At 48.2% G+C, this 276,753-nt stretch overlaps 6 protein-coding genes and 2 long non-coding RNA genes across 15 annotated transcripts in view; 3 read left to right on the top strand and 5 right to left on the bottom strand.

Moving 5' to 3' along the window:
• Positions 1–14,376, bottom strand: part of FAM102A (family with sequence similarity 102 member A) — a 33,126-nt gene extending 18,750 nt beyond the window's left edge. The window contains exons 1-2 of the mRNA XM_027729900.2: positions 14,228–14,376; positions 12,244–12,880 (exon numbers count right to left, since the gene is read on the bottom strand). Coding sequence (XP_027585701.1) covers positions 12,244–12,389 — 146 coding nt within the window. The 5' untranslated portion in view covers positions 12,390–12,880; positions 14,228–14,376. The remainder of the gene's footprint in view (positions 1–12,243; positions 12,881–14,227) is intronic.
• Positions 14,377–15,073: 697 nt separating this feature from the next.
• On the top strand, positions 15,074–17,767 carry LOC113992540. The gene is made up of 2 exons (XR_003542277.2): positions 15,074–16,428; positions 17,009–17,767. It is a non-coding gene; the product is annotated as an uncharacterized LOC113992540 (long non-coding RNA).
• A 2,773-nt stretch (positions 17,768–20,540) lies between these two features.
• Positions 20,541–24,915, bottom strand: NAIF1 (nuclear apoptosis inducing factor 1). Of its 2 annotated transcripts, XM_027729931.2 has the most exons (3): positions 23,956–24,913; positions 22,653–23,102; positions 20,541–22,102 (listed from the first exon to the last, which is right to left on the bottom strand). In XM_027729931.2, exons 1-3 carry the CDS (start codon positions 24,812–24,814, stop codon positions 22,095–22,097), a joined length of 1,317 nt encoding a protein of 438 aa, XP_027585732.2. In that variant the 5' UTR covers positions 24,815–24,913; the 3' UTR covers positions 20,541–22,094. The 2 variants fall into 2 exon arrangements, with proteins under 2 accessions (XP_027585732.2, XP_027585731.2); XM_027729930.2 differs by lacking the exon at positions 20,541–22,102 and having other exon boundaries at positions 22,639–23,102; positions 23,956–24,915.
• Positions 24,916–25,384: 469 nt separating this feature from the next.
• SLC25A25 (solute carrier family 25 member 25) lies at positions 25,385–52,064 on the top strand. Of its 6 annotated transcripts, none has more exons than XM_039387547.1 (11): positions 25,385–25,698; positions 44,952–45,078; positions 45,159–45,246; positions 45,684–45,719; positions 46,006–46,117; positions 46,799–46,957; positions 47,694–47,846; positions 47,977–48,084; positions 48,332–48,499; positions 48,965–49,115; positions 49,530–52,064. In XM_039387547.1, the coding sequence occupies exons 1-11, from the start codon at positions 25,423–25,425 to the stop codon at positions 49,712–49,714; spliced, it is 1,563 nt and encodes a 520-aa protein (XP_039243481.1). In that variant the 5' UTR covers positions 25,385–25,422; the 3' UTR covers positions 49,715–52,064. The 6 variants fall into 6 exon arrangements, with proteins under 6 accessions (XP_039243481.1, XP_027585636.1, XP_027585635.1 ...); XM_027729834.2 differs by lacking the exon at positions 25,385–25,698 and adding an exon at positions 36,100–36,811; XM_027729838.2 differs by lacking the exon at positions 25,385–25,698 and adding an exon at positions 38,402–42,477.
• Positions 52,065–54,207: 2,143 nt separating this feature from the next.
• Positions 54,208–59,052, bottom strand: LOC113992531 (alpha-1-acid glycoprotein 8-like). Its single transcript, XM_027729915.2, has 6 exons — positions 58,954–59,052; positions 58,295–58,437; positions 57,609–57,682; positions 56,700–56,810; positions 55,845–55,948; positions 54,208–54,361 (listed from the first exon to the last, which is right to left on the bottom strand). Exons 1-6 carry the CDS (start codon positions 59,050–59,052, stop codon positions 54,245–54,247), a joined length of 648 nt encoding a protein of 215 aa, XP_027585716.2. The 3' UTR covers positions 54,208–54,244.
• A 1,062-nt stretch (positions 59,053–60,114) lies between these two features.
• On the bottom strand, positions 60,115–62,428 carry LOC113992533 (alpha-1-acid glycoprotein 1-like). Its single transcript, XM_027729916.2, has 6 exons — positions 62,318–62,428; positions 61,521–61,663; positions 61,241–61,308; positions 60,857–60,961; positions 60,520–60,620; positions 60,115–60,316 (listed from the first exon to the last, which is right to left on the bottom strand). The coding sequence occupies exons 1-6, from the start codon at positions 62,426–62,428 to the stop codon at positions 60,254–60,256; spliced, it is 591 nt and encodes a 196-aa protein (XP_027585717.1). The 3' UTR covers positions 60,115–60,253.
• A 1,770-nt stretch (positions 62,429–64,198) lies between these two features.
• Positions 64,199–210,389, bottom strand: COL27A1 (collagen type XXVII alpha 1 chain). Of its 2 annotated transcripts, XM_027729914.2 has the most exons (61): positions 209,820–210,389; positions 201,778–201,848; positions 195,177–196,603; positions 185,667–185,720; positions 177,454–177,507; positions 172,297–172,350; positions 170,291–170,344; positions 165,446–165,490; positions 164,502–164,555; positions 162,141–162,185; positions 159,808–159,861; positions 158,565–158,609; positions 146,404–146,457; positions 142,333–142,377; positions 139,748–139,801; positions 139,286–139,330; positions 135,054–135,107; positions 134,290–134,343; positions 134,081–134,134; positions 133,018–133,071; positions 132,654–132,707; positions 130,730–130,774; positions 130,018–130,071; positions 128,565–128,609; positions 121,835–121,888; positions 118,983–119,036; positions 118,128–118,181; positions 114,922–114,975; positions 107,506–107,559; positions 107,106–107,150; positions 106,889–106,933; positions 106,612–106,665; positions 105,776–105,829; positions 103,467–103,520; positions 102,025–102,078; positions 101,206–101,259; positions 99,262–99,369; positions 86,437–86,490; positions 86,200–86,307; positions 84,674–84,727; positions 84,314–84,367; positions 79,139–79,195; positions 78,938–78,991; positions 78,320–78,373; positions 77,112–77,165; positions 75,539–75,592; positions 75,356–75,463; positions 74,893–75,000; positions 73,287–73,394; positions 71,559–71,612; positions 70,913–70,975; positions 70,464–70,517; positions 69,721–69,756; positions 69,285–69,302; positions 68,852–68,887; positions 68,503–68,529; positions 68,214–68,279; positions 67,660–67,828; positions 67,386–67,495; positions 66,478–66,696; positions 64,199–65,930 (listed from the first exon to the last, which is right to left on the bottom strand). In XM_027729914.2, exons 1-61 carry the CDS (start codon positions 209,873–209,875, stop codon positions 65,784–65,786), a joined length of 5,229 nt encoding a protein of 1,742 aa, XP_027585715.2. In that variant the 5' UTR covers positions 209,876–210,389; the 3' UTR covers positions 64,199–65,783. The 2 variants fall into 2 exon arrangements, with proteins under 2 accessions (XP_027585715.2, XP_039243471.1); XM_039387537.1 differs by lacking the exons at positions 64,199–65,930; positions 66,478–66,696; positions 67,386–67,495; ... (6 more) ...; positions 70,464–70,517; positions 70,913–70,975 and having other exon boundaries at positions 71,558–71,612; positions 73,231–73,394.
• On the top strand, positions 208,930–210,436 carry LOC120324529. Its single transcript, XR_005565908.1, has 2 exons — positions 208,930–209,322; positions 210,343–210,436. It is a non-coding gene; the product is annotated as an uncharacterized LOC120324529 (long non-coding RNA).
• Positions 210,437–276,753: the final 66,317 nt, after the last annotated feature.

Genomic DNA, 276,753 nt, shown 5'->3' with positions numbered 1-276,753 from the left:
CCAGACACGTGTCTTTTATAAGTGACAGACATGAAATGCTGCACCTCATGCACAATGTCCCATAGGCAAGAGTTTTCCAGTGCAGTTCATCCCACGTACTCCAGATCACTGTATTGGGTAGCCAAACTCTCCAGTACATCCAGGGCTTTTAAAACCTTTGGGGGTTATTCTAGAAAAAAATATTTCCAATCATTCCTTGTATCTAAATCTTAAAACCTTTAATCTACTCCTAACATGAACTATGTTAAAAATACTAAAAGAAACAATGGAGGTTATTAAAAAATTGCGCTCAGCTGGTGACTGAGTGCTACAGCAGAAGCTGCATAAAGAAATAAAAATTGTGCCAAATGGAGGAAAAAAAAAAAGTCAGAAAAATGACCCTTTAAAATTTAAGCTATAGAACAAGTCAGATGAGTTGAACAAGGGTGGAGCAGGGAGAAGGCATGGGGAAATAATTCTAACAGACTCAGCTGCAAAGCAGCAAGGGACAATACAAGGCGCTGTGCAGATGGGACATGCCCAGCAGAGCCACTGTGCTTTGAGGTATTTGTAATTTACAGTCTGTCATCTCAAAGCAAAGAAGAAAAGCTGGACATCAGGAAAACAAGGCCAAGAAGGGAGTGTAACAGCAAATGCTGTGCAATACATCTACTGTTACACACTGTGCTGAAGGCAGACCAACACGGAGCAGCACATATCCAAGGACTTCTTGCCACATCTACAGAGCACAAGCTCCTTTTGGTCTGAGGCCAGGGATGTGTGCCAGGAGCAAAAACATCACAAGCAAAGAACCACCAAACTCTTTAGTGCAGAGAATGGAATAACTGGATAGATGACTCAGTTACTAGGGCACAAGTCTGTAATAACGTACGTATTGAACGTTGAAAGACGCATTTGCTTTTTTTGAACTCCGATCATGCACTGAGTCACCACACCGACTCCTACTTCTATTGTTCCGATAGACTACGTTGGGGCTGGATTAGCCAAGAACAAGCCATGTGCCAGGCTGCCCAGCCCACCACCAGTGCTTTCCTCTCTTAAGCAAATTCACAAGGATTTCAGTTGCAGAAGAAACAAGAGCAGGTCTGCACTGGATTCCACTTCAGTCTGCCCAGGTCACCACCAGCTACCTCGCTGAGGTTGTTGTGTGCTGGTGCTGCCTTCTCCAGCCTGTCCCAGATGTGCTGTCCCAGCCCCAGCCTGGGCTACCCTGCAGTTCACGCCCAGCACACTTTGAAGAACTTGTCTAACTCTGGGCATAAACACCTTTCAGATCTAACGTTCCACAGCTACAACCACTGAACAATCAAAAGCGCTCAGTGCATAAAACAGGTATGGGGACAACTTAACTAAGGTACTGCTTATGAACTCTTACCTGCACCTCCAGCCAAGCCAGCTGGAGTTACAGGGGCATGAGCAAACCCCAAGCTGAGAGACTTCCATGCTACTGGGGGGTTGAGGGGTGTTCAGGCTCATTACCAACTCACTTGCACAGTAAAACCCACAAAAGTTAAAAGGGGGGGGGGGGAAATCCCAACTCTTCCAAGGGTTTGTTGGCCCTTTGGACAAAGCACGATTCAAATTTCCCCTCTGGTTCTAACAGATGGTGGAATCAAAGTTTCATAAGGTCCCAAATGCTTCAGAAAACCTCTAAGGTTTGTTCTGTACAGATGCTTACAAGATTAAGGTGGAATAATCCACCACATTTCAGAGTCAATACATGTTTCTGTATCACACTGTAGCTTTTCTAGAAAGCCTTTTCACTTCTGGCAGACCACAGATGTAAAATGAAGACACACTGATTATCCATTGCTGGTGTATTTATAAACTTTCTTCATCCCCTAAGTGCTAGCTGTCATTCTGAGAGATTCCAGATTTGCCTTTTGCTGACCAAATTTAAATTCCCAGTGAAGAAAGACAGCAACATAAACTCCATCAAGGAGAACTCTGATAATGTCCCCACTACACAGGGCACAAGACATGGCTACAACTCCCTGACACAAGAAAGCTGTGTTTCAAAACAAGATGCTCTTATGAAGAAAACAAGCTATTTATGAAAAAAAAAAAACACTCTACCTTTCAAAATCAAAAGAAATCCACACATGCCCCCTAAGATGAGAAAAATCAAGATGTGGGTCAGCTCAATACTTCAAGGCTTTGCTGAGATAGTAAATCTGGCAAATAAAACCCTGAAGGGAATCAACACAAGACTAGGAACAACATTCCTAATGCAAGTGATGTAGAGAGACAAATCCTTTTGCCTCCAAGGCAGATTTATGGCACGTGAAAACATACTGATGCCAGAATAATTAAGCGACTTTTTTTTGCCAATATCAACCCTGTTTCAACCAGGAGAGTTTGCCAGAGAAGTCTTTCTAGTGCAAATTAACCTGCACATGAGGCCAAGCTCATTTCTGGAATAATTTCATTAACACCGTGTGATGTAACATCACTGCAATTTGGCTCGAACATGCTGAAGAGCCCTCCAGTAAATAAGCTGCCTGAAGTCAACCCTGGTGCTAAAAGTAGGTTTAGTTACCCAAGAGGTAACACCCTACCATGCTCAGACATGTTTCCCTGTGAGTCACTTCTATACAGTGCATGTTTACTCAAAACAAACCCAACAGTCCAGGAGAAAGCCCTTTATGTGTTAACAGCAGCTTTTCCATTCCACAATGAGCACAGGTGCTTTACCACGGCTCCTTTATAAAGGCACCATTCAGCAGCACAAACCAGGCCACTGGTTTGTGAGACAAGTTCCAAACACATTCTCCCTGGATGTCCCCTCCATCGATATCTATCGCTGTCGGGGTTTATCAGCAAAAAGGCCACTCAGCAGGAGAGGTTTGCAAATGAGAAGAGGCTGCTGAGAAAAGCTTGTGCCCCCTGACTCATCTCCGTACTGCTGGTGACGGGCTTGGACTTCTAAACTCTGCCTCTCCCAACAATCCCTTCCCTTCTGCCCCAGCTGGGGAGTGTCAGAACTGGTGTTATGCCAGACTGACAGAGCCAGCAAGAGGGGAGAGAAAAGGGTCTGAGACAGAGCAGTTAGAGCTGCTTTTGCTCCTCTGGAGCCACAGCTGCAGAAAAACAATTTCCTAAGAGCAACCAATATCTCATGATGCAACTTGTCCTAATCAGAGAAATGTAATTTCATAAATTACATCTTGGTTAAAAGCAGAATAGGGAAGAGCTCTGCATTTTGCAGCAGCAGACGGTGCTGGTTAAGCCCCTGGGAGATGTCAGCACAGGCTCCCACTGCCAGGAGCAGGTTTCTGTGGATCAGAGAGCCTTTACCTCCTCTGTGGCTGTCACCACAAGCTGTATTCCAACACACTCCCTTGATTCTCCCCTACTGAGAGCAAACGACATTGGAGATGTGCTTGCATTACTTTTGGAGGGAAAACAACATGCAGGTTTGTTTTGACAGAACAGACACACTTGTACTTATAGCAGGAAAAGGCATTGCTACAAAAATACATCAGAAATGGACCTTAAAGAGAACAGCAGCCAGAGTATGATCAGCTACTCCCTGTACAGCACAAAAAGAGTGTTCAACAGAGCAGAACAGCAGCAAATGACAGAAACAGTTGTAGGAAATACATTCCCCCTCCACAGCACAGAGTTTCCCTTGCAGCAGGAGCACTGCAGGCTGCTGAAGGTACAAAATGAGCAGTGCTGCACTTGAAAGGAATTCAACATTTATGCAGATGCCTTGTGTTACCAGAACAGGCCACTGACAGAAGCCAGGAAAAGAGCTTTCCAACAGACGGGTTACTGCATAATTAATCTGTAACAGAGGCAAGCAGACTACCTCTGCAGAGCCCTTATTGCTTAGCCTGGAAACAGGACGCTGCACTAGCTGGGGCTGACGGGTACAGCAAGTCTTTGTCAAGTGGGAATGGTATTGCTCCGTTCCAGGGCAATGGAGCATTAACAGTTCTGGAAAAATTGCTGAATTATAAATATCCTAGATGCCTCCCTCATATTCTTTGATATGGAGGCACAGGGAGGATGGGAAGAACAGGAAGTAGCAGGAGAAAAAAGCATGATGAAAACACAATCAAGCTGAAAACCCTCTCCCCAGCCTGGACAGATGCAAACAAAAATCCACTGAACACCACTATACCACACCCAACCTCACCTTTGCTGTTGCAAAGCACAGATAATGCCTCAAAGAATCTGATAGAAGGCTGGGGAAAAAAAAAAAAAAAAAAGAACTAATTTTCTATGCCTGAGTTTTTCCAGGCAACCCTTTCCCTCCTCCTCTCTTGGCCATTTGTGTTTTTAATTTGATGAGCAATATTACCCCTTAAAGAGTGGAAACAGAAGTGACTGGACAGAGAACAAGATGGTTGGAAAACTTTTTCAGGGCTCACTCTGTCCTGCCTGTTTTGTACTCCTCACACTCACAGCTTGCATTTCAGGAGGAATGGAAGCTCCACTGACAGGTAGGAGCACAGGAAGGCGTGTGCTGACCAGTCCTTCATGTGGCAGCTGGCTGAGGGAGCCTCTGTTGATCATTAACCCAATACCTATTAGTGAAACATCTTGCCACAGTCATTTCATACAAAGTTTTATTCTGGAAGCAAAATGGAGGTATGTGACTACCTCAAATTGAAACCCTGAAGCCACGTCCCTTTAAGAGGGTTTTCTATTACAGGTTCCTTGAGCTCCTTTTCCATTGCAAAGCCAGACTGGAGAATAGTGCTTGGCAATTTCTGAAAGGCACAGAAAAGATCTGGTACACTGAAAGGCAAGAGATGGAACCTGCATCATTGAGGCAAACATGTAGCTCTAGGAAGCTCCAAAAGAAAGTTTTCTAGCTTTAGTTGCTAATTTCAGAGAGCACATTTCAGGCTAGTTACCAACCACATGCAGGGGTGATGGTTTTGTAGGTCTCTAAAGCTGCATTACTAATTAGTGCTGCAGCTTTCTAGCCCTTCCAGGACCGTAAATCCACACACTCTCTTCCTTCCTCCCTCTCAGTGCTTTCAGGGTTCATTTCTTATTTAAAATACAGCATACAGCTGTAAAAGTATTTTTAGCTTCAGTTCCATCTCCTACTACAACATGAGACTTCTTTCAAGGCCTTCTCTCACCAATGAAGTAGGATAAATCCAGCTAAAGGAAAGGCTTAATCCTGCTCTCTTGCCAGCTCAGCTACTTTCCATCCGCAGGGAGTACAGCCACTATACAGACTGTATATGCTGCTGGTAATCTGGAGCATCCTGTCTCTTCCACACTTGCCTCCTCCCAATCCTTTAGTCTCCATGTGCTTCCTCTGCATTTTCTTCCTCATCCCCATAACTCCATCCCATCTCCTCATCTTGGCCTTACCAACTGAGCTCACACGGGAGACCCACGGGGAGCACGTGAAAACAACATCCACGACCGTCAGCGATTCTGAATCCCACACAACAATTGCCTTTCTTGCTCATCAGATTAAGAATACACCAAACAAGAAGGCTGTTCATCCAGTGAACACAGGCACAACTGTTTGTCCAGTGGGAAGTGCTTTTCAAACCCAGGCACTAAAATGAGATGCCGAGTCCCACTGTATGGTACCAGAGGGATCGTGATGCCAAGTCTGGAGTTACGACAGCGAAGTGCATCGTGTCTCCCAGCAAGTGCACTTGGCATAATATGAATAAACTCCAAGGAGGAAAAAAAAAAAAGTCTCTAACCCTGCAGGGTAAGCAGCTGGTACTGGGGTGGGCTAACAAATCCTGAAATAACACCTGAAATCATCACCTTTGCAGCACAGATTACTGATACAAAGTCACAGAATGCTATAGAAGAAATGGGCAGATCCAGATGTTGGTCCAGGCTACTCCTAAAGGCTTCTAGTTTAATCTACAACAGCCCACAGCTATGAAATAATTCCAGACCCATTTCAGAGCAGGCTGCAAGTGCAGAACTGGCAGCCCACAGAGGATGCAGAACACATCCTGTTTGAAAAAGGGAGGTCACACACAGAGCCACATCCGCCCGTCCTCTCACGGATGAGACCCCACAGAGCCACGCTCAGGTGGATGCTGTGAGGCCTCACCATCCCATCCTGACAGCTTACACACTTGCCCTGAAGTGAGGGAGGTTTCTGATCTGAGGGACAGGCTGGGCTCTTTCCTGAAACACTACCAGATGTAGTTTCCTGCAATAAAATAATAATAAGAAATAAATCTTTACCTGCCTCATTCATCTAGAAACTGGTACCAGAGCAACTTGCCACGGGCAACTTATGGCCTATTAAAATACCAACTGCTGTGCAGCGAGACCACAGGCTCCCGAAGGCACGCATGAATTCCTCAGAAATTCAGCTACAAAGCTAGAGTCAACACTGATGGCAGCTCAAGAGCACAAAGAATAAACAGACTGGAAGCCATTTAGGTTTTTCCCTCTACTTCAGAAATAAATACATGTCTTAAAGGAGGGGGAGGCCACCCTCTTCTACCTCCCCTTGTCCTCAGTCAGAGCTGATGGTACCGTCACCCTGCTAATCAAGGTGGCCAAATCTCCAAGTAGAACATTAATTTTCAATGAGTAATTTTTTGAGCAAAGGGCTGCCTAAGCCACACAGATAAGGCTGTTGCTAAGAGTCAGCTGTCAAAGCAATGCCAGCTCAGAATCGGCGAGGAGGGGGAAGTTTGAAAGCCGGCTGTATCCAAACGTATTTACTGATGCTGTACACACAGCAGATCGGTTACAGGGCTTTAGATTACAGCTTCTGCTCAACAGAGCAGCCCCTGCCTGAGCCACAGCAGGCAGGGCAGAGCCAGACCATGAACAGAGACTGTTCTTTACTCAACAGGATACAGCGCCCATGGAAGGAAAGTTCTGACATAATTTCTGCCAGTCTTGTGACAGGCCCCGATGTGGTGACAGGAAGAGGCAAGTCTGGCACAAAGCAAATCAACCCACCCTGGCTGGGGCAGGTGTAGCTGCCAGAGCCCAGGAAAGGTGACAGAAGTGTTCTGCAAACTCAAAGTGCAGCTTAAGACAGTTTGTGCCTGGTTTGTGTGGTGCTCTATCATTTCTGCAATTCTTCCAACACCCCCAACTTGCCACTGCTTCTGCTCTCACAACTTGCACCTATGTTTAGCTACACTTCTGGAATGAACCTCCTTTTTCTCATCTTTGCTGTCTCTTTTCTCTGTATTTGTTTCAGAATGCAAGGCACTGCAGGTGCTATAATATTATCTTGAAATAGGGTATGTTTGATTGCAAATCACTTCTAGAGGCTGTGTTCAAATCCCTTCTCCATTAACACCCTGAGCCTATTGCTGAGGCTCTGCCAGGAAGGAAGGATGTTAGTGTGTGAAACAGCTCTGGAACATTAAAACTCACTCTCTTGATCTGTGTATTAGGAATATATGTATGCATAGGGAAGGTCTACATTTTCAGACATGTCTGCAATAAAAGTATTTTTAAAATGTGTTGTCACACCCCATGCCCTAGCAGAGGATAGAGCCTATTGTCCTAAAATACGGGACTGGGAGAACGGTTTAAAGCCACAACCAAGTTCTTTGCTCTACTAAACCAGGGCAATTGCACTGGAATCAAGAGGCAGAACTCAGCCAGTGATCTCCTCCTTTCACTACAGTTTTCTTCCCTCTTGAGGACTCTAGAAGAAACTATTTTAGTTACCTAATCTTTGTTTTAAGGCAGACAGTGGTGAAGATTCACATTTCAACCGGGCTGAATCAGTCCTTCGGTCCCTGATTAAACAAACAGTTAACGATTTTCCAGTCTGAAAAAGCCAAACACTATGAACCTAATTACCTGAAGGATCCAGTAACATCAGGCACAATGACTATTTATGTGAAGACAGTGAAGTAGCTGATTTAACTCTCACCACCAAGAGCCGAATTCTGGAGGTGGCACAACTTGCACCTCCCTTCACAAAGGTTTCTGAATCACCAAGCCCTGTGTTAGCAGGGCAATGCTTCTCCCTTGTATTTATGTCCTACAGAAATGAAAAAGTTGTGTGTATCACTACAGTATAACAGTGCTTTGCATCCCACCAGCTGCCAAAAGCAAGTAGCTTCAGGTCATTTGTGCCCACACAAGGATGACAGAGCCACACTCACACAAAAGCTGACCTCAGTCCACAGGGAGCTGTCAGTGTGGTGCCTTCCCAAATACCAGCATTTTTCCTTTGGCTTTCTGGATGCAGCTTTACACCCCCAAAAAATAAAGTTTGCAGTGCAGGAAGTGGCCTTTCATACTGACTCAAAAATTGCAAGGCTAAGAACATTCTGGGTTCAGGCTGCAGCACTGACATACTTGGGAGGTCAGACCACCCCAACAGGGTCAGCTCTTCCCAGATCAAGCCTGCAAGGAAACAGGGCTGGGTCACAGGAGACAAGCCACATTCCTTAGTTAGAACTGCTGCAGGAGTGGTAGGATCACAAATTCAAGCTGAAATGCTGCATATGCTTAGAAAAGCATGGTCTCAAAGGAAATACACTCTGAGGTGCCTTCAGAAGACAATAAGGAAGGTGGGAAATGCCCTCAAAGTTGCTCAACTCATGCAAAACAGTCTTTCCTCTGGAGTCAGACAGGGGATTTCAGAGCACGATCCCTTCCTTCAAATCCAGAAATACCAGAGTGAAAACTGCTGGCAGGCTAACAGAACAATGTAGGATGAAGTGTCAGGAGTCTGTGGATAACACCTGGCTTTCCACTTCCTTCACATCGTGCACCGGCCACGCTCGCTGCCAACACGCAGCCAGAGATCACTCAGCACCGAGGCACAGAGCATCTGGCTGTCACTCAACAGGCACCAGCACTGCAGGCACAGAGCGGGGAATTTAACCGAGTCTTCCTCTTCCAGGATACCCAAAGATGTACATGTGTGTCCTACATCAGCCTGCAGCTTTAGGGCTCTCATCTGGGCACCCAGGCTCCTGCCTGTGCCGGTCGGAAACCCCCCACTGAGCTCGTGGTATCATCTCTCTAGGAACAAAGCTGCACAACCCCCCAAAAAGCTTCAAACTGGTACAAAATGCAGCTGCCCATCTGCTTCACAAAAACGGTTGCCATGAACACATCCCTGCTGCTCTGTGCCTGCTATTTTTAAAGGTGCTTGGGAGGCAACTGAATTCACTGGCGGTTGTGCTATTTAAGTATCTGGACTAATAATATTCAAGGAATATATTGGCACTTCTCTGTGGGGAAATACAGCATCTGCCTGGTCTACACCTGGCTCAGATGCATTTTCAAAGCCCAGCTTCTGTAATCCAACAGCAAGGTGATAAACCCACAGACAATAGATGCTTTTCGTGCAGAGCACTGTAAAGTGAAACCTGGGGGTTTTATCCTCAAAAGTGCCACCACAGTGTAAGAAGAGTTTACAAAGGGAGGGGAAAGGACAAGCAAAAGGATATATACAGCTGTAACTTCAGTCACTTAATCACATGGTTTAATGCAAGGCCTGAGCACAGGAAGCATGGAAAAAGGGTACCTGCTTGCAAGAAAATAACTAAAAAACAAAACCAGAAAACCCAAGAGAGGCAGATCCCCAAAGCTGAATGTGCTGACAGGACCTGGATCTTTTCCAGAGAGCCTTGAATTCCTAAGAGTGTTTAGTCTTAATGCATTTCAGACAGGTTCCCCTTCAGCCAGGCTGGGCAGAGGGGGTGTGAGCAGCCTGGGAAGGGAGTCCCAGCCCGGGGTGTGCCCCATCAGACCCACAGCACCAGGCTGTGGCAGGTACGTGGAACCCAGGCTGAACTGGACTTGGGACCAGGACGGGCTGACAGGAGCCAGCAGTACAACCTGCTGCTTCTGCTCTGTGAGCAGGTCAAATGAACCCTGTGTCACCTGGCAACTCCCTGGGTATATCACAGTCCCACCTCCCGCCACATGCACGAGGTGCCAGGTAAGTTTGCTGCAAATAATGTGAAAAATCCATCTCTGGAGGTTCTTATATTCTCAGACAGCACTTCTCATTGCACACCATAGCTAGAAAAAAAAACGATTCAGTGTGTCCTATGAAGAGTTCGTATACCTACTTCTGCCCTCTGTTTACAGACTCCAGGTGATGTGGGACACCTTGTTCAGATCAGTTCTCTGAAAACTCATGGTCAGGAAGAGCTCCATCACAGCCACAAACCTCTGATTGCCACAGACCACAGAAGCAGCCCAAATCAATTGCAGAGCAAACACCAGATTTTGTACATAAGCAGCTCATAAGAGATGACCTCCCAGACATCACAACCTCAAACAAAATCGGTTTTGGAAGTGGTTGATTTCAGGGACGAGAAACAATCACAGACCCTAAATAATGTACAGATTTCAAACACGATATGGACATAGCATCTCCTTCACTTTAATCTTTCCCTAGATCCAAAGAGTATCAAAAAATGTGATGGAAATGAATAGATGAGCACAGAGCAGAGCCCAAGGCATGATCCAGGAGCCTCTCCACATGGTAACTCTTCTCCTCACCATTCCTGGAAATTCATCCCTCCTGAAGTTTCTCTAACTGCAACAGGGAAAATATTTGGAAAAGGTCAAATGACTCAGTGCCACTGAGAGCCGTAACTTTTCAAGCAGGAGCAGGTTTCCATGTGCTTTCAGTTAGAGCCCAGACAGGTTGGGGGAAAGGCAGCAAACCCCCCAGCCCACTTCCTCTTTGCTCATTTTGAAGCAATCAAGCCCAGGGAGAGCAGTTTATGTGTTTGGTTTGAATTACAGATGATTTTGCTGCTGGAACACATCTGCAACGCGCTCTGCTGAGTGAACTGCTGAACCCCAGCCAGCTCAGAAAACAACCCACACGGCTGGCAGCACCAGCAAACCCCAGCGAAGGCTCCCAGAAGCCACTTTCAGAGACAACAGGGAGAGGGAGATGGGCATTTCTCAGCACGGGCTTTTCCCGAGACACCCTCCAGCGCAACTCAATTTATTGTGACTCCAGGAAGAAGAAGGGTTAATTTCTTTCCAAGTTCACATACTGTTTGAATTCCTTAGATAAGCTGCTTCCACCAAACCCAAGGACCTAGCCCCAGGGGAGAAACACTGTGAGGAAAAGCTTTTTTGATAGACTTTCTTCAAAAGAGAAATTAATTCAAAGTCCATTTTTGGAGGTGTTCCACGCCCACGGTTTCTACAAACTTCAGATGAGGTTGCATCGTGCCTCTGGAAAAAAAAACCCAAGCTTTGAGCAATGCCCTACCACTTCTGTTTGCAAGACAAATGTTTTATGCTTGCCCAATAAAATCTCTCCTGAAACGAGAAAGCTCAGCACGCAGCACCACAAAGAGGAAAACCAGCCCAAACCAGACTTTAGCCCTGGGATAAAGCAGTTAACAGCTAGCACAAACTAATCCTGTACCTTTAAAACTGAGCAGTCACTCAGGAAAGCAAAAAAACAAGTTTTGAAAGCCACTGAAGGCTTCCTTCACATCTTGAGGCAGAAAGCAAGTCTGGGCTGTTATGGAATTCGTGTTTGCATACTGCTGGTGATAATCTGTGTGCATAGTTAGAAACAAAGCAAGTTTTTATTAGCAATTAGTAGCAAGACTAGGGACAGACCTGCCTGAAGGAGTCAGAGAAACGCCAATACACGATGGCAGAGCCTTGTAAGATGTGGAGCAGAACAATCCCAACGTGACAGATCACACAGAAAACACTGCTGCTCTAAACTGGGAGATGCAATGGCATCAGTTCAAGGAGATAAACTGGGTCTTTAACACTGACAACTTTGACTCCAGGCAGCAGTTTTCCCTTGCACAGCAATTTGCAATGCAAAGCAAGCTACTTCCACCCTTACCAAGAACACAAATTCAGAATCAAAGTGGGAGAGCAAAGCTGGGAAGGGTTGATTTGTTTAGATATAGTTTTCTACAGAGTCGAGTTTCAAGTAAGACACAAAGGCAATACAGCACAGGGTCTGAAATAGTGTGGGAGAACTTGGGCAAGGAGAGGGGAAAAATATAAGAGAGGATTTAACCCACAAACCTCAGCCCCTTTCAGGGGAGTGACCTCCCGCTCCCTCCCCTCATCTCTGAAAAATTCAATCCAGCTCGGATCAGCCAACACCACCCAGGTTCAGAGCTCTCCAGCTATGTACTTCCCCCGCTCCAGAGAATGATGTGGCATGTGGGGCCCTACAACAGAACTATTAAAATCCCATCAAGGGGTAAGCAAGTGGTGGCCATATGCTAAACCGCTCAAGGGATGAATAACCAGGGAAAGAAGCAGAGCCAGGCAGCAAGTCTGCAGGGAGGGTCTTACCTGGTAGATAAACTAGCAAAGTCTCCTCCATCCAGCAGCCTAATTTTGCAAAACAGAACCCCATTCACAAAGGGGACGGCAGTCAGCTCTTCTAGAGTGAAACTTGTCTGAAACTTGAATTTCTTCTTCTTCATCAGGAAAGCCATGGGCAAATTCAGCGTGAAAAGCTCAGGAATTCCAAACAAGATCAGGGAGAAGCGGCTCAAAACACACACAGACAAGCAGAAGAAGGACACTCGTTGCAGGAGCACAAGCAGGGAGTAAATTCCAGTTCAGTTACAACGACGGCCCAGCTTCAAACGCACGATTCTCTTCTCTTTGGTGGTCGGATCTGGCTGTGGGATCATCACCACGGCAGGCTTCAGGTGAGCTGGAAGAGGTCAGATTAAATCTCTGCAACATCTCCAAGGGAAAAGGGAGGGAGGGAAGTTGGTCTCAGCTCCAGACCAGCAGGAGCTGTCCCAGTTAGAGGCTGCAGTGCTCTGTCTTCAGCACAACCCCTCCTGAAAGCATCTCTTGTGAGAAGTCATCTCGAGTCCCCAGAGAAGCCTCAAGTCTGCGGGCAGCACATTCAGAGAGCTTCCAGTTTCTATCTCCTCCCCTTGTGCAACTCCTTGATACAGGTCTTCGGGTCAGCCTTTGGGAGGGAAATGAGTAAATTAGTTCCAGCCAGTCTTGGGCTCCTCCTCTTGCTCTAAAACCTGTTTGGATGGGTAATATTCAGTCCAGACTCATTCCAGTCTGAAGAGGTATGGCCCCAATTAGCCTGGCCCCAACATCCTCTTTCCCCTTTTTGCCTAGGGCAAGTTTCAGTGTTGTCATCCCCCTCGTAATTTCTGTTTTGCAAAGCAGCTAATAAAAATCTGCTCTGTTTTCAGCCACCACCTTGAGAAGCAGTTTACAGAGCAAGATCAGTCTAATGTGTAGTCTAACAAGGATAAGGAAAAGCCATCTCAAGAATGGAAAAATCTGCTTCTTTCCTGCATATCCAACCAGCCCTAAGTGTTAGCACCTGTATCTTATAAATGGAGAAAGCAGCAGAGAGAGAAAACAAGCAGTCTGCTCCAGATTACAGAGCATAACAACCGAATCAGGTCATCTGGCTGCCCAATCACCAGGCCCACTGGGAACGCTGCCTTTCCCCAGCACCGGATCCACATCGAGCCCTGCACGGCTCAGCTTTGGGGCTGGAGATGGGCATTTCGTTACACACCGACACAACACCCAAACCAGGGAGGCAGGAGCTGATCAGCATCCAAAAGGGACAAGGTTATGAACGTCGGGCAGTAAACAATCCTCAGGGATTCTAGCAGCTGCCTGAATGTGTGGGTGGTTAAAGCCCCTCGCTGGCTGTGGGTAAACCCAGCCGGCTCTGCCGGAGCCTGGGCACCTCCGCTGTCCTGTGGCACTGCTGTACCCCACCGGTCCCTGCGCCGAGCTGCTGCCAGGGCTCATCCTGCCTTCCAGCTCCCTGGACTGTGCACCGGGATGGGGACAGGTCCCAGCCCACCCCCGGACCACGCACCAGGCTGCAGGGAGGTCACAGCCTGCCCCGGCATCCCGGGGCCATACACTGAGCTGTGCCCAGGTCTCGGCTCTCTTTCCGAGCCGTGCACTGAGCTGTGCCCAGGTCTCGGCTCTCTTTCCGAGCCGTGCACTGAGCTGTGCCCAGGTCTCGGCTCTCTCTCCGAGCCTCGCACTAAGCCGTGCCCAGTCTCAGCTCACCTCCCGCACCTCCGAACCACCGAGTGCCCCGCAGCCCGGTCTCACCGCTCTTCCAGCCCCAGGGGCCAAGCACCGGGGCCGTGCCCGGGCCGTGCCCAGCTCCGACCCCACCACCCGTGCCCGGAGCCGCAGCCCGGGCTCAGCCCGCTCCCAGCCCGTGCACCGACCTGCAGCCCGGTCCTACCCCCATTCCCGGCCCCCCCCATCACCAGCTGCCCTACAGGCGGTCTCATCCCGCTTCCCGGCGCGCTCCACACACCTGCGGCGCGGTCCCGGCGCGGTGCCTGCCCGGCCCTGCCCGCTCCTCCCGCCCGCTGCTCGCCCGGCGGCCGCCGCTCCCCCGCCACGGCCGCCTCTGCCCGCGCTGCGCCAACTGCGCCCGCTACGCCAACAGCGCAGGCGGCGCGCAGGGCGGGTGGCGCGGCCGCGCTTCGAGAATACCGACCCTGCGTAACCCCCCGCCCTCCGTCCCGAGACGGGGGAGCGACAGCGGCGGCGTCCGATTGGACAGCAGCGAGGAGGCGGGTTGAGCGCGGCGGTATTTGATTGGCTAATCGCGCGCGGGGCGGAGAGGAGAGCGCACCGATTGGAGAGCAGGGCTGTCAATTTGGGGAAGCCCTGCCCTCTGGGCGAGGGGGCGGGCGCGGAGGATCCGGAGTTCTCTCAGTGGGGCCGTTGTGTGGGGCCGGGTGAGGCTTTTCGAGCTTCCCGCCTCACAGGGTGTCCCGGGGCCCTTCTGCAGCCCGAGCAGCGCCCAGCTGTCGCTGGAGCTGAGGGGATGGCGGGGGCAGCTCTGACATGACAGACATGGAGCTCCTGGAGCGGGTCCAGCGTGGGGCAACGAGGATGGTTGGGGGACTGGAACATCTCTCATATGAGGAAAGGCAGAGGGAGCTGGGGCTGTTCAGCCTCGAGAAGAGACGACTGAGAGGGGACCTCATCAGTGTGTATAAATATCTAAAGGTGCCAAGAAGATGGAACCAGGCTCTGCTCCATGGTGCCAAGAAATAGGACATGAGGCAACAGGCAGAAACTGATGTGCAAGAAGTTCCATTTGGATACGAGGAAGAACTTTACTGTGCAGTGACTACACACTGGCACAGATTGCCCAGAGAGGGTGTAGAGTCTTCCCTCACTGGAGATACTCCAGAGCCATCTGGACACAATCCTGTGCCAGGTGCTCCGGGGTGACATTGCTTGGGCAGGGAGGTTGGACCAGGTGACCCACTGTGATCCCTTCCAACCTAACCCATTGTGTGATTCTGTGACAGACATGATCTCTGCATCTGTTTGACAGCCAGAAACCCTTACTCTGGCTTGTCCCAGTGCCTTCCTGGCCCGAGCAGCCCCTGGTGACATCCTTCCCAGCAGGATGTCCCACAGGCACACGGCTCCTCAGGCTGTGCCACCTCATGCTCAGCAGTGTGGGCTCGGGTCAGGCTGTGGGTCAGGCTGTGGGTCAGGCTGGCTGGCAGTGCCTGTGCCGGCCGGGAATGGGAAGGAGGCCCTGGCACCACACAGCCTGCAGGCAGCACGAGGCAGGGCCGGGAGCTGGGATCTCACCCGCCGTGTGCGAGCTGTGGCAACCAGTCGGACACATCTCCCCATCAAAATGGCTCCCTGTTATTAGGTGCTGCTGCCGTGCCCTGTGCTGTGGCTGGGATCCCTGGCTAGGCAGGATTCCATCGTTTAAGGGCAAGCAGAACAAAATGTCTCTCCTTGTCCTGAAGGAGTCTGCAATCATCAACGTGATTTGCCTAATTTTTAAAGACAGGGATGTGCCCAAGAGTCTCTGTGGCAGAGAAGTTGAGGCTTATATGGGAGGGACTGTTCCCAAGGTCGATGTGCATGTCTGGCAAAGCTTGGATGAAAGCCTGGGAGCTCTCTCTGCCAGGCTTTGATGCCCAGAGTCCTTGCCTCTAATCTTTGCCATCTATGCAGACAATATCAGAGCTATCAAATAATTCCACCACAATGTGAGCCTTTAAAAAAAAAAAAAAGTCTGCTAGGAGAAGTACACAGCAATGCCCTCAGATAAAAGTTAAAAATTGGATGAAGCCAAATGTGTTATTATGATTTTTGGCTTACCAGGTTAAGCTTACGCAGACTGGGCTGGGAAAACATTTTGTATTGGTACCATGAAACCATTGCAGGAAATACCAGGAGATATCAGGAAACAGCAGGGTTTGTGGAGGCTGCTGTTACAGGCAGGGCTTGAATCCTTCCATCAGTTTCTATCTGGTGTCTCCAAGGCTTTGAGACATTGCTGGAGATGGGCTGGGATTTTTGCTTTCTGTTTCTCAGTTTGTTAGGAAAGAGCTCGGCCTGTTAAATATTTGACATTTGCCAAGCTGGGAGGCTCAAATACTGAAGGCATCTGAAGAATCCAGCCCAGTTCTCACACCTCTCATGCCCCAGCTACTGCTGACAGACACGTGGATGCTCCGCTTCCATCCCTAGGTGAAGGACAAACGATCGCTGTGTGTGGTGTGGGAGGAGGCTGTGTGTTATCTGCTATGATTCACCCTGATAAACAATCTCCTTGAGGACTTCTCTTGTTTATAGCAACAGACCCAGATGCTAAAGTTTACAGAGACTTTAATCCTCGCTGTTCTCACGCATATTTACTTTGCAGTTTTATCAGAAGCATCTCTTGAAAACCTCAGTGTTTTTATAATTAATTGAATAATGTGACTGATGTTAAAAATAAACGGGCTTGGAAAAATGCCCAGCGAGCTGCTGAGCAGTGTGTAGTGTAGCAACCATAGCTGCATTCTCAGGGGTATGTGTATTTTCCTAACAAATGCAGCCTCATGACTTAGAGATTAAATCTTTATTAGTTTGAAATTCACCCTGTTGATTTTTTTCTGTGTTTATGCTGCATAATTGTTTCTGGAGAAATTAATATTTTTTAAAGGGACAGTGGCTCTTGATTGCAGAGGGGGTGGATTAGTCTGAGCCCGCCCACAGAGGGGATGTGGGTGTAGGGTATCTCCATCCATCCACCATCCCACTGACTTTATATTATATTCCATTCCAGGTCCAATCCAGTCACCATCTGTGTGTGATCAAGGTGCTCTGATACACATGGATTCTGCTCACCCCAGACTCCCACAGTGTGGATTTCTCCTCCAGGCTCATGCACACCTCAGCTCTGCTCCATGACCCTCAGCCACATCCCTGCCCTGTGCTCTCCCTGACCTGAGCCTTTCCAGGTGCAGCTCCCCTGTGCCGCCACCACTTCCTCAACTTTTGCTGGCTCAGGGCATCGTCTTATCAGTCTGGGATATTTTTATCAGTCTGGGCTCTGCAGTTCAGTCTGGGCCTCACCTCTGCTCTCCTGGAGAGGTTTTCCTGGCTGGCCGGGGCTGGGATCTCGATGCTCTGTGAGTGAGCACGAGCAAAAGTGGCTTGTCTTACCTCCTCCCTCCCCGCTTTGAGGACAGAGATAAAACAGCAGGGGAGAAACAAGGCGAGATAAATTCAGAAAACTCGGTGAGGTGAAGTGAGGTAGATTCTGTAATGCACTTCGTGAGCCATCACATCCTATCATCCCAGGGGAATCCCAGATACACGAGCCCTGCAATCTACATCATCAGCATCTTCCTTTGGAAAGCATCATCACGCTAATTCGTTTCTCCTGGCAGCCAAATGATTAAAGTTTTAAAACTAAATTACACACGTTGCTGTAACAGCAAAAACACAGTAATGGCTCTCCTCTGTTCCACCTGTCGCCTCTGCTGTAATGGCCTTAATGAGCTTTCAGCTTCATCATCGAAAATAAGAGATTATCACATGATGCTTTGTACTGTAAATGTGTTCTTGGAGCTGTGGGTGGGGTGTACCTGCAATCCCTGCTCTGAGGAGCTGCAGGGGAGCTGTGGGTGGGAGTGAGTTGCAGTGGGTGGGTGCCTTCCCCAGAGCTGGGGGCAGACCCAGAGCTCCCAAAATGGGGCAGGGGGTGCAGCCACCACAGTGGTGTGAGTCCCATCTCCGTGCAGGCAGCTGGAAATCCCGTGAAGGGAATGGGTACCTATCCCCGTGGCACAGGATTATCCCATGGAGTGAAGTTATTCCAAGCTCGCGTCTTCCCAGCTTAATAACAGGCTGTGAGTTCCACTTTGATCTGCTTGTGTTTTTCACTTGTTCCATATTTAACTGAACTCATCATCATAAGGGCCAGGAACTGCTTCACTTTCTGTGGCAGGCTGGGTTTCCCGTAGGACACACCTGCACAGTGGGTTTCTGGCCTGCCAGAACTGGGAATTCTGTTATCGACAGAGGGAGCACTGGAATCTGGAAGTCGGTGGATTCCTTTCCCCAAACATGCAGCTAGACCTGAAAATCCAGCTGCCTGGCTTTTTTTGTTTACTGGTTTCCATGTCTGCTTCAGTGTGTCCTGGGAATGTATGGCAGGACTCTTCCTTCCATTCCAGGAGGCCCATGGGTGCAACTGGAGCTGGTTTGCCCCTTCCAAAATCTGCGGACTGGAACCCACTTTACCTCGAGGCTTGTTATGTTTATCAGTGTTATCCTGTGTCTGTATCCCAAGTGTCCATCCCTTCAGTGCTCTGCTGGACAAGAGACTTGCTGGCTGTGGCCATGGTCTGTCCCACTGGTTCCGTTCTTCTGGCTGCAACCCCACAAATGCTGCTGTTACCCCAAATGCAGCAGAAACAACTGTAATCTGTGGTTCCCACTTGACACAACAACCTCTAATTTGGGATCCTGGGCAGCAGAGGTGACAGAAACTGTCCCTGCTGGCGCTGGGATTCTGCCTTGGGTTAATCACTCGCATGGCTGGGACCCAGGGGCTCATGAGTCCTGTTTGAAGGTGGTATCAACTTCAGTCTTGCACACAGAGCACCTGGAAGCTGTGCTGACCATTCCAGTCAAGCTTCTTATCAGATGCTTTCAAGAAAGACAAAGAATCTTAAATACTTCAATTTTCACACTGACCTGACCACACTTGTGCTGACAGTACCCGCTGGCCATAACCTCTCACATGGCAGGAAAAAACCCACAAGAATCCCCCGAAGGATGCTTTCCCAAAACAGGCTTGAGAAACTTTAAAAACATGCTGGAGGAGGTGCAGGTAATTTGGGTGAGTGTGCAGGTGATATCATTCAGTCCCTTGGCCGGGATCTGCTCCCAGAACTGCAGTGTAGCAATGGCAGTGCATTGTTCTCATGGGACACTGACATAATTATGTGTGGCCTTCTAAAAAATCTTAAAAGCTGTCCCTTTGCTTATAATTAAAGACTTCATATGTTTTTTTTAACCTTGTCCTTGCCCATTTGGTTCTGCAGAGAACTCATCCCAAAGAGAGACATCTCTTTTTTCTCCCTCAAGCAGAGGGACCCAGTTTATGATTCCAGGCACCCTGACTTTTCCAGGGGTACCCGTGTTCCTCATTGCTGAGCTCTGCCTGTTGAATTTCTTCCTCTCCAGGCTCTCAGCTTTGAAAAGATTGATCAGTGAGAGAAGCAAGCAGGATCCCAAAAGGTCTGGAGGACAAGCGTGGTTTTTGGGACGGTGCCACAGCTCGGGATCCCGTCGTGCAGTGCCATCTCCTGGAAAGCCGGGCTGGAGACACATCGCAAGCAGAGTTTTGCTCCTGGGGGAGCTGCTGGCGGCTTGGCTGCTGCCTCTGATGGCCACAAAGACGATCCTCTGAACACCCAGAGTCCCACACCAAACTTCTTTGTCCCCAGCATGCAGGAGGATGCTGCTTGCCCTCACCTCCGAGGTACCCTGTGGCAGAACATCCCTGCGTGGCTCCTTCCCAGTCTGGATACTGAATACAAATCTCCAGGTACAAAAAGAACAGCAGAGGAGCACAGACAAACATCCAGAGATGTCCCTCCTTAGCTTTAGTTCTGCTTGGTTCCTGTTCAGTTGAATGCCCTGTGTACTTGCTCACCCTGTCAGTATCCTGTTCACCTGTTCCTCCTGGTTTTTAAAAGACACTTTTCTCTCTCCTTCCCCAAGTTTGATGACTTCGTCATGAGCCACAACCAAGCCCCTCATCACAGTGCTCACCCTGTGTTTAAAATGTTGTCACGTCCTTTTAATGGGATAAAAACGTGAATGTGGAACAAGCACCTGAATGCTGGTGGCTTGACTAAGCTCTATATTTATCCTGAAAAGACAAGAAAAATGGGTGGTTCCAATGGCAACAGGTTTAGTCCTATGAAACTAACACAGCTTAAATGCTTAGTCACTGAAAAAAAAGCACACTGCAATTTAAAGCCAAAGGCTGGTATTTCAACCATTATTTTAGGCTATTGTGGCATCATTGAGCAGCTGGGAGATTACTGTACTTCAGTAATCCGTCAGACACAGTGAAATAACTCGTGCTCCAAGGTAGGGCTGTAAAAGCTGTTATTTGAAAAAGACCATAATTATGTAAATACAAGGCCAGGAGGTTCAAAAACAAGAGTAAAAGCTGCTGTGACATGTGGCTGTTCACAGCTCTCCTTGGCCCCTTCACAGCGAGGATTCTGTGTTGCAAACTTTTTGTCATGAATCCATTTCTGCCCTGGCACACTCTGATGAACTGAAACAGCCTGTTTACCAAAAATGTATTTTTTTATTAAAATCTGTATTTGTAAAGGAGAGGTCATTACACAAATGAGGTAAACCAACACATATGACATAGTTCTCACTTTAAAAATAAATTTCAATTGAGCAATTGATTTGATTCCACAAAGTCCAAGAGGAAGAGTCAGGTAAGTGTTACTCATGAGGCGAGATGCCAGACAAGGCAGGACAAGGCAGCTGATCTGCCCAGACTCAGCTCAGGTGTCAGTCCCAAGGGGTTGGGACTCTTCCAGGGACAAAACCCTTCTCACTGTGCTGTCTTTTTCTCCCTCATCAGATTTGCAGATGAGAGGAGATGAGTAAAGGCCCAGGGACAGGCAGCGGTGGCCTCTTCACTTCTGCTCTAACCGGGGGTTCCCCATCAGCATTCCCCCCATTAAAGGCTGTGTAAAGGTTTCATTTGATTGTGCAAATCCACTCCCTCATCAGCCCTAAAGGAGACTTAACAGCAAGTAAATACTAGCTCTGGAAAAGTTCCATTTCAAAAGTAATACCTGGCAAGCAACAAGCCCGTTAAGTGTGACACACTTTGCAAGGTACAGGGAGAAGAAGAATTATGCTTCCTTCTTTTTCTTTTTTCTTCCATGCATGTACAAGTGGAGCTTTAATCTAAAAGTTTATGAAGTTGCTGCAAGTCTGTGAGAATCATGTTGACCATCCTGTGCAATTAAGCTTTCTCATTAAAGACTGAGCTCCAAGGCCTGAACACCTCAAAGAGAAGAGTGGCTGCGACGTTGTTTTACCCTGTATAAGGTATAGGACAGTGAGAACCTCAGCTCTGTTTCTCAGGATGCCACCACTCGAGGCCAGCCAGCAGATGAACACAGAACAGCTGGACTCACTTCCAGCTCCCAGGCACTACAGAACAAACACCTCCACCAGCAGAACCAAGTAATGCCCCAAAATTCACTCAATTAAATCAGTGGCTGACAAACTCCTAAACGTTGGGAATTCCTGCATGGCTGAAGCTCTGTAGTCCAGGTCCACTTTGATGGATTAAGGTATTCTGGAGGTGACAAACTATGCAGATGAGGCAGAAGTGGAGTTTCACCTGTTACACCCCCCTGAGTGAAACTCATCCAGTCCCTTGGGTATTTAATGCTGCAACAGGAAAGACGTTGCTCCAACATGTGTCCTGGGACAGTTTCTGGTAACCAAGACATGAAACTTTCATCTCATCTGCCAAGGTGACAGCAAAATTTCGTAACTGCACGTAGATAAAACATGAGGTGAACACACTGTTTTAGTCCCATTGATATCCTCAGGGGACGTGGGTGGGATTTGGACTGCACGGAGGCTTGGTGCTGGTCTGCAGGGGCTGGGTGGATGTTATGCTGCAGGAGCAGATTCTGTAGCTCTCAGTGCAGAGAGAAGGTTCTACCACATCCGGTGCCACGCTTCCAGTAAATGCTTTCAGCAAGAGCCAGAAATGCATTCACTACAGTTCATGATCACTGTACCTTGGGCAGCTGCAGCACTGTGATATCCTGACAAAACTCTCCACATCAGAAGTCATTTAAAGGCTATAGATCTTGAGAGAGAAAGAGAGAGAGGTGTCATACTTAGGGGAGCTTTTTTCCAAATAGGAATTAAAAAATAACTTTTTTAAACCAACCTATTGTTTGAGGAACTAAAGCAACCAATGTTAAGTTGCTGATTTATTACACATCCTGCTAAGGCTCTGTATGAGAGTCTGAAAAGGCAGATTAGCATAAGATTAGCAGAGAAAGCTGTTTAGGCTCAGCAAGGCTCCAAGGGAGCAATTCACACTGAAGAGAGCCAGCACCCCCGCTCCCGTGTCCTCTGACAGCACGGGCGTTTTTTTGCAAGGCAGATGTCCCATAAAATCATAGAATTGTTTAGGTTGGAAAAGACCTTTAAGACCGAGTCCAACTGTTCCCCCGGCACTGCCACATCCACCACTAACCCGTGTCCCCAAGTGCCACATCCACACAAATCCCTTTGGGGACAGTGACTCCACCACTGCCCCGGGCAGCTTGTGCCAGGGCTTGACAACCTTTTTTTCCCCAATATCAACCTAAAGGTCCCCTCCCAGCACTGTTCCTTTCACTGGCTCATACCATCCTGCTGCCCTGCCTGGCCGGGCTCGGCGGTGACTGGCGGGCTGGGCGTGTTGCTCTGCAAAAATCGACGGAAGTCCTTGATCATGGGGCGGAGGACCTGGATGAGGGCGCTCAGCGCCGCCTGCGTGCCCTCCATGGCCTGCGCCTGCCGCTCCTGGGCGCACGCCTGCACCTCCTGGGAGCGGCGGATCATCTGCAGCAGGTCGTTCTGCTGCTCCAGGTGCTGGGCGATCTCCTTCACGTGCAGGTTGGTCACCCGCTGCTCCTGCAGGAGCTTGGCAGAGTTCAGGGCGATGCGGCTCTTCAGCTCCTGGGGCTTGGCGGACACCTCGTGCTGGTGGGCCATCATCTCCAGGGGCGCCTCCGTGGTCACTGTGGCGGGGGCTTCCGTGGTGCAGTACTCCACCACCCCGTCCTCCAGGCTGTGGTAGGTTGTCTCTGCAGGAACTGAGAACAAAGAGCAGACAGGGGGGTCAGAGGTAGCTGTGATATGGGTTTTTTTTATCTACAGGACTATTCAGTGGATATCACAGGAATACGGCCTGTTCAGTGAGATAACACACAATGGCCAGAAACGCACAAAACGACTTATTTAAGTCTACTCCACCCTCAGTCGGGCTTCCTTCTAGGCTGTACAATCCAAAGGAATAGGGAATGCCTTATCTGTCTAGACAAAATCATTTCTTAACCTCCAGTTCAGAACAATCTCTCCAAGCAGCATTAACTGGCTGACGTAATGGCAAAGACAAGACCCAGAACGGCCCCTGCCAGCAGGGCAGGACAGCTGCTCTTTGGGATGCTGCACACTGGGAAATCAGCCCTGGAGATGCTTTTCCCCTTGCTGTTTCCCCCTTTTCGTCCCCAAAGAGGAACTGACAAATCTCTAAGGTGCAAAGGAACCTCGGTTCTGAGGAACAGCTCTCAAAGCTGACTTTCAGCACATATGTGCCTTGCAGCCACTCCCATACAGCACAAGGGCAGACTGGGGAATGGCATTTCATCAGAGATGGTGGGGATTCCTTTTTGCTGGGACTTCTCCCTGCCCAGAGAGATGCCCTACCCCTGGAGATGTTCATGGCCAGGCCAGATGGAGCATCTTGGTCTAGTGGAAGGTGTCCCTGAGGAGCTGTGGATGCCCTACCCCTGGAGGTGTTCAAGGATGGAGCATCCTGATGTAGCCCAAGGTGTCCCTGCCCATGGTGGAACGGGATGATCTTTCAGGACCCTTCTAAACCATTCTACAACTCTTCCCCTGCACAGGGCTCAGGATCTCTTTGTGCCCCTCCAGCCCAGCACTCACTCTGGGTCAGGGTGACGGTGGTGGCCGAGGCAGTGATGGGGATGTCTCCGCCGTCCCCCGCGCCGCAGTCCCCGCTCGGTAGGCTGATGATGGTGGCCTCTCCCAGCAGGTTGCAGATGCGCTGCTGCATCGGGGTCAGGATCACCGGGGCGGCCGCGGCGCCCGCGGGGTCTTCGCCCTCGGTGGTGCCGGCGCCGCCGTTCTGCCCCTCGCCTCCCCCTTCCATGGCCGCCCGCACCTGGGCCACTTTGCGCCGCACCTCGGTCTTGAGGTCGGACCACTTCTTCTTGACCTCGGGCAGCTCGCGGTGGCAGGTGGCCACGGCGTTGACCCGGCGCAGGATGTCGTGCCAGGCGGCGGCCTTGGCGGCCAGCGGCACGCCCGCGTTGAAGTGGTTCACCAGGAGGTGCTTGCCCCGCTCCAGCTCCTCCACGATGATCTCCACCTCCCGCTCCGAGAAATTCATCTTACGCTTCTTGGCCGGCGGGGCCGGCGGCGACGCCATGGCCATGTGGGGGCACCGGGGGTCACACCGCGGGAGGGGGGGGACACGGGGGGCGCCGGGCAGGGCCGAGGGGTGGCAGGGCTCCCCCCCCCCGGGGGGACGGGGACGGCAGGGGGGCCCCGAGGCCCCTAAGGGCCCGCAGGGGTCGGTGCCCCCCGCTCCCCCCCGGGCACCGCCGGCGATACGCAAATTGCGTACGGCGCCCGCCCGGCGGCCCCGCAGAACGGCCGCGGCCCTGCGGCACTGGCGTAATGGCTTCCAGAATCGGCCCCCCTTCCCGCCGCGCCCCATTGGACAGCGAGCCTGCCCGTCACGCGCTGTGCCCGCCTTCCTCCGCCAGTGCTGTGTTGTCATTGGTTAGCGGTCCTGCCCGTCACGCGGAAGGCCCGCCTCCCACCTCCCGCGCCGCGCTATCATTGGTTAGTGACCCCGCCCGTTACGCGGCCCCGCCCCGCTGCTGGCCTCGGCGCACTGGGCCTGCGTGAGGCCGGGCCCGCCCGCGGGTTTCCCTGATCAGATTCCATTGGGCGGGTTTCCCATCCATCAACGCAGAGCGCGCCCTGCTCTGGAATCTACCGGCCGCGCCCCACGCCCGTCACACTCAAACTGCCCCCCCGCCTTTCCGTCTGATTGGAGGCGCTGTCGCCTTATCCCCGCCTTCCCCCGGCGGCTCAGCCAATCGCAGCCTGGTCCGCGCTCTGGCACCGCCCCCCCGGTGCGACACACAAGACACGCCGCGGCACCTCCTCCCGATTGGCGGAGGCGAAGGCGTCTCCCGTGACGTCACGCCCCGCCTAGCGCGAGGAGGGCGTGTCCCGAGGGGCTCGGCGGGCGCTGTGATTGGGCGGCGCGAGGCGTCACGTGGCGGCCGCGGCGCGTGGCGCGAAGGCGGAAGCGGCGCCATTTGCCGGTTCCCCGGCGTGACGGGTGGGCGGCGTTCGGGACTAGGTGCCGGTGGGGCCATGCCGGGGGCGCGGCGATCCCTCGCCTCCCCCGTGGTCAGCGGCGTCCTCTGCCCCTGTGGGTCCCCGCACGCACCGCCGGCAGAGGGCGGAGGGAGCAGTGGCGGCAGCGGCGGCTCCTGCGGGCGGTCGCTGTGCGAGGCCTCCGAGCAGGAGCGGCGGCTCCGCGCGCTGTTCCAGAAACTCGACGTGAACCGCGATGGCGCGCTCTGCATCCACGACCTGGCCGTGGGGCTGGGTCGCCTCGGGCTGCAGCGCTCCGAGCTGGACCTGCTGGTGAGCGGCGGGCGGCGGGGGCTGGACGGGCTCTGGTGCCGCGGTCCGGGGGAGAGGGAGGGTCGGGCTGCCCCCTTGGCTCCGTGCGAGTCTCGGGAGCGGGAGGTGGCTCTGGAGACCCTCCAGCTGTGCCTGGCCGAGGCAGCGGGGGCTCCTGCGCGGGGCACGGCTGCACCCGCTTTCCGTTACCGGCGTGTGCCCTGAGCGAGATGGAACATTCCCTGTGTGATGTGACGACGCTGCTCCGCTCCCCACGGAGCGGGGAGGCACCTCTGGGTACTCGCCTCAAAGGGACCCTGCCGACCTGCACACTGAGCCCGGAGGAGTCGGTTTACTCGCTCCCTGCAGGCACGTACAGTATTAACTGCCCGCAGTTAATAAGGTTGAAAACTTGTTGCTTGGACAGGAAGAAAACCATAAAGGAAATGGCCTTTCGCCAGGTCCGAGGACAGGGCAGCTTGCATGCTGACTTAAACTAGTAAAAGATCCTTTAGAAGGGGTTCCTGCAGTCAGGAATTTTATTGCATCACCGCGTTTCCTCACATGAGTCCGTCTGGCACAGTGTTGCTACTCAGGTTTGCTCGAGGTGGCTTATGCACGCCAGACTCGTTTGTTTGCAGGGGCTGGAAGTATCTTGAAGTGTAGGGAGGCTGCTGTGCTGTACAGTTTGCACACGGAGTGTATAAAAAACCAAAACGTGCAGCACTGGCTTTCTCTTTCAGTATCAGAAGCCCTTTGTGGTCGCACCGCTCTGTGTACACTGAGGGTTCTGGACTCCAAGGTTCAACATGATTGTACTCTATTTAACCATAATTAGTGCTATTTACATGTCTGTTAATCAGAGCAATAGCCTTGTCCTCAGTGCTGCAGTTTGTCCCCTGCCGAGTCTTTTGTAGTCTATGTGGCAGAGCCATAAAAAAGCTCAGTATTATGTGAGGATGGGAGATAAACACATGAGTGCATCCAGGGATGTGCCACGACACAGTGCCTAAGTCCTGCAGGAAGGAAGAAGAGTTTAACTTCTGAGTCACTGAAAAGATATTTAATTCAAGTGACATTTCATATTCTCTCCCTGTTCTGGGAGTGGCGCCTCAGTTTGAGTGCTTTATCTGCATATGCCCATCCTTTCTAGAGTTTCTAGTTCCTCTCTAACTTTGAATCTCCAACACCTTAGCTTCTAACATTTCTCTTTGGTTGCTGCTGTAAAATATGAGAATTCCTTGGCACTGTGGTCTCATGAGTGGCTTAGTTTCTAAAATTAACACGACTGCCATGATGATATTCTGCTGGGTAAATTTTAGCACTGAAATCTGACTGTACCACGTCAATCACCTGTGCATGCCCTGGGACACTGATCTGCTGCCATCCCTGGGGTACAGTCCCTTACCCCTGGCAAAACTCCCTCACCTCCCAGAATGTTCTGTGTCACGCCTGCATGCCCGCCTGGGTTTGCATTCCCTGCTCTTCCCATGCATGTTACTTGATCCAGCCTGACATTCTCCAGCCCAGGGAGGAAGCACCTTAAAAACAAACTGCGTTTTTGCTTCCCAGCAGAGAAGTTTCTTTGCTTTCCACGCCATGGGAGCGGCAGAGAGGAACCTTCGTTCTGCGGGGACTGGAACTCGCTGTCGAAGGGAAGCGCTGGCTGGATGCTGCTTAACAATCCTGTCTTTCTGCTGAAGCCCTTGTCTGTCAGTATTGTTCCTCTGCCTCCTCTTCCTCTGTGTGGGAAGTGGCTGGTTAGATGAATCGTGTGAGGACTGCCCCATCCCTGGAAGTGTCCAAGACCAGGTTGGCTGGAGCTCTGAGCATCCTGGTCTCGTGAAAGGTGTCCCTACCCATGGCAGGGGGTTGGAACTGAATGCTCTCTTTCCAACCCAAACCACTTAGAGTTTGCAAAGCACTATTTGTATGGCAGAGCATCCCCTTAGCAGGGTAAAACTCATCCTTTAAGAAAGAACGAGGATGCAGAGTCCAAAACTCTCTAGTTCCAGTTAAAAATGTGGGAACAGCCCTCAGAGAGCTGGCTGGAAAGCTTCCTCCTAGTGCGGTTCTTAGGAAAATCAAATAAACTTCCTGTTTCCCAGGCAGTTCTATTAATAAGTCAGTCTTTTTTCTGCTCCATCCTTAGCTAATTATGGCACCTCGATGCTTAACTAATGTGAGGTCACGCTCAAGAAAAATGCTTAATCAAGATAAAAAACCTTTTTGATGTATCGGGCCATGGTGTTTGGAGCCCAGTTTAGGCATAAATCACATGGATTGCCTGTGATTAGTAAATTACCTGGTGCATTTTATTTTTCCTTCCATTCAGCAGTACAGTTGATACGGGAGTTGCCTTCCAACGTTTTGGGAGCAGATGGAGAAAACACTGGGCTGGTAATGTGAGGTTATCACCAATCTCAGCTGCGAGCTGCTAATCTCCCTGCATCAGTAGGCTGAAAAGTCCTTTGTGGTAACAATAAGTTTTGGGCTGAACTCGAAAAGAAAATGAGCAATATTTTGGCTCCTTCACTGCTTCAGAGTGCTTGCTGAGATAAAACCCTTTGTGGCATTCTTGGAAAATTGCTGCCTTCTGTTTTAGAGGCGGCCTTCTGTGGTGGGGGAGAGAAGGGGTTGTACTCAGATGTCCTCTGAGGTGGAATTTGCTTATATAAACGGTGCTTTCTTTCTATTTTTTTTTTTTTACCCATGCTGTTATCTTTAAACCATTTGACAAATACAGTGTGCCAGACCAGTGAGCCTTGTAACGAAATGTTTGTTTGCACTGGTCAGCATGAAGCAATCCACATACTTCACTTTGCTTGGGCAGTAAAGTGGTAATAACCATGTGAAGAATTTTTTTACAGCTGTTCTTGTTCTACTGTGTAAAGGGATAGTCTTTTACTGCTAAATTCTATCTACTTCTGGAATGGGCAGTGTCCTGTTACTGCTGCTTTCTGACTTTTATATAGATTTATGGAACTGGAAATATGGACTTAATGGAAATACAGATAGTTGAGCCAGAACTGTGTTTTCTGCTCTGTATCTGGAGATGTCCTATTGTTGAAAGAATGTGTAATGGTAATATTTGTGTGTTTGCTAATATAACTGTTTTCCTACTGATCCTGATTAACTGCAGGGCTGGAGTGCCATTCTAAAAACTCATCTCTGCCGCTGAAGTTCCAGACAGTCTGAACTGGTGGAATTAATCACAGCTGCCTAGAGACACACTGAAGTGGTGAACTTTGTCTGCAGCTGCCTCTTCTGTGGTGGTGCTGAGCATCTTCTGTGGGACTAGTTCTCTCCACTGCAAGAAACAGAGCACACATGACCCTTGTCCTGTTGCTCTGCCCTAATGATGATATCCTCCTTGGCCTTGTGATATTTTCCTCTCCCCAGTTAATATATGTGACTGCCTATTGCTCCCTTGGTATCAGCTTCCCCATGGGAAACTACGTCAGCTCCCATTCTGCTGAAATCTTTCATCGCTTCTTTCTTAGCCTGGTATCTTCTCTTTCATCTCAAGGTTCTGGCTGTCCAAACTCCCCCGCAAGTTCTGGTGTTCCCTTTTCCCACGTACCAAAGAAGCAAAGCCACACTGCACTGTTCTGTTTGCTTTAGGCCTTTCCTCTGAACAACTTTGCTTTTTAAGCGTGTCCGTGGACTCTTCCAGCTGTACACGTGCCATTCTGGGATAACAGATCAGTTAGTTCTTTCGCAAGTGCTTCCATGGATGGATTGAGAAATTCCTTCTACTGCAGCAGTTGCAAGCATAAAAATATTTAATCTTGTTTCTGATCAATACTTTATCTCCTGTCATGACGTCATTTAATTCTTCCTTTCAGGCTCTTTATTTCTGTAACTGTTTGACTCTCCAGAACTTTTGAGGACTCTGTGTTGCACCATGCACAATGTACTGGAATTCTCAGCAGCTGTAAGGGGCAAAAGCAGCAGGGACTCTTTCCTGTGTCATGCTTTCACCTGTTTTCCATTCACAGCCATCTGGAATTGGAGGACTTGAGTTTTTATCGTGTAACAGAAGTCTGTTTATGATAAAAAGAGCAGAATTCTAATACAGTTCCATAATCTGGACTGGAATATCTCTCCAAACCTAAATACATTTAGATCTCACAACACAACTCCAAACCTATATGCATTTTTACATCTTCCTGGTTTGTATGTCTTGAATCCTGCTGGGGCAGTTGTAGAGCTTTTAGCCAGGCTTCTGTAATTCATCCTGAAGGATTGAGCAACACAAGGGTGTATCAGACAAGCGAAGCACTGTTACAGATTGAAATTCCAGTTGATACCCTTCCTCCTGCTGCTTTCAGCAGTTATTTGCCAACAAGTTCTCATCCACCCATCTCCTTACTAATCCCAAAGGACGAATGTGGATACCGTGAACCGGTTTAAAACAGGATGAAATTGCTTTCAAAAACACGTTAATTAACTCCACACACATTTATGAATAATGTTTATTAAAATAATAAGCATAATAGATCATATTTTGTGGGTCTGTAGGGACCAGAGGTCTGTTGCTGCTCTTTGTAAATTATGAAATGTGTGGTTTGATGGAGGCCCTGTTCTCTTGTGCAAGAGCAGAACTGTAGGTCAGTGATTTAGTTGTAGATAAAGCCTTCAGATCTGTGGTGAGTGGATGAGTTGGTGTGAATTTTGGGTCCTGTTACCTTCTCTGATTTAGGCTAATGACGCAAATGAACTCCTTGTAATCAGTCATATGAGTTCTTGACAGCTGCTGAAGAGGCTTTGAGAAGAAATACAGGGGTTGGTTTTAGCACAAGAGAAACTTGTGGGCTCAGTGTTGGTCATAAATAGCCTTGGCCTACAGTGAGAGCCTTGGGCCGAGGGTGCACTGGGACAGGGAATGTCAGGGGACAAGGGCTGGCACCCTGCTGCCAGAGGTCCTGCAGGGACAGCAGGAGGAGGGAGGGGCTGGAGAGCAGGGAATCTCACACCTTCACGGTGAAAGTCTTTTCTCAGTTTGGATCTCTGGCCATCAGCCCTGCCTTGGTGTGATTAATATGTGAAATGGGCAGTGTGTGTTCACCCTGTGTTCAAGGGGAGGTCAGAAGCCAATTTTTAGGTGCAAATACATACAAGAGAAACTTGCTCCTGCATGTTTCCCTTGCATATAAACAAACAAACAAAATTATGGAGTAGGCAAGTGTTGCTTTATGTTCATGTACGTACAGGACCAGGTATATAACTCGAGGGATGTTTGTTCTTCCAGGATTGTTTTTGTCCAGCCTTGCAGCAAACTGGAGAAGCCTGGTGGTTCTCAGGTTTATTTAGCAGAGACCTTTGTCCTGTTTTAGCGGTGCAAACGACTGAAGGAAGCTGGCTGACCTTTGGGAGATGTAGGTGCCACTTTGACTGGAGCACATAAGTTTTAAATGTCAGTGTTATGTAAGAGCGTCTCTTCTAGAAAGGCATCCTGCATGTCACCGGTGTGGCCTTGCAGTGTTGCTTCCTGCAGGATGGTGTTGGTTCTGAACCCTGGAGGGACCTGTAGGAACCCCAGTGAGTGAAATGAGACAACAAAACTGATCCAAGGCAGCTGAATGTGCCTGTGTAGAATATGCAGCAGTGCTTTGATCTTTTAACGTGTGTTCTGTGGGGCATTCTTTAGTGACCAGAGCTTGATACCTTGGTAGGTAGTGGAAATGTCTCCTTATTCTCATACAACTGGATTATTAGAATCATTAATGTTGGAAAAGGCCTGCAAGATTAAGTTTAACCTTTGACAAACACCACCACTTTAACTAAACTGTAGCACTGAGTGCCAGGTAGAGTTGTGTCTTGAACACCTCCAGGGACGGGGACTCCACCTCTCTGGGCAGCCCCTTCCAATGCCTGACCTCCCTTTCAGTGAAGAAATTCTTCCTGATGTCCAGCCTGAGCCTCCCCTGGCACAGCGTGTGGCCATTTCCACTTGTCCTGTCCCTGGTTGCTTGGGAGAAGAAGTCAACCCCCACCTCTCAGGGAGTTGTCAGATTACTGAGATAACAGCAGGTAAAAAAACTCCAGACTTCAGGATACTTATTGTTTCTTTTAATTTTTATTTTTGAATGAATCTGGCTTAATATTGAGCAGAACCCTTAAATGGTTGATAACTGTTAATAAAATGACATCAAAATCATAATAAGGACTTGGTCTCCTGTTTGAGAGCCCTAAAAAATGATGGTGCTGCAGCCCTGTGCTCTCAGCTGCACACAGTACAACACGATATGTTGTATCACGGAGGGAGGAGGAGAAGGGGGAGGGAGTTCTTTCCTACAGACCTACTTGTAGCAAATGGTAAATGAGTCTTTGTTCTTGTTCGTGTCCTATGGCTATATTTGTCCCCCGAATGTGGGACATGAGCACGGTTTAATGACGGCCCAGTCTTTGTCTCGGGTGGAGAAGCGTAGCTGTGATAACTCATGTCCATGTGGGGAGACAGCCAAGATATCTTAGTTTTTCCAGCTCATGTCGGGAGCTGCAGGGGAGCTTCTGGCAGCTAGAGTGGCTTATAGTGGGGAATTCTGCTCTAAGAGAAATTGTTGAAATTTTTAGATCATGAGCTGCTTGGAAAGGCAAAGCTGTTTGGTACGTGAACCTACATGGTTTAGCCTGAGGAGAACTGTGTGAGGGCAAGCCTGGGCCTGGGCTGCTGCAGGGCCATCGTTTCTCACTGGGTCTTTTCCTTCTTAACTCTCTGGTGCAGCAAGAAGTTAATTTTCTAATTTTGAAGTACTAAGGATGCCCTTAGTCTGTTGGTCTATCCCTGTTCCTCATATAATACGACCTTGGTGGAACTTGCTGTTCTGGTCAATGGCTGTGTGTTCCCCCTCCTTGGCCAGCTCTGTCTGTATTTCTGTACTTGGCTCTGGCCCCTGGATGCCTGAATGTATCAGCCAGGATAGTTAATTGCTTGTGCCAGGGTTTCTGTAATGAGGTGACCTGGGTTTCTTTGTAGTGTTCCCTGAGCTATGCTGTGTCACCTTAATATATGAACCTACTTGAATGTCACCAGACAGTTTAATTATTTAAGCAGCAGTGGCCAAGACATTTAGATTTTGTGTCTTAAGAAGCACTGTGCAGGCTTAACTTTGTCTCTCTAAAAAGTCTGAAGTATTTAATGTTTTCCTCTTTCAGAAATTCCATTTGAGAAGATAAGAGGTAATGGTAGTCATGGTGGCCCATCCCAGCTGGGGGACTGGGTGCTGTCTGTGGGTGACACGCACACACACTTGAGGGCAGCAGTGCTCCTTGGGGTGCTTCCAGGGGAGCTCCCAAAGGAGGTGAGTCATGGATGGTTCCTGCAGGGTCACCTGAGGAACCGGAGACGGCGACTGCAGTGCCAGCTCTTCCTGTGCCGAGGAGGAGAAGGGTCACTGCTCCCAGCACAGCTCCCTTTTTGCCCTCCCTCTCACATTTTTCACATGTTAGCTCTTTGTCGGTGACAAGGCTCACATGCTTGTGGGAAAATGCTGTGCATTTACTCAAAAAAGTCTTCTAGAAGCCATCTTAAAGCAAAAGTCTGAATTTCTGCCTGGTACTACCGGCCTGGAAAAGGCAACTGCCTGTCTGAAAGCTGGAGTTTTAGACTTAACAGGTACTAAGATGTAGCCTGATGACGTGGCTGAAGAAGATACAACATAACTTGGATTAAACAAAAATCTGTGGCTTAAACAAAATCTCCCTCTGACAGCTTGTGGTACTAAGGAAAATAGTTTTAATTGAGCAAAACACATCACTCTCTTGCTCTTTCCCTTCTGTTTTGTCTCCATTTGGGTAGATTACAGAACTTTATTGTCGGCGTCTCCTCAGGCTATCTAATGACTATCCATTTTGGTGTGTAGGACTCCCAGGCCAGCTGCCACAGGCGCCTTCTGTCCCCAGTGACTGGTGTGCTGGCCAAGAGCCAGCGTTCAGATCAGCCCTCCTGCTTTTCTGCCTTAAATCCCAGGTTTGGATCATGCAAACAGCTGGAGTTGGAGGGCTGGCTGTCTCCTAATGAAGCTGAGGTTGGGAAGGCTGTTTTACTGTGGCCTAGGTGTTCATGATTTCTTGAAAAAGTGAATTCTTGCTCCTCATATGTTCATTTGTGTCACCCTTCAGGCGGGACTCACGGTATTTATTGCATCTTTTCTCTCGTGTGAATGATTGGCTTTGTGGTGGTGTTGGTAGGGTAATAATTCCCTACAAATTCCCTGTAGGAGAGCAGTTGTCTTGCCTCTAGCTATAATCATCCTGCTGTTACTAGGTTTATTATTCTGCCCTAATAAAATTTCCCACTTGGTAAAATAATTTTTTTTCCTAAATATGATTAGAAAAGTCTGTCTGTTCTCAAGGAGCTGTGTGAATTAGTGTGGTGGCAGAATTCCTCTGAGGTTTCCTTTAGTGAGGACAGAGGCCAAGGAAGCATTGCTGAGTTTCTGCTATAATTGCACCCCAGGCATGTAATTTCAGTAGTGTCAGGTAACATCAACTGTTTAATGGGACCTCATAAGTATTAAGTGACCACAGAGGACAAATCTCAAGTCCCACATGGGTGCTTTGCCTTCTGTATCATGGCTTGTAGCTCTGTGAATGGTGGGGCAGTTTGCCTGCAGCCACAGGCAGCTTGGATGCCCTTTCCACACTTTTTTGGACCCCGTCCATGAGTAGCCTCAACTGGTTACCCCAGCAGAAAGCTCTGTAATTTTTGGCTGGTTTAATGAGGTTGTGAGAGGAGCAGGGGAGCAAGGTAAGCGCAGGGTTTATGTGGATGTGTGAGATGACTTGTTTTAGTGGCAGTAAGCTTCAGATTAGCTCACAGCTGCTTGTGAAACCACAGCCTTAGGCTAATAGGAGCTGATTTTGAAGAACCGTGCCCAGTTCAGAAAATCTGCTTTGTTCTTCTGGCTTGAGAGCATTAAAAACTTTTCAAATGTCATCCTAAAGGATGTGATTCACTTCGTGTTAGAAAGTAGTTTAACTTTTGTGCTTGTAGTTGTGATGACTGGCAGCAGCTCAAGATAATTGAAGCATGACAAGAATTCCTCAGTCTTTTCTGCCTGTGCCTGAGCCTGGGCTTCTGACTGCATCCCAACTAGAGCTGGACTGTGCCATTCCTCAGAGAGGGGCAGGGCTTTTCCCACACCCCCCTCCCAGTGTTACTGCCTCTGAATTTTTAAAATTTTTTTCTATGTGGTTAGTTTTTGGCATGTGTCAAGTTTTAAGATAAAAAACTTTGTTGCGTACTCTTTGTAGACCTTGTGATTAAAGAGCATTTTTTTCTTCCTAAGTAATTCTGGTGTATTTGCAGAAGAATTCTTTTTTAATGTGATGTCTGCTATGTGCTTGTCTCTCACTTTTTCCATTACTCAGGTCGATTACAGGAATTCAACTTTAGCAAGTTGCCAAATGTGATGTTTAGTGTTTTTCCTTTATTTGCAGATTGGCTACTTAAAGCTTGCAGACCTTCCAGATTTTGGATCTTAATTTCACATCTAATATCTGTATAACAGAAGTGTCCTGCAGTCTATCACTCTCAAAAGTTAAAAGCTGAAAACTGACATCCTTTGCTCCCCGTGGATCTTGCTTTGCTACGGTGGGTAGGGAGCCCTGAGTGATGGAAGCTGTGATCTGTACTCATTTCCCTGCATGTTAAAACCCCCAAACTTATGGAAAAGTCATAATAGTTTGGAAGTGAGGCGTGCAGTGCCCTCTGTCTGTGGATGCAAAGAACCTGGGAATACGAAGTAAGATGGAAAATGCTGCTGGGTTCCTCCAGGGTGGGTTGACTCTTGTGGTGGGAGGCCGATGTCCTCACCAGTGGAGGAGCAATTGCTGCTAGGGCAGCAGAGAGGAAAACGTGGCATTTCTTGCAGAAATCCAGGGAATATATTGGTATCTGTGCCTGTATATTGATACCTACTCGTAGTCCTGCTCTGGCTGGTCCTAGCCTTGGTCCTAGCAGAGCTGGGCAGCTCCTGCACAGATGAATGGTCGTAAACGCTGTGTGGGCGCGTCGCTGTGCTGCGCTGGGCGCCAAGGGAAGCAGCACAATGCAGCACCAAAGAGCTATTGTAGGCTCGGATGAGACTATAATAGACCAGGGAGCGAGTGCAGTTGGAGGTTAATGCGGCCGTGGCTGGGCAAAGCCGGCTTCTCTCCGCACAGCCATCTGCCGCCCTAACAAAGAGCCGCAGCCGAGGCTGCAGACGCGGGTACACACATCCCTCGGGCCACCCCGTTCCCTCGGGGCCGTGTGTTCCACGCTCGGGTTGGGTACCCGGCTGCCCTCCGTGCCCGCGGGCGCGCTCCCGTGCGGGCGGCCCGGGGCGCGCTCCCGGCCGGCTGCGCGCGCTGCCGTGCTCCGGAGCTCCGCAGCGTTGGGAGCGAGGATTGGCTGGGCACTGCTGCAGTGGGGACGCAGCCCGGGTGCTCAGCATCGCTGCTCAGCCTCCCCGCTCCCCTGCCGTGCCGCCGGGATGAGCCGGGACGCGCCGCTCCATTGGCAGCTCTGAGAAGCTCATCTTTAGCTTTGCCTCCTGAGCGCAGCGTCTCGGCTTCTCAGTCCAAGCCGTCTCCAAAGCTCAGCGTCTCTCGGCGTCTCCTTGCCAAGGGGGCTTGTGCTTTGTCTGTTGCCATCAGATTTCTGAGGCTCTGGTACAATGAGCTGCTTGTCAGGCCAGGCACGACTGCAGTAGCAGCAATTTCAAAAGGCAGGAAGCGTCCGCAGGAGCGGTCTGTAAAGAATTCTGAGCCTGTGGAGTCGCTGGGTTGAACCTCCCCGCTGGCTGCTGTGCCGATTCCCGTCTTGGGGGTGCTTGGTAGTGCAGTCACATCATCCTTGGCAGCGGGCAGCTCCCGAGCGCGCAGGGTTTCCCTGCCCGGGATGCTCGCTGGAGCAGCAATGCTGCAGACCCTGTGGCATTTTCTGTCTAGCTTCCTTCCCAGGGCCATATGCCAAGGTCCTGCAGATGAAAAAGAGGATGAGGCCAGAAACACCACCCCACTTCCAGGCCCCGGGGAGAAAGGGCCAAAGATGTTGGGGAAGACACAGGACAGAGGGACTGATCCCACTGAAAGGAGACCAACTATCCTACTGGTGGTTGGACCCGCAGAGCATTTTCCAAAGGTAATGGGACATCCAGGGGCCTGAGGAGGGGTTGGTGCACATGACAGCCGAGTGTGTGGTCTGTGGGAGAAGGGCTGTTGCAATTGGAGTGTGTGTGTGTGAATTTGGGGAGGGGGGAGAGGGACAGGAAAAAGGGTGTGCCTGTTAGAAAGGAAGGGGGGGCAGGGGAATGACCGAAGAGAGGAGGTGATCTAACCTTCCAAACATGATGTTCTAAGTGGGCAAAAAATGCTGTTTAGGGGCGAGAAGGAGTGTGTGGGGTCTCCAGGGTTCCTTAGCAACATGACTGAGAGGGCAGGGAATGATAATGCAGGTTAGTGGTGAGTCCCACCCCTGCACTGGAGACCAGCAACGGATCGGATAGATCCTAAAATGTTCCTGAGTCAGTCTCTGGTAATTTGGCAAGCCTCTGGTAAAACTTGCATGTTCTGGGCAAATGAGTAACTGGCTGTATTATTTGAATGGCACAGCCCGGAAGAGAGTAAAGCCTGTCTCTGGGGAGCGGGTGGCACAAGGGAGAGACTAAAATCTGCGTGAGGATGGGAAGTTCCCAGGGGATGGGAGAGCAGGGAGGAGGTGGGGGCGCACAGTTGGCAAAGAATAAATGGTGAGGCTTTGTCTGGGGGGAGGTGAACAAAAGCTGCTTAGTTTAGTGCTGGGGCTTCCAGCACAGTGCTGGCCGACTGCGGTTCTGGTGTGTTATGATGGGGAGGGAATGCTGTCCGTCTCCCCTGAGGATGGTGCAGTCAGCTCTGACTACATGTGGTTTAAGAACAAGGGTGTGACCTGGGATTAGGGGAGAACGACTTGGGCATAGCCCCTGCTAGAGGTGGGAGCTGGGGATGATGCTGAAGGGCTGCAAGGGTGTGTGACTTTCAGGATCCAGCTTATTTGACAGGGAATCAGGTGTGGTTGTTGCTGCAAGGTTTCTTTTTAAAATGGGGGACGTACAGGTTTAAGTAGAGGAGCTTAATATCTATTCTGCTGCTGTTTTGAATGGAAACAGGACGGCATTTCTCATTCCGGGGAGCAGAAGCCACTCCCTGCTTGAATCAGACTGAAAAATCTGCAGGGACTTTTGCCTTCATGTCTATCCTTAGCAGTTAGCAGTGTGCATCTCCTTCCAAAAAAGGAGCATGCGCGTCCTGAGAAGAGGAGGACTTTGGTGCACAGAGGTTGAAGAAGGACAGAGGCTCTGAACTGAAGTAGCTTGTGATGAAAGCCTTGCAAGTGTAGGGCTGAAAATTTCTGGTGTCTTCTAGGGAATAATAGTCCCTCAGTCAGGGAGAGTCCATCTGTTCACACCTAGAAATTAAGCTTTCTCTGAAAGCTGATACCAATCTCCTCTTTCCTGTGTGACCCTGGGAAGTTTTACTGCATAGGAACCCTACAATTGGCTAATGGAGAAATACCTAGTGGGTAAAGATGTGGTAAAATGGAGTTGTTGCATCTTAGGAAGTAACTGCCCATCTGCCAGGAGGTTGTAACTGTGTAATTTTAGCCTGCCCTGATTGTCAAGTAAAACACAGCGTAAAGCTCTTCTGTTGAGGATTATGCAGATATGTTTTACCTTGCAGTTCAGGCCAGCTAATGCTGCATCCAGCCACTGTGGCTCTGCTGATGGACAGCAACTTGTTAAGCTGCAATGACTTGTTTGTGCTTGATCAGATATCAGTGTTCTAATTACCTGTCTGAAGGAGAAGTGTTGGGAAAAGTCTCATACAGCCTTAGGGAGAGATAATAAAGCAACTGGCTGGCTGTGACCTTGGGAGCAGTCTCTTGACTGGTAGGCCACTTTGTTTTGTAAAAACACCTGTAACTACCTATTTGCTAAAACCACAAAAAATATGACACCTGATACTGATGTTAAGGAATTGCCATGTATCAATAAACTTGAGAGGAGGGGCTTCCTGGCCTTGGCTCTTCAATCTCCACTTGTCATTGGTGTGTTTCTCCTCAGAGAACCTTACCTGAAGGTAACGATTTCAACATGAGGCTGTTTCTGCAAACGTGGAAGAAAATACTGATTGCCGATGTGTTGTGTTTGCCCCGGATGTGTGTACACAGGAGAGACGTATAATCTGCCCCTGATGTCACTATCTGGACTTGTAACTTTGGATCTGCGTGTTGTCAGTGGAACAGGTCACCTGTCCTGGTTACCTTTGTGTCAAAGACTGCGTAGTGTTGTCTGCCGTCCCTGGTCTCTGTCCTTTCCCTTGCAAAGCTTTGGCTGGCTGCACCTCTTTACTCTCCTGGGGTCTCTTAAATTATTAACTCCCCTCCTTCATACTCTCTGTGTTTTTGAGGACTTTCTGTACCGTCCAATTAATTATAAGCTAGTTTCTAGAAATTAGAGGAAACCAAGTCAGCAGAACCCAGTGAAACCTTCGAGCAATAGGGCTGGGGCCCAGGAACTGTTTTGCCTCTGAAGGAGGATGTTATGTGACTGTGACGCTCGCTGGCACTTGATATTTTTAGAGACTTTTTTTTTAGCAAAGTAAATTCAAAATTAAACAGCATACTTTGCTGCTCCTTGTATGGCTGCATCTTTCCATCCTTTGGGAGGTACGTTCTGGAGCTGATGTAGTAAATCAGTGATGAAGCAGATGCCTAGAAGAGTAGAAATGACTTGGAAAGGTTAGTGTTGGAATGGCAGGGTATGGAAACTGGTAACTCGTGAGGTTTAAAGAAGAACCAAATCCTATAAATAAAATGAAAATGAGTTGGCAGCTTCCTTGATGACAAGAACAGTGAGCTGTGAAGGTAGACAAACCCAGATACTGCTCCCTTTAGCAGAGGATATCGGCCAGACTGGCTCTACATCACCCAAAAATGGCTTCATTGGCAGAATTGGTGTCTGGTAGAAGTATCAGGGAGGAGTGACCTTATTTGGTGCTCTGTGCCCTGTCCTTGGTTTGATCAGGAATAGACAGTGCTAATGAGGGATGTACTATCCGTAGCTCATGCCTGAAGCCCTGGGCTGGGTGTGCTGCCCACAGGGGCTGGGAGAGCAGGACTAGCTCTGTGTGTGCTGAGACTTGGGCAGTGACCCCATGCTAATGTCCCAGAAGTGCTGATCCCTGCAGCCTTGGAGAGCTGCCTGGCTTTTGAGTACTTCCAGCTTTACCAGGATTTTTTTAGGTGAAATCTAAAAACTTCTTAATGCTTGTTTAAGCTCCCTTTGTCATTATAACCTGAATTGCTGGTATAAACTTCATTCGTAATCTGTCTCTCCTTCTTAGCTTGCTGTCCTGTAATTAATACCCTGCTTAAAATCAGCTTTAACCTCATTAGCTTTCTCCTTTCCTATGACGTAGGTAGTAGGGCTTTTTTTCCTAAAATGTGCCGATTTTTGCCTTTTGTCTCTAGCTGCCAACTCCAAACAGAGTTCCTTAGGAAAATCTGCATCATGTTGGCATAGCAACTGAGCTGCCAAGCAGCTATAATAGTGATGCTTGGCAACTCGTGGGAAGGACTGCTGAGGATCTTGAGGCTTTGTGGAGCAAATCTGAGTTAGATTTGTTCACTTAGTACCTGTTGCTGGGGGGGAGCTGCTCTGCTCGCCTCGGTCAGGCTGCTGAAGGTGTTTGGTGCTGCTCAGTGGGGGGGATGTAGCACTGGGGCGCTGCTTGCAGTGAGAGTGGTGGGAAGGCTGGGGTGTGCTGTTGGCATGCATGCAGTGAGCTGCTGCAGCTGATCTTTAAGAGGATCTGGAATCCCTGAGAAGATCTTGTTTTCGTGTGGAGAGACGTCAGCAGGGAGTAGGTTAAGCCCGGTTAGGTAACGTGGCAGCGGTGCCATGGTTGGTGAGGTGCCCAAGGGAGGGCAGAGGAGACTGTAGGCCACAACTCTCAAGGGTACTGAGTCCCTGTGGGTCATGATCCATTAAGCTTTAAAAAAAAAAAAATCCTTGACATAAAGCCCCAGATTAAATATTCCCAGTTTGTGTGATTGACATGCAGCTCCACAAACAACTCATTACAGACCTTGGCTTTGCTTTAAAGAACAAAATACCACGGCAAAGACGTAAGAGCCCCCTGTGCATGAGGGCCTGAGGAGGGGAGTGCTGGTTGGACTTTGCTCTGCCAAGCAGGCTGTTTGAACACAGCAAACACCAGAAAATGTTGTTGTGTCCGCAGTGGTGGCGAAAGCTGTTATCTGGGCTGGCTTGAACCAGTTCAGCAAACACAGTGTTACTTCTGGTGCAGACAGGATTAGAGTTTGGGTTATGGGCTATGGCTTCCTGCATCTTCTTTGTGTGATAGCTTCTCTCTGATAAATATCAAGACTATAACTTTATTTTACAATTCACATTAGCAATCAATAATTCTGTCCCGAGTGGCGTTCTTGCACTCTGGTACTCTCTCTGGTGAGCTTGGTATTATCCCGTACATCAAACTCCACTAAATGCTCAGAAACCTGTAATTATATCTGCATTAAATGGTGCTTGTGCCACGCTCCCTCCAGCCTGGCTTGCTCCTAATGAGACCTCAGGAACTCGCTTGCAAAGCAGTTAAATTGTCAAGGGTAGAAGCTGGAAAATGTTGTTCTGCCCGTGCCACTTCTCTTAGCACAGATCTGACTGCAATGTTTAATTGTGGTCGGAAGAGGAGGGAAAATATTAAGCTGGTGTAACTGCTGTGTGGATGCTTAGCTAGGAGGCTTAGAAACAGCTGGGGCTGTTTTGAAGCCCGCCCTTGATTTGGGTGATTTTCTGTGTATTTGGCACAATGACAAACCTCCACAGGCTTTATTGCTGCTGTGTTAGTAACACTGGAGTGCTGCAGAGGGGAGAGATCTTGATGTGCAGGGGTTGCCTGTTCCTAGCTGACACAAGTCGTTTTAGGAGAACTTGCAACAAAGCCAATCAACTCTGGTACAGCAAAGTAACCTTGTAAAAGTGGAATTTCAAGACTGTTGCTTAAGCTGGATATCCTAAACGTGTATGAAGGCAGTAAGTGGCTGGCATCCTGGTGTTACTGTGTTTTAGAAGAACTTTCTGGAAGACAATGAGAGTTCTCCTGTGTTGCATGGTGGGAAAGGTTATGATCAAGACTGATCCTTACTGTGCTGCCTGTGTAAATCCCCACAGAGGCGAGAACAGGATCAGGAAAGACTGATGGGGATGTAAGGAACAGCAAGTGAATGTCCTGGCCCTTGGCCAAAGCCTCTTGAGCTAAGAGGGACACCCAGTAAGAGTTAACTGGTGGTGAGTGTGATGTAAGGGTTCTGTGTTAATGGGAGTCAGGTGTTGAGCAATGGGAGCACCTCACGTGGCTGCTCTGTGTCAGATGGGTGGGACTGTACAGCCCCGGCTTCCCTTTTAAGTAGAAGGGCAGGGCTTGTGCAGCCAATCCCGCCGGAGCCAGCCTCGCTCATAGGCATGTGTCATGAGACTTGCTGGTATTTCCTTTCCACTACGCACTGAAATTAGCTGAGGGGAATCATTCAGTTTTACTTCCCTTCCTTCCCGGTGGGTCTGAGCAGGGCAGCTGAGTCTGGGGCTCAGAAAGATGCTCTGCCTCTGTCTGTACGTGCCGGTGCTCGGGGAGACGGAGTTTGAATACTTTGAGTCGAAGGGGCTGCCGGCCGAACTCAAATCCATCTTCCGCCTCAGCCTCTTCATTCCTTCCCAGGAGTTCTCCACCTACCGCCAGTGGAAGCAGGTATGGCCCCGAGGGAGGAATGGGAGGGAGGGAGTGATGGAAGGGTGGTCTCTACACCCCGAGTGGCTGATTGGAAGGGGGAGAAGTCTGTGATGGCTCTGTTGTAATAACTGAGTACAGCATGGACACACTTCTCATGCTCCTTGGCAGGGATTGCTGAAGCAGTGGAGAGTGGACTTTTTTCTTTCTCATTCTTTTGTTCTGAATTGGGTGAGATCTCGGTGCCTCCAAGACTTTAAACCAGCTGATTTGATGTGAGTTAAATAGAGAAAGGGGTTTTCCAAATTACAGTCTGCTGCTTCAACTGGTCTGCTCAGATACGTTTCCACATCCTCTTCCTTTTCCTTCTTCTTGCATCCTGCCTCCCTTCTGACAGGAGGTGTGTAATGTAGTGTCAGCTCAAGCTGGTGCAGGAGAGCAGGTTTGTGCTGTGAGCAGGAGAGCGGGTCTGTGTGAGTGACTCAGCCAGAGGTGGGTGGGCTGAGCTGGGGGAGGTTGTGCAAGAACCTTTTGCTTCGGAAGGGAGATGCACTAAATCCATCTTGTCGCTACTTCTTTTTCATGACCAGGCTGTCAGCCCAGAGAGCTGATTATTGATCAGCAAAGCTGGGGAGGCTTTTTATACCTTTGTGCAGAGACATAAATGGGATGCTGCAAGCTGGGAAGTGTGTGAGGTCCCACAGCACTGCAGGGGCTGTGGCTGTGCAGGTGACCACAGGAACTTCTGTGGCCAAAATAGCTGTCAGTGACCAGATTTCATATTTGCTGTTAAGGGCGAAGAGCTGCAGGCAGATATTTGTTCACATCTCTGGAGAAGATGCTTGGCTTTCCCACCCCCCTCACACGTGTGTTGTGGGTTGCTGTCGGTCAGGCCTGCGGTGTTTTTGCTCTGTGATTGTGGGGGAGGAAGGTGAGCAGAGCAAAGCTTTTATTGCCTGTGGTCTCTGATCACTCGTGGCACCTCTCTGCGGTTGTTAGGGTGTGCTGAGAGAGCAGGAGCAGTTGCACAGTCACATCTCTCTTACAGAGCCTCCAAATTATTAATGCCTGTCAACTGGTTGGGGGTTGCCAGTGAGAGGGGAAGCCCTGATTCAGCTGTTCAAGCCCAGTGTGCTGACAGACGAGGGGTGTTGGTCTATATTTAGCCCAGAAGTTGAATGTGAGGTCGTATCTGAACTTTACAACAGTCATATGATAAATGGCATGTTGGGAATACTGGGCATACCTCGGGGGTCAGGGCAGCTGGGACAGCACTTTCTTATTTAAGGTTCAGAAAGTGATTAGGAATAATCCTCATAGCATTAAGGCTAAAGAGACAGGACTTAGTGGGTGAGAGAGTTTTAATAGCAAATTATTTAGTACTGAAGTAATTTAAAATGGCATTGAAACAAAGACTTAAGGCTTGTGAAGGGGACTGGTGGTCATAGAGTGAGGAGATATCACAGTAAGCTTAGGTTTGCCTATTACTGTTGAAGCCTGAATATTGAACAAAATATTGATGAATGGAGGGATAACTCAGTGTTTGATCTCAGCTCAGAGCTTCCTTGACAACCCATTTGCTGTTAACATAAATGTTACAAGCATTGAAACAAAACTTTGGGTGATGCAGTGGATTGAATCATACTTCATTTAGTGTTGCTCACTGATTGATGTTGAAAAAGACTTAAAAGCTGTCAAAGGCAAGTGACTGAACAAGAAGGGAAATAGGAACTCCCTGAGCCACATTCTTGCAGTCTGGAGATCACCTCTCCTGTCATGCAGCCATATACCCTTACATAGGGCAGTCCATGGGCTATTGCCTCATGCTGCAGTGAGTTAATTAGTCATTTACCTTGTCCTAGATGTCTGGCACAGTTTGATCTTGATTTTAGTTTTGTCCTACTAAGAACCTTTTCTTGCTCTATATGCATCTCATGGAAACTTGTGTAATTAAAGCAAATAGCTTCAGGGTGCCTAAACCAGTTCACAGGGGTTTTTATCTTTGACTGTGTTCACTAGACCTGGACAGGCTTTTGCTGGTTGGAATTAGTTATTGCCAGAGGGAGCTTACTTCTCTAAGGATCGTAGCAGGCAAGAAATTCCTTCTGTTCAGTTTTTTTTTATTACCTCGAGTTCTGTGATTCACTTTTAATGCAAATCTGTTGCCTCATACTTAGTTCAAGAACCTTCACAAGGGCTTTGTGAGGTGTTAAGATACAGTCCTGAGATCAGACACATTACACTAACAGAATGTCCCTGATAAAAGCATGAGGCATTCTGCCTGCATAGTGAACTTTGGAAGACAGTTGGAATCAGGTGACTTTTCTACGCTACTGCTTTGCTCAAATTTCTTTGAGGAATTATAATTCTGTCGTTGACTTTCTGGAGGAAAAGTCAAAGTCATGTAGGAAAAGATCTTTAAATATGGTAGAAGAAAGGGCTGACCTGTCTGAATGAACAAAGGGACTGACAGGTTTTTACTGTTTTCTGAACAGAAAATTGTGAAGGCTGGAGACAAGGACCTGGATGGACAGCTGGATTTTGAGGAATTTGTTCACTATCTCCAAGACCACGAAAAGAAGCTGAGACTGGTCTTCAAGAGTTTGGATAAAAAGAATGATGGTAAGTATGCTCATGAATGGACTAAGTGCCTGTGTTAGCTTGTCATACATGTACCTGAGCTCACTGGCTGACCTTTGCAGGCCGCATCGACGCCCAGGAGATTGTACAGTCCCTGCGGGACCTGGGAGTCAAGATCTCTGAACAGCAGGCTGAGAAAATACTCAAGAGGTGAAGATTCCATTGGTTTTTCTGTTTTACGTTGAGGGGGTTAGAAAGAAATGTAGGGACGTGGAACACCTATCTCTTTTTACCCTGTACACACTTTCCAATTACTTCAGCTCCTCCCTTTTTTCCTATTACTTTTAATTTTGATTTTCCCCCATGAATTGACATAATAAAGTCATAATGCTTTATGGAGAGTTACTGTCAGAGTCTCTCCCTGACCTGTTGAGGGGAAGTGCTTGTATCTGAGCTATTTGCATCCCTGTCTGATTGTCCTGCTGCCCTGAGCTTGCTGCTTTGGAGAGGGACCGTGCAGTTGCTCTTTGGAAATGCCGAGTGCTTTATGCATGTGGCACTAACATGTTAACAACCACTTATTTGTGCTGTTTTTTCCTCTTTTTTTCCTCTGCTACCTTCCCTCTGTCTGTTTGCCTGTGTGTCAGAATAAGGACGGGACACTTCTGGGGTCCTGTCACCTAGTAAGTATAATTTTCCCTTTAGTGTTAGTTATGTCTCTAACTTTGATAAGAGGGGGTCCAACTACTGCTGTGGGCTGGTTAGAAGGGAGAGAGAGGGGAGGAAAGAGAGCCCTCTGTGTCTGGTGAATAGAAGATTTTCTAGCCTTGTCTTGTGTCTCTTTAGAAGTCTTTTAGTAGTTGCTTTGCAAAGCTTTTTTTGGTGTAAGCCTGAATAACCAAAGGGAAGGGGAGGAGGAATTTGTCACCCAGTGGGAGCCTGTACTCATCTGATGATAAATCTTTTTAGCATGGATAAAAATGGGACAATGACAATTGATTGGAATGAGTGGCGAGACTATCACCTGCTGCACCCAGTGGAGAACATTCCTGAAATCATCCTGTACTGGAAGCACTCCACGGTAAGAAATAGTTCCTCTGCAGCAAGTCTTGGTCTTTGCCCAACTTCTTGTTCCCCAGGAGCTATCACAGTCCCTATCTTTCTCTTCATGGTTCATAGCTGCCCTGGAAGCTAAATTGCTTCCTGTCCTGTGATCTTGCCACCCATCACTGGCACAGCTGGAGGCACAAGTGATAACTGCATGTTCTTCAGGGAGGTGAGGGTGTTCTCTTGGCAGCTCTGAGAGCTCCTGCCACTGGCCAGCCCTGACTGGTTCAGGACCTGTTAAAACTAGAAACTGATTCCACAGGCAGCCATCCTTCCTGGAGATATTTCTGTGTGTGAATAGTAGGTAATGAGGTTTAACTGGCTGTGAGCTTGGAAGATTCCAGAAAGGTCCAGCCTTTTTGCCGTGCAGCTGCCTGCAGCTGGTCGGTTTGTTCCTAACCACGATCCATGGTATTTTGATGCAGACAAATGTTCAGCAGTTGCCAGGTTCTTGGACAGAAATCTTCCTCCTGTGACATGTTGTGTAGCAGTGGCAGCTCCTGTGGCCAGACACAGCAGTTAACGGCTGTAGATAAGCTGCTGGCTTGGAATAAGCATATTCAGAACTTCAACACTTTACACTGACAAAGAGCAGTAAAACTTTAGCAAAATCACTGGCCAATGAAGCATTTCTCAACACCTTCTACTTTTGCAGATCTTTGATGTAGGAGAGAACTTGACTGTCCCTGATGAGTTCACAGTGGAAGAGAGGCAGACAGGGATGTGGTGGAGACATCTGGTTGCAGGTGGAGGTGCAGGTGCCGTGTCCAGAACCTGTACAGCTCCCTTGGACCGCTTGAAAGTGCTCATGCAGGTATGATGGAGCAGTTCCACTTTGTTTGAACACCTCAGCAGATTCCTTTAATATTCATGGATGCCTAGGAGATGATAATGTTCATCAGCACAGTACAGCACTGTGGCCAAGGTTAAGCTCTTATACTGCCATTTTTGAAAGCGTTTTGGATTGTTTGAGGGATTGAAGCCATGTTAAAAAGTTATTCTTCATTGACTAAAAAAAATACAGAGAATCTTTTGAGAGGTAGACATGTGAAAACTGTCAGTAGTTAGACAGCTTTGTGGAAAAGCTGGGGTTTGGTGAAACAAGTTCAAGTCCTGTGTTCACTTGAGAGGCCCCTGAGGCCATGAGAGTTGAAGTGGATGTGGTGTTGAGTTGGCAGAGCTTGTACTCAGTATTAGAAAAGAGTTAGAAGATCTTGATTTTAGCCTGCTTTGTCACTGCACCTGCTCGTGAACCAGCTGAGAAGTTGATGGGTAGTTGATCTTAAGTTAGGTATGGGAAAAAAACAGCCTATTTAACCTTTCCTCCCATTCCAGAGGGGAGATATTGATTAGATTCATTAGTTAACGCTAGACTTGGCAAAAAAGAAAAGAATCTTGCTTTCCCATTGTAGTAGTTATCTGGGAGGGATTAAAGCCTTGGCAAATCTCTGGATAAATAAAAAAGCGCCCTTTTGTCCCTGGATTACGGAAAAACGTAGGGCTGTCGTAATCGGGACTGGAACTAATCCAGGCTTGCTTCTCCCTCCCAGGTCCATGCCTCCCGCAGTAACAACATGTGCATCATCGGCGGGTTCACTCAGATGATCCGGGAGGGTGGTCCCAGGTCACTGTGGCGAGGGAACGGCATCAACGTGCTCAAGATCGCACCCGAATCGGCCATCAAGTTCATGGCCTATGAGCAGGTGAGTGAAAGGGCACAAGGGCACAGACAAGTCTGGCTGCAGAAGGGTGTGCAGAAGGACAGTCTTAGAAGAAGGAGGTGATTGAGATGGGTCATGGAGCCTCAATGTCTGTCTGTTCTGGCTTCTGCAGATCAAGCGGTTCATTGGTACTGACCAGGAGATGCTGAGGATCCACGAGCGGCTCTTGGCTGGTTCTCTGGCTGGGGCCATTGCACAGAGCAGCATCTACCCCATGGAGGTGAGGAAGGATAGCCCAGCCCAGGGGGGCTCGTGGCAAGGGCAGGGATGGGAAAATGTGGGTAGAACACCAGCACTGTAATAATTGATGGGTTCTTGGAGGTGATATCAAGTACTGCTGTCAGGACACTGCTGTTGTCCTGGCTGTCTATGCTCTTAATGACATTGTCTGTACGTTTGTCTCCTGCTGATTGTCCTTTAGGCCTTTATTCTTGTATTTATTCTTAGTATTTATTCTTGTTTCCCAGGTTCTGAAAACACGGATGGCTCTAAGGAAGACAGGACAATATTCGGGCATGTTGGACTGTGCCAAAAACATCCTTACAAAGGAAGGAATGTCTGCCTTCTACAAAGGCTACATCCCCAACATGCTGGGAATCATTCCATATGCTGGTATTGACCTGGCAGTCTATGAGGTATGAACCCTTCAAACTAAAAATTATTATATTATGTTACATTATGTATTATTGTTATAGAGCTGTGCTGCTTGTGTGGCTTTATCACTGTCACACCTTCAGTCACTACAGGACTTTAATTAATTTATCAAAGCTTTCCTGATCAGCCTTACGGGGCACAAATGGATTTTTTTTTTACCCCAAATGGCCTAAAAGATAATCCAATACAATGATTCTACTTCATAAACCATAGTCAGCATCGTGCATGGTCACTTGTTTCTTTTCATGAGAAAATTGCAGCAGGAAACTAAAAAAGAGATTTTCCCAGGGGCGCTACAGTAGCAGAAGCCTAAAAAGATTTGAGAAGCCCTGTGCTTCTGGCTGAGCTTGCACGTAGCTTCCTGGGCCTTTAAGCTGGATCTTTTATGAGATGTGATATTCTTTTGATTGTTTCTTCACTGCTAACTTTGGGCTTGTTCCTTCCAGACACTAAAGAATACCTGGTTGCAACGCTATGCCGTCAACAGTGCCGACCCCGGGGTCTTCGTCCTGCTGGCCTGTGGCACCATCTCCAGTACCTGTGGACAGCTTGCCAGTTACCCACTGGCTCTCGTGAGGACACGCATGCAGGCCCAAGGTGAGAACTTACTGGGAGCAGTGGGAACTCCTGGCATGGTTTCTGAGCAGGGTAAAGGTTCTGTAGTGTAAATATTGTGACAACAGCCTCAGCTGGGCCCGTGCAGCTGAGCCGTGGGCTGTTTGTGATGCTGCAAGTGGACTTTGTGCTGCCCTTCAACAACTGGGGCCAAGGACTTCCAGGACAGAGGTTCTGTTTTGCTTAGATCAGGAGTTTTGGCTAAGGGTGTCTGTACAGCAGTTTGAGAAAATAGTGGTGATGTGCAAGCATGGCCATGGTGTGCTGAGAAGTTAATGTTGTCCCCCACAAAGCACCTTTGCTCTGCGAACATCTGGAAGCGTGTGACCCAGAACTGCTCTTAACATGTTTTCACCACCTAGGCTGCATTATTTATCGTGTTTTTCCCTGTTGCAGCTTCAGTGGAGGGTGCTCCCGAGGTGACAATGAGGGGACTGTTCAAACACATCCTGAAGACAGAGGGAGCGTTTGGGCTTTACCGGGGTCTGGCGCCGAACTTTATGAAGGTGATCCCAGCTGTGAGCATCAGCTATGTGGTGTATGAGAACTTGAAGATGACTCTGGGCGTGGATTCACGGTGACCAGGAGATGCTGAGGACTTTGAACTCTGAAATCTTGGGATGCAATCCCAAGACGTATAAGCCATCTCTCATTCTGTGAATGTGTCGACACTAAGCTGACTAAGCAAAGCTGTGAAATCCCAGATTGTTTGTGAGTCAGTAAGGGGGAGGGGAGGATCTGGTGTCCTTTGCCATCTTGCTACTCAGAGCTCCACATAAACCATCACGTGGTCCTTTTTGTTGGGCCTTTGGGAGACCAGGAGGTGAACTCCTGAGAGAATCTTAGGGCAGGAGTTGCTGAGGTCAGTTCCCAGCAGTATGACAGAGTAGCAAAGATCTGGGTTACAGGTCTGCCCTCAGCCTGTTGCCTGTACAGAGCTGTTTGCCTACAGATGAGCACCTTCTGACTTGCTGAAAGAGCTTCTTTTTCCATTCAGACAGCTGCTTTTTCCATTCAGTTGTTTAACTTCCTACCCATTGTTTAAATTTGTACAAACCTTGTGTAGGAGCTGCTGCCACACCGGGCTTGTTATAATGTTTACAAATATTCCTTTGGGTAGGAGACATTCATGTTCTGCTTCCAAGACTTGACATGAAATGTAATTTTGATCTATACTGGTTTGGAGGGCTGGTGGGCAGTGGTTTATCCAGTCAGGCTGAAGGTTGCTTAAGCCAGCCTGATGAAGAATTAGAATTATTTATTTTTTATAGGTTTAAGTGTGTCTCATAAACCCACTAACAAGATGCACTTACTAACAAGAAGCAGCAGACTAGAGCCTGCATGCCTGTATCCTTTGCATGCCGGGATTGGCTTGTCTTATACTCAGCAGGGGCTTGGGAAGGGGAAGACAGGAGAGCCCTGGGCTGACCGGCACCGTGATGCATGGCTTTAGTGAACAAACACAATATTTCACAGCTCCTGTGCAGTTGTGCTCCCAGCACGACGTGAGAGCCCCTGTGCAGCGTTGCATGGACCTCTCGATTCCATTCTGCCTGGTGCCAAGGAGAGCTGTTGGGCCTTTTCCAAACCCCGTGCCTACGCTGCTATTTCTCTCTTTAGACCTCTTGGTAGATGGATGTTCAGGTTTCCATGGGTGCCCCAAGTCAGGAATGTCCGCTGTGGGAAGGGGTGTTAGGGAGAGGGGCTGGTTGTCACTGGGAGAGGTGGGCTTTCAGTCCTGAAGACATGCTTGCTCGTCTTTCAAAGGGTGCTTTTCATAAGGCTAAGGGAAAGAGATGGCTTTAAAATTTCTCTGATTGCATTATGGGCTGCTTTAGTTAATAGGATCCGACTTCTGAGGCCTGGAAGATCCTCATTCAACTTTTCATTTTGGGCAAAATGGACCAGCGTTGCATTCCACTGTTTTACTGCTTAAAGCATATTTATTTTGTATTTATTTGAACAGAGTTATGTCAGACTATTTTTATAGACTTGTTTAAATATTGTTACTGTGCTTATATTTCTCCTGTTTTAAAAAGTTCTCTATTAGTTCTCTCACATCACACAGCTGAGTCGTGGGGAGGGACGCTAAAGTCACTCGTGTACCTTCCCTGTGGGGCTTGAGCTGCCTTTCCCACATCTGGGGTTGTTGCTGGAGGACCTCAGCCCAGAGAAATTCTGTAGCAAGAAGCCATAGGAGAGAAGGGAGCAGGTGAGGAAGCAGAAGCCTGGGGAGAGGGTGCACTGTGAGGCTTGCCTTAGTTTGGAATTGCCTCTGTGCGTGGCTGAAAGGCTTTGGGTGGATGGTTGAAGTTGGGAAGTAGAAGGTCTGTGTATGTTGGATGTCACAACAGCTAATTAAGAGCAATTTGGGGAATTTTTAGGTGAGGGGGGAGGAGAGAAATCTCAGGGACTAAAGACAGTACACATTTCCAGAGAGGTGGAAGGAAACTTGCACTTGGACATGAGCTGAATCAGTGCTTTGAGGCTGAATCAGAAGACCCTGCTGCTGAGTGAGTGCTCACCACATGCAGGAGGACACTGTGGAGATGTGTATGAGAAACTGGAGAAGGATTTGCTAGCACTCAGCAGCTGCTTTTTTTTGGACAGATTTTGGTGGTTCATGGAGAGTCTCCTAGGTGAGGCTCTGCCTTAACTCTCAGTGCTGTCAATAGCAGCCACTTGGAAATCTAACCAATCTGGATTAGTGATGATTTTTTTCCACCCCCCTCTTCCTGAGACCTGTCATAAATTCTGCAGTGGCTCCTTCCTACCAGTGTGGCCTAATGAGAATATGAATATCAGAATGCAAAAATCAATGCAAAATGACAACCATCTTTGTAGCTGTAACCACAAATTGTTATAATGCAAATCTAACTCGGATTCTTCATGTAGGGAACAGTCTGCTAATAAAGGTCTGTTAAAGAGAAACTGTGTGTCTGCATCTCTTTCCTGATATGGTTTAGTGATGTTGTTTGTGGCCAGACTTTTCCTGGGATAATTCTCACCAAGGTCACCAACACTGGGAAGGATTCTCCCTTTGAGGACCTGGGAGGACGGAATTCTTAAATGCAAAGACAGCAAGACCAAGGCTAATGCTGGTGGTGATGAGTCAGGGATGTTCAGACACTGTTTACCTGTCTCTGAGTGTTGCTGGACTTTGCTCATCTCTGCAGTATCCATAACACTCTGTTCAGAGAAATTTCCCAGAAAAATTGAAAGCTCTGCAGTCCAATTATCCCCTTGGAAGAACCTGGTTTACAGGGTTCTCAAAATAAAGGCCTTGTACAATTTTTTTCTTAAATAACAACCCAACCAGGAGCTAACCCTGAAGGTCATTCAGGAGCCATAGCTGGTAGTGCAGGTGGCCTCTGATTTGGTTAACAAAACTTGCTGCGGGGGCCAGACTGGATTTGTTGGTTCCTTACGTCTCTGACTGTAATTCAAGGCTTTTATTCAGCTATAAATCCGCTCATAAAGTCTGGGTCCTTGTAATCTGAGCTCTCCAGCAGTGTCAGCTTCACTCAGCTGAGACTGTTATCGATGCACTCTTGGACCGCAGCGCTCAAGGCTGCTCCCAGCATCCCCTCAGCACCCCTGCCTTCTCCTACCCCAGACTGGGATGGGGGGTTATGTTTCATGTCACAAGGTGATAAAAAGGTGTCTGAAGCAAGGGCTGGCTGGATACCTGTGCTCTGAGACCAGGAGGGAATCAGCTGGATTTATTTCTTAGCATGGAGAAGAAGAGTCTCAGGGGGCACCTTCTCGCTCTACAACTCCCTGACGAGGGTGAAGCCAGGTGGGGTTTGGCCTCTTCTCCCAGGTAACAAGTGACAGGACAAGAGGAAACTGCCTCAGACTGTGCCAGGGGAGGTTCACGTTGGACATCAGGAGGAATTTCTTCACAGAAAGGTTGGTCAGGCATTGGAAGGGGCTGCCCAGGAAGGTGGTGGAGTCCCCATCCCTGGAGGTGTCCAAGGAAGGACTGGATGTGACACTAAGTGCTCTGGGCTGGGTGACAAGGTGGGGATTGGGCACAGGTTGGACTCAATGATCTTGGAGGTCTTTCCCAACCTTAATGATTCTGTGATCTTGTAAAATTCATTTTTGCTACAGGAATCTGTCCAAAGGCTCGACACTGAAACACTGCCCAGTAAAGGCTGGACAGGGACAGGGCACCCTGGAGCTGCAGTGGGAGGAGTGGGGCCCACTGCTGCCTTCCCTCCAGCTTTGCTCATTTTCTTCCTTTTTAAGGAAGAGAGATATTTTCAGTGCTTAATTACTAGGTTAGAGCAGAGACTGAACTACTCTCCAGACACGCAGCAACAGCAGTCTCTTGTTAAACTCCTCCACTTACACAAATGCAGTGACAGTGCTGTCCTCCCTTTGGGGCTGGGGGTGGGATAAGGGATGAGTGAGGTGCCTGACAAGTGCAGGGGTGTACCAGAGGCACAGAGAGCAATTTCAACCTTGGCACTTGTACCTTCCCACCTCCACGGTGCTGAGCTTACTGGGAAATAAGAAAACATGGCCCTTTCTCTGGAAAAGTAAAAATCCAGCCTGGGTTGGGCCAGCACCTCCTCCCTCTGGCAGGAGGATTATTTGTCAGTGTCAACGTGTGCAAACCTTGCTGTGGATGGACATTATTGGGGAGCACTTGCCAGATCCAAAGGGTTTGGGCAGGAACTTCTGCCCCATCTGGGTTACCTGGTGGTCGAACTGCTGTCAAGGGAATTGGGTGGTTTCTTCTGTTTAAGTACCCTCTTCCCCAGGCTGTACGGGCAAAGAGGTTTCCAGCCTTCTGTATATCCCACTTGCTCCTCAAAGGCTTGGCATGTTATTTAACATAGTTAGTGATTGCCCTCTCCTGGTTGGCCTCTCTTACTGCTCCATTTCAGTGCTGCCTTTTTGGCAGAGCTCTCTTCCAAGCTTGGTGTAAAGCTCCAGGATGACTCTTCCCAGCTCCCACCTGAATGACACACAAGGTGAACTGGGTGCCCAATTTCTTTTTACAAGCCCCACTTCTGACCTCTTCAGAACCCTCTGCTCTCCAACAGCTCGGCAACAAAATGCATGGAATTTGAAGAAAACATTTATTGCTTGAAGTGGGGTCAGTTTCCCACACTCCCAGGCCGGGGGGTACCTGGAGGAGGTGATGCTGTGCCCTCAGCCACGGGCTCCCTGTGTGGGGTGTTGCCTTTTTCTATTTCTTTTGTTTGACACAGTTCCTGTCAAAACAACAATAACAGGATAAGTGAAAATGCCAAGGCACCAACAGGAAAGAATTTACTGAAGAAAGAAGTATTTTCCTTTCCCTTTTTAGCCAATCCTAAGTCTAAGAGGGGCTAAGGAAGCTCCGGGCTTCCCCAGGCACAGACACTGCCCAGGTGCTGCTGGTGACATTTTCCAGGTGTGTGCTGGAAAGAAGAAACCAAGTTTCTGGGGCAAAGCTGTGCTACACTGGGGGTTCAGTAAATGAGTGCTGAAGGAAAGGGGGACTCAAACTTCTGGTGAAATAAGTAAAAACCTCATGCTACCCAGGCATTTGCTATAAGTTAAGGTCTATTAGTGCCTGGGGCTGGAGGAGGGGTACGTGAGCCTGCTCTGATGCTCTGTTCACATCCATCTCCTTCACCCTGATGACCAAGGTCCCCAAAATATTTTCTGTGTTTGTTTAATCAGTTTTTTACTCCTTGGATGCAGTGTCCTACCTTGGCTGGGCACAAAACCCTTCTCTGACAACACCAATTGCACCACAGCTTGTAAGGACAGCCAGTTTTGTCTTACTACACTCACTTTGCCTTTCTCTGCCTTTCTCTAACCTTCCTTCACCTTGTCCAAAGTTAAATGTGACCCAAATGCCTCTGCAACCCCCAGTCCACAGCTGCCTGTGGTTAGTGTGGGGGAGCTGGGCTCTTCCTCCCAGGTGCTGCTTGTTGCCTAAATGGGAAAGGAGACCTGGCCCTGCCACAGCAAGAGGGTTTCACTCCCTGTCTTTGTCCCTGTCCCCAGTTCCCCTGAACTGTGGGGGACAGTTTTAAAAGAAGCATCTTGAGGCTGGATGGGTGTTGGGGACAATGTTGGATCCAGCCTGGCTGCCTGGTGTGGGGTTTTGGGCACCTCTGAAAGTCAGAGCCTCCTGAGGTGGAACAGCAGGATGGAACAGAAAAAGGTAGGATATTTTTCACCTTCACTTTTCAAGCTGACTTGGGCACTGGGTCATTTGCAGGATAAAATGTCCTAAGTAAGGTGGCAGAGGCAAGGGCTGGGTCTGGTTAATGTTTTGGGGAAAAACCTAAAGGAAAAATCCCCGATGCACTGGCCCCTCCTGACCCTTGCTGCAGCTCCTGGGGGCAGCTGGTCTCTGCTGGGGGTTGGTGGGGCAAAATCAGGAGTTTCGAGGCAAAATGAGGAATTTCAGGGCAAAGATCCCATGCTGTAGCTATTTCTCTCCTGGCAGTGGGAGGCAGTTACCAGGTTTCCCTGGAGATGCTCGGGTGCAGGTATTTGCTATCAGGAGTCACCTATCTGCAGGGGGATGTTATTTTAAACCTCCATTTAAGCAACCCTGTGGTTATTTAGTCCCCTAAATCCTTTCCACCACCTCAAAAACGTCTCTCCAAGACCCCAGTTGGGCAGCTGGGGGTACAGCCTGGGGTGGGGGCTGTGCTGGCTCTGCTGACCCGTGCCCACCCACGGACACCCACGTACTGTTTTCCAGGGTGCATAAATGATCTCCTCTGCCCTCAGCCCCAGGCACTTGGCATGGTGCTCGAATTCCTCACGGTCAGCTGTGCTCACGCTCAGGTTCCGGGCTGGAAGAGGAGAAGCATTTGCCAGGAGTTAAATATGGACGAGTGGCCTTAGGATGGCCCTTCAGGATATCCCTGCCCTTGCTGCCTCCTTTCCCCACCAGTGCTTGCTGTGGATGTGGTCTTTGCAGGGATCTCTTGTGCCCATGGTGAACACACATGAACAAAACCAGCCTTGGGTATCACTTTTTTTTCCTCTCCCAAACTACTCCAGTCCTGTCTGCTTTAAGGGATGGCAGGATAGTCTGACATTCCTGGGGTGTTGGGAGGGTCCAAGGCTGAGTATGGAGGCAGTTTTCTCTCTTAATCAATTGCTTTGCAGCCTGGATGGGCAATGGGGAGCCTTATCAGGGTCTAAAAGTGCTTTATGAGGTTGTGGGTAGATCTGATCAGCTTTGCCTGTGCTGGCACTGCAAAGCCACGTGCTCTGCCCTGGGAGGTAAGCACTGAAACATCATGGTTGGCTTGAAAATATTGAGATTTTACAACGATATTGATGCTGAGTTGTATTTGCTTCCTGTTCTTTGAATATTTATGGCCTAAGTGAGTTTGGTCTTTAACTTGTTCTTTCTGTTCTGCCAAGAGATGTGGGATTTAATGGGCTTTGTAAATGCCTCCATGACCCCTGGAGCGCTGGTCTCAGAAAAGTTTCACTGTTGGTGAAACCAAGCTGTTGTTGTGGTTTCAGTTGATAATTTTATGTGTGTATTTTGGTGTCCCATGACAAAGTTACTTTGGGAAGGAGTTTGCGTACCGTAGAGATACAGTCCCAAATATGTCCTTTCCCTCTGCAGTTGGTACTGGATGAGTAAAAGGTCTTCAGAGCTGAGGTTCATCAGTGTCCCCACAGTTTCCTGGGTCTTGGCTTGGAGAGAACAGCCACAATATTCAGATTTTTAGTGCTGCAGTAGCAACAAACCCCAGCCCAGGTGTGAGCAGTGCCAGTAGCCCCTGGAACCCAGCCCTCAGCAGTGTGTGAGGACAAATGTCCTGACATGAGGTGACTTGTTTGGTTCTTGGTTTATTTGAATTGTGTTCCTTAAATATGGGGCTGGGGTGTGAAGGAGCCAAAGTCACTCAACTCCTGTCCTGCTTTTGGAATGTGCTGCATGGTGTGGCATTCTGAGGCTCGGGGTATGAGGGTGTGCCTGACCCCAAGTGCCTGACCTTGCAGCTTGGGGGTCTGCAAAAACGTGGAGAAGCTGCCCCCTGCTCACAGCAGTGCTGCTGTGGCTGGGTCAGTGCAAACTGTAACCCAGGAGGTTGCAATTCCCACCCTGAATGGCTCCCCCTGTTTCCTCTGCAAGGAGGAAGCAATTCAGAATGAGAAGCTCCATTAACTCACTGAAAACTGCCATGAACGTTCCCTCCTTTCCCCCAGGGATTGTGAAATAACTTCACAAACAAGATGGTGTTCTCCAGCAGGGATGGGAGCAGGTTTGCTCCCGGAACAGCATTGCTCTGTGGGGTTTAGTGTGGCTGGAAGGGGGTGTGTGATCCCCTGGGTGTCCTGGTGTGGGGAGTTGTTTGGAGCCCACCGAGGCTTCAAACAGGCAAAGTGACTCAGGAAGAAAATGCATCAGATGATGTAAAACATGGACATGGGCCCTTTGTGTGCCTCAATCCATGGAAAAACACGGGCTGGGGGATAATGGGTGCTCACCATGCTTCACCAGTGTGGTGTTACCAGCGGCGATTTCCAAGTAGGTGAGGTTGTTGGTGAGACATTGGTCCCCCCTGGAGAGAGAGAGGGAGGGGCAGGGGGTGATGCCATGGGCTTGGAAAGGACCAGCAAAGACCCAACCCTGCTCCTGAGTCCACACCAGGCACCTGCCACCTCCTTCACTGGGTTAATTGCTCTCACTGTTAAAATTAGGGCATTTCTCCTGTGCATTTTTTGTGCCTTGCCCCCACTCCTTGGTGGTGAGATATTTTCCACCCTGAAATAACTGAAACAACAAATTGCTGCCTGTGTTGGCACAGAAAAAAATCATCCCCTGAAAGTCTGACCTGGCAAGGGAAACACCTTTTGGTGCCTGGCAGGATCAGTGGCTGTGGCACTGGGACCTCTGAAGAGGTCTCCTCCTCCACAGAGGTCTTCTCCTTGCCCACAGGGCTTGGTGTCTGTGAGACCTCTGTGCCCTGCAAAATTCACCCAAACCCGGGGACTGTTGAAATAAATAATTAATTGAAGGGAGTGAGGAAGAGAAGAGATGGGAGAGGATGCACAGAGCAGCCAGGAGAATGATTTCTCCAAAAAAACTATCTGAAACTGTGCTCGTATTTTGTACTGAAAGGCTGCGGGGCTGCAGCAGGTGGGAGGGGACGGGTTTGGGGGCAGCATCTTACGCGGCCACGTGCTGGGTGATGAGCAGCTCCCGCCCATCCGTGAGGGGCTCCACCTGCAGGTGCCCGTGGTCGATGAGCAGCATCTCCAGGAGGTGCTGGGGGAACTGGGCAGCCCCGGCCACGTACAGCCACGTCCCCAGCAGCTGTGGGGAGAGAGGGGCAGGGCGGTGAGGGCTGCTGGGTTTGCAGGGAGAGCCGTGGGGAGGAGATCCCCACCCTCCCCGTGGCAGAATTGGTATCTCTGTGAGTTCTCCCTCTGGCACTACATTGGCAGCCAGCGGATGAAACCTTTGCACCGGGGTAAAAAAAACCAAGCTGCGTGTGGGGACTGGGAGAGGTGCTGGCGCCGGCTGTGGGTGCTCTGGGTGGTGCAGCAGGGTCAGGGCAGCCCAAAAAATACCCAGCCACCCCTCTTTCTTTGGAGGTTGCTTTTGGGACTTGCTAGGGTGCCACGAGAAAACCGGGCGATTCGGGGTGTTTTGGAAAGCAAATGTTTCACGTTTGTTGCAAGGTGTTTCACCGAGGGCACACTGGCAGATGTGCCGGGAGGGGTCAAGGTGGGGTTCCCCCCTTTTCCCAGGGGACAGGGAGGCTTGGCAGAGCACCCACAAGTTATTTGTAGGAGCGGGGCAGCCCCCCGGGGCTCGTGTCTCTCCTACCTTGGTGGCCGTGGCGTTGTCAGGGCGCAGGGCTCCGCAGGGGAAGGCGGCCGTGGGCAGCAGCACCGCCAGCCCGAGGGTGACCGCGATCCCGGCCATGGCTCCCGAGCCCCGGACAGACGGACACACTCGCTCGGCTCTTGCAGCCCTGCTGGGAGGGGACGGGATGTGCCCGGGACTGCCGGCTCCGCACCGGTGATGCAACCAGCACCTTTTAGGCGCCGGTGCTCGCCCTGGCCCTCTGGCTGCAGCCGGGGATAGGTGTGGGCTGTTGGTGATGGGGGCGATGCAGTCCCTGCATTTAAAACTTAAATGTGCCCTAAGTTTGCCCATTTTCCCCCTCACAAGTGGCCGCTGTAGTTGCCCCTAGCTCTGGTAACGAGGTACGGTGCAGCTCCCCCCATCCCAGCCAAAGCCCAGGGCGGCTTTGAACAGAAGGGAACATGTTTTTGCTGTCCTTGCCAAAGCCAGCCATAAAAATAGGACTGGTGGGTCCCAGGAGCTCACCCCATCCTGCTAGATTGATCTGTAGCAGCTCCCTGATTTCCCCTCCCTGTCCCGCTGCTGTCCCTGTGCTGCTGGTCAGGGCAGGACCTGCTTCTCTGGCATTATTTCTGCTTACCTTTTCCCCTCTGGTAGCAAAGCCTCCCTGAATCCCTTGGTCTGGCCCTGGGTGATGGTTTTTCCCATTGTCTCCCCTTCTCCATGCTCGGAGACACTCAGGGAAGGTGCAATGTCACCTTTTGTCACCCCACCCCACTGTAACCCCTGTGGAAGGCCCTGGTGCAAATGAAGCCTTGTGGGATTTGGCTTGAAAATTGAGGGTGGGATGTTCAGGTGCGAAAAGTGTCGTGGTGGAGGAGATTTGAGGGGGTTGACTGGTTTGTGTGTCTTCCCATGGGGTTGGGGCTGATGGGTTGTTGCTCACATCCCAACATCCTGAGGCTGGGATCCCCTGCCACCACAGAGCTGGTGTGAGGGATGAGCATCTCTGTGCCTGCTGCCACATCTGGCCCTGTCTGGGTTTTGTCTGGGGCTTTTCACACCTCTTGGCAGGTTTGGAGATGCAGCACCATTGGCAGGGTGTGCAGGAGGGGGTCCTGCACATGGTGCCAGAGAGGATGGAGCAGGAGCAGCTGGTGATTGTAACACAGGGGTTTATTTTGGGTCCAGATGAGAACAGTGAAACTGGGTGTTTAATCCATGAGATAAAAACAAAGCCTGGATAGGAGCTCCTGAGGCTGCACTGAGCCTGGCTCTAGGAGGATGAGAATGGAGCAGCTGAACTGGTCCATGGGGGTTACTCCAGCTGTGGATCTGCGTCACCTTCACCTGTTTTCTCCCCAGAAGGGGGACAGGAATCCTACAGGAGAGGGGAGAGTGGCTGTCAGTGCCCCTCTGCCCCAAAACCACAAGGAATGACTGGGTTGGATGCTTAGGGAGGAGGGGAGATGCACAGAGGGGAAGTTGCAGTGGGGAACAACACTTACACCTCACCCAGAACCCCATCCCAACTGGAGGCAGAAGCTGGCCTGGGGCTCGCCCACCCTGGGGAGGGGTTGGTACCTTTATGGAAGTGTAGTACGTGTCCTCCTCAGTGAGGCCCAGACAGTGCAGGTGGGCTTTGAACTCTTCCATGTGCTCCTTGCTCACATTGTGTGTCCGTGCTGTCAGAGGAATGGAGAAGGGGGGGAACAAAAGGGAGTTTTAGGGGTGCTTTGCTCCTGGGTGATCCCCATAGTGCAGATGTGGAACCCGCTGCCTGCCTGCCCCCATCTTTCCCCTTTCTGTATCAGAGGAAAAGGGGCTTTTTGCCCTGCCTGTGAGGGTTGGGGGTGCCTGTGCCCCTTGATTTGTCCCTGGACAAGGCTTTGCCCCACATATCCAGGCAGCATCCACTCACCTGAGAGGCTCAGACTTGGGGAGTCAATGTTGATGTGGTTCAGGATTAGCAGGTCCTTGTTGCTTTGGATCAGTGTGGCCATGGAAACCACCTGGTTATCATCAACTGGAAGGCATGGAGAGAGTGGGATCACCCCGTGCTGGGGCTCACCCTGGGCAGAGCTGGCAGGGGCTGCTCATCCCCTTTTATCCTTGAGACTCATCCCAGTGGGGACCAGCCTGGTCCCACAGCGCTGCTGTACCCATGGTGTGGGGTGGAAGAAATTTTTCCCTCCACCTCCAGACACAATTTTAGGTGTAAAAGGGCTTGTGGTGCCCAGTTCTGGGGGGCAGAAGCAGGAGACTCCCAGGTGCATCCCCTCCCCATGCTCTGACCGGGCCTCACCGTGCACCAGGGTGGAGTTCTCCTGCAAGACCTGGACCTTGCTGTTCCTCCCCACACACGTCTCGTTCCTGTGGGGCAGAGAGGTCAGATGGAGCAAATGTCCCTGTCAAGCCCGAAGGACTTGGAACTTGAGTGGGACTGCAGAGCTTAAATAAAGGTGGCACAGCTGCTCTCCAGTCCCAAATTTGAAAGGGTGCCTCAGCCCAGAGGATGGCACCAGCAGGTAGAAGTGCCCCTGGGGTTGGGGGAGCTTGATGAGGGGGTGAATGCCTGTCCTTACAGTCTTATGAATTCGGTGACGTTGAGCTCGTCCTCACGGCTGCCAGGGGAGAAGGAAAAAGCTGAGAATTTCGCTGCTCTTAACTCTGGCAGGTAAGGGGGGTACCTGGTGGCACCGACGATGTAGAACCATTGTCCCAGGAGCTGCAGAGGGGAGGGAAGTGGGGAAGGTTGGGGCAGCCACACCAGCTTCACCCACGGGCACTACATCAGTGAAAGCAGATGCTATGTCCTGCCATCCCCCTGCCACGAGGACCCCTGGTAGGTGACCACCCTGGGGCAGGATCCAGGCTGAGTGAGGGGTTTTATCTCCTGAGTTCTGTCCCCTCTCTGCCAAAGTGCTGCTGCAGCTCCCAGGATGGCTGGTTCTTTCTGTGGTGGTGTCCCTCCTGCTCAATGCCCAGTTCTCATTGCTTTCCTCCCATTAAACACTCCCAAGGGACTAAATACTGTTTGTGCAGTGAAGGGTTTGTGGATGGAGACTTGTGACCTAGGTCACCACCACCTGAAGGACTTAAAACAGAGTGACAAGCCACTGGGATGGTGGTGCCCAGCCTGGCTGGCACGAGGAGATGGAAGCAGGAGCCTCCAAAAGTGCCTGCTCATGGGATTATGGGTGCAGAGCTGCAAGGCTTCACCCCTTCCCTGTGCCCTGGTACAGCTGTCTGGATTTTTTTTTTTTTAAGAAAAGCAGCATGGATAGCCAGCCAGATAAGCATAGAGCTGATGAGTCTATAACCTCTTCCTGGACCTGTAAGGGCTAGGAATGCTGACAGGAAAGGAGAGGGCAGGGCTTACCCTGGGGATGGTGGTGTTGTCGAAGGTGATCGGGATGAGTGGGGCGCAGCTGGGGGGCTCGGTGGCGAGGGCCAGGGGCAGCCCCAGGAGGAGGGTGATGGTGGCCAGCATGTCCTGGCCAGCTGAGAGGATGCTCCTGCTCTGCCAGGCTGTTGATCAGCTCTGTCCCTTATATACAGCTGCCAGCAACGCTGGACATTCCCAGCACCAACGTGCCTGTTCTGCTGCTGGGCTGTTTGCTCAGGCATGAAGCAATAGCAGGTGGAGGAAATTCAACTTACAAAATCTTGGATTTCTCCAACAGAAAAAGATGAGAAAACCCCACCAACATAACGTTTCACCAATGCAGGCTTTTTTTTCCTCAAAAACTGCAACTGGTTTTGTGGGTGTGGAGCTCCAGGTGTGCTTAGAGACCTTGAGGGCACTGAGGGGACCTGGGTGTGGCTTCCCTCCAGAGGGCAAATAAACCTCTGCAGAGCTTGATAGGGGGTGGTTGTTCACCCCCAGGCTTCAGTTCACACTGGCCTTGCTCCCTGCCGGGGCACGGGGCTGGCACAGGGGTTCACATGTGCTCTTGGGGGGCAGATACTGGGGGGGATTCCGTGGGGAACGGGGCCTTGGGTATGAGGCAGGAGACCCACCAGTGCAGTGGGCTCAGGCTTTTAACGAACTACATAAATTACAACTTCTTCAAATGCAGAATCTCCTCATTTAACAGCGCCTTAGAGCTCCTGTAATGTTGGCTTTGTATTTAAGTGTGGTGAATGATTTATTAGATGTGTTTGCTTTAGCCCTGACCGCAGTGCGGTTCAGGACCGGCAGCTCGTGTGAGGGACAGCCCCAGCCCAGATGGGTTTTAGTGCCAAAGCTGACCTGGTGCCATCACCCAGCACCTCATCGTGCCCTGGGGTGTCTCAGCACTGCTGGGAAAGGGCAGAGCAGCGGGTGAGCAAACACAGCTCAGCCCCTTCCCGCTGCTCCTGTCGCAACCGGGACCAGCCAAGGCAGCGTCTGTGGTGCAGCATAACTGGGTTTTTTCCCCGGCCTTACAATTTCCCTTACAGTTTGTTTCCCTTACAGTTTGTGTCCCTTACAGTTTGTTTCCCTTACAGTTTGTTTCCCTTACAGTTTGTTTCCCTTACAGTTTGTTGTCTCCCTTTTTCCCTCTCCTCCTTTTCCCCTCCGGTTTTTCCCCCCTTTTTTTGTCCCCTCTTTTTTTTTTTTTTCTTTCCCTCTTGCTCTGGGCACTGTGTCAGGGTGGGGACATGGATGAGGCATGGGGTGATGGGGTGATGCACAACAGTGGGGAACCATCAGGATCCCAACCTCGTTGTGCATTTAGCATCATGCTGAGGGTTGGGCAGGTTGTGGAAGGCTTTGGGATGTGGGTTTGGGGGAACCTAGACTGTCACACCAATGTTGTCACCCCTGGGAAATGGGGGGGGGGGGGATTTCTGCACCTCTTGCCCGCTTAGTTTCCTACAAAGAAAAAAAAAAAAACCAAACCAAAAAACATTTTCCAGTCCAGTTTTCATTGCCTCAGTTTTAAATATTTATTTAAAGTCCAAAAAAAAAAAAAAAAAAAGAAAAAGAAAAGGGAAAAAAGCTTTAATGAGAACAAATGGTAACTGCAGCCTCAGGAAAACACATAAAACCAATGGCAAGGGATGAGAGATGGAGAGACCTGCAGTGTGGTGGGTGTGCAGGGAGGCAGTGAGTGATGGGTGATGGTGATTTTGGCCTGGGGGTGAGGTATTTCTGGCAGGGGGTTGCGTGGAGGGCGAGGTATTTGGGACAGATCCTGTTAACCTTTTCTGATGGTTGCTGGAAATCAACCAGCAGGCAGTAGTTAAAAAAAAAAAAAAAAAAAGAATACACGAAGAGAGACTCACAGATAATTTTTTTTTTCCTCAAAAAAAATAAATTCCATAGTCCATATGAGACATGAAAACTCCAAACAGGCGCTGAAGAGTTTCTGATACAGTACAGCTCTGATTACATCAATATTATTCCTTATATAGAATTAAAGATTACCATAATTATCCTCTTTAAAAAAAAAAAAATCCTCCAAATTTACATATAGAGACTAAATTTCTACAAAACTTAACAAAACAAAACCCCTCCAAGCTCGGCTGGGTTCTGAAACAAGGTACCATCAAGTCAGTCTTGACAGGGGGGCCGAGGGAAGGGTTGCAGAGCTGGGTTTAAATATGAGCTTAGCCCAGGGAGTCGCAGCTGGCATGGACATGGGGCCAGTGCAGCTACAGCCCAACTAGTTACACGACAACTGACTCAAAAATAGCTCTCTGAGGCTCAACACTTCCAGATGAGCTGTGTCCCTCACTCCCCTCCCAAAGCCGTGAAGTGCTGATGAACGAAAAAAAAAATAAAAAAGCAAATTTGCTTGTAAAATATCCTGTAGGTGATTTTGGATGCAGTGGGAGTTGTCACATGTGAATGACATCCACGGCCACTAAAGGATCCCTTTTAAGGTGATTTGTTTCTCTGATTTAGCTGTGGACTGTAAGCTCCTCTCTTCCCAGAGAGAGGTGATCCTATGGGGCTTTTTGTTTTTGGGTCTGTGGCAAGACACTGTAGCACCTTCACAACCTTAAATAGTTTAAAGTCATATATATATAAAATAACACACTTTTTTAAGAGCACCAGAGATTTCACAGTGAGAGGTAGAAACAAATCAGACGAGCCCATTCCCTCTCTCTATTTTAGCACCAATCTCTTCCCCTCTCCTCCTTCCAGTCCCCACTCTTGGCTTCAAGGACTCCCCCTACCCCAACACCACACATGAGAGGGGATGCTGATCAAACTCATGGAAGGAGGAGGAACTTAGCTTTTTTTTTTTTTTCCTTTTTCTTTTTGCTTTAAATAATATAATATATATATTTTGTTTCTTCTAATATTGCACATCAAAATGCTTCCTGTACACAGAGCAGCCCAGATTCAACTTGCAGCTCCGCCTGGGAGACCTGATGCAGCACGTGGCCGTCCAGAAGGTGACAAGCTCTGAGAGGGAAGCTCTATTTTTTTTTTTTTAATTATTTTTCTCAATTGAAAGAACATTTGGTAACTCAGGAACCAGACAAAATGGGTGGTGGTGGTGGTGGTGGTGAGGGAGAAACAACAACAAAAAAACCCCCCACACGCTCCAACTCGCTTGAGGTTTCTCTCAATGTTTTCTTTGGTCATGGGAAAAGCTTTGTGTGTGGAACCGCAACATCCAGTCCCCTGATCCCTTTTCACTGGTCACGTCCTTGTTCTTCCTCCTTTCAACACCCGGCTGAGTTCAGCAGATCATGGGTTCTTTGAGACCTTGAGCCAAAGGCTTAGAGCAAGAGTTGACCCAAAAGATACAGCCCAGCTGCCCTTGCTGCAGAGAGGTGGGAGAGCCTGTATAAGGACAGGCCAACCGTGGGGTCGGAGCCTCGGAGCCCGGTTTCCATAGCTTGGTTCAAAGGAAGCAGACGGGGCCGACCTCGAGGTGATATTGCTTTCCTGGCTCGGAGGGGGGGAGGTTGTAGATGTTGACAATTGGCAGCTGCTGAGGGTCCTGTGTCCGAAACGAAAAGAGAGTCCGATGCCAGCGTCCATCCTTGATCTGTGCAGGGAGGGGGGACAGAGAAAAAGGTGATGAGCTGGGGGGTGAATCCTGCTGGACAGGAATGTGTTTCATGACACAAAGGACTGTCCTTCGGGCTGAACAGGTCTGGGGTGGGGTTTAGAGAGCATTTTGGGGAATCCTTTACCAGGTTGATGAAAATACAATTTGGATGGTACCACCAACACAAACTCCTAGTTCAGTGAGCCCAGATGCAGCCCTGTGGCTCTCAACTCTGCATGGCATCAGGCAAGAGCCACGTCCACCACCCACGGGCGGCCATTCTCCTTCTGCCATTTAACTGCTGCTACATCTCACATATAACTTTGGAATTTAGTTTTTTGCTTCCTGTCTGAAGGCCATCTACTTCACAGGAGCTGCTACTGCATCCCGGACTGGAAAATTAGTGGTGAACAGGTAAACTTGACCCTTCTCCCCTTTTTCTGTAGAATGAGCAGCACAGGTGTAACTCGAGCCTTGTTGCGAGCCCTGAGTGGGCTCAGCCTGGCATTTCTCTCCACCTCTTCCCTCTTCAGGAGCAACATACCTTGCAATCATCAGCTGCCACTTCTGGCCTGAGCTGCCCCCCTGCCTCAAACATCTGCCCGTTCCAGGCCTTGAAGCGCACGGCTTTGTCCGAGGGTTTCTCGGAGGAGCCTTCCCGCCAGACGGAGGTGTTCAGGCAGTGGATGGTGATGTGCTGCACCACCTCGGAGCTCAGCAGGCGCAGGAAGTTCATCTGGACTCTACCGATGTCAAAATCCAGCTGTGAAGGTGACAGAGAGGTCAGGGGTGCCCTGCAGAGGGGCTGGGGGGGAGCTGGATCTGGCACGAGTATGGGCGTAAGGGCCAGATGCCAAACCAGTTTGGAAAGTTTTCGTGGGGACACAGCTGGTCCTTTAGTTTGCAGAATAAAACTGGAAGGTCCTTAAGTAGAAGGAAAACAATGTAAAGTTTGACTTCAATACACAGTTCTGCAAAGCAGCAGGTGAAAATGAACCCAGATATTGATATTTCTATTTTTGGTGCAGGTGCTTCCTCAAGAAAACCCTGTAGCACTAACTTCACTGGAAACTTGTATGTTTAAGCTGACCTCACTTTTTCAGGTGGCAGAAAGCAAAATGCAAGAGTGACCTGAACATAAATTAATTCAACAAAGGATTTGGGAGCAGCGTGTTTGCAAAATTACTGGTCTTGTGAAGGTTATGGGTTCATTAAACATCACTGGAACTTATAGTTCTGTCTTGACAGAAGTCAATAAGAGTTTTGGGTGTATTTTTTTTAACACATCAGAGCAGTTCTCAATGTTACAGCTGCACTAACTCTGCCTTGAGGAGAAACCTGTGTGCTGTGTCATTGTGGTCACCATCTGGTGTCCCAGGACAACACACCCTTGCATAAATATTTGGCAATAGCAGGATGGGAAATACCACTCTGGGGTTGAGCTGTGCCTACCTTGGAGACGGTGATGGGGCTGAGACACGTCTGCCCACCGTTGGTGAAGTTGCAGGTGACCTGGATGGTGTCTGAGGAACAGCCAAGATTTGGGTCAATCCAGTAGGTACCTGAAGAAATGGTTTGGGGATTAACAAGGACACTTAACCTTTTCTGTGAATGAGAGAAGGGAAGTTTTGGGTTCTCTGTGACTGGTCCCAGGGAAGGAGACCGGTTTGGGCCATATGAAACAGCCTGTGGAGGACACAGCCTTTGCACACTCAGGGCTCCCTACCATCGTTCATCTTCTGTTCACAGTTCATGAGGTCCCGGCAGATTCGTGCAGGGTTTTCCTTGGTTCCCAGGGGTCTTTTGATGCTCTGAATGAGGTTGCTGAGGTAGTGTAGAGTCTTAAAGATCTCCCCTCCATGGTCCAGCATGAGAAGGTCTGGATGTTGGTAACCCTGGAGAGAAAAGGAAAAAAGGGGTGCCTTGGGGACACCAGGTGCTGTAACTACAAGGGTTTCTGCATCATCTGTGGGGAAATCAGTGGGTCAAAGACAGGCTGTGCTGGCTAGGATCCTGCTGTCCCAAGTAGGACATCATTAAAGCGCTGGCAAAGTCACGATGGCAAAGTCATGAGGTCTGAAACTTCACAAATGAGTGATGCAACAGAACCATATCCTTTAAACTGGAACCTCTGCATACATAAACTCCAAATATTCCACAGGAACATTAATAAATCAGAGCTTTGTGTGTATAAACTCTGAACACACAGACAACACCGTTGTGACCATTCCCAGCCTCCAGCTCCAGCAAAGACCAGGGAGTTTAAAAATTCACTCTTACCTCTGTCTTGAGCGCGGTGTTCGAGTCGATCAGTGTCTGGAAAGCTGTCCCAAAGCCATCTTGTTGCTAGTGGGGGGGTGTGAAAAAGATGGTAACTGAGATTGCCAGAAGCTGAACATGCCCTGATGCAAACAGTTGCTTCTCAATCTAAGACTGCAACTCAAGCATTGCCCTGCCAACACAGCAGTTTCTGCTGGACCTGAGTGTGTGCCTTCAGGGTCTCAGCAGCACCTGGGCTCTACAGGACTTATTGTCATCATTAACAAACACACAGAAAATGGCAACTTACAAACGAGGCTGGAATTCCTGGCGGTCCCTGGAAATCAAAAGGAAAAAGGGGCATCAGCCAGAAAGCTGGGCAGTCACTATTGCACAGATATTCAGTCATGGCCTTTTGAAATCCTCGTTTCCCTGGAGCCCCTCAATGCAGAGGAGTGAGAGAGGCAACAATGCTGTCTCTATAAAACACTTGGAGTAAAGCACAAGGAACACTAGTCCATTCACACACACAGTTTTGCATACGAGGAATGGGGCTAAGCTATAATTTCCAGTGAGTGAACAGTCCCTCTGGAGAATATCATGGCAATAATTTTAGCTTGTTTCAATAATGTCTTTGAACTCTTTCCACATATACATACCGGAGGGCCAGGATGTCCTCGTGGGCCTGGAGGACCCTAAAGACAGAGTGGCATCAGTTAGTGAAATATCTCCAGTTTGTATTTCCATTCCTGTTGTCATCAGCAGGAATCTGTTCCCAGCTGAAATCCTCTGGATTTTTGACACCTCACAGCAGCTTCTCCCTCAAACCCTTCAAGAGAAAGGAGTTGGCTCCATTTTGTCCATATTCCAGCTGTGGGTGCATTTGCCTTCTTCTGGCCCATTCCTATGGCATCCCTTGCTCCCAGCCCTTCCAGCTCTTCAACTGTCATTAATTCCTTATCCCCAGGTACTTGTCATGTTCCCTGTGTGCACAATAACCCACCCTGCAGCTTTACATTTGATAAACTGTAAAAGCAACTGTTTTATTTAAATGCAAGATATCAGTCATAAAAAGTGATGTCGAATACTTACCCTTGGACCTTGCAGACCCTGCAGAAAAATAAAAAAGAAGAAAAAGAGGCAGAAGCTGTCAGAAGATGCTCATTACTAACCCCAAATCTCCCTGTACACCCGTGTGTTGTTCCCAAGGTGCCTGTGCAAGGGCTGGGTGCTGCACTGGAGGGACAGGGGGTCTGCCAACAGCAGAGAGGTTATTGCAGAGGATGGTGATGGCCCTGGCACCAGTGAACGCTCACTCTGGGTGGAGGTCCCTGCCATCACAGTGTCCTCTGCTGTGCCCATGTAGGTAGGAAATGTGAGCAGGGAGAACCAGAGGCTCCCTCATGGGAGCCTGATGCCACCACCCTGAGCCCAAGCCCGGGTGGGTGCAGCAGAGCCTGGTGTGACTCTTGGTTGCTCAAAGGGAGGGACCCTCTTAGGGACATCCAGGGGTGGGACCAGCACTTACCATTTCCCCACGGCTGCCTTTGTCTCCCTTGGGCCCCTGTAAAGCACATGAGGTGTCTGTCAGTGACTGTTCACAAGCTGCACTGCTGAGTGTTGCTCCCCAGAAGCTCCTTGCAAGGACCCAAGTGCATCTCTGACACATCAGCTCAGGTTGTTATATTGGCTCCTCCATCCCGAGGCACAAAAGCACCATTACTGGATGTTTGGGCAATGCCCAAATTCATCTTGCTGGTTTTCCCCTCTGCCAGTAGCAGGCTCTGGACTGAACTCTGAGTAGTGTCATGTTCGTGTTTTTATGAAAGCACTGACCTGACCCTTAGTCTGTGTTCAGTGCTTTTGGCATTTTGGGGCAGGCAGGGATGTTCAACACTTCCTAGAATCAAATGTTTGCCAGTTTATTACACTTATCAGTTTGGTTTGTGTTTTTTTGACCCCTCAGGCCAAGCTCTTTGGGAAGTCTGGCAGCTTGCTTTTGAAAATCTGCAATAACACTTTTGCCTCTGAGGCAATCTACAGAAAACCTTGCACTTAGGCTGAGTTGCTCCTCACTTTTAAGCTAATAATCTTCTTGCAACCATCTATGCAGCCAGAGACTAAGCCTGCACTTTTCTGAAGCTGCTGATCTTAAAACCCCTTTTGTTTTCCTCATTTAATGGGATTTACTTATGCTGGCCTCAAACATCTTGGATCTCACGCACTGTGCTCCTCTGAAAAAGACAGGCAGAAAAAAGCACAGACACTTACTGGGCTTCCCGTGGGACCCTGAATGCCAAGTGGACCAATAATTCCTTCTTTTCCCTAGAAAAGAAAAGATATGTGTGAATCATCACATGGGAACTGATGGTCACTTTTAGCAGGGCAGACTCAGTGAAGACACTGAGCCTCTTTGCTACACGATGGTGGTATTTGCTGTAGCTGGAATAAAAAGCTGTTTCAAAGTGCAAGTCCAAAGAGACAAGCCCTCGCAGTATGGTTGCCACAACCCATGTTAAACCTCGGAAATTCCAGAAATAGAAAGGTTTCAGTGTAGCTGGAGTGGTCTGTGCACCATGACTGCCCAAGCCCCGTGCAGATGTGGTCACCTACAGCTGTGAGCAGTGCACTGTGCTCCTCACAGCACCCTGGAGCCTCAGAAACAGGGGTGGGGGAAGGAAGAAAATCCTCCCAAACCAACAAACTGGAAAACCACTCACCATGAGACCCGGTGGCCCACGTGGTCCCTGAATGCCTTTGAACCCAAGGTCTCCTGGGGGGCCCTGCAAGCAAAAATGAGATCCACTAAATAACCAGACCTTGTGTTTATGCCCTTGTTTACAGCTCTGCTGCAAGGATAAGGTGCTGCCTCCTATATGGGAATAGGGAGGTCCACGTTTTTAAAAATTCTTTTCCCACTCCTGTTTTGCAAGACCTTTACTTTCTACTGTAAAAAGACAGTTCCCTCTTTGCCAGGAAAATTATATAATGATAAAATGGGTCTAAACTTCAAATCAAGGCCCTCAGTGTTAGGGATGCACGTCGGTGTTTCAGGTGCAGGCTGATGACAGATGCTGGAAATACAAAGGTCTGAAAGATGTTCAGGTGGGAAAAACAGCCATGGAGTCTCTAGGACAGCCCTTTCCCCCTCTAACAGCTGCCCATTTTAACAGGAATAAATTCCTGCATGTATTTACACACACTCATTTAACAAATAAAGATGCATAAACTAAAGAAAGTTGGGATCATGATTCAATTTCCACAGTTTCTGCAGAGCAGATAACAAAGTCTTTGCAACAAGTACTGTGTTGTCTGTCCCCAGTAAAGAAGGACCAGAAAACCAGCTGATCACAAACAGCCTCTTACCTTTGGCCCAAACAATCCTGCAATCCCTGGAAATCCTGCCTCTCCGAAGTCCCCCTGCAAGTAACAGCCAAGACAAATACAAGGACAAAGCACAACAGTAAGTTCACACTGATGGCTGGTCACTTAGAGAGCCACCAAGAGTTCAGCTGCTTCAAAGAGAAATCCAAGACCACCCTTCAGTCTAAGCAAGAGTGAGGAGGAGGAAGCATGAAAGAAATCTGTTGGAGGAACTACACAAACAGCAATCTAGAAGCAACTCCAGAAGATCTCACAGACCTGTAGATCACTTAGATCTCACAGACTAAACCTTTTTGCCCCCAGACAGGAGGCATACATGCACTATTTCTAGCAGATGCTTCTCTGGTTTGGCTCACAATCAGTAGAAGCAGGATGGAGAGCATCTGCTCTGAGATTGACCTTGAAAGTTCATGCTGAAAAAAAATAGCCTCAAAGCCCCTTAAAACAAGGTCTTCTTTTATTTCTAGTACCAACTGAACTGACCTTTTAAAGGATAATTTCAAACTATGCTCATTCAAGCTGTTAAAAAAGTGTGTGTTCCTACAATATAACCTCCCACTCAAACCCAGGAAAACCATGCATGTCCCCTAATTCTTTTCCTATTTAACTCTGCAGGGATTTTTGCTCAATTTTGTAAGAAAAATAATAATAAAATATTTGGAAGGCCATCAAGCTTGAATCAGCACATAGCTTGCACTCTGAGAATAAAAAACCCACCCTGGGTAGCATGTCCTTATGTAAACACCCTCCTTTCACCATGTTTGAGATGTTTGTCCTTTGATATTTCCGAGCTTCTCAGATGTCAAAATGCAAAATGATTCAATGTTAATAAAAAAAAAAAAAGGGGGGGTCAGAAACCTTCACCAGATGATTCATCTCCAGTCTCAGGAACATCAGAGATGGAAAAAGCTTGTTTGGCCTCTCGGCAGGACTGTGTGACCCGTGGTGGATTGTGCTTTACAGGGTGTTTTACAATGACTTGTTCAGCCCAGCTGTAAATGACCCAAGCAATGGGGTTTCCACCACCTCTGTTACAAAGCTGTTCCAGAGTCAGTTTAGAAATCTCACTGTTAGGAAGTTTTTCCTGCCACAACAGTGAGAAACTGCTTGGCAAGGAAGGGCTCGGTTGGACTCGGTGGAGCGTAAGAAACTTTCCAAGGATACAAATTGATTTAACTGCCCATTTATGGATCCTGGAAAGCAAAACTGCTACTAAGGGAGGACCAAGGTCTTCCCTGCATTAGGAGAATCAACCAAGCCCTCTTTTTAGAGGGATTTCAGGCAAAAGCAAAAGAAATCAGAAGGATTTAAAGACAATGGAGTCATCTCAGCCAAGGGGACCTGGTCATTGTCCCTGCAGCGAAGCAGCAGTGGCAATACAGGGCAAATAAACGTGTCACTTGTGGATATCTGAGACAAAATGGCCTCATTATGGTGGTGTTGGCTACTATCTTTCAGCTTGAATACTGCCATCACAGGGTGTTAGGTAAAATATAAAACCAAAGTATTTTAGTTGAGGTAGTTGGGGGTTCACCTTGTGCCTTGTTTTACATTAGTCCTAATCTCTCTCCTATAACCACGCACAAGCTGGATATGGGGTCCCCTAAAGACCCTCCCAGGGTTCACCCTGCTGTCCCAGCCTGTGGATCCGCACCCTCTCCTGCAGGAGACAGCCTGGAGTCAGGTGTGATCAGCTCCATCACCACTAACCGGCTGTCCTTTGGGTCCTGGGTCGCCGGGGCTCCCTGGAAGGCCCGTTCCTCCCGGTGATCCTCTCTTCCCTGTTTGGCCAGTCTGTCCAGGCAATCCTCTTTCACCCTAAAAATAACAGATTTTCCTGTTATTCCAAGGGGCAAGAGCTAAATATAACAACACTCAGCCAAAATAGCCATAGATGGAAAGCTGGAAGGGATGGCTCAGTGGGATAAGAAATGTGGTCGCGTCAGGGGATGCCCCAGGTCTGCTAAGGTGGGTTGTTCAGGATGCACAGGATGAGAGCAGGGTGGGCCTGGCCATGTCCCCTCCTGGGTTCCCCACAGAGCAGGAGCTTCAGCAGAGCTGTCCTGCCTGCGTGGGCTGAGGAGAGAATGGGAATGAGTTGTCTTCTCTTTGCACTTTGTACATTCTTTGTCCTGCCCTGCAGCTTGCCATAATCTCTTCCCCCCAGCAGGCTGGCAACTGATGATTAACCCATGGAAAATGCTGAAGACATGCCAAGACTTCAGCTGGAGAACTTCAATCCAGAGGCTGAAAAGCCAACATTTTCCCCCGCACTAATTCCACAACTTCAGTCCAGAGAGGGGCTTCTGTGACCCAGCACCACACTTTGCTCCCCTCCTCTTCCCCTTGCCAAGTGCCAGGAGCAACAAGAGGTGCAGCAGGTGAGAGGCTGGGGTGGCTGAACAGCTGGAAAAGGGGCAATTTTCCCTGGAGGCAGGATGTGAGTCTGTGACAAGGACACGAGGGTCTGTCAGTCACCTCTGGTCACAGCCTGTTGTTCTGCCCAAGGCAGCTGGAGGGCAGCAAGTGACAGTTTAAGGGTGATGTGCTGTGGAGCCCTAATTTAAATCAGATCCCAGAGCCTCTCCAAACCCAGCTGGAGTCTTCCTATTTACAGAGTCTCTCTACAAAAGGCTGAATTGCTGTGGGTCTAATTTAGGTCTTGTGGCCAGTCTGGATCAGGGCAAGGACCAGGAATAAACCCCGAGGTCACTGAAGCAGCTTGGCCCTGCTTCCACCCAGCGTGATGTCCAAGTCCATACTGGTTCCAGTCATTATATATTATATTTTATATATTATATTTTATATTTTATATATTATATATTAATTATATATTATATATTTACCCACTAAATATATGTTAAAACCCAAGCAGCACAAATTTCCCTTCAGCAGTTCAGGCCTTGTAGAGCAGCTAGAGGAAACTCGAATTTCCCATGGAGTTGTCCATCCTGGACATTCTACAGGTGGGCTGTAGCAGTTCCTCTGCAAACTCTCCATTTTTTTTTCAAGCCAGAATTCTAATGAAAAAAGATGGAAGTTTGTAGTGTGGGTATGTGTGTCTGGAGGTTCCTGAGCTCGGTGACCTTTGACAAGGGAGGAAAGGTTTCTGGGACATTCAGCTGCTGTGACCACCATGAAAATGGATGGATGGATGGATGGATGGATAAAGAGAGAAGCCTACAGAGCCTCTAGCTAAGTGAAAGATGGCAGCAGGAATTGAGACTATATTAGACCTTGGAGATTCCCACCTCTAGAGACATCAGGCTACAGACTGGATTACTCACAGCAATATCTTTGGGAGTCAGAAACTCACCTTGAATCCTGGTGGTCCCTGTGCCCCGGGGAGGCCTGGCACACCTGGGTTCCCTCTCTTGCCTGACATCCCAGTCACACCTTCTTCCCCATCATCCCCCTGCTCTCCCTAGAAAAGAAACCCAGAAGAGGTTATGAAACAACATGTTCTTTCCCCCTCTGCACAGCTTCTGCCCTCAGCAGGCACCATCCATCTGGGCAGGGGTGGATTAGCAGATGTGGACAGATTTCTGTGCATGCAAGTGTCTGTCAGGCTACAAACCCCACTTCATTTACAGACCTGGTCATGCAAAGGCAGCTGCTGCCTCTGTGTGCACGTGAGATGTGAGGAGGGTCCACTCCGGGTACGTGTAAACAGGAATATCCACAGCTGGGTAACGTAATTTCTCCTGTGCTCCCTTTTAGTTTTCCAGCTCCTAAGTTGCATTTGTTATTGATGCCAAAAGGCTGTAATTGAAACTCACCAGGATTCCGGGCACACCGTCCTTCCCGGGCACTCCGTCCACTCCAGGGGCTCCCTCTTGACCTTGCCTTCCCACCACTCCTCGAGGACCTGGTAGCCCAAGGATGCCCTGAAATCACAGAGGTGTTAGAGATGGAGCTCCCAGACAGCATTTCCTGGGGCAGAAAGTTGAATTTTCACCCACCGGTGAGCCTCTGCTCCCTGCACTGCCCCGTGCTCCTTGCTTTCCTTTTTGACCCTGCAAGCAAAAAAAGAAAGGCATCTAAGATTGCAGCAGTTCTAGCACAACTCCACTTTTGAGCCTGACTTCAGGGTGTGCTTTTGGATAATGACTGGAAAGAGTTTTATAAAAAAAAGGAGATTTATAAAGTCAGTTGCTCCAGCGCTGGGGAATGAACTGCTATTTAGTTTTATTACAAGTGATTCTTCGTATGTCCTGAGAGTTCTAGGGCAGGAATGAATAGCTAGGAGGCAAGGACCTACATTTTTCCTAATACAGAGCAGATGAGGACAAATAAAGCAGGATGAACTCGAGGGAGGACTCAGTACACTGGCAAACATTAGAACAAGATGCTTAAAAACCTGCGTCCTCCATCGGTTCATTGACAGTGTGGTGCTGAACCCAGGACCTGGAGAGTCTTCTGGGGGCATTAAGGGGGAGCTTCTCTCTGAGAGGTAGCCTCCTGTGCTTTGGAAAGTTAATGGAAATGAAAATGGGTTCTGAAATTTGCAATGCTGTTTTGTGGATAAAGGCACAAAAGAAATACTCCTGAGGTTTATTAGCCGTAAAAAGGATTAATTTCTGCAGTATGAATGGAAAACTCAGCCTCACCACCTTCACCAGGGCTCCCTCAGTGAGGTCATGTACTAAAGCACTTTTAAATCGAAGAACTCATTTTCTGTGCATTGTTTCTCCATCTGCAGAGGACCAGGCAGGCCTGGTCCTGAAAGAAATATTCCCGGGGGTGCTTTCCCTGCTATTCATTAGGCCCAAAGGCAGTTCCAGATTGTCCATCGATGGGCAGAATTTATTTATCTTATCACCTTGTATGCTTTTTGCCAAAAAGACCTGAAACTCTCTTCTGGCATTACCCCAACAGGGTCAGGCTAAAAATCCTGACATCTGCCAAGAGAGAGCAGGAATTTGCTGAGTATTGAGTTCACGTATTTACGTTTCAGCAAATAAAGTCCCTAATCTGCAAGAATAATTAGCAAGCTTCATTACAGCCAGATGTAGGAGCAGGTATGAGGTGCCCCAATGAACCCCGAAGGACCCATGTGTGTTGTGTTTTCTTGCTCAATAAGGACAAGAAGTTGGAGGGGCTCTTCCAAGAAACATAAGTGCATGGATAATGGACTCCAAACCCGGAAGGTTTCACGCCAGAAAAGTTTATGGTTCAAGTGAAAGAGAGAGGCTCTTGCCTGGCTCAGACCTCCTTTGGGACAGACGAGCCAGTTGTGGCTGGAAGCACCACAAGCTGGGGCATGGGAAAGAGACACAGCCCATGGCAGGGACCAAAGACCTGCCCAGGAGTCACCCATCATGCTGGGGCTGTAATTGTCTTGGTCTTCTCCAGCTCCACAAAGCCAACAAACCATTGGGCTTGGACACCCAAATACATGTTTACAGCCCTCCCACGAGGTTCTCCACAGCCTTTCAAGGCACAGACCATGGGAAAAATCACACATGAGAGTCCTCTTAATTAGACACTTTCTTTAAACTTGAGACACTATAAATCCACCCTGCTGAAACCTACCACATCACCTTTGGATCCCTTTGCTCCCGGCTTGCCTGGTGATCCAGGATCCCCCTACAAAACATAAGCAAGAAAAATCTGCTTAAAATTCTCTTCTGGCAGTATCTTGCACGAAGTACAAAGAACAGCATTTTTTGTGCCCTAACAACACTGACTGTATGGAAACAATTCAGGGGAACAGCCTGTGCTCAGACAGGCCCCTGGGGAAAAAGGAGAAAGGAATTGTCTCCAGAGAGCATTTAACAGGGTGTCAATTGGAGAAGAAGCAAGTCTACCCCTCACTTGGGTGGTACTTGTATTTGCGGAAATCATTCACCAAATTCCAGATGGTGGCTGGAGAACAGTGCTGAGAAGTGGGCAGGAAGCAGCCTGTGTGCAGAAACTGTGTGCAGAATTAGTTTACACAGTGACTACATTGTCAGTGTGGGTCTGCTGCAGCCCCTTCCTTGGTTTCACCTGGATATCAGGTGTTAGAGAGGAGCAAAGCATCTGAATCACTGACATCTGAGGGGATATCACTCCCCAAAATAAACTACATCCACTGGGGAATGCAGCAGCTCTACTCATTCCTAGGCCATATGACAAAGCATTAAGACTTCACCCCAAAATAGAATCTGTTCCTCCTAGTGGCCTTATAAAAAGTGGGAATTGATTCAACTTTATTTTCCAATACAAACTACATTCAATGTGCTGCTGCACTCACAATTGCAATAGTCACATATAAAAATCAGATGCTACCGTATATAGCAAGGGAATAAAGAGTCCTTCCCTTAAATTTGGATTTAATTTAGTCTTTCATGAAGTCTTTCAGTGGTCTGAGAGGAAACACCATGCAGGCAGAATAATATGGTCTCTCCTCACACTGGACCAACAGCATGTCAAATGGATCATTTCCAAGCAGACTCTTCCACTGCTGTTGTCATCTCCCACCACCCATCCCCTAAGATTCCTAGTGATCCTCATGGACCATTCAGAAAAGACAGTTTTGGAGACAGGCACTACTGGGAGTGCTCCCTGTTTCACCACTAGTCTCAAATGTGGCTCAGAATGCCCATTCCATAGGCTTGGCTTGTAGAAGTGCCCACATTTGCATTTCACAGCTCACCACACACTCCTCGCTGCAGCCCTTCCCACCTGCCTTCCTTTGTGCATCTGTTTCTCACAGACATGGGGCATTGGGGAGCTTACAATAAAGCAGCATCTCTTACAGGTAAGCCTTGCTGTCCAGGTTTTCCTCTTTCTCCATCAAGCCCTTCTTGACCCTTAAATAAAAAACAGAGAGGGAAGATGTCTTTGTTCTTGGGTAATTTTGTGGCAATGAGAAAGGAAAACGGAAATATCCCACAAAGAGTTATGAAATAATTCATAACCCTGGTCTTGCTTTTGAGAGAAATCCCAGTAAGATTTTGGAAGCTTCCAACCTCCAAGTTAACAGAGATCTTCCCATGGAAGAATCTACAGCCATGGGCATATCAGTCTTTAATTTTGTCCAGCACTGACATGACCTCTCTTGTGCACACCTTCCCTGGGGGATCTCCTCAGCAATCACAGAGACCTTTGCTGAGATGGTCCTGCTCATTCTTTCAGCCTCCTGTGCTCAGGCAGGTGCATGGCAGGGTGACCTGCAGGGCCTACATTTGCCTTCAGCAAAATTTTTACTGCTTTAGGTAAAGACAACTGATTTACTCCTTGTCCAAATCACAGATGACCTGGGACAATGGTGAGTTATGAATTGTGACTGCTGGGCAGTTCTGTGGGCTGGTGTGGGCTGGAAGCACTTCCCCAAGATAAATATGCCTCAATCATGCATTTGGAATAAGACTCACAGGATAACCAGGGTCTCCAGGCTCCCCTCGATCACCTCTGTCACCAACAGGGCCCTACAACAGCAGGACAAAGACTTAAGGTGGATGTAAACAACCCCTCATCTGCAGTATCTCAATGGCTTGTGCATGTTCTACAAGCAAGGAAGCAACCCAAATAATCCACCCACAAAAATTGTTTAGAGAAGGGATTTAACATCTTACTCTGTCTCCAGGTGGTCCCTGTGGGCCTTCTACCTTCCCATCATCACCTTGTTCTCCCTGAGAATAAAAATGTTAATATTAATACAGACAGCAGATTTTACAGCAGATGTTTCTGTCCTGATCCAGTCCTCCTGTATCATGGGCTCGTAAGTCAAAGCCTCTGTTGAATTTACTCATTTTTCATCCAAAGAAAGACTAAACAATTTTTTTGGTTGTTTGTTTCGCAGCCTGGAATACACTGAGTCCTCTCATTGCTTTCCTGGTTTCTGGTGGTTGTTTCTGCCTGGTCTAACCCTCCCCCCTAAGGAACCAGGTGCAAAGGGTTATTTTTAACAATTCCTAAAACTAAGCAAGAAGGATGTAATTACGACAACATGGGAAATAGCTCCCTGCCTCTGAATTTTGTTGCTGACAGCCCAACCAAACTCTTTAATCAAGCATTTCCCCACCCTTGTTGAGTGCTGCGTGGGCTATCGTGGGAACATGGGTGGTCTGGATGGGTTGTCTGCCACTGCTGTGGGATTGTCTTACAATCAGCCAGGTGAGAGGGTTGGCCCCTTCCACACTCCTCTCCTTGATGGGATGCTCCACAGCACAAGCTCAGAGCTCATGGTTTGGCTGGGAGATAAAATCACCCGGATTATTTATAGCCGAGGTCTCTCTAAAACATCCACAGAGAGATCCCTTAAGACTTAACAGAGACATTATCCTTTCAAATTCTGTGTATAAGTCACTCAGGGTCACGATGTCCTGTTTTCTCTGGAGTCCAGCTCAGAGTTGGCTGTTTCTTTGCTCCCCATGGAAGACCACTGCATTCCAGCTCCTCCAGTTTTTGACTACGCTGCATAAGAGTCTCTGGCACTTTGGCTCCTCAGGATGAACATGCCTCAGAACTCATTGATGCTGCAGCTACTGGACAGAGAGGGTCTGGGGGGGTCCTGTCACAGAAGCTGCTGTATTTGGTGTGTTTGGGGTGCTCCTAGAGCCTTGAACATCCAGATCTCCAGACATTGCAGTGCCAAGTTTTCCACAGACTTCTGTAATTCTCAGTGATTGCACCAACCCTCTCTGGTGTATTTACCATTCTTTTTGATGTTCTCCCTGGGTTATTTTCCTGTTTGAGTTGCAGCTGCTGGTAGTAAGGATGCTTGGGAAATGTCTTGATGATCCTGCCTCTGGGAGAAGACAATACTGGTGGAGACAACAGCTTCTTTTCTGTGAGAACTGGGTCACAGCTTGGAATCAGGGCTGTGCCACCACCGGGAGAGAGACACTGACACACACTGACTTCTCATGGGCTGAGCACCTGTATTGCCATTCACAGCTTTGTTGAATGAGACTCAAGATTTGGCAAAATCTCTTGCAGTTTGCACCTCAACAGGTAGAAGAGAGCTCAGTGCATCTCCCTCCATTATGTGCTTGATGACAGTGGCATTTTCTCTCTCTGCTGCTGTGACCTGTTGGATGAACTTTGCCAGGAGTTGATAGAGACCCACTGGTTATGTCCCTAAGAGATTGTGTGCTAGGTGGGGAACTCCAATCTCCTTATCTGGGATTTCGGGGAGCCACGGCAGTAGGAATATATATAGAGAGAGAAACTGTGCCAGGAGAGCTTGAAAATACAGTACTGAGCAATGTGGATGGAGAAATTTGGGTGGCGAGGAGGAGAGGATGGAAAGTAAAGCCTCACAGGCTCTGCTGATGGTTTCCAGTGCTACTGAACTTGCTGCCTGAAGTCAGAAGCAGAATACCTGGCAACTGGTTTGCTTTCTAGCCACTATCAAAGGAATGTTGGCTAGAAGGGAAACAAAGTCTCTGTTTCTCAACTCTCGGGGAAAAAAAAAAAATCCTAGTGTGTGTGTGTTACTGTGCAGAAATCTTGGCACTGATTCCTTCTTCCCAAACAGGATGTGAACACCTTTGCCATTTGGAAGCTGAGATGAGCATGATGAACTCAAAGAAAGCTCATAATTCTGGGGACCCTTGAAGAGCATCAAGACTCACAGACTTTCTCCCCAAAGCTGAGTTGTGGCTCTGGGCCCCCTTGAGGCTAATTGCCATCTTGTCCTTGCCTTCTGCCTGAGAAAATCCTGCAGCCTGGTCAGCTTTAGGACTGCAAAACTGAGCTCCTCCAGAGCTTCCTGATGCCTCAGCTGCTCAAGAGGGAGATGAAAGGTCTGCACTAATTCTTCGGAAAGTTGCAGTGAAAAAAAGTTAGAGTAAAGGGCAGCAAAGTAAACATGTTGGGATACAAATGGAAAATGCATGGAGAAGAAGGGAAGGCTTGTTGTTGTTGGCTCCTGTCCCAAAGTGAGATACACCAGTTTGTAATTTTTAAAAGGATCCCATCTGGACTGCTTTAAGCAGCTGCCAAGTGCAGGCGTCTGCTCCGAGCAAGGCCTCTTTGAGGAGCTGCAAATGTATTAAATGTGGTGGAGTAGCTGCCTGGTATGGCCAGGGGAGCTGAATTCCACAGCAATGCCTCTCACCAAGCTGCTTTCTTCTCTGGAGAAGGGAAGACCTTCCCCATCGTTACATATCCTCCTTCAGCACAGCTCCTTTTACCAAGTTGCTTAAAGCTCACAGAGCACTCGTGATCCCATTTCCATTTTCTCTTAATTTCTCAGATTTAGGCTTCCATTTCCGTGTTCACACGTGTGGGAGAGGTTACAGATGCCTGGAGGGAAGGAATCTGTCTATCCTTAGGCTAGGATCCAGACAACTCTTAGGAGATAAGGGAGGATGGGTAAGAAAACTTAGATGCAAGACTTTTGTGGAGCACCTGGATGGTGCAGGAAGCAGTGCTGGAGGCTCAGCACACAATCTTGTGCTCTCCTCACTCAGCATCTCCTTCTGCTGCCCAGCAAGGTGTCAGCAGACCTGCTGGCCTTCCAGGGAGACATGAGTGAGATCCAGCTGTCAGGGGCCATTAACAGAGCTGACTGCTCTCAGCAGGATGCATTAGATGTCTTAGTGCCCTCGTCAGGCTTCAACTTGGACACTTGCATGTAGAATTCATTTATCATAACACTGCTGCGCTCTGTTGGCATCAGATCCACTCAGGGAGTGCTCTTAGTGTCCATTTCCAGAAGAATATCTTGAGTGCTTCATTGAGTGCTTCAGAATAATAATTTGGGGATCATTTCCAACTGAAATTATGGGAGCTTTCACGATGGCAACTTTAAAAGTTTTCAAATAAAGCAACAGCTGCAATTTAAGCAACAGAGATATGTATCTGCACATGCCTTATTCCTTCTGCTGCAGGGTCAATGACTGACTTTGCTTTTGGTAGTGACAACTCACAACTTTTTGCCAGGATGCTGAAAATTCAACAGTGGGGCTGTGCGAAACCTCTGGGCAGGCTCTCAGCTGACAAATGTGCCTGGTCACGAGCTCTTGCATTATTATCCAGGGCTGGTTGTGCTTGGCTAACACTTGCCACTCCCCACACGGCCACTGAGTGGGATACACCTGAGGAGGAATGCTGCTGAAGTCTGGAAGAGCAAGAGGTGCAGCCTGGGAGGTGGATGGGGCAGAGTTAGAAAGGCTGGGGGTGGAGAGGAAGTTCAGCAAGGCAGTGATGGAGGTGCAGAGCAGCAGGAACATCACCAGCTGTTCCTCCACGGATGTGTCTCAGCAGCAGGAAATGAGAGAAAAAGCAGCATGACCACTGTTCCTCCCCAAAGCAAAATTTCTGAGGCATGTGAATATGTTAGTGGAGCACAAGGGTTCACTGACTGACTCCCAGCCACCAGCACAGGGGTTTGCTGCTGCACAGGGAGTCTCCAGGCAGAGCATGGTGTGAACAGGGTGTCCTGACAGCAGAGCCTGAGCTTGAAAGGGTGCATTCAAAGCCCCAGCAAAGACAAGCCCTTATAAAATCATCTTATAAGGGATGAAGCTCCTGTCTGCGCTACAGCTGCACTCCCACTGTGTGCCAGAGGCAAGGCTGAACACTCTCTTGGTGATGGGGAGTAGAAAATGAGTAAAAAGAGTTCACACATCTTTCCTCTTCATGGGGACCTCATGACTGACTAGTCTGCATCACCATCACTTCCCTTCCCACACCAAGGGAGAATCATAGGGAGAATGGTTTGCATTGGAAGGGACCTTAAAACTCATCTTGTTCCACCCCCCTGCCGTGGGCAGGGACACCTTCCACTGTCCCAGGTTGCTCCAAGCTCCATCCAACCTGGCCTTGAGCACTTCCAGGGATGGGGCAGCCACAGCTTCTCTGGGCAACCTGTGCAGGTGCCTCACCACCCTCTGAGTAAAGAACTTCCTAACCTCTAACCTATATCTCTCCTCTTTTAGTTTAGAACTGTTCCCCCTTGTCCTGTCGCTATTTGTTTGTGTAAGAAGCTGCTCCCCACTTTTTGATGAGCCTCCTTTAAGTGCTGGAAGGTCACAATGAGTTCTCCCTGAAGCTTTCTCCAGGGAGACCTCAGGAGGGAGGGAGCATCGCTGCTGAAGGCACGTGAGGGGTTCCATCAGCTCTGTGAGCAGCCAAGGCCAGCTGGGCCGTCCAGCTCCCAGCTCCGCCGACAGGAAACCATTAAAGGGTGAGTCACTGCTCCAGCCCGAACTGGTTATGGCTCTGCTGACTCAGCAAAAGTGGGAAACACCAGGGGAAAGCCACTGTGGCTCTGAGTCAGGGCAGCTGCAACAAGGGGGCTCGTCAAGGGGTGGGGGACGAGCGAGGCGAGGGGGTGGCAGGTGACGAGGAGAAACGCCGGTGGCTGATTTCAGCACAGACATGGCAGTGTGCTGAACATCAGCTCGTTTGTGCAGGCTGTGATTCTGACCTGATCACAGAAACCTACTAGGACTGATTTCTTTTGTCTTGGGGATTGAGCTGAATTTTTGTGGGTGCAGAAAAAACGTGTCTCCAGAGCACATACTAGGCGGTTCAGCCTCCAGCACAAGGGCATGTGGTGTCTGGTAAGCACATGCTAATGGCATGGGTGTCCTGGCACTGATTTGCAGAGGTAAAGCTGTATATTTAGTAGCTTTTTGTAGGGGTTACATTGGTGACTGTGCAGTTGAGGAGGCATCTCTGCTGTAGGGAGAGGAGAGCACGGATGCACAGGAATTATGGCAGCAGGACAATCATCTCTATGCCAGCCCAGCTTCCACACCAAGGGGAGATGAGATAGCTAAACTCCCTGAACTTACCTTTTCCCCCTTTGGCCCTGGTGGTCCAATTGGCCCTGGTGGTCCTGCATGTCCCTGTGGAGAGCAGACAGCATGTGAGGAGGCAGGAAAGAGCTGTTGGACTGAAAGTCCTCCCTGGTTCCCTGCCAGGTCTCACAAACCCTGTGTGGTGCATCCCAGCTTCAGAGGGACACATGGGTTGTGGCAGAGATGGACCGAATGCATGTGGATAAGCCATGATGGTGTAAATGGAGACTAGACAAAGAACTAAACTTGAGATCAGAAATAAATCATAGTTTAAGAACAACTTACATCCTGGAGTGACCATTTTGTTGCATTTGAGAACAGATAAAAGCTGGAAGATGAAAATAAAACCCTTACCTGGTAGCCCTTTAAGCCTGGGTCCCCTTGAGCACCCATCCTTCCTGGAGCTCCCTGGAGAGGCAAGCACAGAGGAACTGTGAGAGCAGCCCGTGGTGTCACCCCATGAGAAGAGGATGCAAAGCAAAGCTCAGCACCAGGTGGGACTGTGGCAGCCCCTCCTCCTGGCCACCTGTGAGCTCTGCTGCAGCCACCTGTAGGGCTCTTGCTTGGCTTTAACCTCTTACACATGGAGAGGGAGGTCAGGAGTCTGTTCTATGCCTTTACCAGCCTGCAGCAATAGGTTCTCCACCTCATTCAGATTTGCTACCAGAAATGTCTGCATTTGTGTGCTCTTCATCTGCCCTTCGGAACATCTCTATATCCAAACTAGTGTTGTGCTAGGAAGTCCACCAGTGAGACCTCGCTCATGCACGACCTAATCCTAAACTGTTGGGAGCAAGCCTTCCAGTGTGGGTTCTGAAGCCAAGAAGTGAGTTTTCTGCACTGTGATGGGGGCACTGCACGAGCTGTTTATCACACCTTTAGCAGATTGAACAAAAGGGTTTAAATCAGATCATCCGATTTAAGTGAGCCACAGACTTTCCATATAATCCCATTTAGTGTGGATGGAAGCTCTTCACACATGACAGAGAAGTGTCCAGCCCAATAGGCTGCTGTTCAGATGTTTCTTTGCTTCCTTGTGAAATAATCCATGGAGGCTTTGCCAAAGAATATTAAGTGAGGAAATATGGTGAGGCCATAATTTTTAGTGCAGGGAAACACTATCAGCAGAACCATCACTCCATCATTAATTTGCTACTGCTCTGAAACACCACCGTGACTCCTGCTTCATAAATAACTCCTGCTATTTCACTAAGTTCTACCAGAGTGCAAGTTTCCTTACCAGCCTGCATTGCATGAGGGTTACTTTTACTTACTGCTGCTGTCCCAAGGCATTTTTCTCATGTGCCTAAAGCAAATTAACTTTCTTCTCTCTCTGCTGTATTACTACTATTCTCTCTGAAAGCCTCACCTTCAGTCCCCAGCTCAAACCCTTTCCCATGCTATATTTCTTCTTGCTCCAAGTGTTTTAGATAAGTAGATCAGGAGTGGGTGTAGAAACAGGGCAGAAGTCCAAGGCAGAGTTCCTTATATTAACAGAGTTCGACTTGGAAGCAGCTCTTGCCATGAGTGTGCAGTCTCAAAGGGAAAGATCTTAGCAAAAAATAGCTTATCAGCTCACTCAGCTCAGGAAAAATCCCCAATATTTCAGCTATTTCAGCCCATCTGGGGAGTTGTGAAAAACCACCACGGTGCAACGTGAGCTGGGCTCACGGGGCACCAACCCAACCAGCTCTGTGGAGTCTCTTCTGTGCTACTCAGAGCAACTTAAGCTCTTTTGGCCAATTAAACCAATCCAACAGCATTTCCCTTTCTGTGCTCTGAAGCCCCTGCTGGGCTCTCTGCTTCATTCAGGCCCGTGCCCACCACTGCCAGTCACGTTTCTGCGTGTTGTGTTCAACCATTTGCAGAGCTCTTCTCACCATAGGTCCCAGGGTACCTCGGGATCCTTTAGGGCCTTGGTTCCCCTTCGGCCCCTCCTTCCCTGGGGATCCAGTCTCTCCAAGCTGCCCCTGGTAGCCCTTGCTGCCCTGCAGAACAAAAGCACTGACTTTAGTGTAGGACAAAGCTGCTTCTACAGATAAACATGAAAGATGAGCAAGGATCAGGAGACCCAGAGGATTGTCCAGGGAGACGTTCTCAACAGGAGATGTTCCTACCTTCTGGCCAGGCTTGCCCTTTTCCCCCTGTTTTCCTGGTTTCCCTTCTGGTCCCTAGGAGAGGGAAAAAATAAAAAAAAGCTGTTGGAATGGGAAAACAAAGAAGTCACATCCCAACCAGCCACTCCCAGGCCACTTCTCTGGTACACTCAACCCTGAAAGCATCCTCACCCACCCTATCCTATTCCCACGGAAGCCATCAAGGAGGCCAGGAAGTCATGCAGTTAAGACCACAATTCACAGGTCCTATAGCTGGGGTATGGCTGACTCTGGTTTTGAGCTGCTCCAACACGTGGAGGAGAAGGAAACCTCATTTCTTAAAGGTGTAAAGATCTCTGTGCTCAGCTGACTACTGGGCAACACAGTTGAAAAGTGACACTTCTTATATGGTTTTAGGCTGCTGTCAATAGAACCATTGCCTCCACAGTAATTATCCTTACTTTTCCCTTGTGAAAACAGGCAGTGGTTTCATTCTCTATCCACCTACCATGCACAATTTTCTGCTCACGTTGGAAACCCCTTCCCTCTATTTGTATTATTGTTACTGCCACACACAGAAACCACAATATACTGATCGGGCATCTAGAAATGGAGTGGAATGCAAAACTCCAGGTGGGAGCCATGGCAAGCAGAGACAGGAATGTTGGGCTGCTTTCAGCATCCAGTGTGGGTGCAGAACCTGCTGCCCCTCCTTGCACCCACACCACAGAATTAATCTGATGAGCAGCTAAATACAGCAGCCTCTCCTCAGGGAGCCCAGGGAGCTCATTTTTTTCAGTGTTTGACCCTGTTGGCTGCAAGGCAGACAGAATATTTTGGATTTGACAGAAAGAAGCAGAAGTATCACTGAAGAAAATAAATCATACTTTTTGGCAATTGTGACAAACTTTTCAACAGCATCTCCACATCAGCCCAGCATCTCTCCCCCTGCTCCCCCTCCTCCCAGTTAAGAAGGTATAATTTTCATCATGGTTGATGTTGCAGTCTCAGATGAATGAAAGCAACTTATAAAGGGAGACATATCAGGGGGTTTTCACTCTGATCTGAAACACGGGCCTTAGAAGTGCCTGCTCTGAACACAAAGGAGCAATTCAGACTCCTTATAGCCCTAAAGAATTGTGCCAGTTCACTTTCCCAAAGGGAATAGCTCCATTTTACCTAAGTCAAACATTTCAGGAGCCCACCTTGCTAACAATATTAGACTTCACAAAGGACAGGTCCCTGCTGAGCCCTGCTCTGTGTCTCTTCCATACTGCTCAGGGTTTCTGTCTGCTATTTTTCGCTGCCACTTTCCAAGAGATCACTTTTGGAATTACTTTCCCACAGATGCTGAGCAGGTGCAGCAGACAATGGGTGCCAAGCCTCCAGCGTCACCCACACGATCTACACTTTTGACAGGAGTACAGAGAAATCCTCACTAATGAAAGCATCAGCCTGAGAAATGGCCACCCCCATCCAGCTCTACAGCAGGATGGCCACCCCCATCTCACTCTGAGAGCTGGTACCAGGGCCCTAAGCAGCCCCACTCCTGGGTTGTGGTGTGGGTCTGAAGCAGCAGTAACTCCCACAGGTCCTGCTGTAGAGCTCAGTGGCTTGAGAATTTGGAGAGTGAGTAGTGGAATCAATCACAAAACTTCACTGTCCAAACAAGATGTGAGCGAATAAATACACAACTGGGGTTTCCAATTAGTTGCATCGTGTTTTTCCATCAGTCTCCCTGGACTGTGCTCCAAGAGCTTTTGGAAGCACAGGCAATAGATGTTTCTTGCAAATGGGAGAAAGCCTGCTTTAAGTTAAATCTGTTCCTGACCAGGTGGTGGCCAAGCCCTTGATCTTCTCCAGCAGAGTAGTTTTGCACACTCAGATGTGCTCCTGAGTTGCTGTGCTGTGACACCTCTTGAAACAAAGACTTCCATGTTATGGCTCCATCCCCAGGTTGAGGGTGTGTTACACTGTCTGTAAAAGATTCAGACTCCAGTGTGTTGATGAAACATATCCTTTATTGTTGTGCAAGGCAGGTGGATCCCACTCACAGGGAGGTCACGAGGATCTCACTGCTACTTCAGAAGAGTTTGAAGTACAGCCTGTCTCCCTTCACCTGGATACATCTCCCATGGAAGTCCCATGGCTGAAACTTGCTTCTACCCTGCACTGGGAGATGTCCTTGCTTTTTGGGAGGACAAGCTCAGGCCTTAAAACTTCCCATCTGAGAAAAAAAATTTCCACACTGCTCCTAAAATCTGCCAGCATTCAAGTTCTTGCTTGTACCCAAAATCATGGAGTACAGATATAGGACTGGAGTCACATGGGAGAGGGTAAAAAACAAAACACAGCCCCAACTTTGACAGTTCAAGTCCTGCACCCAAAAATAAACTTGATTTATAGAAGACTGTGCCACGTTCAAACAGCTTTTCACTCTCTCTGGGTTCCTTCAGCTTGTCTTTCCCTGTTGGTGGAGCCTGAGCACAGATATGGGCTCTGATAAACTCCATGTACTGGCTTTTCCCCTGATGACGCATCGGCTCTGTGGAGCAGGGATGTTCATCTTCTCCAGAAGGCTCTCCTGGGTCCTCCAGCTGGGGCGTGGCTCCTTCTCCATCGCCGCAGGAAAAAACATTGGAGCATCTCCAACTCCTGTCAGTGACTGTGGGATGACTTGTCACTCACAGTGAGCCCTGGAGACCTTCCTTCGAGCCTCCCTTAACTCCTGTCTGCTGGTTAAAAGCTTTGCTGGTAGAAATAAACGGGTCAAACCATGCTGGTGACACCATGGGCAGGGACGTGGCTTGGATCTCGCAGCCTGAGTCACCTCCTCGAGCGGAATCGGCTCTATCAGGGAGGGATATTTCTGTGCTCTCCCAGCACGCTTTCTAGGACTTTGGCCAGCGAGCTCTGCTGGTGAGTGGGAAGCCTACCATGTGTCTGATTTTCCTGGATGTGCTTTCTCCAACAGCGCAGGAATTCTGCCCAGATGAATTTAGAGGCAGCTCAACACTTGTCTGGGGTTCCCAGATATGCGATATCTCTATTTGTGATAATCCAGATGTGGTTGCTGTTGCAATTCCCGATGCTCTCAGGGCACATACGCAGGGGTTTGCACAGTTCCCAGAAATCACTGCACTACCACACATTATACAGGGAATAACAAGCCCAGCAACAACTCTGGTAGCCTTCAAAAAAAGTCAAATCCTTTTCCTCTCTGTTCTTCTGACTCATCTGCCCAGGGATAGAAAGATCAGGGGGTAAAAAAATAAAAATAAAAAAATTAAATGAGGTTGTGTCTTTATCCAAGGTCTCCACAGCACATCAGGAATGTAGCACCATTTGGTACCTCCTTCCCTGCAATGTGAGGTTCCTAAGGTTCCTAGGGTTCCTACTCTCTTGAGCAGAGATAGCAATGATGGGAGAAGATGTACAAAAGCCTACACATCAAAATAATTAAATCCAAGTTCTCTTTGCTGGACTCACATCAGTTGGGTTAGTGTGCCAAGGCACTGAACACTCGATGCTTTTATTCTCGGGGTTTGTACACATTTTGTTGTATGCTTTGGGTTACTGGTTTGCTGAGAAAACAAATCCTCTTTCCAAGTTTCTTCCTTGAGCAGAACTATTTTTAAATGGTGATTTCTCTTTTTATGCTGCATTCTTCACTAGAGAAGCATATCAGTGCCTCCAGATGATGAAGGTATTTGTGACCAGGGACAGTGGAAACCAGCGGTTTTACGAAGTCACATGCCTTCAGCTATGCCAAAATATCCAAGGGAAGCAAAAAAATTATAATCTGAGGTCTAGCACATTTGGAATTTCATTGCCATCTTCACTAAGGACTCAGATTTATAAGGGGTTTTTTTAGTATGGCCTTAGATATTCCCCTAAGGGAAAGCTGTGTGGTTTATTTTTTAATGCAAATCAGTTCATTTTGAAAGAAAAAAAAAGAGGCTTTCAGCTGCTGATGGCCTTGACAGCAAAGTCAGGTCTCTTGCAGAGCACAGCAGTAACATTTACTGGGAGCAAAGAGATGAGCAGCTCAGCTTTAAATTCTCAAGACATCAACAGTTGAAATCTGTGTTCCGACAACAACATCCAGAAAAACAAAATGAGGAAGTTGAATGAACTGCAGAGAGATATGGCCCGAATGGAGCCAAACAACAAACAGGGAAAAATCCTGACCCAAACTTCCCCACACCCAGTGATGCTCTGCTACAGGCACTGGGTCCAGGGAAGAGATGTGACTCACCATCCTGGTTTGGCTCAGGGGAACTGTGGCTCTTGGCATTCCAGAGGGTAGATGTGTTCCTGCTTTCTTTGCAGCCTTACAACACAGCACATGAGGGAAGCTCTCAGGGGAACAGAACTGATGGGAGAACTTCCCAAAGCCTGTCTCAGACAGACTCAGGATTGCTCAGGATTGCTGTGGAGCAGAAGTGTATTTTTTTTGGGGTGTCACTGAATGAAGGTCTGAGGTCACTCCTCCCAGTCAAAAATGAGGCAGGAAGAAACAGAAGAACCAGAACACAGCTACTGAGTAAAGAAAAAAAGGCTATTGTGACAGGGGAAAAAAAAAGTGCTAGTTTGAGACAGTGGATGTAGAAAGGGCAGGAAAACTAAAGCAGGAACAAAGGTAGGAAGCATGAACCATAGGATGACCATGCCCATATTGTCCAGGCCCAGCCAGTGAGCTCATTTAAAGGGAAATGAAAAAGCCCCATATAATTTCCTACCGCTCAGCAATGTCTCCATATGAGAACCTCCACTTAATAAACTTTGATCGAGAGAAGCCTCCCCCCATGGAGGACAGTTCACAAGCACTCAGGAAATTAGTGGGATTATTGGGGCCGGGCATTTGAAGACATAAATGTTTTGGATTTATAAGAAACACATTTCATAATCACTCTGCCTAGCAGTAGTTTGGAAGGGGAGGAGACGGGGCAGCAGCTCCTGAATGAGTATGGGGAAAGAAGAAAGACTCAACTGTTCTCGAGAAGAAAGACCTGATTGTACTGTGAGGTTCAGAGGGTTTCACTGGGATCACTGGGAAGTAATGGGCTCTTGGCCTGCTTGTGGAAACCCGAGTGGAGAGCGCAGGTAGAGCTGGCTGGCTGCATTCAAAGGAACAGCAAATTGGGGAAATCCTATAAAAAGGTCTGGGCTGGAAAAGACTACAGCCAGAGTCACTTTGACTTTCCTTTCAGCTGAGCTCTTTGACTTAAAATGGGAATCCAACCCCAAAATCTTGTATCCCAAACTCTCTGCTTTAGTGCAAATTCTTATCTGCATGCAGCTGTTGCTCTGAAATTTGCTGCTTTTGGTTTTGTGGAGGAGGAGGTCTGTTTAACCTGGTTTTCCTGAGCAGTCACAGTGTAAGGCAGCAAGGAGAATCATGTACAGAGCAGAGCTCTGTGCTCTGAGCTGGTCTAGTTTGGTCTGATAGCCCTAAATTGCCACTAATTTATTGTTTCTGGGAAAATCCCTTTTCTTCCCCCTCTCTTTGCCTGCGTTTCCTCGTCTCTAAAGAAGCATAAGAGACAAAAGTGCCACTAAAAGGCTTGATGGATGAGTGGGAAGTGCAGGAAAAGCGTAAGGCCTCATCCCCACCGAGCTTGAAGCTTTCACACACGACACCAAAATGCTCCAAAAAATTAGCCAGTGTTGGAAGCTGACAATGGGGAAGAAAGAAATAGAGAGAGCACCTGGGCAGCACAATGCTGATTTACACTCTCCCAAATACCAAGGGAGAGTGTATCTTCCTTTTGAAGGACACAGATGCCCTGGGGTTGTGGAAGAGGAGGGGAATGAAATCCTCTCTTGCAATAAGGAGGGGAATCTTGGAGTAACTGCCCAAAAAGTGCGTCTCCTTACTCTGAGTCAGGAAAGAAACCATGCCAAGTCTATGGGATTTATTTCAAATTCTGGCTCATTTTGACTCCTATTAACTCTAAACGAAGACCAGCTGGGATCAGCCTGCCTTCCCCAGCAGCAGAGCTTCGCTGTGAGGGCGAAACGGCCCCTCAGCTGCTGGAGAGCAGCCTGGGTTGCTGCAAGCAGTGGTTCCCTGGGGACTGGGAGAGCTCTGTGATTCCCTGTAGGGTTCACAGGGCTCACAGGCAACTCACGTCCACTCCAAAGGCTTCAGTGGATTTGGTGGACTGAGTCACAGAGAGCAGAATAGCTGAAAAGGGGGAAAAAAAGTCCCCCACAATAAAATCTCCCAAACAACAAAATCCAGCATGCACCTCTCCATAAAATGGGATGTTTAGACTCCCAGAAAAGGCTGAGCCTGAGGTCACCTGCAATGCACTGGTTATCAAAGCATGGGGAGAAGTTGATTGCAGGGCAGAGGTGCCCAGGGATGACCATGTTGCTTCTAAAAGGGGAATGAGAGAGACCTGAGACTGCAGCTCCCTGGAGAGGCATCACCCTGACCCTTGGTCTCATCCTCTTCAAAGCGCATTTGACTGCATTCCTGAGAACCTTGATTCACCTTTGATTTTGGATACAAGGCAAATACCTGCCTATGACTTTGCTGGATATTGGTGGGTACAAGCAATGATACTCCAAGGCTGTGACACAAGGACACACCATGGCCAAGTGCAAGCACCTTCAGCCCTGGAAATGGCTCCAGTAGAGGATCTGGCCCTGCTGATGTAGCAGCTCCTGGAAAGGACAGGCTGTAGGGCAGGACAAGTATGGCCTGTTGTGTCCTCTCCTGGTCCCCCTCGACCACCACCTGACCTTCTCCATGACCCTGGGCAAGTCACTTTTACTACCTTGTGCACCTACTCCTAACATGTCACTCAAGGGCAAGATTAGGAGTAACACTACTCATTTGCTAAGATTAAGGGTGTGAGGAGCTCAGTTACCACTGACACCCTGCAGGGCTGTCACAGCCCACACCGAGTCCAGTGTTCTCCATTCCTTCCCCTGCTCAGTCAGTGGGTGACCCCACACCCTCCAGCTGAGGGAGTTCAAGAAACTTCTTTTAAGTAAGAGCTCCACAGACAGCCCATGGTCCAGGGCACAAAAAACAGCTTTTCCAGGAAACAACAGCTCAGCACATTATCAAAAAAAAAAAAAAAAAGAGCATAAATTCCTGCGTGGAGAGCAGAGATTAAAACCAGCAGTGACTCCAGGATTGTCCTTCAGCAGCCTCAGTGTTTTCAGGGAGCTGAATGCCATGGAACTGATGTGGTGCTGCCAGCTGTCGCTGAGCTCATGTGTGCAGAGTGAATGACTGGATTCAGCGACAGCAGAGCGAGGAGCTTTGTTGCAGAAAACCTTTGAATCATGTTTTCAGTGGCAGGAAACAGAAAAGAACAAAGAGCAAAAACCACTCTGGGACAAATTCTGCTGAAAGTGATGTTTGGACAACTTTGTACTAGAGCAATGTGTCGGGTGAGAAGGGGCTCCTGCTCTGCCCAAAAGCCAGCATCATCTCAGTTGGGACAACAGTGTGCCATTGCTGGAGCAGCTCTGCTAGCTCAGAGAAAAAGGTCCATCCTGGCCAGCAAGTCCTCCTTCCACTTCAGGATTGTAGTTTGTAGATGAGGCAGAGATGAGAACACGATGGGAAGGATCCTTGGGGCACCATCCAGCGCTGTGTGCGGGGAGTGATGGGTCTGTGACCACAGTGCTGGAGCCAAGAGTTCACTCCGTGCTCTGTACTGGGCTGGAGAGTAGCTTGATCCTTTTCAAAGCACTGCAAATTCCCTCAAAAAGCCTTCTCAGATCTCCACCCCAGCCCAGCTCTGTCACTCTACCCTCCTGAAGAGCAAACGAAAGGACTTTGGATCTTGTTGCACCAGAGCAAAAGGATTTATGGCCCTTCGAGCTCTTTTGGGCTGATGGTGCACATCTGCACCACACAGCAGGGCCGGCACACGCAGCCAGACCTTCTCTGATGTAATTGTTTATGGCAATTTAGACCATTGGAGCGTCTGGCTCAAAGCTTTCCGAGTCCTGACGTGGCTTGAATGACACTGCAGATAGGATTTCAGGTTAGAAAGGAAGTGGAAAGAACTTGACTCCCAGTTTTGCTGAACAATGAGGGATTTTCTTGTTTCGGAGCATGTTGCATTTCAGTACTTCCAGGCTCTCCAATTGCTTTCCTGGAACTGTAAAACCCTTGCTATCAGATGTCTGCCATGTATGACAACCAGCACATTATGAAAACCACAGTGCAGAGCCACGGAGCGCAGCTGGAAACCCACCACCTCCCTGCTGCCAAATGGCTTGGGCCTTCCTCAGCCACTGCTGGATCCCTTGTCCTCCCAGGGAAGGGCTGAAATGCCGAATTTTCCATTGGTGGAGAGGAGAAGCAGTGGGGGGGGAGCACTTTTTGGGCGTAAGGGTTGTTCTCAGGGCCCACTTGCCTGTGAGCAGGTTGCTGGTTCCACACCAGTGACTTCAACCTCTGGCTCTTACCATCTTCTGTTGCCACGAGCAGCACTGATGGGCAGCCAGATCCTTTGTGAATGCATGGTCCTCTTTAGCAATGTTCTCAGGTTCTGTGGACCATCCCCTCATAGCCTTACAGGTTGGCAGACAAATCATCTTCTTATTTTGGCCAACCACACTGTGACACTTGCATTGCTGATGGGTGCCTTGCCAGGGTTCACCAGGCTGTTGTACCTTTCAGTCTCTCCACATACTGAGGAGACATATCCTTGTCTTGCCTTGCCCACAGAGAAAACCTGGATCTCCAGTGCATGACTCCTGCTCCCTGCACTGTTGACCCTGAGGTTTTTCTCCAGCCAGTCTCTCTGAATGCAGATACCCAAACAGCCCCTGGTGATCTACAAGAGGAAGGGATTTTCAGCTCTTTTCTGCTCCGAGGAGCCACCAGAAGACAAAGAGCCACGTTCAGAAGAGAATCAAGGGCGAGTGAAGGCAACAAGTTAGGATTAGAAGAAGATAGAAGCCACTGGGAGGAGGTAACGCGAGCCAGCAGCTCAGGAAAGGTGCACATCTCCGATGTAAGTTTGGAAACTTCAACTGGATCTTGCACTTGTGCTCTGATCTCTCTCTTATGACCAGGGGGCAACTGGCCCATTCCTCCACTGAGCAGGAACTGGAGCTGAACGGAGCAGTGTGAACTTGGACAAAGTGACCAAAAGATAGAGGATACTCACTTATCTCAGCTCCAGCTGCCTCGAGCCCTGCCAGCCACAGCTGTGAGACTCATGGACCATCTCAGCTGCCAGGTCTGTTTGCTGAAATCCACTGGCTTTGAAACACGTACAAACTGCCCCTGGAGACTCGGATGGGGCCTCCCTGATGCTTTTTGTTTGAGATTCAAAACCACAGCGGAAAACGGTTTTCAGATATGTTAATATTGGAAATGGCTGAGCGAAATTAAAGCTAACGATCCCTGAAGAACGTTTCCTGAGTGCAGAGGGAAGTTTGGTTGTGCTCAGGCGTTGTATCAGCATTGGGATGGCTTTCTGGAAAATGAAGCCTTGCCCAGCAAAGCCAGACGTGTCCCTGCTGATCCCATTGATTGTTGGGTGAATGTCTCTCTTCTGCATGACCCAGAAGGGCTGAACAGACCCTCTGAGCTTTCTCCAGTTTTTGAGGGTGCTCCATTACATCCCTTCCTCTGCCAGATCCAGGGAGCTCCAGGATTGTGCAGGCCCAGGAACCAATCTCCTTCCCTCAGTTGTGCTGGCCCTTTGCCACATGGCATGTGAGCTGGTACGTGTCCCGCCAAGTTCCCCAGCTCCTACCTGTTCTGTGGCTGCACTGAGACTCTGCCCCAGGCCAGAATATACAAAACGGGCTGAAAATGTACCAGCAGTGAAGTCACATCATTTCAGAGCCATCAGGCGCCTCATTTCCTACATCTGTCAGGAGGACACTTGAGAGTGAAGTGCCACATTCCTGTAGACATAAGCAAAATAAAGATTAAGACTAAACATGTCCTTGGTGTTAAGGACAAATCTTCAAGACGTGGTGTTACTGCAGGGACTTGTGATGAAAAGTGTTTTTCCAGAGGCTGTTGCTGTCCATGCAGGGCATGTCTCTGTGGGTTCCCTCCAGTACAACAGGGCCAAGCCAAGGCATAGTAAAAGCTTTTCTCTGTGTCCATGACTGTAGACGGGCATCAGCTTCCTCAAGTTAACATGAATCTCTTCCAGAAGCAGAAGATGAGCTAAAACTCCCAGATGGAGGTCAGTTTGTTGTCACATGTGACTGCACAGATCCTGGTGTGTGTGTCTCCCAGGAACAGCACAGAAGCATCGACATCTCCCCTGTCCCCTTTGTAGCTGAGCAGGCTATCCCAGTATTGGAGCAGAGGCAACATCTCTAGCCCAGGAGAACGTCAGTGAATCCAGGCAGGAATGTGGTGAAGCACAGATGTAAGGACTCCTGGGTGTCATGCCAGGAGAGACCAAATGAAGATGTAATAGCTAAAGATGAAGAACCTTTGAACCATTTGAATTGAGTATTGGACAGCACAACACTATCACATCACAAGTATTAAAACCATATGCGACATGTGTGATGTGTAATCACACAGTATCTGCAGCACACCCAAACCCAACATGCCTCCTCCCCACAGTCCAAGCACCTCCAAAACCCTTCCCCATGCAACTTCTGAGCCACCATACAAATCCTGCACGGGAGTTTGTCACCCTGACATTTGCCCTTGGGTGAACACCTTCACAACTTTTCCACGACAAGATTTTTTTGTTTTCTTTGTTCAGCAGCCTTAAAGCCTCCTTTGCACTGTGCAGTTTGTGGTGCCTTTTGTGGCATGTCTTCCAGAGCATGGCTTGGCTGGATATTCCAGCTGCCATTGCTCAGCTGAAAAGGATGAGGTTGAAGTTATCTCTAGCTGTTTGCATTTCTGCAAACCTTATCTAAGGGAGATCACGCTAGTATTTGTACTCTCCATGAGAAGGTAGAATGGAAGTCTCAAAAAGAAAAAAATGGGAAGAGAAAAATTATTTGTATTTCTGTCAGAAGACTTCCAGATTCGAATGACCTCAGAGTGAGCACAGGAACACCAGCCTGTGTATTAGGTAACGGAGTTTGGCAGGGGAGGCAACACTATCTGGAGCCTTTGCTCCAGGCCTGAAAGGCTGCTTGAGTTTAGGCATAAGGATATACAAAGAAGCATATGAAAATAGTAGATGGAAATATAGCACTCTGCAGTAAAAAAAACAAAAGGGAGTGATTATGAGCAGGAATCTTGGCTCATTGACTCAATTTTTTTTAAAATAAAACAGAAAACAGCATCATGTTCCCAGGGACATGCTGGCAAACAGCAGGGATTGAGTCTGAGAGAATCTATATTTTATATTTTATAACTTAATATGGCATTTGCATGATTTTAGTATTTTTACTGGTTCTTAAAACATGCACAATATAAACATGTGAACCAGCCAGAAGTACAGCACATGAAGGGCGACTGTCCAGCTGTGCCAGCCTGCAGCTGGGAGGGAGCTGAGGTACTGGGGACCACCCCATGGTATGATCCCAATCCTGAAAGGGCTCCCTGTGGATACGGGGGGCTGTGGCCAAGGCTGGCCTTATTTGGGACAGGACTACAGGCTTATTCTGCACATTTATGGTGCTGCACCACAGCTTTAAGCCAATGTTTCCACTTTCTGGTTGAGTCAGTGTTCAAATCCCAACCTCAGCCCAAAAATAACATAAATCCATCTCCTTTTCTGCTTCCATCCCCTCACACCCTTCTCCCTGCTCTTTTTAGCCAGCCACAACGTCACCAAAAGGAAAATCAACATGCTTCACCACCGAGCATCCACCCAGCGCTCGGCGGTACCTGCCTGCTCTGCTGCCTCCCTCTCATCCCAGGCTGGGATTTCAGAGCTGCCACCAAACATGGGCTACTCCTTTCTTTCCCACGGATGTGTGGGGTGGGAGCTGGGATGTTCTGCAGCTGCACAAGGGATGAGACTTGTGCTGCAGGCAGGCATGGCCTCCGGTCAGGGTGGTTGCATCCCACTCACAGCTGGGCCATCCCTTTGCAGGACAAGCCCCATGCCTCTGAAAACTTACATCCATGACAACAATGACAATGAATAAACCATGCCATTAAGCTGATAAACCCTACATTTCAACCAGAAGGGCCTGACTTTTAGAGCAGCCCACTGGGGCACTGGGCAGAGCCATCCTCCACCTGGCACCACTGAATGAGCCCCAGCCGGACCCTGCCTGGCTCCCACTGCTCTTGTGTCAGGGCCAGAGTCACACTTTTCCTTTCTATGGCACCGAGATCAGACGTCCAAGCAAACCACACATGCCCCTGATATTCACTGAAGGTTCAGGAATAATTTCCTGCTAATTTCACCTCTTCGTTTTCTATATTTAAGGGGGAGCCTTAAATATAGAATTATATATGAAATATATAGAAATATATATATATAGATAATATAAAACTAAATATAAATATTAAAGGGAAGACCAGAAGCAAGCAAGTAATCATCAGAGAAGGCATAAGGTTGGTCATTTCCAGGCTCCAGGCCCAAGTCAGCTGTGCAAGCCAGGGGAAACTCAGCCCCTCACAGCCCTCTGTACCTCCCTCTCTAACATCCTGCCAGATCCATCTTACATGTGCAGGACAGAGGCACTGTCCCAAAGCCTATGGCAGACCAGAGGAGTGATCCACATCTCAAGTACGTCCTGACTGGAAGACCAAACCAACCCCCAGATGCAGTTTTTCACAAAAATGACATACTTTACGACAGCATTTGCAACAAGGGACATCTCAGATGGCCTCCTGCCCTAAGCAGTGTCCTGGTTCACACACTCATCACCATAGGGAACCCATGGATCGCCCACGGGCTGGATTCGCAGACTCACTCGGACACCTGTGATTCCGGGATATCCAGGAGGTCCTTCTTTTCCCTTCAGTCCTTCGTTGCCTTTTTCTCCTTTCTCTCCTTCCAGGCCTTGCTCTCCTTTGTCCCCCTGTGAAAGAGAGGAGAGTGGGAGGTTTTCATGCCCACACAACACATGGGTCACTGTGCATTGCCTCTTGCAAGGAAAAACCCACCACATAATTAATATTTCAGGAGCCTGAGATTAAAAGAGCCTGCAAGCAAAAGGATGAATGAGGATGAGTCATAATACACTTGACATTTAAAAAAGGAGCAAAAGCAGGTTTCTTTTCTTTAAAATCTCTTGGCTAGAGGAGAAGGAACTCCCCCATTACACAGGGTAACCTGAACCCCTTTGCTTCTCCTGCAATAAGGCCTGAACCTCCCACGTGAATGAGGCAGGCAGACAAGATCTGAAAGCCTGCCTCGCCTCACCCAGAAGCCCTGAGCTTGGGATGCTGGAAGACTTTTAATAGGATGGGTTTGTCTGGAGTGGCTGCTTGGCTCTCACTGCCAAGTAGGAATCAGTCCAGGGCTCAAACAAACACTCTGGAAAACAGTGTCACCGTGCCCTGTGAAGGATTTATGGTCTGAGCAGTAGGTGCCCTGTCAAATCACTGTTCTTATAGTTACAGAATCATAGAATCATTGGGGTTGGAAAAGACCTTTAAGATCAGTGTGTCCAACTATTAACCCAGCACTGTCAAGCCCACCACTAAACCATGTCCCCAGTTGCCACTTCCAGGGATAGTGACTCCACCACTTTCTGGGGTAGCTTATTCCAATGCCTGACTGCCCTTTCTGTGAAGAAATTTTCCCTGATGTCTAACTTAAACCTTCCCTGGTGAAACCAGTCTTGGAAATTTAGGAAAAAATCTGGCAGATAATGAAACTTCAGTATGGATCAATGACAACCAACTGGAATGCAGACCAGAATACAATCACAGAAGTGTAAGAAGAAGTAAGTTTGGACCTGTTTTTCTTCTATCAAGACAAATAAAATATTGTCAGTATTTTGCAATATTCAGTACTACCACTCCAGTTGTATACTGGGATCAGCACCTGCATTTTTGGAGCCAACCAGCCTTTACTGAGTCATTTTCCTCTTGTACCTGCATGGTGAGAGCTCAGCAACATCTTGTCTGGTTAAGGAGCAGAGACACATCTGGTTAACTGTCCAGAGACACATTTGGGTTGGAAAGAGCTGGTTTGGTTCAAGAGCTTCTGGGGACAGTCAGAGAATACAGAAGCCTTAACTGTCCTTAAGGAAGAGGTTTTTTGGTCCAACATTCAGAGATAAGTAGAAATAGAGACACATGGCAAATAGCTTAACTAGAATGAAGAAATAAACTGCATTGTTGTGGGATCGGCTGCTCTTTCTTTCCATGGAACAAAATTGTTGGCCTGTTTGGAAAGGCTGGCTGTGCAGGGACAGGAATCAGAGTCCTGTTCCAAAGGCAAGGTAGCAAACTCACAGCAGTTAGATACAGAATGAGCCCTGAGTGAGCACCTGGGGCTCTGCCAAGGGGAGAGGGATCTGGTTTCTTTACTTGCTAACATTGTTCTGGTCAGTGGTGCATGGGAGAGTGATGGGCAATTCTCAATTCCCCTTGCCAGGCCCAGGAATTCCTGATTAGTTGGAAATTTGTTCTGTAAAGACTCAAATAAAACAGACAAATTGTTGGAAACCAGATTTTGAAGAACTTGACCTTTTTGGAGATCTGATCAGATGCCAAAAATGTGGGTAGAGGAGTGAAACAGGAGGAATTTGTTATGTGTGCTTGCAGAAAAAAAGTCCTTGGAGAGAGCAGGGCAGAGGCTGATTGCACAGTAACCCCCTTGGCTTCATGCTGGCCCTAGGGATCACAGGGACCTGAGTGCACAGAGATGTGTGTGAGAGCTGACACTCCACGAGACTGAGGTTTACCTTGATCCCATCTGGCCCAGGCAGCCCGCTGTCTCCTTCCAGCCCGGATTCTCCCTGTAGGCAGAAGGAAGCACCATGAGGCTGTGCCTAAACATGCTTTTCCCTCTGCTTTCTGCAGCTGACTCGTGGCAGCAGTGGGGCTGCAGCAATGGGAGCCCAACCCTGCACTTTGACATGTGTCCTATCCCATACCCTAATGCTGAACAAGCTTCCTTCGGAGCAATAGCAAGAATTCAGCCTCTTGCTTTATTCTGAGCCATAGTTTCTCCTCCACGGACCTGCTGCTGGCCTGTGGGAAGACCTCCTTCCCTGTGTGAAAAGGGGCTCAGTCTGTATTCATGTAACTTGGGGCTTCCCCATCCTGCTCCAACAACCGACCTCAGTCCTGAGAAGGGACACAGACCCTGGAAGCCTCAATCCATGCATTCATCCCACCCCAGCTCCCTCCCACACGTGCACAGTGTAGCCAGTGTTTCCCTGTTAATGCCTCCTTCTGCTCCAGCATCCCCTGCCCCGTGTGGACACAGCCCCTGGCAAACAGGAGGGGTCTGTTCCCACATCTGTTCCCACACTGCCCCTTTCACACGAGAGGGTGTCACAGTGTCACTGTGGCACCCCAGAGGCTCATGAAGGCTGGTGAACTCAGGCTGACAGACTCTGTGGGGAAGGGGCTTCCACCTCCCAGAGAAGGAACAGGGGCCATGAGGGTTATGGGATGCTCAGGGCAGGGTCTGCCTGCTCAGCTGTGTTTGAGCAGGGACAGACCCTCTGGAGAACTGTCAAAGCACAGAAGCCCCACGAAAAGGTGGCCATACTCACCCTTTGGCCAATGAGACCTTGCTCTCCAGGGACTCCCAGCTGGCCAGGATCACCCTAAAAAGAAGGAAACTCAGACATGGAGACAAGCTGTTGGCTGATGGTGAGTGAACATGAAGCATGTCCCATTGCACTCCTCATTCTGACTTTTTCTTTCCTTCTCCCACACAAACACCTTCAGTTTTCAAGGGGGTCCAAAGGCCCAGCATAGGGAGAGCACACAGGGACACCTCTGACAGGCTCTGTTGCAATAAAGCTTGACAGGACAGGGGTCAAGGAGTGGTCTGTGCTGCCTGCAGGTATTCCCTGGGCATGGTCCTTCCCAGACAAGCAGCAATGCTGGGTGCAGTGTGGGGTGGTGGCAGACACGACCAGAGCGAGGGAGAAGAGATCCAACAGCTCTTTGAGCCCCAGCCCCTGGAGAAAAATCTGAATCTTTGATGGCACCAAAAGGAGAGAACCAGAAAACTGGTCTGCAAGTGATGACTGCCCAGACCAGCCTTGGTTCAGCTCCTTCCAGCTTGGAAGTTCCAGAAGGAGCAGGACAGGACTCTCCCTCCCCGACTTCCCACAGGGACCTGTTGCACTGACAGTGGGTAAAGGGGTGTCTGTGCAAACCATCGTGTCCTGCTCTCCAGGAGGGCAGCCAGGAGCACAGGAGCTGAAAACACTCGAGCAGTATCAGGATGCCAAAGGCACAGTAGCTCCAGTGAAGTGTCAGAAGATTTGCCAAGGAAAACATGGCAAAGGATGGGGCTAGGGCTGAGAGTGAAGAGCAGCACAGAGGAAACTGCATTTAATCCCCACACAGAGTCTGTTCAAAAGCTCTGCTCGCAGAAATGAACCTTCAAACCAAGGGGGTTAGGATGAAATAAAAACTCCTCTGAGCTGCTCAGCACAGGGATCTTATTCAAACAAAGAGATGGCTTTTATAGGCCTTTCCATGAGGACAAGAAGGAGAATTCATAGTCTGGAGCAGGGCACCCTTTCCCTGTAACCATCAGAGGAGCTCAGTCCTCATAGAGTTGAGGCTTGGAAACTGAAGGTATTTTTAAGTTTGGGACCTTCCTGAGACACTTCTGGTTTCAAATTAGAAGCTGCCTGGATCTCTGAGTCTAGAGGACTCCCTTCTCCATTCAGATTTTGGATCTGCAGAGAGCTGAGCTTCATTTCCAAGGCCCTTCACAGTTCTTGAGGCACAAGATCCCTGGGACAGTGCTTCTCCCCAGCACTGATGGCCTCCCCCTCAGGTTGGGGCTCAGGAATTTGCAACCAAAGGCTAAAGTTAACTGGATTTTATATTTTAAACTTTATCTTTTGTTGAAAGCACTTTCTGCTTTGGCTGCTGGAGGGCAAACCTGCAATGTCACTCAGTCCTGCAGGAACACAAGTTGCTATTATCTCCCCAGTCTGACAGAGGAATTGCAGTAAGGGGTTTTTCTTACCTTCATGCCAGGTTCACCTGCAAGGCCAGGTTGTCCCATTGAGCCAGGCGGTCCCTGGGAAAAAAAATAAATCCAAGACGATGAAAAAGCCATTGTAACTCAGCAGAAAGCAAGATCAAAGACATAATTCCTTTAGCAGAGCCCTCCTGGGACAGCTGAGCCCTGGTTGCAATGCAATTACCTCCCTGGAGCTGGCTCGGGGTTCGCAGCATCAAAGAGGCCCAGGACCCCTCGTGCCTGCTTTCTGGGAGGGCTCTGACCAACTCTCACACCTTCCCCTCTCCCCAGCCTCCTCTGCCAAGCACCTTTCCCTACCCCCTTCCAGCCCCTCTGCTTTCTAAGGTAGGTAACCACACTGGAACTAGTTGGGAAAGAGGGGGAAGGTCCAGAATCAGACTTGAAAGCCCTTTACCAGGGTCCAGACTGGTTGTTAACACTGGGTAACAAAAATGCTTGGCTGTGTTCTTGCTCCCTGATTCCCAGTAGCCCCACTTCTCCATTAGCACTGGTGTGAAGCACATTTTCTGCACCACGTGTCTTGTTTTGTTGAGGGTTAATCTGCCCCAGACTCCAGAGCTTCAGGCTGAGCCTTTGCCCCCTATTCCCAGAGAGCCAGGGGCATGATGGTGCTGGCAGCTAAAGGGAGCCAAGAGCAGCAAGGTTACACTGAATCCTCCAGCACAAATTTTGGCCAGGTTAGCCTTGACAACCCTCACCCACTGTCTCTGGTTGTACTGGGCCAGAAAACATTGAATACCAATGGCTGGGATCAGACCAGAAATCAAGCTGGAGCAGCAGAGGGAAAGTGTCTCGTTCCTCTGAGAGGGGCTTGGCATCCCTCAGAGAGCCAAAAACGAGTGCCTGACTTGGGAAATGATGGGAAGCAAGATAGGAAGATGGGAGAATGACCTTGCAAACTGTACTCCCTCAGTGTCCAGTGCCATGTGCAGCCCTGTGACAGCCGGGTCATGGTCGTTTGCTATGTTTAGTACTGAGACCTACTGGGAGCTTTAATCTTTGTACATTTTTCTCTTACCTCTGGGAAGCGTGGGGAATGAGCAAAACAAGCCCAAAGATGGGACAGTAAAGCTTCTCTTTAAAGGATTTGAGTGGTTTATTTACTTATGATATTTGCATTCCGGACAACAATCTCCCTTCTCTTTACAGTTGGGAATAAAGGAAAAAAGAGCACATAGTCAAGGGAACTGCCCAGGGAATAAAGCCAGTTCCTGGCTTACTGAAATGGATTCAAGCAGAGGAGGGAGCAGGGTGTATGTTGGGTTTGTGAACAAATGGTCAAGTCACGCAATGAGAAAATTCAAGCTCCAATGAAAGCAAAAATCCTGCTTTGGTTTCTCCAGAGGTGCCAGTGCAGAGAAAGGCTCCTGGAAGAGTCACAGATTTGAATGAAGCTCTGTACTTTCTTGGTTGGCAACATCCAGAGTGGCTGGGTAGCAGCTTTCCAGCTCCCCAGTGTGGTTTACCACGCTGAGAGCTCGCTCCATCCAGTCTAGCAGCCATGAGAATGGAAACTTTCATGACTCACACCCTTTACATAGACTGCATTAAAAGCCACCTTTGCTGCTGTTTTCACGACTGAGTGAAACATCGTGTCTGTGTTACAGCTCAGGACCTATGGAGAGGAGCTACCAAAGGGGGACTGGCACACCTGGTATAAAGAGCCAAGAGTGTAATACTCAGTGGGAGTGAAATGGAGCCAAAACTGCTGAGGAGGTAGGGGGAAATCATGGAGGCATCTCCCTGCACTCCAGCAGGGCACTGTTTGGCAGCTGCTGCTCGGTTGTGGTGTGTTTGTGCCACTGCTTCATGGCAACGACAGCCCAACAGCACCGTCAGCAGCAAAGGCATCTCTGAGCTTCCTCCACTGTGCTGGGGCTGCCATGGCAATCTGGGCAGGCTGGCAAACCTGTGTCATGTCAACAGCAGCACCAGGGAGTGGGGAAAGGCCAGTGCTCAGTTTGAATTGTTATTGTGCTGGGTCCCTGACTCTGTACCCTGGTGCAATAAGTTGGTCCGTGGTGCGGTCGCCCTTAAAAGGTTTCTCTTGGTGTGAAGATGGGTCTGCACATCCCCCAGCTGGGTGTCTGTGGCCTGCGATTAAAGTGATGCTCGAATTCCTGATTTCCACTGTTCGCTTTGGAAGCTGACTTCCAGACTTTAGGGAAATCCTTCCTGCTCGTTCCACACCTCCAGGTGTGGAAGGATGTAGCCCTGCACATTTACTCCTCCCTCAGTCCTGCCACTCTTGATGCAAGGGGAAAACAAACGGGAGCAAAGATCATACCTACCTTATGCCCAATTTCTCCCAAAGGCCCAGGTGGCCCCTGTGGTCCCTGTGGACCCTGAAAAACAGACATACAAGACTCCTTCATACATGTCTTCATTTCTGAAGGGCCATCACTTCTGTGGTCTGTAAGATAAAACACCAGCTCCCCCCCCCACCTCAGAGGAGTTATGCACTGTGCAAGAGCTGGCCAGTGAGATGGAGAGGCAAGCAGTGGGTGTGCTGAGGTACCTTAGTAGGCAAAGAGTTCAGAAGGCCTTTCATCTTTCTGGCTCCCATCCAAAATAACTGCAGTTGGCAACCTGGAAGTGCCTGGTTTACCCACTCCCTTCACAGTCCAGGATGGTCCCCACAGAGACAGAGAGCAGGAAGAGATCCCTCTTCTTGCTTTGGTGGTCCTGTTGGCCCTACTTGAGTCTGTGTCTTCCCCTGTCACCCCTCAGTGCCTCCTCCCAAGCTGTAGGCTCAGTTCTGACACCATCAGCCTCCCTCCTGGTCCCCCTTCCACTCAACCTACCAGCCCACTCCAACTCCTGTTACATCTGACCCTGCCCCAAGCCCCAATCTTGCCCTTCTTTTCTCCCTTCAAAAATCCACCCCAGCCTGTATCCTACGCTCTCCCTGGCTGATCCATGGCCCCCTTTTGCTTTTCAGGGGTCTGACCTTGTCTTTCCCTATGGCTCCTAGGACTCTAGCCAAGTCCTTCACATCTCTGACCACGCTGGAGTTGGCAAGGACAGAGAGGCTGGGAACGGGATAAGTGGTGGGGAGGAGACAGACAGAGAAAGAAATGAAGTGTCTGTGTGTGTGCTAGGAAAGAGAGAGTGATAAGACACTTGCCGGGTCGCCTGGAGCCCCTTTTGCTCCTGGAGGTCCGGAAGGTCCTTGGATACCCTGGAAAAATTAAAAACACCAGGGTCAGCTCCAACCCCATAGAATCCTTCATGGCTTTCAGCAGTAACGTGCATCTCATAAATGCTCCAGTAAAAGGAGGGGGGGAGGTGCCCTTTTAAGTGTGAGACACTGTCCAAATTCTCCCTCCTGAACCAGGACCCAAAACTTACAGACTTGAGTGAACCCGAGGTTACGGAAGGAAGCACAAGGGACGGACACTTACCGGGAAGCCGCGTGCTCCAGCCTCCCCAGTCTCCCCCATCTTGCCCTGTGAACACACAGTTACAGCAATCAGCAGCTGGGAATGTGCCGACACACCCGCGGCGCTTTGGCCAGGAGAAGCTGCTGTTCCCTGGGCACTGGGAACGTGGGGGTGCCCCCACAGAGAGGACTGACACCGTGCCAGGCTTGGCAGGCTCTGGCTCTCACAGAGGACATACCTGCAGCCCATCTGGCCCCGGCCTGCCTGGCTCCCCTGGTCGGCCCTGGAAAGCAAAAAGACAAAGTCACGTCAGCAGGAGCACAAACTGTTGGTGATGCTCTTCTGCCCCAGCCCATCTGCTCCTGCACATTTTCCAGCAAATATCCCCTCCAGGTCCCTGCAGCTTTTGAGAGGACAAATGCTCACCATCCTGCCCCAAGGAACACCCCAACCAGCAGGGAGTGGGGGCAAGGGCCCCGATGCCAACACTGGATAGATTTTACTCTGGTGGCAATACAGGCTCATCCTTGCTGGTTGCTCCTCATGGAGCAATTGAACACGCCCTGGAGGAGGAGGATGAGACCTCGATCCTGCCCAGAGCATTTCACAGCACAGCTCAGAGCAGCCTTGGCACTCACCTTGACACCTCGTGACCCTGGCTCGCCTACTGGTCCATCAGGCCCTCTGGCACCCTGGAAAAAGGTAAAAGAGAGGCAAAAATAAGAACATGGAGGCTATGTCTCACTGGAAAATCCAGCTGTCACTCTAGCCTTGGCCACCAGGACAGTCCATGAGATCAGTCCTGGCTAAGCCAACCTGTACCTGCTTGTGTTGAGCACAGCAGTTCAGAGCTCAGGACTCAAAAGATTCTTTCTGTGTTTTGTTGCTTTATTTCTCACCGTTACCAGCACACAGAACTTTTTATTCCTATTCAACTAACTACCAACCACAAACCAAAGCCAGAGGAGAAAAGCAGGCCAGGAACAGCCTTATTTTCAGACAACGGTTACACGACAACAGTTTTGCAAGGCAGAGACTTGTAGTTCCAGCCTTATTGATAGCAAACCTCTGCATTCCTAGAAACCTTGTTTTTCCAACTGCCTCTGCCCTTAACACTTGGCATACCACACAATCTCATCATCACAATCAGGGCAATAAATCTACAAAATATAGAGGCACACAAGCCCCCAACATACAGTACTTTCAGATTGTCCTGGGCCCCAAATTCCTCAAAAAGAGCAGGGTATATTTGCTGGCAGCTGAACTCCAAGCCTTCAGCTACAGCTACTTGCTATTTAAAGATTTGGCTGCTGTTAGGGTCCAGGCAGGTGCTCATGCATATGCAGGTAGGGAGGAGTTCAGCTGGCTGTGCCTGCTTCTGCAGGTCTGGTCCCATGTCTGGCATCTCCTCCTGGATGTGCGAGTGTGTGGAAGGCACGAGGAGCTCAGGAGGTGTACAGGACATGCACCCTGCTGCAAATGAGCAGGTGGGATTAGTTACAAATGAACAGTTCATGGCACAGCTCGAGCGTTGCTGAGGAAGGGGTGTCCTTGTTCCTCCAGAGTTCTAAGCAAGGGGAGCCCTGGGAAGAGGGGAAGATTGTGAATAGAATCAATGGTTTGAGTTGGAAGGGACCTTAAAGACCATTTAGCTCTCACACTAATTTCAGGAGAGTTGAACACACAACCTTCTGCACCATTTGAGCCCCAGAAACCAGTGTGTCACAGTGACAGAGAATAAAGAGCCACAGTGAGAGAAAATAAAACAGTTAAAAAGGGCATATCAAGAGACTATTAATGGGCTTCATGTTCATAATCAGGTCATTAGCTCAGTTGGGACTCTTAGGCGCTACTGCAATACAAATAATAAATAAAAACACAGAGTGGTGTTAGAATGTAGTGGTAAGAGGAATTCTGAGAGCTGGCCAACACAGAAAGAGAGAAAACAGGAGCCAATGTGCTTAATCGGGATGCAAACCCAGTGCCAAAAGTAATAACAGGGCTAGGGAGCCAATGCCTTAGAAAAGCAACTCCAGGATGACAGGCAAAGAGAGAGACTCACAAAGAAAGGCACTGTACAGCAGAAATGTATAGGAACCTCAGCCAAATTATTACAGCAGACAAACACTGTCAATATAAAATAATGCAAAAACTTCTACTGCACTTGGCAAAGCTCTGTGCTGCTGAGCAGAGCTGAGATTAAATAACCAAGAGCCTGTCTTGCATTGCCAGTAAGGCACAGCTCTAAAGAATGCTCAGCCTGGTCTCCAGGACAGATGGACAGGGAAGGACTGTGCCCCAGATGGGAACCCCATAACCAAAGGGGGTGTTTCACAGGTTGGGGCTTTGCTGCACTGATGTCAGGCAGCTCTCACCAGCCCAACACCCCAAGTGCTGTGGTTCATGCTGGCTCCTAGATCAGAGAGCAGTAAAGACCAAAAGTTTTATTAATCCATGTCCCTATAAACCTCAAAGCACAATGACATAAACCAGAAGGTCATTTAAAAGCAGGGCTACTGACAGCTCGAGTCAGACAGCCCTGTAAGTTTGGGTGGTGGGAAAGCAGGGCTTGGAGGCATCTTGGGGCTGTGTGGGGTGACTGGGACACCCAGCAAATACACAGACCTGCCCATAGGATGGGAAGGTGTCAGCACGGTTATGATGCTGGCACCCTAGGAAAGCACCCTACTGCTCATCATCCCTGGAAAACAAACTGTTCCCCTTCTCTTTGGGCAGCCACTCAGAATACTTTGTGCAATTACACCTTTACTATCCAAGCTGATGTGGTGACCTGCGTGTGAAGCGGGGCAAGGATATGCAGATGGAGAGGAGTCCACAGCTCAGGCCTGGAAGAGGGAGCAGGGATCAGAAGCGAGCAGGGATCAGAAGCAAGCAGGACGTGGAAATGACAGTGATGACCCAGGTTAGAGGTTTCTCTTCTGAGATAGATCCTGTCAGGAAGGAAACTGGGATGTGTCTGGCCCTTCCAGACCCATCTTCTGTAGCCTGTCCTGCCCTGTCCAGCCCCTTTGCCACTGCTGGGCTTCTCTAAACTGGGTGGAGGCTGTTGGGTGCCCTCAGTACAGCAGTGAGGGCTGTGGTTCTCAGTGGTCCAACTCAGCAGGGCTGGCTGGCTGGGGGAGTGTTTACAGTATCCTTGTCTCTTCCAGCAGAGCCCTGTCACCAGCATGGCAGGATCTGCCAGGGCAATCTCACTTCACAGCAGTCACCTGCCTAATCCCATCGCAACACAACTCATCAGCATTTGACCTAAGGAAGGAGAAGGTGACCCTCTGTTCGCAGATGCACATGGCAAACTTCATCTTCTCCAGCCTCCTGGGCTGAAACCTGGGGCTAAGGCTTTCCCTAATCCACCCTGACAGGGAAGGCTACATTTAGTCAATTAGTTAAATCTTCAAAACTCTCTATTACTGACAACTGCTGGTCAGAGATGAGTGCGTGAGGTCCTGGCAGCTCTCCAGGGAGATCCCAATGCCAAATGCTGCAAGGCACAGCACGGTGCCTTCCCACCACAGACCTGGCAGCCTGGCCTTGCAGACAGGGCTGAGCACAGCCCCTGGGCTGCCCTTGCAGCCTCAGTGCCCCTTGGTCAGTGGGTGCACATGCCAGGACAGTATTTCCCTGAGATGTGCAGCTCTACCAGCAACCCCCAGACTAAACAAGGTGCTAAAACGTTGGCCAGGTGTGAACAGTGTCAGCTCACAAATGCAGTGGAACTCAGCTCCAGGCTTTGCAACTCAGGTTTATTGCTAGTCCAGGTGAGGCAACAGGGATACATGCTGCTGCTAGAGCAGACAAGGTTCCTGCAGAACTAAATACTCAACTAAGTGCTCCTGCAGAGCAGCACTGCATTTCCCCCTGTTCAAACAGCTACTCAGAGCTCCAAGAGAGACAGTGACGAGCCTGTGAACTGCAGCATGAAGGAGCAGTCAGTAGCTCTTTTCCAGAAACCCAAAGCTTCTTCCTTACCCCTTTATCCAAATACTGATACTTCACTATCACAGTCTGGCCAAATGAAAAGCCAGCAGATGCCTTGAGTGAAGCCAAGGGGAGACATCGCTGGCCATGGATCTGGAGCGAACCTGTCCTCAAACACTTCCAGTGCTTTCTCAGTCAACTAGAAAGATCCCTGGAAGCAAAACAATACACCCCTGCTTCTTCTCCATGAAAAAAACTCAGCTGGGCCTGGAAGAAAGCAACTATTTTCAGGTTTGCTTAGATAACACCACTTTACAAATCCCTGGCATTTATAAATGTCTGCAGTTGGTGATGCTGGGAAGCGCTGGGTCCACATGGCAGAGGGCAGTGGTCCCTCCCCTCTGGCCCAGAGCAGCAAAGGGCTTGGAGTGCAGGTGTTCTCCCCTTATCTCAGCTTTGCAGGCTTCACCTGGGCAGCAGTTAATGCAGGAGCTGGATGAATGGTGGAAAAGAGAAATATGATTTGGGATTTGAAAAGCTTCTCTTGTATCACCTGAGCCAGAACCCAGCAGTGAGAGGATAACATTCCAGAAATACTGAGAGGCACCTTGGCCAGGAGAATAGGGCAAGGTAAGGCACTTAAAGCAGGATTTCAGGTGCAGCTTTATGATATGAGTTGCCAAGTCCTGGCTCCGGCTGATATTTAACCTTTTGCAGAGATTCCCAGTCTTTTTGGTGACATTTTCCTCAGGAGAACATGCTGCAGACCACGCATTTTCCTGCTGTGAGGAACTGATTAGAAGAAACGTGCTTTAGGATTTAAGTGAGATAGGGTGAGGGAGTTGCTGAATCAGCTGCCCCCAAATTTAAACCTTGATTTGGTTAAATAATTAGTTTTAAGCATGTACATAGCTGTCACTAGCTGAATGTTAAGCACATGTTCAAGTGCTACACTGAGTACAGATGAAGGAAAATGAGCCTGGGCTCACGTGTCCAAGTTTCTTGTCCTTAGGGAAGAGCAGAGGGAAAACCACATTTGAGGAAGATTGTTCAATATCAGTTTGGTGGACTAAACAAAGACTTGTGAAGGAATAACAGCTCTGTCAGGACTAAAAAGGAGGTTACAGTTTTTAAAGAATTTTCTTTTTAAAATATACATATCTTGACAGTACAAAAGCTATCACATCATAAATGCAGACCCCTAAAAGTCTCCATTGTTCTTTACAATCAAAACCATATTTGCTATTTACATTTCCTTCAAAAGCAAATTTGCTTTAATGAAGCATCCATAAACAGAGCTCATGGAATTCATAAACATCTGGCAGGGGCTACATTCATGTTTCCACTCTGAATTGAATTACATCCCTTTTGTAAGCTGGGATAGACAGAGGCTAATGTCTGAAATTACAATTGGGGGATCATTTCCCCATCCTGAGAAAACCAAGAGCTGGAGTCACAGGACCAAGTAAGCAAACATAGAATACTATGTGCCTGGAATATCTTTGGAGAGTATGAAGAAAAAGAAAACATGAGCAAGAGAGATACAAACCAGAAATTCTCCAGGCAGGAGATCTGCTGGTCCTTACAATAGCGACTTCCTCGCATCATATTCTTTGAAATCTGTAGGATTTCAGAGCAAAGGCCAAGTTCCTCCTCTCTGCTGGGAATCTTAGAAAGGATGCCTGTCTGTCCCAGAAATCCTGTATTGATTATATCACTGCAGTGCTCAGACACACCAGATCTCCACCACTGCATTTCTGGTTTGCAGGGCTGGGATGTGCTTTGAAGTCTGGGTTCCCGGGTGGGGGAATGTCCAGAGGGAGCGACTGGCACAGGGTCTGCTGGACTGAACACCTGGAGAGGAAATGTAAACCCAGGCCATGAAGCTGAAGGTCTCTATTACGTGGTATGTCATTTTGAGGATGGACAGTGCTGACAGCAGTTCAGTTGCGGTCCTACAGGATTTCTCCAGAGGGTTTGGCACTCTGGATCCAGCTACACCCAACGGCAGGTACCTGCTGTGCCAGCCAGATTCCTTTCCTAGGAGCTGAATTCAGCTTTGCTCTTGGTTTTACCTTGTGTGATGATAACAGATACTTCCCTTTGTCATTCCTGGCAGTAGGAGTGGAACTGGAAACAGCCTGGTTGGCTTTGCTTTCCTGGAGGGCTGAGGACTTGAGGCCAAGGCAGATGTAAGAAGCCAAAGAAGGTTTATGTGAGGGAATCTTGCACAGCCCAAGAGCCAAACACTGCAGTTGCCCAGGGATGCCTGCCTTAAGGAGAAGCTCAGTGCCAGGGATGTGGTTGGCATTCCTGGCTGGCAGTGGGGACGAGGTAGTGCTTGGGACTCCTCTGTCACTGAGAACATTAAAAGCACTGGCAGAAGCATCTCATCCCCTTGGAGGACCCACCTCTCCAATAGTCCACATATTTGCAGCCTGGATTCATCCAGAAGGTGTTTTCTGTTCAACTCCGTGCTGTAGTTTTACCTTGAGGTATTTTCCACCATCCATTCAGAGCCTCCCATGAGGGAATGCCTCCAGTTTCTCATCTGTCAGGATCATGGATGTCCTGGAACCTCACTCCCCAGGGGCACCTCTGAGAGTGAAGCTGGGGAGTGAACTCCATGGGCCTCCCCACCAAGGAGAACAGAGGCATGGAAGCTGTTCTTCCCAGTCACAAGTTAAAAGATGAACCCTGATATGCATCTGCTGAGCTTGGATGTTACTGGTGTCCTTCTAGATGTGATTTTAAAGCTTTGAGCAGTTCCAGGGTACATAACTCTGTGGTCATAAAGCTTCTTAATTGGTTATTTCATTTCCTTTTGCTGGTTACAGCTATTTGAAGAGAGTATTCACTCTGGCAAAGGGAAACATATGCAATCCTTCCCAAATTCCCTAAGTAGGACTTGCAGTAGAAGCAGAGATTGGAGGTAGGTAAAATGTATAGTTTACTCCAGCGTGTCTCTTTGAAAATGAAACATGGAAACAGATCCTTGGAGGGAGAAATGCAAAATATGTTGTTGTTGGGGCCTTCAGCAAGAACCCATGTGCGCTTGCTATTAATACTTTGTAAAGCAGCTGGACAGGGAAAAACAACCCAAAGCAGGGATGGATGCTCCTGCAATAAATATCCAGATGGAGAAGAAAGATTGAAGAGCTCAGTGGGATGTGGGTTGGATGTCACAGGCAGGAAAACAAGCAGCTTTGGCAGGTCCAGAGGTCATTCTGCTGTCGGCTGTCACCCAAACAGAGCAGGAAGCACCACACAAGAGCTGACTCAGAGTGCCTGGGAGGTATTTATCGGTGTAACACGGACTTGTAGCACCGGCAGTGATGCCAGTTGGTACCATCACCCAGCACTAGGCTGGGGGTGCCCTTTCCAGGCAGGAGACACACATGCTTACAGTGTGGGACAGCTGAGCTACGTCCAGATAAAACCGGGGCCTTGTGTTATGGGCTGGAAAAACCCATAGAAAGACATAGGATGTGCTTATAATTTGATCTGCTGACAGTGCAAAGCACACCTTCCTCACAGCCCTGCAGAACCCTGCTGGAAGTTATTGATCCTGTGAGATTGGAAAGGGAGACATGGGAAGAGCAGGCTGCTCAGATCCTTGTCAGCACCATTTCTGCTGACCTCGTCTCTTAATTCCATGTCATGACATAACATTTCCCCTTTTATCTGCCTCTCTTTAATCACAGCACTTCACATGTCAGCTGCTCTCTCTCCCTGGGCAACAGAGGCACCTTTTCTGGTCTTCTACCTGTACCCTTTTCCCGACTCAGATACGTCTCCAGATGATTAAATCTACACCATCCTCACAAGAAGCGTCTGTAAACAGTGTTTTGACACTACAAATAGTTGGAAAAGACAAACTGGATCACTTCCATGCTAACCTCCACACTGGACACCCCTCTGCCCATACACATCACTTGTATTCACATCCCTGGTCAGACTTCCTTCGAAGCCCTCGTGTTTTATGCACAGCAGCAACGTGGCTGTGGCAGTGCTGCCCAGCTTCTGCTCATCTTCACACCCCCAGGCTAATCCACCAGATCGCTTTTCCAACGGCTGAAAGAGGAGAGGGATAAAAGCTCCTGGAAAGCGCTTACCCTGCGGCCTTTCATCCCTCTTATCCCTGGCGCACCACGGGCTCCTGCTGGACCCTGGAAGGGGAAAAGGGAAACAAAATGAAGATGGAGGAGGAGGAAGACAGCAGCTGCTGGTAAGATCCTATGTCCCTACGTGATCTGCAGGGGCCTCAAGTGAAGTCCCTTGACCAGCAGGTTGGTTCATTAGACTCTTGCCAGACACATTACCACATTTATTTCTCTGTAAATGGTCTTTTTTTTAAAAAATCACCGATGGTCTTTGGATTATGAACATTTAGGCCAAGGATCCTGGCTGAGGTTTGTATGCTTAATGACCTGCAGCCTGTTATCTGTGTCAGTGGTGTGATGTGAAGTCAAACATCCAGAATCCCCTCCAAAGCTATTAAAAGCAGCTGTTGCTCAGCATCTGTTCAAAAATAATAATAATAACCAGGATCTGGTTTTGAGTTGTCCAAATAAAAAAATCAGACACCTCATCTTGGGTATCCAAGTTTGATCTTTTCAGCCAAATACTGATTTTTATCTTCAAGTAATTGTTGCCCTGTTAGTGTTGCATAAATATTGATACTGGCAGACAGATGCTAATTTCATTTGGACTGTTGGTGTTGTGGATGATCCTGTTCTTCTTACATTTACAGAAAGATTTCAGGTTTTCTTTTCACCTGGATTTGTACACACTTGATTCATTAATGTGCATACAGAAAATGCAGAAAACCAGGTGTTTTTTTTTTCTGCTAAAATATTTGTCAGTGTCAAAAAAATAAAGGATATGTTCAATTAACGGGACTTACTTCTGTATTATAACTCTGAAACCGCATATTTAAAATTAGTGCCTTCCTGCTGTCAGAAAAGAAAACCTCAAAATGACACATTCCATCCTTACTCTCTCAAACATTCCACATCAAATTTGGCTATTTATATAATAAGAGCTTTTACCAACTGTCAACCCAGCACACTCCACTAAGGATCAGAACAAAATTGGGCTGTGATCTTCCTATTGCTCATACCACTGCCACTAATAAAGATTCTGCTTTTGGAACGGAGATGTTGAGAACACAAATGCTTAGCTGTTCCCACTCAAGATGGAAAAGTCAGTTGACTGTAACTGTATTTGCGATCACAGTAAATCTCAGTTTTGGTAGTGAGGTCAGTAGTGGCTGGCACAGACAGGCAGTACATGTGTCAGATGCCTGTTTTATAGAGACTTTTATGATAAACACATACTGAAATGAAATTCTTTGTTGGCATTTGGAATATCCTCCTGGAAGTCTCAGCCTAAGTGAAACAGCTTATGAAAATACAAGTACAGAAGCACTTGTTGTGATGGTAAAATGTTGAGGGAACAACTAGATACCATGCTGGGAATTTCAAGGAACTGTTTGGGAGAAGATAAGTGACTGTTAATATGCCTATATATATATATATATTATTTTAAAAAAATGTATATTAACACAGAAGATTAGCACCATGATGGTGAGCAAGGAGAGGGAGAAGGAATTCACAGGTCCCAGTGAGCTGAAGCTAATGGCAAAGTTTCCTACCACTGACTATATTTTGCTTCCCATTCCCAATTACCCTCCATTGAATTAGTCAGCCATCAGACTGCTATAAGTCTCACTGGAGAGCTTAATCTCAAAGGTTTTAACAGTTCAGGACAAACAACAACAGCATGCCTCAGGTCCGGCTTGAAAAGAAAATAAGGAACGTTTGGTGGAGAAACAGCTGGAATTAATGAGCAGGGATTTGATATTAGGGGATTATTTGATTTATTGGCTTTGTGTGGAAGTTTGACTTATTGAATTATGACTTTTTAAAATGCAGTCTTGGAGGAAATATTTTGCTTGGATGAACTTGTTATTTGCCTGCAGGAGAAGAGGGAACTGAAGGAAGTGGAAGGACCTGGGGACGGTCTCAGCTCCCAGAGCTCTGCCGAGAGGTTTTGACATCTCTACTCAGAGCTGATGCCTCAACTCATAGTGTTGTTATGCCCCAGTGAAGTCAGACAAAACTCAGCCTCAACTAAAGGTGCCATTAGTGGTGCACTGGACGCTGTTTAGGAGCTTTCTGCCATGGGGCCAGCACCGAACCTGCCTGGGCCAAGGGCAATCACAGGCACAGAGCTGGTGGGAACCTGCCTAATGTTCCAGCTACCCCCAAGATATGCAGCAGCTAATCTGATGGGGAAAGTTGCTAAAAATGGGATATTTAGAGATATCCAGCTGCCTCCTAGGCTTCTGTCAACAGCAAGTGCTGCCACGAGGGGCCACAGAGCAGCTCAGTGCTGGCGGCTGCTGGCAGCATCATCCTACTTTTTTATTGTAAGGTCCTGGCGGGTGCCATATTTCTGCTTTTAAAGCAGAGATGGGTCACCCCGAGGTGCTGTTTGACCTCAGACCTTCTCTTTCCCTCACCTCCACTGACTTGCAACTGTGCAATCCGTGCCCAGGCAGCAGCTGCCTGCAGCCGGTGCACCCGGAGCATCCCTGAGCTCCCTGCACAGGGCACAGCTGACCCTGGATCTGGAGGTCAAGCCTTTGGCACTGCCCAGGCATTTTACTACTGTGATCTTCCTCCTAATTAACAGCACTGTGGGAATTCACACACTGAGCAAAATCCATTCCCTGCACCCGCCCAGAGCTGCCTTTCTGTTGGCTCCAGCGAATAGCACACAGCGGCACTTGTGCTGCTGGGAGAGCCCGAGCTCCGTCTAAACAACGGCTGTGGGAAACTGGAGGTGGGCTCAAATCTGCCTCCACAGCAATTGCACGCTCCAGCCACAGCTGCACATGTGCCAGATGAGCCCATCCAGATGGAGGGTCCATCTGGGGCAGCTGCTCTGCTGCTCCTCTCACGCCAGTGAGGGCTCTGACCGCGCACGGCGGGGTCACTGCATGATGTGATCACCACACTGCCAGCAATTCCCAGCCTGGAATACCTAGAGCTAGTGAGCCTGTGTCCTTCCAAAAGACTGAGGCTGGATTGTGATTTTTGCATCCCCAATTAGGGAAATGGGCTATAAAAGCTTGAATTAAGCACTGCTTTTTTTTTTTTTAGCATCTCCTTCCATGTTGCTCACACCCATGCCCCATTCCTTACCCTATATCTGTTGTTCACATCAAGCTTAAGTAAACTGGGATCCAGTTGCTTGACTTAGCCTGCAAGTGTCTAGGATATGGTATTACAAGGTGATGATAGCCTTTACTTACTGTTGGTCCAGGGATCCCAGGAAAACCTACTCCTCCTGGCGTCCCAGGGTGCCCCTAAAAGGGAAGGAAGAAGAACATGCCTAGTGTGAATGCCCAGAATCTGCTCAGCCCTGTATCCTCCAAATGGGAAAACAGGAAAAAAGGCATTGTTGGCTGGTTGCAAAGTCAGGCAGGTCTGATATTAGTCAGGGTAAAATGTTTCAGGGGCTGATAGAGACGGCCAGGCTGTCGATAGCCCAGCTCCAACCTGGCCACTGATATCAGAAGCGAGATTTTCTGAACAGCCCAGAAGAGAATGGGCTGAACTAACAGGAAAATCTGCCTTTGGGTCTTGCACTATGGTAGATATGAAATAAGTGTCAGAGCAAGACAAGGTCCTGCTGATGTTCCCTCTGTCAAACTCATAAATGGGGCTCCCTGAATGGCAGAGCACAGCAGGACACTGAGAGTGCTGCCCAAGCACCCCGCACCTCCAGCTGCTCAGGCAACTTGGGATGTACACACAGAGCCCTGTTCCCAGACTCTGTCTCTTCAGGAGCCAGGATGCTTGGGAACAGGCAATCCTTGAGTTCCTGGTTGTCTCCACTTGACACAGCAGGTCCTCAGCTGATGGAGCTGCAGAACACGCCTCCAAACCCAGTGTTTCTCTGAAGGGGAGACTGCAGGACACAACTGCTGGGGAGAGGTTACACCTCGATATCCAGCCAGTCAGATGGCCATTCCCACTCCCACAGAGAGAGGAGGAGCTTGCAGCTGTTGTCATGTAACTAAAGGATCAGGAGAAGCTGCACCCTTGGCCAGGACAGAGACAGAGAGGCAGCAGCAAGAGCGAGAGAATGCAGACTTACTCCTTACCATCGACCCCTTGACTCCTGGAGGGCCAGGGGGTCCCACTGGGCCACGGTCACCCTAGGAGAGAGACAGGTGCATAGGAAAGGGTGCTCTAGAGCAATGAAACAATTTAAAAATCCACAAATTCATGTCTCTGCCACCAGCTTTCTACCAGAAAGGCTTCCAGCACAGAATGATCATCACTTTCTTTCTATCCATCTCATCAGAGTAGTTAAAGGACTACAAGAAGAATTAACTAATCCTCCATATCCAAACTGAAGGGATTTTACTCTTGCCATCAAACCACCAAGGTTTGAAGGAAACAGACCATGCACTGAAGACCCCCTTCAATTCCAAACAGTGCTAGGATTGAACCCCAGGAGATCTCCCCACCCCAGGCATGTCATCCCTGTTCTGCAGCATCATAATCCCTTCATGTGCTGGCATTTTCAGAGCCATGGATTTGAAAACTGTTGTTATGGGGCCTTGCTGAGAGCAGGGGGTCAAGCTGTCAAAAACCAGAGCCTGGTGCTTTCAGAGGAGACTGTAGGTGTTGTGGGGGAACTCCCTGTCCTATGGCTCATACTGAGACCTGGAGGTCAACAATGACCTGCAGGCCTGTGTTTATGAGGGGCTCAGTGTCAGATGACTCCACAACCCACCCTGAAGATACCATTCCTTCTGAAACAAGCCATCATTTGGCATTAAAAAACTTAATGTACCAAAAAATCACTCATTAATCCCAGAAGTCTTACTCATCCCCCCATGCAGGCCATCTCATTTCCCCTGAGTGCATCCTGGACCCAAGGAAAGGAGACAAGATGTAAGTCTCCACAAGCACCACTGTGACCCACTGACGTGAGGGTGACATGAAGGCACGGCTCTAGGAATGGGACAGTGAAAACTCCTGAGGGAGATGGTGGCAATTCCCACCACAGTTGCCTGTGCCCTCCCTCCAGCCCCAGTGATGTACTGGGAATTAGGTGTGTTACGTTCACATGCTCGAGGGGGACGAGGAAGGAGGATTTAGCAAATGCTGCCAAGTAGGTTACGCCCAAAATCTGACCTACCTTCCAACAGCTAAAGTGTAAGGGGAAATATTTGCTGGGCTTGGAGGAGCTTATTAAAAACAAACCCCCGAGTTTGTGTTGTCACCAGTTGGCCCTTGTAAACCAACGTACAGATTCTTTTCTCCCTGAATGGATGGATTTTATTAAGGATGTATTAACTGTATTGTTCTCTTTGATAATCTTTGGATTCTGCTTCAGTCTTAAGTCTTACAGCTCTCAGGATGGAGATTGCTGACTCAGCTATGTCTAATGAAAGCATATTTCCCACTTCATTTAGCTCACAAGAGCATAGTAAGCTGTAGGATACTATGCCAACTGGAGGCCTGGTTGAGGTTTTGATTTGATAATAGTTATTTCTGTCATCCCTAAGTTTGTCCTGGTGAGAAGTCTGATAGAAATCACAGCTGTGCTGAGCATCTCCAAGGGCAGATTTTCAAAGGACAGTCTGAGTTTGCCTTGACACCAATGTCATATCATCGTGTTACACAGTTGATCTGGAAGATGAGAATGGCTCACGTGGTCAAGGCTTTGGCATGGAAGTCATAGGGACAGATGTGAATTTAATGGAGCGGGAAAAAAGACCTTCCCATGTCTCCTGCATGGCAAACCCCTTATTCCTCATTCAATTAAGGGCTGCAGCTGCCATTGAGACAGCTCAATCAGGCACCAATTTTCTCTGTAACCACCCTGGACACATCACAGGCTCTTTATTCCTCTATTTTCCTTCTTTAAAACGCAGCTCATGTAGTGTAATTTCTCCTGTGCCTTGACAGCTTGGGCTGAGGCAACTTCTGCTCCTGCCCCACCAGAGTCCACAGTGTGGAATGGCCTTTCCAAAGGCTGCTGCAGACAGACAGTAAAATGCATCTGCAGCAAACACAGTATAACTGTCACAGAGTCTTTACATCATTACCCAGAGGACAGGGTTTGAAGTAATAAAAGTGAAAGAAAGCACTGATGTGTGGAATGCATCATTTTATGCTCTTTACTATCTTTACAGCTGGACTGTGAATAATTAAACCACCAATGAAAACCAGCAGCCTACAAGTGAGATAGGATGAGTGACATAAGTTATTTGTCTTTGGAAGATACTTCTGAATAAAATTTTACACTCTAATGGAAAACAAATTAATGTCCATTCACAGTTTTAGAGAAAATAAAGCCATTTTTCCACCCAGAAGAAACATATATCTGTACTGTACACAAGAGGGCACCAGCCCTTAGTGTGCCCAACGCAACCAGGGCCAGCTGGATGGAATGGTCCTCATCCAATAAAAGGGAAATATTTGAACCAGCCTTTGCTCAGATGGGTGGCTGCACTCTTGCACTTTCTCTGCACCTGGGAAATTGCTGAGACCTCTTGTTCAATGCAGCCTCAGCCCTGGTCTGTTCGACCCCACTGGCAACTCGGTGTGGGCTTGTGAGCACATCTCTGCACAGATCTGTAACCTCGGCCCCGTGGACTCCTCCCTTGACCAGGAACACAGGGCTGATGGGTCCCTCATTCTCATAAAAAACAGAACTGACTGTTAAACACAAGCTGTCTGGCACATTATGAATGAGGAAAGTAAAATTTTCAGAGGATATTTGACGGCATCTCCTTGGAGGGCAGCGCATATTAATTCCTAAATGAGACGTGGATGATTTTGGCCTGGCCCATGACTAGCTCAGACACCCTGGACATGCTGCATTCCCAGCTGGGTGTTGCACTGACACGAAAACTTAAATCTCCACAACATTTCTCCTGCCCCAGTCTCCCTCATCCTGTATAAGTTACAACAACCATTTCATTGCAGGCAATCTTACCTTTTCTCCCGCTATTCCAGGCTCCCCTACCGGACCAATGAAACCCATTAGACCCTGGGGAAAGAGAAAAGCACAATTAATTTTCGGTTTTACTCGCTGAGAAAGTAAACAGTTCCTTTGGTCCACCTTGCTGGTTGCAATAGCACAGCATCCCTTGTATAATGCTCAGTAATTCCTACTGGCTAGCAGAGCGGACGGAGTTGCTCCCGGCCATGGGAATGTCTAACTCCACAGCTGGTTCTGCTTTAGGTGCCAGCTGGAACGGCAGCACTAGGATCTGCAAGAACCACAACACACAGTATAGGGGATGAGTTAAGCATGTTCTGTAGGAAGAGGGAGTCCATAGTGTGTCTTTGTTTTGCGAGCTCTTCCTGAGACACCAGCGCAGCTTCTCCAAGAGCATCGATAGCGGGAGCTCCTGGGTTGCACAGAGACAGAGACTTGCCATCATTTTAGCTGCTGGACTGGGTAAGACTTCCTCTGGGTTAATCTGAGCCCTTTGTGCAGAGTAATTTTGCCCTGGATAGTGTCACGCTGCTGGGATGCCAGTAGGAAATAAAGGTCTCCTCAGCCACAGGGGCCAGCAGGGCAGTGGATCCAGCACACTGCTCAGAAACTATCTTGGAAAAAAACTCCAGCCTAAACTTGGGATTTAAAAACGTTCGAGATAACGAAGAAGCAAACAGAACTGCTTTTAATTAGGAAGATGGAGACAGATACAATCTCAAGCTAGGATTCCTGAGAATTAAAATACAGCAGCCTCCCTACCAGCTGCAGTGGTTTCTGGCTCTGGAGATGCAAGGGACTGTCCCCTCTGTCACCACAGGCGCTCGCTCTCACTACACGGTTCTCATGGCCTTGTCCTGAGCCCCAGCAAGGGTCACTGGGAGACAGATATCTATATTTAGCTCCTCCAGTGAGTCTGTAACTTAAAGGGATTCACCTCCTGTTGAAACACTTCATAACCTGCCCACACTTGGCATGGGTGCTGTCAAATGAAGCCGTGCCCCAGCTTGTTTGATTTTAGTCTGATCAGTGCTGGTGGGTGGTTGCTGAGCAAGTCAGAGCCAGGAGACGGATTCTCCAGTGGTACCATCCTGCTCTTCCTCTTTCTTTTTTTTAGAATAATTTGAAATCTTCAAGATAAATTGTGAAGTTCCTCTATGCAAGAACAAACACAACGGGAGAAAAGCTTCACCAGCAAGGCAACTTCCGGAATGTGATGTCAGAAGAGGGTGAGCTATTCCCCCGCTGTCTCCTTTCTGAGGGAAACAGTGAGAAAAGAAGGAAAAGTTTCCTCTCTGTACTCCTACTGCATTGCTTTCCCCATTCCCAGCTGGCCTGACACGTGTGCAGTTTGTAGACAAGCTCTCTGCAGCCTATGCATTGTTGTGGGTCTGTCTGCACCCGTGCAGTGACAGGGTGAGCTGATACTGCCCAGGTACAGAGGAGCACCCAGCACCCAGAGCAGCCGCTCACAGGCTGTGCAACTCCTGCCACCAAAAGCCTCTCCCTTCCCATGAAGTTACATTCACAATGCAGAGATACAGCACAAAATAACCAGCCTCATCATTCTCCCACGTACGTGAGGCTCAGCAGACCCGTTCTGAGACAGAAGACACAATATGGGTCACTCTCGGATGACTTTTAGAGAGAACAGTGTCTGATGATGACTCTGAACACTGAGAGGCTTCATGCATTAACATTCTTCATGTGGTGCAATTAAAAGCCATCCTTTGAGCATCTCTGGAGACAGGAGCTCCTCGCTGAGACATGCTGAGGGGCTCAACAAAGGCATTGCTCAAAGACACGCAGCTGGCTTCACCTCTTGCAGGGAGCAGCCACACACTCTGCTCTGAGTTTGCACTTGTCACTCTGGCATGGGAGCAACATCCAGGTGAAAAGTATTTGGAAAAACTCACGAGAGAAGGCAAAGAGCTCAGTGGGGACATCAGAGCCTGGAGTTAGATGCTTGCGTTGGAAATTCATGCAGAGATGGTGTCCGGGGGACTGGTGTGGCACTGCACCATAATGGAAATATCCAGGGATTGATTGTCACCGACCCTTTTGACATCAACGCTGAAACAGTCTTTACTTGAATCAGTCTTTGTGTCTGAAGCTGAGGCAGTCTCAGAGCACAAGGGTGCCATCACAGCCAGGTTGCATGGACAAGACACAGGAACCAAAGGAAGAGCAGGAAAATTTGCGACATCTGCCTATGCGAGTTTGCCACCGGGTGGCATCGCTGAAGGCTGCTGGATCAATGATCCTTTCGATTAGACACAAGTGCAGACAATCAACTGCATCCAGTTACTGAAATTTTCCTGCAGCTCAAGGCTATGAAGAAGGCAAACATTAAGGCAAAGAAATGAGATGCCACAGGAAATGCATTGCTAGGCAAAAATAGACAATATGGCAAGAAAGAATAGATCTGTTGCTTCATTTCCAATTTCTCAGAAAACTGCAGAATTGTCTCTCCTGGGAAGATGCTCTTTAAGATATTTCTGGTTGCTCAAGTCAGTCCCAGCAGAATAAGATAGATCCCTGCTCTGCAGCAAGTGTTGGTGCCATTCAGAACAAGACTGTTTCAAAAGCCCTTCTGAGGGGCCCTCCATATCCAAGGTCAGGCTTGAAGGCCAATCTTCTGACACACTGTCCATGGCAGCATCAGCTTCCACCCTGAAAAGTCTCTAAGGAATCTGGGTCATGGAGCGAGATGTACTGGTGGTGCTTCCCAAGGCAGTCTGCTGGTGCTCTGCAGATGGGTTTGCAGGGATTGCAGCAAGCCAAGAGCCCCCCAGCCCCAATAAAACTCCTGAGACCCCTCTTGCTGTCACAGATGTGCTGTTTGTTATGGCAGCTTGTGCAGAAACATGAACCTGCTGCATGGATAAACATCAGGGTGGAAGGAGAGCACAGCCAACATTTCTGGTTTTCACTCCAAAAACAGGGAAAATTCTGTCTGTGCTGGTGCATCATGTTTCTGCTTGAGGGAAGATGTCCCTGCTCCCTGTGTGCCCAGCAAGAGGAGCATCCCACAGCAGAGCAGGGACCCTGCAGCATGGCCAGGCTTCCAGCACAGCAGCTCTGCAGTGTTTGCAGCCAGCACTGTCTGCACTGGGCTAAATTAACTAACCTTGCTGTGTCTGTGAGCAGACACAAATCGAGATAGATATGTCTAGGCCAAATAAATCTCAGTAAATTATTGGGAGCGTATGAAACAACTGGGGGAGATTGGGTAATGACGTTCTTCACCGGCCAAAATGGGATATAGACACTAAAGGGAACACAAGGAGATTTAGGTTTTAACACAAAAACATTTAGGTTTTAAGAACCAGAAAAGCCACTGATGGCAAACGTTTAATCAGAGCAGACATGAATTGTGGCCATTACACTGAAATGGCTCCGGCGCAACATATTTTTCCCAGGTTCCCAGGGTTGAAAAGAGGGCCTGCATCGAACACGACTCCAGGCAGTGTGTGTAATGATGCACGTGAAGTCCCAGCAGCGGTGGCTGCCCGGATAAAGGCCCACAGTATACAGGAAAGAATGTAAAACATTTATATTAGACGGGGAGTTCAGCATGTCACTCGTGATTCAGTCTGCTGTATTCCCCAGCCAAGGGCATGGCGGAAAAGGGATGGAGATTGTTAAAAAGTTGCTGGGGGCTTGAGGGGAAGGAAAGGGGGGGACTGGTGGGTTGTAATTCCTAACTCCTGTCTCGCTTTCCCCATTTATTGTCCAGCCCTGTCATAATTAAGCCCCCCTTCTTGGCTCCATCAACAGAGAGCAAGTCAGCAATGAAGCCTTGAATAAATCATAGCCCATTTGAGAGAAACAACCGACCGGCGAGCCCAGCGTGAGCAGGGTCTCCCAGGGACGGGACCGCCAGTCGCTCCCAGCGGGAACCGATCACGGCCTTTCTGTTTTACTGGTTCGCTAGAACTCAAAACAAAACAAACCAGGGACAAAGGACGGGAGGGAGTAAATGTACAATCCTCCCATTCAGATGAAAGAAAGGGAAAGTAAAACAGTAAATATCACAGTTTAAGGGAGGACGCTCTGACCCGCAAAGAACAGCCATGTGGTTTAACCCCCTGTGCTCCGGGTTCAGCCGTGCCCTGGGGCCGCGTGGGGCTCCTGCCGCGAGGGAAGGGAAGGTGGAGACACGCTGTCAAAACACCGTGTCCCATCACAGGGGCCGTGAACACCACAGTGCCCATAAATCCCTGAAGGAGAGGCCTGGAGGTCAGAGACGCTCCAGAGGGGAAGGTAAATGTGGTGGGAAAGGCGCAGCTCTAAGATGTGGGAAAGGCCATTGCAATTCCCTGCTCGGTTCTTGGTAACCCACTTGACCTTGGTCAAGTCAACAGGTATCTCCCCCTCCTCCTTTGGAAGGGAAAACACATTAAGGAGATAACTGATGGAGTTGGTGTCCTTTGACAAATTATTTTAGAATATTGGTATTGGGACAACATGCTTCCCCCTTAAAGGATGAGAGACCCCCAAGGGGCCATGGGGTGACTGCCCTTCCCAGCACAGTGAGATGGGTGCGTGGCTGACACTGACACTGCCCTGCGAGTGAGCAGGGCTGTCACTTCTTGTGCAGGGGGAGTGACTCAAACTCCTGCTGTGACAGGACCCCCTCATTTCCATAAAGGATGTTAGTCAAATGAAGCCTCTTTCAGCTCTTCATGAGTATTCTCTTCATGGGCACAACTCTTCATGGGTATTTCCAGTCTCTAGTGCTGAGCAGGGGGTCCTTGGGTAGCCCCCTTTTCCAGTTTGCCATCCTGTCTGCTGCAGGGTGTTGCTTCTCCCACAGGGCTGTCTGACCTTCAGCATGGACACTTTGGTGACATCCTCCTGCTGTGCATTCCCAGTGCTGGGACAGGAAGGTTGGTGGCCTTGGCCAGAGGCCCCGTATTCCTCTTCATATTCTTCTGACTCCATCTACAGGCAAGGAAGGGTTAACCCACACATTTCCAGGGTACTGGGGCGCCCGGCAGCTGGAACCCTTCCAGCACATGAAGACAACAAGCATCTCATGAATAAACTTCCCGAGTCTGTGTCCTTGCAATGGAAAAACAGTGCATCAGGGACTGCCCTGTGGCTTAAAACCTCATTTTTCAATGAAAGCTCAAAGATCACTGAAACTTACTGAAACTCCCATGTCTTCCTAGACATATGTCCCTGAGAAAGGGAAGAAAGCTCCAATGAGATGGATGGCTGATCTCGTGTTGTTAAGCCAAGGGTTTCCACTCTGAGAGAACCCATATGGTGGGCAGAGCAGGAGGACTGAAAAGAGTGACCACTCCTATTGTGGAACAGAAAACACCAAGGTCTCCATGAGAGAAAACAAGGTGAGGCGATGGTGTCTTTTAATGCCAGGTGACCTGGGTAGCTCAACCTCTCAGAGCTCTGGAAAAAACAAACTCAGTCCCAACACCAACTGCTGAAGTTTAAGTGGAAGGAAGAATGAAACCCTGACACTCCAGCATCATTCAGCAGAGGTGTGATGGGAAAGGATGTTATTTCTCATTAATCTGGTGAGATGTTTTTGTTCTAATGACTTGACTGGTTCGGAAATGGAAACTCTTTCTTGGGTGATATTTCTAGACAGAGACTAATTGACTAAGAATAACACAGGCAGTTTTCCTACCACTGTGCTGGTTTCAGTGTCAGCAGAGGCCAGCTGTGTTTTCTTTTCAATGAACAGTGCCTACAGTTCTCATCCAAGGTCAGTCCTGAGGGATGTTAAAGAATAATAATCCTAATGATGCTTTGTCCTTCAAGGACAACATCTTGTTAAGGATCTCAAAGCACTTCTAAATATTCATTTTAACAGTATCCACAGGTGCCTGAGAACAGGAGGCACTGGGCTAAGCACTGTTTAGGGCTGTCTCACACCTAAAGGGGAAACTGAGGAACAGAGGACTGGAAGGTGTTGCCTGAGATAATACACTATTTGATAAAACTGCACCTAGAACTCAGACATGGGGAACAACTTTGCTCCTTCAGTAGTTGCTCTTCATGAGCAAATTAACAACAGTAATACAGAAATGTCTCTAATTTCCAAATAGAAATAATCACCCTTGATATATACTGAGACTCATCAGGTTGCTGGTACTGAAAAAGGCCTACCTTGGCTTCTTAGACTTGCTTGGTCAGACAACCATGGAAGAAGTGATCCCCAGCTGTTACATACAGGAGAAAGGACAGCCAGAGAGGCTGGCAAGCTAAACAAAACCCAACTGGCTGACCATCCAGCAGGGAAAGCGTTGGGAAGGACATTTGTGGTGAGATGCAACACCCGCTTTGCCAGGGCCGGCTGCCACAGCCAGCTTGGTGTGGTCATGTGGGAACGCACAGAACATGTTGGAGGCTCCATGGCTGCAATTTCAGGGTTGTTGGTGGACAAGTTGGTTGGTTTCAATCACAGAGACATGGGAAAAATTGTTTCTTTTTCCTTGATGCCTGTGGTTCCCCTGAAGCCTTCAGGGATGATGCACGTCCTGGGCTGCCCCAGCTGAACGTTCTCTATGGAAGTACAGTGAAATGCAGCTCGGTGCCTCTCTTCCCCTCAGAGCACCCAGCTGGAGCACAGGGGCTATGGACAGCTTTGAGGTGGCCAGAAGCCCCTGCCCACCATACTCTGCCTCTGCTCTGGACATTCAGGAGACACTGTACACAGGAGTTTGCCAAACAGACAAGAAAATAAGGAGTTTACCTGCTCACCAACTTTCCCTGGTCGGCCACGGTTTCCTGGCTCACCCTGCAGGACAAGGAGACAGGACACATGGGTTACTTGGTGCTGCCAGTCACGCCCTCAGTATAACATGATTCTTTGTACACCCATGATTTGGGCTGCTGTGTTTGAATCGTGGACAATCTGTGAGAAACATTCTTGCAAAAACAACTGTGACTTGAAAGATAATTCAAAGCAAGAAACACAGCTGACACAAACATGGAGCAAACACTTGTTCTGGAGGGAAATGCCCCCAAAGCAGCTGGTCCTGCTGTAGTAAAATAACCTTCAGAGAACCACATTGAAACATAAGCTGTCTACTGTCCTGTGGCATAGCCTAGTCCTGGTTGCTTTATCCCAATGTTTAATAAGGCATGAGTTCCCATCAGGGATGTTCCTGAAGTTGGGGTGTCTCTGACCCATAATATCTCAACCTGAATGACTGAGTAAAACACAGATGAAGACAGAAACACACCAGCAGAAGGAAAAGAGTAGGAATGGCCTCTGATTAACCAGAGGATTTGAGGATCTAAGGAAAGCAAGAGTGCAGATCCCATAGGCAGGTGATTTTCCTGAACAGCAGAGGAGAAGGCATCCAAGAAAATTCATTTGCTAGTGGAAGAGTCACAGTAATAAAAGACTTATAGGCAATGCTGAACCCTGATTCTGCTCTTGGAAAATCTCAAACAGGGAGACACTGTCACACGGAGCATCCAAATGAAACCAGAGCAAGAACTCACGTGAGTTAAATCACATTGCAGGATAAAGGAGTTCAGAGCACGAGAATAATGTGAAAAAAGCAGGAGGAGGTGAATTTCCAACCCACCAGGGATAAGGGCAGCCGTGGCAGCACGCAGAGGTGGTTGGAGTGCCCCTGGATGGGCCATCCAGAGGCCAGGCTCACCATGGATCAGTATTGTCTCCGGAACAGCAGCTGTATTTTCTCAGTAGGCAGATACTCCAGATGTGCTGCCAGACCACATTTTTGCTATTTACTGTTTGAAGAGGTTGTTTTTGTTGGGTTTTCTCTTTCCTTTTGAGTGTGGGTTTGTGGAGCGCACTGCCCTGGGATGGCTCCTGCTGCTAATTAGGCAGCAAAGATAGGAATGATGTGCATTGTTTTAGAACAAAAACGTGGAGGAGCAATGGAAAATGAGAGGAGATGATGGAGGGGGGAGTTGGTTAATATCAAAGGAAGAACACACTTGTTTATAATAAAGGACATGGCTTAAAAAATGCTCCATCATTCTTTTTGCTGAAGAAACAAGCAGAAACTGAGACCCCAGAATTCTGAGAAAAAGAGAAACCCTCAGTTCCCTTGTACTCTCTAGAATGAACACTCGAAGAATGGTAACGGTCAGAAAAGATACTTCCCTCTTCCTTTCCTCCTTTCCACCCACTGTTTTTCCTGATCATAAATGAACTCTTTCCTCACCTTTGAACCACTGGGACCAGGTGTTCCAGGAAATCCCTTCCTGCCAGATCGACCCTGAAATACATAGAAAAACCATGAACATCAAAAGCTTGCAGCAGGCTTGGTCACAGCAGTGTCTGTGAACTTATATGGTGCAGCTTGTATGATTGCAAGATAAAAAAATAAAGATTAAACGTTTATTTTCTGATCCACCTATTACCAATTTTCAGGATGTTTTACTCTCCTGCAATGGCAGTTATGTACAGACCCATTACAAAATCCTGAGCTGGCAAACTCACAGATATGATAATATTCCTTTTTGCTTCTTCTAACTGTGCTTGTGTGATACATAACAGAGGTCAAAAAGACTCTCTCTGACTGTCCAGCTTTTCCTTCTACCTACTGAAAAATACTATAAATCAAGGAAGAAACATCAGAGATGGTTTCTGGTCCATGTGCTTCATCTTGAGGATGAACTATTTAAACGTCAGAGAGTTTTTCAAGGTCTGAGACTTTAAGCAAGTTATAAACTCAACACTCTGTGCAAGATATTTCCTGGACTTCCAGCCATCCTGGATCAAGCACTTGGACAGAGCCCTTGACATGACAATATTTCATAGCGGGGCAGTTTACTTCCCAAACCAGGAGGCTTGAAGCCTTATGTTAATTTAACTACAATTCCATTGCAGGGTTATCAGAGCTGGTAATAACTGAGTAAATGACCGAAACCTACCTCTGGGCCAGGGACTCCTGGTGGTCCTAAGGGTCCTTCATCTCCCTGAGGTGGAAAGAAATTAAAATAAAAGACAAAGTAGTAATTTGGACTCAACAGGCAGCTAAAATGAAATGTCTGCAGTATGAGCAGCAGCTAAACACAAGCTGTGTGCTCAGCTGTCACACTTTAACAACTGAGTCCTTCTGTAGCTCAGAGCAGGTAGCTCAGCATCTCTGAGGTTTCTCATCTCCCTTCCCCATCTCAAGAAAAAAAAGATTTAAAGTCAAGTCCTGCCAGTGAAGGCCATCCAAAATTTGACCAAGGAAACACCAGGCTGGATTTGGCCTGTAGGGTGCCCTGGACATTCTGACATGACTCTGCTTCATTTGATTTGGCAGGGATGCGAATGCTCTCCACTCTTTTTCTTTCTTCCCCCAATCCTCCCCCTCCCTGAAAAAAAAAAAGGGTGTTGCAAAATTTCCCACAGAACCATTTGGCAACTGTATGAAGGTTTCCCTTTTGCTTTCAAATGGGACTCCACATGCTGCAAGATGGAGCTATCACAAAATCTCACACAGCAATTGGACTCGGTCCTCTCCTTTGGCTCTACACCAATTTCTAATGCGATACGATCAGACCTACAGTTTCTAAGAGACCTTCAATTAAGCTTCACAAAAATTATCTCAAGTGTCTAAAACCAAGTGCCAAGAGAGAAATTAAAAGTGCCCCTGGCAGCCACGGTCTGGCTGCTCTCATTTCAGTGGCCAGCCAGAATAAAGGGGCACTGGCGGGATGAGGATGGGACTGGGAGTCAGGAACCCCAACAAGCCACCCACAACATGCCACATTTCCAATCTGATGTCATCCAGAGCCCTGACCTAGTACCTGGGTAACCTCAGCAGTAAGGGCACAGTGCTGTGCTCTGGTGCACACTCACAGTCCTTCGGCACAGCTCGTGTCGAACTCCATGTCCATGTCTTTGGTCTTACTCTTACACTCACTAACTAGAGTAAATTGAAGGCAGCTTGGTCATGCCTGCCTGAACCTGGAATGCAGGGCTTCGGTTCCCTTTGTAAATTGCCTAGAATAATTTTTTCCCCTATTTCAGTGCAAATAAATGAGCTCATTTGCATTAATCCCATTTAGAGAACAAGCAGAAGAGTTCCCAGAAAAAGTTAAGAATTATTAGTGCTATTAAAACGAGCTCCTGCCCATGCGTGTGCTCAGTATTATTTACACAACGTCTCATGACTCCTGACAAACAGCTTACACTGGCCTAAGTGAGGGGAAACTACACTGAAATCACTGGAGTTACAACAGGATAAACAGAGCACTTGGACCTTCTCTGCTGCTGCTAAAATATATTTGCAGCTTCAGGACAATTAAATCAAGGTCAATTGTCCCTTCTTAATGACTGCAAGTGGAATGAAGCTTCAAGTTCTGATGTGATGAGTGAAAGCTGCAAGCTCTGATGTATCTCTGCAGAGCAGCAATTCTCATTTTTGCACTCTTGTTACAGAGGGATGTCGCTGTGTGTGAAAAAGTGGAGGCTGCAGGTCTCATAGTTGAAAGAAAATGCACTTAAAAGGAGCAGAAAGCAAAAGCCAGGTCAGGGCATGTCTGTGCAAGGGGATGTGCAGGGAAAAGGGCACTAATGCCCATCTGGGGGTGGAGGGACAGGCTTCAAAAGCAAGGGCAGTGCAGGGTTTAGGATCAGTAGACACCAGCAGTGACTGGAAGCAAAGATGACAGGACCTGGGGATCACACAGCTTAGGGGAAGCTTCTCTTCTGCGTGTCTCTCATCACTCAATACAAGCACTTGCTTCCAGTTTCAGAGGGACCAGAGGATTTCAAGCTGCAGACACATTTCAGCATGCATTAATCTACAAAATTCAACCTTGTTCTTTAAATCCAATCTGCCTTTGGGCTGAGGACACTCACCTCCTGTCCAGGCAGTCCTCTTGGCCCAGGTAAACCTCGTGCTCCTGGCTTTCCCTGAGAAAGAGTCAAAGGAAAAGATACTCAGAAAATAGAAACATAAGCTCAGAAGGGCAATTAAAATGAGAAAGTCTCTTTCACAGCCACGGGACATTTTCCAATGTCAATTTTGTTACAGAAAAAAAAGATTTGAAAAAAAGAAAACACTGCACTTGGAGGGACCTCAAACCAAACAGACCAAGCTGAAATGCTGGCCAGGACAATCTTCAGGAACCTCCAGGGTTTTCTCTCTTTCCCCCTTCCCACTACTTTGTTTTCCCTGGCTGCTTCCAACCCCACACAGAGCTGAAGTCTCTGTTCCACTCACCTTCAGACCTTCAGGACCGTTTTCTCCTGGTGGGCCAATGTCACCTGGAAAGCCCTGAAGAAAACGAGGAACAGTCAGGATGCACAGGTGGAATAAGTGTCACCCTCTGTGAGAGTGTTAATTCAAAGCTAAGGGACAAGACATGTTTCATGCTGGCAGTGTCCATGTGTGGGCCATGGCATGGCTTTGGGGGACAATGGGACACGGAGCAGTGCTGTGGGTTTGATGGAAGAGCTGCCTTTCCCAGCAGCTCCCTTTAGGTCCATCTTCTTACAAGATTTATTGCAGCGAGGGCCTCCCTGTCATCACACAGCTAAAAATGGCAATTTGGATTTTAATTAATCTTTATGAGTCAGGGCATAATCTCAGTGTTCTGAGGAGGAGCTGCAGCCTCGGTGACAAAGGGGAGCAGGCGAGGAATTAGGAAAGGTGTTGACACACTCATTAGCTGCCGCCAAGACGTGGCTCCTTTCCACCCACCAGCCCTTCACAGAGGAAACAAAGGAATCTGTGGTTATTTCCAATGGCAACAAAGGGGAATGATTGCTAAGTGGCAGCACTCAGACCTTCCAGACCCTGCAAAATACCAGAGCACTGATGAGGGGAAAGTAGACCACCAGTTGTTCTGGAAGTGGCTCTCCAGCAGCATCTTACACACATTGCCTGGTTCCTTAGGAAGGAAAAAAATGACAATATGCTGGGGAAAGCTCATCCTAAGTTTAAGGTATTTTTTGATAAGGACAATAATTTTTTTCTACTTCAAATGGTATTTCATGGGGGAAAAATGGAAAAAAATCCCTCCATGATACCTATGACAAAAAGTGGAAGGAAAAACCAGGGAACCATGAGATGCAGAATAGGTCATGGACCCATCTTGATCCTTCCTATCTCATCATCACTCATGTACCATCATACCCTAGTAGAGAAGTGAAGCCCTAGGTTGGAAAGAGAGGGGTAAGTGGAAAGAGATGCAACGGGAGACACGTCTGGGTTTGCTGAAGACTGGGTGTGGCACAAGTTACCAAAGAAAAAAGGGATGTAAGAAGGAAGTGGTGGGACATACCTCAGGGCCAGGTGGTCCTGGAAACCCAACTGGACCTTTGTCACCGACTTTTCCCTGTAGAAATCAGAAAAATATGGAGAAAAGTGAGTTGGCTCCTGGCTATTGGCTTTCCTGTTTAGAACAGCACACCCCTGCCAAGCTGCCTTTGCAGCTGGGCATGGAACCTTCAGAAAGGGAGAGCAGGAAGCAGAAGATGCTTGGTTACTTACCAGGGGGCCTGCTTTCCCTCGTGCCCCAGGGACCCCAGGCAAACCCTGGCTGCCCTGAGAGAGACACATTTTTTTCAGAACACAATGAAGCACCAAAAAAAAACCAATTCCCTGGGCTCCATCTCCTCTGCTGAAGAGAGAAGAACGTCTCTTTAGGGCTGAACTCAGCCCTGCATGGAGCTGTCACAGATGCACTAATGTCAGTGAGATGTTTCTGCTGAAGATGGGGCTGAATTTAGCCCCAAAGAACACACGAACTGCTGCAGTTGGCTGTGGCTCAGAGCCACGCAGCCTCCAGTGCAGTGTTTTGTACATTTGTCAGCCACAGTCAGTATCATATCATAGTCGCAGGGGAGAAGTCATTTGCTCAGAAGTTACACAGGGCATTAAGTGCTTCCCTGGGTCAGGGTTTAGGTTGCTGCACTGAGCAGACAAAAACTCCCAGCCTGCAGCCGCTGGACCACACACATTCACACCCATCCCCATCAGCCCCATCACTTCCAATTTCTGCGAGAAGACGTGGCCCTTTGTACAGAAACCCCCCAGCAGAACTGCTTTTGCTCTAACAACAAAATCCGTACACTGACATGAATTTTAAGAAAGGCACAGCATACCCCAAATGGGAACTATCCGAGCAGGGGAACCTGACAGCAGGATGCAGCTAATTCCAGCTCCTCGTGGATTAAGAGGAGCTGAGAAAGCTGGTGGCCACACATACTGCTGTGTAAGGGGAAAAGAATGGTGGGGGAAAGAAAAACAATTACCTTGTCTCCTTGGAAGCCGATATCTCCCGGAACACCTGCTCTTCCCTGATCACCCTGGGTACACATCACCAGAGAGTTAAAATAGGCAACAGCAACAGCCAAAACGCCCGGGTCGATGCTCTTGTACAGTGAAAGTCTCAGCACCAGCTCCACTCAGAACTGAACTGCTGGCAAGCTGCAGATCATGCTGAGGGCAACAACAACCCTGAACAAAGCGTGCATTTCCCAACCTGATTCTAAAGTGATAAAAGAAACTGCAGGAGACAGAAAACTATGATTTCCCAAGCATTGTGTATCTGTAGAGACTGAAAGAGGAGAGACTACATTCCTCTGTCTGACAGCGGCAGTGAAGGTGGTGAAGTGTTAAATTCAGCTGAACAGAAGACTTTAGTTTGCAATGAATGGACCTTTTCTCTCACAGGGCTCTATAGAAAAGAAAACAATCTTCAGAGTTTCTGTGAGCATATCCTAGTGCTGGCATCAACCATCAATCCTCTTCCATAAGAAAACAAAAGTAACTTCTAGTAACGCTTTAGTACCATCTCACTGCCAATATCTGGGCTGAGATTCCCTGGGAGGGGTAGGCTCTTTGGACCATCACAACAAATTCTGACTCCCTGGGTAGAAAATAAGTATCCCTGAAGGTTTTCCAAGGAGCAGTGGACTACCTTGCATTGGCTCTTAGCCCCGCTGTGAGCAGCTTGCTGGACCAGATGACCTCCTGATGCCCCTTCCAAACTCATTTATTTAGTGATTTACTTAAACAAAGGATGAGTCAATGATGGGGCAGAGAAAGGAAAATTCTACTTGGGAAGTCAAAGGAGGAATGACTATAATAACTCCGTACCATGACAAGACCCAACAAAAATAGCTGTTAGAGGAACTCTGTCCCATGCACAGCACACGCCTCTGAACTTGGCTTCCCAGCAAGGGAACGAGCCACACCAGAGCACGGAGCTATACATTTAAACATGGTCCACATGGAAGACATATGGAGTCCTGCAACAGAGCCAAAGTCTACAGAGAGATGACAGAGGAAGTCTCCTTCACTCCAGAAAAACCACCCGCTACCAGAGAGCTGAAATAATTGTAACTACTATGGTAACATGCAGGGGATAATGAAATTGTGGACGGTTAAAGTTGGATTTGGGAAAGACTTTTCAAAGGCAATTTTTTCGGAAGAAGAATAATTAAGAACTATGCAGATTCAATGATGGAAACACTTCATGGATCCATGCTAAATTTGCTTGAATGTTTTGGTAAATGTTCCCGGAACATTTCACTGAACCATCTTCAAAACAAATCTTTTATATAGCGAAATTAAAATGTTGCTGCTAAAAAAAAAAAAAAAGTTAAATTGATTTAACTCATTTGTTTTTTAACCTAAAATATTTTAATTTGACTCAAATAACCAACATTTTGCTTCATCTAAACTATTTTCCATCTAGTTATTTTTTTTTTGACAATGCAAAATGGAAACAATCAGCTCTTTACACAGCTTCAGTTCAGATGAACCCCGTGTATTAGATACAATAAAGATGGTAAAAAAACTGCTGTATGACCCAGCTCATTTCCAGATTTCTCTCATCTTCTCTGAATTTTCTACTTTTTTTATTTAGTCCAAAGCTTAAGCCACTGAAATCTACTTAATTCTGGCTCCCGACAGAAGACAGCATGAAAACAGCTTTTCTGGAAAGTGAGAGGTTGGCTCTGAGGTTTGTCTTTATCATCTATTCTGAGGGTCAAAAAAGAAAGATTACTTTTTTTCATTAAGCAGTTTTCTACCCAGTCAGTAAATGGCCATTTAAATACCATTTTGGAAGAAATACTTGGACATTAAAAAATGACTACTGTAAGAAAAGAGTTTCCTGAGCACAGCAAAAGGCAGGAACAAATCTTTATCTCTGACCTTCAGGAAAAATGGGATAGTGGCAGCCTGACAGGAAAACCAGCTTTCAAACAACTCTGAGAAATGGGCATTGGAGAGGGTAAGAAGGAAGCAGGGAAGACAAAACACATCTTTTATCTTGAGCTGGACTTGACCACAAGATGTTCACGTGTTACTGAGATAGCACAGCAAAATGTCACGGCATGAATGATCCATCTCTGGCTGTTAATATCTGAAACCAGAACTGAGGACCAGGGCATTGCTTTTCACCTGCCTTGACTCGGGGTCTGTGTCCTTAAAGTGAGGGAAGAAATATGGAGGAAAGAGGTCAGGCATGTTTATTATTAAAAACCGGGATGCCGAGATGACGAAATGGGTCTGCAAGGACTTTGCTTATGGGGGAGGAAAAGGAATGTAGAATCTGAAATTACAAACAGGCTCTGCCCATGGGATGTTGCCTGTGTTTCATGTTTCACCTATAAAAAGAAATGCAGCAGCAGAAACCCCGAGGCCCTTCGTAACCCAACACGAACAGAAAGGGGATACGAGGGAAGGGACCAACCCACGGCTACGAGGGGTGTTCGCTGTCTGTGGGGTGTGTTTGCTGTCTGTGGGATATATTTCCTGTCTGTGGGATGCAGAGGAGGTCACTGTGCAAAAAACCCTCCTCATTTTGCCCTCAGCTGGGCATCTCTTCTCCCTTTGTGCTCAGCACAAAGGCAGCTAACACTGCACAACTCCAGAGGTATTTGCCTGAGCCATGTCCTTCACAAGTTACAGATGTCCTGATTCATAAAAATCCTTCATGTGAACAAGTAGCTGGGATTTCCTCCGCTTCCTCCACCTTTCCCCTGCACTCATCACCCCACGTGGTCTTCTCAAGGCCACTCTTTATTTCAGGGTTATGCAGTAATTTCACTTCTTCCTGTAAGAGCAGCACAACCCTCGCTGCCCCCTCTCCTTGCCTCCGTGAAAACACAGAAATGGAAACAGAAGGATGACCCATCCTGTGGGGAGACTGAAGCCGTAAAATACATCATTAAATTCTGGATGACTCCAGGAAGAGCTGCAAACCATCTGGTTTACTGCAACAGCAGTGGCTGGGGAAATACTGGAGATAAACAGAGCAGTTTGTGTAAAGTGATGGAGATTAATGTACAGGAAGGTTAATTTTGCTAAACAATGATTTAAATCTTGGTGATTCTTAATATAGTAAACTATTTATTCCAAGAAGCAGACAGAAGAGTCCACGGGCTCTAGGAACTGGTGTTGAGACAAGAAACCAGCTACAGTGTCTTAAGCTTGTCCTAAAGAAAAAATCTTTCTCTTGCCCTTTCTTCCTCTCTACAGAAGAGAAAAGGCAGTACAGGGGAGAAATGGAAACTGCAGACAGAGGAGCCCTGGCAAAGAGCTGCTATGATATAAGGAGAGTTGAATCAACTGGCTTGACACTATTCCCCCCTGTGCAGTTTTGGGCTGCTAAATCATCCTCTAAAAGCAAACATCTAACGAGAGAATAAAACCTCCAAACGGGAGGAGGATAATACATTTAATGGTCATTTTCCACTGCCCTCCTGAACAATCAGAGCCAGCAATAAATGACTGCACCTCCCACTCTTTCAGACTAAATAAATCCTATGGTCCAATATCTGCAGGAGGATGGTTCTCGTGACAGTGAGACATTTACACACACAGCTTCATGCTGATCCAGCTCAAGTTGAGTGCTTTTGTGCCAGCACCACTAAATCACTGCAATCGAGGCTTCTCTACATTTTGCTCTTTCTCAAGTGATTTATATCAGTTTGGGGCAAGGCACTTTCCTCTCAGCAGGAGGCCAAACTGAGGTGAGTGTCTCTGAACAGGAGCAGAGGTATCTAACACAGAACAGTTTTTCCAGGCGATCCACCTGGTTTGTTTGATCCAGTGCTGCTTTGTCACATCACATGTTTCTCCTAAATGCATTTATATAAATTTATTTATGGTCAGTGTTAGATGTTCATCCTCCTCCCTATCACATCATGTAACCAATATAAAAGCATAAAAACAGTCAAACACCAGATAATCATGCAGTTACTGTCATCATCAGTGGGAGCTGGGAGCTCCAAAGAGGATCTGAGCATAACTGATCTATACTAGAACTCCATGGAAAAGGGGATGGGGCAGATATCATCAAAGGAATTAAAATAAAGACTGGAGTGTCAGGAATGGAGGCAGGGTGGGAGGATGGGGGCAGAGACAGCCAGAGTGGAACCAGTACCGTGGTGCTGAATAAGAAAGAGAAACTAGAAAGGGGATTTCACATGCAAAATTAAAACACAGTGCAATAAGGGAGTATTCAGATCACCTTATCACCTTTCAGTCCATGTTCTCCAGGGTTTCCCATCAGCCCCTGAAACAAAACAAAGTTCAGAGTGAGGCTGAGCCACAGTGGACAGTTGCTCAGGTCTGTGACACTGATGTCCCTGGTGGGGTTGGTGCCTCAGATGCACAGCATTGGCCTGGCACAGTCTGAAGGCCAAATGCCAGACTGCTCCCAAGGTGTGCTCCATCACACGTTCTTTAAACACCCTTTGTGGGCTGGAGGCACACAGGGAAAATGCTTCTGGAATTCTCCACTAACTTACACCTACTGCAGACCACCAGTGGGATGTTGTGTCCAACAGTTGTGTGCCTGGGACAGTGGACACTCATCACTGCTGCCCGTCCTTTCTCTCAGGACAGTCAGCACGGCCCAAGGGAGGAACAGAGAAACCTTCAGCCCCCCTGTGGAGGGATGAGAGCTCACACAGCTCAGCTACTCTCTCACCTTTAATCCTTTTGGTCCTGGATAGCCGATCGGTCCCACAGGGCCCATGTCACCCTAGTAGGAGAAAGAAAGTGACCCAAGTCATTAGGTGCAAAATGAACAAATCACTGCACGTGGGGTGATATTCCTCTGCTACCTGGTCTCAGTATCCCTGAAGAATTGCACCACTGACCTCTGCAGAATCATCCTGGCACGAGTCAAGAGACTTATAATGTGTATACAGCCTCTTAAAAAGTAGATCAGGAATTCAGGCTGGTAAATTGATGGCAAAATAATAGAAAATTAATTAAGGAACCACCTTGAAATTTGCAACCGTGGTAGGATCTAAGAATTTTCTTTTTTAACGTTCTTCTTAACTTTTGTATGGTTAAATTTCCCTCTTCCACTATTTGAAAAATTAAAATATTGAGCTGGTTTAAGACAATCCTAGGATGTATTTACTCTTGAAGTTATTGCTGTTCTCAGAAAGAAACTACCACAACATTCCTGAGTTCTCCAGAAAGAGTCTGAGGGTGTGTTAAAAAGGACACAGACCCACACAGCAAAAAAAGGCAACAGTCAGGAAATTTGGGTGACTACTGAGCTCTGATATATAAAAGTGATACGGGGAGGAGAGGGGAGAAACAGGAGGTATGAAACACGGAGGTGCTGCAGTGGGAAGTCAGCGTGGCATCATGTGTTGGGACTCACTGCAGCGCAGGAGGACAGCGGGGCTCACGGCTGCCCTTGTCCCCACGTGTGCTGTTCAACAGAAACCCTTCAGTGCCGGCATTTAAACGGGCTCTGGCTGCTTTCTGCCCGTGAAGAGAGTCAGTGACAGGGCGCACCAGTCTGGCCTCAGTGTGTAAATAAACAGGGCAGCTCCCTGAAGGAGCGTTTCTCCGGCTGCAGCCCCGGGCCCGTGGCCACGTGGGGAGTGCCGGGCTGCAGCCACCCCAACAGAGCCCTTTTCATACCTCCTGGCATAAAGGCTGCTTGTAGGAACAAGTTTGCTTAAGGCTTTGCCCACATGGTTAATTAGAAGAGCAAGAAGCTTTAGTTACATCTAATTCTGCTCTTCAGTCACCAAACCCCTGCGTGGTGCGTGAGGCAACCGGGAGCCTGGTTGATTCCTGGGGTGGCTGTAGGTGGGAAGCAGGAAGGGACAGAATGGGGCCCAGCTTGCATGTAACACCCATCTGCCACCTTCTCCATGCCCTGCAGTGTGAGTCCCATGTGCAGACCCCAGGGAAGGAGGCTGGAGCTGTCCCACAGGGAGGAGAAGGCAGGATGGATGTGCCCCCTTCTCCCCAGGAGGGTGGAGGAAGTCATGGAGGGGAGGACAGGCAGCCTCTGATTCCATCATCTCTGGAAGGATCATAATCACAATTGCCATGTCTAACTTTTCACTTTCTAACAAACAAATAACTGTGAGATAATGGCAACCAGGTAAAGAGAAATTTTTCCAAAAGCAAGGAGAAATATGATCCAATTTGGACCATACCTTCAGTGGTATTATTTTAAACAGCAATCTTCCTCTTCCAGCTCTTTGCCAGGAGCACATCCTTCCTGCTTCTATGGCTAAAGCAGCTTCTTTCATCTCCTCTAATGAGAGGAAACACAGACCTAATTCCTGGCTCCATGGAAAACTTTCTGAAGCCTTAATCCACCTCTGCCCCAATCCCCAATCTCTGAGATGGGTGTTCCACCATGTTTCCTGCTTTTCCTTCAAGGAATATAAGATTTCTGGGTTTGGTGCTCTGTGTTTGTGCACTGTCCAGTGCAATCAAGTCCTATCTCAGCTGACATACACACTCCCATAATTTAAGATACGGAAAGGCAGAAGGGGAAAGGTTTTTAACCATTCATTGCAAGTTGAGTTTCCATGGATTATCATAGCTGAGGAGGAATCATCTTGAAAGAATGCTGTAGTACTAACAGAGCCAACCCCTTTTTGTGCATGGAAGGGAACAACCTGAAACAAGTACTGAGACCTAAAAATAAACCCTAATATGTTCAACTGGGCATTCACTAACCCCCAGCACAGCTGCCAGAGGAGGAGTTGCCACCCATCCTTACAGCCATTTGTCTCCTGCTGGAGAAGAGTGTAATGAAGGGTGGAATTTGGCTGTGTACATAATTACCTGGATTAGTGATGGGATGGTGAGGGTGCACATAAAATTCCTGCACTCCCAGAGGACAGACTGTTCCTGCCCACAGTTTCTCCAGTGAACAAGAACTGTGTGTCTCTGAGGTCACTGTTTACAGGGACTTGCTTTTTAAGAGGCAACAGATCCTGGTGTGGAATGAATGTTGCATCTTTGAAGAAATACCCTGGCAAATGTTATCAAAAGGGCAAGCTATCACGTAAAAAGGAACTAGCAGCAAACCTTTAATCTGTTTCCTTTTGCTTGGAAAGGGTTTGCCCTCCTTCACCTCCCATTCCACCAGGAAACCCCCTCTCTCCCCAGATGTCATGCTTCCCCCATGCAAACAGTCATCCTGCTCCCTGCCCTGCCACAGAAAGAGGGAAATCTGTGTGTAGTTATACAGGTTGAAAGGGTTAAAGCCCGAGAAGCCAGATCTCCATTTGTTTTTGTACTTACAATGAGTCCAAGGACTCCAGGAGGACCTGGGGCTCCCAATTCTCCCTAAAAGGAAACACAAACCCACTCGGTTACGGACACTTTATAGAGAAGGAGAGGCTGAAAGGCAGTTCAGTGTTTCAAGAGCTTGAAGGAAGGGAAAAGACCGTCCCTCCTCCCTCCATACCTCCCTTCTTCCCCCCCAGGCCCTTCCCCAGCCAAAGTGATCCAGAACTTCCATCTCCAGGAGCGCTCTTGCGAGCACATCCTTGGCAGACACAGGGCTGCTTGTTGTTGGCCAGTTATTCCCAGGGCTGCCTTCCCTCCCAGGAGCAGGCTGGATGAAAGGAGCATTTGACTGTGCAGGCAGGGGAGAGGTGGGAGTCTGTCCCAGGTGAGATCCTGCCATGGGCAGGGAGAGGGACTGGAGTGGGGAGGGAGAATGGGGACGGCAAGGTGGGAAGGAGAGGAAAGCTGCTGCTTAGCATTGGGAAAGGTGAGTTTTTTGGGAGTGGTTGAGTAACAAAAAACTCATAATAAAAGGAAGATCTGCATGAAAATGAAACCAGGTAATTTGGGGAGAGGGTACGGCAGCCTCTGATCCTGGCCAGTGGGTCCTGGGATTGTCATTGTCACACAGGACACTCTGAGGCTGCTTCCTCTCTATCCAAGAGCTGGTTGAAGGTGGGGAATCAGCAGCATCCTCTGCCTCATCCACCTGGGCTTCTGCCCAGACCATCAACTAGCCATTTCTTTAATTTTCAGGAAAAGCCCTGGCCTTCAAACAGCAGCTGGTCTGGAGGGAGCTGGCTCAGCCCCTCTGTCCCTGGAGCAGGGAGCTTGCTGCAGGGATCCCAGCACTTGCTTAAAGTGCTCCCTGCAGAGAGCAGGAGACAGACTGCAGAGATTTCCTCTTGGGCTCTGTGCTCATCTGCCATCTCTCACAAACCACTCCCAAGCTGGAACATTTTGAAAAGCATCAGATCCTCTTAGAAGCCTTCCAAGAGCACCTTGGAATTTGTCATTCTGAGGGACAGACTGCTGTTGGGGCTTGTGGAGCTGGTTTGGCTTCTCAGCTTCACCACAAACTCCCTCTGTGTGATCTTTCCAAAGACCTGCAGGTGCCAGGAGCACCAGCAGGTGCCTGATGGCACCTCCAGCTGAAGTGCAGCAGAGAATCTGTGTCAAACCCCCACAACTCATCTATCCAGGTCTCTAAGTGCTTCAGCAACCATGGGGTGCTCAGCCTGTCCTGTGTCTCCCTCGGTGACTCCCTGGCCATGCTGACAGTGGGTTGGTTGTCAGGGCAAGGACCTGCTCTTACACACCTCCATCTCCAATGGGGCCTCTCAAAACAAGTGCATTGGAAATGCTAAACTTCCCCTTGGCTCAGACAGCCCTACCCCTGCTCTGGATCACGCTGGCTACTTTCTTTGACAGCCCAGCTCAGTTTATGGTGCACATCTGGTGGAGTCCCCTCCAGTGCAATAAAGCTCCCCTTTTATGGAAAGATTTGCCTAGTGGAAGAAGGAAGGAGAAGGGGACGCAACGTGACTCAGTGTGCTCGGGCTCCTTGGGTAAAGGGTTACGTGTGTTTATTTTATGGGAAGTGGAGTAAAGGACTATTGGGCAAGCACACACAAAAAGCGTTTCATAATCTCAACCAGCCTAAAATTGCTTTTTTATGGCCGGTTCCTTTCCTGCATACTTGGGACATCTGGGGAGCAATTGTTCCTCATGGGTGGGATTGCTGTGTCCTCAGAGCTACTGTTATAAGGTTGGCTTCAAGTTTATAGTCAAGGCCTGGCATTACCAGGCTCAGCAAGAAGAGGGAGTATCCCAGGAATGCTGAGCACAGGAGCTGCATGGTGGCCTGGGTTTCCCAGGAAGCTCTGAAGGCTCCTAGGGTGGCTGGACTGTGGACTGGGTGGATGGTCAGCTCTTGGTGCCACAAGTTTCAAGAGGGACTTCCCATATGTCTGAGTTATGTCATGTGGATATTCCTCAAGAGAAAGGATATATGTTGAAATGCATGACCTCATGGCTAACGGAAGAGGATTTCCTCTTGGAAGAGGAGGGGGTGGACTCCCCTGAGAGATGTGGACAGACTAGTTGTTAATTGGAGCCATTCTCTGCCCTGGGAAATGAAGGATTTACAAGTGGTCTTTCCTGGCCCTCAGTAATGACAGGCTGGTCCCTGACCTGTGAGGGAAATCAGGCTCTATTCTCCTTTCTTCAGTGCATGAACCGGGCACTGGGACAAGAGAGAAGGAGATGAATCAACAGCCCTTTCCCATGTCTAATTCCTGTGATTAAGAGCCTAATTGGAGTGGCTAAGCACTCCGGGAACGGGGATCTGGAATGCGATGGCTCAACATTTCTCAGCGAGCTGGTAGGACAGAAGAAGGCCCCCGGGGTTGGAAGAGCCTGTGCTCTGCCTGGAGGGGACGGAAAGCAGATCAGAGCCTGTCGGCTTCAGCCATCCCCGCGAGAGCAGCGGATCAAACAGAGGATGTGGCAGCCCCGGACCGTGGCAGCCCTCCCGCCTGCCGGCAGCTCAGCCGCACCCCCCACCTACCAAACCCGGCATATTTGTGCGCTCCACAAACAGACTTTCTGGCATTTTTCTGCGTCTGTGACTCCGCTCGTGACCCTGTGAACCTCCCTTTAAGTCAGCCGAAAACAGGCTGTTTTCATTCTGCAACCTCCGAGGCACATTAATATTTAAAAGCCGTTGATAAGATGAAAGAAGAGCGATGGTTCTGGGTGAATTAAGGGAAGGGACATTTGCTGCTCTGGGAACGGCCATTCAGCTGGCTGGCATTGAGCACATCTTCTGAATGGGGCTTAGACAACTTGCATGTTTAAAAGAAAACAAAATAAATTATTTGGAAAAAAAAAAAAAAGGTCTTCCTGACCTCCAGAATTCCTGCTCTTCCTGGTGGGCTGGCTGGAAATAGCAATACAATCAGAAAGGCTTCTACTCTGGGACTACTGATTCCACTCTGGTCCATGGCTTAAGTTGACTGAAGGATGGGAAAAGTCCTGCAGAAGTATTCCTTGGGAATCAAATTCTTTCAGTTCACTGCGTTTATGACTCTTGTGCTGAATTACCACAAAAGATGGAGTGTAGCTGAACTTGGCTTGGTGATTGGAGTAGGTTGTGAAAATAACTTTTAGGCTGCATATATGAAAAATGGGAACTTGCAGACACATGTGGAGTGGGTTACTTCACACAAATCATCCCGTCAAACACCAGAGCAGCAACGGTGATTATGTGTGAATAACCAAGACAGCAGGAATTTCAAAGATGAATCAGTGCTGCTCACATGCTAATTGAGGGAGAACCAACAAAGTCATTCAGAAAATAATTAAGAATAATTAATACATCTGAGAACTATTGCAATCCACGAGGGCATGTTCTGAGAGAAGAGGAAAACACAACACATCCCCAACTGTGTGGCGTTAAGTGCTACAAGAGCAGAGCAAATTAAACCTTATCAGCACTCAGCTGCTTAAATGGTCTCTGTGACCATTCTGACCCAATTCCCAGGAGACACATCCCATTCTTAGTAAGCCAGCAGGGGTCAGATGAAGACCAGAGGGAGGCCAAGAGCTCTGGAGACTTCTCCCTGTGGAGTTCCAGGGCAGCAGCCTGGGGAGTGAGTCCCTCAGTGCTCCCAGACACTGGAGTGGGGAATCTGGCACTTCTTGTGCCCTGTGGTATGGACAACACGGTCCAACCACTGCCTGCTCAGCCAGAGCAACATCCCTGCCCCTTCTCTCCTGATTTTCTTCTAGTCACATCCTCAGGATGAGAAAGCAACTATCAAGAGTGAGGTGCAAGGAAGGCAAGAGCGAGAGACAGAAAGCTAATGGCAAGTGATGAGCTGGCAGTTACAGGAATTGAATACAAGAATTCACAGCAGGGCAGCTTGAGCAGGGCAGGGATGTACATTTGTTTCTCAGGAGGGATAAAACCAGCCAGCAGCTGACACCAAACTCAAAAGCTTCACTCAGCTCTAACTAAGCATGATGCAGTACAGCATCTACTGCAGTAGAAAGAAAGGAAGGAAAAAGTTATTAACTTACAGGGTTCCCATCGATGCCTGGAGGTCCTCGTTCCCCAAAATTACCAGGAAAACCCTGAGGAGAGGAGGCAAACACGAGTGTTAGTTATTGAGGCTGCCTGGTGTAAAGACAGTCAGTTACAAAATGCATCCCCCTGCACCCAGTGCAGCACTTGGGAAAGCAGCAGGGCACGGGGACATGTGGGACAACCAGCCTGTGTGTCCTCATCCAAACCATTCCTGCCCCATGAGCACATCTGCTCAGCAAGGAGCTCTACAAGGCCAAAAGCTGATTCACTGCTCTCTCCTGGGGCCAATGACGGGTAACCAGAAGGACTTTTTATGAGCTCGGATGGGAAATGCACATTCACGAATGGGAGCCTTGAGGGGGAGACTCGATGAGAAGACAGGGAAGGCTTTTTCCTTGCCCAGTGCTGAAGCTGCTGGACTTGACTTGTTCACACCTTCTCTTGCGGGTTCTGTCCAGCCCTGCCTTTTCTTAGCACCAGTTGTCAGCCCTGGGCATGGCAAGTGAGGTTTGAAAGACAATGTGAGTGTGCATAGCAGGGAGAAAGGGTGGAAATCAGTGCTGCTGTCCTTCATTTGCTTCATCCACATACTCTGGTACATCCAACAAGGAATATGCAATCCTGTGTAGTTTACACGTGAAACAATAATCCCACATTTGGAGTATCAAGCTCTGTGTTTAAAGATACAGTGCTTTCTAGCCTCTTTCAGGTAGGAATATCCTGTTGACAGGATACTTCCTTAAAAGTCAGCACTTTTATGTTCTGGAAGAATTTATAAATCTCACTGCAATGACTATATTAAAAAATGGATTGCCAATCCGAATTATTTCATCCTATCTCCCAACACAGTCATTTTAACAGCACCCCCTTCTCATAGGATAGCTGGACAGTCTAATGCCTGTTGGAGCCCATACAGATGCTTAATGGAGCTGATCAAAGATTCCTGGTGAATTCACTCCCTTTCAGCTTGCCAGAGAAACAAACGGTTCCAAACTCATTACAGTCCACACCCCAGAGCTGTGAAAGGCCATGTTTACTACATGAAAAAGTCACCACAAAAGACAACTTCATCATCTCATTATATCCGATACAAATTTGGAAGACTTCAGACAATTATAGAGGAGGGAGTGGAGGTACTGAGCCAGAGCCAGAACATGGTGGTGTGACACGTTCTCTCACACACTCTTAGACAGACCCTGAGCTATCCCACCAAGCCCCCCTAACTCCCTGCTACAAATAAATCCCACAGCAGCTTGCTCTTCCCTGTCCTGTCATGCTCTGTCTCCCTCAGGAAGTGCTCAGCAGACAGGGGCACGCAACCTCCGGGGTTAGGAAACCCTCTTAGTCACTCCACTGACACTTACAAGGAGGAAGCAGTTGAGTTTAAGATGGATTGGACTTAATTTTCCCCTGAACTTGAACTTCCTTTACCACAGGACTGGCAGGGAGGAGGCTGCCAAGAGCCATCAGGGACCAGCTCAAACATCAGCACTTCAGGGCTACTCCAAACTTCAGCTGCAGTGGAGGCTGTGACACTGAGGCAGGAGAGGGCTGTGACTCTCCACCTTTCCCTTGCATGATCCTTCAGAAGGAGTGAGATAAAACATGACACAGCATCCACCTCCTCTGACTCTGAGCCAAAAGGAAGATCATCTGCCAGGGAAGCTCCCCATGGCCAGAGCATACACAGAGCCCAGCCCCAGCCTTTGACTCCTGGGTTTGGTTAATCCATCCAGGGCTGAAATCCCACGTTATTCTCCACACTATTCTGACTGTGGCCATCAAGATGGAAAATTAAGGAATATATTTGCATATAAAAGGCTTTTTAACCAGAACATCTACCTCTGTGCTTCAGTTTGGAACCACCCCTGCTCTCTCTTGTTTTGGATGAAGCAGTTTTAGAGAGTAAGCAGCATTTCTTAGTTGAGGCTACACCAGGAGATGTGCTCCAGAGACACATCAACAAGTTGCAACTGCTACTGGGTGTGTTAATTCTGACTCAAATTGGGAGTTCCGGTAAAACTCACCAGAGACACAAAGAACAACACAACCATGTTCTGGACTAGCTGAGAGCTTAAGAGACAGGGATGGAGCAGGCAGGGAAAGGATGGTCCTTGTTGAGCCAGAAGGATGCTCTCTCCTCCTGCCTGCTCCCCTGTTTACTACAAACACTGGGTACACTTGGGAAAAGCAAACCTGAGGCAAGTGAAATGCAACAGCAACACACAATCTGGAAACCCATCAGCAATACTGAAAATTGAAATGATCACAGCAGACAGAACAGGAAACTCTGGGAGTCAAAGGTGCCATCCAAGGCTTTCCTTCGCCTTCAAGGGTTTATAACTCCTGGTCAACACAACTGGGTAAAAAGATACTTGGTCATACCTAAGGTGAGAGATGGGAGAGCTGTTTAAAACAACCAAAATTTTGCCACTGAGCTCAGAGCCAGCATTTCACCTCTTCTGTACCAATTCCCTCCAGCATGCAGAGCACACTCCTGAATAAACCCAAGCTATTGCTTGCTTGGATTCAGCACTTCTATTTTATGGGAATCCTGTGAACGGGAAAGTTGTCTGCCTTTTTCCAGCTAGGCACTACATCCCTCAGGCCTGTGCACATGCCAAGAAGCTGTGGTAAGCAACCACTGGAAACTGCCTTCTGCCATCTAGAGACAAAGACGTCAAATATAACGAGAAGGCAGGGGGCCTACAATTTTCTTTAATGAAAAAAGGGGGGGAAATAACTCTGCTACATGCTGAATCAATCAGATCAGAAGAGAGATGTGCAGGGAAAACTCATTGCTCAGTCAAGAGAAAGAAAAAAAAAAAGACTGCCTTGGAATACTTTGCTGTTTACAGTCATACAGCTTGCCAAGGAAAATATGAGTGCATAGATTGATACTGTACTTAGACTGCTGCAGATTTCAGTCACAGACTTCTGCACTCCCTCAGCTGCATCTTTACTTTCTCAGAGGGCAGAGCTGGGCACAGAGTGACCCATGGATGCTGCTGAGCAGCACTCTGGCCCTGGGGCTGCTGAGGTGTCTGCTGTCAAGAGAAGCTCTTTGCCAGCGTGGGGAGATTTCACTACTTCGAGTGGCACAATGAAAACGATATTGCTACAGCAGCATAATACCACCTAGGGGAATGCTTGCTCCAGACTAAAACCATTTTCTAAATTTGGCTTAAAACTCTTGCAACGTGACATAAACAATGTGCTCCTCTGCCAGGATAAAAGTGTCCAGATAAGGAACTATTTAAATTCAAATGTTTCCCACTGATTTCTTTTCATGCCTCCATTTCCAGCACTTACCTTGCTGCTTAAAAGACAGGAGATTTGAGGCATTTGGTAGTACAGTTAATAAAAATCCAGCTTTTATACAGGCTTTCCAATACTAGATCTCCATGTATTTAGAAAAACAGATTATTCCTGTATTTTGATGCAAAGCTGAGCACCTGAGTTCACTTGCCCAATGCTACCCAGTAAATAAGAGATCTGGCATTTACAGCACACCGTGACTGCCCTCAGAGCTCGGGGTCCTGCCCACCCTCAACATCGGATGGGAAAGGGTCAGAGTGGAAGGGAACTGAGAAGAAAAGCCAGAACAGTGTGGGCTGGCATCACTGGCACACCAGCCAGGCACAGGACAACACTCAGCACCAAAGCCCCGTCCTTGACAACACCTGATTGTCCTTAACACCATCTGGCTCCTGGCATGACCAGCCCCCAGCCACAGCTCACCCATTGCTGGGTGGTCCCCTGGCACTTTTTGGCCCAAACTGTAAAAAAACAAACCCTGAGGAGGAGACAAATGGAAAGAGCAGCTTTAATTCAACTAACCCCAGGAGTCCTAGCCCACCAGTTGAGCTTAGCACACAAGTATTAACAGGTTTTTGCACATTAAATGAGGCTAAGGCTGGTGGCTGTGGCATGAAGGAGAATATTTCAGCATCCATGCAGTCTCTAAAGACCCAAACCAGGTCGTGAAAGCTATCCCAGCACAGCTCTTGCACAGCAGGAAACAATCAATCTTCTAAGCCCCTAATGAAAAAGAAAGCACTTTCTTTCCATGGGGTAAGCAGTAGCAGTTTAAACCACAATAACAGTTCCAGTGACCACAGTGTCCTAATTTATTGGATCTCACACGTCTGTAAAAGCTATTTTTTCAGTGCCTCTCCTAAAAAAGAGAGATGTTCCTGAGGAACAGAACTAGCACCATTCAACCAAAACAAGCAGCCTAAAAGTTACAAGCAGACTTTGTTATCCCATTGGGTTTTTTTCCCGTAAGCAGCAATACCTCTCCTCTCCCATGCACTGCTCCAGCAGCCTGAGGAGCCCAAACTGAGGGAGAACACATGGGGCAGGAAGCTCATTTTATGGTGCTGGCAGACAGGCAGGTCACAACTGGCAGCCCATTACAGGGGACTTGTGAAAGAGATTAAAGAGCCCAACAGATTCAGTGTCTCCTGACCTTCCCAAAGTGAGTGCAGAGGGGGTTTTGGTACAGAAAATCCATAGTTTTTCAGGGTGCAGCTGTTTTTCCAGGAAAACTGGTCACTGGAAACTGTGCTCAAGAATCGGGATGGCAATGGAAAACATCCCAGTGAAAAATATGGAGCCATGTGTCCTGCCTGCTCTGTGGGAGGGAGGGGGCATGCAGGGAAGGACCAGGACAGGGAAGGGAATGGCAAATAGCAGCAGAGCTGGGAGGAAAACGCTCGACTAACAAGTTGTGTTGGCCAAGAGCCTGCGGGGTGCTCCTCCACAGACGCTCAAGTCAGGTATGACAAAACTTTTGGCTCTACCTCACAGCTGGGAAATACAGAGAGGAGGTGGGGGAAAACGTCCAGCTGAATGGATTTCACATTGTCTGAGGGAGAAGTTCAATGAAAGAAGCAAGATGAAGTTTGAAGGGGATTTGGAGGAAAAGCACACAAGCAGATGCTCTGCACTAAGCAAGATCCTGGTGCTCCTGTGCTCCCCTGTCCCAGGCCAAGCAGAGCTTTACAGAGGTTGCACAGTTTGTCCTTGCTGCACTCAGTGAACTGAGATGCAGGGAGACACAAACTGATTTATCCCAGATTACACCAAGAAGTCTGAAGCTGAAGCAGTAACAAAGCCTCTATCTTTGAGATGCTCCAATAGCGCTTTAATTCCTTTTTGTCCCCACTCCCTGCAAAGGGCATCCTTTCACACACCAGGAGACTCCTGCTGAGAACAACCAGACCTAGACAGACACTGGAACCAGCTCCTCCTTCATCAGGGGATTACATCCCCCTCCACCTCCCCTTCCTTTCTTTCTCTGCTTAAAGCAAACGGAGCAGCCTGCCCTTTCTTCTGGCTCTTGTCAGCCAAAGGCTCCTCCTGGTCCCAGCAGACGCCACCGCTTTTTGTGTCTTGTCCCTGGAAGCAGAGACTGGTCAGACACACCATGTCCTCTGCTCCTCCAAAATCTTTTCAGGTGTTCACATGTGGGTGGGTGTGTTGTATGTATACAACATCTGATTCAGTTTAAAACACTTTCCCTGAAGGAGTAAGGGAGGCAGTCTGGCAGCTGCTGCTCCGAGGAATCCTGGCGGGTCTTCGCGCCAGCAGAATCCTTCTCCAAAAATAGGATTTTATTTTCCTGTTGGCTGAAGGTGAAGTTGCTCAAACCAACCAGCCCTCCTGTCTTGTCTGCAAAAGACTATTTGCCAGTTGGCTCCAGCCAGGTGAATCACTGCCCAGGAGTCTCTCCAGGGATGGAACTTGCAAGTCAAACAATTAAAATAAGGGGAAAAAAAAAAGGAGAAAAAAAAAAAAGGTGGAGAAAAAGGACTGAGGTTGAGAGAGTGAGAGAAAGCATTCACTGGAAAAAAAAGGAGAATAAAACAAACAAGTGTAGCTTATGTTGGCAGGTTACACCTCTGAGAGCATTTTTGGTGAGGAGAGCAGACTGAGTCTCCTCTGCAGGTGGGCGAGGGGCTGGATCAGCCCCAGAGAGAGTCATCCCAAAGGGAGCCTGGCAGACCCTGTGCTCCTGGTGTGCCTGCTCTCCAGCTGTAACTCCATGTAGGAGTCTAGACCAGGGGCTGTGGCAGTTTTGACCCCTGCAAAGAGGGAGATGCCATCCCTGGCTGGGTATGGACTGTTGGTCCTGCTGCAGCTCCATTCCTCTGTCACCCAAAAGGCAGCTTTGCTCTCTCTCCCTGGGAAACTTCACAGCTCCGTGCCCCCTTCTCTTTGGATAAAGATTTCATGGCATTTTTAAACATAACTCTCCCTCCAGCCAAAGCACAACCCTCCAGGACAACACCAGCAGAAATTTCCTGCAGCCCCTTAAACCAAACATCACTGAAGTTAAATGCCAGCCCCTCCACCCTCCTGCTCTGTTCCTTTTCTGCTGCTACACGATCTCTTCCCTGTCTGTGGGGCTCTAACCAAGTTCCCATTGCACAGATTCACTGGCCTAATGCCAGAGAGCACTGAACCTGCCACTGCTCCTCCTTATTTATGGCCAAGATTCCCAAATTGAGCAGCCTGCTATTCAAGATAGTCAAGCTTTCGTGATCAAAATGCTTTCAGACTCAAAAGTGATAGTTGTATTATTTTTTCCTTACAATTTCTAAAGATAATTATTTTTGAGCTTTGATTTATGAATGAGCATTTCTCTGAAGGATGAAAGACGATCTTCTGCTTGGGAGACCTTGGTTCCACTCCTCACAAGATTTCTGAATGATGATGGACAAGTCACTTAGGGACATTCTTAGGAAAAAAACCCCATCTTTGGGATTATTTCTTTTCTTTCAGTAGAAGTTACGAGTCTTGGCACTTTTCAAACCCTTTTCCCTGTGTTTTCAGTACTCTGTTTTGCCCATTCTTATAAAAATTAAATACACGCTGATATCGTCCACCTTTCCAGGTTATTTGGATGATGTAATCATGAACATAGGAGCATGTGGTAAGTAACCATGTGAGCACCTCACCACAGGGATTTGGGAAGCTCCACACATGTGGAACGCAACTCAGGCCAAAAAGAGATGGTGACATTTGCTCTGGGCTCATGCCTGCATTTCAGAGTGGTGAACCAGGCTCAGGGGGGTGGAGAGACCAGCTGCCCAGTTTCAGGGTCCAACTTCAGCATTAAAAAAGTCACTGATTGCTCAAACCAAATCTATTTTAAAAATTTAGGTTAGCAAATTAAAAATACAGCAAAGAATTAACTTAGATGGCTAACAGGAGAAATCCAATCCATGGGCTAAATCTCTCTAATTAAGAGACGCCTTTTCAGGACCTCCACTGAACTTTTCATGCAAACAGAATGATTAAAAGTGTATTATTTTTCTTAAATCAATCAGTTCCTGAAGAAGGCACCAAACATTTTGGTGCTATGCTGGGGCACTGGCACAAAACAGAGCTATCCAAGTCCTGTCTATCAGCTCCTACACACCTACCTACAGGTACCTTAAAATGCTGTTACCAGTTTCCCAAATCTCAGCCCGTGTGGTGCAGGAGACTCTTGGTTCACTCCAAATGCAGGGAAGGGTCTCAGCTGCATCCAAAGCAGAGAAAAAATTGGAGCAAGAGAGGAGCTGTTTATGGTCTTAGTCCCTATGGAGAGGAGCAAAATTTATTTTTTCAGTAGTTTGTGGTTATGCCAGCCTTCCCAGACACATGGCAAAGCATGTCCCCCCATTGTTTGCATGGACAGCTGAGACTGTGTAACTTGGCAAAGCCCCACGCTCTGACATTCCCCACAAAGCTATCTCAGCCATCCATCAGAAGGTTGGGGGAGGCTGTAAAATGAAACCTTCCTAACCCAGAGGCAGCCCTGCTTTTGGCTATCTAGAGCCTCCCACAAGGCAATGCTTTTTCTTGTGATGCAAGAGCCTATCCACCCCGTGGGGAGGGCAGGGGTATCACACCCTCTTCTGACAGAAAAACCAATACATTGTGACCATGTGTTCACTGGGGGCAGGAGTTAATACACTATAAGTCAACATGGGAGAGGAGAGCAGACATGACAAACAGCCTGGCGAGAAGGAGCCGGCGTGTTCCAGGCCGAGAGCTGGCGAGGGGGATCCTGGCTGTGGTCAGCCCATGGGAAGCAGTGCCAGCTCCGGCACTTTGCCACCACGCTGATCCTCACAACAAACACTGAGGCTTCGTCCCAGTGGCTGCCAGATCACTGCTGGCTCTCACTGCCTGCACGCTGGGGCTGCCAGGCACAGGGAAGGGAGACTTCTGGGCTCACCTACACGCTGGTCCCTAATACTTAAAATCCACGTGCCACTTTATGTCACATCTTCCTCGACGCACGAGCCACAATCCTTGGCGTTCCCATGCTGAGCTCCAGCTGCTGAGCTCAAAGGAGAGCTCTCCAAAGGGAGTGTGCTACCCCTGTGTTGCACACAGCCAAGAAGAGCCAAACAGCCTGTCTGACACTGCATGTCAAGGGCAGAATGCAGGTCCCATGTCCCGCTCCTGAGCAATCAGAGAGCAACGCAGCATCTCCCCACCTTGCCCTGGCATCCTCCAGCCATTCTCACAGGTGGAGGTGTCAGTCTACCTGGCCACGCGTCCTGCATGCAAACCCTCCCCCTGAGCCTGCTGCTCACACAGCCTACTCTGCCTGTCGAGCTGTTTCTTCAGCAACACATTGGCACTTGCCAAAGGCTCGGTGAAGCCTGTTGGCAGAGCTGCCAGGGGGTGTTTGCCTCCCTCCCTTGCCTGAGGTGAGCAGGAAGCCCCATCCCAGCACCCGACAGCTGGTGCATCACTCACAAACATGAGCTACAGGAGGACAAAAGAATGAATGTAATGATGAGCAGAGAGAGACAGGCAGGGAAGCTGAGATATCTGATTGTGGTATTAATGACTTGCTCGTGCTACTGTTACCAAAACCTTCCAGCCCTGGGGATGATTTGACTCTGGGCTGGTTTGTGGACCCTTTGAGCCAGGGCTTTTCTTTCACAAGGTGTTTGTGTGGTACCTGACACAGTGAGGCTCTGAGCACTCAACTGAGCTCTGGGCACGGGATCAACAGCACCATCAGTTTTTTATAAAAATATAAGGAAACCTCAGTTGTATTTGACTGACTTGTGAACAGACCTCAGATGAACCCAAGAATTACTAAGTATGGCTTGGAACTAAACTTTACTCCTTTCTTTCTATCTCTTTTAAAATAATACTACTCATAAAAGAGACCGTAAGCAAAAACCACACCGCTGGTGCAGCACTGATATTCTCTGGATGAAGAAAGATATAAGTACACATTAAAAATGAAAATTAACTAAAAAAGAGCTCAAAGCTCTTTGGATATATTTCCTGAAATTTTGCTTTAAAGTCTTTTCCTCTAGCAGGGCTTAGGAACTTCTGAAAGTATTCCATGCTATTTGAAGTTTAATACAATCTGCAGTGCAGATATTTCTGATTGTGGCTACCCATCTCCCACAGTGTAAGAAAAGCACAGCACTTGCAGCTTGATGTTTCTTGAAGCAGCTCTATCTCCTGCTCTTCCCATGGGTCGTTTCCTTCAGTGACAGCTCAGCTCCTTCCTAAAGATGAACCAGGACTGACACATTGTCTGTGCATGGCAAGACAGGGTAACAACAGCTTCTCTCACTCCTTCCCCCAGCACGGTGCTGACCACAGCCCTGCTGCCCTCACACCAATAGGCCCTTTTTTATCCTCCTTTTTTTTTTTATCAGCTGCTCAACTGAACTCCATAAAAATCCATAAAAACATCATAAAAGCCATTCTCATCAGCCACTGCATTGGCAACACCGAAGGTTTAAGCGACCAGCCACTTCAGACCCAGCTCTCCAGCCCACCCCTAAAGCACTCAGATCTGGAGATGTTATTCCAGCCTCCCTTGTGCATTGGACTTCAATCACAGCTCTCCCCCCAGCCCACCCCCAGCCCTCTCCTTCTCCAGCGTTCCAGGGCCCACATGTTGGGATGCACTCGCCTCCCGCATCGCTGATGCTGGGCAGGGAGGTGGAGTCAACTGCTTCCACGACAGACTCACCATGTCCCTCACAGCTCTGCAAAACTTAACTTCCCTGGAAGGATTTCAAGATCTGACTCATGTCCAGTTCTTCTATTTTAATCATTCCCTCTTACATCATTCTCAGAGGCCCACGGTGTCACATGCAAACTCCCCCAGCCCCCTGCTCCTCCTCAGCTCAGCATTTCACCCACCGCTGGTCTCCCCAAACAAAGCTAGGTAGAGAAATATGTGTGATATCAACTCCTTCCCTACTCTCCAGAGCATTTACCAGCTGTGATGGCACCTAATAAGGGCTTCCAAGTGCTCTCCCCTGCAATGACAACACTGAGATAGCACAGGAACAGCAGCTGCGCCAGCAAATGTGGGGATGGGAGAGATGGGACAGACCAGAAAAATCTCTGAAGGCTCACAAACACCCTAAACCAGCTGGGAGACAGCGCCAGCCAGGAGATAAATGTTGTGAAGGGAACCAGGTCAGTTGGCTCCTGCTTTCCATTCTCCCAGTGATTTCCTGAATAACTCTGGATGTCACTTAATCTTTCTGTTCATGCTTGGAAGTACAAATCAGCAGCATTGGTCCATTCAAGATTTCTTATTAAACCTGATATCATAAAACAGGGATGGAGCCCAAACTCTCCGAAGGAGCTAAGCAGAACAATGGTGCTGATGCTCAGCCATGTAATCCCTTCTCTAGATCCCAGCCTAAATGTCTCCACGCTGAGAGGTTCCCCACTGATCTCAGGGGAGCCCCTTGCTCGTAACAGTGACCGCCAGACAAAAACCCTTGCCTGGAAGATTACAAATCTTGGCCAACCAACAGCTGGAACGCTGCAGTGTGCTCTGTGCAGAACTGAGGCAGAGAGCAGAGCCCCTGCACCTAACGACAGTTGCTGTGTTTGTTTTACCCTGGCCAGTGAGTCATGGTTACATCCACGGGCCCTGCAGTTATTCATCATGGGGGGTTCTGGTGCAACCAGCCCCTTGCAAAACCATAAGATCTGGTGCAGATTTCCACTACTCCCCAAAAGAATCTGCTTGACCTGTCCCCATCCCAGGCAGAGAAGAACAGCCAGGATGGACGTGGCACTCTCGGGATGTTTGCATGGCTTTTTCAGTGGGAGCACCAGCAAGTGGTAGGCGTGGGACTCCCAGGAAGCACGTTTTGCATGCAAGAGGGACAAGGGAAAAGCACTGGATTTTTCCATGTGTGGGTGAGTGGACATTTCACAGGAAGCCTGTGAGTGCAATGATGTCCAGAGGTCGAGACAAACTCAGATTAACATGAAGGACAAGGTGCAAAGGCAATGAGATAGAACAGAGCTCCAACGTGTCTGATCTCTGTACCGATTCCTGGAGCGAAAAAAACTTTATCCAGTTTGCTAAAGGAAGCATGCAGAACTGCTTGGAAGAAGGCTGATGTGGGAAAAGCTTTACTTCTGTACTTTCCTTGTTTCCTTTGCTTACTTCAACATTTTCCCCACCTGCTCTTGCTTTTTGATACATTCAGAACAACCCTCCTCGTTCTTCTATGCAGCTCTGACAGCTTCCACCTTGTCTTCAGCCCTACCTGCAAACACCTCCTCCTCCTGGCCAAGTTCTCACACCTACCTGATCTCCTTGCTCCTCAAACATGTCTTCCCCTGATCTATCACACCACCAAGGACAAAAAGGTTCCTATCCAAAACTGCACTTGCATTACACAAAGCAGGATGGGACAAGGGTTGGAGAGAGTCACAGTAAGAAGAAGCAAACGGGATGGGGCTGGTGAGAGTACAGATCAGGAGATGTAACAGAGCGAGTACGGACACCTGGAATGTTGCAATCATGGCTGGGAATTAAGAGGTGCATCCAGGGAAGAGGCTGGCCAGAGGGAGGACAAGGGGGGAAGACGTTCTGGAAGAGAATCTGAGAAATGTAAGACCCAAGGGAGCATGGAGATAAGTGTGAAAAAGAACACGGAGTGGGCAGAGCGTGGAAGAAAGGAAGATAACGGTATCTCTATCTTCACTTTTCTTCCTGCTTGAGAAGAAAGACAGGGAAAGGTTTGTTTGATTTCCCCTTTAGTTCCCATCAGAAGATATGGAGGGACCCAGCCAAAAGCCAGATGTTTTCTTTCCAGTTTCATTCAACAAAGTCTGCATAATAGACGAGGAAAAACTTTACCGGCCTACCCATCTTGCCCCTCTTCCCAGGAACTCCAGGGATCCCCTGCAAGGAAAAAAAACACAGAGAAAAAAAAATAATAATACGTCTGGTTGAGAAAGCAAACAGCCAACCAACAATACAAAACAAATCAAGAGGAGAAAGGAGAATGCAAAACAGGCTAATGACTGCGGCATTGTTCGGGAATCAAAATGTCAGCTACTCGCAGTCAGCTGCGAGAGCAGAAGACAATTAACCTTCACCCATTAACTACGGCCTCCCTGAGGACACGTGCAGGCAGCATCCCCACCCAGGGCAGCAGGCTGGGGCTGTGCTTAGCAGGAGCAGTCATTAAGCTACTGGTCTGGAACCAAGTGAAGGCCACCGCTGAGGCAGTCGCTGCAGAACTTGTGTTTGTGTTTCTTATTTAGTTATACAAGCATTAAATCAGCGTCGCTCCAGAGCAGGGCAGTCCCCTCCCAGGCAGGCACACACGCTCACTCCCACATGCTCCAGGGGCCTGTCATTTCTGGAGATTGCATTTGAGGGAGAAAAAGCTGGAATAGAACAGTCTTCGTCTTCCAGCGACATTCTTTAGGAGCTCTTGCGGTGGGAAGAGCTGGGTCCTTGGATGGGAAGAGGGCAGGTGGGTGGGGGATGTGGGGGCGAAGAGCAAAAAAGCAAGGGAGGTCCTGCAAAGCTCTGAACACGTGGGTTTGGGGAAGGGATGGGAGGAAGGGAGGACACACGGGAACAGCAGCCACAGCTGCCTGCCCCCACCCCAACTCAATCCAACTGGAAGGAAAGCCATTGTCAGAAAACCCCAGACACTCTCCCTTCCAAGAGCCAGGCTCTTTTCAGACATCCCCAGTTGGACATCCAAAATGCTGAGACAGCGTGGCTGGGATGTCACTCCTGTGGGAGCAGGGAATTTCTATGTACATTCTCCCCACCCCACCCTACCCCACTAAGATGAACTAGCCAGTGGGAGGAGGAAGGCAAGCTTTTAAGTGCAGGAAAAATATAGGAAAACTCCTCTCTAGTCAACAGCGAGATCTGATGGCCCTGCCTGAAGCCTGGGTTCTCCTGAGCTGAATGTCAGCATTATACAGGGACACAGGGTAGGAAAAGGCTAAGGAAGGCACAGTTAAACATGAGGTGTGCTCATCTCTTTCCTCAGGAACAAGGGATAGGGAAGGTTACATCAGTCTCTGAAGAGCTGCATTCAACCAACACACCAAGGTTTTCTTCACAAAATACTCACTCGTTCTCCATCAGCCCCTGGAAGCCCAAACAATCCTGGGAGACCAATATACCCCTAAAGGAAAGAGGAAACAAGTAGTCAAAATACATTTCTCCATTAGCTTCCAGTCAGTCTGTCTTTCCTGGACAGCAGAGCAACCTCCAGCGTTGATCAATGGCAGCCGTGATGAAATAAACCTTGAGGCAAGTGTATATGCCCATGGACTGCATGGTGCTGGCTTCCACGATGTAGTCCAAGGGCACATACCCTCACACCAGGGATCATGAGGACTCCAGGCAGGAAGAGGCCAGCAAGAAGAGACCTTACCTGGGCTGGCTCTAAGTGTACCTGAGGGAAATGGAGCTTGGTTCAAGGTTAGCAAGAGTGAGAGCGAAAGTAATCCACAGGCCTACACCTCGTTTTGTCTCCCCAAGGGCTCTTTCCCTGCCTTTGGCACTCATTTCCAGCTGTCCTGTTGTACCAAACCCTTTCTGCTTGTATTCTGTCACCTGGAGGTCGCACAGTGCAGCCCCTTCTGAGGCAAACCCCTTTGCCTGGCACCAGGGCTCCGAGGGGAGCGAGTCCTGGCTCTGCCCAAAGCCTGTCCCCGCACACTCTGTCACACCACCAAGACCTTGTGCAAACCCCAAAGCACCGAGGGCTCTGCCTGGGCTGGGAGGGGCTGAATGTGCCATTCCAGGCTTGCTGGATCCATATGTGAGGCATATCTTGTGCAGCCAGACCCTCTGACACCGAGCTGTAAGGAAACCTCCTTTGCACCAATGTGTTTCACATAAAACCTGCTCCTTCTACACATTTCTCTGTGGCCTTGGGATCCTGCTCAGACAAGACACGCTGCATAAAATGCCACGTTCCCCTTCCCTTGCCACAATGGCAGCCTTGTGTTTAATCCCTTTGCTCAGCAGTCAGGACAAAGTTACCTTGTGTGCTGGGCCCCTGCAAAGGACTGATTTGTGCCAAACATGCCGAATCAAGAGGAAGTGGATTTCAGCAGGGCACCTCACTGTTATACAAGAGCCAAGTGCTAACACTGATCTTCTCTCATCTTTCTTTCTCCATCATCACTAAATCTCTTACTGCCAACGCCACCAAACTTTTTCACCAGTCCATCACTCCCTTCAGGTTGTGTTTCCTTTAGGGATAATGCCTAGCTGGGAAATACTGCTACATTAAAATGATCCTGTCTTTGTCTCCTGAATCCCAAACCAAATTACATTACTCCTGAACTTCTTCCTGCAGAATTAAAAAACAGAGGTGGAGGATGGAGAAGAGTCCAGAGCTGGCTTACTTAATCCACAAGACGTGCACATCTCACCCTAATACCCAATTCCGACTGACTGCAGCTGAACTGAGAAATAGCTTTCTTGGGTATTTACAAATATTTCAGTCCTCAGCACTCAGGGGTGCAGAATGGAAAATAATTTCCAAGTCTGACATTCTGCACATCTCACAAATGATAATTACACAAGGTCCTGGATAGGGCAGTGAAAGAGATGCATCAAGGAAAAACTTCAGCCCTTGCAGAAATGAGGTGAGCAATCTGTGCTCTTGGATCTTCCTCTCTCCTGCAGGACACTGAACGTGCCATCTCCCTTCCCAGCTCAGGAATACAGCTAGCTACAGGGTCAGCATTTGTTTATTCCTTGCAGTTTTCCTAGTGATGAAAGCCAGCTGGTTGAATTTACTGTATATAGAGAAAGTATCACATGTTAGAGAAATGGGGGATTTTATTGGCTTCGAATCTCATTGTGAATTTATAATTGCAGGAAAAGAACAAAATGTGATTAACAAGAGCCTTAAGTGGTAATAAAAAAAAAATCCTTTGCAGTAAGAATAAACCCCCAGCAATTATATTTGGTGAGCACAACCAGGCAGGAAGGAGATACTGTTTGTATTTGCACATGGCTTCAAGATGCTGGCTTGCTGTTCTGCATGATGATATAAAATCACTCCCAAACCAGGACTGTACCCAAATGAGCCCATGTGCAGCGTGGTCAAAGACCACTGAACCACACTTACTGAAACTGAAGAGGCCCTGGGGAGATGGGGCTTGCAGGCTCTGGTAGGAATTTGTAAGCTGTTCTTTCCCCTCCTGCAATGTGAGCTCTGACTTTATCACCAGCACTCTACTGGGGAACTTTGATCACGGTAAATTCCATGTTTAATTCAAAAAATTTAGCAGTGCTTCAATAAACAAGCAGTGCACAGCTCAAACCCCCTGAATCCAACAACTTAAAGCAACTAGTTTCAGGATTGCAAAATCAAGTATAAAGTTTCTTGAGGAGGCTTTGATAAAAAACAAGCAGAGAAAAGGCAAATGAAAGGCTGCTTACCCGAGTGCCTTTTGGGCCAGGTTCCCCTATGGGGCCAGGTAAACCCTAGAACAGAAGGGAAAAAACAAAGACAAATGTGGACAAGTTTAAACTTAAAATAATGAGCAGTGCCAACCCCCCAGCACCGTCCCTGTGTGGTTCTGCTTTAAGTGCCGAGTCCAAGGTGCATCAACAAAGGAGAAAAAAAGGACAAAATGATACAAATAACAAATCTCCCATTGTTGGTGAGCTGGGACCTGGCAGAACCTGAGACTGCTGCACGTAGTGAGCCTTCCCGGGGGCTGGAGTAGAGATTTCTGGTCATAAAGACCACAAGGGCTGTGGCAGTGGGGAGCCCAGAGGTTGCATTACATTTCGGATGTGACACACAGCGATGCTCTGTGCTCAACAGCCCTCCTTTCATTTTCCTGCCTAACTAAACACATGCATAGCAAATGTATTCCAATACCTGTTTAGGGAACACTGATGCAGTGAGAAAGCCTCTCTAATTTCTGCAGCCTAGAAAGTCACTTAGCAGTGCAGGCACTGTGATATCTCTGACCCTTTGCAGCACCAACAGCCGTGGAAAGAATTGAAAATACATTCCCCCTTCTACTTCTATGCCTGTTGCTGCTCACTTAAAGTACTGCAGAAGAACAACACTGTAAAAATGCAAAATGAATTTTCATGTTTATCATCTTCTAGCAAGTTTCCAGATCACTTTTTTTTTTCCTAGTTCCAAATGTTGTTGGGGTTTTCTGGGACAGAAAAAAAAAAAAAGTTAAATCCATATTTTCTTCAGTTGGCAGCACTGCAGGCTCAGCTTGGGATGTGAAATCGGGCTGAGCTCTTTCCTGGCCCCTGCACTGTTGCCAAAGATTTCAGGCATCAGGGTGAAGTTAACAATCCTGCCTGTGATGCACAAACCAAACCCGAGCCAAGCACTCTCTCCCAGGGCTGCAGAGCCAGCACAGCTGACAGGAGTAACAAGTAGTAAAATCTCAGTAAAGTAAACAGCTCTGATGCTGGATACACACAGCATTGAGATATGCTGAAAAAAGCTGCCTTAAAAAAAAAAAAAAGAAGAAAAAATGTCACTTTCCTGACCCAAACCACATTTTAAGAAGGTATTTCTGTTCTTCGAATGTCAAGGCACAGATTTCATCCTGCTTATCTGAAGGGCTGAATTGCTGAACAGCATTCATTAACCTTGTCTGTCCAAAATACCTTGGACCTCTTCTTGTTAGTCATCTAACATGCATTCACACCTAGGAGACTCTTTGGCATGCACATCTCTAAGAGCCTTTCAGGGTATGAATGGAGCATTTAGTCAGGTGCATAAAGATCCCATCCAGTTCTGCCATCTGCACTCTCCAGCATGCTAAGCAAGGTGTCAATTTAATTTTCAATTTAAAATGGGCCATACATTATTGACAGTCTGAGGCAGGGGGATGTAGACTTCTTCTGCAGATATAATTCACATTTAATCTAATAACCTGGAGACATCTGTGTAAAAATCTCACATCTGAACTCACGATAAGCCTGAAAGACTCATGACAGAGCCCCTGAGCTTTTTGACATCTGCCTGCTCTTTTAACTTAAAGATAAATGTGGCAGGATCCAACATTTAGTGTTCATTTTAGAAAACCATGACAATCTCATTTCACCACAAAATGTTACAGAGCTGGATCTCTTGCCTCCAACAGATTTCATTTAAGGTCTTACAAATTCTTTCTCTTTATTTCCTTTCTACTACTCAGCATCTTAGATCAGTAAGACAGCAAAGTGTCCAATCTTGATTCATTTTCCAGTGCACACTCCTCCATTCTTGTACCTGTCTTTGTGAATTTCTTTTCCAGAATGCAAACAAAGACTTGCTTTACTCTCACTATCTTCCTGTGTCTGCAAATGTGATTTATATATTTATGGTCCATGCATAATTTTACAGGTGTTTAGATATGTGTACGTTAGTGCATTTTACTAGTGAGAGTTCATCTAAATCTTCTTTGACAACACACTTTTTTCCATCCCAGGTTAGCAGCTTGCAGGTGTGTTTCTTTGCTCTGCTGGTGTGGGGGTTTTTTTCCCTGTTGTTACACTGAAGCAAAATTTTGTCAGAATTTGCTGTAGAAATTCAAGGTTTATCTATCATAGGTACAAAACATTTCCTAACAACCTTTCAGATTTGAAAGACGACATCACTGATACAGCAACTTGGGGAGGGAAGAAGGAAAATATTCAGAGGTCAAATATTCAAATCCTCAGACATTTTCTAGAGGTCTGCACTGTCTTTAGTGGGGCGTGAATTTAGCAGGGCATATATTTAGCTACCTGCACACCCAAATCCCTAGTCTGTGCACAGCACGATGAGATTTACTGCACCTGCCTGCCAGGATAACCTTTGGCACCTGGACTTCCAGCTGGTCCTCGTTCTCCCTTTGGAAAGAAAAAAGAAAAGGCACAGAAGGTCAGGTGAATGTCCCACTTGGGAAGCATTTTTAGCTGCTCCATTCTTTGAGCTGGGGGAAAAGGAGGTGGAATGGATTAACCTGATGCACATTTACAGAAAGGAAAAAATATTAAGGATAGATAGTGGAATAAATTAGTGAGGGGGGGGAAACCCAGAGAAGCAAAGTCAATAGGATCCATGCACTAAACATGGATTTCTCCTTCCCCCTCCATCTGCAGGGAAAGCAGCAGATAGTCTGAAACAAGGAGGCTAAGAGAAGGTGTAAGGCTGCATCTATATCTGGCATATGGAACCATTTTACTGCTGGGGAAGCACTGCCAAAATTCTTCAAAACTAAATGGATTCATGTATAATATCCTTTAACATTGCTGCTAACAGGGCCTGCTATTCATTGCCTTTTTTTTTTTTTTTTTACTGCACTGCAAACATCAGATTTAACCAAATAAAGAGGGGGGAGAAAAGGGGAGAGGGGGAATGGGCTTCAAGAAGGGAATTACATGTTAGTACTTAACATGATGTGGTTAGTAAACTCCAGGTGAAATTAATGTACAAAGACAAATAAAGGGGGAGGAGGTTAACCTGGTATTTCTTCCCCCAAGTAAACTTAACATGGTTGAGCAATAAAAATTAGAAATTAAATTTGCAAAGTCCAAGGCAGTCTCCTCCCACCGTGTTGCTGATGCTGGGTCAGTGTCTGGTGGCAGCACCAGAGCTCACGGCACATTCCAGAATATGCTGAGCTCCCTGGAAGGAGCTGGCTGTCCACACCGAGCAGGCTGCACCAGAGCCAAACTAGCACCAGTCAGCATATCCATCCCTCCTTAAAGTTTCAGTGTTGGGAACTGGGAAAACTCACCTGGTCTCCAGGGTGACCTGGTGGTCCAGGGTAGCCTTTATATCCCTGTCAAAATAGGATGGAAGAGATGAGTATTAAGAAACAAAAATATAATGAAATAATCTGTTTTGGTTTCCTCTTTGCAGGGGGGAGTAAAATTCTGAGGAGAAGTAGGATTTTAGATATGGGGTACCATTACATAATCAAGCAAACTTTTAACGTGCTGCTTTGTGCTTGCATTGCCCAAACCTGCCAGTGTGCCCCCCTGGGGTCTGGGGTGGTGCTTACTCCAGCAGGAATTGCTCCATGAACACATTTAGAGTGGTCTCTATGCTCAGATCTGTCTATTTGTAATCTACACCTTGAGCAAAGCTATCCTTAATCCTCAGGAAACCACAGGCCTATAGGATTAAATGTTGGCTTTGGGCACGTTGGGGACTACCCAACATGAGTCACTCGTGTTTCAGAGCACTCACTCTCACTTTAGAGCCTGAAATGCCACAAGAAACACCAAAACAACCATTTACTGTCACAGGAAACTTCAATTCTGTTTCTACCTTGAACTTGTTCTAGCATCCAGTTTTTCTAATCTAATTATTACAAGATGACATCTTGTCATGGTGAGATGACAATGGTGAGTGAGCTACCTCTTAACCTGCTCTCTCTGCTGAATTAATTAGAATGAGTTTCAATCCAGCTTGCTTGCTGGCAAGTGTTTCAGGCTTCAAATCATTCTCGCAGGTCCTCTGTAAACCTACTTCAGTTTGTCAGTACTTTTTTTGGGGGGGAATGCAGGCACTAGAGAGGGACAAGGGCAGTCTGTTTAACTGCAGACTGAGCACTGTGTTTTCTAAGGGCATTTGCTTTCTCTTGGATTTACCCAGAGGTCTCTTCAAACACAGAGTAAATTCTGCAAGCGACAGATTTTTTTTCCCTCTTCTTTATTATCTTTCTTCAGCTATTTAAAACAAACTCACTTCCATCAAGCTGGGTCAGAGCAGATTAGAAGATTATACTCAGTTACAAAAATGACTGTTTAACTGGGCTACCAGCAAGATTTAAAAAAAAAAAAAAAAAAAAAAGGCAGAAAATTTAACTTGAAACAAATGTAGAGAAAAAATAAACAAGGAACAATCCTTGCACAAATACTACAGAAATAACAAAATGATTTCAGGATGGGTTACAACTAATTGTAACTCAGTTTCCCTGCTGCTCACCCTGTCCCAGCCAGGGCTCTGGCACATGAAACCCGTGGGGAGCATCCCTGCTCTGGAAACCATCACCATCAGACCCTGGTGTGACTGAGCACTTGGCCTTTTGCTCCACTCAACAGATGAACCTGGAACTGTTTCTGCCTCCAGGTCCACACCTCTGCTTAACAGCTTTTTTATTCTTCCCATGGGCCCTTCCAGACCTGCAGCCTGAGCCTTCCCTGGCGGTGGTATGCAACACTCTCAGCCATGCTGGCCACTGCCCGCTCCCCTCTGCATTCCTCCTTCCTTGTTATTGCAGACATTTTGGCCTGGAAAGATGTTGATTCCCTTTTCACCAGTTCTCTCCTGCTTGATCTTGCTGACGTACCATGGCCCACACTTTGGATGGAGCTGCACCTCCTGACAAGGTGGTGGCTGACCTGAAAGACCATTTGGCTACTGGTGGGCCCTCGTTTGAATCACCTCGAAGGTCCTTTCTCCAAATGCTGCTGGAGCACTTCAACCAGGGGCTCCTAATTGCAAGTGCCTCAGCAGCTGTTGGCGTGGGACCAGCAGACAGGACTCCCTGCCCCTCTCCAGGAATCTGCCCCATGAATACAAACACTTAGACAGGTCTCACTTGCTCCACTGATAAGAAAGAGGTGCCTGGTTTGGCTGCTCCAAGCCATTCTGCTCCGAGTGGGTCCCTGCAGGACAAGAGTTTCCAGCCTGCCATGTCCACCCAGAGCAGCTGGTTGGATGATGATCCCTTGAGATGCTCAAAGCAGGTCCTGAGCTGAAGTCAAACACTGCATTGCTATCCCTACAGTCACAGGAAGTGAATGGCACTTAGGTTAAATACGTAGACACTGTTGTGTCCTACTACATATCCTCCTCACTACATATACTGAGCTTTGGGAAGCTTCAAACCTGTGTTTCTTCCTATTACACCACAGTTATTTCTGCCTCAGGTTAATTATAGTGAGGAAAAACCAGAAAAGCTTGTGTGTACTAAAGTTGGCTGCAACATGAGATTATTTACCTGCTAAAATCCTCTTCAAATAGCACTAAAATGACAGGGCAGAGGGTATGAAAACAAGTGCATTTGCTCTTCTGTCCGAACACTTCCTGATGATTACAGGGTGCTCAGCACAAAGGGCTGTGATTTAGAAAGGAAATTGCACTCCAGTGAAGGATTTACTCATCTGTGATGATATTTATAATCCACTCTCTCCTAGCTAAAAGGGATCATCCTGCACTTTGGTAGGAAACGTGAGGAGTAAAGAGGCCAGTGAATGAGACCTGCATAACAGGATGTTTTGGAGCACTGACCACTTCCCAGCTCTGTCTTTACTCTCTGAGTGACTCTAACGAAGCTTTTCCTTGTGTACTTTGCTATAACTGTTTTCTCCTCTGGAGCAGTGATGCTGCTGTGCTGAGATTATCTCCAAGGCAGCTGTGCTCTGCAGCCCCCAACCAAAAGCCAAAGCCCACAAACACCTCAGAGGCACCAGAGGGACGGGGAGAGGGAACAGCCAAGTCCTGCCACCCTTCCCAAGTCAGCAAAAGCACCACTTGCTCTCCTGGAGAGGATGAGAATTACATCTGCTGCTTCAAAGGCAGTTTCATCTACTCATAGACATGTGCAGGTAAAACAATGTTGGGGGTGCTCTGAGATCCACCTCTCCAGTCCTCCAGAGCACAGCTCTGTCTGCATTCCCAAGGCAGGCACTGCATTCCCAAGGCAGGCACTGCATTCCCAAGGCAGGCACTGCGGTGGGAGCTGCACTATCCCAAACCATGTGCTGCTGGTTGTGGCTCCAGCTCCTGCTGCTGAGCCAGTTGTTTCATTTAGCGGGAAAAGTATTTTGTTTCCCCTAGTGAAATATTTTGCCTGTTTCAAAGTTTCTACGTGGTGCTTTCAGATCAAAGCCCTGAGAGCACTTTCCACAGTCCCTCCATGGAGTGAGCAGGAGGGGTGTCCATTTCCAAGGTGTTGCTGTTTTCCAGTAGCCAAGACATGTTGCCCCCCCCCCTTTCAGCCAAACACCAGCATATTTTTATTGGGAGAATGTCAGCAGGGAATCCAGATTAAAATAAAAAAAAAAAAAAAGATTTTTTTCCAAACATTTCTCCAACAGCTGTAAATTTTTCCTTAAAGCAGGATGCTAATAAAAGCCAGGTTACACCAAAACCACTGCCAGACTAGTGCTACTGGGAGGTGGTTGTTTTCAAGCTGCACCAAAGGAAAAATTTTAACCTCCAACTTGCTCATTACTTGAAGAAACAGAAACATACCCCTGCCTTTGCCCTGTCCTGGGGGAGCTGAGATCAGATGTGAAGGCCATGTGGTGGACTTGGGAATGTTTGTTCAATCTCCTACTCCTTCTCCATTTTTCCACTATTGAGTCCTTGCACTCCTGACATTGCATTTTGCTGATCGTAACCACAAGGTTTTGTTTTATGGGCTGTTATACCAGGAAAATGGTATTCTTTGCACCCTATTAGTTAGAACTTGTTTGTGACAGCAAAAGATGGGTAATTAATCACTCTATTACTCCCACTCCACACAGCACCCCAAGCATGACCAGCCTTGGAGTGCAAAAATAAACTCAGCCCCTACTCTTGGCAATTATATCAGAAACATAAAGCATACAACAAATAAGCATGGAAAGGGAGGGTTTCTTTCAGCCTCCTCCACACCTTCTTTCTCTCCCCAGAGTCTTAAAACATACCTGAGTAGGTGTTTGTGTGCAGCTAATTGGCCTGAGGAACAGTATATCATAAATGGCCCATTGAATGATGAAGTGATTGAAACAAGACGCTAATTTTAACAGCTCAGCTTAGCTATGGCAATATTGGCTTACTGAAAAGGGGAGTCATGTCCACTGAGCCCCACTCAAACAGGTCCCTGTAGCAGGTCCAGCTTCCAAAAAATAGAAACCAGCCTACCAACACAGCCTGGAACTGGAAGCTCAACTGAAATGCCCTTGATACACCAAAGACCTGAGCTCCAGGTACGAATTGCTGAGGTATTGATGTGCAGTTTTGAATGCCTGGATACAGGCACACACACTGCTGCCTCAGCAAGACAGGGGTGGATCTTGTGCTTTATCCCCACATACCCTTTTCTTGGCATAAGTATGTTGTTCGTGATGTTAATGATGTTGAAGCATCAATACAGAAGCAAATAAAGTAAAACCTGACTAGTGCTGTCAGTCTCCAAGCAAAACAGAGAGGGAAAGCATACAGATACTTTTTTGAAATGTGCTTTACCAGGATAAACAGTCAAGGTTTCCTTGGAATGCTAAACCTGTCCTGAATCCAACCTTTGAGTATTGCTGCCACTTGTAGATCCATTTAGTTAATGCATTGGTGCACCAGAACTAAATTCAGCTTGCTGAGGAAGACCCAGTGTCAGGGTGCAGAGGGTCTTGGAACACAAAGAAGGAACAGAATCTGTATCCAGAATTTCATTTCATATCTTACATAGTCTTACTAGTACAACTTTAGATGGTTACTTCAGCCTATCTCCCAGGCTATACACCTGTGAAACAGGCATAAGACTCTTTGGATGGGTGCTGGGACTTCATTAAATCTTTTGGGCAGAGGTACAGGAGAAAATGTTAAAATAGAAACACTGATCTAAATGACTAGAAAAGAACACTCTTACCTTTCTACCAGGTGGTCCAGGGAACCCAGTTAAACCAGGTAAGCCCACGTCTCCCTGCAGGAAGCAAGCAAGTTCAATTAGTTTTCAGCAACATTTTCCCTGTGCCCAGTGTAGTTACTGCAATTATTTTCCCGACACCAGCCCCCAACTATTGATATTTCTGGTTCTAATCACAACTCTTCAAAACTTGACTGGTTAAGAAGTGTAGATTTAAACAACGTCTCTATTAACTGGCTCATATAAATAATAACCCCAGTTAATTAATGGCAGCTGCTGCTGGAGTCCAGCTTTTCGCCAGCAGAATGAATGCGCTTTTTTTCCCCTCAATGATCTCATTCAGTCACATGCTCCTTTTGCCTTTCAATAGGCATTGAAATCGCCAAGGCAAGGAAATTTTAGCTTCTAAATGCAGTAAGAACAACAGGTACCTCCTGCCAAGTGCTGTGACTGCGCTCACACTCTGCTACTGCACTGGCTCGGCCCGCGGCTCCCATTCGGATGGTGCTGATGGTGGAATTATTTAACCTGCCCATATGACACGGACTGAACCTTTGCAGGCTGTGGTGGGTTTGTTCAGTGGCCTGTGCTTTTGAAAAGGGATTGCATCACATCCCAGCTGGCACACCCAAGCCATCACAGAGCGGATGAGCACACCGCCGTGAGAACTCTCCAACATCCAACCCACTTCGGCCCCCTCAGATTAGGATCAAAAATCCCTTGAGAGTCTCTAACACTGTGCTGTGCTTGCTTACTGAAATTCAATGATTTTCAAGTATCTAGCTCGAAAATTAGGCATCACTCCAAATTCCTGCTGGAAACTCCTAACTCCTATCACTGCTAACTGGAATAAAGCCTTGTTAACACAAGCTAAAGGTGATCTGGATCTCTCCTTTTCTTACACCAACCATGACTGCAAAAAACCATCCCACAGTCTGCAGGTGGACGATTTCCATCTGATGCCACTCCAGTGTGGTGTACCAGAAATTTCAAAAGGCATCTCGTGCTGTTAAGTTAAAAGCATCATTTCAGGCTTAGCCTTCTGAATGATTTCTAGCACCACCTTCCACCTTACAATTGTGTGGCTCTCTTTTGCTTCGTGGAGGCATCTGGTTTCAAATGAAGGGCCCAAGCTCCTCATGGCTGATGCTTTCTATGAGCTGTGTATTTATAGCAAGACTTAGGGTGAAAGGAACAGAATCAGGCTGCTGCCCTGGGCATGAATTAACAAGTATTGTGCAGGCACCACTGAAAGAACTAATTGAGGTAGATGATGTGGAGCCCTGATTGCCCCACTGTTCATTTCTAGACTTCTGTGAGGGCTTGTTGCCTCAGTAAAAACCACTCATCCGTGAAACAGCAAAAATGGGAGTTGTAACTTATTGAAAAGAATTAGCAGAACTCTGATCCTTAACCACTGCTAAACCCAGAGAGCAGCTACCCTTCCCAGCTGGGTGCTTGGTGTTGGTTTGAGCAGCCCTTGGTGGAAACCCTCACCAGGGCCCATGCCTTGGCAGAGCAATGGTTTGGGAAGCCTCTACCTTCCCCCACCAGCGGGACCAGCAAGGCTGCTCTCGCTGCAGCAATCTGATGGGGCTGCAATGTGGGGCAAAGCACAGCTCCTCGTCAAGAACATCCCTTCTTTTGCCTTCAAGGTTTTTATTCCTCACACTGGGATTGCCTCTTTTCTGCAGCCGCGTGCCCAGAGCTGGCACGGTGTGGCTGTACCTCAGGTGTGCTACTCGAAACACTGGGCTCAAGCAGGCATGTGCCTGCAGCAGCAGTTTGGGATGCAGATTGGGCATTAAATGGATAAACACTTGGACAACAAAAAGCTGTGGCAGGCAGCACTTCAGTGCACCACAGTCAATGCCTGGTCTAAGTCTTATTTTCCAGTCTTAAGTCTACTCGAGCAGCTGTGATGTTTGTGGCTGCAGCACAGGCTCCCTCTGTGTGTATAAAAAGCACACAGTGGTCTTGGTGCCTGTGCCCTCGGGGTGACATCTTACCTTCTGCCCGTTTGGAGCTTTTCCAGGCGACAGCCCAGGATCACCTTTCTGACCCTGAAATTAAAAACTCACATTAATGACATAAACCAAGGACTCAGCCCACAGATGTGGTTCTGCTTCCACCGAGCCTCCACATTAGAAAAACATTTTGTTTTATCTCTGTCTTGCCCCAACATCCCAAATGTACTAAAGTGGCAGGAAATAGCTGTTTTGCTGGGGGTGGTTTTGGTGAGTGATTGTTTCTGCTAAAGAGTTCAGTTTTAAATAGTAGTTGACAGTATTAAATTGGCTAAAGAAAGGGTAACTGGAAGGAGGCAGTGCCAGGACTTTTGATACTTATTAGACCAGACAGCTGTGATTCCTTCCTTGTCTACAACTACCATCACAAAAATAATTACTGAGCCTATTAATGTGGCTAAACCATCCTTCTCAACAACTCACTAGATGCTCTTGCTTTTTTAACTGTGAGGAACAGATGAAACTGTAGAGAAAGTTACACTAATTAGACACTCCCAACAGCCAGAGTAATTGTGAGGCTCCCAGGCTGGCAGAAGGCAGCACACTTGACCTTAAGTGGCAGTATTCTTTATTTTCCTTCTTAACAACCGTGACGAGAGAAATGACAATTCGAGGCTGTGATCTTCCGACAAGCACAGGCTGGAATTTCAGCAGCACTTGATTGTCTAATTCCAATAGATACCTTTGAAAATCCCAGTTCAAGTTCTTAAAAGGTGGAAAGGTGCACCTAACGGGGAGAGAGGTGCAAGTAGGAAAATCTAGAAGAGATTTGAAGCATGCCAGACTCTTTGGGCTGGGCAGAGGTAAGGCTTAGCACACCAAGCAGCTCAGGTCTGTATAACAGGACAGGTATCCCAGGATCAGTCACTGGCTATTTAACACTCCCAGAACCATAAATCACAACCTCTGTGTGTCACATCAGCACAGGGGGTCCAAAAACAAGCACAGGACAGTTGTGAGGGTTAGTTAATGCCTGTCCAGTGAGGTGCTTGGAGAGAAGGGGAGACCCTACAAAGGAGCAATATCAGTTACCAGCTGGCATTTCTCATTACCAGCACAGAGGACTAGTTACAGCCAGCTGAGCTGCTTTTCCATGCAGCATCACTGCAACTACACCCCACAAGTACTTCCCACCTTGCAGAGTGTAAATCTCCCTCCTCCTCCTCCACCATAAGCTGTGAGGCTCAGGAGTGAGACTGCTTGGCTCTGGACTGTAGGGAGCACTGCTGATTCAAGGCAGATGCATCTGCACAAATTCTGAATGAAGGCTGCCGGGTTTCCAAACAGTAAATGAAGTCATGCAGATAATCTTGCTTTGCATGCAGCTGTTATCAGGGCAATTCTCCCACTCTTTGAGCTTCAGAGCAGTCAGTGGGTGCTAGCACAGCTTGGAACAGATTAGAACAGTTCTCAGGATTGCAGGGTGTTCATTTCTACTCCGCAAAACTCATTTACTGCAGCAGGTAGACACCCACCACTCTCCCTAAATCTTGCCATGTGCTCCATGCAATGACTTTGAGCCACGTAAAGGAATACAAGCCTCTTGCATTTTTCCCTGGGGAGCTCCAGATCACATTAGCAAAGGCTCTGCTTGCATTGGTTCTGTGTTGAACACTGCTGAGACCATCACACAGGTGGAGAACTCAGCCATGGTCAGGATCACGTGGCCCCAAGATTAATCAGCAAGATGGCAGCGAGACCAGAGGGAACGGATGCCTGGATGTGAGGGCTGAAATTGAGGATTAATTGCTCAACTCTTCCCACACAGCAATGGCAACATGGGAATTAACCTAAGCCTTGTTCATCAGCAAGCCATAGCACTTTGCCCACAAGCTTCTCTCTTTTCCATCCCAGCTGACTGAGAACACTACTTTCCCTTGTACAGGAAGAAATTATTTTCTTCTGTGGTTTTTTTCCCCCCTACCTGGGAGAAGTCCAGAGCTGTGCAATTTAAACACCTCAGCTTTGCAATCCCACTAAAAGTATTTTAAACATCGGTGAGCCAAACTGATGAGCTATCCTGGAGAAAACCCATTCACTAAACTGAAAATCCAACTTTTTCAAGTGCTATAACAAGAGATTTATCCAGAGCAGCAAGCCATACTGATGCCTGATGCCAAAAGCCTCCAGCAAACCCAACTTTTGCACTGACTTTTGAAAACACACCTGTCTGACCTTTCTCCCACTCCCAAACTCTATTGGGGCATTCTCAGAGCTACATCCAGTCATTAGCAAAAACAACCCTTCTGCCCCACCAGCAAGTTATAGGTCACACAACCAACCACAACCCCTGCCCAGCAGAAGTCTACAGTTATTTAAGAGGTTACCTACAATAATTACTCTCTGCTAACTAGATGCAACAACAGTTTTGCAACTGCCAAGGCCAAACAAACAATGCAAAATGTGGTGAGAAGCCCCCCTTAAGCAGTTTCACATTACAGATTGCTGAGCTAAGCACCACGGGCTGAATTCTCAGGTGGCAGGAGTGGGTGCAATGCCACTGAAGTCAGTGGATCCATGCCCAAGCAGATCAGCAGGAATTTGGCTCAGCAGCTACAAACAGCTCCGTGGAAAAGATCAGCTCCCTAAGTCCAAGGAATTACAAGCGCTCAGTTCCAGCGGTGAGAAGAAGGTGGGCTTTGTGCAGGGTTGATTCTGAAAGGCAGAGACACAACACTGGTGCTCACCAGTGCAATACAACCAGACAGGAGACACACACAGGCACCCACTTCCCTGCAGTGCCACATCCCAGCCCTCACACACGGCTCCCTGACCTCATGAGAGCTCTGGTAACTCGGCTGATAAAAATTATGCTCCTGGGCTCCTTCCTAAGTGACAATGACCTGATGTTAATCATTGTTTCCAAGCTGTATCTGCCTGGGAAATTTCAGTTTCCCTTCTTGGATTGCTTGTTTTTTCCATAGTATTAACTGCTATTTAAGGAAGACCAAGTCCAGCAGACACTTGAAGGCAAGACAAATTCTACTTGGGGCTGCTCTGCCTGTTATCCAGGCTGAGTTTTCACAAAGCTGTAATTTAAGCCACGAGCTGGGTCTACTAACAAGATCCCCATCCCTGGAAGTGTTCAAGGCCAGGTTGGATGGGCCTCTGAGCAACCTGGTCTAGTGGAAGATGTCCCTGCCCATGGCAGGGGGATGGAAAAAGATGAGCTTTAAGGCCCCTTCCAACCCAAACCAATCTATGATGATTTTATGATGAAGACATCAGGTCCCAGGTGCAGGCTTAGAGGCATTTAAGAGGGTGAAATACATCTAAGAGGGTGAGATACAACTTTTTTGGGCAAAGTCCATCTTCTGAGACTGGTATAACACCAGAGAAATGAAGGGAAGGAGAGAAGTCAAAAGTCTGGCACCTGATACACCTCCCAAAAAGTGTTCCTTATGCAAAGATCATGCAATTTTGGCTTACCAGGCTCTCCCTGCTAGAGATGAACTTATGCCCAGGCCTGGGCTGAGCTCCAGCTCTCACATCCCATTGCAAACGTAATACTCCTTTTGACAAAGCATCATGTAGAACATCCTAATCCTGCAAAGGGTGGCTGGACAAAACTGAGATATATCACACAGCCCTGTGACACCAGATCTCTGCTGACTATCACAGCTCTGCATCCACTGAGGGCTTCCTGCTGCCAGACTGTGCATGGAGATGGAGGAAAAATGCTTGCAGGAAGATTTAATTTCTATTAGGTGACCAAGCAAATAGAGCTTTGCAGCCAAATGATGATTTCTGACCAGGCATTAGGCTAAAAGTGTTTTTGAAAAAAGTCCTATAGCATAGAAACATAGTTTGACTCTACATTTTGGACCAGGCAGGATTTTGCAGGACTGGAAGTCAGATAAAAGAACTTCGATTTGACATATAAAACTCAACAAATGTGATCTGGAAGTCATTGATGGAGAATAAATGCAGAACACTAAGATGTAGAACTTTTACAGCCTCACTTTTCAGGCCATATAACTCCACTGTAGAATTTAAGCCAGCTGCTGTTCACCAGCATGTCTCCGGTGCCTAATTTTTAATCACGTGGAGGCAGCATGCCAAGTTTCCAGAATCTTTTTTCCAGAGCATCAATAGTGCTCATAACATCTCTGCCTACTGATGAGATCATGAAAAGACAGGATTATAGTTTGTACCTTTCTCTGTGTTTGGCTGAGACATCCTACAGCTTCCCTGGTACTGGAAACCTGTTAAGCATTGCCTCCCAAAACTCCACTGTTCTTTAGTCCCACATAGGTGTTTATAAAACAGAAATCTATTTCTGTGTAAACAATCACACCAAAACAATCCAAACCCATTTCCCAGGAAATTCACAGTTTTTAGGTAACGCAAAGCTTTATACACAGAATGAGCTGGGAGTTAAAACACCTTCTGGAAGGGTTTTGCAGCAGATTAGGTCCCTTCCAGAGCCACTTCTGTGCTCAATCCCAGGCAAAGGAGGGGGTCCAACTGCAGGGGGTGACTCTCACCTCCAAATCCCACCCAGGGGGAATGTGTGTACAGGAGAAAAGGACTAAACACAGGGCTCCTGGCACTGCAGGAGGAGCCTGTGAGCCCTCATGGGAGAGGTGAGGGCATCTAGAAGGAAGCAATGAGATCAGTTTGGGAAGACTGATAGAGATCAGAGTTCCCATGAACTCAGGAAAGAGAGAGGAGGGAATTTGGGGTGGAGGAAAGCAGAGGAAGATGCTGGGTGCTGCCAGTTCCTCCTGCTACTGTCCAGACCCAAAAGTGGAGGAGTAGGCTCCAAAATCCAGAGAAGAGAAATGAGAAAGCAAAAAAAATCCAGAGCTGGTGAGGTTCTGGAGTGGGAGGATTCCACTGTCCTTGTCTCAACACAGCAGCTTGCTCCCTGGCACAGGCATAGCTTAAGCAGGATCCTAATTAGGCAGCCTTTCAAATTTGGGAGAACCAAGGACAAAGGCACAGAGAAGGGTCTCTCTGAGTGCAGGAAAAGGCCTTGGTTGTGCTGCTGGAGGGTCTGTGTGAGAGCAGGAGGAAGGGAGAAATGGCTTCAGCTACTGCCTTTTTGTACAGAGCAGGATAAAAGGAATCTGTCCTTCCCCTGGGATGCCCTCTGAGATGGGAAGGCAAAAGCTCCTCGAGCCAGCTCATACTTACTTTGAGTCCTGGGGGTCCAGGTGAGCCGGGGTTTCCGTGGGGACCTGGGGGACCCTAAAAAACACAAAAAAAAGCCACAAAACAGAGTCAAAAGGAGTCAGTGGGAATCAGTTTTAGTCCTGGAGCAGCAGAAAGCCTGTGGCTGCGCCGTGCCAGGCTAACCCAGAGCACCAGTGCCCGTGCCCTGGCAGGGGGACGGTGTCACCGGGACCCTCCCTGGCACCCTCAGAGGGGGAATCTCTGCTGCTGGTTCCCACCGGCCCCCACGGAAGGGGGGGTGTGTCTGTCACCACGAGACATGCCATGACACTGAGATAATTTGGGTAAACCAAACATTCCACAGGTCAGGGGAGTCCAAGCTCCGCGAGGAGCCCCAGCAGAAAGGGACGGGGGCAGGCAGAGGGGAGAGGAAGTGTGCGGGGGTGTTAATGATATTTTTGGGTCAAAACTGAAGAGGACACAAGTAATTGCTAAAGGGAAATTGTTCAACTCTTTGGGATGAACTCATTTCCCCTACAAAGCAACCAGATTTTTGCCTTTAGAGGTTGGGAAGAGAATGCATGGTCAGACAGTAAAATGGGGAACAGCAGTAAGTCCCTGTTTAAATCCTTAAAACCCATATTCTACATAGCTAAATCTCTATTTTTTTCTTAGGTCTCACAAGCCAGTGACACTGTCAGAGTATCTACCTCAGATCACACACAGCAGCATCTCCTTTTACATCGTATTTTAAAAGCACTCTGCATATTTTCCAAAGACTATTTAAGGAGTTATCTGGAATAGGCAGCTAAGAATAGTTTATCCCAGGATTGTATACAGCACAGGAGATCTGCTAAGCTTTCAGGCAGAAGTAATAATAATCTTAAGTCCCCTTGAAAATGTTCCTGGGAGATGAAACAACCTGAGTATTCAACTCCAAGAATTCTGCCAAGGACGTGTGTGAGATTTATACCACCACGAGGAGCCCTTGCTGTACCCTCGAGTTGGAGGAGCACAGGCAAGGGGATAAAAAGCCACTCAGGCACTTTCTCAGCAAGTATTTCCAATGAGCATTTTGGGGCCAAAATCTTCAGGGTTTGATTTCCAAGGAAAATCAGTGCAGTTAAAGACACGACTGCCAGCCAAGTTCAGTGCCCTTGCTGTCTTTTGAGAGAACATCAGTGCACTGATCTCTATTCAGTTTTATTTTTACCACACTGTAGTAGAAAATAATGCCTTTTTTTATTGCATCTTGTGGTACAGACAGTTGCTGAGTGCTCAGTGCTGTTTCACAACATGCTGCCTCTGCTGTAAGAGGCTGTTGAATTAAAAGGCTGAGGCTGAACTTTTCAAATGGCATTTTTTTACCCAAATAAATCTAACATCCCATTCTTAAACTCCTTCCAAATTTTCAGCCTGAAACCAAATAAATTTATTGCCCCATTCTTAATTGCCTTTCAAATTTTCACCTGAAATTCTCCAATAGTTTAGCCTGGCTGTGAATTTCCAGTGAAACTGAAACAAATTAATTAAAATTAAGGTGTTCGAGTACCAACTTGTCATTTGAAAACCCACACAGCTGCTGTAGCCAGAGTACCTGAGCATTGAGGAGCCTTAAATAAATTCACCTTCCCAGAAAACTATGGCATCATCTGCTCACTTCATCGGGTGGGACACTGAAACAGAGACTGGATGAGCTCCTTAAGGTAATTCAACAAGTCTGTGGCAGTAAAAGTGCTTCAACCCAAGTCTTTCAAGTCTCAGATATGTAGGAAAATTAATATTAAATGACAGAAATCAGAACAGTAGAGTCTCCATATAAGATGAGTTCCTATAAAGCTCTTACATGTAAGCAATAATTGAGGTAGCTCTGAACAGGGTCCATAAATCCACACTGCTGCTGGACTTGAGGAGGGAATTCAGCTGTTATTTAACTTTGGAGTCAGGCAGCTTGGCTCAAAGCCCACAGTTAGTTGAAATTTGTGCTCCACCATAGCCTGGGGCACGCTTACAGCAGTGTCAGACCGGAGGGAGCAGCATAGTGTGATGTGATCCTAGATGAGAATGATAGTTTCCAGGAGGAAACCTGGAACATGGGAAGCTGAGCTGCCAACACAGAGCTCCTGGATAAGAAACTTATCACACTGCCAGCCAAATCTGGTGCAGGCTCTTCCAGAGCTAAACCAAAGCACAGCAACAAAATCCTAAAAAGCCTTAACCAAAAGGAAGGGAGAGAAGGGAGGAAGAACCTGGCCCCAGTTTCCAGTGACAAAACATGTGGTTACAAACAACAGAGACTCTTGACATAAAACAGAGCCTTGACCACTGAGTTCAGTGAGACTGTATCCAGTGTAATCCAGGCAAAGGAAGGTCAGAGACTCATCCTGTTCCTAAAGACAAATGTGGTCTTATCCTAGCGAGAAATGGCCACATCCTGCTGATGAAGTGACAGTGGGAAGTCCAGTCTGGCACACAAGAGACTGCTGTGACCAAGTCTGGGGCTCGTGCTAAATGTCTTAAACTGCTCTGGTAACTGTGGAGAGAAAAGGGTGTAGTCTGGCAGTAGTCCTAAAAATTGCAAAAAATAATTGATCTTGATGTGTTCCAGCACGGTTAGTCCTGAATCTGTGATTACACCCACATTCTTGGCAGAGGAGGAAGATGTGGTGTGGTACTGTTAGATGGGCTCAGGAACAGAAGGTGCAGGACAGCAGCTGCCTCAGGAGCCATCAGCAGCACCCAATCTGGACAGGGAGGCCTTACAAATTCATCACAGGCAGATCTACAAACCCCAATATCAGCCATCAAGCCCCCAAACTGCTCACCCTTTCATTAAACCCAGTCCCATGTTCATTCCTCTTCTGTGCCCAGCAGAATTACCCATTCCCAACAAGTGTTCCCAGAAATAGCCCTCTTCCATGGAGAAGCAATTCAAGGGTTAATTGCTTTGTAATTCTATAGTTAATTGCTATATTTTACACATTCTACCCTGGATTTAATTCAACTTCTCACTCATACCTAGAAATCTGGATTCTCCTAAATATCTTTATCATCAATACATGAGTTTTGCTCCTCTTATCTACACATAGAGTGGGACAATGCTGAAACCACTGAATGAAAAAATCCCACAGCAGGTATCGCTCTTTTTTTGGGTGTCTGTTTACCCACCAGCTTTGGCTTCCTCTAACTGCTGAAACAATCCAATCTAGCAGCAAGCAAACTTGCATCTGAAGCCTTCCAAGCCTTGCACCAGAAATTCCATGGAAAATTTTACCATGGGACAGCAGTGGCCCACAGCTACTGCATGGCACGGAGACCAGAACAATCCCTGAATGTATTCTCCAAGGGAGGGGGGTTTTCCCATCTCCCTGGAATGTCTTTTACGTGAATGATGCTGCTTGAGAACTACACTGAGCCACCCAGTCCAGCTCCATGAAGTGCCTGGAGATGGGACCCTGCTCACAGAAGGGCTTTTATGCATAAAGGTTCACAGCCCACAATAATTAACAAAAGTGTAACTGTGCACAGCTCCCCCCAACCCTCCAGCATTCACAAGGAGGGGGAAAAAGAATCCTCCAAACTCCTGCTAAATGCTAGAGGGCTCCAGTCAGAGGAATGACCACTGATTAGAAACTCATTATATGCCTTGGGGTTTCACTGTGTAAAGCAACTTTTTCTGCTCCTGACCTACAGATCCCACTGTGACCTCTGGCTTGCTGAAAAAATGAGCTAAATATTTGAAGTGAAGCCAAACAAACTGTTTCTTTAAACACTTTTCAGAAATTGGAAAACCTCCCTAATGGAAAGAGGATACCCGGGAACCTCTACAGCTGACTCAGTTCCTTGTTTTAGGAGGGAAGCCCTGCATTTTGAAGGAAAGAGAGATTTTTTCCAACCACAGACCAAATGTAACAGGGACATGTTACACTGGGACCTCACAATCTGTCAAGCTGCTGAGGTTCACAGGAGGATGGCAAGTGCATCCCAAAGCATCAGGAAGTGCTTCTGTATTCTCTTCACCCATCCATTTGGATTTCTCCTGTGTTGTGTCAGAGTTTAAATAAACCAAGAGCAATTGCAGCATGTCAGCCTTTTATTCCCAATTCTGTCTCTGACCTGTTGTGTGGACAGGGACAAAACACTCCCTTGTACCTGAGCTTGCTCACCAGTTAGACAGGGAGTGACTTCCAGTGGGAACAGGCTTCCAGAATTACTTAAGTGTTTTGAAAATTTGATCATAGCTCTTTTTTTGCTCTCCTGGGGGTGAAGTAAACAACCAAGGCCAGGATGGATAGGACACTGAAGAACCTGGTCTAGTGGAAGGTGTCCCTGCCCACGGTGGTGGATTGGAACAAGAAGATTTTTAAGATCTCTTCCAGCCCAAAGCATTCCATGATTCTATGAATTGGACTCCTGCCTGTTGTGTGTCTAAGACTTGCTGTCTCCCTCACCTAGGAGCAGAACAGATAACTGGGATGTCCACAGCCTCATCTGGAAGGCAGCATTTAAGACTGAGTGTCCCAGTGCACAGCACTATTCTGCAGAGCTGATCAAACCGTGGGGACTTTGCTGGTCAAACTACTCCAGTGAGGACTGAAATGAGTCACAATTTGTGATGGACAGGGATGTGCTGGCAAAAGGCCCTCATGAGACAGTGCTGGGGTGAAGTTAATCAAGCCTGGGGTGAGGCAGGAATAAGATACAATGGTGAAGGAGTTATTGCTCCTCTGGGAGCCCTTTGTTGACAGCTCCTTGTAGAGCTGGTTGGCACATCCCTGTGAGCAAATCCCAGCCTCAGCCTCCCTGATAGACCTCAATGTCTGAAGAAATGCAAAGGTCATCTGCAGCAATGAAGTGCAACACACGTGGCTTGCACAGAACTGTGGGTGCTGTGCAGGTACCCCAGTGCCAGCACTCACACACACCACAGTGGAAAGGCCATCCCACCTGCCCACGTCACACTGAGCTGGGGAAACCCTTCATGGGCAACACTGCCACTCCCTCAGACCTTACACAGACACTTGCCCAGGCACACAGCACAATTATCTGAGCAGGAGAGGTGTGGACAGATCTCTTCTTATGCCTCAAATTCTTTAATGCAGACATAAAAGCTGAAAACAATCCTCTCTGAATACAGAGACAAAACTTTCCTGTAGAGCACACGTGACCAAGACAGCAGTATCTCTACAGGTTGGAGAGCTCCTGAGAAAGTGTTATCAACCATCACCTCCAGTCATCAGAATTGCAACTTTTTATTCCACTATTACCCTCAGGAAATAATGAGAAAAAGAAACACCCAGTTCTCATTTGCTATGAAAATTTGCCTTTATAGTCGCAGAGAGTAGAGTACAGGAATAGTCTGTATCTGTCTCAATGGGTCCCTGATGCTGAGTGATAGGGTGTCCAGTTAAGTCCATGCTCCTAAATTGGGGATTAGCTTTTAAACAATTGTCATTTTAGAGAAGACTGTCACTATCCACTCAGCTACCCAGCCTTGAGTTGCACTTGAATGCTGAGATGTGTCCCAATAACAACCTCTTCCATGCTGTTACAGAGGCTGGTAGGTGTTTTTGCAAACCAGGTGGCTTTGCCTACATGGAAGAGCCACCCTCAGACTGCACAGGCACGTCTGGTGATACTTATCTGCTGGAAATGAGGTGAGTGGGATCAGTGAGCTTTTCTCACACACTGCCACCCACCACAGTCTCACACTCAAGGCAAAGGCTAATCCGAGCTTTCGTTTTACCCTGACCAACATGGGAGAGGACAAAGGGAAATTAAAACAGAGATAATCAGGAACTCAGAGGGGTAGAAAAACTGAACCACATCAGCACAAGGTAACTTCACAGCTACAGAAAGCCACAAGACAAATGCTGCTACTAGATTTTCAAGTACACCAATTAATTGTATAAGCATTAATAATGTAGAAACTATGCAACTTACAACAAGGGCAATTACATCTCATGTATTAGGCCATAAACTGCATTGGTGACAAGAAAATTCCTTCCTTTCCCTTGGCATCCAGCACTGCAAAGTTGCCTGCAACATTCACCTCCCATCTGGAGCTCCAACCTTGGGCTGGAGTTTGATGGCACATCTCATGGGTTACCCATGGGCTGGTGCAAGAACTCTAGAGCTGCTTTGTTGGAGGAACAGGTCAGACAGAGGCAGAACAGACAGTGCTGCACGTTTATTTCTAAGTGGTTCAAGCACAACAAAAGCAGAAGATGCAAAAATTCCCCCAAGCCTGTCTTAGTTCCTGGCAGCTCCTCTTTCCAATGAGATCTCTAAACCCCAAAGAGACACAAGGAAAAAATACTAGGAGAAACACATCCCTAAGTCAAAACAATTAAGGCACAGAGCACTTCTGTCTCCAGTGCTCCAGGCCAGACATTCACAGAGTGACCCTTCGGCCCCCTCCCAAAATTAGCACAGACTCTTTGCAGCGGTCCAAGCCAAGCCAGGCTCAGCTGTGCTGAGCACTTCCTAACTGGGAACTCTTTCCTGGACCAATTCTCAGCACCTCTGGTACGAGCTCAGAAACCCTCAGTTGCTTATTGTCTTTCAGAGGATCATCTTAAACATAGGATGGAGTGCGCCACAGCTGGGGAATAACACAGAAAATTATGACACAGCTTCCACAATGCTATTTCCTTCAAAAAAACTCAAGTTTTGGTAGTGGAATTGGGATGTAGAGCTGGAATTTGCTCACTCACACAGCAGGCAGGGGATGCAGCTGTGGACTCCAGACTTGGAATCTCGTTTGCTCACAACAAGATTGCCAGAAGTAACACCAAACACCCCTCGTGAGCAGTGAGCTGGGGTTGGAATCAACTTCCAGACTTAATAGGGGTGGATAAGAACTGCAGGCTTTGGGCAATCTGCTGATGTGGGTGATGCTTGGGTATTTGTGACAGAAGATATCAGGGCTCTACAACTGGTTGTGGTGATGCTTCACTGAAGAACTTAGCTAATCATAGAATCAGCCAGGTTGGAAGGGACCTCTGAGATCATCAAGTCCAACCCTTGATCCACTACTGCTGTGGTTACTACCTGCAGAACAGATTACCCCATCTGTAACACACATGACCCTGGTGCTCCCTAACACCACACACTCACAGCCCAAATCAGTGTTCAGGGCTGTTCACACCCATGCCCAGGCTATGGGGGTCCTGCAGACCTTTTGGGGGTTTATTGTTGTAGAGAGAAGGTGAGTTTATCTTTGCTGGTTACTGCAAGATCTCACAGGAGTGTAAGGAGAGTCCTGGGGGAATGCTGAGCCTCCCAGCTCAGCCTCTTGCTTGTTCTTTAAAGACATTACATGGGGTTGAGTTTTAGCCAAGTATGTGCGAGGAAATCTCCCTCTGCTGCCAGGCCAGGATGCTGCCTGGATCATGGGTCCAAATATTCCCTTCTTCCAGCCTCAGACACTCACATCTTTTGATTCCCAACCCACATCAGTTCAGTGCTCAGGAAATGGGCTCCATGGCTGTGCCTTGTGGCTCAGCACCGTGCTATCAGGAGAATGGTGCCAGCAATTAACTGTATCCAGGTCAGGCATGTTGCCCAGCCCTGGGAGACTTAGGCCAATGCTAAAGCTTTTCTCACAGCTTGCTGCAGCACTCAGCACCAGATGTTTCCTCAGCATAGCACTCAATGTTCAAAGATCTGCATCAGAATTTCATTTGGGGAGGAAGAAATTCAGGAGTTTGCCATGGATGTTGTAGAACATATAATGTAGAACATATAATAAATTTTGCTTTACATCTTGAAAAGGAGTCAGAGAGCAGGTCTCAGATTGGGGAACACAAAAGCTCATCCTTGTGTTGAGTCCTTGGTCCTGGACCATGGTCCCAGTGCTTTGAATGGAGCAGTTTGGGAAACTGAGGAGAGTGAAGGACAGAATAAAAAGCAGCCAATCCTAGTATTCAGCACAGAAGGAAAGGATACTGGGAAAAAAATGAGACAGATAGAGCTCATTCTTCTGACAAACATTTGGAAACAACCATCCCCAGCCTTTCCTGATGCCAAACCTTAGCTCAGGGAGGCTGCAAATCACCAGTGTGGCCTCCTGAAAACCTTGAACAGATAATGAGAAAAAGCAGGAAGGTCAGACCTCAACAGTGAGGGGCCTGAAGCAACCATTACTCAACCACAGGAACACAGAATGGTCCTTGGAACAGCAGGACAGGCAGACACAAGTACAAATGGATAGAAAATTTCACACCACTTACTCGAGAGCCTCTCTTGCCAGGGGGTCCTGGTAAGCCCGGCAGACCTGGTGGACCCTGGAAAAATAAAAACAGGTATTAATGACGGTTCTGTGACAGGATGGAGCTCCTGACAGCGATTCAGAGAGACCCACAACACAATCATTCGGAGAAGACGTAGGGAGAAGGGCCAATTACAGCACCACAGCCAAAATTTCAAGTTATGCTGTTACTACACAGGGATAAAAAGCCACGCTCAAAAACATCTGCAGGAGCACGTATTTCCACACAGGAGAGACAGAGCATCCACATCTTTCTGCTGCATTCCTGGGATCACAGCTGTGTTTCACACTTCCCCTGTCCTGGACCTGTGCTGTAATACAGGGGTAACACAACTCTCTCTCAGCTTTGGACTCTCCTGCTACGTGCGAGCACACAACAGGAGTAACGTGTTAGCGCCTTGGCAGGGAAGAACATGGTGTGTTGTAATCTGTATCAGCTGGACACACAGAGTTCTTGGTATTGTAGGCTGCTACACGAGTTACAAAGTAATCGTATCGCAGCACTTCATATTTTAAAGTGTCGGGTTATAAAACCTAATAAAAATTGGTGTGAGCGTCGGAAATTCTTAAATATGGCTCTGTAATACAGAAAAGTTCATGTCAGACACGTCAGAGGAGTGGGGGCTCTTGGAAGAGGGTGAGAACAAAGTGGAGATATCACACGCCCAGCTGTGCACTGATCTGAAACAGGTTAGGAAAAAATCCTTAACCAATGAGGTTTGAGCTCCTTGGAATTTATTCATCTATTTATTCATATTTTTTTTTCAATGGACTGGAGAATTCAGATTTCTGGAGAGCCATCTGCAACTCCTAATAACTCCTCAGAACTTCTTTTCCCCCCAGCCAAACATGTCTAACAAGAATAACTGTTAATTGAAGTGTCTCCCGGAGGATTTATATTCTGGTAGCTTGTTACAAAAGACAAATTTTCATTGCATGCAATGAAAAGGAGAGACATCCAGAGCAGCAGACTGAAGGATGTTTGGAAGGCAGCCTGAGCTCTCCAACTGCATGGTGGGCAGGAGAGCAGGTCCCAGGAACACTGTGTGGGGCAGGGGCAGGATGAGCCCCTCAGCTGCACTCTGGTCCTGTATGGCCTCACTCCCTTCCCACTGGATCATCCCTGCAGGACCTCCTCTCCAAGCAGGATGGCACAGCTGCTGCTGCAGGACTTCCAGAGCTTCTCAGGCTGGTACCGCCCCTGAGCAAGGCTGACAAACTCATGGTCTCTAACAAAGTTCTCAGGACTCATCAAGTGCCTGATTCAGTAACAAAAAAATCAACCTTAGAGATCCCTGCCCAAAGTCTCCTGCTCAGGAAAAGATTTTCAACACAGAAGACTTGCCTGACCCATATAGGTAACTGATGAATAAACACTCCCCTGATATTACCTCCTACACATAAGCAACAAATTAAGTTGTATAAAAGGGATTGATATAAGAGCCAAACTTGGCACAGAAGAAAAAAAATCAGGGGAGGAGTAAGCAATGCCCAGGCTTGTTGTAAAAAAGTGTAAGAGCCTATGCAGCACAAAATAGTTCATGCCCCACACTGAGACAGGCAGGGATGGACTTCTGTGACCATATCACTCACTGCTGCTGCCCAGCCATGCCTGACCTGGAGGTGTCCAGCCTCTATAGCCTGGGACACTTCATCTGACCCCTCTGCACGTTGCTTATTGCTGGGTAACACAGTATTACTGGTCCTTGTAGTAACAACCCTCATTGATACAGCTGACCCTCATTTTAGCAATATGCCCAGTGTTTTAACCTGCCATTGTGCCAGCTCAGGGCCCCGTGCATAATGCAATTATACAGCTGTGCAAATAGACACGTAACTGTAGGGTTTTTTAAGCCTCATGTATAATTGTGCTCCAGAACCCAAGCTTTTGTTAAAAAAATCCCCTTGCCCTTTTAGTTGGGACAATAACTATCAAACAACAAATCTAGTGCAACTGAGACAGCAACAGCTATTAAAGTTTTCCAAAGATGAATTAAAGTCCTTAACCTCTTCTCCATCCAAACCCATCCCCATCTACTCTTAGAAGGAGAAGTAAAAGAGAAGACGCAACTCTCTGAGCAGGGTGCTCTCTATGTACCAGAATTGAGGTGACCTTTCCCACCTTCCTGCTAACAGCAGCTGCAGTTGTACTTGGCCACTTGAGAAAAAACCTTCTCCAAAAATGTGGGCTGTTCAGAACAAACTGAAGCTAACAAAAAAATAAGGAGAAAGTTAATACCTGCACTGGAGTGGGAATACGGAGTTAAGGGAAAGGCTTCTAGCTGGAGCAGCACAGAGCAGCACGTAACTCGGGAGCCCCTGTCACTTTGCTTTGCTTTGTCATTCCTTCAGCCTTTCCTTTTCCTTTCCTGAAGAGGAAGAGGGACAAGACTTCTGTGGGATGAAAGGCTAAAAGGTGCCAGCCACTACAGTAAGTGCATAAGGTAAGAATGTGACCATGTATAACTTAAAAGCCAGCCAAGGTGGAAGAGGCCAGGGGCAGCTGGAAGAACACAGGTAGTGGTGAGACAAGATGCACTGCAAGGCCACCTTCTGGAATCTCACATGATTCCTTGGTAGCTGGATTGGGTGGGACATGGACTGAGCCTTCCTAGAGACTTGTTTCTCCTCTGCTCTGTGCATGTGTCTCCGTGCTACCCAGCTCCAGTTCTCGGACAAGAGGCCCACGTCCAACAACCGGCTTTGCCTGGGGAGAGCAATCCTGAAATACACACGGAGAAAAACGCGCATCCGGAGAGGCAGCCAGAGGAGGATGGGGCTGGATCAGGGCCCAGCTACTTACAAATGATGGATGCAGTCCCACTCCAGACGTAAGGCTCGGAGACATGGAGAGTAGGAGATGTCTGTCAGCGAGCCACCACGCAGCAAGGTGCTGAGAGACTGCCTGGGGGTGATGCCCATGCAGCCTCTGCCCTCACCAGAGACATCTCCACCCTCACCCCCAACACAGAGTTGATCACACAGCACCTTTCCATTTGTACCCTTTAGAGCATCCCTGGGGAATTCCACAGGGAGCAGCGGGAAGTGCTCCAAGGGGCAGGAAAGTTTCCTTTTCCTGGCAGGGGGAGGAAGATATCACTGCTCTGCCCCTGCCCTCCCTTAGCAGGGACACCCCACGAGACCAGCAGAGCCAGGAGCCTCCCGCAGCGAGCTACCGTTCCTGGCACCGCGGTTCCTGTCTCTCTGGCTTCCTGCCTGCTCCTTCAGCAAACTGATGGCAGAGAACACACACCCTGTTATCACACAAAGCAAGATCAGAGATCAAGGAGAAACACGGCAGAGGCTGATACTCCGTCTCTCTTCTGCAGCCAAACAGCTGAGCTGTTAACCAGCCCGAACAGTTCCTGAGGCAGCTCGTGGCAGCCACATAAAAGTTTAACCCTTCTCAATTTCCCACGGTAGCATTAGACACGACGACCGATCCCACCGAATGATTATGGGATTTATTCTAAGCTGCCACTGGGAAACTTTCTGGAGCAAAAGGGACTTGGTTTTTTTGTGGGTTTTTGTTTTTTTTTTTAACCTTAGCTTTTTGAGCTTCAAATTGCAAATGGAAAAATTAAGCTAAGTTGTCTGAAAGGGAAATATATCGGACCCTGAGGATAAGGGAAATCTCACCGTTTCCTCTCACTGCCAGTTCATACCTCTGCCTCTCCCACACGGTGACCCCGCTCACGTTGCTCCCTCTGCCCGCAGCAGTGCTGGGGGGAGCTCTGAAGGCAGAGCTCAGCAAGGCTGAACCTGTCGTGGAGGGCTTGAATGAAAGCATACTGAGTACAGGAATCGATGCTGGAGATCTGGGAAATGACTTGCTTCCTCTCGAATTGACTTCTGAATCAACTTGGTCAGATAGCAAAGGACTCCTGTAATTGTTTCCCCAGGAGCAAGTACTCAGCCTGGCAGCAAATAGCTGAGATTTCCCAGGAAACTATTAAGTTCATGTTCCAGTGCACACTGACAGACACACACATTTACTTTAGGGTCTCCCCAGTGTACCCCTGCCCAGCACTAGTGGCACAGTTCTCCTGTATCCCAGAAAAGGCTGTTCCGGAGATGCAAAACACTGCAAGGACTGAGAAGAGAGAACATTCCTTTCTCAGATGCTAATGCATGTGGTAAAAGTCAACTTAAAAGAGAGTTCAGAAAACACATCAAAATCTTCTCCCCACATTGGCACCAGGCTCTGAGCAGTGACATTACCCCTGTAGATCAAGGACCTGACCTGTTTTCTTCCCAGAGAAAGAAACATTCCCAGAGGAAGAAATATATTTCATATGCAAGGCCACTGCCAAAATCTACTCTTTAGCCTTGTATGTCTGGGAAGCACCAGCACAGAAGGACAGAGCAGCTACAGAGGCAGCACTGGAATTAAAAATTCCCTGCTCAGGAGAACAGAAAAGGAGGAGAAGACCCTCATCTTCAACACACATACCAACTCCTCCTCACCTCCCTGGTCTTGCCAGGTGCTGCAAAGAGAGGGAAGACAGAACCTGAAGTAAACCTGGCTTCCAGTACTACCTAAAACAAAGCTGAAACTTTAGGGGGAAAAAAATCCAGCACTTTGGTTTCTTTCTTCTCCAGGGCAGACTTATCATATTAAAATTTGGACACATCTGGGTTTTAACCAGTCTAAAAACAAAAAGGCTTCATAATTCTGGCAGGAGCCGAGCTGCTAGTGGGGAGCCAGCCTTGTAACATGGTTTCCTCAATAGGCACAGATGTTTGTTCTGGGTCTGTACAACACCTATCAAAGAAAGGTCCTTGTCCACAACTGGATTCCCAGTAGAGGGGTGGCACAAAACATAACAAAATATTAGTATTCCATCTTGACAAAAGCAGCTTTTCTATAGACACATTTCCAGAACAGTCTCCAGAGCAATCTCAGACCTTGGAAAGCAGTCTGAAAGGCTGGGAAGAAATAGAGGCATCACCTACTCTACCACTCACTTTCTGTTTTTACAGATTGTACAAATATATACAAGTATTTTTATAAATCCTACATCTTTTGTAGCACATTTATCTCAAACACACTTTCAACTACTGCTCTTCAAAGTTCATTTCATGCAAATAGACCTCTCTGATGCTTGGTCATTTGCCTGCAAGAAGATTTCCCTTCAGAGATATTTCTGGCTAAATTAGCAAAAAAATGTGATCCAACTGTGTGAGCGAGACTAAAACTTTTCCCATGGATCACACAAAGTGTGCAGTCTCCCTTTTTTTTTTTTTATTAATATGACTCATTCATTAAGAGATTCAAACATGTTGTGTGTTCCTTAATTTATCATAGACTGGCAGCCTGAATAGCCTTTAATGGTACAAGGAGGCCTGGAATCAGGCACCTCATATTTTATCGGCGTTCCCAATCACCTCTCTTCCCTGCCCACTGATTGGATTGGCTGGGATTGCTTCTTGAGGGAAGGAGCCGAGCTCCAAGACAAACTGCTCGTGCGGAAGGTGGCAGCTGGAGCAGTCTAGACTGGGGAGGTGCTCAGAAACACATCTGCCTTGGAGAGAGGGAGAGAGGGAAAGAGAGGGAGACAGGGAAAGAGAGGGAGACAGGGAGGGCTGCCTGCCAGGCAATGCTGCACCTCACTGGGCTGCAGCCACGGGCTCCAGCGTGGGGCTCCTGGCCCAGCAGCGCATGGATGGAGCCACGGTGTGCGGATGGAATTGTGCGGGATGGATGGAGCTGATGGCTCCTGGCACACCCACCCCAGGGTCTCCACTGACTCTTACACACGAGCAGTTGTGTGAAACACGTTCCCTCCCTCCCTGTTCCTCTTATGTGCTTCCACAGCCCTTTACTGAACTCAGCCCAATCCTCTGCACATCCAGCACCAGGTGTGGTTTTCTCGCTCTAAAAATAACCCTCAGACACTTGTCAAGAGTCAATACAGGTTTGTTTGTAGGGGCCAAAAACCTTTCAAAATGCAGCCTTACATAGGAGGAGAAAGGTCTAACTTGGGGATACATCATGCTAGACCCCAGCCATGCCAGGGCAACAAGTTTTCTGCAGCTTTATCCCATTGCACACCCCACTGGGCAGTGCTGGTGGGCAGGGGAGAGGCTACAGCAGTCCCCAAAATCTCCCTGTCAAATCTGCTGCTGGTCTAGACAAGCAAATGATACCCCATCCACCAGAAGATGCAAACACCCATCACATCACAGCCTTACAAAGGTTCAAGGGCATGACAAGCTTGCAGAAAAATACTGTTTTTCAGTATGTATTTTTCTTTTGGGGAGATCAAGGTTGCTTGCAGCCACGTGCTGGGGTCACTCTGCTCTGTAAGCTGAGTGAAGGTCCCTGTGCAGGGCCTAGAGCTCTGCTGGTGGAGGTGCTGAGGGCAGCAGGGATGATTCAGAGGGACCTTTGCCAGCTGCTGAGTCAGTGCTGCCTTACTGGTTTCGCATGATGTCTGGGTGTTCCTCTTGTTACTTCCCCCCTCCAAAACAAATGTAGAGCCGAGATCCCAAATGCTTGTGGTTATTAATGGTTCCCAGGAAGTTTTTCTTTTTTAAGAACATATTACCCTCCCTCCTCTAACTGCTCAGCAAACCCAACATTCCCGAAGAATTAATGCTCTGCCATGAGTTGCATGTGGGATGCAGCATTTCCGTTTCCTGTTGTGTGGTATTCCAGTGGTCCTTCAGGGCAAATATACACATGGAGGGTCCTGACTTTTACTTCTAAGGGAACAGCTCCCTTCAGTCCTTTGTTTGTGCTCTTCTAACCATTGAACATACGTCCCTTGGTTGTAGGGTTGGGGCCCTTCTGCACAGCTAAGATTGTTCCAGTTATTTTGGTAGAATTCACAAAGCCACAACTGCAGAGACTGCAGTGCCTGAGTCATCACTGCCTTGCACCGCAGCTGCCATTCCCATCCTGACTCTGGGATGATCAGGATTCACTGCCATTCCCATCCTGACTTTGGGATGATCAGGATTCACTGCCATTCCCATCCTGACTTTGGGATGATCAGGATTCACTGCCATTCCCATCCTGACTTTGGGATGATCAGGATTCACTGCCATTCCCATCCTGACTTTGGGATGATCAGGATTCACTGCCATTCCCATCCTGACTTTGGGATGATCAGGATTCACTGCCATTCCCATCCTGACTTTGGGATGATCAGGATTAACCACAGGTTTTTTTTCTCTAGGTGCTAGGATGCTGTGAAAGGGACAGGGAGGGCGCTGTGACTGCCAGTCTGCCTCTGCCCAGACATCACAGCCAAGGTGGCCCCAGCCCTTGCAGAACAGGCAGAAGTCAGTTCCCCCCCACACCTCCCTGCCCAGAGTGACAATCTTCTTGAAGAGACCTTGTGTCGGGTAACAACTTGGAAAAGTAATTAATCACCTTATCATTCCCCCCGTTGCCAGACACTGGATGACATTCCCAGCCCATAACCTGCCCTGGCCAGGCACAAGGCCGGGCTGGGATATCACTGACCTCATCAGGAACGTCTGCCCGGCAGCGCGAGGACGGCGCCAGGTAATTACTCAAGCACAGAACATTTATCAGCACTTGCTCTGAAACATGCTCGTCTGGCCATGGAAGTGCTGCATTAATTTCTCAACATGTCATCCCCATCCCGGCCTTTACTCCTCTTTCCCTTCCCACGTCAGAGTCATCCAGGGAAGTATGGTACAGAGATCTCCGGGTGAGTCACAGGAGCTATCGAGCACCGTGCTGCAGCCAGCTCCAGCCAAGCCATAACCTTTCCCTCCCCAAGTCCTGTTTCCAGCAGTCAAAGAGGACAAGGCCAGACAGAGCCTCAAAATGTTCTCCTTTCCCTCAATTCAGGACTCCAGTTGTTCTCAGACAGGATGGAAAAATCCTGCCATCTCTTCCCTCAGCCCTCCACAGCCTGAATCCATTTCTTTGCTATGATTCACGAGCTGAGAGGGATTTTCCACTCTGATTCAATAATAAGCTCTTTACATTGCAGGGGCTTGGAGCTTGGTCACCTCATGCCACTTGTAGGGCAAGAAGGTGGCAGAGATCAGGATTTTGGTGGGCTTGGGGCAACCACCCTGACTGACCCCTCACAGCTAAGTGGTGTTCTAAGGGAAACTCACAATTGCTGAATTCCTCCTCTTGGAAACATGCCTGAAACTACTCTTCACAAAACACAGAAGCCTGTCCAAAGACTGAATTGCTGGAGTTCATTCTGGCTACTGAGGGATTCAGCAAAGCTTCTCCAAGTACAAAGTCTCAACCCCCTGCTCAGGCAGCACCTTCACTTCTCCCAGAGGTGGAATCCTTGGAACACAACACCCCCCTTGGTGCCTCTACACCCAGAATATGAGGAGAGAAATCACCTCTCTGCTTTGAGGTGGGACAGGCAGGAAATGCAAACCCCTAAGCACCCACTGAGGGCTCAGGGAGACCCAACCATTCCACTTTAGGTGTTACAACAACGAGCAGCAGACGCAAGCGCTGGTGATTGTGTTCCTTACACCAACTTCAATATTTCCATTTGAAACCCTTCTTACACTATTTTAAGAAGTCAGCTGCAAAAATTCACCCTAGGCTGGAACTTGGCAACCAAAGACTCTGTCTGGGAGAAACTTATTTTACATGTACAACCCCTCTCTCCTATTGACAATTTGGGTTAGAACACCAAATTCTCCTAAAACTTGACCAGTTTAAGATCCTGTTTGCATTCTGGCATTTGAAAAAAAAAAAAAAGCAGCAGATAATTAGTGGGGCCTGACTGCTTTTAACATTACAAAATGTGTGTATGCTTTTACTATGGCCAAGATATACACTGTGAGAGGGGTTATTGTGTGTGGAATGCAGTAGTTAAATTTATAAAGGAAAATTTTTGCATGTTTTAAGTGCAGGCTATGAGAAGCAAAACTAAACAAAACAAACAAACAAATACCATAAAAATAGAGGAGAGTTTGTTTAAAAGAAAAAATCCTGAAGCCATCTCTGTACTTGCATTTGCTGAAACAGAGCACTTTTGTGGAAATGTGAACATCAGATACAAACCAAATCAATAACCAGTGCTAAGACACAGTTCATTGGAGGCATGTTTTTGAGGCACCTGGGTTTTCTCTATGGAAGGTGACCTGAGACAAATCAAGGGCGTGGAATAGAACTCCCTAACCTGACCACTAAAATTTTAGCCAGCAATTTGAAGGAAGGAAGGAAGGCAGGATTTCTCTTTTTCCCCCGCTTTGTTTTTTTTTTTTTAAAAATCTAACGTTAAGCAGCAACTTTAACCACCAATGTTTAAGGGGCATCCACCATCACAGAACACCCAAGTTCACACTGAGATTTATGCTAGAACTGTGATGATCAGGAATGCAAGAGTGCTTGGCTGCGATTCCAAGCTGCCACACTCTGCTAAGCTTCACAGAAACCCTTGTGGGTTGTGGTCTGCCAGCCCCTGAGCCGAGCTGTGACCAGAAACAGCCAACACGAAGAGACTGAACTTACCTGGGGTCCTCTCTCTCCTTTCACTCCTGGATATCCCAGTAAAAATGGAAATGGAGTAGGTCCCAGGAGGTCAAAGATTTGATAGCCATCCGTTGCAGCCGGGGTTGTGAGGTTGAAGGGCTGTGCCCTGGCTCTGGAGACGGGACGGGCAGACCCCAGGGGGGGGTTGGTGGATGCCAGAGGATCCACTTTCCTGGTGGGGGACGGCACGTGCTTCTTTGGAGCGGGCCCATGGCGTGGGTTCTGCAGGGTTGGCTTTAGGGTGACAAGGTGGACATTGCTGGTTGTGTTGTCAGTCACCCTCCTCGTTGGCTTTACAGTGCTGGGTGCTGTGGAGGGCTCAACGGTTGGTTTTTGGTTGATCTTCTTTTTGGTCTCTTGCTTGGACTCCTTCCTGCTGGCTGTGACGGGGCTCTGGCTTGTTGGTGGGGCCTTTTTCGAGGTGGGAAGGGGAGTTTTCTCCCTGCGTGTGCTGGGAGTGGGCCGAGCCACCCTGAGGGTTGTCCCCGTCCCCCGAGGGAGCGAAGGGGAGGGCGGCTGTGCTTCGGTGCTTGACGGAACAGGCGGGGCCACTGTGACCTTTGTGGCTTTGGTTGTCAGCCTGGGAGGTGAAGGTGGGGTTGACACCGATGTGATGGTTGTTGCACCTGAACCCCTTGTCTTGGGGGGTGCAGTGACCCTGCCAAACTCCAAGGATGGGGCAGCAGTGGTCAGGTTTTTCAGACCCTGCAGCGAGGGCTCCATACGCTGTGGGGTGCTGGGGGAGGCACTGGGGTCCCTGGGCAGGAGGGGGATGAGAGGGGGCAGGTTTGGCCGGTAGGTATCTGCTTGCCTGCACTGTTTTTTCAGGTATTTACAGTAATGATGAGCTGCCTTGGCAGAAGGATAAATATCAAACTGGCAGATGGCTCCTTCAAACTGCACTGAGTGCTGGCTTATCTTCCCAAAGAGGAAAGATCCATGTGGATCCAACACCTCATCCTTTTTCAAATGCAAATCCGCATGTACTCTGCGCTTCCCACAAGAAGTATATAAAGTGACTGTCTGGCCACGGATGTCGATGGCCACATTGTGCCACTGGCCATCGTGGACATTGTAATCAAAATATACAGAGCGCTTGTGGCCCACGTACACTATGATCTTCCCAGGCACAAACTGGACCCCCAGCTGCAGTTTTTTCTTTTTGCTCTTGACAGCGAAGAGAAAAGCGTTGTTGATGCGGTGGGAGCAGAGGCTCAGCACCAGGAGCAGGTCAGTGCTGGAGCCTGCGGGGAGGATGGTGCTGAGCGGTGCCTCGACACGCGCTCGCTGAGTGAAGATGACCCCTGACTTGAAAGGAATGACTCCTTGAGGAACTGCACGTGATGAGGACCAGCCACCTGATGGCCTTTTCCCTGACAGGCCCAGTCTTTGAAGAACATCCACATCTGAAAGGGAAGCACAAAGAATATGTGAGGTGCTGGACAATCCAATGCAGGAAATCCCAACCACCCTCTCGCATATACATTCAAATTGCCAGAAGGGAGAGCTCATAGCTCCTCTGCACATTGCGTGAGGAGCAAGTGCATGCTCAGCTTGGTTACCAGCAATTGCCAAAATGCATCAGAGCCCCAGGGTGCATCTGGCTAGTTCTCCTGTCCCACCAGGGACCAGCTCCAGATGTTCTGGAGGGAGCTGACCTCACTACAAGGAAATTTCCCACTATGCACCAATAGTCCACTTCTCTGGGATTTAATTCTGAGTACTGACCACACAGCTGGAGAGGAATTTGAACAACAGACTGAGCTGGGATTGCAAAACTTTATATCCCCAGAAGGCAAGTAACAGAACTTCCAAAGGGAGCAAAAGCCTTGTATATGTCTCTCTCCAACTTACTAAGAAGCAGCTTTTGATCTTTGGAGAGTTTAAGGAAACAAAGGTGCCTCCCAGCATGAAAATGTTGCCCGTAGATTTCAATGAACTGCTCAAAGTTCTCAGCAGCAGTACTTTTTTCCCAGCGGATCATCTTACAGACTTAAATTATTTTAATAGGTTGGAGCAACCAGACTTGGTTTGTGAAGAGCTGAGAGATTAGTTATGGCTGCCACTGAGCAGTGGAGGTAAGACCTCCAGCAGTTGTCACCTAGGAGCCAGGATGAGAGGGACTGATGTCCAGAGGCACCTTTCTCCCCCAACTCCAGGAGAAGTCTCCAATGGACAGATAAGCAGAATCTCTGTTTTCTGGCCCAGAGGTCTATTAGGAGTCACTCACAGCTCAGAGTCCAAGGCAGATTAGCAGGCAACAGCAGCACAAACTGGGGCCAGCTGGCAGCAGCCTCAGCTGAACTACTTAACCAGGGAAGACTCCGAGGTCTACGTGAGAAAAGCTGCAAAGGTAAATGTGCCCAGACCTGAAAAAGGTGCCCATGTGCCCAAAAGCTTGTTCACTTGGTTCAGCTCGATCCTTTGGCCTGATAAAAATGTTACCTACATGATCTGGACAAGGGGATTGAGTGCACCCTCAGGCAGTTTGTGTATGACACCAAGTTGGGTGGGAATGTTCATCTGCTGGAGGGTAGGAAGGTTCTGCAAAGGGACCTGGACAGGCTGGATCAATGGGTCAAGGCCAGTTCTGAGGTTCTCACTCTCTACAACTCTCTGACAGGAGGATGGAGCTAGGTGGGAGTCAGGCTCTTCTCCCAAGTAAAAAAGCAATAGGATGACATGAAATGACATCAGGTGCACTGGGGGTGGGGGGAAGGGGGATGTGTCAGGTTGGATATTAGGAAAGATTTCTTCACCAAAAGGACTGGAACAAGCTGCCCAGGGAAGTGGTGGAATCACCGTCCCTGGAAGTGTTCAAAAAATGTGTGGATGTGGCAGCTGGGGACACGGTTTAGTGGTGGGCTTGGCAGTGCTGTTTTAACAGCTGGACTTGATGATCTTAAAGGTCTTCCAGCCCAAATGATCCTATGATGAAGGTAAGGCGATCGTGATTACCACGACACCACCACCGTTGAAAATTAGCTAGGATAACTGTATTCCCTTCCTTCTTCCCTGCCCAAATGCAATCCCCATTACTCCTGGACCAGCTAAATTTCAGTGTTCTTTGGGGAAGCCAGTCTGGCTGTATAATCCTGATGTAGCCAGGTAAGAATTTAACACTCAGAAACGTGGTGGTGCCAATCATGGGGTGGGAGCTTTGCTGTATTAAAAGGAAAAGTAAATCAGAGGTTATCCAAAGAAAAAAAAAATGAGCTCATTCTCTAAAAGGGCCTCGGTATTTGGCTGCTTTCACCCTTAACTATTAAATGTTCATCACAAAACACAATATTCGGAGAACTGGCACTTAAAAGAGAACCTTGGTGTTGGCCAGAAGGGCTGTAGACTCAAGCAGTCTGAAGCCTGTAATGTTGCTGGCCAGGAAGGGAAGAGAATGATGAGAAAACCTTTGTTCCTTGACTTTGGCAAAAGCCCTGGCCATTTTTGTATGTAAGAACGAGTCAATCAATATTTACTTTGTCTGAGTTCAGCTTTATTCCTACCTGACTTTTTTAAGGCAGCTTGACTCATTTTCTAGCAGACACTACCCCGGAGAGGGTGCGTCAGATGTGGAAGAGGATGGAAGTTTTCCCACTCTGTGCAGAGGGGATAATTTACTGCACAGCATGTGCAAGTGTTAATGACAGTACCTCTCCCATCCTATGAAATCCTTGCTTTTCTTCCATTTTGCCCAACAGGGCTGTCCCTCAGCGTGGCCCTTCCCTCTCTGCACTGAATGGAGGAATCACAGCAGTGTCTTCGTACTGGACAATTTCCAGAGCCCATGAAACAGCAAAGGCCAAAGCCTGGCTTTAGTGAAGTCAAGTGGGACTCTTGCCACAGACTTCAAAGGCATCAGGATTTATCCCCAAGGAAATAAATTTACCACTTAAACTAGGAGCTAGACTCCAGCTTCCAATTTCTACATGTATTTTTAGGTTCTCTCCCAGAGACAGACAGTGGTTGTCTCTGCTAGAGATGCTGGACACTCCAGGAGTTACTCATTTGGTAGCTGCTCTGCAAAGACCTAAGGATGTTTCCCTGCTCAGAGGATGTCTCTGCTGTTTGCAATCCCAATCCAACTGCCTCGTTAGCAACTGCATCCAGCAGTGCTTAAGGGAAAAAAAGCACAACCCAAACAACTCCTCTCCCTCAAAACCCACTAAGGTGGAGCCAAATTCTGGATGCCTACGCAAAATCCGACTGAAAGAGACCTCATGCAGGACACGTAGGTGGACTTTCCAGCCCCAGGTCCAGGCACAGAGCTCAGGATTCCTGTGCACCCAGCCCATCTGCCTCTCCATCCCATGCTGACTGCCCAGGGCTGGTGGGGCACATCCCCCGAGATGACAGGATGTCATCAACGTAAAATGCAAGGTAATTTTGACTTCCTTAAGCAGTTCCAAGTTCAGCAGAGCATTTTTTCCCCTTCAGATTTTTTCCTCTGTGGATTTTTCCATCAAAACTCATTATTTAAAAAAAAAAAAAACAAAACAACAAAAACATTCACTTAGAGTTGCCTGACCTCCAGGTGTCTCAGAACCAGGAGCAACATTCCAGTAGCAACATTTGAGCAACTGGGAAAAACTTCTCTAGCAGACTCTGTGCGTGAAGTGAGATGTTCAGAGATTCCTGAACAACCACATGATCGTCTCTGAAAGAGGGGATAAAATATTTTATTGTTCTCCTTCCCTTTTCTTTCTTTCTCTCCTCCCTTTCCCCACACAAAAACTTCATAAGAAAAACAAGTCAAAAGGCAGGAGAGAAATAACTTGCAGCTTCCCAGACTCCAACAGCCAAGATGTGATGCCCACAGCTAAAATTGGGTTGAATAAATGCTGCATTTCCAAAAGTTACTGCCCAGACCCTTAGTCAGAGCACAGCAGATGAACTCACTAACCTCATGATCTTTCGGATTTGTAACACTTATGGAAAGATCATCCTCGGCATTCCCTGATTTTCCAGTGTGCAGGAAGACCCCTAAACTTTAGAGTAATAACTACAATATTTTTCAAAAGCCCATGGCATTGGCTTCATTTCACTCTCACACTGACCTACGAACAAGCTCTTACTGCCTGTAAATCTGACGTTTGAAAATCCTGGATGATAACACAGCCTCAAGTCACCAGTGTTTCCTTACAGCCTTTACTTCCCTGGAAGTGTTCATTTTCTGGTACCCAGAAGGGAATCCTCTCTCTTATTGTTTGGAAGGCAAGCAAGCTTTGTAAAATTCTTTTATCACAGAGACAGTATCTCAGAAGGGAGTTATCTTCTACACTAGGGTAAACACAGTCATGATGAAACGAAAGAGTTTGCTTTAGATGTATGGTAACAATCAAAAAACGTGGTACCATCCCATAATTACGATGGGAGCAGAACGATGGATAGAGATGAATCTAAACAGCATATTATAACCTACTTGAAAAGAGAGATGCCAAGACACAGTACTTGTTCTGCCTTTTTATGAGCTGACATAAAACTTGCTCTGAAAACTGCTTGACTAAGTAATTCAGCCAGATGTTCACCTCTTTTGCACGGAGGCAGAATTTGGAAAATATTACATTTTTCAAAATTGCTGATGGCAGGGATCTATTCCCCCCCTGTAAAAAGTGCTCCATGGGCTGGCTGACAGGCTGAGCATTGACCAACTTTCTATTTTTCCTTCATGTTTTGGAGACTGAGAGGAGAGTCCTGGAGCCTGCTAGACCACTTAGTGTTGTCTGCAGATTGCAGGGGAAGCTGTTCAGTTCCAGCAAATACCCGTGTAAAACATCCATGTGGAAGAGGTGTTGCTATTTTGAGAAGGCTCCTTTAAAAACAGATATTGTAGAAATGTTCAGCTCCCACTATCAACTATAAAAAAATGAATTAATTCTGTGGGTGTTGACTCTGAAGCTTTTCATCTCTCTTCCTGTGGGGTCACTGATTATTGTGTCCCAATTTTGTCCTACCCCCAGCAGCACTAGGGAGGTGGTGTTTGGGGAAGGGATGTAAAGACAGGGTGAAGGTGTGTGATCACTCCTCTATAGAATATTCCCCTACATCACAGGGACTGAATCAGATATAGTAATTCTATTATCAACCAACCTTGTGGGATTTTTTTTCTTCTTTAAATTTGCTTTTCCTGTCAGAACTGACATAATTTCTGTATGCATAACACCCTATGTGCTGGCAGGGGCATGCCTAGGGTGCCTTCAAGTCAAGGAGAAATCCGCCTGCCAGAGATGTTTAATTCCATAATGCTGCAGCCTCAAGGGGCACTTTCTAAAAGCAGTTAAGTCTTGGCAAGTGCAGGTAAATGCCAGTGACATTTTAGACACAAATGGCTTCGTTCCCACAGGTTCTACCAGACAGACAGGCACTCTGAAAATCCTGTGGGGCACGTAATCACCTGTAAAAACCCTGGTTCTTTTGCCAGCTGTTAACTGCATCACCCATATCATCAGTACTGCAACCACCAGCAAAAAATCTACCTCTGCACTGGGCTCAGACAGCATTAAATGACAGCCCTACACCAGTACCAAAGCACTTGGCTTTTACTTTGGTTGAAAGAGGAGAGGAAAAAAACCGTGTAATTTACCTTCAGGATTTCCCTGTGTGAGTCCCAGGAACCAGGTAAAACATAATACAGTCCAGAGAAAGCAGAATCCCCTAAAATTGGAAGAGAAATAAAAACAGTGAGTTTCTACAACATTAGTAACAAAACCAATTCCCCTTGTTAAGGGTCTTCTCCTTGATCCCAAGTCTACTGAGGGCAGTGGCAGCATCCACATGTCTCCAGGAAGTGGATTCCAACTGAGACCTCATTTTGCTGCTTTAAAGTCATCTAAAGTGCACTGAATTCATTGGAAGGTTTTCCCACTGGTATTAGGGGCTGCTGATCCATCCTTGAACAAGGACCAGCCCAGTGTTTTGAGATACAGGGTCATCAGTGCTTGGTCAGCCACCCCTTCACTACTGCTTCCTTTTGGCACTCACCCCATCCAGGACAGACCCTCAGGAATGCAAGAAAACGGAGAAGTAATTCAAAACTTGAGGGTCAAAAGACATGCCAGGAGTGCATGATCAGGTCTGTGAGGACAGGGGTAGAAGGTGGGCTGACATGCAGTGCTGTGTCACCTGCATCTCAGCAAACAAATTCCGAGTCCTAATGCTTCCATGCATGCTTAAAAATATTCTAAACATGCAGCATCCTACATGGATCTATTCCTCATTTTACACTCAGATGCAAAGACAGGGGCAGCTTCTAACCACTCAGCACCCTGTGCTGAGCCCACTAATGATCTTCTCACAAGCCTGGTATGGCAGGAAAGTTTAGAAAGTGTGAGATCTGAAGGCTCCCAAGCCCATGCTCTCCCAGACCCTTTCATGCCTGAGAGGGAATTGGACAAACCTCTCTCTTAGCTCAGCTTTAAGCCTTCAAATGCCATTGGAAACAGCAGCAGAGAGAAAAACTTTTACCAGAAAGGTAGCTAAGGCCCCCCCTTCTCCTTCCCCCATCAGCTTCCTTGATTTGTAGCCAGCTAACAAACATCGGAAACTCCTTGGTTAGGCTCACTTAAAGCTGTCAGTGGAAAGTTTGAAGACTGAATTCCCTCATCTTCTAGAGATGGTATTTCACAGCTTCATCAGCGAAGGCTGCTGGAAGAAGAGACAGAAATGTAAACTACAGGAAGCCCTCAGCCAGAAGACAGCAGCGTGGGACATCCCCAGGTCGTTTGTCACTTCAGCCAGGCCAGTGTGAACACTGGGCTGTACAAAGCCAAAGGGCAGCCTGCTCCTCCCTCCAGACCTGACACACAAATCATGTATCAAGTGGGATTACGGACCACTCTGCTCCTGCCATCAAGCCTCAGCTTTAGCACAAGAAAGCATCCTCTGAGATAATGTATTACCCTGGGCCAGATCCTCTCAGTGCAGGAGACCCTTTCCCTGTGGGGAAACCTGGCCTTGAATGTAAAAATCCATCCAGGAATCCAGCCACTAACTAATACTTTAAGGCTTGAAGGGATAAAATACTGGAGCGGCCCCTCACTGACTGGGAAACAAATGAGATGAAGCAATCCACGTCCTCCTTTGCAGTTTCCATCACCCTGACACTGGACTGTGCATTTCAGGGGCTCTGGGGCTGCTTTATTTTATGAAGGAATAACAGCTTGGAACAGCCAAATCCCAGTATTCTTTGGCATGTCCTATAGCTGGCCGTATGCTGACCAGGAAACCCTCACCATGTTCGAGAGATCTCCAGCTGGGGAGAGACCTGATTGTTTTCTGACCATGTCACCCCTTGGAACACAACTGTTGGGCTGAAGACACTGAGGAGTTCAAGGATTGCTGCTGTCCAGGTTCCTTCAGGGGATGGAGGAAGGATGATTCTCCAAGGACACCTCTAGCAGCCTTTTTATGACTTAAAGGAAGCTACAACCCCCTTCACAAGAAAAACTGCATTTCTGTGTTCACCTCCATAGGAGTGATGGAGTTTTAAGATGGACACAATTCCACCTGTGCAAGGAGCAAAGACCTCACAGAGTGTCATCAGCTGGGCTCAGCTGCCCCATGAGAACAGGAGATGAGGGGAATGGGGTGAATGTAAGGGCAGCAGCAGTGCCAGGTGTTAAGATCTGGTGAGGATCAGATTTACACAGCTATGTACAACCACTGCTGCAAACAAACACACTGAAATGAAGTCCACTTTTTTTTTTTTTTGGAGGGGTACCTTCGCAACCCAAATTCGCTTCCAAAATCCGCGTTGATCAACACGACGAGGGGAACAAGTCTTGGGGGGAAAATCCAGCACGTAATTTCATTCCAGTGACACTGACTGGGGCTATAAAGGAGATGAATGCAGGGTGTGGGATCCAGCTGGCCCCAGCCCTGCTCCTGGACCCCTCGCTCGGCCAACACCGTAAGAGCTGAGAGCGGGGCCCGGTGCCAAAGCACTGAAGAAAAACACTTTGGCAAAATTTACCAACTTAATGGAAAAAGCAAAAGCAGCTTCCAAATGGCAGCCCTGTGAGTGATGGGGCTGTTAATTATCCCGGGATTTTTAATGCAGGCTCTTTTTCCGTTACGGCTCAGCAGTGACAGGGCTGTACAAGCAGCTTGAGGGCAATAGTAAAGGAAGATTTTTCTCCTTATATAGAGCTATCAAACCCACCTTGCCTTTATCTCAGCTTCTTCCCACAAGCAGCAATTTCCACTGAGATTCTCTCAAGAGGTACCACTAAAGACATTTATTTATTTTACTGCACAGGGCCCATGAATACCAGAATGAGGGTCCTGGGGCTGTTCAGTCTGGAGAAGAGAAGGCTCAAGAGAGAATTTATAGCACATTTCAATGCCTAAAATGGCTCCAAGAGAGATGAAAAGTGACTTTGGACAAGGGCATGGAGTGACAGAACAAAGAGGGATGGCTTTAAGCTAAAGAGGGCACATTTAGATGAGATACTGAGAAGAATTTCTTTACTGTGAGGGTGGGGAGGCCCTGGCACAGGTTGCCCAGAGAAGCTGTGGCTGCCCCATCCCTGGAAGTGTTCAAGGCCAGGTTGGACAAGAGTTGGAGCAACCTGGTCTAGTGCAAGGTGTCTCTGCCCATGGCAGGGGGTGGAAAAGATGAACATTAAGGTCCCTTCCAACCCAAACCATTGTGTGATTCTATGACCCCACTGCTACAGTCACTGGGTGAAGAACTGCCCCATAGCACACATGATATAAGCTCACATGAACCCTAAAAGTTTTCCAGCACAAACTCCCTTTATAGCAAACTGAAGCTTCTGAGTACAGCTTAATTTTGCTTCACTACTTCTGGCAAACTCCTGTGGATCAGTCCACAGGAACCAGCCTGTGCCAAAAGTGCAAGGTAAAATACAACAGAAAGGGACAGAGAAGCAAAAAGACTGGTAATAACCCTTATGGGTTCTCACCTGACAACCAGCATAAAGCACTACACTGAACTAAGGACAAGAGTAACAAAAGACCTTTCAAGGTAGACTTGGTCAAAAATTATCCTAAAAAAAAGTGCAAGTTTGACAAATCTGAAACAACCTGTAAAACAATTGTGATCAGCTAAGTTTCCACTCCATTATGTCTAGAATTGGTTGGAACAGTTTCAGTTTTTTTTAAATTAAAAGATTTGCCCTGCCTTAAGAGCAGAAGTCTAAATGATTTTGACATCTTGTTTGCTTAGATGATGGGTTGAAGCTGAAAGAAGTGTTACAAGGGCCCACAGCAGCATTTAGTTTTTTTTTATTTTGTTTTCTCCCTCATTTACAGTGGGGAAATGGCTTTGAAATTGCAAACATTATTGCAGGGTGGAAAAACAATTTCCCTTCACTTTCCTCCATTCAGGTGTATTTTTTTCCTGTCCAAAAGACCACAAAGCCAGCTGGATGCTGAAATTGCTTTTCAAGAAAAGCAAACCTACATTTCTAGCCGTAGATCAGACAGTGTATCCTAATATAAGAAAAGGTATGTGTGGCTTAAGATCCTTTGCATGTGACTGGAGGTGATATTTTATAAGACTCCCAAGCAGTTTTGATAGAGAACAGGAAACAAGTCACAACCTACATATGGAGGCTTTAAGTTGTACCATGCATCAATTCCACTCCCAGCTTTTTAGGGTAAGAATCTTATTTTGTAACATCCTCTGCAGGCCAGATTTCTTCTCTCTTTTTGGGGCTTCTGGAAATGGTGGTATTTCTCCTCTCACCCTCAATTTCTGGCAAGAGCAATGGAAGCATACAACTATGTGGATGTCCCTGCATCGACCCTGCTTTGTCCTTTGCTGGGCCTTTTCTGCAATATAAACCAGGTATTGATTTAACACCTCCAGGAAAACATTTTGTCTGGTGTACACAGGCACTGCTGCAAAACCCTACATATATTTGCTGCCTGATATTTGCTCTTCTGGCACCTATAGCTCCTCTTAGGACATCTCCAGAAGGGACATGCAGACCTGCAGTACCCACAAGGTGGAGATGAAGCACCAGCATGGTCAGTGTGACCTCCTGCAGACACCTCACACCTTGTTCTCTCAAGGGCTCACACTGATCTCTGCAGATAGAGGGCCGATGGGTTCCAAACAGCAGGTCCTTGTCCTCCTAGTTGGAACTGGAGCTTGTGTAATCATTGCACAAAGCTGCCCCAGAGCTACCAGCTCCTGCTGGTGACAGCCCACTTCCTCACCTGATAGATGCCAGACTGACATGGCTGTGGATGACTCAAAGACCCAGCAACTCTCTACAGCAGCGAATCTTTCCTGGCAGCCCTCCCCTTGGTCTCCCCTGTGTGTCTGGGATATTGACTTTGCTGCTGTGTGAAGTGACAACACTCAGTCCTGGCCCTCGCCTTTGTGTTCTCCGGCAACTGGAGCCCTCCACAAACAGAAGTGCTAAGCGTGATCTGTCATCTAACTCCTTTTTTGTCCTTCCAACAAATGCCTTTGCATTCCTTCATCTTCTGAATGGGGTTTGGCAGAGCCGTATAGAATTCCCCATTGTCTCCATTTGCACTTCAGTAAGCGTCCATCATTTCTACTTATGCCCCGACAAATTGCCAAAGAAAAGGAAGGGAAAAAAACCCTACAAGCTCTGTGTCTGTCCCTGATTTCTGACAACCCCCTCATCACCAGACCTGGGCAACCCCCAGTCAGTAACAACCTCCATGAACAGCATTTTCAAGCAGGACAGATTTTAACTCCTCAAACCATCAGAGAAAGAGGATGAAGCTGGAGCTTTGCTTTATTAAAGATGTGCTTGGAGAGACACATTGAGGCAGCAGGAGTGGGGGCACCTGGACACAGGACCTCAGCTGGAACCCTGGCTGTGACACTACCCTTCCCTCCTTGGACACAGTTCCAGGAGCCGTGCAATTGCCTCCTCTGTACCCCCAGGCACCCCTCCGTACCCAGCACACACATAATTACTCAGCCTATTGCTGAATTTGTCCAGCAGTGCCATAATTTGTCCCCAGACCACCTGCCTGGCTTGCGTGCAATGCTCTTTTCCTCTTAAAACAGGGCCCATGGCTCCTTCTCCAGCCCTTTTGGACCTTCCCAGGGGCTGACCCACCTTGGTGGTGCCAGGTGGGTGCTGTACCCCCACGTGTGCAGCTTTCTCACTCCGCACATGGATGGAGCATCAAGCCTCCTGCATGGCCAGCATGTGACACTGGGGTGGAAGGGGCCAAGGTGTCACAACCACAGTGGAACAGCACCAGTGCTATGGTCTGGACACGTGCCTGATGCAGAGCTGAATGCAAACTCACCTCCTGTGGCTTAGAGAGACTGTGCTCACCAAAAACACACCAGCAGAAATGACCAAGAGGGGCATGTTAAGCTTGAAGAGCCTGTAAAACTTTGTGTTCTTCTGGTTTTACAAGCTCTGGCAGCTTGAGCAAGGACAAGGCTTCAAAAGCACACTCTGCAAGGGCTGCTCCTTCCCCGGTGAGCCAGCGCTCCCACTCCCATCCACGGGTCTCCTGCACATCCGGCAGCTCCTCGGCCCTGCTCCAGAGGATGCTGCAGGAGTGCTGGTATGAGCAGGACCCCCCAGTGCCACGTGGAAAAGCACCAGAACGTTCCCATCACAAGCTGCCTGCAGGCAGCACAGCCCTCACCCACCCCGAGTAAGGCTCGGCAGCACAAGCGTGGCCCGGCGAGCCCAGGCACACACCAGCTCCGGGCTCACAGGACCCTCTCCAAGCGAAATGGCCTCAGTGGGACCATCCAGCTGCGGGGATGGTGGGATGCACAGCGCTCTGCCAAACAAATCAGAAGCCAGCACCGAAAATCCCTTCGGGAGATGATGTGAAGGGCAGCAAGCGACCTCTGCTGAGGAGTGACCGGAGCAGCACGCGGGAGGGACAGGCCAGGGGAGACCCTGGAACAAAAGGCGCTCATATTCCAAGGCACCAGGGCAGACCAACGCCAGATTTCCCAAGGCACTGCAGCACTCAAACCCCGTGCAGCCGTGCTGTGATAGCCTGGGATGCCCCGACGCAGCAGCAGACACAGACCTCCGACAGGCAGGCAGGCAGGCAGGCAGCCACGCTGCCTTCTCCTGGCTCCCTCCTTCCCAAACCTGTCCTCAGCTGGGTCCGATTTGCCCTGGGACTCGAGTAGGACCTGGGACAGGATCTCCCCGTCCTCATCTGTAGCGCGATCTCGGTCACCTCCCTGCACCGGGCTGAGCAGCTGGTGCTCTGTCAGCGGCCGAGCATCGTGCCAAGTGTCTCCCCAGCACCGGGGCCCGTCCCCTCGCTGTGGCCACGCTGCTCGTGGTCTTTCAAAGGAACCTTTATCTCTGTTCCCCTTTAGACTTCTCCCTTTCTGACATCAGCCACCCTCACACCGTCCCAGGCGGTTCACCCCGACCGTATCCAGCGACAAAAAGGTGTAACTGGGAGACGCTGCAGTTTCCAGCATCTCCAGACACGCCACAGCCACGTCTGCGCAAAAAAATCCACAACAAAACAAAACCCACCCTAAAGCACTGCAATTCAGTCCTTCTGAGTATAGAAACACACAGAAAACTTGTCAAGGGGAGCGGTTGCAGCCCCTGGGAAGGGGTCTGGGCTCTCCGTGTAACTCCACACACAGAGTGAGCCTCCAAAGGGAACTGCACATTCATCCATCTCCCGGCTCTACAAAAGGGGCGGGAGCGGGGTGACCCCGGGGGCGGAAGGGGGGGGTATGCCCCCGAATCCCCTCTCCCCGTTCCCCCTCTTTCCCCCCATCTCCCAGTCCAGCCGAGCAGAGGGATCCTGTACACAAGTTTTTCAAACTGCCAGGCAGAAGAATCCCAGCCTTTCCAAGGGAGTGTCGGTAAATCATCAGTACATCCGACAACGCAGCCAGCGGGATTAACCCTTTGCTGGTCCCCAGGAAAATAACAACAACAATAACAACAACGCATTTAAGAATGAAAATAGTAAAAACTGGTCCCAGCTGTGGGAGAAAGGGGACGGGCAGGGTGTATGCTGGAATTTTTTCATACACACACGGATGGACAGGAAGCAGCATTTTGTGTGTGCCGAGCACATGAAGAGCTGCCACCGCGCACCTCCGCCGTGTCTCAGCCCTCCCGGGCTCTCCCACCTCCTGCAGGACCACGGCGGCGAGATCCAGGTACCCGAGTCCTCACGGCCCCGCGGGACAGGGTGAGGAGCAGCATCCCCTGCTCCCAGGAGGGGCTGGGGAACCCCCCCGCCCTGCCCGAGCAGCATGAGGAGTGCGAGGGGCAGCGAATCGCCCGCTCCTGCATCTCGCGTGGGGGCTACACCGGCGTCCGCCCCCCCGAGCAGCTCCAGGGCTGGGAGCCCCTTTCCCCGGTGCGTGGGAATTGGGGGGCGGGGGGGCTCCTCCTGGCCGTCCTAGCCCCAATCCCCGCTCTCACCCCTTCCCGCACACCCCAGCCCCATTCCACCCTCTCCCGCTCCGCAGCGTGGCCTCCCTGCTCCCAGCCCATTCTCCTCTCCAGCCCAGGAGTTTTCACATCATCCCCTGGCAGAGGAATGTCTTCCCCCACCCCATTCCCAGCTCCCGGGATCCCGCGGCTCCCCGGCACCCCCAGCCCGCCCGGGATGCCCTTCCCCAGCGCCGGGAGAAGCGGAGTTTGTACTCACCCCCTGCCTGCCGCTGTAGCTCTGAGTCTGGAGACCGGCTCTGATTCCGGCTCCATCACGTTTAGTGCATTGTCTCTTTCGGGCAATTTTTGCGGCAATCCATCAGAAATCGGGGGACAGGCCGGTTTGTGGGTACATCCTTCCCAGGAGCTCGGCTCTCTGCCTCGCTAAGGGGCTCAGCTGTGTCACAGACACCCCTGGCCCGGACGGCTCACTCCTTCCTCCTTCTCTTCTGGGTCCTTTTGCTTACACAGATCTTTTAATCCCATTTAACTCCCTCTCGGCAGACTGCAATTACCTTGGGAAAAAGGAGAGAGAACACAAAGTACACGCTAGGAAGCCAGGCTGGCCCATGGTCGCTGGATTTCTTGCCTCTCTCTTTTTTTTCCCCTCTCCTTAATAATAGTACAATTTCTGTGATCTCTGATTCCCAAAGTCCTTGATTTCAAGTGTTTTTTTTCTTAGCTGTTACTTTTTTCCCCGTTGTTTGGTTGGTGGTTGTAATTATTATTTTTATTTGTAGTGCAGATGTGCCTCCCACCCCCCCAAGGATCTCTCCTCTGGACTTAGAGAGAAGAGGAAAAGGCAGATTTGAAGAAATGAAAATTATTTAAGGATGTCCTTACTGCCTCTCTCTGCTGCCCTCCTCTGTAATACCGAAGCACTTACAAAAAATAATACAAAATAAATAAATAATTTTAAAAAAAGGGGGGGAGAAAGAAACTCTTTTGGCCAGAAGAGCTGCTGGGAAGGAACCAAAGACCCTTTTCTGGCTCCAGGGAGGGAAGCACAGACCCTGCTCTGGGGAAGCTGCTGATGGAATTGGCTGCTCACCTGCACTCACCTGCCCAGGGCCATGAGCCCCAAACTGGCCTCAACACACCTTATAAGGTACCTGACACAGCTTTTCCCTTGGGATCAGTGCTTGGTGGAGGCAGTTGGGAGCCTGTACATGGGGCTCAGGGTTGGAAGAAAGAAGCTCCCCCATGCTTCTATTCCCCTCTTTGCCCTGCTCTGTTTCCGCAGGGCATCTGCAGAGCCCCCCTCCTCCCAGCACCAGAGGATGGAATCTGCAGCCCGGAGGGCAGGGAGAGGGGAATAAGTTTTCTTATGTGAGGTCCATCGGTACAAGTGAGATCTCAAGTCCACTTGGTCAGCTCTGCCAGGAGAAGGGACTTCTACGTGTGGATAAAACCTTCAACCCTTTGCCCCCTCCTCTTCCGAAGTCCCACCCAGCCACCGTGCACCTCCCAGGGCGACCGGCGGGTCCCTCTTGTCCACAACAGGACACAGCAAATCCCTCAGCTCCATGGGATTCCCTCAGGCAGGTGCCCTCCCACCTCCTCCCTGCACCCCTGGGTGCCCTCTGCCCTGCTCCCTCCCACTCTGCCTTGGGCACTTACTCTGCAGCGAGGCGAGAGGCTGAGCAGCATCTCCTCGCAGCCCCATGGCCATTCATTGGTCCCGGCAGCTCACGGCAATTGCTACTTCTTAAAATAATAATAATTAAAAAAAAGAAAAATAAAAAGGGGGGAAAAAAACCCCAAACAAACCCCAAAACCCCTTCCTCCCTCCTTCCCCTTCAGTCTCAAGGTGTCTCCTGCACCGGGAGCCCGGGAGAGGTGGCCGGGTTGAGGGGCCCGGAGCCAGCCGGGACTCCCTGGGGTCCCCCCAAATTCAGCAGATAATCCTTCCCCGGGGCTGGCACGGGCAGATCCCCCTCGGGCCGTCGCTCCACTCGTGGGTCATGGATGCTGCCGGGATCCAGGAGAGAAGAGCAGTGGGGAGCGGGCGCTGGGAGGGACATGGATGTGAAAGAGGTGGAAGTTCTAAGGCTGCCCTTGTCCTTTTAAATAGCTGCAGCCCGGGGACTCCGGGCTGGCGGGGGTGCCCCAGGTATCCGGTTTCAGCAAACAGCAGCTAATGAGCAGAGATCCAGCCTCCGAGGGGCAGGATCAGCGCTGCTCGGCGGGCAGGGGGGCACCCCGGGCACCCCACCAGGAGGGGAGGGGGCTGGAGGAGGGAGGGGAGGGCTGCGGGTGAGGAGCTGCGTGGTCACGGGCAGGGCAGGGCAGGGGACGGGGCTGCAGGATCTGCAGGGCCAGGGGACAGGGCTGCAGGGCACAGGAAAGGTCCTGCGAGGTGCTGAGCAATCAGCACGGGTCCGAGACACCACGGTGGGTCTGCACATCAAAGCTGAGACACCCTCACGGTCTCCGCTCTGCAAAGGGGCCTCCCCTGAGACAAGGGGAAGGACTAAGACACCTCAAACCTGGCTGTGGGCACTAAAGTTACACACTCCCTATCAAAAAAAAATACAGCCACAAACAGGACTGATATTGACCCTCAAAGGACCTGAACTTGAGGTGAGAGGAGAATGACGTTACATTACATTCAGAGTAGAAAATACAAGGACCCGCTGGCCTGATTCAGCAGTGCAGGTTTTACTCAAAAACCTGACCTCAGAACGTGGCCAAAAGTAAAGGTTTGCACCATAAACTAGATCTCCCTTATGACATCTGTTACCACGCATGGTAAGGACGTCTCTCCTTTAATACATATATTTGACTTAGTTGGGGTTGCTCGCTGGGGCTGTGGTTTTGCATCTCCCAGTTTCTGTAGGCAGAAGATTTTATTCATACCTTTGCTCTGAAGCATCTGCATTCTGCTTCCTAGGTTGCTATAACAGAGCTTTAAGTAACAATAAAAAAAAATTGAAACAAGCAGTGTCGTGAGTGGGGTAGAAAACTAACAGCCTCACAGTCCTCTGTCCTCCAGAAAACCTTCTCAGAAGGGTACAGCTAAGTTACACACCCAGATACTTGTAAGAAACTCCAACTCACAGACAAACCTGTCTCAAAACTCTCTAAAGGCCCAGGTGCTCTGATGACCCATCCAGTCCAGCTTTGAGGATTGGGACTTTAGGGACAACAGGCAGTGACACATCTTGTCAGAAATCCCATAAAATCCCTAGTTTTCTTAGCTTTTTTTTTTTCCTCCAGCTGCTTTTCCCGTGTTTCTCAGTTACACATTCCTCACTGAGAAACATATTCTAGCCAAGCCAAAGTGTTTAGGATAAACCTTTAATCTATTAAAAGGTACTTTACAAAGAACATGTGTTAATTCCTTTGCTGTTGAATACATACCTTTTATCCTCCTGCTCTTTTCTACCTTTTCTCTCTTCTAAATGCAGCAAATACCGAGTAAACATTCTTTCCCTCAAAAAAACCACCCCACTCTACCCAGAAAAGAACAAGGCCTGGCTTCCCAGAGAGAGGGACAAAAAGGAATGGAAAATGATGTGCTGCATCTTTTTGCAAAGACTTATCCAAATGGGATGTGCATGGATAGCTGGGAAAGGACTGGTGATGCTTCAGGTCCACATCATTGCCCCAGGAACCACCATAAAACTGACAGTCCCGTCCTCAAATCCTCTGCACATACTTTACTTTGCTCAGATGAACATTTTCAAACCAAACACATGCATAAAAGCTTTGCTAGCACAGAGACATAAATGTAGCCCAGCAGTAGGAAAAAGGGAATTAGTTTAAAACAAAAGGAAACCCAACATTGCTGAAGCCAAGACTATTGCCAAAGTGAATTCAGGTTCAAAAATTAGACCTCATTCTTCAAAAAGAGAAAAGCCACAACATATGATCTGAATAGAAATATATTTAGCAGATTTATTTTTCTTCCCTTCCAAATTTAAATAGAAGCCATTTTAAAGCACTAAATAAACTGAAGTAAATCAGCACAGCAGCAAAATGAAAAAAAAGGGGGAGGGGGGAAGAAAAAAGGAATGGGAATTGACTGCTATAGTTTAATTAGTCAAAATGAGAAAAGTACAGGGGAGGAGGAATTCCACCACACAACACGGAGAACAGAACACTTGCTTTAGATGAAATGCACCTCTCAAAAAAAGCAGCATGTCATTACAGCCTGAATAAATACAGCATTTTAAACATTCAGCTGTATTTAGCCAGTTTCCAGAAGAACCAGTACCCACCTCTCCTCAGGAGCCGTAGCTTGGTTAAGCATCAAGGCCTCTTATTAATATAATTCTGTCTCTTTGCTTCTCTAGGAAAACCGAGTGGGGAGGCATCTCCGAGCCATGGTGAGCAGCTTTACAGCTGCCCTGTGTGACTCACAGTGCCCAGCTTCAAGGGGCAGAGGAATCCCAGACACTAACCTGGGCTTGCCCTCCCAGTTTGGCTTGGCCTGGAGGACAACACTGAATTACAGTTCAACCATTTTTAACTTTACATAAGTCTGAAAAGTATCCCAGATCACTCACTGCCCCCACAACTCACAAGGAATTATAGGGATGTGTTTGGATATATTTAGATAAATACCCTATTCAGGTTTAAAACTGTGGTATGACCAGGCAGAAGTGAAACCCACGGCACCGGAAAAACTAGTGGGAGGGATCAAACAAACATGTGAAGGAGAGGTGGGATAAAGAGCCTTTCACTCCCCTCTGGGCTCGGGATCCACACCCAGCCCAGATCTGGAGTATCTAAACTTGGTACCTGGCTAAGAGTTGCTGGAACCACAGGGAATGGGAACCCAGCCTGTGGGAAGTGCCCCTGCCATGAAGGGGTGATGGCCCCAGTGATCATGGGAGGACACAGCCATGCAGCCATGGCCCCAGAACATGGACCACCACATGGAGCAGGGCTGGATCCACACCTCTAAACCCAGCAGGAACAGAAGCTTAACCATCCACAGGAATGGGACTCATCCCCCAGCCCAGGCACAGTCACAGCAATCCAGGCAGTGGCAAAGGAGGGACTGGCTGTGCCCATCTCCAGCTCTGGGGGATGTCTGGTTGAGGCTGACCCAGCACCCACCCTGCAAACGCCAGAGCCCCTGGGGGGCTGTAGACTGAGGGTTTGGTACTGATCCCTGGCTTTTAGAGTGGCACTGAGACATTTACACCAAAGCAACTATTTCTACTCCTTTTCACTCCCTTTGAGCGCTCCACACTGCACATTGCAGTGCTCTCAGGTATCTAATTCCCTGGATAGGATTTCCTAATCCCTACACAACTTTTCTGTTCAGATTCTGCATTTAACATGACCCTACCAGCACTTCTCACACACAGGTTCTACTCGAGTGACTGGCACTAGTTCAAGCCCTGGATTAAAGTATTTCCTGCCCTGTAGGGATCTAGTCATGAGCAGAAATCTGCTGAAGAGCTTCATCTGCTTGCTGAGAAGTTTCACCATCCATGGCAGAGTCAAGATGTCCATGAAGGCAGAAGCTGGCCTGGCTGGGATCTGGTCGATGGATGCTCCTATTTAGTTTCTGGCTTCAACCATCACTGCAAGATTAGGAGGCTTCTGCTGAGGAGCAGAACATGCAGCACTCCTGGTTTTAGGGTTTGCTGTTTGACAGCTACTTGTGACACAGGAGCTGCAGTGGGTTATGTTTCTTGTTCCCAGTGCACTATGGAGAGTATTAATTATAGAGATGTACAGAAAGCTCAAAAGCTGTAACTGAATTACTGCCCAGTGCTATACCCCCCCCAAATGCTCCACAGCCTTCCTGACAAAGCCATTCCCATTCTGTGCCACAGGCTACCGGTGACATGTTTGAACTTCTGCAGCCGTTTGATGTAAAATGTTTTAAATTCTTTTCGGGAACACTAAAGGCTTTTGTCTCCTGACTGGTGCTGCGGGGATGCCACGTCTGGCAGAGACAGATCTTTCTGTGCTTTCCAACTACACTGTATCCCACCAGGCTGCCCAGCCAGCTGAGAGGCAGGAATGGCTGTTAATCATTAAACGGAGCCTTTTTCCAGCGGAATGGAAGGAAACACAATGCAGCAATACAAGTCCAAGCCCACCCTTCCCAGGGAAGTGTTGCCTGCTGATTACAGCTCTGTTGTACTCTTCCATTTAGATATTTAGAGAACTACAGTTTTGCAGCAATTGTTCAGCTGATGGCAGCAGCAGTGTTGGGCTGACAAGTCAGCCCTGACAGTGTAACACATCAACAGGCTTTGACAGGGAGGTATTACAGCTCCTAAATCCTGACTGCCTATATTAAAGCCTGCCTGGTTTTGTAAACATCCCTTTATTTCCCTGTTTGTCCATCTGATCCACCTCTGGTTTAGGGCCTGTTCAGTCACTGATGCTACTGGAAAATACAAGAGACTCAACACCACCAGGCAACTTTCACCTGTGTCCTCCAGTCCAAACACCAGACCAGGCTGTTCTGCTGCCTGTGGCATAGCATGGTGATCCTGGGCTACATTTGAACCACACAGCAAATAACCAAGGTTAGTTTCCCACTTGTACCACAGAGGGAAAAAATAATTCACCATGAAAAACCCCACTGGGCTGCTGCACATGAGGAGAAGTTCTCCCAGTCTGGAGGTTTGCTAGTTAAATGCAGTAACGCATCAGCAAGCACAAGTGCTTTTCCCACCAGTGTGCCAAAGGACCTTGTTCATGCCAAAGGGCCCTGTTGGGTTCATGGAGATGGCTGTGTGCTATCCTGAGTGAGTGCAGGTAATGTGATCTCTGCAAAGGAACAGCACATCTTTTCTTCATGAAACAGAACCACCCTGGGAGCTCCTTCCCCCTCCGTAAAGATGAACATCACATCAGCACATAAAAGCCTCTGGTGATCAATTCCCTGCCCATTAAGGACAACTGCCACTGTGGCAGTTACAGACTACCAGGATGTAAAATTTAAGTCTGAATTCTGCAAGTCACGTGTGCACAATTCTTATGACTTTTAGGCAGCACTGCCCATTTCTAGTGTGGTCTGTCAGTGTTTTGGACACCCTGGTGTCACTGATGCAGGTGTGGGGCAGTGCTTGTGCCAGAGTCCCTGCACATTCCACGCAGAACTGATGTAGGAGGGATGAGCCCAACCTGTTCTGAACACCCTGACAATGATTTGGGGAGCTGCAGGCAACAAACATTGGGAGGTACCAGCTACAGAGTCACGCCAAGTCCTTTTGGAGAAGGGACACTGTTTGCTCTGTGGAGGAACATGCTTAAGGGCAAGAACATGGTGCTGGTGTCAGCTGGAGCTCATGGGCACACCCAGCCAGCCTCAAGGCTGAGTTCAAAAGGGAGATGGAAATCAGTGCAAGATCTTGGTCTCCAGGAGACAGCAGGTTACAGAGCAAATGCCTGGAACAAAGGCTTTGTGCAGGACAGAAACTAAGCCTGGGTCGGATTCTGAGTAGTTTTGATGGGGAGGGGAAAGAAGAAGCTTAGAAAACATCAAAGCAACTTTTTGGTATGACCAACACTTAAGATACTATTTAAAACAAAAAGGTAGTTTTTTACTGTCTAAGCAAGACATATTTTTGTTTCCAACTGCTGTAGGTAGATAACTCTGTGTCCTGGTGCTGGGCAGGCCTGTCGGAGCAGTTTACTGGTCAAAGGGAAGTCATTCCTGCAGGAAGAAGTTGAAATGGAAATGATAAGTCCAGGACAAAGTGAAGGAAGAGAGAGTAGAGATGAGCATCACTCAGGCTCCATATCCTGTACTGGGCTCACTAATGACACCAAAAGAGCTTCTTTAGCAGTGACAAGGATGAGCCACCCCTTGCACGTACACACGTGTATGTTAAGGAAAAGCCTGTACTCTGCTACCTTCTGAGGTATCAACACCACAGCAACTGCAATTTGGTTTGTGTAATCTGAGAGTATCTTGAAGATACAACCCAGCCATAACAGGGAATTACTTAACTTCATCTAAGGCACAACTGACACCACTTCCTTTTGCAATTGCACTCAGCTATTTCTGTAACCAGCTGCTCATCACTGCTCTGATGAAAAGTGCTATGGCTGGTTAGCTGAAAAAAAAGGGTCACTTCATTCCTTAAAGGCTGTTTGGTGGTGGGTGTCTTGGGCTGAACCAGGAGGCTTTGGTCTACCTGGAAGCAGCAGCAATCCAGAGGCTCACACGCTAACCCAGGTCTCAGCAGAGCTCAGGTTTGGTTTTCACCACTCCAGTGACCTGCAGGGTGACCAGAAGCAACTTAAACCATTGCTTTTGTGCCATTATTTTCTTGTCCCTAGAGTGAAGCTTGTGATATAGATCATCTTATGTGTAAAGAGGTTTAAGACCTTCAGACATAAAGCACTGCCAGTGACTGTTATTACTTTACTCTGCAGTTGGCAGCAGCCTCTCATGCAGGACTAAGTGTAAATCTATTTCCCAACCAGCTTTTATATTCACCACAACCTGCCATCCTCCAGATGCACAGTTCATTAGAGATCGCTCAGTTTTATCTGGCTGGAAAGTCCCGTGTTTAAAAAAAAAAAAAAAAAAGCCCTGCTGATTAAACATGCAATTCAAATCCATCTCCTGGAGCAGAGCAGACAGTTCCTAATGCTTTATCTGCACTGCCTGAAATGCAATCTGTGCCACTTAGAGCAGAACAATGCTCGATTTCTTCATACTTTGCTTGAATTGTTAACACATAAAGCAGAAACACAGCCCATTTCCACAGAGAACTCTCTTCTGACATACTCAGTGTGTTAACCCAGAGTATAGAAATCTGCTTCAAAGCTAATGAGCTTTTTTTTCCCCTTCCAGTAAACACACTTCTCCACATCTGCACACTCTCTCTCCACTTCAACAGCAATAGTATTTGGTAAAGCTCTCCAAACAGGAGCCACTGCAGAAAGGCTGTGTTTACCCATGTTTGGGTAAGAACTAATAAGAGACCTGGTTGTGTCTGCTTCTCCAAAAAAAAAAAAAAAAAATCGAGTCAATATTTATACACCCACTGGTGAAATAAATCCCCTCTCCTCCCCAAGAAGAAGGAAATAAAATGAAGTGATTGAAATGGGATTTCATGGAAGGGGACTTTGTTTGCTTATTTGTTTTCAGAGCTTGGGAGATGTTTGTTTATTTTTAAAATGTTATTGTAATTTGATTGTAACGCACAGAGTGCATCAAAGCAGCTTCACAGTGGGACCTGTCGAGGATTCAAAGCTCAGGAGCCCTTCTATGCTGCTGGACTCATTGCTGGATTGGATGGACACATGGCTCCAGTATGGCAGGGGCTGGACCATTTCTGTTCCCACTAAACACCCTCTTGCTCAGCTTAACAGGGTCAAACTTGAAGTTAACCTTCCAGCAAGTTAGATACAGTATAAAAAATTTAATCATCATTGTTCCAGCCCCGCCAGCACAGAGGCCCTGTGAAGCCTCTCAGGGCCGAGGAAAAGGCTCCTGTTGACTTCATAGGACTCCAAAACATGCTCTGGTTTCACTGGGACTTCTGCTTGTACAGACCCCTGGCTACTCCAGCCTCTCTGGTGCACAGCTCCTTTGCAGAGGAAAGATCCACCAGTAACAGACTTGTTTTGTCAAACAAAACAGTCAAATCTCTCTTCATATGGAACATCTTGTTTGTGTGTCATCAGCAAACTTTTCCACTGGCAAACTCACCACGTGTAAACAAAACTTATGCTTTATCAGTGTCATCTCATCTCATAGCCACCTGAACACCTGAATACCTATTATATTGCTTTTCTCTGACTTTTCTTCATTATGAGCTAAGATTAAACTATTTCTTGTTTAGCTTAAAAAGGGCAACTTTTAAATCTCATTCCATTGCTCTGTGTATCTTGAGATGCTCTTCTCCAAATGACTCTTTTACTGTCAAATCCCACATTTAGCACACAAACCAGACCAAAACTCACTGAAAAATTTGCATTAATGAGCGGAATGAAATAAGTGAGACTATTTAAACTTTAACATCTTCAAAAGCCTCGAATAATATTTGTTAATATTCTTGTCAGTGGATGTGCCCCAGGCAGGGAGCAGGCACAGTGTTTGCAGTGTAAGGCTGGTACCACGCACCTGACACCTCACTGTTTTAGGGCCAACACGACCTCAGTCATTATCTGATGTGGGTTTTCACCTTTGCCTTCCTCCAAATAACACAGGACACCCAAATCAGCCATCCCCATCAAACGCCCCATGAACAGGTCGTTAGCACAAAAAACACTTTGATGTCCCTAAAGTGCCTTTCATCATCACATCCTAAAAGCACTTTGCAATTATTAACAGGATCCTTGGATTCACCCACGCAGTCTTCCCTAATTCCCAGTTGGATGTACAGAAAGCCACAGAGACATAAAGGTGCAATTCTGCACGGGGGCATTTGCACATTCCCAGCCATCTCAGAGAGCTGGACTTATCACCCCGAGTTCAGAAAATAAAACCAGGCCTTTAGTAACTTGGGCCATCCCGATCACAGTGAGCAGCAAAGCAAGGAGAGCCCAGAAATCCTTTCCCACAAACCCCCAAAGCCTCCCTCCCCTTGACACCACTACATTGGGTAGGTATTAGAAAACTTGCCTGTCCTATGGACATGATCAGCATAGGGACCTTGTGCAGAAAATAAAGTTTCTCTGTATTCTTCACCCTTTCATCTTGAGCTGGTTTGTATTTTTTCTTTTTTTTTTTTCCCCCCTGAAATGCCATTATTAAACAACAGGAACAAACTAGTTTCTGGGGAAAATCTTCCCCAAAGTAGTTGGCAGATAGCAAGAAATGCCAAGATTCCTTTTTTTCTCCTCCTTTAAAGGGGAAATAACTTTGAATTTAAATATTTGTAAATGATACTGATTAGCATCTTTTTTTATAGCTTTGATTTTTAAATTTCTTCTTTTTTTTTTTTTTTTTTTTCAGTCCAACAAAGACCCCCCCTCTCCCCTTAGCAATGCTAGGAGGGGACTCTGCTGAAAATTATAGATTCCAGAGTTTGCAAGAGAACCACAAAAGCTTAATTATAGTTATTGACATACCAAACACCCACTGAAGGCTTAATCTTCCCTCGGCCAGAAATAACCACACAAAGTGAAGGTAGAAAACCAACATCAAACAGCCTCAACCAGGGACAGCTTTTTACTGCATTGGGGCACAGAGAGATGCCCTGGTCCCCTCCTGTCCCAGCCTGGAGGGGACACTGTGGGGCTGATGGTGTCGTCCCATTGACCTGATTTGCTCAGGGGGATTTATCCCCCATAAAGTAGGATTGCACAAGTTACCCCTTCCAGATGTCCTTCTCCAAGAATGGACCTGAAAGAGCTCCCGTCTCTGCTGTGGGATTCAGGACCTGTGTTCTGCACCATGGGTGCATCTGTGCTGCTCCCAGACCACACGTGTGCACCCCATCCTGCAGGAACCCATGGCAAAGGTGCTGGAGGGAGGGAAGGCTCTGCAGATAGAGGTGCAACACTCCTGGGAATTAGCAAACACCTGGACTGCTGTGCCCCAGCCCAGCCCTGTTTGCTCCCAGGCTGTGCTGGCACATCCCGAAGGAATGGTCCCTGTGGGCAGCTCTGGGCACATTCCCCGCTGCCAACAGCTGCAGGCACATCAAAGGCAGAATGTCCATGGTGATGTTAAAAGGGTCAGAGAAGGTGAAGGATCGCTGAGGTGTTCCCAGGGAGCCCAAGGAGGCTCCTGAGCATCATTTCCTCTGAGGGATCCCAGATGGAGCGGGCTGCCACGTGGCTCTGGCTGAGCACACTGCAGACTGCCCTGCAGCTATCGGTGATTTATGGCCTGTCCCGCTGCACTGCTCACACAGGGCCCCTTGGACCGCGAGCAGGACCCTGTGACAGCCTGGGAAAGGAAGGGAGGAGCCTGAGGTGGAGGCGGCAGCGAGGACTTGGGTCACTGTCACAGGCAGAGACTGATACGGAGCTGGGGAGACAAAGCACAGAGCTATGAGCAATAGGGCAGCCCAACCTCCTCTTTCATTTTCATTTCCTCAGCAGGGGAAGTCCCCATCCTTGTCCCCAGAAGTCACAGGGTGATTTTTGAGGGGATGGGGAAGGCTGTTCCACCCGGGCTGCCTTTGCCCCAGGGCACAGTACACCATCACCTTCCGCAGCACCCACGGCAGGGTTCCAGCACTCCAAATAACACCAGGCTGGACCACAAACCCTCATTTAGACCAGAGCGAGTGTACTCATGCCAAAACCCACAGGGAAGCTCCTAGGACCTGTAGGAGTAAACTGCTGACTGCAGGAACCTGCTTCACACTCACACCCAGCCCCTCTCCGTGGGGCTGCCAGAGATCAGAAAGACCAAGGAAAGGTGGAACAGCCAAGCCTGGATGCAACTGCATGGCAGGTTGGTGCTTGAGGGTCGTGGCTGTAGGGGAGAGCAAGTTCAGGCAGACTTAACGTGAGCTTGTGAGCTTCCAACACCCAGAAATTCCCTACACTCGCATTTTTGCCATCAAGGGATGTTGCCTCTGCCTTATGCACTGGACAGCACCGTGGTACCTGCACTGCTTAGCACTGGCCCCCTCCCAGCAGCCTGTGGGTTTCCATCTCTGCTCCGTGCAGGGGTGTTCCTGTGGCAAGCTTTGATGGGAGCAGTTCCCCAGCCACTGCACAGGGTGGACAAAAAGCTTTTGTAACAAGGGGGAGGCTGGAATTAACCCTTTTCCATAGTGAACTTCACAGCACGTATATCCAGGAAATTTATCACTTAACGTCACGGCCCAGTGCCCAGCATGTCCCCTCGGTGACACTGAGCCACAGGTGACATCTGTAACCCCAGACACAACCAAGAGGCTGATGTAAGACCGCTCAAGAAAGGAGACTGGCAAGCAGAGACCTTCCCAGGAGAAGGTGGTGCAACACCCAGATCTGTGGTTGATGCTCTCATTTACAAGAGTGATCAAATAAATCTCCTTAAATCTGGAAGAGAGAAAGTAAATGGAGTAAAGTCTAAAACTGAGCGGGCTGGTTATTGACAACAGCAGTATTATACTTATGTGTTTTCATCTCCTGTGCACCAGCTTTTGTCCACTGAATAGCTACAGAATTCACTGGCATTATTCCTAATTTTACAATGATTTGGAAGAAGAGGGGACAAAGGCAAGCAAACAAAGCTAATTGCCTTCAGTGTTTTGTTTATCTGGGTTTTGTTCAGCCAAACAAAGAGGACGTTCAGGTCCAAGCTGACTGTGGAGCCACAGATCTCTTTTGCTTGGCTGGTCTGTTTAAAAACAGTTTGCAATTTTGGCATCCGGCATCTTCAGCAACTACCACTAGCAACTACTTTCTTATCTCCATCTGGTCACTATAGAAACCCTGGTGACTCCAGCCACTATTACTACAGATTAATCAACCTTGCAAAGCCCCTCCAAAAAAGCAGGAAGTCCTCCAAGAGCCAATCCCTTGGTCATAAAAAGAACAAAGCCAGCAGGAGATTAATCACTGGATGCTATTTCCAATGCAAAAGTCCTAGCAGGAAAAGTCCCAATTTTAATAACAAAGCTATGCATTGTCACCCATCCATACCAACAAGCTTTTGTTCTTGGAGCCAGAGGAGAACACGCTGAGCACAAATGTAAATAATATGGCAGGGAGAGCGGGCTGCTGGCAACACACCACAGAACATGGGCTACAGGAACCACAACCAACCAGTTCTGCCAGCTCTGGTTGCTCTCCCTGCATCAGCCAACGTCTCAGATTTCCCAGTGCAGTCTGAGAGAGGCACAGCAGTATTTCCAGACATCAGGCAGAGGAGAAAAGCAAGGAAGAACAGTCTGGGGAGGGAAATCCAGCCTGCTGTGGTCGCTGCTTGCGAGCAAAACACCTGGTTGAACACAGACATGCCAAGAACTGAGGTCACCTGTACCTGTAAGTCCCTGAGAGAGATTCTAGCAAAACAAAGCCACCAGATGTTAAATAACCTGTGAGAAACAGTCACAGGTACTAACCTGTGAGAAACAGTCACAGCCACATGACTAAGAAGACTGCAAATGTGCCTCGGCACTGCAAGGTGGGACTGGACAGCCTTTCAGCAGCTACATGAAAGAGAAACGAGGTTTCTAACAGTGTCACCTGTTCCAAAGTGCCAAGGCCAGCACAGAGGTGGGGTGCAGGGTTTGGGGACAGCCTGTGGTGATGCAGAGCATCAACAGCTAGATTTAGTCCTTGCATCTTCTCAAACAGGGAGCAGCGGTGGTGGCAGGGCAGGGGCTGAGGATCAGAAGTGCTCTGCTGCTAACTCTTAGAAATGTGCAATTGGAGAGGTTTCCAAAAAGCCCTGAGACTGTGAATATCCTTTTCTCATTCAGAGAAAAAAAATAAGTGTTGGCAGTAATTTGTATTTCCAGATAGAAAAATGTGAAAGTCAGATTTGAGAAGACTAAACAAAGTTTCAAGGCAGAAGGCAAAGAAAAGCAGCCCCCAATCCATTATCATGACATTGTGAGCATGACCTTGGGCCACCTGGAAAATGGCATTGCCATGGTTTTCCCCACTAGACACCAGCACAAGGTTTCCCAACTCCCAGCAGGAAGAGCAGTTGGGAGGCTCAGGGAAGTCTCTGGTACCCACATGGAGCAGCAGGACAGCCCAGTGGAGCATGTCCTGCCCATACCTCACCCATTCCCTGCTGCTGGCAGGAGCTCTTGGAGCCACTGTTCTGTCAGTGACTCCTATCCTGACACCACCTGCTCCCGTTCTGGGACACAGATCCCTGGAAATTGGCCTTTGATTCAGGGACTGGGTTGGAGCTTTATTCCACTTTCCCAACCCTTTCTATGCCCACTGCCTTGAACACCTTTCTCAAATGAGATTTTACAATCATGATTCAATGCTTCAAGTTACAAAGCTTGGGAGTTTGGAAATAATTCTTAAAAGTTAGGCTCTTGAAGGCTTTTGTGTTTCTAGAATAGAACAGGCTGCACTGTGACAAGAAATGAAGGATGCATTTGGATGAGCCTTGTACAGTGTCCAGGACAGACAAGGAAAAGGTGCCTGACCAGCTCAGGGCTTGTTGCTCAGTAACCAGAGCTGTTACAGTGCTGACTCTGCAAGAATTTGCCATTAATCCTTCCTGCTCAACTATAAAAAGACTTTTTTTTTTTTTTTTTTTTTAATTTATATTATTATTTTCTTTTGCACAGTCCTTTTTCAGAGTGGACTCACAGGGAGGAGCAAGAGAAGGTAAGAAACAAGGAGAAGCCAATGCAAACATTTCAGGAGAGACCCTTTGGAAATCAGGCAAATTTCAAAGATTTCTCATTCAAGTGTCCTTCACTCTCCTCACATCAGAGAGGGAGCACTGAGGAGCCAGGTCACTGAATCCAGGGAAAAGTCAAACAAGCAAATCTCTGCTGAAACCTCCAAGGTTACTATGTCATGATCCTGTTCCAAGGGGTGAGTTTCTGCTAAGCTTGACTTTTAAATAAACTAAGGGGGTGAAACACATTAACATCTTGCCCAACTTGCTTTTAAGTATCATGGAAAATGAGAAATTAAAATTGAGTGCAAGGCATTGGGTAACTAGACCCCCATTTTAATTGGAATGAGAACCAGGAGGGGAAAGGAGAGCAACAGCCCACTCTGAAATCATGCTGGACACAGACCTGCATTTGACAAAGGGCTTTTGGGTCTTTTGTTAGTTGTAAGACTCTTAAACCCCAGCTTTCATTAACATAACGGAAATAAAGCTCTTAATCTCAGTTTGTAAACACAGATGGAGGCTGCCACACTAATGCCAAAGATTTAAAAAAATGGCTGGGTCAAGGTGCTTCCACTTTTGTAACTACTTGTGATCCCAGAACAAACCCTCTTGTCTCCAAAAGCACTCCTCATCTGCGCCCAGAACCACCCAGAAATTCTATTCAGAGGAGTTTCCTACACCAAAAACATTAATTACCTGCCCTAACACATTGCCCATCTTTTCTGTTCGTCACTTATTTTTTTACTTCTGAACGTACAACATTGATTGGCAAACACTGAGCATCATTTTATCAACTTTATGACTTGGGATTCCTCCTTTTTCTCTTACATGCAACAGAAACAAAAGCTCAGTGACTGTCATTTCCAGCGTTGGTGCCGAGGTGCTGTGCTCTCCCCTCCTTACAAATTACCCCCCAAACAACTGGATGCTCCCGTGCTTTGACTGGGGGAGCACGAAGACAGCAACTGCCCTGACAAATGCCTTGCCTGGGTTTGGAGGATCCCTGCTCCTGGCTTTCCTCCCTGCCTTTAGCCACCAGACAAACACAGGCACTGGAACGAAAGAGACTTTCACACAAAGCAGCAAATCCAGCTCAATTTTCCACAGTCTGTGCCTTGGGCTGCCAGCCCGTGGTGCTACCGCCGGACCTCCCATGCTGGATGTGCTCTGGGCTGTCTGATCCTCCCAAACACAGCCTGGTGGCAAAACTAACAGCATTTCACACTCCTCCATTCTGGGACTGTCCTGGGACATCCCAGCGCACTTGGAAGCAACTCTGTCAGCTCAAACCAGATCCCAGGGTTCACCTCAGACTCTCAGGGGGTCTCACTGTCTGCATTTCAGCCTGACATTTCCCAGGTGTTTCCTCAGTAGGAAGCTTGGCAGTTACAGGATCTGCAAGACTTTTCCTGGTCAGAGCTTCCCAGAACATGCACTGACAGAGATTTACTGGAGTTCAGAGGTCACGTGGCAAGATGAGGATGGCAAGAGACATTCACAATGGATTTGGGAGGCTCAGCACCTCCTTCCTGGACTTGCTTTAACACATGCCTCTTCCTCACTTCTGCATCCTTGTGTTAACTTCTTTCCTATTACTTACATCTTTTCCCCACATTGAACTGCAACACATTTATTTAGTTTTTTAAAAAGCCTCTTATATTAACACACCCCAGCAGAAGTTATAAATTTCCTTAGGAAATGTATGTGTGCATACAGCAAAGCATAACCCCACTACACTTCAAAGAAGCCTCGTCATGTCCAAGCTCCTTCTATTATTCCCCACGTTATAGAAACTCCAGGCACCCAACTGGGGCCTCTTTGTGCTCGGGCTGGACAAGTGCAAAGAAAACGCTCCCAGCACTCGAAACTGCACGGTTGAAATTTTTAAGAAAAGGGGGGAAAAAGAGCCCCGAGAGGACACTAACCCCGGCTCGCATGAGCCACACATTTCACATCCCACCTCACTTCCCCTTCCTTATGGATGAAGCAAGCTCAGGAACAACCAAGGACTTGGATAAGCTGAACAAGCCCCGCACAGCACGTTTTGTTTTTAGTGCACTGAGCAAAAGAAACACACATTATAACCTTCTCAGACCAGTCAAGTATCGTATCACAGTGATTATTCCCTGCTTTACCATCAGTCTGGCAGGCTTTACACACATCAGCCATGTGCTGAAGGGACCAAGTTCCCACAAATCTATTTATTCTTGGAAAGGGCCTGATAAAAGCTGTTAGCTTGAGCTTTTCCTCGCTCTCCCAGAGAAAACTTTATTCACAGCAACCAGAATAGTTGAAGAACACCAACAAAGAAGAAAACAAAGCCACTAAAATGTAAAGCTAGAATTCATTCCACCACCACAAAAATCAAAGCTGCTGTAGACACGAGAGGGAGAAGCCCTGGTGCTGGGGACAGCAAGGATTCCACAAGGCCATAAAGCTGCAGAGTCACTTCACCTTCTGCAGAGCTTGTGATGGGGCTCTTGGCCTCACCACAGGTTCCTTTAGTGTGGAGACAAGCCTGGAGTTCACCCTTGCCCTTTGCACGTTCTGCTCTCACTGTTTCAAATTAGTGAGTTTCTGCTCTCTCAGCAGAAATTAGACTGGTTTGCTTTTAAAGAAAGGGTAATTATGAACCTCTGCTTTTGCTGGGCTTCTCATGTGCCAGGTGAGAACTAGAGCAAAAGGCAGACAGGGAGCTGGAAGGGTACAGGGGTCTCCAGGCATCCAGCTTCCACAGCTAGCAGAGGTCTCACTGGCAAGCTCCAGGATTTCTTCCCTGTGTAATCCTTCTCCAGGCTCAGTTACCTGTTTGTGGAGACCCCCATCAGCAGCAGTGAGAGAGCAGCAGTTCTCTATGCCTGGGACAAAGAGGAGGGGGACATGGAACCCCCTTGCAAGGCTCCTGTCCCTGTCTCCTGCTCCCTGACCTCTGGGGATGCTGCAGAGCCCACCCATTTGCTCAAGTTTTCCTGATCCAGGTAGAAAAAATCTCCTTCCATTCTTGGAGGAGGGGAGGAAACAACTACTAGTGCTGCCAGAATTGCTCGCCAATACAACTCATGTTGTGTGTGGAGTTCCTAAAGCTGCAGTTTTAAGGATATATAGGGGTGTGTGACGCCCTAATGGAGGTATGGAATCAGCATAGTCGGGAGGAGAAAGGGAAGAAAGTGGGGAAAGACAGCCAGGATCTTCATTCAGCTTTCCATTTTAGAAATGCAGAACACCATATTTCTCCTTGAAGGGCACAGGGGGATAAAGGTATTTGGCAATTTTGAGATTTAACCAGCAATTTTGAAAATAAACAGAAAAATAAAGACAATCCCTCAATCCACAAGGAAGTACCAACTTGCTCACGGGTATTTTGAAGTACTTATGTGACTGTAAGAACTCTGAAGAATTCTAGGTTGCTCCATAAATATCTTAAGAATAAAATCGCTAGAAAGCTTCCCTCTTATCCCAGAAATCTAATCCCATCTTTAAACTGCAAAAAATATGAACCTGTCTTTAATTATAAAGGACTGTCTCTTGTTAGTGTAGCAGTTGGTGCTGAACTTGCCATGAACTAGAAAGGATTAAAACATTTTCTGAAGGAAAAAAAAAAAAAGTGAAGCAAAATGCCCTGAAGGATTATTTCATGGTCCTACCTTAATATTTCATGACTTCAGCAGACTTTAGTTAAGTCTTCAAAGACAAAGGGAAGTGTCTTAGGATTCCTCCTCTATTCCCAACGAAAAGGGACTAGAAGATTCCTCACTTTGCCAAGATTTTCTGCCTTTCCTCCCACCTGCAGCCACTCCCCACCCTGAAAGGGGCAGCCACGGCCCTGCTGGGAGGTGAGGGGAGACCCAGCGGGACATAAAGGCTCCCAGGACCTCATGGATAATTAAAGCTTTAGCCATGGGTGCCCCCTTGTGCCTCGGTGAGTAATTAGGCACAACCGGGGAGTCAGAGTCATGGAACGGTTTGGGTTAGAAGGGACCCGAAAGCTCATCTCATTTCCTCTGCAGACAGAAAATCAAGCATCCAGGGGGGTTGGACCAGATGACTAAAACCAGGCTGGATGGGGTTTGGAGCAACCTGGTCCAGTGGGAGGGTTTTCTGCCCATGGCAGGGGGTGGAATGAGAGGAGCTTTCAGGGCCCTTCCAACCCAAACCATTCCATAGTTCTCTGATCCAGCTGTACCACGACTGATGTGACACACTGGGGTGAAGATGAGCCACGTCCACCCTCAGTTGTCACGGGACTACACCAAGGCTGTGCTGAGTGCCTGCCTTTCTCTCAGCAGCATCACTCAAGGTCTCCAACATTTTGGCACAACTTAAAATGGATTTTTCCGCTTCCACTACTTGGCAGCTCATTTCCTGGGGCTATTTGTCTCTCCTCTGATATTTCTGCTGCAGAAGGGCCAGTCCTAGCACTCCTAATCTGCTCTGCTTTGAATCTCACAGCAGAAAGGGGCAGAGTCACACTGTGCCTCAAACCCAACAACAGTCACTTCAGTACTGAGCCTCAATCAATACTTTAATGGGCCTAATTTTCTAGCTTTTGATCAAAATGCCTTTAGAGCAGGACATCCTCAGATACTGCCGCTGGCATTCCAAAATAAGCAGACAGAACAAGATAACCTTTGTGAGACTCCATTCCCTACAATCTATAGCTGAATCTACACAACCTCACTTTAGTATCTCCTTAACCCAGTCTGGTACACGAGAGTTGAGCAGAGCTGGATGTGAAATGGCTCCCGACCTCTCAATCTGCTTATTATCACTTTGGGAAGGCATGGCAGCTCCTTCATCTTTGAAAAGATTAGTGGTTTTTGTCTCTGAAACCCCCACACAGCAGGCAGATTCAACATTTGAGATCTGAAGTCCAAGCTAAATTTAGTTGTGACAAATTGCACAAGTCAAAGAGTCTGGCTATGGGACTTCAGTGAAGGCACAAAAATATAAAACCATTCCAAACCCCCCCAAAATATTCTCCTGCTCTTTGAACCCCTCGGTACAAAAAGAAAAAAAACAAAACAGAGAAAGTGTCAGGGAATTTTAGATTATTGTTATAATTCATTCAAATATTAACAAAACAGGCATTTTTAAGCCACTGAAAGAAAAATTAGGGCTGCTGTAGTAGCCACAAATACTAACTCCATTGAATACAGACTTTAAAACGTAGCTAGTTCTGTTTCATTGCCAAAGTTATTGCATGGTATTAGCTGCTCTAGGACTTTGCAGAACCAAGGCTTTATTGCTTTGGTGCAAAAGGTACAATGAAAAGTTTTGGGAAACTAGTTTCAAGATCATATCAAACAATTTATCCTATAGGATAAACTGCTTCCCCTTCAGAGATGTGGAAACAGCAATGGAAAATATTCCTAGTGGTTTGCACCAGGTCTAATGGCCCAGTCAGGCTGTTCTTGTAGCCAACACTGGTGCTGAGAACAGACAATACCCTGGGTACCACAAAGCCCCAAGTATTTAATGATGAACCAAAACTTTCTGATCAATTTTCAAAGTTCGCTTCAGACAAATCCCGAAATGAGAAAAGGTAACACTTCAGTGTGCAGAGGTTGGAGAGAACGTCCTGGGTTTGCTTCAACTTTTCCTTCTCCAGCTGAGAAGTACTTAGAGTTGGGCAAGATTCACAAATACCTTTGGTTGACCTAAAGTGAAAAACTTTCAGCATGTAAATAATTCATCTAGAACTCCTTGCCCAGTTCTGAAATTACACATCTCCCGAGTTATTTTTCACAGTGCAGGTGGACAAGCAGCAAGGAAGCAAGGGGATATTTATTACCTGCACACAAGACTCTAGACTTGCATTAGCAGCAAGATCATTTCCCTGGTGCTTTGGCTTCAGCTTTGGGTCAATTCTTGAGGCAAAGCTGATGCCTGAATCACCCAGAAGTCACGTTTGTTTGCATCCCCTCTGTTTGGTGGGGACATCAAAGCCACTCAATAAATCCACATCACAGGTTCCTCTTCCACAAAGGAGCAAACCTTGTTTTGGCATTTGCTATTGCTCCCCGAAAGCAGCAGCATCAGCTCAGGGGACTGTGGCATCAAAGGGGTGACAGGATTGTTCACATATTAACAGTTAAGTATTTTGAAGCAGTTTTGGAGATGTACACATGGATTTCTGGTCCTTATTAAAATTAATGAAAGGTTTGTATCCGAATGCCAGTGCTGCCTCAGAAACCTCAGTCATTATGGCTCAGAAGTTGCCTCTGTCATGCAAAACCTCTCAGGATGATTTAGAAAGTTGTACACAAGTTAGTTATTATATTTCAAGTCACAATTATTATTTAAGGTTAAATTGCATATTGGAGGAGGGGGAATAAAGAAAGAAAAGGCTTCAGACAGATGGAAGGAGTCACTAAAGGGGAGTGAAGTATTTTAGGGGCTGAAGCAGCAATTGCACATGGGCATAGAAAGCAAAGAGCACAAAAACAGCTGGACTGAGCACAGCAGACAGAGACAGCAGGGACTCTTCAGACTTGTGTTCAGATTTTGCTTTAACATTCACAAAGCCAAGAAAGAAGTGAAATGGCAGGAGTGGTGCAGCAAGTCCCTCTTACACTCTGGCACAGAAAGTGCATCTCCAAAGATTTCTATTAACCTCATGTTTTAGCACACGCAGACCCCATTCCTCCCCCTCACATGATCATACTTTCACAGTAATCATTTCTCTGGCTCAGTTGCCAAAAGCTTCTGCTTCTCACCAAGCTTCTGCTCCCAGGGCACTGCAGAGTGGAACATGAGTGAAATGAATACTAAGCAGAGTCAGGCTCCAAAGATTGCCATTACCTAATGCTGTACCATTACACAAATGTATTTGTTAGGAATATTCCAAGGTTTTGGGAGAAGGTTTACAACAGCTCACAGTGTTCCTGCAGCCTTTACCCACACTTGCACTCCTACATGGAAAAGACAGGGAATTACAGCGAACCTCAGAAATGCTGAGGGAAGATTCCTTCAACCTCTGAAGAGACTGTCTTATTATGTTATTACAATTCCCTGGAAATTGCTACGTAGTCATCACTAGAGCATAAAATTTCATCAGAAGCCTCTGAAACATTCCTGCATATGGATTCCAGGGGAAGTTTAAAAAACCCTCAAATGTATAGAGGATCACAGCAAACCTGTTATCCACCTACAGCACCAGAGTATGGATCTGGCAACACAGAGCTTTTTGACTGCAGCCACCCACTGAATTGATTTCTGATTAGCCACGTTGTTTAAACCAACCACAGACCTTTACAGCAAACCCTGGGCTGCCAGGCAAAGGGTCAGTCCCACAGCTCAGCCCAGCTCTGCAGAATTCTTCCATTGGTTCTGGCCTGAAGTTCAAGTGAACCTCTAGATGGGGAGATGGGTTTCAGTTTAAAATTGGCAACCCTGGCTGGTTCTATCAAAAGTCTCGTGATGTTTGAAACCACCCCCGCCCCCCCCCCCAGCTCTTGGAATCTTGTGCAAGAAATTCAACTTCTGCTTAAAAAGCCCCAAACCTCTCTTCCATGTAAGCACTCTGCAAACCTCAGTTCTACAGACCTTCAGAAGTCAGGAGGAAAGGATAATACATGACCTATCATTTAAGTGTCCTTAGGCTTGGGAAACTTATTTATGACTTTTTAAACATCTGGTATTAATAGTGTGTTTCTGGAATCATTACGTGAAAATTTTCTTTCAAAACTGTGACTTTAACTTGTTTGCTTTGAAATTCTGGATATATTAATGCAAAGAAAAATGCAAAAGGAGAGAAGGGGAAATGAAACAGCGATGAACATTCAGAAGTTTTTTAAAGCCAAGTGAACCGTTTCCTCTCTAAATCAAAGCACTGCACTTATTCTACAGGCTAGTCAAGATATTCCTGATTGACCTACAGCCTCTAGAACATAAGCTGAGCAGGACCTTAGAGAAAATCCATCTCAAAGTCCCAGTCAATGATCTGCTTTAAAACTGCAGACTGACTCCAAATAATCCCACAAAATCTTCACCAGCCACCATACCTGAAGCCAATTTATGAACAGTGACTATAATTTAGGATCCAACAGAGCTGTACTTATGATCTCCTTCTGGCTTCTCTAACCCCATTTACTTTCCAGTGCTGGTTTTATCTTTCCCTTTTCATCCTTCACCTCTCCCCCTCCCTTCTCACACAGTAGCTCTTTCATCTGCTCTCAATAGGTGCTGCTCTACCTAATTAATTGAGGACTTAACAAGTGCACTTTCTAATTAAAGTAAATAAGCCCATACTTGGAACAGTGGCTCACAGTGTTACCCAGCACTCCTTCCTCAGGAACAGGATATTATGTGCTCCACCTCCTCAGTGCCAAATTAATGCATTAAACTAATAGAGCAGAAGCAAAAATGTCTCTTAAAGCATCATTTAGAAAAATTAGTCTAAAACCTAAAGCAGTTGCTGGCCTTGAGTCTCTGCAGTCAATGAGATCTATAATATTTGGCAGAGAACCAGACTTTAGGAAGACGAGAAAAAAAAACCCAAACAAGTCATAGATCTAGATTTCAAACCCAAACTCCCATTTGGTGCTTCCAGTGCTCCTGTTGGAGATGACTTAGTGCTGGGGTTTGGGGGAGGTTGGAGGAAGAGGCAAGGGAACAGAATTTCTATTCCCTTCTATGGTGCCTAAATGACTAAGCCTGTCCCAAAATAACACCCAGTATAAAGACCTTCCTCTTTCTTCAGGGTTGCTTCTGTGCCATGAACCCAAGATGAAGATTTAGAAGGGTTGCTTGGAAAATTCCCATCTGTCCTCCCCCTTGATCCATATCTGAGGTTATATGTGGGTCTCCACTTCTGTTATTAAACTGATGATGATATCCTTAATGTGCACAAATGACTCAAAACAGATGCATTTGAAAGAAAACTGATTATTAATCTCCTCCCACTAGGTTAAGCAGGGGCATTCACAGCCTCTTTTATGGAATAGGTCAGACTGTGGAAGGATCTGCAAAAGCTGTCCTGAGCTGAAGGAGAAAGTCTGGAGCAAGAGAGAACACAGAGGCCAAATACAGCAGACAATGTTCTGGCAGGGAGGAAAACCACTTTTTCTTATCCCCTCTTCCAGTGTAACCAGTTAAATGAAGCAACAGGGGTTTGGGGGGGGAGTGATTGGCATCCACTCGAAGGCTTCTGGAGCAATGAGAACAGGGGATCTACTGCACCATCTGCAAGTGAAAACCCAGTAAAAAGTGAATTCCCCAAACAAATCAAGTCAGCCACCATCTTCTTCTATTACTGAAGGCTCTTCTGTAGCAGTAAGGATGAAAGCAACATTCTGAGGATTTCAGAATTTTCTATAAATGGTCAAAAGTCCTTCCAAATCAGCATTTGAATTTGTGTCATAATTTGTTTCCACAGATGGGCTGGGAGCAAAACTGTGTTAGTTTAGGCCTTATGTACCTGAAGTTCATTAAGCCAAAAGAAAGCTTTGTTTCTTTCCGTGGTTTTTGGATGAGTTTACAGGTTTCAATAGCCTGGACAGGGCTAGGAGAAGAACTAACAGGAAAGAGGGAACAGAGGTGCATGGAGCCATGAGGAGTGTGAAAAGAACTGTATTTTGCATCAAATTATTCTCTGCTTTTTGCAAGCTCCTGGCTTTTAGCAGTTAGCTCAGAAATAAAGATTTGTTTGTGTTCTTCACAGTCTCTCCCTGTTGTGGAGACCAGACAGAAAGCCAAACAAAATTGTGCTCTTCTCACTGCATTTCCTTCAGCAATAAACACCTTCATTTATGTATATTTAAGAAAAAAAAAGGCAAAAAAAAAAGCCAGGAAACTGCAGCTTACATCTTATTTAGCCATATGCAAAATCAGCTTTAGTCCACACAGAACAGTTGGGTAGATGTGGGTTCAATCTCTAGTCTTTAATATTAATTTTACCTCAAAATTCTTGTGTGCTTTGGTCTCCCAAAACCATAGGAAAAGAGAACCCTCAAAAATTGGTTGAAGTTTGGATCAGCACAGCTGTCAGAGCTCATTTGTCTGCCAGCCACAGCCCTTGGTACAACTACTTCCCCCATATGCCACATGGCCTGGGTGTTGTTACCAACAGTTGGCAGCACAGATGTGCCCACTAAAGCAAATATGATTCTTTAAATAGTATTTTTAAGAAATCACAAATTATTTTCTCTGCACGAGGCCCTTGGTCACGCTCAGTTTTCCAGAGAAAAGCTGCTGGTTTTCGGCAGGTCCAAAGCCTCAAGTTACCTCTTCAAATACAAATCCACTTGTCTTTCTGTTAGCCAGAATTAAAGCCAATGGAGAAACAATAACTCTGCTCCAGCCTGACATCCTGAGCCATGAGAGGAAGAGAGAGGTGTAGGAGGGATGGAGCAGCTGAGCAGGGAGTACAGTTACACTCAGAGTAGTGACCAGCAGCTCCATAAAGCCACTGAGCTTTGTTATTGTGTTAGCACTGGAAGCATGACATGAAAAGCAACATTTTAGTTGCATTATGTTATTAATTTGGCTAAGAGCCATCGCCCTCTCTAGATTGTCTTAAAAATAACTGTTTCCTACTGAAATAGCTTCCTTTCTCCCCCAGCCAAATAATAAAAGCAGTTGGGTTTGGGGATGTGGGGGAGAAAAGGGCCCCAGGTTGTTTCCAGTTTTTCAGGCCCATGGAAACTTCAGAGAACACACACACAAGAGTGATGAAAGTCCAAAGGGCCGGAGGGTTTGGTGCTTGTTTTTGTTCCCTCCCTGCCAAAGCAGCAGCAGTCGCCCGTTCTTTCCTTTGCGCCTGGCACTGGCAGGACAAGCCTCTGCTCTTGGTGCCACCACAGGCTGTTGGCACTGCTCACTGCCCTGCTGTCCTGAGCTGATCCTTTTATTCCATGGCACTCACCTCAGATGTATTTCAGCTGGCTTGGTGGCCTTGCTACTAAAATAAAAAGACGGTATGAATCACCTCTATGCACGGAGAGAGTCACAAGCCTGCTGCTCCTGTTAGCCACTGTTTGCCCACATGCCAAAATATCCACCCTCTTCTGGGTGTTTCAGCCACTAAAGTCACCAAAAAACCTTCTTCAACAGGGTGAGTGTTTTTAAAAGCTTACTTTAGCCTTTAAAGAAAATAATCCTGACTTCTCCCTGTTGAGAGCAGCCTCCTCACACTGATTTTATTATCCATTTTCATGTTTCTTTAGAAATCCTTTCTGTTCATTTGATGCTGAAGAAAGAAAGTCCTTGGGTTATTTTTGTTCTGTAAACACTGATATTTGCTCTTGCACTGACCCAAAGTGTAAGGATGTTCTTCAGTGGAAAGGTCAGAAAAGGATGGGAACTTGAGATAGACTCCAAATTGGGCTGTCTAAGACCTCCTCAGCAAATCTAGCAGAACAGGAGCCCCATTTTGTTATTAATATTTAAAGCCTGATAAATTCTTTGTGTAAGTCTAATCCTGTCCTCCAGGTAGTTATTCCTCAGCACTGAAATAGTTTTGTGATCATATGGAAATTTGACATAGGGGTCTCACTCAAAGCCTCAAGAGTTTTGTTCAGAGTCGGAATTTTCCTGCAAATCCCTCAGTAGTAGAAATACAGATTTGCTCTGCTAACACTGAGGCTTGAGGCTGGTAGAAGAAAAGAGGATTATCAGTAACATGTCAACAAAGCCACTGCATTAAACAGTGACACCTGGCCAGGGCCCAGCAAAGGTGAAAAGATGGCAGAATAAGCAGAATAGAGATACTACGTAAAAGAAACACTGTGAGCTCAACGCAGGCAACATTCACAGGATCCTTTCCATCACCTTAAACTGCTATTGATGCACCTAAAGTGTCTCATCCAGTACACAGACTAACCAGAGCTTGATAGCATCAATGCAGGTCTGCAAATCAGATGCAGCCCTGGCAAAATGCAGGCATAGGGAGCAGAGAAGCCCAGCATGTGGTTAAACTGTGAAACCCATTGTTACAGGACATCATGGAAAGCAACTGGAAAAATCTGTCCATGGTGTTAAATCCAAAAGGCACTCACACCAAAAAAAACCCTAGACTAAAGTCACTAGGAAAAAACCCCATAAATGTGGGAAAAGTTATCACTCTATGCTGGTTGTGACCCTTTTCCCTGGCTGCTCTTACTGGGGACAGGGGTGTGGGGCTGCACAGATCCACACTGTGAGTCCTCCTACGTCCTCAGGGTCTTTGACCCAGGGACAGACACTGCCTTCACTCCACATTAGCATTGCTGATTTTTCTAACCAAGATTAAGGTCAATGAGCAGCTTTGTGCTCCTGCCCTTTGACTTTGAAACTGGGACTTTGCCTGCACAAGAAGTGCAAAGCACAGGGGCAATACAACAGGAGGATCAGTGCCAGGTAAGAGAATAATCATCATAAACAGGGGATTTGCACATCATCTGTTAAAGCTTTCTGGGCAGGGACCATCCTGCTGGCACAGGCACATCTGACACCTCCCATGCACTGCCCAGATGTCCAGCTACAGGACATGTCTGTTCCTTTTATTGTAAACAGACAATCTAAGAATGATGTACTTTTTTCCACTTGTTTGCTCCTTGTCCAAGCTCACAAGATCTGTCCCCAAAGAGTGAACAAGTAAATCACCTTTCATGTAATGCAAACACAGAGACAAACCCCAAATCCCAGACCAGGGCTTTTGGAGAGACACCAAGAAAGCCACAGGTACACGTTGCAAAGGAGACACGAGTATTAGAACTGTTTGGCACCTGAGCCAAGCAAACCTCAGCTCTGGTGGAGCACCAGGGATGGGTGAGGAGGCCTGGGGGTTTGATCACCCCCTGTGCAGACTAGGAATCAGATTACTGTCCCCAGGCAAAAAACAAGACTGGGAAGGAACAAACCCTCTAGAGTTGTGATCCTCCTGGACCATAAAACACCTCACTTAATCCTGGGTAAGGTAATTGGACACATCTGTGCTCCCACTGGGGGACCCATTTCCCCCAAAGAATAACCAACAGGCTTTTCAGATTGATTCTTCTCTCAGACTAAGGATACAGACACATCAGGGACTTCAGGGATGGAGAAGGCCGGTTACAAATGCCAGGCTGCTGCCTCTGGCTGCCTCCACATCCCTTCCTCCCTTAGTGTGCTCTTTTCTGACCAGGAGCTTTGCACTTGACTGCTGCAAGCTCTTTTCTCCCAGTCCCATAACAAGCCATCTTGGGACCCTCAAGAAAACAAAGGATATGAACCAGAACTATTTAACAGCATTTTTTAAGGCAGCAAATGAGCCAGCACAGCCATCTCCCATGTGGGAGGAAAAGGGAAAGGGTCTGAACTCAAGGTCTTGCAAAAGCATGTGAGTCTACATCAGTTGGTGGAGGACTCGTGTATGTACTTCACTACTTTACCAGGGCACAACAGTTTAAGGTGGTGGTTGGATTTTTCCCAGTCACCCTCTTTTCCTACAACTCCACAGCCAAGAGGACAATTGATTCTGATGGCTCATGCACCCCACTGCAGAGCTCAGCCCCCTGAGGACCTGTCTCCTCTTCATGCAGTAATTTCCCATGTGCCCTTCCTGGTCTGTTCTTTCTAATCCTCTACTTCTCAGAGACCTTTAAATATATATTTTAAATTCCAACCAGATTCTTGGACTTGGCAGATAAACCGTGGGTCCCATAAGAGTTATATTTTCTTTGAAAGCCTTGAATGAAGTCTTTATAAAAAACTTCATTAATATTGCTACCTATATGCCTGCTCCCCACTTCCTGTGCAAATCCAAACAGATTCTCCACACAGAAAGACTTTTGAAATTCGCCTATTTACTTCCCCCAAACAGCGAGAGTGTTACTGAGGAGTTTGTGGTAGAGTCAGGCCACATGTGTGTTGTCCTGCTGGAGTTTAAAAAGATGAAGCCCTCTATTCATTGGAGATGAAAAAAGTAGATGCAAGAGGGGAGGATACGAAGCTGGGGAGATTAGGGCTCTGGAATTCTGTGCTCTGGCTTCGTGCTGTTGGCAGAATCTGGCCCATATTTGCTACTGGATTATATGACAGTAAAGAGTCATTACAGCTCATGCAGTACAGTGTGTACAAGGGTGTTAAAGCTGGTTTTGCCAGAATAGTAAAAATTAGTAAAGGAGTTGTTTCAAAAGTAGCACAAACCTTCATTTTGTCGTGTGTTTTTGTTGGTGGTGGTTGGTTGTTTTTTTTTTTTTTAAATCCCCCCCAACTGTTCTGTTGAATCCTGCAAGCTGCAGATGCACTCCCCAGGCTTTCAGCACAAGTCAGCCACCAAGATCCAACCAATCCCTCAAGAAACTGTGCCCCCCAAAACAAATCCTGCTCCCACTGCAGCCAGAGAGTGAAGTTCCCTGGCTGGGAAAGGAGTTGGAACACAAATGGGATGCAGAGGTCGGAGTAAAACAGGCTACCAGAGGACAACAGAAATCCAACATATTGTAGCATTTCTGTTCTTAAAAGTCAGATTCTTCCAGTTTCACTATCAAAGTCTGAATAGCAGCAGCATTATCTACAGACAGCAAAGGGAAATGCACAGAACCAGGGTGGGTAGGAGACAGGCAGCAAGTGGAAAAGTCATCTGGGACAGTCCCAGCTCCCTCCTGCCTTACACTTCTAATTTCCTTCTTTCAGTGCAAGGCCAAAAGATACGTAACTCTTCTTGAAAAGCTCTGCAAGCTACAGCCTACATGCCATGACATGCAAGTAATCCCTCTGAAGACTACTTAAATGTGTAAAATTATTCACTCCTGTAAATATATCTCAGGGAAGTCAGTCAGCACGAGAGGAAGACGGTGAGATCTTTCAGACCTTTACACACATTCTCAATATAAAGCAGTCTGTGAGGTTCACCAGCCAGGTGTGCACACTCATAGCACACACAGCAGTTCCAGACCTCCTTTTGTAATTGCTGGAGCCAGCAGAATTCAAGGAGGAGACCCTAAAGTGGGAACTGAATCTCCTACACCTCAAAATGACTTAGTGTTGTCATTTCCTTTGACCAGGCTTTGACTGACACTTTCAGAAATTCTCCTTGAACACAGACTGTCCAAATGTTTGAACCCTTGAGCACAGAGCAAGGCTCATCACTGGCCAACTGTCTGAAAAGGGTCACAGACCTAACTTTTATTTAAATAGAATTAAAGATGGGAGATGCTATGGATATGTCAACGGGGCTTGCTGTCCTGTTAAAATAACTTATTGCCCTTGTTAAAACAAGTAGCTTGTTTTAAATTGGGCGTTATTTAATTAAAAGGTGGCAAGCAAAGGAAAACAAAATGGAAAAGAAAATCCATTTGAACTACTTCACTTGAAAATTAGATTTCCTATTAAGAGTTGTGTGACCTTTCCTTCCCAAGGAACACCAAAAAATTCTGAACAAAGCCCAAAACATGAAATATCTCACAGGAAGTTGTAATCAGTTGTTCAAAATCCCTCTGCTCCTCCACAGGCAGCATTCCCAGCACGAAGTATCCCCCCCAGCACCACTGTCCAGGGCTCCCATGACACACACACAGAGGAGTGCATTGGGAAACATGCAGCACGAGCACGGAGGTCTGTTGGAGACCAGCTAGAGCACAAAGTGACAGAGAAGAATTGGAATGGTCTGGGCTTGAGTTCTCCCTACCAAAAAAAAAAAAATTAAAGAAAAAAATTCCTATTGGAAGGAGAACATTTTCCAAGCAGCTCATTTTTAATTTATTTGTCGGGGATAGTTACAGCTCACCCTGGTTTGTTTGGCGTAAATAACGAAAATTAGAATTGCATCAGATTTTGGCTGCAGGAGGGAGATACAGAGGAGCTGTCTCAACACAAAGTTGTCTCCCACCCTCTTATCCCAGTGCTTCCACCAACCTGCCCTTCAGCTTGGACACACTTTGCTTTGCACCCTGTGGCTGCAGGACTCTGCTCTGCCCCGGGTGATGGCACACACATTCCTGCAGCCCCGGGGCAGATGCATGGCTGTCATCTCACCACAAAACCATGGAAAAGCCACATCCATCCCTGAGACTTCTTGGTTCTTAGTGACACTTTTACGTGATGCATTTCCCCAGGTGGTCAAGGAAAGTGTTTCCTTGGCACCTGGGAGGCAGTTCAACCTTCTGCTGCAGGAAACCCACAGAGTTACTGTGACATAGCTTGGAATTGCCCTGAAAAACCTCTTTCTTCCAGAAAGTCCTCTGTGTTAGGGACTATCTTGGAAGGTGCTGAACACCTCACCTCAAGCAAAGCCTTCCTAGGGTAGAGATTCTATCAGGAGAAACCCCTGTATCTCAGAACCACCACACCTGCCTGTGGCACATACTGTACCCCAACATTTCCAGCTGGAAATAACACATCAAATTTGAACTACTGCAGCTGTGGATAAGTGTTCAGTTTTAATGGGAACCCACTGTGATGGGACAGACAATTCCAGCACTGGTTGGTTCTTTGAAAGGAAAAAAGGCCAGCCATATCTCAGCAGAGAGTATGGGAAGGGTAAATATCCATGTGCAGCATAGCCAAGGATCATTGTTTAAAAGCCCTTCACGGAACAAATGAAAGGCTGAAATCTTAAGAAGTTTGAGTTTATTTTTCCCCCCTTTTTTTAAGGAAGGAACAAACATCTGTGGGAAGTATTTATGAGACATATAATGCACCTCACATAGTACCCTAAGGGCCATCTTTAGAGTGGAAATAAAGCTTCCATACTAGGAGTTTGTTAACATTGTGACAGGAATCAGATGCAAACACAAAAGCTCACTTGTTCTGTAATGACTTGCCGAGATAAGTGTCCCTTATCAGCAATACTGTTTTCTTTTGGAAAGGAAAGGACTCTGTGTGTACAAGCAGGGGATGGAAGTCAATGAAAACAGAAGGCTGGAGAGGTCTGAATGGGTATTTTGTGCTGTAATTCTAGCTTAGGGCTGCTTTTTGGGTGTGGAAATATCAAACACTGACCTCCCACTGATGGTCCTTGGCAGTGGGATAAGTCACTCATTTATTTTTGCTTGGCCACAAAGCTGCTGTGTAACATGGCAAGGTCCTTGCAAAGTTACACAGGGCTGATACATCTCCCAGGCAAACTGCCTGCACCCAGCACTGCTCCCAGCCCTCACATGCCCCTGCTCAAAATATCCCCCAGCTCCTGCCCACAACCAGGTAAATCCCCACAGCACTCCTCAGGCAGCTCTTTCAAATTTGGAAGAAAAGAGGATTTGTGCAGGAGACATATGGGGCCTTTGGTGGTGATGCCCTACTGCTCCTGACCCAAAAACCCACAATGGACCAAGCCCAAATCAACTGCAGGAGAGCATCACATGCACAGGAGAAGGGAGGTGTGCAGGAACTTTTCTCTGTCCAAAGTAGTCACAACATTCTTTTAAACAGGGAGGAAAAGGAGAGGGAAAGGGTTTACAGAGAGGTGACCATCTTTGATCTGAGACTTCCTCAACAGGAAGGTGACTATGGGCTCTTCTGGCTCTGGGCTCAGGCCACTGCATCCACAAGGAGTTTGCCCTTGATCTTGGAGCCACTCTAATACCTGGGAATGCTCTGTTATAGGCTGATGATACATGAATGAAGTGAGAACCTATAAGGGAATGCTGGGCTCTTCTCTTGAGCAACACAAACTCAGAAATTACCATATGGCATCAAGATCCAGGATAATTAAAGCAGAACCACGACAGTGGGAAGTTCTAGTTAAGTCTGATTGGAACACGAATAAACTTGTCATCTCTCTGCTCTCAGGAGAGCACTTCAGACTTCTCTGTTGCATCAGGGGGTTCAGCCAAACCAACTGAACAGCTCTCCTAAACCATCTGACACTTCAGAAACCACCATTTCACAGCACACTCAAGCAGCAGCACGGCTTTGGGGTGTGCTGTCACCAGATCACAAGAGGTTTCCCCTCCACCCACATCAGTTTGCCACCCAGTGATTATATTGGCAGGTCTGAATGTAATGTGGAGCTGTATCACAGTCTGGATAGAAAAGCATGGGATCCATCAGCAGGATACATCAGCAATACTGTGTCAACAGCCCATGGCAGATGAGGCAGAAACTCACTTGTTCCCAAGCACGTCATCTCTTACAAGGCACAGGCTGTGCATGGTCACAGGCTGTTCCATTAGACAGAGGGAGGCTGAAAAGTCTGGATTAAATAAAAGGAAAACAGCTCTGATAACCATCAATGTATCAGTGAACACTGCATTTCCCCACTGGCTTCACACACACAGAGGGCAAAGGGTGTAAGACTGGAGGGAACTTTCACCTTGTGGGATGACAGAAGCCAACTGACTGAAGGAATGGCTGTGCTGTCAGCTCCCACAGCCCAGTCAACAGGGACACCATGGCTAAGGTTTTACTTCTCATACTTAAGGCTACCCAGCTCAGCCCCATTCTGCCTCCAGAGTGATCCAGGTTGGAACATCCTCAGAGCAATCATGAGGACATGATTTCTTTGGCCTATGCCAAGCACTGTTGAAAATCCTGTCTGACACTGTGATGTATTTCTGCTCCTCCATTTCTAATTCAGCCACTAATACCTGCACAGACTCTGTTCCATAAACAAGTCTGAAACTAGACAGGGGGGGATCAAGGGATTTTGTGGGATTCGGATGCTATAGCCAAGGAATGCACCAACACCATCCACCAGAAACAAAAATTAAAAAGGCAGGTTCAAGAAAAGACATCCACCAGGAAAGCACTCATGGGCAAAGGAGTGGCTTGAACTTGAAGCAATTGTCACTTCAAAACATAATCCCTTCTTCTGCCTTGGGTTTGGCTCTTCTGTTTGCCATTAGCCAGCCATGGAAAGGTAATAGGTCATCATTAAATAACTGGGCTTCATAAGCAAATTCCAGCTCCCTGAGATGGTGATCCTCCTACTCAAGCCTAGAAGGCTCCTGTCAAAAGACTGGCAAGCAGGTGAAGAATCAGAACAAACCAAAGCCCTTGTGATCCCATCCAAGACAGCCAGCTGGATTCTGCAGGAGCAGCCACCTGCTACAGCAGAGGCCAGAGATGGGGAAGCTTTTAGACAAAACCAGTGAGGGCTCTGCAGCCAGAACTGACCAGTGCACTGTGAAATCCATACAGTTCTGGGCACCTCGTGCAATTGCTTTTTACAGGCAACTTTGTGGAATTTACTGGATGAACCATCCCTGTGGAGACCAGAGGGGTGACAGGTTTTCTGTCAGCTGCCTGGCTGCAAAATGGCTTTTTGAGGCCTTCTGGCTACGAACCAGGAGTAAAAAGGGAAATCAGATGTTTCAGTGAAAACTCAGTCCCTTCAGTGTGAATTTGATCATATAGTTCATTACTGCAGGTACAAAGTGCTCCTAAAACCCAGACAAAGCACCACTGCACTGGTCTTGACCTCCTTGAAGCCTGGGAGCTTCTTCATCCCTCCAGCTTGGTGACATTCTCTGAGAGTAATTAGATATTTGGAGAAATGAACTACTGATATGCACATTGCCACAACCTACACCATGGTTTTCTGTAACAAATACTAAAATGTCAAAAACCTTACCTACATCATCATCTACTACCCCTCCCCACCCACAAACCCTCCTGCTGTTATCACTGGAGCAAACTTACTTGATTTAACAGGTTTCATTTTTGACAAAGCCTTGCTACCCCTCAGGCAGTCCTAAGCCATTCCCTTATTCCACAGGTGAGCTATTCTGCTCTGTAGTTCCTGGTTTCTTTTCCCTCTACACTTTTTAAGGCCAAGTACTGGGTTTGCTCTTTCAGTTCTAAGTAACCTCACTGATCCCCAGGAGCCCTCAAAGGGAGCCAAGAACAAACTGGTGCTCAGAAACCTCTTTGGCTCCGTTCTGGGTACTTCAGGGTGATTTTTATCCCAGCCAGTTATCAAAGTACCTCTAGTGTGAGCCCACACCATTGATCATCAATGCCTGTAGAGCAGTAACAGAAATAACAAGCTGTAATCATGCAGGTTTGGATGGACATGCTGAAACCATGGAATGTTCTGACCTCTTTGAACATGCAGCAGGCAGAGAATGGCTGCCTGTTTGGTCTCATTCACAATGATTCTTCCTTCTACTATTTTTTGGAGGCATGCCTATTCTTTTGATCTAGTTTCTACTCTTTTTTCTTTTTTTTTTGTCTTTCCTTTTTGATTCTCAGGGCGCTGAGCAGCTCCCAGCTCAGCTGAGCTGGTCTCTTATTATACTCCCTCTGTTTCCTTTCATCAGGATAATTTGTGTTTGTGTCCTTCCTAAGTCAGTCTTTCACACATTACAGCAATCAATGGAACTGAGACAAACAAGACAAAAATCACTGTGTTCTGGGAGGCTTGTGAAGATACTGGAGGCCATATGTTCCCATCCCCAAATGGCTTTTAACTTACACTTTCCATCACAACTTGCTGCCATAGAAGCCTCTTTTATCCAGCTTAAACCTAAGGAGTTTAAGTCTCTCTGCTCCCAGCTAGGGCCAGCATCCCTCAGCTGGAAAGAGGGTATGATCCGTGGTCAGGGAGGAGCAGCCAGGACATGCCATCCATGCGACCCACGTATCCTGCTCAAACCACAACCACTCCTGCAGCAGCAGCCTTGCAGGGAACAGGCTCCTCCTGGGCCACAAAGGTACTTGGGAATGCTGGAGCCACGCTGTGCACATGGCACTGTGTGTGCAGCTGCACCACACAGCCCCCCCTGCCTGCAGTTGTGCTTTCCCTTCCAGCTGTGTGCTGGAAACCCACCGACAGCGGGTTTCTGCCGCGCTGCTTTTTCCACTGTGCACCACATCCCCCGCTGATGGATGGGGAGAGAGCTCCCAGCTGGGGCGTTTTCAGCCTGGTCTGTGTGCCTGGGTGAAGGCCAGCACTACCCCCACACTTTTCCCAGTTCATCAGCTCACTCCTGTATTGAGGGTTATGAGCAGAATAGCAGTTCATAATCACTTCCATCAACATTTAATCTTTAGTGTCTTCTTGCACTGTGGAACACAATCAAGCAATTTTAGGTTTCTTCAACTGCCATTGATTTCTCACCTATATCCTCTGGTATACACAGAGTCTTCAATTTATCCTTTTTCCAATTGAAACTCTCTCCTCACACACTCCATACAGCCTCCCCAGCATGTCTCTGACTGCATCACCACCTTCCCACCCTCCTGCCAACAACCCAGCCATTGCTTCGGCTCGCTCAGCTCTTTCCCTGCTCCCAGATTAGACCCAAGTGCAACAACTGCATAGGGTTTACAACTCCAGGAACATGGCCTCTTGTATTCCCCACCCTGCCGAAATCCCTGTCTCCACCCTGCCAAAATCCCTGCTCAGGTCCACTTGTTAGCTCATCATCCGATGGCTGCACCCGCCTCTCCTCTGGCCTTGGCAGAGGCTTTGCCTCAGCGTGTATCTGCCTGGAACAGCACTGGAATGATTTCTTTTAATCTGTTTGCTTCCTCCTTTTGCCTTTATCTTTGGATTTTCTCTACAGCACCAAAGCAAAGCCACGTTCCTGCACTTGCAAGGACCCTTTGGAACCCCACTGCAACCAGCGGCAAATCACATCACTCTTCTCCCTCAGAGCTTTTACAGCCCTTTCCTCTGATATCTCAAAAAAAAAAACCAAAAACAAAACAACCAAAAACAAAACAAAAAACCCAAACAAAAGCAAAGAAACCAAACCAACAACAAAATCCCCCAAAACCAAAATTCCCCCAAACTAAGGCCATTGATGCTCCTGAAAGCCACAGCTTGCTCCATTGGCGGCCCATACTTCCATGTGCTCTGGCTGCACCATCACTCCTTCCACACCCTCCCTTCTCTGTACCTGGGACCCTCCATCCTGCAGCAACACAGCTGATAAACTACGTGTCAGGAAGACTCGTGCATCCAAACAAACTTCCAATTTCTTCCATCTCCCTCATAAAGGAAAAAATTCATCCTTTGCAATTTCTTTTTATGAGGCCAAATTTTACAGACCCTCCAGCTCTCGTTATGGAAAATAAGTGGAAACTCCTGGCAGAGGATTGTATTCTTTGTTGTTTTTTTTTAATATATATGAGCAAAAGTGTATTTTATGCACTGCCTACATCAGCTTTGCCAACAAAATTTGCTGATGCTTGCAAAACTATAGGACAGTTGTCCAAATGCCTGCCACTTGCTACCCGTAGACAGTCATGAATTGTCCCCCTTGCTGACAAGTTAATGTTGCATCATAAACTGCCCATATGAAGTTTTGTTGCTATAACACATGACTGAATTCAATATGTCAGGAAAATGATTAACTGCCCTAGAGATTTGGATCTTTAAAAATAGCAGAAATTCAAAAGCCCAATGTTCTTTCTTCTGGTGCTGGTAGAATTTACATCACGGTTAATAAATAACAGGCTTCCTTCAGAAATTAGGTCATTAGATTATTCTATTTGCAAACATAAAAATTCAATCAGATGGAACCGGTAACGTCTAGGATGCATAGATGGGACAATTGTGACATCTCAAAGGCTTATGGGGATTATTTCAAGGAAATCTTGGTCTGACTTTCAAGTGTTTGCAAGTTTAGGTGCTCCAGTGTTAGGGGTAAGATTGAAAAAATAAAAAGGTTCTTTGCAGCAACTCAGAACTGTGGATCTTAATATATCCTAAAACAGTGTATCTCCTCTTGAGAGGAAGTGTAAGCACCAAGCTGTCCTCTGGTAATCCGTGACAGCACCAGAGGGAAAGGCTGGAGCTGTGTCAGGGGAGGTTTAGGTTGGGTATTGGGAAAAGGTTCCTCTCCCAGAGGGTGGTTGGGCACTGACCAGGCTCCCCAGGTAGTGGGCACGGCCCCAAGGCTGCCAGAGCTCAGGGAGTGTTTGGACAATGCTCTGAGGGACAGGGTGGTATTGTTGGGGTGTCTGTGCAGGGCCAGGAGTTGAACTCTATAATCCCTGTGGGTCCCTTCCAACTCAGAATTATTCTATGATTCCATGAAAACAAAAACCAAGCAGCTGGCCCAGGTGCTACAACTGTCACCGTGCAAATCAGTGTCACCCACCTGGCCAAGCCACCTCCGAGGGATGAATGTGCTGCTCCCCAGCCCTGAGCCAAAGGGATCTGTGCTTTTGGCATTTGGGACTGCAGCTGGACGAGGTTCTTCCAACCCCTGTCTGCACTGTACAGTACCATTACCATAAATGTGCTCTGAACGCACCTATTCTCCACTCATTCTGCTGATTTTTGTGTAGCTGTGATACATAAGACCATAATAAAAAATAAAATCCAATTTCAGGGTAAAACATGTTATGTTGAGCAGTTTTGTGTTCCTCTGGTGAGGATGGTGAGCAGCACCATAACAAAACCCATCAAAATAATCAACTGATTGCACAATAACTGAGTTATTGCAGCAAAACCAAGTGATTTGCCCACCCCAAACACGATGCACTTTCCCCAGTGCACCCACAGCCAGAACAAATGACCTTTGCCAGTGCTCAACAGCGAGTCTGCAGAGGGAAATGCTTCTGGTGGGATGCTCAGACAAACCCAGAGACAGGCAGGAAGGGGCCACATTCCCTTTCCTGAGCCAATCCCGACCGTTTCCACATACCTCTCCTGCACAGAGCAGCCTTCCCAGACCCAGCACCCCACCAGCAGCCTGGGAAGAGCCGCTGTTGCCAGGAGGCACACGGAAAAATAGAAGCCAATTATAAGTGATGGCTGGGCTGACAGCAAGTACTTTTAATACAGCCGCCACACACGAATGCCAATACACTGGATTGAATCCCTTTCTCATCAGCCCTTTGTATGCTGCAGGCTGCCAAGGGGAGCACGGCCCCCAGCACGACAGAGCCTGACCTCAGGGCTGCCTTCCCGGGGTGTGGGACGGGGGAATCGGTGCCCTGAGGCTGCAGGAAGCAGATGTGGATAAAATCAACGGGGACATTACCAGTTCGTTAAGCTGGTACCTTCTGTCTCCGTTTCATTTCTCAGGAGCCCTGGCAGTGCAGGAAGAATCGATGGTTCCCCCGGTGTTAGATGATGCTTGGAATAGAACAGGCTGCTTTTACCAACAGCACACCTATTCCCAGGAGCTACAGGGAAGTTTGGCACGTAAATGCAATGGATTGAATGGCTTTGTCACAATATAGACCCGGGGGTCACAGTTGGGGGGAGGAGAGGGAACCCTCCAGAGCCTGCAGGAGACCTTGTCTCCTGCAAAAAGGACTTGGAGCATTCCGTGGGGCCAGACATCACAGGGCTCTCCCTCCTGCTGCTCCTGCCCTGGGGCCGGTGCTGACTCTGACAGCAGCCACCACACCAGCCCTGATGTTAAAACAGACATCTGTCAGTCTGCAGTGCTGTCCCTGTGCTGTAATAGCCCTTGACAGCCCAGGACAGCAGCAAACAGGACACACCAGCTCTCGGGACAGAAGGCTCTTTCGTGTTTTCTCTTTAAATGCCTCCCTGCTTCTCTTGGGGCAGAGGAAGGTTGGTAAATAGAGCCCGTGCTAGCACAGAAACACAAGCATGGCCTGTACCTGGGTTGTTTTTTTAGAAAATGTTCTCCACTGAGGCTTTTCTGTTCCCTCCAGTCTCCACACCGGGACCCCAAGCTTTGGCCAAGCCTCTGCTCCTAACACTTTTTTGTTTTCTTAAATGGACTGAGAAGTCCTTTCATAAAGTTCATGTGGGGAAAACACATTTATCCCAGGGTCCAAGCAGGATTTCAGCTCAGCCCCTCACTCACATCAACAGTGAGGGCATCTCATGACAATGCCCAGGCCTTGAAAAACCACATATATGCACATAACCCCCTTTCTATTGAGATTTTTGCATCTGTAGGGCTGCAGGGATTTATGGCAACTCTCTCACCACTGCTGTCCAGGTGATGGGGCACCAACCTGAAGCTCTCTCTCAGTTGCCTCTGCCTGCCCACTGCTGATGTGGTCTTGAGAAAACACAGTATTTCAGACATTTTCCCCCTCTGTTTTCAAGTCTGGGCACTTCAATGTGAATATAAGTATCTATTTTTGCCTTCAACACTTTTTCAAGGTTGGAAAAACAGCAGGATGCTTGCAATGTTTAAAAAACAGGTAGAAGCACTTCTGTGTCAGATTAGTGTTCTAGACCTGGGTTACCCCCCATTATAATGACAACAATCCTGACACATTATTAATTTTCAACATTTCTGCTAGTCCTCTTGCTCAAGGACCTCAAAGCATTGCATAGGTTTAGGTGCATGGCACACTCTAGCACCATCAGATGAGCATCATCTACCCCCACTGATGATCAGGAGGGGAAAAACAGGCAGAAGAGAGAGTCTTAGCTTTCAATAGCGAGGAGAACAAGTCCTGCTGAGAAGGGCAGTGGCACAGTTTACAGGTTTTAGATAATTTATATGCTTTAAATTGGGGTTTTCTACATCTGATCTTCCCTTTCATCATGATTATCTGAGGCACTGAGCCTGGAAGAGTTCTTACTCACACAGCAAAGGATTCTTCTGAGCCCTCCTCAGAAGGTCTCACCCTGGACTCTTACCCAGCAATGCTGCTCCTTCCCACCCTCTCTCATTTTCACAAGTGTTATCTGAAGAGCAAGTTCTCACTGCTGCTGAAGGAAGGCACAATAAAGTCCAAGGTGACTCATCCTGACTCAACAAACAGGTCCTGGGACCAACTCTGACCCTTTTGTGTGGACCAAGGTAGGCAACTTGCCCATCTGCCAATTTAAATTTCCATCAGGAGCTGGATGCTCAGGGATAGGAACAGAAATGAGGAAGGAGATACAGAAACACCTGGAAAACAAACCATTTGCTGCAAAATGATTCAGTAAAGTCACAAACAAGCCCAGTAGAATGAGTTGTCTTTCCTGGCTGTCCAGTCACAGCCACCTCCCAGGATGCATGAAACATCAGCATGGGAGGGAGATGAGTTTCCCACAAGTCCATGTAGGAAGGGACCAGGAGTGAAGGCAGTGGAGAGTGTTTGGTGTCCTGGGGGAGCTGCCACACACACACTGCTCCAAAATCTGACCTTCCAGCCCTCCTCACCCAGGGGGAGGCTTTAATCCTGTCATGGCAGTTACTAAGAAAAGCAGAGAGATGGGGAGGGGTAGGTGCAATAATTAGGGGGGTTCCCCTCCTGTGAAGATGAGGGGGGAGCACAGGAATGAGAAGTGAAGCTCAACACAGAGGTGGAGTCTGCCTGAAAACTGGCACATCGCTGGACTTGGGAGATTTCAGTTTTCACATGCTCCATTTTTCCAACCCAAAAAGATGAATTTTTCCACAGAAGCAGATGCTTTTCTTGAAAGATTTCTTTGAGCAGAAATGCCAAATTCTCCATCAGGAAACTGTTCTGATGGAAGCATTTTGAAGGAGCCCCATTCGAGGTCTATTTCAGGACTGGCCTTTGCTGGCCTGAGTCAGTTCTTTAACTCGTCACGGGTTGTTTTTCCTGCCATTACGTACTTTTAAATTGAGAGTGTCTCCTCTTTAACTGAGCTCCTGCTACTGTTTAAACAAGCCCTTGTTCTGAGTCAGGTCATGAACGCAGCAGCCCTGGCACAGCTCAGCCGGCGTGACCAGGGGCTGCCGGGCAGCAATCACCTCCCAGTAGGGAATTCCCTTCCCAGCAGGAGCGTGGTTGTTCCACAGGGATTGCTCATCCCTTCACAAGCAGACAAGAGTTTTTTTTCTAACCCCCCTCCCTCTAAAAATCCAACCATTTTAAACCAGTTTTAAGGCATTTTCAGCCTACTCCACCCATTTTCCACAGTGATGTCAGAAGAGTTTAAAACCATTGTCTGGTTCCACAGGGTCATTTCCACTCACATGGTCACTGATGAGCTGGGAGTTCTTTCTTTACGCTTGATTTCAGCTCAGTATTCTGCTGCATCCCTGTTGCATCCCCTGCCCTCCAAGTGCAGGAGGAGGAGGGTGTCATGAAGCAGCAGATGCCACCAGGTCAACAAGGTATGGCATCCAACTCCACACAGCATCAAGCAGCTTGGGGTGCTCCACCACATCTCCAGGCTTCACATCAGTGTTTGGCCACCCTTCCCAGGGAGGGCTTTGACCAAATGCCTGTGTTTTCCATTACTGTGATGGTATTTGGGCAAGGTGGGCTGTAGGCTGGTCAGGGGCTGCCTCAGGGTAGGGATTGGAGCCTTTATATCTGTTCTGCAGGGAACAGAAACCTTCTCTAAGACCTGCAGGAACAGCACCTAAATTCTTCCAGGACATGCATTTCACACCTTTTATTTCATCCACTTTGCTGCTTTGGATGTTGGCAAACAACTAACAGGGCAGAGTCCCACAGCACCAGTATCAGCAGCTTCTGCCTTGATCCACAGAACTAAGAAGCATCTGGTGGGAATTTCATAGAATTATAGATTGGAATTCACAGAGCATAGATTTCCATTTAGTTTGGAAAAGACCTTTAAAATCATTGAGTCCAACTGTTAACCCTGCACGGCCACATCCACCACTAAACCGTGTCCCAAAGTGCCACATCTAAAAGATTTTTGAACACCTCCAGGGGTGACAATTCCACCCCTTCCCTGGGCAGCCTGTTCCAGTGCCTGACCACCTTTTCAGTGAAATAATTTTCTGTAATATGCCATCTGAACGCCCCCAGCACAACTTCAAGCCATTTCCTCTTGTCCAAGAGCTCATTACTTGGGAGAAGAGTCCAATCCCCACCTCTCTACACCCTCCTTTCAGGTAGTAGTAGAGAGCAAGAAGGTCAGCCTCATTTTCTCCCAACTAAACAACCCAGTTCCTTTAGCCACTTCTCACAAGGCTTGGGCTCCAGACCCTTCCCCAGCTCTCTTGTGCTTCTTTGGAAGCACAACATTTAACACATTTAACAAAAATATTTAAACATCAACAAATTGCTCCCTGTCGAGCAAACCACCTGCAATCGTCACTGCTGCACAAACACCCCCAGAACACGCTGCCACAGCCACCCCTCTGCACCAGGCAGGTGGGGGGGATCTTTTCCCACATCTCACCCTCTCCCGGTGTTCCTACATCTTCTCCCGGGCGGGAGCTGAGTATTTGTGGCCTCGGGTTGCCCTCTCGTGGTGAAGCCCAAGTTAGACTTCGCAGCAGCTTTCAGTATTTCCCCCTCAGCTGGAAGCTCAGAGCTCCACGTCACATTCAGACCTACTGACGTTTTCCTTAGGTACCTTCTCAGACCTCTGCAAAGCAGCCATCGATCTCCACACCAGGTCGGCTGTGCCGAGCTGTGCACGTCCTGCAGCTCACAACAACATCCTTCCACTCAATGCTGGTTTTCATGGAAACAATTAAAAAAAATTCTCTGTGTAAGAGGATTGGATTTCCAGTAAAAGCTCCAGCCAAAAAGCATTTGAAAGTTTGTTTAAAAAAGAAAAAAAACAACCCCCCAAATAAACACAAATCAAAACAAACTCTGCTTTGGCCAAGAACTGAACCAAAAAGTTATTCTTGTCCCTCCACAAATAAATCCTATGAAACACTGGATCTTTTCAAACCAACAACGAAAGCTGTACCATAAATAAAGATTACTTGTTTTCACTTTTATAATTTCCATTACAAAGACACTTCATCTTTTATTGAACTAGTTCTTGGTTTAAATTAAAATTTGTTTTAAAATAGAAATACTGTTCTCTTCACTCAGTGGTGTAAGTGTTCCAGGGTGAGAGATCAATAATGCCAGAAGCTGTTTGACTCCCCCAGACCTGTCACTTAGGCAGGTAGTTTAACTCACAGCACTGCCTAGAACTAAATTAAATGCATCTCTGCAGGAGATCACAGACAATGGGACCGTGGGCTGAGAGTGGTTCCTGAGCTGAGTTCTCACCTCCTGGGCGCTAAACCCCTGCAATCAGTGCACTATATTGAATAGCTTATCCTAAATTTTCAGGTGCTTCCAGGGGATGCTTTTCCCAGATAGGCTGTTGGCTTACAACTGCAATCATTTACTGCAGCAACATCAAAACAGCTGGACCAGAAGGTCTCCAAGGCAGTGTCCTGTCCCCAGCAGTGGCCACCAGTAGATGTTTAAAGAAGCCATGTGATGGCAGGTGCACTTGCACCCTTTTTTGGCACAATCACATGAGGTTTTGCTACTCAAATACCTGTATTTATACCTCAGAATGCTCACTGAGGTGGAACAAATCACACAGACACCACAGCCTTAGGGTTTCACATCCTGCCACGCTCATTTGCAAGGCTTTCAAGCAAGTCCACACATCCATCTGCAGTTCACTGCACCTCTCCAGCATTCTCTAGAAACCTATAATCACTCTGGGGCCCTAATGACACAAATAGGATGTATTTGGGATTGCACAGTCACACCACGGAGCTGGACAACCTTCAGGAAGGTCCTACACATCCCCTGAGGGCATCCCACATCTGACCCCTTCCTTCCTGCCCTTCACAGGTCCCCTTAGGGTCCAGAAGCTTTTTGCTCCAGCATCTGTTGTGAGCTCCAACCAAGAAGCACAGGATTAAAACCAAAGATCACACATTTAATTTCAACTCATCCCTCTTAAGTGTTCCCGTCCAGGCGGGACAGGGCCCTGAACAACCTGGTCTATTGGAAGGTGTCTGCCTGTGGTAGGGGGTTGTAATCAGATCTTTAAGGTCCCCTCCAACCCAAATCATTCTAGTATTCTGGGATTTGCAGTCCCAGTTTAGTGTGAGACACTTAAACAAGCAAGCACTACAAGGGCAGTCACCATTCCCGAAAACAGCACAGCCTCCAGGCAAAGAGAAACCTGCTCTAATTGAACTTCAGCTCAGTACAGAGCCCAGAGGATGGAGCTGCATGTCCTGTGTGTCCAAGGATGATTCAATAGCTGCCTCCAGCTTCCAGATCTGCTATTAGACTTCGAATTTCAGAAAAACAACAATCCCAGGAAAATCAATAGAAACACAATTTACTGAATGGTTAAGACGTAAGAGCCAATCTATATTTTGGCCAGCACATCACAAGCACACCAAGCCCTTGACAAAGCCATCAATACTCCAACTTCGGAGCAGTGTCGACACAAAGGGAGAAGCAGCAGGTTTAAACCCTGAGGTGCACGGGAGCCAGGAGTGCTCTGCTGCCACCTCCAGTGCACGGGGTAAAAGCACACAGAGCAAACCTGTGAGTGCCGCAGCTGCTTTTGCAAGTTAGAGAAACCCACCGACAGTTTGCCAAGGGAGAAGACAAAACACAAACACAAGTTTGCGTGTGATTTCCTTAAAATGACCTCCCCAAACAGCACCTCCTGCTGCTACAGCTGGGGACTGCGGTCTGAGCACCTTGGAGCATTTCTTGCTTCCCGGATTTGGGCATTGCCCCCTTTGACCACACAGGAGGAAAGGTGACAGGCCTGAAGAGATGTGCCATAATAACAACCTGAACAGCACAGAGACACAGGGATCCACACAGCAGCTCCTCTCTTGCACGTGGAGCACTGAGATCCCACCAGGACACAGGTGGTTCTCTTGTGAGCTGCACTCATGGATCAACCAAACAAGACACCACAATCAATCACACTCGTGTTTAGACTGAAGCTTCACTCTCCAAACCTCTCTGAGTTCATTCACAGGGCTCCATCCTGCCCCGGGCACCACGCAGGCTCAGTGCTCTTTCACCCGAGCAGGCAGGAGACATCGGGCAGGACCTCTGCACCCTGGCACTGAGATGTCAGCCAGAACTGGGAACAAATGAAACAACCAACCGAGACTAATTGGTTCATTGCATCCCCTGCCAGGGATGTGGCAGCTTTCAGGAGCCACCACATCCCCCAGGCTCGGGCTGATGCCGCACCACGGGAAGGCAGTGGCTGGAGGGACACATTTCTCCTGGCACCCGGGTCTGCAGGGACCTTCCCGAGATTTGCACCCACCACAGCTTCAGAGTCTCACCGGAAAAGCAACAAACTGAAATTCTACAAAGGAAAACAAACCAAACAAGCCCAGGGAGCAGGAATGGCTGCTGGGGTCCAGCCAGCCCCGGGAGCGCTGGCATGAGCTACTCACCACTCATGTGGCACTGCTGCCGGCTCCCCCCATGTGCCCCCTTCCGTCGGGAGGGCTCAGCTCACCCCCTTATTGCACTCCAAGGCCCCCACTCCCCCCTCGTCCACGTTCACACTGGAGCCAGGAGGATGCTCAGCGCCGCTGGCACGCACTCCCTGCTGGGGCAGGACCACCCAGCCGCCAGAGCTGCCCCGGCCCGGCCGCTTTAATTCCTGCCCGGGGAGCAGATTGAGGCCAAGTTCTCATTACTGCAGATCATTAGCTGGACGGGAAGAGGCTTCCCCTTATCGCTTTCCCACGTTGACACCAAAGAAGCTGCATCACTCTGCTCCCGACTGGAAGATCTCCTGGTTCAGGTCGAGGTGAGCAGCCTCAGCCCAAGACCATTAACCCTTTATGTGTTAATGCAGCGTCTTTTACTGCTGTTTCAGACATTGAGGACATCCCAAGCAACTGCTGTCCTCAGAGGGCAGCCAAACAGCTTGAAAAAGCAGAAACTGGGCATGTTTCACCAGTACATATTTTCAGGACTCACATAGTTAAACCAGAGCCAAAATCCCACCTGGAAGGTGATTTCTGTCAAACAGGACCATGCCAGCTGCTGCCTGGGACCCTGCCATCCCCTCTACCCTGCTGCACCAACAACCAGGGGTTTAAAGCAACTGTTGGTAAAGCCTTGCTCAGTCCCCTCATGTGGCAGCCCAGCAGCCATCGGTGCCAGCACTGCTGAGGGGCCAGCAGGACAGGCAGAGGGGAGAAAGAAGTTTGGGAATGCCTCAAGTTTGCATTTTCACCACCAACATAGTGTTGATTTAACTTAATGTTGCTCACTCAGCAGCAAGGATTTTTATCAGCAAAGCAAACTAGGGGAGTTTTGCATGTTAGTGAGAGCAGAGGCACAGGTAACAGGGCAGTGACAGAAGCCACTGCCACCCTCTGACCCACCTCTCGGAGGTGTAAAACAAGGATGGGCATTCCCACAGGGGAAGCAAACTCCCCACAAACCCACAGCAGATCCCTCAGCCAGGCAGGAGAGTGCTCGAGCCACTGGACTGCACCTCTGCCCCCTTCCCCACCTGTTTAACCTGAGCCCTTCACCAACCCCCTTGTTTTGGAGGAGAGCACATACTGACATCAGTGCATGCTATCCCAGTTTCACCCCAACCAGGGCACCCCCACACCAGTTTCCACAGCAAAATCACCCTCATTCTTACCCCAGACAATCCCTGTGGGCAGTGATGGCTGGAATGGGGCTGCCAGAGGAGCCCACCTGACCAGGACACCTCAATTTGTGACCACTCAAAACAGGTGGTGAAACCCAAAGCCCCACCTCAGTTTAACTCAACGCAGCTGGTGGCAATTCACCTCTAATCACCACACGGGGCTCAGTTCTCCCCTGCCCCTCCCTCTGTGCAGCAGCCTGGGGGGCTCTGTTTAATGTTCCCTGAGGAAATCTAATCCTCACCAGAGGATTCAGGATGCCCCTGACAGAGGCTTTGATCCCGTTTCTGACTGCTCTCATCTTCCTGAAGGACACCCTTGTTGCCATCCCCCCAGCATGATCTGTTCTCCCTTCCCACTCCCAAAATGCCTCTTTTTGTCTCCCAGGTATTTCCCATTCCTGCACCTCCTGCTCCCTGGGGCACAGTGACTCCTCAGCACCCACCACACAGACCCACACAGGTTACAGGACTCTCACAGTCTGTGCTGGAACTGCTTAGCCTCTGGCTGTATCCTGTGAACAATCTACCAGCTAATTAGTAATTAATTATTTGCACATCCCTAATGCTTCGTTTCCAGGCTAGCAGAGCGTTTTATGAGCGTAAAGGAAACAAAACTCATCATTCCCCAGAGCCAAGGAGCCCAGCACGCTCACAGATGCCAAATACTGCTCTTCTGCTGGGACACTGCAGTTTCAGGGTCTGAGCCTTATCCTCATCCCTGAGCTACAAACAGATTTCCCATGTGCCAGCTCCATCCTATAAAGACCCATTTGCAGCCACATCCACTAGAAAACAGCAGGAACCCCTCTCCCCTCTCCTTTTTTCTCTTTCCCTTAAATGAACACAAGCATTACAATCATCTTGAGCCACAACATCAGTGTTGAACATCATGATTTAGGTGTCTAAACATCACTGAGAAGCACATCAAAGGCCTGAAGCCTCTGCCTGCTGCAGAAGCCTCTCTCTGCTCCCAGGGCTGGAGAGGGGAAATGGAGGACCCCCAATCAGCACCAATTGCCAGCAGCAACAACAGACTGGATTTCCACTATGATAACACCAGAAACCCCACCCATTCAGGCAGAAACAATATTAACTTTGGAGGAGTTTGAGCTGCAGGCCCATCGTGCTCAATTCCTCTGTACTTCCTTTTATTTATTTAGAAGTCAATAAGGCTTTCCCAGCAAATCTGAGTCCAACACACACCACACAGGCAGTTGCATGGCTGTACGTGGGGTGCCCATATGGATATTTGCTGGCCCCAGGACCACTGCCCCTTCTTCTGGGCACTTCAGGTGGGCAAAACTCAGGGACCACTCCCCAAAAGTCCCTAACCTGCTCCAGAAAGGCTGTTTCTGGCTTTTCAGAGCTTAAACACCCCAGGCACTCTGGTTCCAGCAATGTGGGGCACTGAGGGCTATCACTGCCTCAGCCCACTTGCCACCAGGATGAATCCCTCTGGACCAGGCTGTTGTTACATGCTGGTGGCCACCTCCTTAGTAGCCCACACTCACCAATGCCACCAGAGGACATGTGTTATCTGTCCCCTAGGCTGGGGACAGCAAGTTTCCTCACCCCCAGCCCCTGCATCACCCCCCCCCAAACACAACCATTGCCCACAACACACAGAGCTCATCTCACCACAACTGCATGGCCTTACCTGGAGACAGCAAATACATCCTCCACGTGGCACACACCGAGGAGAGGAGAGCAGCCATGCCTGCAGCAAAGAGATCTCCCTGCCTGCTGAAACTGCTCCCACCCCCTCGGCACAACCCCTTCTCATCACCAAACGCTGTCCAGCTGGGGCTGGCCCTGACCATCAGCACCTGTGCCAGGGTGGGGCAGGGCCACAGGGCTCTGCTACCACCTGTACTCACTGATCCTGCTGCAGGACATCACAGGTCATCATGGAATCACAAAGTTATGGATGATCTTGAGTTGGAAGGGATCCATAAGGATCATCGAGGTCAACTCCCTGCTCCTTGCAGGAGTACCTACCACTAACCCAAACATCAGCACACTCCCTGTTGCTCTCAGGCTCGGGTGCTTTGGGCTACAGCTGCCAGTTCATCCTGGGAGGGGGCCAAGGGGTCTGTACTGGGGTATGGCCAAGGGATCCCATCTGTCCTGTCCCCCTTGGGTCAGGGCAGACCTTCCCCTGGGTCATTTCATCACGTTTACACACCAGTAAAGAAGTTTCCACAAATGACCAGAGCTTGTGCTGGGCTTAGCAGAGAACCCTAGGGTTTCATCCAATGTTGTTGTTCCTCTGTCTCTATTTTTGAAGGGAACCAAACAGGGATTAGCCATAGACAGCCGAAGCCAGACCTCTTCATACACCTGCACAAAAGGTGAGCGGGAAAGAAGACACCACTCACTGCTGCTCCCTGTCCCATTACAAACCATTACCTCCAGCAGAGACCACAAGGGGCCCAACATACCTGCCAGATTTCTTCCTCCCAGATTTTTTTGGGTCTTTATGGGCCAGGCTGACTCAAGAGACATCCTGTCCCGAGATTCCCCTTTTTTCTGGTTTCTGGCCTCAGCCCACCTTGCCCACATCAAGCAGATGGTGCCCCCAGCCTCGTGCTGGAAGTGCTGTTGGCCCAAATGAAGCGTAACGTGCCGAGTTATCCCTAACAAAGGGGTCCTCTGTTTGGCTTTCCCGTGAGGGTTATTATAGCCGGCGTTTATTTTGGCTTGGGACCAAAACATGCATTAGTGTGCCTCATCCTGTACATTTCTGTGTACAGCTACAACGAGGGTGGGGGGCTTACAGACGCCAGGCCAGGCTGGGGGAAGTTTTTCAGGAGTTTGAGGTCTTCTTCCCATACACACAGTGCTGGGAGAAATGGGCCCTGGGCATCCTCACATGCTGGGAAAGGTCCAAACTGGCCCCACACATGCCCATCCTTGCCCAGTTTGCTGTGGGGCAGTGGTTAGTGCCAGGGACAGGCTCAAAGATCTGCCCCACAGCCCCAGCTGTGCTGCTGAGCTGTGCAATAACTCATTTTGGTGTCTCATAGTGGGATAACGGTGCTGAATTCCCATCATAAATGTTTCAGGACGTAATGAAAAAAGCAACAGGTTCCCACTGTGCTGGGAGGATGGATCTGCAGTGGTTTAAGTGGTGTTCTCACTCACACTGCACAGAGCTGGTGTAGAAAACTGTCTCTCCACACCAGGTGATGCAGGTGCTGTCCCCCACCCCACAGATGAGTTCCTCTGAGGATGATGCCACCTCTTCCCTGCAAACCTCACCGGTACATCTCTCACACAGGTCAGGAAAAGCCCTTAAACTGCATTTTGTAGCCTCAAAAGAAACCCCAGCAGGGTGCTGGGCAGCAGCAGTAGCTCACCTGGGCTGACAGGAGCCCCAGGTCAGACGCTGGGACACCCACTCCCCCTGCAGTGGGGACACAGGTGCTGCCACTGCCTCCCCCGTGTGAGCAGTTCCCTTGCTGTGCTTCTGGCACGTCCTCTGCTGACTGTAAACGTCAAAGCAGTCTGCATCTGCTCTCTGTGCCGTGTTGTAATTAGGAAACAATATTATTAAAACCACTTCCCATCTCTGCTTTCTTTTCATCTCCCCTCCTTCTCGTTGTTCCTCTATTCTCTCCCTTGCAGCCCGTGGCCTTCGGGCTGAATGCTGATGAGCTGTTGTTTGGTCTAATCTGCGGCGTTTGTTAACGGGGTTGTTAACAGAGTTTCGAACCACCTGCTCTGTGCTGGCTTCCCCCAAGTCCTGCCTCAAAGCTGGTTCAGCCCCTCTGTGTCAGAGCCCATTGCTGTGGAGGTGCTGAGGTTATTGCTCTTTTCTACTGCAGATTCTCATGGGCACAAAGCTCCACCACCTGTGCTGAAACCCTGCTCTGCCCAAATCCATGTGATTTGCTGTGCTGGTCTGATTGTTTTGGTAATTCACTACATAGAAGCATTGTACACACACACACACACACATATATATATAAATATAAATATATATATATATATACCTAGCCATATATCCTTCCCCACAATTATTTGTTTCCAACAGGAGCATGGCCAGAGTTGGCAGCCATCAAGATGATTTCCTGTGAGGAAAGGCTGAGAGAATTGGGATTGTTCAGCCTGGAGAAGAGAAGGCTTTGGGGTGACCTGATTGTGGCCTTGCAGTACCTGAAGGGAGCTGACAAGAAAGATGGAGAGAGACTATTTATATGTGCATGGAGTGACACGAAAAAGGCTGAATGGCTTCGAACTGTCAGAGAGTAGGTTTAGATTGGATATTAGGAAGAAATTCTTCCCTGTGAGGGTGGTGAGGCCCTGGAACAGGTTACCCAGAGAAGCTGTGGCTGCCCCATCCCTGGAAGTGTTTAAGGCCAGGCTGGATGAGGTTTGGAGCAACCTGGGCTAGTGGAAGGTATCTCTAGCCCCTGAGGGTTAGGGAGGGAAGGCAGCTACAAGTGCCTGCTGGAGAAGCAGCTGGAAGTGATCTGACACCTGTCAGGCAGAGCACATCTGGGGTGGGAGAGCACCATTCCCTCAAGCCAAAGGCCAGATACTGGGATGGTTCACACTGGCTCCTTCCCAGGGACCAAGCAGGATCAGCTCCATTCAGCAGAGGATTCAGGTTATGTTTTGAAGGTCTCTCTCATTTTAGTATCGTTTTAGTCTGGGAGTAGAAGGAAAGATCTAGAAGTTGAGGTTACTTTCAAAGGGCAAGTTAGTAGTAACAAAAGAGTAACAAAAGTGTATTGAAGACATTTGTACCATCCTCCTACCTAATGTTCTCCTTTTGTTGAGCACTGTGTTTTGGGCTGGATGAGAACCTCTGTCTCTCCAGAGCGTCCCATCAGCTCCCATAGCTGGTACCGGGATCTGGAGCTGCAAACAGCAATCTTCCAAACACAGTGATGCCTTTGAACCTAAGAACTTGCAGACAATAATACTCTTTTACATGCTAATAGACAGAATTGTTCTTCAAATGTCTGACATTTATAGCAGTGTAGTATCTCTGGTGAAAAGCAGCATGCCAGGGGTAGGCTCGATTTCCCAAGGCAAGTGCTGGGGAAGGAAAGGGATGGAACAGGAATTAATATATCAGGTTTGTGACTGAATTTCACTGTAGGTTTCCTCCGACTGCTGCTGTTTCCTTCCTATATTTCAAAAGCAATGACTGCCCTGGAAGGTAATTCACACAATACCCCCTAAACAAAGCAGTGTAAATAGAGCAGGGAACGGAGATGGGCTGTAAATCAGCATCATCCACCTGGAAGCTTTGCTGGCTGGTATCCAAAGGAAAAATCAGAGCCAGGCCTCAGCAGCTCTGCTTAATATCAGAGAGACAATAGGCAGGAATGTCTGCCTGAAGATGTTTGCTTGAAATGGATGAATTATTAATAAACTTATTGTTATTTATTATTGTTCTAAAACAGCTTGTCTCAGTGCACATGTTAAGATGGATTTCAGTCTTTCCTTATTATGCCTAACAAATATTTATGTCCAGATGTGAAGTGGGGATGGTAAATGTCAATGAGAGGTGCCTGGAGGGAATTTGTGTATATGGGGCAGTAGGAAAGGATCAGAAATCTGTGTTTCTGTTTGCAACCCTGCCCACCTGAGGATTGTACTTATTTGTTTGAGTAAAGCATCTTTCCAATGGCCAGCCAATCCATAATATTGTTGGGAAACCTACAAGGAGAAGACCTGCAGCAGCTCTAAGGGGCAGCCCCAAGGTGAGATGCATTGAGGGAGAGGAGGCAGAGAGCAGATCTGGCGTTTGACCCAAAACTCCAGGTGAGTCCTTCCCCAGGTTGAGTCCTGCCATGCATCCAAACAGCTTCTCTGCTACATTCCCAACGGAGAGGAGGGCTTGAGGAACAGCAAGCCTGACATTTTTGGTGCTAGTTCTTGGCTGAGACAGGAGTGGGAATGTTGCCACGATGTCTACTGAATAAATATGTGCTACTGCTGCTCTCGTTTGCCTGCACAGTTTTGGAGCAGATGCAGATGGCCCTTTAAATACTTGCAAGGCCTGTAACTTCTCCCCAGTAGGTTTTTTACCCTCCTTTTTCCAAGCTACTTGGCTCCCTACAGTAATTAATGTTATCTAATGGGGTGAAAAGCAAAGCAAAGCCTTCATATTTGAGATTATTCACACAAACAGAAATGTAAACAGCTGTCTGAGAGAGAAGGGAGAAACAGGCTCTGAGACAGGACCCTGCAGGATTGAGCTGCCTGGAGCTGTACAAAAGGCTGTGCCAGGGTGTTCAGTGCCCACTGGATACAGACAAGTGGGAGAGAGGCTGTGAAGCCACGTCCTCAACAGAGACATGGCCACTGACAGCTTCAGGGGATTGTCCAGGGGGTTTTATTCCCTAGAGCATCTCAATTACCATAAAGCCCGCTCCTCTCCAATGCCAAGACTTATCACCATGTTCATGCAAATGGCTTGGTCTGGCTGGCAGACCTCAAGGAGTCAGAGAAACACAAGGAGAAAAATATCCCCCCATGAACTGCAGCCACTTAGGTTCAGATCTGTTCCCAGACAATGGGGAACGGGATCACAGAGCCAGGTGATTGCAGACAACCCGGGCAGGATAACAGGGGGCAGGTCATTAGCTGGGCTGGGTGGTGGCAGGTGGCTCTGGTCAAAGCCAGCCCTGAGAGAGGCCCCGGCAGAAGTGCCCCTGTTGCAGGAATAGCTCTGTAATGAACTGGGCTGCAAGCTGATGCATTGTACCCTTTTGGGGGAGGCACTAGCTTTTAAAGCGAGCAGATAACCTTAGGGGGAGTTAATGAAGCATTTCCCTTTGTGTTCCCCTGCCTTCCCCCTTCCCTTGCCCTTTGGGCACAGGAACCCGCTCCTGCCGCTCCGTATCATTTGTCCTGACTTTGCTCAGATCTTGAAACGGGGCTTTTCCTCCCGTGGTGTTTATAAAGACTCCGTTATTTTTTTTCAAGGGATTTAACAGCAAAAGTTTCTGCATCTGAGGCTCAGGTAGAAAAAAATCTGTGGAGCTGTTTGACTGGTGCCTCTTTCCTGGGGGGCTCTTTGCAGGGGATGGGGATGGGAACAACGGGGTGGGAGCTGCTGGGGAGGGAAGAGGAGGAGAAGGTAACCACAGGGAGACAGCTCCAAAGAGCTGGGAAACAACATGCAGTGCTGTTTATGTGGCAGAGGAAAATGTGTAAGGGAGTGCTGGAAACACTGACTACTAGTGGGGGAGGTTGGATTTGCTCAGAAACTTGTGGCCAGATTATGGCTCTGGATGAATTAATGAACACATGAACTGCAAGGGGCTGGAAGGAGCCTGTTCCTGCAGAAAGAGGGCCCTGTGTGTTTGAGAAGGATGCTGCTGGTCTTTGGGCCATGAACAGCCAGTGACAGTGCTGCCACACATCCAAGGCCTTGGTGCCTCATGAACTCTGAAGAATAAAATAACTGAGGTGGCCCATGCTGGTTCTCATAACCAGGGTGAATTCATTGTCTCTCAGTCTTATCAGGGCAAAATCTTGGTAGCAGAGCCAGAGAATTTCAGCACAATGCTCTGCTGGCTCTGTTCATCCACCTTCTCTGCATCTGCTCAACAGAGCAGTTGGGTATCTGAGATCTGGTGATGACTTTTGTTCCAGCCAGGAGGGACATTGGAAAGTTTCAGAATTCTCTGTGAGAGGCTGGAAAAAAAAATTTATTGCTTGGTCAAACAGATTTTGGTAATTAAAAACATTTTTGTTTTCATGATGATTTATTTTGTATTCTAAAATTAGACCTTATAAAATTATTTCAAAATGGAAAAACTTAAGATAACTCATTCCAAAAGTTTGGGAAGAGGATGTTGTGACTCGGTGGGAGAAATGTGTTTCTCTTTCTGTCCCTGACATGATGTTTCTGTGCAATGACTGTAACCTCTTGATGTTTTCATTTTGACATGGTTGCATTGTCCAACAGAATGGTGACTCTGTGGAAGTGGCTTTTCCAAGCATCTGCACCAAGAGCTGAATTTCTGCTGTTTGCAAGCGGTGCAGGCGAGATGCTGTGGGCACCATCACCATGGATATTCCTTGCACAGAGAAGTCGTGCATCGTAGGGAATGCACTTTATATAACTCCCTGGCTGAGGGAATATTTCCCAACTTTATGTTAGAACCACCAGGCAAATCTCTTGGCTGCACAGAAGCGTCTGTGTAGTACAAAGCTGGGGAGGGGAAGCTCAGATCCAGCTTGGAGAGCCAAACTGCAGCCAAAATATGGTTCTGATCCTCAAAAACATTCCAGGACTCCAGTAGCTGTCAGGTTGGAGCCTTCTGTTTGCTCTCTGGCACCCATAAGAGAGTCTGCAAGGTCATTCCTAACTGCAAAGCTGATGCTTGCAGGATTCAAGCAGGTCAAGCCCGTTGAGGCTCTGGGTGAGGAAGACAATCCCAGGAATTAATTCCCTGCCATCTTGCCCACCATGCAGTTGCTGATGAGGCTCTGGGCTGCTGGATGCTGCCACTGCTGGGCGGTGCACGGGGCTCTGCATGTGCTGGGGGGCTCTTCCAGCATCTCCATGGGCTCTCCACGGCTCTGCCTCGACCTCTGGCTCAGCAGTGCAGCCCCACACGGCCCTCCTTCCCCGCTGCTCATACTTGGGGTGTGAGTAATCTGCCCCTGTGCCTCCCTCGTGCCTTACGGAGCCTCTCGGGCTGACCAGAAGAGGGTCAGGAATTTCTGTTGCCTTCACAGCTCCAGCTTGATGGCTCCCTGTTGGGTTCAGGCTGAAGTGAGCCAGGATTTGGGCTGTCATCTCCCCGGAGCACAGCAGTCTGTTGTGGATACTGGTCTAGAAAATGGTTTTGAAATTAAAAAAGAGCTGATTAACCCTATTCTAGCAGAGTCTGTGTGGCTGAGAGTGTGACTGGGCATTGGGACACTCTCTCTCAAGCAATGTCTAGGCCAGTTGCTGTACTTTCTCTTCAACAAATGATGCCATGTAACAAGCTCTAATATTAGGACTAAATTCACATACGAACAATCCCAAAGCTGGTAGCTCCTGGTCATTCCTCTGAATCCATGTCAGTGTCCCTTTGTCATTGTCTTTGATGTGGTGGTGGCTGTCTCACACTGTCCAGGCTCCTCCTGGAGAGCTCATCCCAGGGATGCCCCAGGCCTCACCTGCAGGTACCAGAATCTCATGGGGGCAGATATTAGGGAAACACTACCTCTGAGAGCTTTGACAGGTAAATCCTCTGGCCTCTTTGTAAGGCTGGAAATTCTCCCACCTCTTCATTTTTGGAGGTCAGGAAGCGAAGCAGGGAGAAGCATTGCTGACCTGGAGAATGGCCCCTCCTTCAGAGCCCAGTGCTGGAATTTCTGAACAGAGAGGGAGGACATCTCTGGAGCTGAGCTGCCTCACTTCATTCCTGGTGAAACACCTGGACAAGCTTTCCTGGCTCACTGTAGGACTTGGGCGTGCAGCCAACAAATGTGCAGCCTTTGAATTCAACACCCCCCTCTGCCCCCCATGTCAACAAGAGCTTTGTTCACCTCTGGACAGCTGAATTCCCACTACATAAATCCAGCCCCCTTCTACATGGGTGTGGGGCACCACCAGTACTGTTCTTCCACTACATCAGAGCAAAAGTATTATCTTTTTTTTTCCCTTTTCATGAACCCACTGCTCCACCCTGGCACCTGTGTTGTTAATCCCAGATCTGAGTCTGCAGGTGGGAAGCATGTCAGGTTCCCAGGAAAACGTGTCTCATCCGGTAGCCACAGCACTTTTCACCTTTCTCCTCACGCCTTTAATATCTATTTCTTTGAGGTAATGGACACAACAAGGAAATACATTACTAAGGCAATGGAAAATCCAGGCCTCGTATGACAGATTTCTTCTCCAGCAGGACTTGGAGGGAATGTGTGGGGGGGAAGTGAAAAACATTATTATTGAATTTATTACTATTGAATTTAGTGAGAGCTACATGAGACTGGTGTGGAGGGTTGAGTTCCCCACACCTCTGACCCTGGCAATATTTATTCATCCTGCAGGGATTTCGTGTCTGTTCTGCATTACTGGAGGGTTTTTGTGGGCAGCCATGCACAGCCCCACTGGGATGCTCTGCACAGTATCAGGGGAGCCGTGAGGGGAGGCTGCTCCACTGGGGAGCCCAGCAGTGAACCCACAGGTCCTGGCACTGCCATTCAGTGGGGTTACACCAGCACAGCTCTGGCAACAAGGGCAACGTCCAGAGCATGCCTGTCCAGCTTTACACTGGCTTTGATTTCTGAACCTTGTGAAGGGGCTTGAGGGGAAGCCATACGAGGGGCAGCTGAGGGCACTTGGTGTGTTCAGCTGGAGAAGAGGAGGCCGAGGGAAGAGCTCATTGCAGTTACAGCTTCTTCAGGAGAGGAAGAGGAGGGGCAGGCACTGATCTCTGTTCTGTGGGGAATGGCCTGAAGTTGTGCCAGGGGAGTGTTAGTTTGGGTCTCAGGAAGAGGTTCTTCTCCCAGAGGGTGGTTGGGCACTGAACAGGCTCCCCAGGGCAGTGGGCACAGCACCAAGGCTGCCAGAGCTCAAGGAGAGTTTAGACAATGCTCTGAGGGACATGGTGTGACTCTTGGGGATGGTCCTGTGCAGGGCCAGTGATTGATGATCCTTGTGGATCCCTTCCAACTCAGGATATTCTCTGATTTTGTGAACCTGGTCCCTGTAGAAACCAGGAGTGGGAATGTTAGGTAATCCATTATCCTTGTAGCCATGCTAGACTCCATGGTGGGATTCTGGGGGGTGCTGCGTGTTGCCTGGGGCTCAAAAAGGGGTGAGAAATGTCCCTGCAGTGCAGGGCCACAGTCTGCTGGGTACCTGCCTGCTGGCCAGGCAGCTTCTGCTGGACCGGGGGTGCAATTCCCACCCCTTGAGCCTTCAGTAGGAGCCAGGCACCATTGCCCAGTCGTGCCACACAAATAGGACCGTCCCTCTGTCCAGGACGTGCTGTCACCTCTTCCCTAGAGCCGCATTCGCCCCAACCCGCGGAGCTCTGGGCGCGGGCAGAGCCGCTCCGGCGGGCGGCAGATGTTGCACAGCTGGGCGGGCTGCGTGGAGCAACACTGACATGCAGCGGCCGGCGGCTGCATCCCCGCCTGCCTCCACTGCCCTCCCCGGCCCAGCCTCACCAGGGGATGGACCCAGGCCAAGTCTCGCATTGCTTCCCAAAAATGTAGCTATTTCCCAGTGGGAAAAAACATCCCGGCTGGTAATCTTCATCCCACAAAAGCGGTGTTTGCCACAGAGAAACCACCTGCTGGGTAAAGAGGAGGAAATTGATAGCAGAAGCATTTTTCTCCAGCGTGTTATTTAAATTTCTTTAAAACTGTCCCATAACAGTGCTTGCAAGTGACGGTGGTGCAGCCCAGAGGATGCTGACAGACGGTTGTTCCCAGATGGAAAAGTGTGTGTTTATGCTATAGCTGCAGTGCTGAACTGGAAAAGGAAAAGACTGAGACGAGAAGAGTTTCAGATATCTGGGCTCCCAGGAGCTCTGGGTGTGATGCTGGCAGCTACACTGCTCAGAGAAGCTTGGCCACACCGGGGGTCCGTGCTGAGAATCTGTCCCTTTTATCAGTGCTGGTCCATTTTGAAGCCTGGCCAGGGGAAATGGTGAGAGGTTGGGGCTCCCCTGGCTGCCAGCCCTGCTCCCCAGTGCTGTCACTGTGCTGCCTGGCACACAGTCAGGGTAATGTGAGCTCATATGGCACCTGGGTATCCTCTGCTCTCCAGGGCTCTTCAGACTTTAGCCCAGCCATGGATGGATGTCTGCCACCCTTGAGCACCAAAACCCAGGAGTGGTGATGACAGGAAATGGGAGAAAAGGGAAAACAGGGAAATTGTAATATCTGATGCCAGAAGAATCTCCATTTTCTCAGGTTATGGTTCAGTGTCCAGTGTTCAGCAAATCAGGCATTTACAAGAAAAGTCCAAAAGATGCTGTTATGGCCTGAAAACCTGAGAAATTGGAGCAGTTCAGTGAAGAACACCCAGGAAGGAAGGAGGAGCCCCAGCTTTAACAAAGAAGGTGCTTTGGACCTGTATAAGGGCTCGAAGGGGGGGGCTATAGTGGAACATGAGCTCAATGGAAGCTTCCTATCGATGTGTGATGTTTTAGCCAAAAGACTGAAAAAGATTCTTGAATGTGTGAGAGGGGACACAGTGAGTAGGAGCTGTGAGAGGATTTAACCTTTGTAGGGAACTGGGGAGTCTGATTCAGGAATTTTGCATCCAGTTTAGGTGTCTGCATTTAAGAGAGGGTGTTGGAAAGTGTTGAAAAGAGCTACAAAAATGATTGAAAGACTGGAGAAACAGCTTTACAGGAGGGAGAACTTAAAGACCTCCATCTGTTTGCATTATTAAAAAAAGAGGTTGAGAGGTGACTTGATGACAGTGTATAAATACCTTCACAGGCAGAAAAGTGTGGGCATTGCAGGTTCTGTAATCTAGCAGGGGGGAAACCACGGATGGCTGGAAAAAAGAGACTGATGAAGGTAAACTGGAAATTAATCACCTTCACTGTTTAAAAAACCCCAGCAAGTCCAATGTTTTGGAACAAATCCAAAGGAAAATGGTGTTTTTTTTCATTCTCAATGTCTGAAAATGAAGACTGGAGGCTTTTCTGAAAGACCCGTGTTAGCTAAGGCACAAGTTAGCACTAAGTGGCTTAATGTGGAGGTTGGGTTAAAATGATTGTATGGATACAGTCAGCATTGCAGTGGCATCCAAAGAGATGCACTAGCACTTGTCTTTGGGCTTATCCACCTGAGCAGGACTAATGAAGAATGTTAACTCAGGAACAAGGATGCAGTGAAAAAAAGAAGGGGGAAAAAAAATTCACCACAGGGCTGATTTTGCTTATTGGCTTTTAAGAAAAAAAAAAAAAATCAGAGACCAGGAAAAATGACATCCTTGACCCAGACACCTGCAGGTGCAGAGCAGCTGCCCAGGTATGGCCCCAGAGTAACCCTCTGGACAAGTAGCTGCCCTGAATTAATGACATCAGTTTAAGAGGGGGTTTAGCTGCTCCAGCATAGAAGGTTTTCCTAATGACAGCCTTGGGGCCTTTCCGAGTGGGAACGCCAGATCTGGCTGTTGGAGGGTGGGATTTTCCCTACCCTGGGCGCACATCTGGTCCTTTGTTCTGGACAATGGGAAGGCCCCTTCCTCTGTGCTCCCGCTCCTGCTGCCGTGCCTGGCCCTGTTCCCACTGCCTGCTCCCAGGCTCCTCACACCCACCCTCTCTGACAGCTGGGAGCAGTTGGGCACAGCTGGATTTTGGGATGTGGCAGTGCCTGGTTGTGACTTCTCCTTGTAGTGAAGCGGCTCAGCCCCGAGCACTTGATGGAGAAACAGAAATAGGTCTTGCTTTGTTGGCTGAGGGATTGTCCAGGGTTAGAGCCCAAATGACCACTCAATGTCCCACCTGTGCCCTTGTGAATATCAAGGACCTTTTGTCCTCTTTTCACACTGAGACTTTGCTAAATTGTGTGGGGGATAGAGGGTTTGGCAGCTGAAATGGTCAAACACTGATGGCATCTTGTCCCAAACAGTGTACATAGTTAGGCTTTGGTCCAGCCTGATCCCAGCTCCAGCTGCATCCCTCAGCCCCTCTGCCTGTGCAGTACTACAGCACCAATCCCTGATGTGAACCAGGATAAGCCCCAGCCTTGCTGGAGCCTCCTGGGGATTCATTTAAACAAACACATGGAAAGAATCAAACACCTTGAGTGTTTTGGGAAGGAGCTCAGGCTCTGGGAAGAGCACCTGGCTCAGTGTGGTCAGTCCCCCCCATTAGGTAATATGGGAATAACTGTCTCATCTGGACAGGCCCCCAATCCCTCATCCCCTCCCACTGCATGTCCGAGGCAATAACCCTCTTTCAATATCCAATAAAAAAAAAGCCAGTGAAAGTGAGTGAAAGGCGAAATGTGTGTCTGTGGCAGAAAGCAAGAGATTGAAAGCGTTACCAGTGCTTTAGGGTGGGTAATAGCAGGAGATTTGCAAAAGGGATCTGGAAGAAAAGCCCTTTTTCAAAGGAATTGTATAATCCCTGGTAGCTCAGTGTCTCACGCTCAAGGACTTGCCTTCACGATCTGCCATCAGAGGAGAGGATTTGCTGCTCTCTTCTGTGGATGAGCACTGCAGAAACCCTTCCCACACCGCTTTTCTAAATCTCCTTTGAAGGGATGCTCCTCTGCTCCTGCCGAGTGTCAGGGTTGTCTCTGTTTTGTGACCCACATTTGCAGAAATAGTCAGAAATGAAAAGGGGAGCAGAAAGCACCTGCCGTGGAGTGATGCCCCTCAAAGTCCCAGTGCTCCCAGGGACAGGGGCTGGGGAGAGAGGTTCAGGGTGATGCTGGGGGCTGCCTTGGAGAGGGAATATGCAGAGGCTTGTTTCAGTCTGTGTTGGAGATAAGAAAAACGATTTGGGCGTAAGACAAGGTGCACATGGTGGGGAGAGAATTGGTTGGGGTATGTGACAAGGACAGTGCATGTATGTCTGGTGTGGGAAGATGTGTGTGGGGCTGCCTGTCCTGCTCTGGGATGGAGACTGGGTGTGTGAGAGAGGGCAATGGGAAGTAAAATCTGCTTGTGGGAGCCTGGAGCAGCTGAAGGAGGGTTTGCTTGCGGCCGTACCCAGCTCCCTGGGTCAGCTGAGGGGCACTGTGTGCCAGACCTGCTCTGGGGCTGCACCCCCAGGCATGGACCAGCCCTGGGGGTCCTGCCTGACTTGCAGATCTATGGGGTGCTTGGCTTCAGGCAGAGCTCTTTGGGCAGCAGGAAGGCTAGAAAGTGTTTCAGTGGAAGTGATCTTTATTGACGAGTGCACTTTTCCTGAAATCAAACCATTTTGTGGGAACGTGTAGGGAACTATTGATGGGGAAAAAAATCTGAACTATTCATTTCGACCTTCAGAGGATAATTTTTTTCAAAAGCATTTCATTTCAGCAAATTGCTTGGTTTAGCTTTGACATCACCACTCAAATTGATTTCATTTTAATCTTCCACGTGTGTGAGCTGCTGGTTCCTGGGCTGTGCCCTGGCTGGCACTGGCAGTGCTGGGATCCAGCAGCACCCACAGCTGGATCCTCTGCTGCTCCCCTCCCAGTCACACAGCACAGGCAGTCCTTGCCCAATGAGACATCAGAAAACCTTCTCCAGCAAATTTGGGATGGACAACAGGATTTGGAGAGGAAAACACATCTGAAAGTGCCACAATTTCCCGTGGAAAAGAAATTGCACTTTCTGAGCAATCTGAGTCAGCAGCCTGACCTTCCCTGCTCAGACCTTCTGATCCAAGCTCTCGGAGAGCAGTGATAAACATATGCACTGGCCAATTTGTTCAGTCTTTTGCATTTGTAGGACATTTTTGATGTGAAAAGGAGCTTAGCTTTACATTGGTATGACCTTGACATGCTTAAAGTTAAGCTGCTCTTAAAGTGGGTACAGAATTGGGACCCCCACCATGTCCTGCCCCTGCTGCTGACGTCCCCCCAGCAAGAGAAGGAGGTCTGGCTGTTAATTGCATTTATTTGAGATGACAGCAGACCTTTGCCAACACCAGGTTTGTTTATGCTCACGGTAGGAGCAGCAGCAGATGCAGCACGTGGTGTTTTGCAGCCCCCTTGTCCGAGGCTGGGAAGTTGCAAGAAGGACAACAAACGTTTGCAGTTTCATCTCTGCAGTGGTTTTATGCAGATAAAAAGGTGTGTGGAGGGTGTGGGGATGCTCGTGGCCAGGGCAAAGGGATGCCTCAGGATCCAGGGCTTCTCCTGGGTGGATTTGCAGGCAGCTGCAGGGATGGATGCTCAATGCTCAGCACTGTGGTGACAGGACTCTCCAGGGTTCCCCTTTAAAGCAACATCATTATTTCAGAGACATGTACAAGGGTAAATTCCCCGTGAGCACAGTGTGTGAGGAAACTGGACCCAGTGAAGGAGGGATTTGTCACCTTTGGAGGATCAGTGGTGCTCTGGATGCTCTTCCCACGCACAGACGTGAGGCTCCAGGCCTCTGCCCACCGAGCCCTGCCACCAGCAGCCATAAGCCTGCAGAGACAACTCCCCAGGCTCCGTTTATAATTCACTCTCTTTCATTTATATTCAAATCAGCAGATAAATGTAGGCAACGCGTGTGCTTCGGCTCAGGCAGGGCTGCCGTTCCAGAGCAACCACGTAGAAGGTGCTTTATTTTTAAAACAGATGAAGAAAGAGATGGAGACACAGAGTTCTGCACTCTAATTGTCATCTTCTCATTGGTAATGTTGGCCCAGTCATGGAAACAGAAAGATTTATAAAAATTATTTGTTTCCCAACACACATGCCATTTATTCTGCTCCAGCAGCGAAAATAAAGCCATGGCTTCTGCTTGTGCTTTAAGTCAGTTCCTGTGTCTTGTGCCTGATTATGCTGAGGTTTTTTGTACAGATGCTCCCGAGGTTTTTTACTCTCAACCACTCTTTGTTTGATGACTAAAACAAATTTTAAATATATATATGGAATAAAGAAAATATTCACGGAGGAAGTGCAGCCTAAGGAATATTTGATATCCCTCGGATCAGGGAGAGCCTGACAGGGCTCTGCAAAGGGAGTGGAGGGCACCTTGCTCAGGGTGCAAAGACCCACTGAGTCAGGCTCTTGAAAAAGTTTCCAGCATCATGTGCAGCTCAGACTCGCAGGCTGTGTGTCCTGAGAAAGCACATGGGATCTCACTAACAACCCTTTGCATTTAGAGCAGAATTTTGCCCTAAAAGACGATCCTGACGTGCTTAAAAGTGACAGTGCCCTTTTGCAGTGTGATTTTTAAGCAGCCGTGTGCTGACACCTACACGTGTTGACCAGGCTGGACTTTGCCTTGTGCCTCAGTCCCTGAGGCAGAATTGGGCTGCCTCGTTGTTTCTGGGCTCTGCCAACCCCAGAGCACACGGGACTGTCAAAAACCACTTAATACACGTTGACTTAATGGGAGTTGTGCAGCAAAATGCTGCTGGGTGCTTTGAATGCCAAATCTGTGGAGAGGTTTCATTACTCCTGCATTGCAATTAATGATAATTAAAAAAAAAAGAAGAAGTTTTTGTATCGAGAGTTATGCTGGATGTCAGAATTAACATCTCATTGAATTATCAAAGCTTTCAAGCAGTGGGTGGTGGAGAGTGGCTTGGGGCTTGCAAATAGGTCAGAGAAAGAGCTAGTTGCTACATATCTGATGGAAACTTTCCACTGGGGAAGAAAATCTTGCTGATTTGATGGAATAGGAACAATTCTGGGGAGGATGTCGATTCCTCTAAAACTTATGAAAGAAGCAGGCGTGGAGGCTGGGCTGCCTGCGTGCGACCTGGGATCTGTGTCAGCCTTCCATGTTCCTCGGGGATCCATCCTGCTCAGACGTGCATTTCTCACATTTTTATTGCAAAATGAAAACACAGAAAGAAGGGAAGTGTGAACATTTTGGTGGCGCGGTGCCAGCACAGGTCTGCTCTGTACCCTTGGTATCCCTGGATGAACGTCCTTGAAAGGAGCCAGCAGTTTTCCAGGTGCTTGGATTTTTGGGTTCAGCCAGGGATGGTTTGTGTCAGGGCTGTGGAGCACTTGCAACTCTATCTGACATCAACAGGGGGAGCGGCAGGTCCTGTGGAACTGTCCCTGCACGGGGCCTGGGACACGCCATCCTCCATCCCCTTTGCCCAGGATCCCCCAACCCCTTTGCCCAGCATCCTCCATCCCCTTAATTCAGCATCCTTCATCTTCACCCAGCATCCTCCATCCCCTTTGCCCAGCTTCCTCCATTCCCCTTACCCAGCATCTCCCGCAGCCTTTCTCCAGCCTTCCACCCAGCCCTTGCCGGGCACACTGGCAGCCTGGGGGGCTGGCAGTGTTTTCCACCAAGGTGGGAATTCAGCCCTTGTGTTTTCCACCCCTGCTGCCACCAGGATGTGGCATCACCGTGAAGGCTCTGGGTTGTGTGTACCCACAGTGTGGTAAAGACAGCAAATTTTATTGCTGTGGCTCTTTATGATTCTCTTTGTAATGATAAGCCAGCACCGAAATCATACACCTGGGCAGAAGGAGCCTCTGGGTTTGTTTGTAATCCCATGTCCAAGTGGTGTCCAGTCCTCTTTTGTGGGTCCTGCTGGGATAAGGATGACCAAGGACATCTGACTCCAGCAGTGTCCTGTCTCCCTCCTGTGTCAGGGTGGCAGCACAAGGCCACCTGAGGATAAAGAGATGAAAGGCTGTGACATGCTTAACTGCTCCTCCCAAGCAGAAAGGGAGAATGTAATATTTTGGGAACCAGATGAGCAGATCTGGCAGCCTGTGCTGTGCAGGCTCTTGCAGGGAACAGCCCTGAGCCAGGAGTTGGGCTCAGGGTCCATCCTTTGGCTGCTGAGGCTGCACAGCTTTAACTTAAAACTAAGGAATTTCTTTGTTCCAGACAACTCTTTCCTTAATCGTTCCTCTGCTTGGCTCCTTCTTCCCATTCCCACAGACAATAACCTTGTGTGAAGTGCTGGAGGAGGCACTTGATCAGCAAACCCTCCTGCCTCCCTGCCAGCTGTATTCCCACTGATCAGAGGGACCCTCTGGTCCCGTGGGGAGCGACAGGCTGACGGCGATTATGAAAAGCAGATCTCAGAAGGGTTTGTCTCCGTGGGGGAAATGGCACAGCAGAGCTGCCGGGGAATAATAATTATATTATTATGCAGGAATAAAGTCCCATTTATTTCTGAGAAGGGGATGGGTATAGGGGAAGAGCAGTGAGTGATTGCAGAATAATTATCCCACAGCAGCTATGCTGGGCAGCGTTTCCCTTGTAGACAACCCCTAAATATTGTGCTGGAGAAGGACTGGCAGCCTAGATCATGTGGTGGGTGAAGGTGGGGCTGTCTAATTCCAGAGAGACACTTGTCAGCACCCACTGGTTCCCGCAGGAACGAGAGGTGATGCAAACACTCCCCTGGCAGTGCCACACACCTGCAGGGCAGGGCTGGGCAGCCAAGAGCCACCAAGCCCCCAGTGCTCTGAACCTTCCCACGGCGGGATGTGCAGGGACGCTGCTGCCCATCCTGCTCCTGCTGGCCCACCCAGCTGCTCCAGCACATCCCGGCGTGCAGCCACGTGCCTTTGTGTTGATCAGAGCAGCGTTTTCCTACCGCGCAGGGCTGGCAGCGCACTCCTGCCTCCTGCTCCAGCACGCGTGAACCAGCGATCACCCAGTTGGGTCCCATAAATAATTAATATCTGTGTCACTGTGCTTCCCCCCCCCCCGCCGCGCTGCCGATCGCTCCTCCGGGACCGGGGGATTTGACCAAGGTCACTGCCGGTGTCAGCCCCAGCAGGACCACGGGGTAGGGGGGTGGGAGCCCTGGGGGGTTCCCCAGGTGTCATTGTCCTTATGGCTGATCCATCCCCTGCTGGGTGAGGAACAGCTCCAGCCCCGGCGATGAGCAGCACAAAGGGGAACGGTACAACCGCAGGCCTGGAGATGGGGGAGGCGGGCGGGGGAGATGGATGCAGGTGGCTGCGGGGGGGTCGTGCCGAGAGGGGCGGTGACACCCCGCGACCCGCTGGAGCCGTCCAGGGGCACGGAGCATCCAGGGGCACGGAGCATCCAGGGGCACGGAGCATCGCTCTCGCTGGGATGGACCTTGCTTGCCGGCAACACGCTTTGTGTCCCCGGCGCCTTCTCCGCTGCCTTCCAAAACTGAGGCGGGAGGGGAAATTTAATTTTTTTAATAGGTTATCTTTGCAAGTGAATAAAAATACCTTAAAAAATAAAAATTTTTAAAAAATGAAAATTAAAAATCG

This window comes from Pipra filicauda, unplaced genomic scaffold, assembly GCF_003945595.2.
Source record: "Pipra filicauda isolate LSUMZ 115617 unplaced genomic scaffold, ASM394559v2 scaffold121_size3267253_pilon, whole genome shotgun sequence".
Taxonomy (NCBI): Eukaryota; Metazoa; Chordata; class Aves; order Passeriformes; family Pipridae; genus Pipra; species Pipra filicauda.
Note: the sequence above shows the minus strand (reverse complement) of the source record. Positions and strands in the feature narration are given on the sequence as shown.

Bases quoted from the DNA above. Each gene is read 5' to 3' on its own strand.
- NAIF1 (XM_027729930.2), bottom strand. From the start codon at position 24,814: ATGACAACACAGCACTGGCGGAGGAAGGCGGGCACAGCGCGTGACGGG. The intron at 23,103-23,955 runs GTGAGTGCTGGG...CTTTGTTCTCAG, and splicing joins CACCGTCACCCTGACCCAGA to TTCCTGCAGAGACAACCTAC.
- SLC25A25 (XM_039387547.1), top strand. From the start codon at position 25,423: ATGCCGGGGGCGCGGCGATCCCTCGCCTCCCCCGTGGTCAGCGGCGTC. The intron at 46,118-46,798 runs GTAAGAAATAGT...CTACTTTTGCAG, and splicing joins TGTACTGGAAGCACTCCACG to ATCTTTGATGTAGGAGAGAA. The intron at 46,958-47,693 runs GTATGATGGAGC...TCTCCCTCCCAG, and splicing joins GCTTGAAAGTGCTCATGCAG to GTCCATGCCTCCCGCAGTAA.
- LOC113992531 (XM_027729915.2), bottom strand. From the start codon at position 59,052: ATGGCCGGGATCGCGGTCACCCTCGGGCTGGCGGTGCTGCTGCCCACG. The intron at 58,438-58,953 runs GTAGGAGAGACA...CTCTCCCCACAG, and splicing joins ACAACGCCACGGCCACCAAG to CTGCTGGGGACGTGGCTGTA. The intron at 57,683-58,294 runs GTAAGATGCTGC...CTCTCTCTCCAG, and splicing joins ATCACCCAGCACGTGGCCGC to GGGGGACCAATGTCTCACCA.
- LOC113992533 (XM_027729916.2), bottom strand. From the start codon at position 62,428: ATGCTGGCCACCATCACCCTCCTCCTGGGGCTGCCCCTGGCCCTCGCC. The intron at 61,664-62,317 runs GTAAGCCCTGCC...TCCCCTCTGCAG, and splicing joins ACAACACCACCATCCCCAGG to CTCCTGGGACAATGGTTCTA. The intron at 60,317-60,519 runs GTACCAACCCCT...CCTCTCCTGTAG, and splicing joins CGTACTACACTTCCATAAAG to GATTCCTGTCCCCCTTCTGG.
- COL27A1 (XM_027729914.2), bottom strand. From the start codon at position 209,875: ATGGAGCCGGAATCAGAGCCGGTCTCCAGACTCAGAGCTACAGCGGCA. The intron at 185,721-195,176 runs GTAAGTTCAGTC...TTATTTTTCCAG, and splicing joins AAGGAGAGAGAGGACCCCAG to GGTCCACCAGGTCTGCCGGG. The intron at 158,610-159,807 runs GTGAGTATTTTG...TTTTCCTTGCAG, and splicing joins CAGGGGCTGATGGAGAACGA to GGGATCCCTGGAGTTCCTGG.